Source organism: Phaethon aethereus, assembly GCF_964289735.1.
Source record: "Phaethon aethereus genome assembly, chromosome: Z".
NCBI classification, from domain to species: Eukaryota; Metazoa; Chordata; class Aves; order Phaethontiformes; family Phaethontidae; genus Phaethon; species Phaethon aethereus.
The window spans coordinates 66,102,977-66,349,344 of NC_138577.1; the positions used below are offsets into that span (position 1 = coordinate 66,102,977).

A 246,368-nucleotide genomic window follows, 5' to 3' on the forward strand; every position below is an offset into this window, starting at 1 on the left:
ATCACTTGTTTTTAGGAGTCCTGATAATCTCAGTGACCTGTTTTGTGGCATGTTGCCACCAATACTGGCACTGGCAAAACTCATGGAGCAGCTAATGGATGCTGGGAACAGGAACAAGAGGCCACAAGCCAGGAAGGGCAGGAACTGGCTTTCCTGCTGAAGAAAGCACAACAGGGAATTATACCCTTACAGGTTAGTGTTGGAATTCACTCAGGAAAACTAAGTACACGCCCAGAGAGAGTGGAACAAAACAAGACGTTTATTACAGATTCAGATTTTGACTGCTTATTAGTGTCCTATGAAATTGATGACTATTGAAAGGGCTGAGGAGCCAGAACTGTTTCTACTGCACTGTCCTTGCAGAGTGAGACAATACTGAATTGGGCCAGATTATTAACTTCACTTTCCCTTGCATGTAGTGGTAAATGTATAAGAAACTAACATCATTTGACATCACATTTCCAGGGGGGAAAAAAAAAAAGCGCCCTCAGTTGCCAGCTGTTGAATTACTCTTTGAAAATAGGAAATAAGAGTGAATGAAGAGATCACTGCTGCTGTGCAGTACTTTCTAGAACTAAAGTAAATGCCATCAAAAGCCTAAATAGGCTCTTTCAGTGCTAACTTGTCAGAAATATTCCCAGGTCTGATAAGATACTTCAGTAATAAGAAGAGGCCTTTTGGGCATGCTCAGGAAGTGCTCAACAATACAGAAAGAGAAAACCTCAGTTTAGATAGCTGGTAAGACTCACTTCAGTGCTGGGTTTAGAATCAGCAGCTTAGTGGAGCTGGGAAACACAACTCCTGTCCACGCCTACTTAGAGATGCAGGCACCTCGCCGCTGGAAGACTGCAGTGCCACTCACAAGCTGGCTTTATGTATTTGAAAAAAAACTGTGGAGAAGTATACATTACTTAGACATTAAAATAGGGGAGATTTAGATTGGACATATGGAAGAAATTCTTTACTACAAGGATGGTGAGACCCTAGAACAGGTTGCCCAGAGAAGTGGTAGACGCCTCAACCCTGGAAACGTTAAAGGTCAGGTTGGACAGGGCCTTGAGCAACCTCATCCAGCCAGAGATGTCCCTGCCCATGGCAGAGGGGCTGAACTAGATGGTCCCTTCCAACCCAAACCATTCTGTGATTTCATGATTCAGTAACTGGGGACATTTGAAATGATCATGTTTTTCATATAATCAGTTAGTGTTTTACAGATAGAATGTTTTCTAATGTAGCTATTCAGGCTCTCCTGTATCCCCAACCACAAATAACAAATGTCACAAACATTAAAGGTATTTCTTCACTATACTGCTCGCTTATGTAATCAAAACCTGGACTAGTTCCATTTGACTTAAACTTCTGTCCAAGACAGCTGTGGCTGAGCTGCAAATCAACACTTGACTGTATCAGCAAAAGTGTAACAGATCTCAACTGATTTACTAGCTTGACTGTCAGCAACAATCTGAGCAGTGTCCTCTGCAAGACCAACTACGTCTATATTTTAAGTATCACTTTAATCAAAATGCTGACCTTTATGCATGCATAAGTTAGGCTTGAGACAATGCTTGAGACAATCTTCTTTATGTGGAAAACAGAATTTTGAATGACAAGCCAAAACTACTGAAGGTGAATCTGCTGAAAATTAATGTTAACAATATTAGTTTTGCTGTAAACAGAGCACTAATACACCCTGTCTGTTTTAGAGGTATGTCTAAGCATGATGAGACAAAAACTAATTTCTGTAAAGCAAACTGAGCCTAAATTACCAAAGGAAGAATCCTGCACTTCTGCAAGTCTGTACAGTTCTCCAGAAGCTGTGAGTGGTGACATATGCTTGCCCCTTAGCTGCTTCTTACACTTATGTTTTGTTCCTCCTGACTATCAAGGCTGCAATGAGTCTTGCCTGTTCTGTAACACTTGGGCATCTGGCAGCCCTTTTACGACCTCCTGTAATTTAGCTGTCACACACCATGCTGTCCTGCAGAAGTGACTTTGCAACTGTGCCTTCCAGATACCAGGTGCAACCAGTCTCTCTGCTATTCCCAGTAGGTAAGGAGGAGCTAGAAGTAGCAACCAGGCCACAGCAGCTGTAAGAAGCAGAGAGAGAAAGGCAGGTAAGAGAGCTGTACAGGTTTCTCTATAGCTGGTACTAGCCTCACTCTGCTTTTGCTCCAGACATGGTCCCAGTTTATCCTCCTGGTGTACGTAACCGCTCCATTCACCCCTTCTCAGTCTTTCAAACATGGTATGTACAGCCTCCACTTGCAGCATCAGCAAATACAGAAATTGTGCATTCAGAACTGAGCCTCTGACAGCATTCAAGCATTCATTTTGCCTACCTGAATTGAGGCTAGTTACTTCGCATGTGCTCCTCCAGCTGGGGAGCAAACAGCAGGGTGCTACCAGTATGAGTAATATGCAAATTAGGATGTTCATGTGCAGTTGTCTCATGATGAACCTCATCACTTTTCAAATGGCAGTTACCGCGAAAACGCAGACCCAGCATGCTCAGAAGGAAAACCTAGTGCTGCCTGTGAGCGTGAGGATCATCAAATCACAGCATCTTTTTGTTGGTAGGGACCTTGGAAGGCCATCTAGTCCAAATGGACTGTCCCCTGCAATGAGCAGGGACATCTTCAACCAGATCAGGTTGTTCAGAGCCCCGTGCAACCTGACCCGGAAAGTTTCCGGGGATGGGGCATCCACCAGCAATCTGGGCAACCTGTGTCGGTGTTGCACCACCCGCATTGTGAAACATCTCCTTTGATCTAGTCTAAATCTACCCTCTTTTAGCTTAAAAACATTATCTCCCACTACGCGAGTCCTCCAGAGAGAGCTGCCCTGGAAGACCCCGTGCTTGCACCAAGGAAGCTTAACGGAGCGAGAGCTCCAGGCACGAGAGGCGTTTTCCGCGGCAGCTAACTGTGCCACTAGGGCCCCACCTTGGCCCAGCCGTGCTGGTGAGGGCCGCAGAGCGCGCCCAGCTCGCTGGCGTCAACGCGCCGGACACAGAGCAGCCCCCTTACCACAGGAGCAGTTACACCCGTAAATTTCCCACCGCGGCCGCTTCAGCACCAAAGCCCGCCGCAGCGCGGCAGCAGCCGCCGGCCGTCGTCGCCCCCGGGCAGCCAGCACCCGCCGTGGGCAGTCCCACCCTCCCGCTCCCGCCAGCGGCGCCGCTGGGAACACAGCACTAAGCCAAACGCCCCTCTCGCTCACCGGCCGGGCGGCGGCACTGCGCATGTGCAGGTGCTCGGGCAGGGGTGGGGGGACGCTCCGCCCTTTCTCCCCGGGGTGTTTCCATCGCCGGGTTCGCGCAGGTGGCGACGGGCGATGTTGCCCGAGACCTCGCCGCCTTGCTCCCGGCGGCTTCGCCTGCTCGCGGACTCCGCCTGCTGAAGCGACTCAGGCTGTAGTGTCGCGTCTGTGAGAGACGCGGTACGCGGCCTCCGCGCTGCGGGAGGAGCTGGCGAAGGGCGCCCTTCCACCCCCCTTGCGGGAGCATTGGTTCACCCCTCTTGAGGCACGCTGGGAGCCCCAGGGGCCGCCGGTCTCTTCCTCGGGGTGCGACGGGGATGGCGTGGATGGGACGGGGAGAGCCCGCCAGCCCACTGCCCGGTAGGGGCCTTGCCTGCTGCGGGGCAGGAACCGAGGGGCATTAGCGGTCCTGAGGCTGACCGGTCCGTGCTAGCGGCGGCTGAAGAGGTAGGTCAGGCTGCAGGGGGTGGGGCGGGGCGGGGGTCTGAGGTGGGCTGGGCCGGTAACGGGAGAGGGTGGCAGCGGGTCTTGAAACACCTTTTGGAAGAGTGAGCTTCCTACTGTCGTTATATAGATGGTGTATGTTGAACTCCTTTGGGCAGGCTTTTGCCACGTGACCAACACTGGCCAGTCTTTAATGCACCATGTGCATCGATAGAAGGGCCACCTATTTTGAAGAAATAATTTTTCAGTAATGTGGAAAAGCGCTCACCAGTGCCTGGCTTTCTGAGGTGTTGGTGGGTTTCCGCGGAATTCCTGGTTGCTGCAGCAGGCCGCTGGAACTCGTGTAGTAGAGTAACCCACAGCCTGAAAGCGTACTGACGGGGATGATGGGGGCTTTTGCGGGGGGGCATAGCGTCTGCTGTCTGTTCTTTGAAACTGGGAAATTATTTCAAGTATTTCGTGTTAGGCTTCTTGTACTGTTCGTGTATCTCGGTCACTCTTCCAAGTGAAAGTGTGTTCTCCCTCTTATTTCAGATGAAAGCAATGGAAGTCCATCCATGGCCTAAGCAAGCACCAATGTGACCACAAGACATCTTAAGAGCATGGTGTGCTTCTTTTTTCTTCTTAAATGCTTACTCTACATAAAATGTTATTTACTAGTGAATTTCTAAGTATTTGCCTATTGAATAATTGGTCTTTTTCATATGCTGTTAATTTAATTTTCAAGAGATGATCAGTTCTAATACTTAAATTTTTGCCTTTGTGTTGCCCATTCATTCCTGTCCAGAATGAATGTGGTGTCAAAAAAGGCAAACAGGAATTCTTGCTGAAACTGTTTAAGGAGCTGGTTATTTACCTTTCTCCTCCCTGTTTTTGCAAGGACAAAAAAAAAAAAAAATCTGTAGAAATTGTATGGTTGAACAGTTATGTAGTAGACTTTACACTTCAGTCTTTTTAAACGAAGAATCTGACAGTTATTAAAAGAGGAAAAACTAAAATTATAATGGCCAGTTCTAGTATTGTTTATCTGTCCTGTCTATTGTGGTAACTTCTTACATCTGTGCTGCAAGTAATTAGTACATGACATTTCGGACTCCTGCAATGGCTTCTAGTTTTTCTATTGCAAAAAGATAGCTACAGCTTCAGAATATTCAGCCACAGAAAAGTGTGGTTTAAAGTTTCTTTAGTGGGGAAAAATATGTTTTGCCTATGTGCATTTGCCTTTTTGTTATTTATGTCTGGCACCAGGACGGTATAAAGCAAATCCTTCTGTGGGACTATTTGGTATGGGATAATAATGTATTCTACTTTTTTCGCTGTACATAGAACAGTCTTTCCTTGATACACTTTCGAAAGTGTAAAGTATACTCTAATATTGCTTGCAGTGGCAGCTCTTAACTTGGGGATAGTGGGGTCTGTTCCTACCAGAATTCTTAATGCTATGAACACTTCTTACAGAGTTCTGGTGTGTTTTGCTGGAAGTTCAGAAGCTCACAGAGATGGCTATGTGGTGAAAGCCTCTAAGCATGAGAAGGGTGCGTAGGAAAAAGTAATGAAGTGCTGATTGCCCAGCTGTCCTGCAACTTCCTTCATGAGGTGAGTGACAGTAATTTCTTGTGCAGCTGTGTCCTTCAGCCTTGTCTTATAATGAAGCAGACATTCGCTTGAAAATAAAGTTCAGCAGAATGACTTCAGAGCAGAAAATGGAATTGAAACACTGAGATCAGCCTGATGACTATGTTCTCATCCACAAAAGCAAAGTGGAAACTCTAGAGTAAAAAGTTTGAGTGGCTTATTAAAATCATTGTGTGGCTGCTCCAAGAGGAGCCCGTGCTTTTCCATGTTTGGCTTTTGGGGGTAATACTGTGAAGAAGTTCAGAATACAAGGACAGAGAATGTTCAAAGACTGGCAAAATCTGAAAGTTCAGAACCTTACATGCAAAACACTGTTTCACTGTAAAGCCAACACTATTGAAGAGTTGAGTAGTGCAAGTCAGCGTGATATTCAGTGGTACAAACAAGGCATTAATAAAGATTGCATATATTCTGAAATATTGCTTCCATGCTGAAACTGTGGTTTGTGTAACCTAGGTACGCAAGGGCATGACAGGCAATCCAAGTCTATGAAGCCAGGAACTCTTAGTCAATATTGGAAACATGGTGTAAGAATGATCCAGTACTGAGAAATCATTATGATAACTTAACTGCATTTCAAGGGCTGTAAACTGTACTGGGTAAACTGTTAGGCAGCAGTCTAATGATTTAGTGAAAATCAAAGGTGAAATTCAGAGTGCAATCTTAAGTTTCAAGTCAAACTGAAGAAATGACTGATTGTCTTCTGAATTAGAAAAGGTCAAATTATCACAGGCTAGAGAGTGGTGTTCCTGTTGAATACTTTGTGTGGTACTCGGTGAAAGAAAAAAATGCTGGATGTGTTTTTAGCAACAGCACCTGACTTTTATGACGTGGACAAACTAGTTGCTCAAACACAGGAAAGGTACAGCAGAGATGAAGGGTAGACTGAATGGAGTAGAAAACCAATAAAAGATGTCTTGTGCAATTATGCCTTCTTTAAACCTCATGCAGGAAGCTATGTTCCAGGACACAAATACAACCAGAAGTGTCTTTTGCATATTTGTCTGCATTCTTGTTTTTATTGTTTCACTGATGCATCCAGCTCTCCTAGAGACATAGTAAGGAGGAGGGTGCTGAGACACAATGCTGTACAGTGATATTCCCAAGGAAACTACAAGTAGTGTTCAAGAAAGGTGAGAAGAGATAAAAGTTATGGGGAAGTTTCAGGAAGAACTGGGGTGGCACTTGGCACCCATTGAGTCTTTTGGATTATTCAGGCTTTTGAGCAATAAACAATTTTGTTGCCTTTTTTAATTCTTTTTTTTTTTCCACTCTGCTAGAAATTGAAAATACTGTACAAACTATTACAGAAGAGAAACACCTGTTGTATAATTGTGTGGTGTTTGCAATAGCAGCTTTCAAAATGTGATTGTAGCTCTGGGAAAGCAGATTGATTATTTGGCAGCTGCTCACAAAGACAACACAAGAAGCTCTTAAGCCAAGAAATAAGCTGTGCAAAGTGAGCTTAGTCCAATTCTGAAGGAAGTCTGTGGTCCAATAATTGCCCATGCTGAAGACAGATATTCAGATATCCCAGCACCTACCAGACTGGGTGATCTGGAGTTGTATACAGAGTATGTGCTATTTCCTGATGAGAAATTACTCAAGGAACTTTTTGAGAAAAATTAAACTGAAGATGGTTCAGTATTTTGCATGAACATGCACATGTTCATACAAAAGTGAACTTGAATGATACAAGATCCACTACATCAACTGTTTCTTTCCTTGCAGGAAAGAACATAACAGAAATCTTAAGGGAAGTGATGAAATTCCTTCAAGTTTGTCACAATGCCCTTGAAAATACTGGACTCAGAAAGTTTCATGCATTGAAAACATACTTGAGCAACATGAAAAACACAGAAGCACTTAACGCTTTAGCAGTTCTGTCGATAGAAAATGAATTGGTGAAATCCATCCCAGACCTTTAGCACAATAGACACTGGGTTTTTGCAAGGCTGAAGAGTAAGATGGGCACTTTTTTATATGAACCTGTCAGATACTGGGAAGAGAAATGTGTAAGTAATCCACTATGAGTAATATATCTAATAACAGGGCTGCTACTTCACAGAATCACAGAATCACAGAATCACTAGGTTGGAAAGGACCTTCAAGATCATCAAGTCCAACCATTAATCCAGAACCACCATGTCCCCTAAACCATGTCCTGAAGCGCCACATCCACACGTTTTTTGAACACTTCCAGGGATGGCGACTCCACCACCTCCCTGGGCAGCCTGTTCCAATGCCTGACCACCCTCTCAGTGAAGAAATTTTTCCTAATATCCAATCTAAACCTCCCCTGGCACAACTTGAGGCCATTTCCTCTTGTCCTATCACTAGTTACTTGGGAGAAGAGACCAACACCCTCATCGCCACAACCCCCTTTCAGGTAGTTGTAGAGAGCGATAAGGTCTCCCCTCAGCCTCCTCTTCCCCAGACTAAACAACCCCAGTTCCCTCAGCCGCTCCTCATAAGACTTGTGCTCCAGACCCCTCACCAGCTTCGTTGCCCTTCTCTGGACACGCTCCAGCACCTCAACATCCTTCTTGTAGTGAGGGGCCCAAAACTGAACACAGTATTCAAGGTGCGGCCTCACCAGTGCCGAGTACAGGGGCACAATCACTTCCCTACTCCTGCTGGCCACACTATTCCTGATACAGGCCAGGACGCTGTTGGCCTTCTTGGCCACCTGGGCACACTGCCAGCTCATGTTCAGCCGGCTGTCAACCAGCACCCCCAGGTCCCTTTCCGCCGGGCTGCTCTCCAGCCACTCCTCCCCAAGCCTGTAGCATTGCATGGGGTTGTTGTGGCCAAAGTGCAGGATCCTGCACTTGGCCTTATTAAACCTCATACAGTTGGCCTCTGCCCATCGATCCAGCCTGTCCAGATCCCTCTGCAGAGCCCTCCTACCCTCCAGCAGATCAACACTCCCACTCAGCTTGGTGTCATCTGCATACTTACTGAGGGAGCACTCAATTCCCTCATCCAGATCATCTATAAAGATATTGAACAAGACTGGTCCCAGAACCGAGCCCTGGGGAACACCACTCGTGACCGGCCGCCAGCCGGATTTAACGCCATTCACCACAACTCCCTGGGCTCGGCCATCCAGCCAGTTCCTCACCCAGCGAAGAGTAAACCCGTCTAAGCCACGAGCCGCCAGTTTCTCCAGGAGAATGCTGTGGGAGATGCTGTCAAAGGCTTTACTAAAGTCCAGGTAGACAACGTCCACTGCCTTTCCCTCCTCCACTAGGCGGGTCACCTGGTCATAGAAGGAGATCAGGTTGGTCAAGCAGGACCTGCCTTTCATGAACCCATGCTGGCTGGGCCTGATCCTTTGGCTGTTCTGCAGATGCCCTGTGAGCACTCTCAAAACCAACCGCTCCATAATCTTCCCTAGAACAGAGGTCAGGCTGACAGGCCTGTAGTTCCCAGGATCCTCCTTCCGGCCTTTCTTGTAGACGGGCATCACATTGGCAAGCCTCCAGTCTTCTGGGACCTCCCCTGTTAACCAGGACTGCTGATAAACGATGGAGAGTGGCTTGGCAAGCTCCTCCACCAGCTCTCAGTACTCTTGGGTGGATCCCATCAGGCCCCATAGACTTGTGGGTGTCCAGGTGGCTTAGCATGTCCTTGACTGCTTCCTCCTGGATTATGAGGAGTACATTGTGCTCTCCATCCCCATCTTCCAGCTCAGGGGGCTGAATACCCTGTGGATACCTGGACTGGCTATTAAAGACTGAGGCGAAGAAGGCATTAAGTACCTCAGCCTTGTCCTTGTCCTTGGAGACAATGTTCCCCGCCATATCCAGTAGGGGATGGAGATTCTCCTTGCCTCTCTTTTTGTTGTTAATATATTTGTAAAAACATTTTTTATTATCCTTTACGACTGTGGCCAGACTGAGCTCTAGCTGGGCTTTTGCCTTTCTAATTTTGTCCCTGCTTGACCTAACGAGATCCTTGTACTCTTCATGAGTTGCCTTCCCCTTCTTCCAGAGGTGATAAACTCTCCTCTTTTCCCTGAGTCCCAGCAAAATCTCCCTGTTCAGCCAGGCCGGTCGCCTTCCCCGCCAGCTCTTCTTACGGCACATGGGGACCACCTGCTCCTGCGCCTTTAAGATTTCCTTCTTGAAGACTGTCCAGCCTTCCTGGACCCCTTTGTCCTTCAGGACTGTCTCCCAAGGGACTCTCTCAACCAGTGACCTGAACAGGCCAAAGTCTGCCCTCCGGAAGTCCATGATAGCAGTTTTGCTGAGTCCTTTCCTTACTTCACTCACAACTGAGAATTCTATCATGTCATGGTCGCTAAGCCCAAGACAGCCTCCGACCACCACATCTCTCACCAGTCCTTCTCTGTTTGTAAACAGCAGGTCCAGCAAGGCACCTCCCCTGGTGGGCTCACTCACCAGCTGCATCAGGAAGTTATCCTCCACACACTCCAGGAACCTCCTAGACTGTTTCCTCTCTGCCGTGTTATACTTCCAGCAGATGTCCGGTAGGTTGAAGTCCCCCACAAGAACAAGGGCCAGCGAATGCGAGACCTCCACCAGTCGCTTATAGAATGTCTCATCCGTCTCTTCATCCTGGTTGGGTGGCCTGTAACAGACTCCCAGCAGGATATCTGCCTCATTGGCCTTCCCCCTCATCCTTACCCACAAGCACTCTACTTGGTCTTCACAATCATTGATTTCTATGCAATCAAAACACTCCCTAACATACAGAGCCACCCCACCGCCTCTCCTTCCCTGCCTATCCCTTCGGAAGAGCTTATAGCCATCCATTGCAGCACTCCAGTCATGAGAAGCATCCCACCATGTTTCTGTGATGGCAACTACGTCATAGCTGTCACGCTGCACAATGGCTTCCAGCTCCTCCTGTTTGGTGCCCATGCTGCGTGCATTGGTAGATGCACCTGAGCCGGGCTATCGATTTCAACTCTGGCACGTTGAACCTACCCCTAGGTTCAACTCTAGTGAGCCCGGTTTTAGCCCCTCCCCCCTCCAATTCTAGTTTAAAGCCCTCTCAATGAGGCCTGCCAGCTCATGAGCAAGAATCCTTTTTTCCCTCGGCGTCAGTTGCACTCCATCATTTGCGAGGAGACCTGGTGCCGTGTAAACCGCCCCGTGGTCAAAAAACCCAAAATTCTGACGACGGCACCAGCCCCTGAGCCACGTGTTGATCAGGTGTGCTTTCCTGTTCCTTTCAGCGTTCTTCCCCGTCACTGAAGGGATTGACGAAAACACTACCTGTGCTCCCGCTCCATTGACCAGTCGCCCCAGCGCTCTCAAGTCCTTTTTGACTGCCTTCGGGCTTCTTAGCACAACCTCATCGTTGCCAACCTGCATGACCAACAGCGGGTAGTCATCAGTGGGCCGAACCAGACCAGGGAGTTTTCTGGTGATGTCTTTCACCCAGGCCCCAGGGAGGCAGCAGACTTCCCTGTGAGTTGGGTCTGGTCGACATATTGGGCCCTCTGTACCCCTTAGGAGGGAATCACCTACAACAATCACCCTCCTCTTTTTCTTAACTAAGGACGTCTTGATGCATGGGGCTCATTGACTCACCCTAGGCACCCCCTCAGACGGACCTTCGTCAGGGTCCTCATGTTCCTGTCCCTCATGTTCCAGAGCCCCATACCTGTTGTGTAAGGGCAGCTGGGACGGTGAGGGAGGCCGGGAGGGAATTCGCCGACCTCTCCGAGGAGGGACCTGCTTCCATTTCCCCTCATCTCTTAGGTCCTCTCCTTCTGCCCGGCAGCAAGAGGACAGGGGATCTCCTGCTGCTTGTGGAGCCTCCACCAGCTGCCCCTGCCTCAGGGCCGCCAGGGAGTGGCTCCACCAATCTCTCTCCCTCTCACACTCCCTAATGCTCCTCAGCCTCTCCACTTCCTCTTTCAGCTCTGCCACCAGGCTGAGCAGGTCGCTGACCTGGTCGCACCGCACGCAGGTAGCGTCCCCATCGGTCTCTGGGACAACCGACAGGCTCAGGCACTCTCTGCAGCCGGATACTTGGACAGCCACGTGCCTGAGCAGGAGCTCAGTCTGTGTCGCCACAGTCTTTCTGGCCCCGGTTTTCAGCCGAGTGGCGACCATGGCTGAGCCTCCTCTAGGAGGACGATGGCCACTTGTACTGTACCCCGCCCGCACGCCTTCCCTGCACGCCCTGCCCACGCGAACTGCCGCGCAAACTGACGCGCTACGCCCTCCTGACGCGCCACGCCCTGTTTGCCCGCCCTGTTCGCCGCGCTGCGGGTCGCTCGCGCTCCGGGTCGCTGCTCTTGTAGGCGAGGGGTTTTGGCCGCCGCCGCCCTGGGCCCCGCCCGCGCTGAGTCAGAGCTGCCGCTCGTTAGGAGCCCGCTCCGCCGGCCGGGGGTCGGGGGGGGAAGCTGGGGCACCCTCTCGCTCCCTGTGCTGCCGCCTTCGCGGTTTGGCCGCCTCGGGAAGGCTCCCCCGGCGCGATCCTTCGCTCCGTAGCCCTTCGCCTCGGTGGCTTCGCCGAAATGGCGAATGACTTGTTTTTCAACAGAAAATTACTAAATCTCATCTTTCTATTATTGGCTCACCATTCTCTTCAACTTTCATTATGATGCACAGACATACATGTGCATGAGTTACTACTACAGAATTTTCTATTGATTCCCACAAGCTAGAAAGTGTTAGTACCGCCACCAACTTGTAGCTGGGATCTGAAATCTTGCTTAGATGGGCAAAGCTTCCCTTGCATGTAGGCTCTTTAAAAATTAGATTTGCAGATTTTTAGCTTTTGACTTTTTTTACAAAGCAGGGAGGGGAAAGCTGATCCTTGTAACTTTGTACTAGTCTCAGGGATCTAGAGGTTGTTACTGAAAACAGCTGTGTGCTATGTGTGTCCAATCTCACATTGTGTTTACTTTTTTCCATAGGAAGAATTGTCAGAATGAGCCTGAGATGAGTGGCAGTCTATGCAAGACTACTCATAAGAAACAAAAAATGTAAGAAGTTGGGATATGAAGCCTGCGTGTAGCAACACAAGGTGCTTTTAACTGTATTGGGGCAGTGTCTGGTGATGTTTATGTAGTCCAAAAATAAAGATTTATGTTTCTGTTCTTAGAATTTTTATCTTTCCCAAGCTATAATAGCAGTTGCTTCTGTTTGACAGTTCAGACTTGCTCTACATTTTTTTTTTTGGGCTTACTGATTCACCCCTTTGGACTAAATAAAAGCTAGAAGCTACTAAGCGGATGAAAGGTGATCGCTGAAACCATGGTCTTCTGTAGTACTCAGAGACTGGGTTAGCTGAGATTGTATTGTGAGAAAAAGTAGAAATTAAAATTCAGCAAACCTGGGTTTAAAAATAGCAGGAAAGATACTTCTGCAACATTGCAAACTGCAAGTTTGGTTTATTATTACCTTGATCAGCTGCATAATATGGTACTTAATTAAACTTGGAGTAAAATACTGTAGGGATAACAACTGGAATTCCTGCTTATTTTTTTCAGGAACTTTAATTTTATCAAAACGGCAAATGCTGAAATTACGTATCTTGCAATGTCTGATTTTCAGTACTGAATGTAAACAAATTACTAATGTGAAGTCTAAGTGTTTGGTTTGTCTAAGTTAGTTTTTGGTTTGTGAGCAGGGAAGGAGGTTTAGATGAGTAATTTTTAGTGATCCAACATGTAATTATTGGATGCACTTGAAAGCTTAGGGCTTCTGTTAGGGATTATACTCCCTGAAGATACCATCTGTTCAGGAGTTTTGCTCACAGGTCTTTGTTCTTACAGTGGAAGACTACCAGGACTAGCTTTTAAGACCTTTTTTAAAGTCTTGAGAGCAACTGCTAATGACCAGTTTTAATGATGGCTGTCTGAAATGTTAATTCCCCTTCAACAAGAAAAACTGTAGAATCTTAAGCTTCAGTGTGTAATAACCATTTCATAGTGTGGTGGAACAAAGAAAAGGTGAGTTAGAGGGAGGAATAGGTGGGTGCAAGGGCCACCGATTACAAAAATAGTACTGCTGGTAAACATTAGGTATGGTGTTACGCATTAGGACTGTCTTTTAGTTTTTATGAGTGGCTAACTGGACTGTACCCTTGGAAAAAAACTCAAAAGACTCCTTAATTCTCTTTTTTCCCCTTCCTCTGTTTTACATGAACACAATGTCTGACAGACTGTCAAACTCAATAGTATTAAAAAGTAGAAAGAAGGGCAGATTCCAAGGTGATCTAGGGGAGCAGGAGAACAGAGAGATGTGCACTAGGTTGATGTTGCACCAGCATTCCTTTCTGTTACTCACCTCCAGTGCTCTGCAGAAGAGGGCTCTCAGTATTAAAAGCTGCAAATCTGAACTCTTGAGACTTGTGCACAGAAAGAGAACTGGCTTGTTCCAAATTCTTTAGCCTTTTAGCACACTGCATGCAAGTTGATGGAGGCTAGCTCTGCTAAATGAAAACAGTCTGTGCCAATGGGTGACCTGTGGGGGCATTCTTGAATGCAGATCTGTTGACTCTGCCTGGCAAAGCGGCTCATTTGTAGTAAATGTAACGGTAGTATTTTATGAAGAATGTCAAGTACATTCTGATACCCTCACTGAGGAAATCACTGCATAGACTTAGCTATTTTTGAGATCTTAACATTACAGTGAGTAAGATAGAACATTTAAATTGTGACCGGCTGGGAGGGCAGTGGTTTTCTTCACTCTTAAGCGTGGTCTGGCTGAGATAGAGTTAATTTTCCCCATCACAGCCCTCATGGTGCTGTGCTTTGTGTTGATAAAACATCAGTGTTTTGGCTACTGCTGAGCAGTGCTCACACAGCATCAAGGCTGTCTCTGCAACACTTTCACAGTAGGCTGGTGGTGGGCAAGATCTTGGGAGGGGACACAGCCAGGACAACTGACCCACACTGACCAAAGGATATTTCATACCGAATGATTTCTGCTCAGCAATAAAAGCTAAGAGAAAGGAGGAGCAGGGGGGCATTCATTATTATGGTGTTTGTCTTCTGGAGCAACAACTACACATACTGAAGCCCTGCTTCCCAGGAAGTTGCTGGACATTGCCTGCTGATGGGAAATAGAGAACAAATCTTTTGTTTCCTTTGCTTCCGCACTTGGCCTTTGCATTTGCTTTATTAAACTGCCTTTACCTTGACCCACGAGGTTTTTTTCCATCTTATTTCCCCCCACCCCCATCCTGCTGAGGAGGGGAGCGATAGAGCAGCTTGGTGGGCACCTGGCATCCAGCCAAGGTCAACCTGCCACAACTCTTATCAAGGAGACAAATACAGCAGAGAAATTAAAACGGGGACATTAAGGAGAGAGCATCTGCCACACTGGCTGGCATCTGTATGTTTGGTTTGACAGCTTATGTAGTCTGGTGTTGCTTTAGATAAGACAGGAAGCCGTAGTATGGATATGTACTGGAAGTATAAAACTTAAGCTGACAACTTTCTGCTACCAGGAAAAATACTTAATCTGGAGAAGCTGTATCCTCAAGTGGATTTTAATTGGTACTACACCTGTTTTTACCAGATGGTGTTGTCAAATGAATCTCACATTTCTGAAGGCTTTACTCCTTTGTGTAATGTAAATAAGATACACAGGCAACCATGGAATGCCCTAAAAATTCAAGTTTTACTTGACTTTTAAATAACCTGGACACAAGTATTGACACAGCCATCTATCAAACTCAATTTAAAATAAAGCACACAGTTGCTTCATGAATACTTAATGTACATAGAACATAGGCATCACACTGATATGTTTGTTGTTTTCAAACATCTTTCTAGGGAGTGTTGAATTAAACAGGTTTTCCCAAAAGAAAATGTGCTATCTATTCAGTTCAATATTCCCCTGTATAAAGAAAATTGATTTGGCAATTTAAATGGTAGGGATTTTTTTTTTCTCCTCAACCAACATCTTCAATATAATGAGCTCAATTACAATACAAGTTGCAGGGCTATGGATATTGGTAAGAAATGCAGTGTAGCAAACAGCAAGTCAAGGCTAGCTCCCAATAAAAGAAACCAGCTAACAAGCAAAGGGGCCCATATGGGATATACAAAAATCTTTTTGTGGTGTGGTTAGCAAGCCCTCTTTATTGTATAAAATACGTTTTTTGCAAAGAGGTATTGTCAATGTTGTGTTGTTTATTGAGTGTGAGAGTTCCATAACTTACCTACTCTTAGCACTCACAGAAGTCTGAGAAGAGCTAAATGCGGAGGCACAAAGTTAAAGTTGTTGGCCTGAGATCAATTCAGCAGACCAGAAGCAGAATTAGGATAAGAACATCTCAAATATCAGTCCTTTGTCCATGTGAGGGCAGCTCTCTGTGGCATCCAACCCCATGGTAAACTTTGCCTGACATGGTTATACGTCTCCTGACTTATCAGGAGGTACAAGCATTTTGGACTGACTTCTGAACTGGTCTGAAAACCTAACTGCCTCTAGGCAGTGAACGCCCCAAGAAAGCTGGGGAAGGGTTGCAACAGTGGAAAAACCAAGTGTAGCTCCGAGTTTTAAGAGGCCAGCCAATTACTGGTGTTGTAGGGCTGGTTTAGGGCTACAGAGCATAGCTGTGGCACAGTGAGTGTTTTCAGTGATTGACCACTTGTAGGTATCTCTCTCACAAAAATAACAAGATCAGAAGAAACGGTGCCTTTCACAAAAACAACAAGATCAGAAGAAACGGTGCCTTTCCTCAACTGACAGAGGAAAAGAAGCTGGAAGGGAAAGGAGGCTCACATATATGTAAGAAGTTTCTTTTTCTGTACTGTTAGCTGACAGCGACATCCTTCTCCAAGTTTTGCCTTGTTGTGGCACTGACATTTAACCGTTAAGGTTACTCTTTCTTTTGCAGATACAAAACTGTATTGTAATGCCCCTAACTGAACATTAGACTTGCTAAAACCTGCTTTCTACATAGTCTCACTGGAGATAAGACCACTAACTCAAATCCAGGACTCTTTCTATAAATTTCTCATTTAAATGCAAAAAAGTTGACTTGATTATGGAACAACACTCTTGTGACTTAAGAACTGAAACCTATCACTGTTAGACTAGGTAAAAGCCTATTTTCTGATGTAGTGGGATAAGTAAAATATCACGCATTTGGCTGATGGTATGCAGCAACAACAGAAAAAAGCCCACGGGCAGATGACATACAGGAAAACATGAGGTTGGACATAAACCTTAGAAATAATTTTTTTCTTGATCGGTATTTTGAGGATCGGCAAGATACAGACACTATGTACAGGTAATTCTCAATAATAACACAAATCCTCCTAAAGTAGTAGATATGTTCTACTTGCCTGTGCCTGAGTAAGGAATGTAGAATGATGGTAATGATTTAGAAAGCAACAAACTACAAGCAAGTGCATAATGCTCCAGTGTGGGACACGTTCTTGAAAAAATGAGTGGCTTTCATTGCAGACACTGTAAGCAGTTCTTGTATGGTTTGTTGTATTTCAGTAGTCTTCCAAAAGACTCTGATGCTCTACATTAATCTGTATCACCACACGTCTTTGCCACAGTGATTTTTTTGTGTGTGTTTTGGAGGTTTTTTGCCTTTTTTTTGTTTGGTTTGTTTTTTTTAACTGGTGCTTGTGAGAATCCTACACAAAGTCATAAATAGATCCTGAAGAATCACTTTAAATTGGAGCAGTGACAATGAAACCATTTAACAGACTTATGAAACAATTTAGGCAAATACTTTGAGCCAAGCCCAACAATGTCCTAGGATGAAATCCATAGTAAATTTAGAATATGCTGAAGAACCTCCAGGAAAACAGTATTTTTACCACAGCGAGGTTCTAAGCTCTTTCCTTTTGTTCACTGAGACTGAAGAAGCAGAGCTGTCGAAAACAAGTGATCAAAGAAAAATATTTACGAAGTGAATCTGCCTGCCTTGGCACGATGCAGCATCTCCCAACCTGCAGACCAATCCAAACTGTGACAGGAATATACAAACTGTATGGCTGCCACCCTGGCTAGCAGCATCCACCTGACCACCTCAGATTGTGAAACCATGAAGAATCAAAAAAACTAAGTGGAAAATGAAACACATCGTACAAGGTTTCACTTCTCACCTTTGTTATCTAAAATGTGTATCCATAATCCCGTGCCTCTTGTAAAGCATAACTGAGATGCCTTACGCTCACTCCAGTTCTCAAACAATATTGCTTTTCTGACGGGCCTCCAGTCCCCTCGTATGTGTTGCGAGGGGTGGAAGACACAGCATCACTGCCAGTCACTGAAGGCAGCGGGGACTGAGTTTAAGTGAGGACGGATGTAAAAAAGCACATGAACTACTACAGCCATTTCCAATGTTCTTGAATAAATTCACTATTTAGTTTGGGGATTCCACTTAGCAAGAGTTACATTCACAACACAAAGATTTTACTAAGCTTCTGAGTAAATCAGTCAGCAACGCCAGAAGGCTCATCCATGTACTGACTGTAGACAAACAGGAGGCAGAGGAATGACTTCAGCTATTGGTATGAAGTGATAGGACAGGAGAAGAGCTAGGCATCACTTCATACATACTAGAAGATAACCCACTCAATGTGCAGCATCATTAAAACTTACTATTCCTACCGTGACAATAGAAAAAAATTGCAATTATCATACTTGAAATACTGCCTTTGACATTTTAACATAGTAGAAATGGCTCAGAGAAAAGTATCGGAAGGTACTAGCATCAATTATTTCATATGAAAAGAGATTAAGGCAGACTTTGCTAATCTAGTTAAAATTAAAAAAAAGGCTATTTGCTAGCTGTCTTAAATCCTACTCTACAAGTTTCATTTAACCAGTACTTAAGTGCCCTGCTAAGCAGTCTTAATACAGTGGGTCAGTACATATTCTCCAGTTTCTTTCCAGTGTGGTTTACTGTAAGGTGATAGATACACTTCTGTGGTATGGAATGTTCAGTTAGATAGTCCCTCTACATAAAAGGGCTTTCAAAATTGAGAACACTTAAAACTGCCAAAGGAAAGTAAGTGTATCACCTCTGGAACTCGCTGCTACAGGGTGTTGCAGAGTCCATTATTTTTGAGCTAAAACGGGTTGAGCCAACATTTGTATTATCAACACAAGCATCTGTGCTAGGCTAAAATAAACCTTGTAAGAGCTATCAGTCCTTATGTCTCAGGACACAAGTTGATCCCCATATAAAATTGTGAAGATAATTCTCCCCATATCACACTGTATTGCACAATTGGCCAAAAATATGACTATTTTGCTTCTCTTGAAGCATCTGGTCCTGATCATGTCAGTTAACAGTCATTTTTTGGAAACAGGCTATGTTGCAGCAATTTTTTTTGTTCATTTTTTGGAAATGTAACTGCTGGTCATTCAGTTTTACCACGACTTTTCTTTTTGGTTGTCTAATTAGGCAGCTTCTCCTCAATCAGTCATGCCACTGGCATGGTGTTGGTGATAAAAGCATTGCTTGGCCTTCCCAGCAAGCAGATTGCGCTTCTGAGTGTCCTGAAGAAATTGCTACCGTGTCGACTTCAGTTCCTTCCTTTGCACACACACACAAATTCTCAGTTTCCGAAGAATAAAATCCATTCACCATCTTCAGTTACGGCAGTCAAGTCTCCACCTTGAAGCGTGACGCCTGTACAGTTTTTATGATCTTAGTGGTGGATTTTCCATCAACGTTGTTAGTGGATAGCTGAGATGTTTCTTCTATTAGGCTGTCTTTAGATCCATTCTGTCTCTGAAGGGAACAAATTAAAACATGTTGTCGAAATGTTTTAATTTAGCAGATTTTAAATACTGTGTTTTGGTAACAGCTGCTATGACAGCCTTAGGCTACAGCAATTTTTGTATATATTTTTATATATATATATAATGTATATATACACACACACACAAACACACACACCAGGAATATTAAAGTCTCTACATGTATTTGATCAAACAGAACTTCTTCCCCCTCTTGTCTCCTCTCTCCCCTGCCAGCTGCTGCCCCTCTGTGCTATTTGGGTTCATATTCCCTATTCAGGAAATGCCACTAATTATTTGATATTTAGCAAAACACTGCAAGCAAGCGCTCACAAGGAATTAATGGCCACTGTTGTGAGGGGGTCTGGCGCAGAGGGACAACAGAGGTGTTTGTGGACAGTGAACATTGTAATATTAATTCCTTCCCGGGCATGAATTGAAGCCACATTTTATTAGGTAAAAATGGAAACAAGACAATGTGAATTTTGAACAGGACTCAATCACACAAGTTACCTATTTCTACAAAGCAGGTAAATACGTTTAGCCTTAAGTATACCAACTTGCCCTTCACTGCTGGAGCAAGTCCTTACAGAAACATCAAGGACAGCTCATCTTTTTCAATTTCCATCATATGCAAGAATACAAATATCCTTGAACTTAATTCCTATCAAAGAACAGGTGGTCTGTTAGCTAGCCTTAAAAGTGAAAAGTATCTGTTTACTGTTTTAAAATTGTTCAAGCTCAAGTTACTCTGACTGGTTATAAGACAAAATATAACATGTTTTGCTGGTTGTAATTCTGTGCCGTTTCTGGACTACATACAGTATCAGCATGCAGTTTTGGTATGCCAAAACATGCCAGATTAACAGACATGGGGACTGGTGTGGGAAGTTAGGGAGAAATGTGTCTGGAATTCTGTCTTCCATGTTTTGGTTTTCCTTTTGTGTGCTTGTACAACAGACCTGCAAGTGCTTTTTAAATATCACTTGCTTGTCACATTTTGAGCTTAATAAAACTATCAAAGCTGAGAGATATAGTACCATAATTTAAGATGAAAGCCAGTGATTACATTTAAAAAGACAAGTTCTATCATTTTTAGATTTGAATAATGTAAAAAACTATTCAGCATGTGGAGAAAAAAAAAAAGAAAAAAAGGCAATGTTTCAAGCCCCAAGCAACAAAACTCTTTAAAAAAGCTCTAAGATGAGGCAAATAAATGATAGTAGGTTGTGATTACAACTGCATCCTAAGCACACTTGCATATTCTAAGAAACTGTGAAAGTTGATTCTTCTCCTGTGGAGAACAGAGTATCATCTTAAGGAAGCATCAAACACAAACTGGGAAAGAGTTCTCCACTAGCAGCAGCAGGTGTTCGCAGGGGCATGTCCTACAAAACTACATATATTTGGAAATATAAACAAAGTAGTCAGGCTGCAAAATGTAAAATTTCAAGTCACACTGCTGCTGCAAAAATCTCAGCCAGCCTTAATCTTAACTGGAAAACAAAGATCTAGTTTAAATAAAGCAGTAGTTTCCCTATTCCCTCCAAAAATGAAAATTGCAAAGGAGGCACAATTGCTTACCTGTTGAATCAATTGGACGCTGGGACCTCTAGCATCTGAAGATCGTGTAACAGGCAGTGGAGGCACCAGATCAGTTTTCGCACTGGAATTACGATATTACAGAATGGAAATTGCTATAATGAAGTAATCTATAACTGTGCACAGGAAGAATAATGAAACTGACCCAGAGAGCTACATAGATCTGAAAGGCAAAATCCAAAAGGCTTATCACCTGTCCTCAGACATCCAAAAGCTATCGTGCTGATCCTCAGTAGTCAGTGGGCACCTTTGGGGCATAGGTCACCCCGTCCCTTCTCAAGGGACCCGTCTCCTCGTGGTCTATAGCAGCAACCCAACTTCATGCAACATGAGTCTCACCTGAAATTGTGGGTGTGCCACACCTTCTTCAGGGTGCCATCCAGCTAACACTAGCGTCCCAAGTGGATGATATCATCAGGGGACTGCTTTTATATTTAAGGGCTTAATAAAACTGAGAACAGGGCTGTCGTAAGCACATTCGTAAGTACATCCTTTACAAATCAGTCTTCTAGGAAAGACTGATACACCCATTGCTGAAGAGGGTTGGACTACAGTTCCCATGAAACAAACGACACAGAGTTAATACAGATGACATCTTAACTCTGTTAAGGATGAAGGGTATCTGGAAAGCAATTCATGACTTCTCATACCTTAGCCAACTTCATGACCTGCCACTGAAGAGCAATACAGGTTTATTTTGGCTTTTTCAGTATTTCACCCTTCTGAGTAGATCAAGCAAGCCTCTGTGGCCCAAAATAGACCAGAAATGTTTTTGTACTTGAGTCATTTAGTTCCGAAGACCTACTATTCAGAGCGTTGCCTAAATCCTACACCAGCAACCAACCACGTTTATGCCAATTCTAATGTAACCATGATCTTTGAACAACTTCTGGGCTGCACTAAACCAGTCCATTGCTCATCACCACATTCACGTACTTCACTTCAGACAGGACAGATCTTTCACCGTCAGAGCACTGGGACCGCCGATACTGACGGTAGCTTCGAGGGGAATGTGAATGCCTAATGCGGATCGGGTCGCCTTGAGTCCTAAGAGAGATGCAGAATTCACAATGGTAAGTTACCAAACCAGGTCTTCAGCACAAAAACATAAACTCAGCTGCAGACTGAGACACCCTCCCAATTTCTTAATAAAGTGGCTTCTTGCACTGGCTGAATTTAAAAGGCTGATGCTTTTCTTCAGAAGTCTGTACTTGAAATTCGATGCTTCAAAAGTGGAAAGGTGACAAACGGGCATGCCCACATTTGAGAATGAAACTATTTAATAAAGAATGCGTTAATATATACAGCTTTAATATCAGCCTTTTCTGTTCAGCAGTGTTGTGGAAGCACATTATAATGCAAACCGGGATCCCATTTCTGCCACATGCAGCTGCCTGCGCTGACACATGGCATCCCAAATTGGCAATCATCACAGTGAAATAATGTCCATTCTTCAGGAAATAGTTAATGCCCTAGCAGCTGCCCATGACAAGCAAGGAAAGGGGTTGAACAGGTCAAACAGCGCCTTAGATGATTGGAATAAAAATTTAAAAGGAAGCAGACATTTAGGAAATAAATGGATTTGCTTGTTTGCATTCTGTTGTCGCTGATTCTGTAGTGTGTAACATAAAACAGATGGATGGCATAGGGAGACGCACAGAACATACAGACATCCGGCAGATTCAAGAGTATGTGGGGGGGAGAGAGAGATGAAGATGATTTTTTTTGCATTTTGGAAAGAGAAAATACTAGATTTTAAAATTATTAAGTATCCTCACCCAACCAATCCTAGATGAGCATTTGGAATAGATAAAAGCCTGGAGATTATGTGTAAACCCACTCCCATTTCAGTATAACAGAGTCCACAGTAAAATAAGAAAAGTGGGCTTTTATATTCACAAAGAAAAATCCTGACATAAACTCACTCTATTTTAGTATATGGAATTTCTTTCAGTTGCTCCTCAGACAGGCCAGATGGATCCACAAGCTCCTTCCTGGAAAGGATTAGGCAGAGTAAAAGATGTAACAGTAGCTACCAACTGCAAAACCGTTCTTATTTTTATTGTATTAGGCTGAAAAGATTTACTGAAACAAGCTGTTGTCAGCCCTGAAGCTATCTTGACATCAAAATAAGGAACCTATTAAGAAATGTGTCTAGCTTTACCTCGATTGCTTCACCTGCGTGTCACATCCTGTTCCACCTTTCTCTCACCTCCCTGCAAATCTGATCTTGTTGCTTCACAATATATATGAACGTTGTGTATACTGAACATCAAATAATGCTTTGGAATAGCTATCTTCCTAACTGGTAGCTCTACAGCATGTGGGGCCTCACCCTAAAAGCATCAGTATTACAAACAAGGACATTTTGGAAGCCCCAGAGGAATAAATCTCTGTAATGCTGTATTCTTCTTTAATAATTCATCTACATACAATGGGCATTTGTATTCAGTACGTTCAGCGATCTGCAGTATCTTCTACACATAACAGGTCATTAATACCCGCATAATTTACTGTGGCACATAACTAAATCAGAACGTAATGCCTTACAGCAGGGGGTGTGAGTAAGTACATTAGAGGCAAACCAAGCAGTCACTCAGACCCTACAAGCACCGTACTCACTGAATATGTTTCCACAGTTCTTCTTTAGCTTGTACATCTGGGCTTCTCCTACAAATACCAACAAAGACAACAAAGGCAGAACTTTTAACGGCACAGACCCTGCACAGAAATCATGGTAAATGTAATCCACCAGTGACTGCAATTTTAAGGTTTGTTTTCTCAGAAAATGCATTAAACTTCATCACTTTATTTCAATTGAAAAGTCATTTCTTGAATGACAGGCTCTCAATCACAATTCCTTTTCCACTAGCCAAGAGTATGCATAAAATATAAACAGCAGCAGAATTTCCCAAGCCAAATTGGTGCCCGGCTACTGCCACCCCTTGTCAATGGGACAATGTGTTTTGGAATAACATCTTTGTACAAGGCCCTCAGAAGTGCCCTGTGGCCCACAGAGACCTCCGTCGGCAAGAGGAGGGACAGGCCATGCCAGGCTGACACACCAGTAGACTCTGCCTGTTCCCAGTAAGGACCAGTAAAGAGGACCCATTGCTCAACTGTGGTCACAGCACAGCCCCTCACCGCCTGGTCATTTCCAAGAACGGTTTCTGCTCACTTCATTTACCTCTGTGATGTCCAGGGCAAAAAAACCAACGACGAACAAACCAAACTAGCAACCATGTACACAAATATTTCAGCAAGCATTTAATTCACAAAGAAAGTACTTGGCCAAAATTGTAAATTCCCTGTTGCAGACATAAAGCAAGATGTAAAGCAAGCCTGAATGGCATGCCTCACCTTTTCAACTGAATTACAGAAGATACAATCTCCAAACTGGATCCCCTTTATTTTTTTCTTATCCTATTTTATTGAAGGGTTAGTGCAAAATCACCGCTGCTGCTGAAGTTGCACCTAGAATTCACCAAAACCTTTGCAGCATAATAGATTAAATAAGCATTTTACACAGTGGCAAGGACTACAGTTGCATGGAGAGGTGAGATAACTCTTTTCATGGGGATTATATAAACTCAGTGTCAATAACTAGACTATTCTATACCATCTGAGATGTGAGGGACGCAACTTTTAGACAGATTCGGCATGCATAAATGCTCCCACTGACGTCACAGTCTTTCAGAGATTGAGTCTTACATCATCAGATCATACGGCTTGCTTTTTTTCCTTAAACAAAAGGGCCTACCATATTCAAAGATGCTTCTGGAGCGATATAATCCAAATTTAAATGAAGATCAAGGAGGACAGCAGAGTTCTGCGTTTTAGCATCTGTTAAATCCGCTCTCCCTTGCCCACTGACAGAGCTGCATCAGAAGTAATTCCAAACTGCTCTCTAGCACTAACAGTTTCACTGTTTTCTTATTTCACTGTTACTGTGGCTCATGTCCAGCCTTCACCCTGAGAACTACATTCAGAGACTTCTATATTGCGGTAAATGTTTTATAGTTGGTGTAAAGGCAGATTATTTAAGGATGGTAATGTTTCGGGGTTTGGGTATTTTTTTTTCAGACTTTACAGGTGCAGAAGTACTGGGAGACACTAGTTCACTGCTTCATAAATACCAGAGAGAGACAGATGGGTGAGAAACAACCTTACATTTGTGACTCCCTGGTGGGACTAATATGAACCAACGCGTAACCTTCTCGGGCTCCAAGGTGGCAATGCTTTTCCAGGCAGCGTGACACAGATGCCCCAGACGATTCCCACCTTTGATGGACTGCTCTGCTGTCTGTTCCAACTGCTCAGGTCCTCGTGACGGCAACAGCTACAGCCACAAGCAGCTTCCAGTCCAATTTTTCTCAGTGTTCAGCGCTTTTTGTGGCTTTCTGTGTTTGTGTTTACTGTAATGCATTTATTTTTCTCCAATTTTCACTTTTCCTATCTCTCCTTCGCCCTTCTTTCATTTACTTCTTCTTCTCTCCTTCTTACATCTGTCCATGCTGTTTTTAACTCCCTGATGCAGTAGCTCGGTATGCAGCGGCATTTAATAGCCTTTTCCACCCCTCAGTTTTGAATTGATTTTTTCCTACCATGCAACCCCCTGCTCACAAAATTAACAGCTGCAAACCCTGCATTCAGCCTGGGGCTGGGAAGATAGGCATCCTCTTCTGAGGCTGCATAATCAGGCAGTGGGGAATGTGAAAGCTCCCTGAAAAATGCCAGCTTCTCCAGGGAGGCTTTGTAATGCTTACAAGCCCTAGTTTGCCTGAGGAAGCAAAGCCTGAAGGTTGCTCCCAAACCCAGGATCCCCACAAAGCAGGGTATTGTGCACCTCACTGACCCATCTGAGCAGCTCATGGCTTTTACTTATTCATAGAAATACAACAGTTCAGGATGTGGCCTTACGTCTCAGGTATCACCAAACATCATGTGAAGCCTCAGCTACAGTAAGAAACATTAATTTGTGGGGCAGTGTGGAAAGAGAGCGGTTAAATAAGAAATCATCTTAATTTCTCCATCTTCTAGGAACTGCGCCTGCTGCTTTCTGTGGCCAACTCCAGGCATTTAATTCTGTGATCTCTGCCATTCTCCCTCCTTCCACCCCTGCAACTACACCTAATAAGGAAGCCACTGCAGTACAATACCAGTTTAGCACTATGGCACCCCGTGGGGAAAAAAAAAAAAGAAAAAGGAAAAGGGCTAAACACAATGATTCCTCTGAGCCAACTGCTTTTATGAATTCCCATCTTGACATTAGTTATTTTCCATGCGTTTAAGAAGTTTACCATACTGGGATAACCTCACAGCTTTTACTTAAGTTAACTCCCCACAAAAGAATATCCAGAAATAAGATACAGATAAAGTATCTTAATAAAAGCATTTTTCTTCCAAAGGCCTGTTCCTGCTTCCTTTGATGGCAAAATGAAGAAAAGTTTCCAAAAAGGAATGTCTTGTTAGGGTGAAATGTGGGTATTGCATATACTGCATAAGAAATCCATGTTTGTATAGTTCTTAACAGCCCACAACAAAGCAATCCTTCTGTTAAATCTTTTAAAGCCAGATTACAATCCGTCTTTCACTTTGTTTTAATCTTTTTACCATGAACTATTTTAGAACTCACAGTTTTGACGTATAATGTGTACTCAGATTGTCCTATTGCAGTACCCGAATCAATAGCTTCTGGACAATTTGTACACTAGTCAGATCCTCTAATGCACACGAAACCTAATGGGAATTCCCAGTAAGTGATGAGTCTCCAGGGGTTTTTTTGTTTATTTTTATTTTGTTTTCACAAGCTTGAACAACTCTAAACATTAATAAGCCCTACATTATTTTTTGTGTCTGCATCTGCACTCTTATTAATATTTCAGTTTGAGTCACGAATGGTAAATTTAAATAGCTATGGAATTTTAATGGCCATTCTTCTTAATTAAAAAAAGCCCTGTGGCTACACAGATGTTTTACACGAACTCTTGAAAATAAACCCTGTAGAACTAGAATTGGGAGCTCTCTCTATTTGCTGATACCTTTAGGAGAAAGAAAGGTCAAATTCTTGTCAAATATTTTTATTCCTGAGACCAAGGAGACACCACCCCACCACTACCAATGATTAATATTACCCGTTATCAAACAAATGAAATACACTGTGCCAGGCACAGTAACAAATATTCCATTACTTCACGCTGCCAAAGTGAACCTCTAGTTAAGCTGACTGCAGTAAGGAACTTAAGGTGAGAGACTTACCTGTACTACCAAAATGCAGGTTTTGTATCAATCGTTAAATGTGCAAATTGAAATGACCATATGGCCAGATTTAAAAACAAAAAACAACGATATCCTACACCCTAGGGCAACACTTCCCTCTGACCCACATCCAGTCACATAAGCAAACAGCTGAGCTAACCTAAATTAAATAAATGCTCTTATAAGCTACTGCAGGTTAACAGTTAAGTGCCTTTTACTAAACATTTTTTAAAGCACTTTGAAAGGAATTCCCATTTTAGTTTTTTTAGTTGCTACCTGCATATATTAAGGATCTCTGCCATACTTGGGAGGTTTGGGCTTATATCGGTTTTTTTGTTTTTTTAAACTGAAGAGTGAGACAAAAAGGAGGGATATATTCATCACTAACACAACAGGGAAAAGAAATGAGAAGCCACACACAATCTCCAGGATTTCCTTATTTCTTTGCTTCCTCTGGGACCTTTCGTTATTAAGTAAGATGCTACACATTTACGGTTTTTTTCTAATAGTAGTTTAAATAAAATATAACTCAATGCCACTGTTCTGGAAAATAAAAGCCATTCGATGTTACGCTAGCCACAAGAGGGAGCCCGCGCTGTCCAAGGAATGAAATTTACTTGGCCTATAGGAAAAAAGAAAAGTTGGCTATAAATTTGATCTAACCTTTATTAACCGAGTACATTTCCTAGTTTACAGCACTTTCTGTATATAGTAAAAAAAAAAGGTAAATCAAACTTAATCACCTATATTTTGTGGATTCCACACAAGTTAGCTTTAATATTCCTGATTTTTAGTAATATATCATTGTATAATTACACCTAATAACATTTGACTTTTGTGCAGCTGAAAGTGAACAAGTCCGTACAAAGCTAGTTAAAGTAGAAATTCCAGCATTTGGAATTTTAATGGCAAATTCTGTTTCTCATAAAAGAATGAAAACTGCGCACTATGAAACTGGAGACAGAAATGAGTTCTAGCAACACAGGCGACTGAAAACAGAACTCAGGTGGATTTTAATACTGGAAACTTGCGTGCGGATTACGGTTTCAGTTGCTGCCAATGAAATAATCATCCAAGGCACTATGCAGCAAACCTGAATGTGAAAGGGAAATTTAAGATATGACATTAACGGGAAGTCTCTATGTAATCAGAGGTCACACGTTACACCACCAGCACCAGGACCGGACAACTCATCCATTTTAGCCTCGCAGTGAGGGTGGGGGTACAGTTTAAAAGACTGCTCTCTCCTGCCTCCTCTCCCAGTGCCTCAGAGCTGCTCTCCTGGCACTCTCCAACATCCCTGGCCCTGCCTTGCCCTGCCCTGCCCTCCAGACACGCCGATTCTGGCGCTGCTTTGGGTGGTTGCTTGGGTGGCAGATGAGGCTGGACAGAAACACAATACAAGACAGTGTGGCTACACCCCCAAAACGTGCCATTAAAAGAACAACATAAATTAAAAGAAATCAGCGTTTTCATTAGCTTGAGAAAATTAATTTCAGAAGCTGACAACTTCACCAGCTGTCAGCAGGAACAGCACTGCCTGGCAGCACCGCTCCGTCATGGAAATCCTGACATCAGGATGCAATAAATCACTGGCTGCTGCATGCCAATGGTAATTTGACATGGAGCCATCAGTAGCTGGTCTCATCTGGGACAATACCGCAGACATTATATGATGAAACAAGTGTGCACGCATTTCACAAAAATGCCTGCACCTATCACACAAAATCTGAATATTTTCACAGACATGCTGCTCAGAACAGAGGAATCACTGTCCTCATTACAGAACTAACGTCCAATAAGGCACAACACCATCCAGGACTCCTCCGAGATGACGGAGAGAGTTCCTGACAAACCCTCTTACAGAGCTGTTCCTGTGTTATTTATGCTCTGAAATTCAAATCACTATACGACGGGAGTTTGACCACAAAGACACATCTGCTAATGTGAGAACGCGCCACGTGAAAGTCTCTGTTCCTCAGCAGCCGAGAGCCACCACCACACTGGAGATACTCCTCCTGCTTTTTAACATGCTACAGCCGCCTTAATTTTCCCACCGAAGAGGTCAAGGGTTACATACGATCGAGATCTGTGCCGGGATCGCCGGTAGTTTGGGTCTGCCTGGTTTTTCTCCTTTTGTCGCCGTAGTACAGCTTCCCACTGAGGAGCCGAGTCAACCATGTCATTCTCTTGCCGTAATCTGCAAAAGAAGTACTGGGAGTTTAGTCTGAGGTCTCTGGCATAGGATGCTCTGAGAAGCATCGAGATATTTCTTCCCCCGCAGACATTCACCTCCTGCAATGCAATACCTTAACTTTTTATCTTGCTAAATTTTAAATAGTGTTCCCAAACTACATTAAAATGTAAGAATCTGTATCAAAGAAAACTCACTGATTTCCTATTTAGAAACAGCGACAGCCGAAAATAAGATGACCCTTTAAAAACAGGACTACAACTTGAATTCAGTTTGTCTCCTCAGACCAAGCCAAACATCCAGAATTCTCTTCCTGCTTAAGTAGTCAAGTCCACCTCATCTACAGGAAGCCTAAGCCCAACATCGTGATACAAGGCTGTACTACTACAGCTTCTCCGAATACTTTTTTGCAGCACGTGCCTTCCTATGATCCAGGGAAAATCCCCCAGGGATACCCTGGGTGGGTTCCTGCTCAGAGGAAGTGATCCCTTCACCCTGACCTGCAACAAAGGCCAGGACACATGCAGATCTCTCCAGCTGCCCCATATAATCCTGCCATTGTCAGCCCTTTCTGCACTGACCCCTGTGGCTTTGGGCCCTGTCTCTATTTGTGCGCTTCTAAATTACATGATATGCCTTTTATTCCTTTTTTTTTTTTTAATAAATTCATGAATCCATTATTGGACCGTAGTACAGATTAAACCAAATCCTATAAATTTGTCAGCAGGCTGAAGTAAGTCTATGATGATACAACCAGCCAGGGCAACCAGCATGTCAGTGTTTGGCCATTCAAAGCTCTACAGATGCTTCACAGTTGGGGTTGCAAATATGAGTGCGGTGAAGAAATGCTAAGGTGGAAGAAATAGATATGCTTGGTCACAGCAGTGAATTCAAAATTCAGCAGGGATTTGGAAAGAACCCTGGAAAGTTTCACTCCAAGAGTGGGTTCTCTGATAGGACGGTATGACTGGCATAATGAAGAAACCAGAGGAGATTAGCAAAAAAAGGAAAGACTGACAGGTAAAACAAACAAGCCAACAGAGATAAAGGGATTACACTGGAGACATGACTGATACGAAATGCAAAGCATGTTGTTGTTGCTCCTCACTACAGATTTACTTTTCTCCTTGAGTTTTGAACTGCATCATGCTAAACTGGCTATGCAGGCTGCTGCTTTTCCTTTGATCAGATCTCTCACATGTGTAATGAGTTTTGAGCTGGATCCCCAACTACTGTAAACAGCCACAACTCTACCAAATGGCACTGAGCATCTAGAGAAGACTGCAACATCAGGTTTTGATTTCTAAGCAAGTATTTTTAAACCTGTAATCTGGTGACAGAGATTAACATAAACTTCTGTCTAAGGATTTCGTAGAAGAGCTCACACAGCAACAACTAATGAATTGTGATTTTCATCCCAAATAATCCACTTTGTAGAGACAGCAGTCATCCCACATAGTATAAACACTATCAACGGCCATGCACATACAGCAGTCACTTGCACAAAAAGAAGACATACGTCTGCCAGACCAGTGCTGCTGCTGTGGGTGGTGGGCTGCTCGCTTGCCAGTACCTTGCCCCACCTGTCTCAAACAACAACTCCTAACAGGTCAAGTAGACAGCTGTGCTCTGAAGGAGGCATTCGGATGCTTGCCATAAAATAATTGAGAGCTACTTATTCTTCTCAGGCAACCCACGCAACACAGCAGAGCATAAGGTCCATACCCTGGCAAAGAGCATATGGGATCCTGCACCTCCTTATTTGAAGCCACATTTCCACACTGACCACGAATGACCTCTCATTAAAGGAGTAAACACATCATTTCTGCTCTGGTCCATTCTACTAATCTAGTAGATTAGCACATACTGCTGCGTGGCAAGGAAAGTCCTTAGCAATGCATTAATCTATCTCCAAGTGCTTAATATGAAACATTCTATCAGCAACTGGCAGAAGTCTCACAATCGCTGGCCCTTGTTCTTGTAGGGAACTTCAATCTACCAGACATCTGCTGCAAGTACAACACAGCAGCGAGGAAACAGTCTAGAAGGTTCCTGGAGTGTGTGGAGGATAACTTCCTGACACAGCTGGTGAGTGAGCCCACCAGGGGAGGTGCCTTGCTGGACCTGCTGTTTACAAACAGAGAAGGACTGGTGGGAGATGTGGTGGTCGGAGGCTGTCTTGGGCTTAGCGACCACGACATGATAGAATTCTCGACGCTGAGTGAAGTAAGGAGGGGCATCAGCAACACTGCTACCATGGACTTCCGGAGGGCAGACTTTGGCCTGTTCAGGTCACTGGTTGAGAGAGTCCCTTGGGAGACAGTCCTGAAGGGCAAAAGGGTCCAGGAAGGCTGGACAGTCTTCAAGAAGGAAATCTTAAAGGCGCAGGAGCAGGCGGTCCCCATGTGCTGTAAGAAGAGCTGGCGGGGAAGGCGACCGGCCTGGCTGAACAGGGAGATTTTTCTGGGACTCGGCAAAAAGGGAGTTTATCACCTCTGGAAGAAGGGGCAGGCAACTCACGAAGAGTACAAGGGTCTTGTTAGGTCAAGCAGGGACAAAATTAGAAAGGCAAAAGCCCAGCTGGAGCTCAATCTGGCCGCACTCATAAAGGATAACAAAAAATGCTTCTAAAAATATATTAACAATAAAAAGAAAGGCAAGGAGAATCTCCATCCCTTACTGGATATGGCGGGGAACATTGTCTCCAAGGATGAGGACAAGGCTGAGGTACTTAATGCCTTCCTTGCCTCAGTCTTTAATAGCCAGTCCAGGTATCCACAGGGTATTCAGCCCCCTGAGCCAGAAGATGGGGATGGAGAGCACAATAACCTGCCCATAATCCAGGAGGAAGCAGTTAAGGACATGTTAAGCCACCTGGACACCCACAAGTCTATGGGGCCTCATGGGATCCACCCAAGAGTACTGAGGGAGCTGACAGAGGAGCTTGCCAAGCCACTCTCCATCACTTATCAGCAGTCCTGGTTAACAGGGGAGGTCCCAGAAGACTGGAGGCTTGCCAAGGTGACGCCCATCTGCAAGAAAGGCCAGAAGGAGGATCCCAGGAACTACAGGCCTGTCAGCCTGACCTCAGTACTGGGGAAGATTATGGAGCAGTTCATCTTGAGGGTGCTCCCAGGGCATGTGCAGGACAACCAAGGGATCAGGACCAGCCAGCACAGGTTCATGAAAGGCAGATCCTGCTTGGCCAACCTGATCTCCTTCTATGACCAGGTGACCCGCCTAGTGGAGGAGGGAAAGGCTGTGGGTGTTTTCTGGACTTTTACTAAAGCCTTTGACAGCGTCTCCCACAGCATTCTCCTGCAGAAACTGGCGGCTCATGGCTTAGACAGGTTTACTCTTCTCTGGGTAAAGAACTGGCTGGATGGCTGAGCCCAGAGAGTTGTGGTGAATGGCGTTAAGTCTGGCTGGCAGCCGGTCACAAGCGGTGTTCCCCAGGGCTCGGTTCTGGGGCCGGTCTTGTTCAATATCTTTATCGATGATCTGGATGAGGGGATCGAGTGCTCCCTCAGTAAGTTTGCAGATGACACCAAGCTGGATGGGAGTGTTGATCTTCTGGAGGGTAGAAGGGCTCTGCAGAGGGATCTGGACAGGCTGGATTGATGGGGCAAGGTCAACTGTATAAGGTTTAATAAGGCCAAGTGCCGCGTCCTGCACTTGGGTCACAACAACCCCATGCAATGCTACAGGTTTGGGGTGGAGTGGCTGGAGAGCAGCCCGGTGGAAAAGGACCTGGGGGTGCTGGCTGACAGCTGGCTGAACATGAGCCAGCAGTGTTCCCAGGTGGCCAAGAAGGCCAACAGCATCCTGGCCTGTATCAGAAATAGTGTGGCCAGCAGGAGTAGGGAAGTGATCGTGGCCCTGGACTCAGCACTGGTGAGGCCGCACCTTGAATACTGTGTTCAGTTTTGGGCCCCTCACTACAAGAAGGACATTAAGGTGCTGGGGCATGTCCAGAGAAGGGCAACAAAGCTGGTGAGGGGTCTGGAGAGCAAGTCTTATGAGGAGCGGCTGAGGGAACTGGGGTTGCTCAGTCTGGAGAAGGAGGCTGAGGGGAGACCTTATCGCTCTCTACAACTACCTGCAAGGGGGTTGTGGCGACGTGGGTGTTGGTCTCTTCTCCCAAGTAACTAGTGATAGGATGAGAGGAAATGGCCTCAAGTTGCTCCAGGGGAGCTTTAGACTGGGTATTAGGAAAAATTTCTTTATGGAGTGGTCAGGCATTGGAACAGGCTGCCCAGGGAGGTGGTAGAGTCACCATCACTGGAAGTGTTCAAAAAATGTGTGGACGTGGCACTTCGGGATATGGTTTAGTGGGCATGGTGGTGTTGGGTTCATGGTGGGACTTGATGGTCCTTTTTTGGTCTTCTACAATCTTAATGATTCTGTGATTCTGTGATATTTCCACTCCGCCTCTTTTCTTCTACTTGTTATAACACACAACAGTGTTCATTATTGTTAGTTATCGGTTTAATTTGAGCAAAACACCAAAAATCTAAATATATAAAGTTGCATCGCAGCTATTAAAACAAGCAGTGTCAGCACACTCAAAGTACTGTTGTACCACAGCAGAACGAAGCAATAAAGCATTCATTTTGCAGATGAGAGGTATTACGCTCAAATTTAACGTAAATTAAATTAATTAAATAAGGATGACCAATGTAACACAATCTCTACACAAAATACATTATTTAGATGCAGTGATCAAATCATAACAATTTTGGGGCAAAATCTTTAGCTCTTTGCCAACAGCGATGACGATGAGAACAAAAAAAACCCAAAAAAGTGGAAAGAAATTTAAGTCAAAACCTAAATTTCTATTTAAACTTACTTTTGACAAAAAAGTGTTGCCCTTGTACTCCAAGTCCATTATAACTTTCCCTTCATTCTTTTCATTTTTTTGCTCCCACAAGGGAACAAGTTGATTTATGTCTTATAGAAAAAGAATCCTTGTTACTGGAATGTGAAGTAAACCCAGTTGAGATTAATAGCTATCACAGTGGCAAATTAGGCATTGTCTGCAAGAAATCTTGATGGTAAAATGGAAAGTCGTAAGACTATCATCACTTCTCTGTTGACTTAGAGATGTTTTTTCCCCATTTCAGGTGGTGAGATAGCAAGCTACTTTTATGCAATGATAAATTCTCTTAAGACAAGCAACTCCAAAGACTTAATTCTTGGACTCTCATTCAAAATATTTCACTGAAAAGTTATCATTTAGGTACAGTGTACAACAACGATGGGCTCATTGGGGACGTAAAGGTCAAAGGCAGCCTTGGCTGCAGTGACCATGAGATGGAATTCAGGACCCTGCAAGTAGAGAGGAGGGCAAAAAATAAGATCACAACCCTGTACTTCAGGAGAGCAGGCTCTGGCCTCTTCAAAGGTCTCCCTGGAAAAGTCCAGTGTGGTAAGGCCCTGGAAGGCAAGGTGACCCAAGAAAGCTGGTTAATATTCAAGGATCATCTCCAAGCTCAAGAGAAGTCCATCCCAGCAAGTAGAAGTACGGCAAAAATGCCAGGAGGCCTGCATGGATAAATAAAGAGCTCCTGGCCAAATTCAAACACAAAAAGGAAGCATGCAGAAGGTGGAAGCAGGGGCAGGTAATGTGGGAGAGATACAGAGACATTACTTGAGAATGCAGGGATGAGGTTGAGAAAGCCAAAGGTCAAATGGAATTGAATCTGGCCATGGATATCAAAGGCAACAAGAAGGGCTTCTATAGGTAGACAGGTGACAAAACGAAGGATAGGGTTCACCGCTGACTGAGGCAGGGAACCTGGTGACACAGGACATGGAAAAGGCTGAGGTACTAAATGCCTTCTTCACCTCGGTCTTTACTAGCAAGACCAGCCTTCAGGAATCCCAGGCCCCAGAGACCAGGGGAAAAGGCTGGAGCAAGGAAAACATAACCTTGCTGGAAGAGGGTCAGGTCAGGGAAGACTTAAGCAAACTGAACATATCTAAGTCCAGAGGTCCACGGGTGCAGAGGGAGCTCGTTGATGTCATTGCAAGGCCTCTCTCAGTAATCTTTGAATGATCATGGAAATTGGCAGAAGTGCCCAAAGACTAGAGGAATGCAAATGTCACTCATGTGCTCAAGAAGGGCAAGAAGGAGGACCTGGAGAACTACAGGCTGGTCGGTCTCACCTCGATCTCCAGAAAGGCCATAGAGCTATTAATCCTGGAAACCATATCCAGGCACATGAAGGACAAGAAAGCAACCAGGAGTAGTCAGCACAGATTGACCTAGAGGAAGTCATGATTTATCAACTTAAGAAAACTCTACAATGAAATGACTGGCTTGGTAGATGAGGAGAGAGCAGTGGACATTGTCTACCTGGATTTCACAAAGGCTTTCAATGCTGTCTCCCCACAAGATCCTCATAGAGAAGCTGTTGAAGGGGCTGGATGAACAGTGAGGTGCACTGAAAACTGGCTGAACAGCCACACCCAGAGGATAGTGATCAGTAGCACAAAGACTGCGTGGAGCCCAGTTAATTAGCAGTGTACCCCAGGAGTCAGAGGCAGTGGGCACACACTAAAACACAGGAGGCTCTCTCTGAACATCAGGAAACACTTGTTTGAGGGTGACCGAGCACTGGCACAGGTTGATTAGGAAGGTGGTGGAGTCTCTCTCCTTGAAGATACTCAAAAGTCATGTGGGAATGGTCCTGGGCAACGGTAACTGGCTCTAGGTAGCCCTGCTTAAGCAGGGGGGTTGGACCAGATGACCTCCAGAGGTCCCTCCCAACCTCAACCCTTCAGTCATTCTGTGATTCTAATCAGATGGATCTTCTAAGTATAGTCAAGTAGAAGACTATGCTCCAGTACACATTGTCTACTAGTTTAATTTATTTTTATCCACACAATAGTTTTTGACCACAGCATTAAAAAAAGCAAATAGGTTTCTTCTATGATTGGAATATGCTCATCATAGGTTTTTCCTTAATTTCGTATGGATATCCGCTTGGGGTAAAACATTCATATGACGGAGTGAAATCTCAAAGACTGAGATCAAGTAAAGAGCTTCTCCCTAACCTTTTTCCAGTGTTTTACCTTCAGAAGTTCTCATCTGCACTTCTGTTTTTCTCTGATATTTGCTTTCATCTGATGAATAGTTCACAGTGATCTATTCTCATGTGAACACTGAATTCTACTCTTCTATGATCAGAAGCAGATTCTTTTGGGTAATGTGAGTATTCAGTTATTTTGTTCCAATAAACAATACAATTTTGTGTCTGCTTGTGCCAGGGACTTGATTATTGTACCGGGAAATAAATTAGTAGTAATCTAAGCAACAGGTAAAACTGGAGTAACAGCAGTTACAAGCCTCATTATATTGTCCCATTTAACCCTGTTAGGGCTGGCTCACCTCTGCTAGCAGGAAAGCTACTCAGCGCCTGTGCCCTTTCAGCTTATTATATTCCTGCTGTGGCTGCTAACAAAATGCAGAAGTTCATCGTGGTTTTTCTGCACCTGATGACAAGGAACAAGTCTCAGACCTCCAGCTCATTTAGTACTTGTCTACTTTAACACTGGTAATGACTTCTGATCTGCTTTGCTTTCAAGTGACCGCCTAAGAGTAAGAGATGCTGCAACATTAACATTTCTAATGTATCTCACATTTCTGAAAATGTGAAAAACATAAAAACAATCCATACAAATTTATTTTTTTCTCTGTCATTTTAAGCACTTTTCCACAAGGTGAGGAAGGGTTGGTAAAGGCCCTTTTATTCTTCAGAAAATGATAACCATTACTCTAATCCTTACAATTCAATCTTTATACTGCAAGAAGCTCTTAAAAACATTCTTGTGGTCAGTCTCTAATTTCCTTCACTTGCTTGTGGAGCTCCCTGAACAAGAAGTTTCACAAGAGAAAAAGCCTGGCAAGAGTGTTCTGAGAGAAAGGGATACAAAATACCATTTACCTACTGATCACTGAAACTATACTCAGCATTTCATTCAAACTTCAGAGCTCAACTGGAAAACAAATCTTCCATGCACACTAGGTTATTGTTAGCCGAGTATCTCACAAGACTTGCTCTGATTTAAATGAACTCCAAAGAAGTCTCGTGGCTCAGCTATCCTCATACCCGCACATTTGAACATCACAATGATTTTTTAGCATCTCTTTAACTACTGCAAGGCATACTGCAAACTTCTGCAGCACTATCTAGCATACAATTATTTCCAAGAGCTTCCAAGTATCTGAAAATCATTTATCACTCACAGTACTGCATGCGGGACAACAGGAAACTATGGCAGCTTGTGCAGCCAGCTTCTTAGAAAATTTGCCTTAAACAACTCCTCTTTTGTCCAGTGACAGTTCTCTTATGCCCCATTTATGCAATATGATGAAATTCTATGTGCTTTTTAAAAATACGTTTTCAGAAATAGCTCTTGAATGCTGTTATCTCGAGTGCAGCGTGAAAGTTGCAGTTTTAAAGGAATTTTTTTGCTAAAATAAATCAGTGTTAACTTTTTCAAATCAGCAACAAGAAAAATAGAATATAAAAATCAAAAATTGCTAGCATCACTTGATATTAACTACTGTTGTCCTAGTAAAAGCTGATTCTGTACACATTTTGGGTTTAAGCCTACACTTTGCATTTTGGAAGATAAAAATATTTACACAATTAAAGGCATGCATTTAAAAACAACACCAAGTTTCAGATACATTAAAGTATTCTGACTACTCTCCGCAAAAGCTTTTTTTCTGCTAAAATTCTGCACTTGAAATTTTTGAGGTTTTGAAGTATATGCTGTGACTATCTTGTCATCACCATAATCAACTTTATTTGCATTAATACTGCAAGTCTTTTGTAAACGTGCCCCACACTTGATTTTGCAGTTCATTAATGCATTCTTCTCAAGCAACAGGAGGGTATGCATTCACTGCATACGCCTATGATGTATATGTATTTGGCCATTATCTCTCTTCTTATTCAAAAAAGGACCTTAAGCTGCCTCAGGAGGACTGCACCCATACAAATCATGTTAGACTCCTCCTTACTAGGTCTATCTCAGAAAAGCCCATCTCCATTTGTTTATGTTTCATGTCTCAGTCTAAAATATATAGGGTCACCTGTTTCTCTTCTTCCGATGCTCTCTGTTGGAATTTTCTGATTCACTGCCACTGCTGGTGTTACAGCGAGACCGTGATCTGTAGAGGAGAAAAGCAACATCTCAAGGTGAACATCTGAAGTACTTCTAAACAAGGAATAAACAAAACTGCGAAGACATTACTAGGAAAATCAAAATTAGAAGACTCTAGAGGGCTTGTCTACACCTGAAAGTCATATTATCTTTTTCTCATTAGTTGATTGGGAATAACTGCGCTGAAGGTAGGTGCACCCAGGGTGCAGTGTCAGGTGAGTGCTATTTTCCATCTGAATCACTGCACTGCATTTTTGTTTTGTTTGTTTTATTTTACCTCATCTCTCAGCATTCTTTGTGTATACGCCACAGTGAAATGTTTCTCTGAGGTGTGAAATGTTTTGTCTTTAAACTGTATGTATTCTGCCTCTTTTCTTCTTGCATATTGTGGGACACCCAACAACACACTAATTCTGCTTTTGCAGGCAAAACGAAATGCTCACCAGATTTGTCATCTTCTATTCACCTCAACTTTCATCTAGCTTCTAGTAAGTTCATATCATTTTTCAAGGGTCAAGCAGTACGGAAGAAACACCAATAACTGTCATCCTGCTGATCTTTACAAATACAGAAAGACTGAAGTGCACGCATTGGCAGGTGTATCAGCACAGTTTTGGGATGACCTGATACACAGCTACAAAGATGGTCCATCATGTGAGGAAAAAGAAATAAAGCAGTTACTTCTGTATCACCTCTGACTGCAAAGCTTCAAATGATAAGGTGACATTTATGACTCTGGTTATTTATTACTGAAGAAGACTGGTGGAACAGGCTGATGCAGAACTTCAAGAAGAAAATGGGCATATGCATACCTACAGGCAAACTCCCCTCAGTAGAGAGAAGTGCTTGGCCACTACTGTCTGAGACCCTGAAATCCCTGGCTGCTACTGATCAACACTTTGGAGCAGACAGACCGGCTGCCAGGGCTCTGGTCCTAGCAACCAGGACTCTGTTACTGTACCACTGGGCTAAGTCCTAAAAAATGGCACTGCCATCAAAAACTGGTCTGGACCATTCTTTAGTGTGGTGATGGTCTCTGCGTGCCTCCAAAGAAAGATATGTTTCTCTGCAGCACTGGCAGCCCAGCTGATTAATGGGGAAAGTTGACTAATATTAACAAGAGCTGGCCTAGAAGGATTTAGGATATAAGGTGTTAGAATAGGTGATGATTTTGCAATGGAAAACAGAATTTGTTTTCTGAGGTCTCTGGGCATAAGATAGGAGATATAAGGGGATGACTCTTGATGCTGCTGGCAGAGACACGTACTTTCTTGTGCCTTCTGGCTTTTCTTTTGCTCTTTGATGAGCCACTTCTGTAAGCGGATGGATTTGTTAAACAACACCTCAAACAAGCTGAGGAGTGAAGGCAGTTCATTAGGCTAAGGTAACAGGTAAGGGGAAGCATTTCACGACAAGGCTGGAGGCTATTTACAAGCACCTACTCACTGCATGTTCTAACAGTTTAGGGGGAAGAGCCCAAATGGGGTGAGAGCAGATGACAGAGACTTCCCAGGGAAGAGAAGTTCCTGTTTTTGTTCCATAGCTGCAGCAGGGAGCTCCCCTGAGTGTCCTATCTGGTCAAGGACACATCACTCCACCTTCTGTCTCTGAAACTAGGACACTGTTACAGATGTCCTTCTGACACAGCTGAGACTCTCATGAATTTGCCCATAATACCAGTGAATTATGGTTGGTTTTATGAAATTGCTGTGTCATTAAACGCCTCGGAGTCTATGGAGTCTGGTTTCCCCCCCCCCGTCAAACTACAAAATCATTAACTCAAATAGCTCCCATTCAAACACAAATGTTTTAGAATAATAGGACAACCAAAGCTTAGGAAAATCGGTTCAGCCCAGCTTGTCTGTAGGGAATAGGCTTGGAAAAGTGAAGTTTCCCCAGAAGAGAAGCAGAAACCTCTCCCCATCCCCAAATTTCATGGCTCATAATTTAAAGCCATTGAGAGGCCCAGGATAGCCAGTTTCCCAGGTAAAAATATACATTTCTGGGTGAAGCTGAAAGTGGGGATAAGAAAGATGTATGTTACTACAGAAAAATGTACCCCTGAAGGAAGAAGGAAGATTAAAAGATGGTGTCCAAAAGATAATGGTTCAAGCACATTCAGAGAGGTCAGAGCAATGAATGCCCCAGAACTGCAGCAGATCTTAAATGCCCAAGAGTATACCTTTTTTGTCCCAAATTTATCAGATGTTTAATAAGTATTCCACTGATCTTGAATCTCAACATTACCAGGTCATCCAAGCAACACTCTTCTTTCACACTTTCAGGTCATCAGAGCAACTCTGCTCTTTTATATTTCTCTGCACTTCCAAGTATCTTCTTACTCTGATTTAAGCAATTTATCCCATAAGGTACCAAGGCAGCAAAAATCACACTGTGTCAGGAGAAGCGCAAGATAAAACATCCTATTTGCTCAAGTTCAAGATAAGCCTTTCTCTAAGTTTTCAGGAATGGAAATCTGATCCAGCTTTTGGATCCTGCACATGAAATTACCTTGTATTCGCTGTCAGGAAAGCACTTGCAGGGAGACAGCAGGGCTGCTGAGCTATCAGCTGAGTGGCAGCTGCTCATGCTGCCTGTCAGAATATTATCTTTCACTGAATATTAAACATCAGCTTTCACCCAACTGAATAAAATATCAAAAAATGGGAACAAAGGTGGTTTCCTAAGTCAGGTGCAAGAACACAAGATCATCCTGATCGCTGACAATTGCAAAGCACCCTTCAACCTTTTCTCATGCTTTCTTCATCATGCAATATATTCGGCATTTTGTGGATGGTATATCTGTATGGTCTGACACAAGGAGCAAGACAGACAGAACAAATACAGCCCAGAAGGGGGCTTGGGGGTGGGGTGGGTTGCAGGATTTGGTATTTCAGATAAACGGTTGACAGAGAAGGCTCATATTCTTCTATTCCTTTTCTGATTAAAATGAAAGGAAATTAGCAAAAGTGTGAGGAAGTGGAGAAGGTCTGTTCCAGCGTGCCATGACAAACCTGTACATTTGTAATGTAATACAGTAGGCACAGCCTTTTGGAAGAGGTCCCTTCTGACCACTGGGGTTTTCCACCTGAGATGCCTAACTAAGTCCTCTCAGTTTTATGTGCTGGACATCCACCATGGGACTATCATGGGGAGCTTGTAATGGTTAACACCCTTCAAAAAAATAATCTGTTATCTTATAATAGGTGCAAAGTACGTGAGCACTTTCCCTGACTTCCTGTGATTGTCCCCGAGATGTCTGTATCTCTGCCAGGTCTCCTTTCCCATGCTGCAGCAGTGAATCAGATCCTGGGAGTGCCTCCTCTCCTTCGTAAGCTTCAAGAAATTCTGACATCGACATGCACTCCTTTTTCCAGCAGCCAGGGCAAGAGCACAGGCGAGAGAAGGAGCACAGCACAGAATCACGGCCAGCAGATGTGGCATCAGAGGACTCCAAACGCAAAAATCTGTCAAAAGCTGAAGTAGTGGAAGGGCACACCCAAATTCACACCATCATTTGATTTGGAAATGTCACAACTAGTCAAGACTGCACAGGGAAAAAAAAGAAGCTGAAGAAAAAATTCAGCAAAAAATGTGCAAGACAGTGAGAAGATTGTAAGAAGTTTCATATGCCTCTGCACCCACCTTTTGCAGAACAATTAATTTCAAATGATAGTACACTTGCTTTCAAAATAGATTAATTAAAAGTGGACTAGGAGGCTGGAGAACTTAAAATCTGCAGATGCAAAATCCAAAAGCTAAAACTTCTGGAATTGACTTTCAAGTTGCAGACAAGCCTTTCATAAAGTTCCACAAACTGCTTCTGGCATTGTGTAGTAACAATGTGCAAGGCAGCTTGTAGGAATCTGTGCTGTGATGAGGTTATGCTACAGAGCGCTTTAGCAAAAAGTAAAATAGGAAAGAAAAAGTTAAATAGGTGGAACACAACAAGCCTTTTAAACATTCAAGAACATGGGGGAGAAGGAAGGAAGGGAAGGGATGCAGGGAACTAAAATATGATCGGTACCTTCACTATCATTTCATGGCTGCTATATATTATATATTTACCTTCTCCTTTGCTTTAAATCTGAATCTTCACCACTGTTTTGATTTTTCCTGTGACATTAAGGAAGTTTTAATGAAATACCATTGGGTCACTTAACACAAATACACAAAAACTTTTTTTTTTTAAAAAACACTTTACAAAGGTTTTTTTCAATATGAATTAAGGAAGGGCATGTGCTTGTTTTAAACTTTTTACAACATCTCTACAATGATTTGTGAATTCATAAGCCCGTTCAAGCTCTCATTGCAAACCCTTGACTTGCAAGGTTAAGCACGTATGCTAGCTAGCCTTTAGAGTTTCCTACTGTCTCCAGCAAAGCAAAGCCTGATGTTTTCCTCTCAATTCCACTAAAGACTGCATAAGCAACACAACTATTGTTATTAAACAGTTGAAAAAGGAAAGTACATGAATAAAACCAAGATTCAGGAAGACATAATTAGGTTAGAATCTACCTATTACTTTCAGTCTTCACAACCTCACAATATGAGGTGAGACTTTTAAAAACATTTTGTTGTGGTGGCCCAAGAGAAAACTTGCTATTGGCATGAACACCTGTCCTGAATACATCAGCCAAATGCAAATCCCAGATGATAAATACTTTGCATCTCAAAAAATTTCCTACTGCACAGTGCACAAACACTCTTCTTCTCTTGGTACAAGGCAGTTTTGCACTGCACGTTTCTATTCCTTTATTTTTACAGAGCCCAACAGGTTCTTCTGACAACTAAGCTAGCAATGAATCGGAAAACCCGCTCAGGGAACACATTGCTATCAACATTTACAAGGACTCTGTCCAACAGGGCAAATGAATGTAACTCTATTGACTTAGAGCGCGCTACACTGATTTACTTTAACTCAGGCATCAGGTCACTAAGCATAGACCACGGATGAGTTTTCTTCACTCCTGTTCTAGACAGCTAATGGCAGATGAAAGGTCTGTAGCAGCTCAGACACCTGACAAACATAAAGGCTTCACGTCTAACTACATTTCCTCATAGATACAGTTGCGTCTTTAGAGATTCCTTTGCAAACCCTGGCTTTGAACGCCAAAGATTTCAGAGATGTCAGCAGGAGATGTAACTCCAAAGTGCTGGCTCGTGAGGCAGTCCTGGAATACTGCAATGAATATGACACAGTAGCTCTGGTTGTCTGTACTTCATAGCAGTTCACAGCACCAGGGTACCTTAGCGATGAAAGCAGCTCCTCAGCAGGACAAATCATCCCAGGTAACATGTAGTCTCTCAAAACTGTATCACTTCAGAACTGCCCCTGTAATTTGCACTTTGGACATACTCCAGGACACCCAGCACAGAATCTCCATCCATTTAATTTTACTTCTCTAAGTTACTTAATTCAGCACCTACCCATTAAAAACACGTTAAGTATCTCACAGTTGTATTTTTGCTGTCATCCTCTCTAATGTAAAGTAATTCACATACGGGACTGTTGAAGACAGCGTTATGGCTCATTCATTTAATCTTTGTTGCATTTAAAGCAAAGCAACGTACTTAAACCAAAATACTGTTCTGTATTAGAAGCTCACTGTCAAACAAGCAGCATCCACCAATCCTTTCCTTCACAAGGGAAATCTAGCTGCAGCAATTGAAACAATCTTGCAAGTGCCAACAATGCAATTCCTCATATTTTTAACATAATTTTCCTAGTAGCCAGAACAGCACATGAGCAAAAAGCCTGATCAAAGCTGCTTTTCCAAAAGCAGATCTGGTATTCTTGTTCAGGTTTTTTTTTTGGACTGACAATTGGCCCCTACAGTACCCCTTTTCCCAGGACCCAGCTGTGTCTCCGAGAGCCTTAACTGAACACAGAGTATTCAGGACTTCAGGCTTTCTACTGTGAGACGCTAATGGTAATTAACCCCGGGGCTCTTACCTCCTCCGGACTGGCTGCCCAGATTCATTCTCACTGCCACCTGACGGGTTCCGTCGCCGAGAGCAAGGAAACTTCGGTGATTTATTGCGGTCACTGGGAGAATTATACAGCCCACTAGGGTTAAAAAGGAATAGCAAACAGTCAGCTTTAAAACGTCCAGAAGAGATTCAGCGTACAAAAATGAGAAGGCTCACACACACACACTTATAGAAATATTCAGCTATACATATATGTACGTATACATGTGCTATGTAAATATAGATAGTACTGCTTTCCAGTAATAAGTATTTTTCATTGAACCTTGAACATGTAGGAGACAGACCTCTTAGCACTGCCAAGCCAACAGCTCTAAGCTTACAAAATGTATAACCAAATATACACATATTCTTTTAGCATAATAAAATTCTGTGCTTTAGTATGAAGTATCCAACTCAAAGCTAGGCATTCAAATGCACCTCTGTCCTTTATGTTTCCCATGGATATATGTATGAAAACAGTATACCTGTCACAACATAAATCTTCATCACAGAGCTAATGTTTGGGACAGTGAAACAATTTTAGCTCCAGCTCTCTGCTGTTCATCCATGAAACCCTCTGGAGGTGTTTCAAGTTTCAGGTTATGTACTTAAGCCTGGGTGGGACCCAATGGGTTGGGTTGTTACTGAATGAGATGTAGACTATCAAATGCCTGTATAGATTACCCTTCCTCCACAAGTGTAAGGACCTTTCACAAAAGTGTAACAGAGTCTGTGATGGAGTACGTATCACTCGAAGGTGGTCTACTAATGATTCCACAACTTTTTGGAGGAAGGATGCTAAACTCAACTGCACATCTTTATCTAGCAAAGCCTTTCTCACAATGGCTATGTGGTAAATGTGATATTCTCACCAATTCCAGTTAAGATGTCTCCTTCTGCTTTCCTAACACCCTCTGACCTTCAAATTGGATATATTCATCTTCACCTGCTTCTGCAGACTGCTGAGAGCAATATTAACACTGGAGCCATAATTTGAGAAGTTGACACCACTTCTTCTTCTTTAAAACACACAAATAAACATCTATTGTAGCAAGAGAATATTTGCCCATTGCCTTGTCCTTATTCAAAAAACTCTTTATGTTTACAGAAGGAGCACAAACGGTAAATCATCACGGTGCCCCAGATGACACACCAGGTATAGAACTGAATCATCCCCTAAGAGCAGGACCGTCCTGGATTACACTTCATGTCTAGTTCAGTGGCCGTAAGCAACCACGTGCAGGAAGACATAGGAGCCACCCACCCTAACCCTAACCCTAACCCTAACCCTAACCCTAACCCTAACCCTAACCCTAACCCTAACCCTAACCCTAACCCTAACCCTAACCCTAACCCTAACCCTAACCTCAGTAAATTGAATACATATGACAGCTCCCCAGTGCTTTCTCAGTCCTCCACAATTCCCAGTCCAGGGCACTTACCAAGCCAGTTGCTACACCTCTGTCTTCAGAAGCCCTTGGAGATTTTTCTTCCATGACTCACCTAGCTTCTCCTGGGAATCCACTAACTCCCAGCATCCCTTCTAAAGGAGGACCACAGGTCTCCTACGCATGGTGAGTCACTACTCACTGCCTTTCTCCACGCTTTTAAAGTGCCTCCAATAGCTTCATCTGAAGATCGCAAGTTCTTAGGCTAGAAAAATACAATCCTGATCTCTTTCTCCTTTCTCTGTACTACTCATGATCTTCTAGACAACATCCCCTGAACTTACCTCTTTCCCAGACTGAAGAAAGAGTCCTGCCTGGCCTATGCTCCTTGTACAGATTTCCTGCACAGCCATTCACACCTTCGATTATCCTTGCTGCCCCCTCTCACAGTCTTTTCCTGAGATAAGGACATCAGGACTGCACTCTCAATTCATGGAGTAAATACATGATCCACAAGTTTATGTAACAGCATAATGCTGTTCTCTCACTTTCCTAATAATTCCTAATTGTTTTTCTGACTGCTACGTAGTTGATGTTTTCATGAAGTTATTTATCGTAACTCCACAGCACCCCATTTTACTCAGAAATCTAGGGTTATTTTTTTGCCCCCATGTGCCTCTCTTTACACTTACTAACTCAGTATCATCTACCACCTAGTGACTCGTCACTCGTACTTTACTGGTCTTTCTGCCACTTTTCATAGACAACTTTCATTCTCACTATCCCAAACAATTCTGTCCTGCCACCAAACCTTTCCACCCCTTTTACAGGTCTTTGGCAAACATACTCAACAGCAGAGGTCCATGAACAGATCTCTGTGGAAAGCCACTGGTGGCTCTCATTCACTGACCATATCCTCCTACACCTACTTTCCTAATTTTTAGGAAATTAGGATTATTTATCCATGACAGGACCTATTTGCTTGTATGCAATACAGATTTATTGTGACCTTGTTAAGAAAATATATTGTATCAATATCCTTCAACCTATTGCCATGGCATGATATTTACCATTGCACAATACCTAGGACACCATGCCTTGCCTTACCTCTGTGTGCCATTTTCCTCCCATGGTGCGCTTGTTTTACTTCTTTGGGTTTCTGGACTGTTTTCATTTTTCATCTTTTTAAAGCTAAATAAAAGTACAGATATTTTTTTCTTTAAACCCATAGTGTACAGATCACATTCTCTCCCCTTGACCTCTTAAAAGTTAATCTTAAAGGCATACAGTCATTAAAGAGACCCACCCTGTCATATAGCAATTTGCCTGCTATGTGAAAGAAGGCAAACAGCTGCTATGTTCACGAATCTATCCTAGAAAGAGAGACCAGAAGGGTGGGGGGGGGTGGGGGGAAAGACCTGAAAATCACTTCTACAAGCTCATAATTATGGTGGCACTGAGTCAGACAAAAGGTCAATCTTCTCTGAGAATAAACGAGAACAGATGTTTAGGCAAAAAGTCCAACAATAGGGCAAATATACAATATGCTCTTACAGTCTTCCACAATACGCAGTTACCCAGAGGCTTTACCTGCTTTTTATTCTACATAGCTCTTGATGGAACTTTCTTCCATGGATTTACTTAAACATCTCTTGAACTTTAATTTTTGTCATATATAGTGCCTAGTAGAAGTATGCTCCAGTATTTAACCATGGCACAAACAATTATTTCATTTTATTTCAAAACTTCCACCTCGTTCAAGATTTCCATCCTGTGTTCCTCACTAGTTCTGTGCTTATAGAAAGAAAAAAAAGCCCTATGAATGATGGTTCCCTAATCACAAACTCCACCCCATAATTTTTTTTAAATACATTTCCAACAACTGTCTCATCTCTTTTCCAAGTGCGAGAATCACAGACTATTTAATCTCTCCCAGTATAGGAGTCACCACAAACCTCTGATTATCCTTATCATATTTCTCTACCATTTTTCCAGGTCTACAATACCTTCTTTAAGGTGGGAGCAACAAAGGCAGGGGTGATAGCTATTCAAAACATGACAGACCACAGGTTCATAGAGTAGCATATTCTTCTCATTCCTTCCCCAGTAACTCCTTATGCTTTCTTTCTGCTAGACACCGAGTACAGATCTGACAGTGTGAAAGAGCTGTCTTCACTGACTGCTGCAAGGTAAGGCACCAGGACAGTCAAGATAGTCACCTGGCTTCAGAGATACCTCAGTGTTTGTAACCACTCTCCCATCGAACCTACAGGAGACCAGGGGGAAAAACAGCAGGATGCTCCAATTCTTCCTTTATTCCTACCATTCTCACAGCATCAGGTTTTTTACAACTTCCAACCCATTAGTGCTCCTAGATAGCCTGCTCACTGCCACTCCAAGTGCTGGAAGGTGGCTTCCAGCTGAAGCATGCTTTTGCACCCATCTTCCCGCCAACAGCTAGTCTCGCTTTTCCTGCATCATCATCTCTAGAGCTCACCTTCTACACGAACAAGCAGTTCACCTGATACAGAACTGGATAGCCACATGGATTTCCACTAAGCTCGTCAAGAAGTACTATTGACAGCAACCCACTACAAGCATTAATGCAATATACCTTTCCAAAGTGCAACTTAAGCAGCAAAAAAAAACCACTTTACACATGCTTACAGGGAGGAGGACATAAGCCAGAGTTTTTTGCCCAGAGCAGGAGGTGACAGACTCGGCTTTATGAAGGAATCGTGGCTACTTAACTCACTAATCCCCTTTTAACTTCAGCCTTTGGTTTCTGCAGGTCACTGAGTTAATCATTTAATTCTCACATAGTGAACAAAATGCAAAGCTACAGTAAGTCAGCGGGAAAAGAAATTAAATTACACTTTATCAGGTAAATAATTTTCTTAATACTGCACCCATTAATTATTGACTCATATGTGCATACAAGCTATTCCCAGGCTTAAAAAAGTATGCTTACTACAGACTAAGCAAGTAACTCAGGTAAACATGTTTCAGTCCTGTATTGCAAAAAGCAATTGTTTTTTGCAGAGCATAAACTACTGAACAATACTTAGATTGAAGTTGGACTTAAAGAAATTTCAATAGTGTTCTGAAATCTTAAAAAAAACATGAGAGGTTAATTCACTGCATTAGATTCCTAAGTCATTAGTCATTCAGAGCAGACACACACTTTACAGCTACAGAGCTAGAGCATGGCAGCTCTTCAGTTACTAGTAGTATCTCCAGGAATGCAGCTGCAAAAGGGACTGAGTTCATTCAAAGTATTTGAAAAGGTTGGGATCAGAATTTCATGAGAGATTACTGTTGTTGTTTTTTTTTACGGCTTACCCTGAATTTATGCCACTTATGCAGAAGTAACCAACTATGTATCTCAACACTGGCTGAGATGTTAAACTTCAAAAACTCAGTTTGCAAGAGCTGCTGAAAGATGCTTTGCAAGCATGACTGACAATTAATGCGAGAATTACATAGGATGGAGTAAACTACAAAGTATGGGTGCTGCCTTTCACACATACGAAGCCTGGCAGACCTAAAAGATGTGTCACGTGCAGAGAGACACAGAGAAAAACAAATCAATTTCTAAATAGAAAGCATGCAAGAAAAACAAACTTCCAACACTTTTTTGCTGGAAGTAACTAACGCTATTTAAAAACGTGACTAAGTGAGAATCTGCCTGTGAATTGCTTTTAAACTGTCAAGGTAAGAAACTAAACTCAGAAACCTTGAAGCTGCCATGCTGAGAGCCTCTTATTTTGGTTCTTGCTCTGCAACCTGCCTATCCATTTCTTTTTAACAGTTCATTGCTAAAAATTTATACACAGCATTTGGAACACATCCTGTAGTGAAGGGCTCCTACCCCTTCCCAATAAGATCACCTCTGCACTATGCAATAAGGGTACATCTTCCTTTGCATCTTCCTCCCTGCTAACAAATCACAGAATGACAGCACGGTTGGAGTTGGCAGGGACCTCTGGAAGTCATCTGATCCAACCCCCTGCTAAAGCAGGGCCACCCAGGGCCAGTGGCCCAGGACCATTCCCAGACAGCTGTTGAATTATCTCCAAGGATGGAGACTCCACCACCTCCTTGGGCAATCTGTGCAGGGCTTGGTCACCCTCACAGGGACAAAGTGTTTCCTGATGTTCAGAGGAACCCTCCTGTGTTTCAGTGTGTGCCCACTGCCTCTGGTCCTGGCACTGGGCACCACTGAAAAGAGCCTGGCTCTGTCCTCCCTGCACCCTCCCTGCAGGTATTTATACACCTTTGTACTGTCTTCTGCTCAGTGGCCTAGCTTCAGCCTGACCAAGTGGCAAAATCATAAACTTTCTTGTAACCCATGATCAGTATTATTTTCTAAGGGCTAGAATATTGGATTCAATTTCCCTCAAATTGAGGAAACAACTAAACTCAGCTCTTCTTTTTTGGGGCAACTGTTCTAAATATTAGGCAATAGGTAACACTATCCACCAAGTATTTGGAGCAAGTCTTTTAGATCCTGCTTCAGAGGTCAGTCCAGACAACTAGTATGTGAAGCCCACAGCTTCAGTGGAGAGATAAGGCCAGAGTTACTCAGCCCAAAAAACCCTATCAGGCTCACTGGGCATGCAGAGACAGACATCCAGGCAACTAAGCAAAAAAAGTTAGGTGCCACGTTTTTGACTCATTGTTTTGTCAGATCACTCTTTTTTGATTCAGGCACACAAATTCCACCTAAAATTAAGGGTGGGGATATAAATCCCTTTCTGAATCTGAGCTTCACCTCTTTGTCTCAAATATGCCTAATAACCAGAGATGCACAATTTCAGCACTGATAATTAAACACAGCAGACCACACAAGTCCAGAGGAGCCTTGGCAATTGACCACTCCTAAGGGTCAGGCACACTCATGAGTTTTGTTCTGCATTTAACAATTTAACGGGTAATGGACTGCAAGATTAACAGCACCGCTGGAAGAGAGGCCATGCCCAGCTCTTCCCTGCCCACATCCCAAGCAGAGCTTGCCCAGTGCAGAGGCAGAAGAAATATGCCCCGAGGGCCTTGCCAGCCAGCCCACAGTGCCCAGGGGAGAGACACACAGGACTTCACAGGACTACCCTGAGCAGTGCCCCTTGGTCATTATCTGGGCGGGGTCATAATAAAAACTGAGACTGTTTGTCTTCCCATTAACTTTTCCCAGATCATGGGTTTCCAAATTCTGTGTCACTTGGAATTCCTGTTCTGATTTTCTGATAAACCTGGAACTCCTGCTCCAGGTTTATCAGAAAATCAGGGGGTTTTTTTAATTAATTACTGAGCAACACTCCCTGACCTTCGTCAGCAGAAGATCAGACAGTCCTGAACTTAAAGGCGGGATAAACTGTTACTAATGATTACTAAATGTGTTCCTCTATTCAATGCAATACACAATCTCTTAAAAGCTGGAAGGGAACTGTTGGTCTACATACCTTTTCACAGGGGAAGGTGCGATAATTTTGGTAGTTCCTTCATTTTCCCCATTTGTTGTAATCTGGCTCATGCTCTTAGAACCTGAAAAAAAAAACCAAACCACAAACAGAATGGTCCTGTAGCATATATGCTTGCATACCTATTCAGCATAATCACCTACTGAACACAGTGCAGCATGAGAGATAATGATACACAATACACCTGGTGCATGCTCTACTTGCTAAGGGTGTGTAAGGATCACACTTTCATGTCTTATCCTTATTTCTAGTTATCACAGAAACATCATGAGAAAGTTTAACATGGGGGGCATTCATTAGTCTTCCACATGAGACAGAGGAGTTTGAAGCTGTTGTTCTCAAAGGTATCCTATGCCATTGCCACCAGTAGGGAATTCCCTGCTCAGTCACCAATGAGAAGAAAGGTGTGAGGAGAACAAAGGCTACAAAGAAGCTTGGGAATCTCCAGTGCAATACCTATGACCTCTAAAACAATTGTTAGATTAGATGGTAAGGAAGAGAAATATGTTTGCCTTATGTATGTATTTATGTATTTGCCTTAAGATGTACCAATACAGTGCAACACAACACTAGTATACCCTAAGTTATGACCAGGAAAATAACAGCCGTAAATAAATGGATTAGAAAACCAATAATGTAAATAGAGACCATAAAGAGTACTACTCTAACAGAGACAGAGTCAGAAAGTTTTGGCCAATATTTGAAAGTTATGTGCCTAGTTTCCAATTTTGTGCCCAATACTCTTTCCATTTTGATCCTACACTTTTTCACACTGTTGGCACTTAAATTCCCACCTGAGTCATGAAAGGCAACTTGAAGAAGCAGAAGGAACACACACTTTCTCTTCTGTTTGAGACCCCATGTAACAGGCTTCAAAGCAACAGATTTGTGTATTCATGATTTAAGAGCACTGAGGGCCAACGGAATCTGGGTATTTCATACTGGGTTAACGTCAAAGTGGCATGATAAGATTATGCTCTACAGATGTATACAGCTCAGTATTGTGAACAAAACCAAAACTATTCTGTTCAGCTTGGTATGTAATAATATATTAATGATGAAGTCAGGTTTGCTCCTACTGGTGCTATGATTTTAGTTCCCACGCTGTGCTATTAATCTGTAATTTTTCTTCAGTTCACACATTCTCCTTCCATCTAACTGGCAATTTCAGTCATTTCAAGTTAGGTTAAGTAAGGTTCTACTTAACCTCCAGAAACAGATGTTAAGTAAAACAACAGAGCAACATCACTGATGATCACAATGGTACATTAGCTCTGGATAGGATTCTGAGCATGTTCATTGAAGATAATGAAACATATTAACTAAAGTCTGCAAGACTGCTAACAAGGAAATACCATGTCCTCTGGGCACAAGCAACAGCATCATAGGGTTGTTAATATAGTGGTACCGACTCAAAGCCTTTTTGTTTGGGTAAAACTAAAATGTAATGTCTTAAAATTAACTGCGGTGTGATTTTGCATTATAAGCTTTCTCCACAATCTCAGAGAAGAATTTCTCCACAATTTCCCCCAACTTTCCATACCACCCCTTTGACACACAAAGCCTCTGGACTCCCTCTACTTCAACACCACTACTTGAGATATCCTAAGGTACCTTTGGCCATCAATTACCTCTCCTACAGGTTAAATCTGCCAGTCTTCTGCAGACGCCTCATACACTGCAGAGGGTCTCAAGTGGCATTAGTCGCCTTTCCTTAAGCAACTCAGCCAAGCCCTTTACGTGTTTGACCCTAGCACTTCTAATGTTAATGTTAATGTTTTAAAAAACAAGCTCTTGCTGTACAATTCTTTTATACAAATAACTAGCTTAATTGGGAGCTTTCTGCCCACACTTACAGAAACTGTAATAATTGTCTTTAAGTATGTTCCACCTCATGTATCTTTTCCTAACTACAGTGGTGTTCTACCAACATACACCTCTGTACGACACAGTATCCCTAATATAAAAGAATAGACTCCAGAATAACTGTCCAACAACCCCATTGCAATAACTTACCTATACCACTGTTTCTTGCATGCCAAGGTAATAGACCTCTCAAAAATATCTTAGATAGCCAGAAATCTTGAACATCTCACTTGTAGCAGCTTTTCCTGGTTGTCTTCCTTTTGTCACATAAGTTACTGTCAGCATTCACTGCACTCAACTTTTCCAGTAAGGTGAATACACACACTTCAATTACCTTTTACAGCCATCTTGATGCTGATTTGTGCATTCAATTTAAAAAAACTATTATGTTTTCAAAAACTCAAATGTCCAAAACGTCAGGAGCCTGGCAAGCTAATTAGTTTGTCATGCCTGTTTCTTATCAACTAAAGATATTTCACTGACGTTATCTGGAAGTAGTGTTTGTGTTTAAATCTATTAATGAGAGCAGAAGATAGTGTGATCAAAAGAAAAACATGCACTAAGAGCTCACGCTTTGCACTGCATGTTACTAAGAGCCTATAAAAATGAATGGACTTCCGTATGTCTACAGTAGCATAGCCTACTCTGTGATAATGTTTATTTTCCAAACTAGTTTCCAAACCTGTAGCCTCAAGGGTTTGTGTATCTCACACCACATGCATGAAATACAGAAGCAGTCACATCCATCCTTTTACAAAACCTGGGAATTAATATAAACTTTAAATTGTAAAGCTCAAAGTAAATAAGTAAGTAAATAGATAAAATTACCCCAAGATTCATCTTCTAAAATTTAGCTTCCAAACCCAGTCTCACAACTTTCTGGGAGAAGATTCATGACTTTGAATGTGCCAGACCAACAGTTCTAGCTACCATGACTGAGGCTGGTGAAGCAGGGTAACGATAGGCATTTGTGGTAATATGTAAATTACTCAGGGCAGGGACTGTGACTGCCTGTAATTGCTTAGGGTCTACTATGATACAGAGAGTATTGTGATTTCAATACCCGCTCCCAATTTTCCACCTGGCTTTTAAATAAGAATGGCAGCACTTACTCTGTAGTAGTTTATACAACTACCCGGTGTGCAAGGCAGGGACAAATCAAGTCCTCGGCTACCAAACAACAACAAACCCTAAGCAGTGTGTTTTCCACCACTGAATAAACTCAGACCCACAGTAACAGGTCTGGTCACATCAATGTTTGTTCAGAGAGGATGTTCCCAAGGAGCTTCTTGAGTGCAGCATTCAGCCAAAAGAGTAATGAACGCTTTCACCCTACGCACTGTTGCGAAAGTTGAATGTTATCAGTCTTGCCCTAAGAGGGTAAGACAAATAATGACAGATCCTGTTCCGTGTCTGAGTTTGCAAACAGAACAAAATGCAACTGTAATTCTCTCTCAGTTGAAATTAATCGGGGAGAATAAACCAACGAAACAAGCTACGCCTATGTCACATACAAGACTTTGCAGAACAAAACAAAGAAACCCTTCTCCAACTGAACATCAACTTGAATGCCAACCTAAACATACAAAGCACGAATATAAAAACGTTGATTGCATAGCCATTGAAGTTTCCCAGTCTGATTTTTCCACAGACCCTAGAACAACTGGGATATGAAACATATTAAGCAACTGACCAAAGGAAGGTTACTGTGTACTAAACCACCGTAATCTGGATTCTAAGACGACAATCTGCCATGCTAAAGCCAACCTGTCTGCACTGTCTATCCTATCAGGGGAATCTTGTTTAAAAGCAGTGGCTTTTAAACAAGAAAGCTAGTTTCTCTCTGTTCACAGTATCATCTCCTTCAATCCCTCTCCTAAAGCACAAATATTTTTAAGGAAAACATAAAAGTAAATATTTTCTATCATTGTCTTGGCACCTACTGCAACCCTCACCCCAGAGTTCTCCAAGTGGCTGCGGTCCTAAAGACTTCGGCATGCTTTCACGGACCACTGAGACAAAGGAACATTACTAGTCGCTCAGCTCTGCCAAAGGTAGCTAACCTCTACCTTCAGACCACAGAAAAGAAATATAAAATACACATACTATGTAACTGCTTATAACACCAGAAGACGTATACAAAAGGAAGGAACAATGGAAAACATTTTCATGAGATGCCAGAGGTTAGAGGCTTTAGCACTTCACACTCACCTCTACCACGGAGGCAGTGCAGACTGCACATGGCTACAGCCACATTTGTAGCTGCTGGTTCCTCTAATTGCCCCCAACACCACTGCTTGTGGCTGGTCCCATGATTGGCACCAACAGTTAAAAAACAAAACAAAACAAAACCAGAACGACTGACTGAACCGGCTGCAGAAAGGAAGCCTTTCACGCACTTGACTTTGCAATCTTAAGAAAAGCAAAAAAAGTAAAGAAGTGGGTGAGGAAAGCTGCTGAACTCAGAGAAGGTGGAAGGCAGTTACTGCCTAAGAACTATCTGTCAGCTGTTAATGGGTTTGGGGAAAATAACTGGAACTCTGATTTTCATCCCCAAAAGCTAAATTATAAGCCATGTCCAGCTGGATCCTAACGTAAGCAGCATTTGGCAGAAAACATCTTAAGATATATGTAATATATGCAAACTAAAATCAGCCTGTTTAAAATGTTGAACAAGGCATATTTAATCTTATTACACCATACTAGAAACACAAAATCAAGAACAACGGACTAGCCATCAATGATAACAATCTGCATAATCTCATTATGCAACAGAAATACTTATTTTAAGAAGAAATTTCCTATTATTCTCTCAAACATTTCAGTCAGGTAAAGTTTTAAGTAACTCATAAAACTGTTTACACCACCAGTCTCACTTCCGAGATAAAAATTGTTCTGTAAAATTGAAATCTACACTGGGTTAGTATTTTTACACAAGTGATGATTAAAATATATCAGACAGACTTGATTTATTGTATGAAATGGACTTTTCTATTTCCAAGAATGAGTTTAGGTGAAAAGGGGTGGATTTATTCTAGTGACATGCAATAGAGTGTCACATGGTGTCTGACCCACGGAGAAGTAGCTTTAGTCTGCCTTCAGCATCTGAAAGCCCATTTAAACAGAGAAAGAGTACTAACTAGATGTTTAACACTGTGAATACCCAAATACAAAGTGAAAAAACAAAGAGGAAAAAATATGCTCATTTATAGGTAAAGATGGAATTTGAATGACATAGCTCCCTTCCTTTAGCCCATATTTTAAGCGGGAGACGAAACAAATTCATTTAACTTAACAATCATGTGAGGTAATACACCTGCCCCAGTGGAAAATGACTGCACACTTGGAACAGAGGGGTAACCAATTAAATTGAATTAAAAGCGAAAAAGCCCAAATGGGTGATACAGATTACACAGATACATGTGAGAAAGATGTAAAAAGCAGCCTTTTTATTTGAGAGTAGAACTAAGTATTTAAATCCACTAAAACAACAAAAACTCATTTCCCAAAGAATTCTGCATCATGTTACATCAGCACAACAGACCACAGGAAGGTTTCAGTTTTCCTCACAATTCCAGTCAAAGAGACCGAAAAAAACCAATAAGCAAAACACACACACCCCTCACAGCAATATAGACTGACTTTCACTGCCTGCGCTAAGGCAAATATTATTTTCAGCTAAGGACTGAGTTTCAGCTGACAAGTTTACTGCTGAACAGCCACACAATTTTCTGCACAAGTGAACTGGGAACTAATGAGGTGGGAAATGCTGTTCATCTTGAACTACCACCCTAAGAATGGGACAGCCCAGCTTAACAGAAGTCTAAGTCACTAGGTTCAAGGGTGAACAGCTTTTTGTCCTCTTGTCCAACAACCAGGCACCCATTGACAACTTCAGACATTAAAAAAAAGTATCATTGATCAGAAAGGAAAGCTATCCTTCTCTTCTTACACATAACTAAATAAAATAAATTAAAAATTTGTTGTAAACAGCTTGTATTTTCCAAGGGCAATATTTTTAATTACACTACAACCCACTGCAGCTAAAAGGCAGAACACACCAGCTTTGTTCCTGAGACAAAAGATGGCACCCAGAACAAACATGGGAGCTTTACAGATGTATATACCTGCTCTCTTTTTAAAACTGGTGACTCTCAGGAGTTTATAATGCTGTACTGACCCATGATAAAGAGAAATCTTACATTTTGAAGCCCAGACGAGTTTTTTCTCAAACTAACACACGTACATACATACTTAACTCCATGCACGAGTTCGACTGAAATCTGCATGACTGCTGGAGCTTAACATTATAAAAACGTTTTGCCTCTATTACTGAATTTCAGGAAACATCCATTATTCTGGGTATGACTCCTGTGATCCATGCTTGATCTTCTATGTTTCCTCTAACGCCTGTAAAAACTTCCAGCTTCCCCTGACATCTTCAGCACGCAGAACAGATTTTCAGCTCACACATCTGAATAATGCTAAAATTGCAGAGGGCATGGCACTAACTTCTGTTCCACTTAATATCAAAATAAAGGGATACCGCCCTTGAACTGGGAAGAGGATGTACAAGAGAGACACCTTGGGTCAAGCAGCTGGAACAATGCGATACCAACCAAGACACACAGATATGAAATTCTCTAGTAAGAGACAGGACTCCTGAAAAAAAATAAACATGTTCTCACCATCCGTTTTCAAAATTCCCTTTTATAGTTTACATTAGACCAACAAACATGGGCTTTATCATATTTGATCCACACCATCTCTTTTGCTTTTATCCACAAAGCTGGAGTTTTTACATCCACTTAAGGTTAGGTATAAATACTGAGCTAAGGCAAAAAGAGAGAATCCATTCTGAGAGATCCTTGAGGACAGATCCTTGCGGCTGTTCTGAAAATGAAATGAATCAAAGACCAAAGAAGACATGTCTCCACAGACTCATCAGAGAAGGACTTACCCGTCTGTTGTGTTCTTTTCGGGTAAGTCTTGCTGCGGCTTCTTTCAATGCACTGGTCAGGCCGCGGGAGCTGCACAGAAGGGTCTCTGGTCATTTGTGACGATGTCCTGCCACTTGAAAACGCAACAAAATCATGGGAAAACACTTGGAAAAATGATCAAAGAAATAGAGGATCTTTAGACTGAAAAGAATGGACAGTGTTTGGGCAACAAGTTTCGTTAGCTATTCACTTCTCAACCCAGCTCTGGTTCTCCTGCTGAGTAGCACTACCCTGACTTTTGTTTTGAATCAGTCGCTGGCAGAATCATCAACAGATTGTGCCAACCTCTTCTATATTTGGCATTTTCAAGAGGAGTTAAGCAACTGAAACAAAATGCTGGTTTATTAGGAATAGGCTAAGATAGTGTGACCTTTTGTAACCTCAAATATTCTAACATACGACTTGAAATAATTTGATTACTTCCTGAATTCTTCCTGCAAGTTTTCATCTCGGGAAAACACATATTTCATGTTGCCGAGTTGTAGTCAGTAAGGGGCATCCTTACATTCCACATCCTCTACCATGTGGAATGACAACCCGAAGAGCATGGAAAACCCCAGGCAAAGCAGACTGTTAACAAAGTACTCTCACTAGCACAGCCCAAATGATAATAAATTGAGTGTTAAGTCCTGATTCCCATTTACAGGAAGGCTGTTCTTCACTGCACAATTTTCATTAGTTATTAAGTTTAAATAAATTCTTTTATGCTCATTTTAATGCTCCTCTCCCTGTGACTAAGCAGAATATAGTGTTGATAACGAAAATGTAAAACAGGCCTCATACTCCTCCCCAAAACTCCACTGTTTCTAGAAACTTACCTCACAAGAGAAGTAATTGTTACCATTAACTTCCAGTTGCTTAAGCAACTGCAGTTCGATGACTTAGAAGTAAACAGGTATCATACTAGCAAGTGCCAAGCAACTATACAGGCATTAGATATGTAGATTTTCTGAGTTATGCGAATAGACTGATAGTATTTTCACCAAGAGACCCACAGGGCTAGTCAGCACTGCAGAATTTTTATTTTATCAAAATTTATAAAAGAATTAAAGGACAAAAAAAATCCCCAAATTCTAACATTACATCACAGCAGTGCTGGTTTTTGATATTCAGCTTAATGGGGCTTTTGCTCCCAAGTTAGGCAGGAAACCCTGCTGCTCAACTTTTAAGTTCAGCAACCATGTCAGTCTAGCAAATTCCAGAAGCAGTTTTAACAAAACTTCTAGGAATAAGACCTTCTACTCACACTAACACCTCCCCTATTAACCAAAGCATCTGATCTTAAGACCAGGAAATTGCTTTCCTGAAAACTGTCTGCCACCTAATGAGAAGTATCTAGAATAATAAAAAAAAAAAAAAAGGCAAAAGGTAACATTATAGTCCCCACACATACACAGTCAAACGGTGGAATTACGGTTTCTGCTTTGAGCTAATGATGTATACAAATACACGACAATTGTCACTGCTTTTGGTGCTACAAAGGCAGAGAGGGAAGATGATCAAAGCCAATGGATAAGCAAAGAAAATATTCTCAAAGTACATGAAAATGCTGCTACTGATGCTCTGAATTCCAAGAAAAGAGTTAACAAGTCAGTCACCAATTGATTATCACTATTTATCATTAACATGGTATAATCAATATGATGCAACTAGATGTCACAACCCACATTTACTAGAACATCCACTCAGGTCAGGGGGAGTCCTGAAGAATGACTGTAGCAGAACAGGAAACACTTCATACTAGAAGGGAAGTATATACTTTAATGTTTTCTAGACCAAACTAACATTATAGACATAGCTGTCGGTAATGATCATCATCCCAACATGGCAAGCCATACCACAGATCACCCTTGAAAATTATTGGAAAAGGAAGATGAACTTAAATGAACCATCAGCAGGAATAACTTAAACGTAGTTAACTGCTTCATGGTATTTTTTTTTAAATTGATTGGAAGGTCCTAGTAAGTACAAAGCTTTCTCCTCCCCAGCACCAGTGCCCTGCTCCAACCTGCTGAAATGGTCCAACAGAGGAAACTCTCATCTGCAGTACTCCTGCAGGAATCTGTTGAACTCCTATCCATTTTCATGGATGGGGTAACGTGGGTCAGGATGCAACTAGAAACTCGAAAGGGAGTACAATCATTCCCCTGTTATCTATGGTAAGGAGAAGCTGGATCATGACAGATAATGTGATAACCCAAATACATCTGAGAAGTTGGGGCAGAAACCCACCAGTGATCCTGGCTGGAGACAGTCCAGATTCAGTCACAAGAGCTCAGGCTCAGACCTGACATAGTCAACTCTCCATCAGTAACACCTTCCTTACAAGCAAGATCTTACATCCAAAGGTAACAGACAGTTGACTATGAATTCTGTAGAGCTATTACACATTGCTATGAGTACCTACCACAGATACTAACTCAAATCCAGAAGCTGCTAGAGAAATTGGGGATTATGGTTTTCCTGTTTTCAGAAAAGTCTTCCTAAGAGGCAGTGACAAAGAATTGCCTAGTTAATGATAGTCAACCTGACTCATTATGATCCATGTATTTCTTGAGTAATGGTGGAAATACAAACAGGAAGGAGAGACAGACAGGTAAGCCAACAATAAACCTAAACTAACCTGGTATGTTTGCAGGCCATGGAAAAAAAACTTTAGAATTTGCTATTATAGTAAATAGGGTCTTTTTACCCAGCAGCTTTCAAAATAACTACAAAAGTTGAAAAACTGTTTTTATCCCTGCCTGACCAACAGGGAAAATGAAAATGGAAAACGTAAGGGGGTCTGGCTTTCAGATGTGGTTTTGATTTGCTGCTTTCCACCCTCCTTTTCAGGTTGACTGAATATGCAACTCTAAAGCAATTTTAAGAATCAGACCATAAATTATTTGACTCAAAATTGCTCAGCCAATGTGACAGAACGGATTTAAAACAGTCAGTGCCAATTGCCAAATCAAGTGCCTTATTCACTAGACAAAGACCCTGTCATTTCAACAGACTTAAAAACATAAAGTCTCAATAAACTCAGTAAAAACTATTGGGTTTCTGACATCTTAGAATTTTAACCACATCCTAAATTCTTCTAGTCCTTTATGGAATAGCATCTAGCGGATCTTAAACCCACTCTCCCTATCGCATCTTCCTGTGTATCACAGTATCAACTGCCCTTTATATCACACTGTCTGCTTGCTTAACTCAGGCTAAAATTGAGACTAAGTGCTCCCTATACACGCTTAGTTTGAAGTCTCAGACTTTGGGTAAGTCTCTCAAGACTTGCAGCCTTGAATGCTTATCCAATTTTGCCAGCTATTCCAGTCAGAAAAGATACCCCCATCTGCCCTCAGATCTGCCCTCATTTTTATTCTTAAATCAACGGCACTGCACCAGCAGTACTGCCACAGGATTAGACATAACCATTCAGACCGAGACCCCTTGCCACAGCTCAACTGCAGCTGTAAAGAAGGCATCACAGTTGCAGACTTTGCACACTTCTTTGCACCAACCCTTTGCTAACTCTCAGATAAAAGGCAGCAGCCAACATGCCTCCTCTTTTTGGTACTTCCCAGTAGTCAGGAAAATCACTTTAGGACATGAACATAATTTCAGGACTTATAAGGAGATTTTGACTTAAAGAATTGCCCAGGCTGCTCTCACTTTCACTACGGGCTACAGCAGGCCCTAGCCAAGTCTGGGGATCTGGAGGATGAGAAGTAACTCACATTTGTCCCAAAACTGCCAGACTCCCAAGGGGAGTCTGTTAAAACGGTCCTGATTCATGCTGTCAGCAGAACTGCTCTGAGTCATAGCCTGGGTGGGGTTTCTCTTTGATTGGAAGACAAAAGGAGAAAAGAAGGAATGAAGAAGGAATTAATTGAAGTTTAAACAACAAAATAAATTCACCTGTACCGATGTTTATAACCTATGGATCCAAACTTGCTGAATTTTCTTGACAGAGAGTTTGATTCATTCTCTGGCACCCTATGTAATTTGAAAAATAAAACAACGGCGTAAGTTACATAGATAGGTCTTAATTACAGTCCCCTTCCTATGAAAAGAAGATAAATACAAACTTTAGATTAAAAAACAAAAACATTTTTTTCTGCTAGTTCCTCTTCATCCCTACCTCCAGGCAGACTCTTATGGGGTTGAAAGCTCCACAAAGCCACATGTTTATGCCCTCCTCTTTTGACTACACACCTTTTTATTTCAGGGTCTACTGTAAACTGCTGGCAGCAGCAGCCTTTCGTCTAATATTCACCAGAGCAGGCAAAAACATCATGCCATGGTAATGAGACTGCAGGAGCGATTCTGAGCTTACTCATTTACAGCACTGCTGAAGCCAGTCCAAAGCACCCCATCGACCACTTCCTAGCTAGACACCCTTGCACATTTCTGTCAGTGTTGCAGCAGTAAAAAAAAAGTGGTTTGAGATGCGTAATAGTGGAAACATTTTATACGCTTCAATAAGTAAGCAAAACATTATGGAAATTCAATGAGTCTTTCTGTCAAGAAACAAAATTTTTGTGCACTGTAGGAAACAGTAATGTCTGAAATCCAAAGGCCTCACTCAAGTCAATGCTGCTACAGAAAATTTGATGGTTAAATACATTAAAATGTATATAGCAGCTTAAATCCTGACATATACATTTGTGGATACTGCTGTTAAAGCCTACTGTGTGCAACCTGAGATACTATTTTGGAATGAATTCTAAGACAAAAGAAACCACCGAACCACCCAATTTTAAAATCATGGCTTAACATCATTGTAAGAAAAGGGAAGGCAACAGCTTTTAAGAACATTCTATAACCAAGAGCAAAAATGTGTCTCCAGGTAGCAAGCCTGTGTTACACCACTCTGCAGGTATAACAAGGTTCTTACTCAACATAGTCTCCCTCCTTTTGGTAACAAAACCGCAACTTCTGCATCACTCACCTGAAAAACGTATGATGTTCTACACAGCACTTCCAGAGATGTTTGCATGTGATCTTGTTACGTGCTTCAAAAAAGAAGGAAGTTTCATTGCACTGAAAACAAAACAAATCAATATAGTTATGAGGGATTCTGTGAGGGACGTGAATCTTCATTTACTGAACACAAGAATTGACCATCTCATATCAATGCACGGAAGACATCAGTATAAAGAAAAGCAGGTTCTATAGTTCTGTAGAATTCTTCATTTAAAAGCAGGTTTTCTTTTTGGTTTCTGATAGCCTGAAAATAATTATTTAAAGAATCAACTCCTTAGAAACAAAAAACAGAAGAGAAAGGAGATTATTGAAACGCTTCTGTTCCTTCATTCTTGTTCATAGATATCAGCATTTTTCCTAATTAAAAAGTACAAAGTATTTTTCAAATAGCATGTTTCTGATGTTTTCTGAAACTGCACCTGAGACGTCAAGCAAAAATATATTGCCAAGGCTCTTGTTTAACAGTATACAAAAAGATAAGAATAAGTGAAAGAAAGAAACTCTCAAGATCTGTGACAAACTGATATGAAGCAACAACACAGAGAGAAAATGCACAAAACACACATGTAGAGAAGAACCAACATAAAACTGGAAATAAAAAAGATGAGAGGAAAGAAAGTATTTAAAAAGAAATTAGCTAACTTCAGAATTATAAGAAATACTAGGAAAACAGTCAAAGGTAAAAGCCATAAAATCCACCTTAAAATCTCTTAAGGAAGACAACAAAAAAGAATATTCAAAGCTCAAAACCCAGCCACTGGAAATTGGCAGTCAGTACAGCTGACATGAGAAAAAGGCAGGGATTGATGAAAGGGAAGTCAGACACACACAAACTATAAAATACTTCCAACAGACAAGAAGAAACAACCCACACATCACAATGCTTCTTTCCAACAAGCTAAACATTCAAATATTCACATAAAATACACTTCTATGTATCTGTCACACGGTAAACTTAAATGCTCAGTTTTGTATCAGTGATTTGCACAAAGAACGAGTAGTCCCACTGACTTCAGCGTGGTCCCTCAGCGTGGCATGATACCATCTGTAACAAAACTGAGTCCTCAAACCATTTCCCTCGCACCTGAATTACAAAGCGGTTACGATTCACACCACTTTCGGCCGCTGATTTTAGGAAAGGGATGCCCTTTGCATTAGTTACGCTTCTGCAGTGCCATGCATGTGCAGGGAAAGAGCTCTGGCTCAAGTTTCTCCCACTCTTCATTCAATGAGGTATGGTGACCTGCAAGCACCTTGCAAACCATGAACAAATTCAGTACGTTCTCTAGAATTCAAAACTTCACCTCTAATAAAGAACATTTATGCCTCTATTACCAGCTGTCAGGCAGCCCCACAAAATCACAAATTACCTGCTCAAGCGGCCTTCCCTCCATCTTGAAACAAATAACAGTAAAAATAACAGAACTTTGCACCTGTGGTTAGAATAACTGAGATTTCACTCCCTGACAAAAAAAAGAAAAACAAAAAAACCACAAAAAAACCCCCACAAAAACATCACCAAACAAACAAATTGAAGACATACACACCAGTTTATTTTCTCCCATGGATTATTTTAGCTAGTTTAATGGCTGGCTTGAACAGTTCTATGGAATATCCAAAGAACGAAAATCACCCTCTAGTCTTCTCTCAAAAGCACATTTTCCGCTCTAGGGCATTACAGCAAGAAAGAGGAATACAGTAAGGCATACAGCCACTGTATGAATGCTGAAAACTAGCATTCATCTGAGATTGCTATGCACAGCATAAAATGATTATATAATAGATTAGTCCCATAAATATATTCCTGCAGTTCTTTACAATACCATATCAGGATTGATAGGGATCTTCATCTCTCTGCAGGATTCACAAGGGGTTTAACTTGGAGCAAAAATAAGTTTAATTTATAAACAGTAAAACCAGAAACTTAAAAACCGAAGCTCTTCTAAAACAGGAAGAAAAAAAAAATAATCTAAGTAACTGGGGAAAAAAAAGAAAAAAATCAGCTACCTGGAGAATCCTGGCGATTGTCAAGGAGAAAAACCTATTTATACTAAAATTTTCATATGTAACCATATTGCTTTTGCTCCTCTCGCAGCCAGAAACAAGAGTCTACCCACTGAACGATCACATTGCATTTTTAAATTTTTAAAGTTTTAAAGAAGACATGTCAAGGGGTACTTTTCATTTTCTTATTTTACACAATAGCAGAAACATAGCTCCAGATTTTTTTGACTTAATTTACTTTACAATTTCTGGATCAGGCTGTCATCTGATGTGATTTCATATAAATCCACACAACTATAGTCACCAGTGCTCTTTTAAAGAATAATATCAGATCAGGCCTGTGGTATGGCAAACTTTATGCAATATGATGAGTCAATTTAACTTCTGTTAGGAAAGAACTCAGTGACTCACTTTTAATATGCAGGATCTTGCTCCTTCTTTATCCATTCCTAAATTTTACTCTTAGGCAAAGAATCCTCTGCTGCACTTAACTTTATTTAATTACATAATCTTGGAGGCGAGAGTTTGTGGGTTGGGGGAAGGGAGGGGCGGAGAGGAGACGAGGTGCTTTGAGGATTTTTAAAGAGAGTTTTTAAAATAAGGTATTTCTGCTATATCTTACTATTAGCCCAGTTCAAATACCACTGGAATTCAGGGAAAGATTCCCATCAAGGAAAAGGTTCTAGTTGTCCAATTTTTTCTTCTTTCTTAAGTTAAAGTTTAGAATTTTCCCATATACAGAAGAAATGACACATTAACACATGAAAATCAGTGAGTGACTAAAAGAGGCACGGTATAGCTACATTGCCATACGACCGAAAGATCTGACCAGTAAACATTACTGATTCCATCACCTGAAGGCATTATTTTCTAAGATGGAAGAAAGCTCATCTCAGTTGGCAAGAAAAAAATTTTGACGATTAACTACGTGCTGAAACATCTATACTTAGTGTGCAGCAAGCAAAGGCACTCAGGAAAAAAACAGCATAGCCCTATAGATCCCATTTATCAACAAGTTATGGAATTCAGATCTGGAAAATGAAACAACTGCCTAAAAATCAGGGGACGGACCAACAAGCTTTCTGATAGCACACTGAGGTTTATTTATTTGAATTTGAAGGAAAAACACGTCTGAAAACTACTGCCTCAGCACATATGCCTGTAGTAAATCAAATAGCACAGTTAAATTTTACTAAAGAGAGAGAAAGAAAGACTAAAAAGTTAATCTCCAAGGTATTTCACCAACACAGAGGAGGCAACTCATAATTCTTTTACCATTTCTCAGCTTTTCTGCAAAGGATGCAGTAACTTACTGCAACTAAGTCCAACATGACACCGTATACAGCACATCTAGGCTTAGGACTTCCTCCATTTACTTTCTAAGACTATTTAAAGGCTTGCAAGGGTACCGTGATTACCCTCACAATTTATAAAAGTTATATATAAAAATTAAGCAGTACTGAAGGCAGTAATATCTTCCAGGTTTAATCTTTCTCCCCTAAGGGAATAAACTGATTTGTATAGGTAAAGCAAAGATGACCTTACCTGTTAACACCACAAACGTTCACCTCCAATAAAAAGCAACATTTTTAGCATCTTGGACAACTGTGATTTCTTACAGGTACTGAGAGTTAGCTGTGGTTTTTTTCTTATTATTCTCATGTATCTGAACCAAAAGAAACAAACACCTAGTGTACTTTTACTAATGATTTACAGGAAATGACAATTCCAAACTCATTCAGTGTTGTCTGGTGCCTCACAAGCCCTGCTACTCATCCTGTTGCTTTCAGAGCCCCCAGCATACTAAAGGTATCACTAAACCATGAAGGCTCTCTGCTTCCAGAGCAGCCCTGGCTGTCTGCACACTCTGAAGATCTCCCCTCTCCTCTGAACCAGCTTTGGTGTTCGTCTGCTCTCTCAGGATGCCAGTGGGGTTCACCAAGCAAGCAGAAAACCACTTATTTTTTGTACAGTGATTTTTGGTCACATCTGTGCCTTGCACCAGCCAGGGACAGGGGCAGGTTGCCATAGCCAGAGGCTGCAAAAGGACAGGCATAACTCTTGCAGCAGTTACGTAGTTGTTGAGCTGTTTGACTACCTTGTGCTAATGGAGAAAGTATGGGATTCTGGCCTGTATCAGAAATACTGTGGCCAGCAGGAGTAGAGAAGTGTTCATGCCCCTGGACTCAGCACTAGTGAGGCTGCACCTCAAATCCTGTGTTCAGTTTTGGGCCCCTCACTACAAGAAGGACATTGAGGTGCTGGAGCGTGTCCAGAGAAGGGCAACGAAGCTGGTGAGGGGTCTGGAGAACAAGTTGTATGAGGAGCGGCTGAGGGAACTGGGGTTGTTCAGTCTGGAGAAGAGGCCGCTCTCTACAACTACCTGAAAGGGGGTTGTGGCAATGTGGGTGTTGGTCTCTTCACCCAAGTAACTAGCGATAGGATGAGAGGAAATGGCCTCAAGTTGTGCCAGGAGAGGTTTAGACTAGATATTAGGAAAAATTTCTTTATGGAGAGAGTGGTCAGGCATTGGAACAGTCTGCCCAGGGAGGTGGTGGAGTCACCATCACTGAAGTGTTCAAAAAACGTGTAGACGTGGCACTTCGAGATATGGTTTAGTGGGCATGGTGGTGTTGGGATGATGGTTGGACCTGATGATCTTAAAGGTCTTTTCCAACCTTAACGATTCTGTGCGATTCTGTAATCCCGAAAAAGGCAAGACACTAAAAAGACACTGTGAGGACAAACATAAAATATTCCTCCCCTTTTAAATGGGAGGAATTAAAAGCTTGTCCTGCAGTCTCCAAAACATGCTAAAGCTCATACTGCAATAGCCTCACCACCATTTTCACCCATGGGAGGAGAGATAGATTAGCACAGGGAATGCAAGACTGCTTGACTATAGTATGACCTTATAAATAGGCGGGCACTCAAACACGTAGGCAATAGCCCTTAGGTGTTTTATGCTGCCGCTCAAATCAGCCATAAGACTCATCTGGCAGTGCCTTGGAGACCTCCACTAAACAGCTGGTAATCAGTACCACGCCCCACCATCAACCCACGCACACATTCCCCCACTCAACCGAAAGACTGAAAGCAGGCGCCTTACTAATGCCTTCAAAGGAGACCAGTCAGAGGGGTCATTGCTCTACCTAACCGCAAAATGCCTCCAAACTGCTGGAGCTGACATACGAGTTCAGGAGTGCCCACGCTGCCCTTCACCTTGTTTGAAGTTCATGAATTACCCCAAAGAGAAGAGGCCCATGGTCAGTAGACTTACACCCATTCTGCAGAGCACTGCATCTGTCCACGGATCAAAAATGTTTTGAAAACCCATGATTCAGAGCAGGCTTTAGCTGCTACGATTTATGACAAGACTTATATTGGTTCCCACCAATCCAGGCTCAGAAAATGAAGAAGAAAAACCCAACCCCAAAACCACAGTAGGAACCCTGCAAGTACACACACCACTCTTCCTGCTCGCACTGAATATTAATATAACTTAAGGAGGGAGCTTGCCCCAGCACAGAGCACACTGCATGTACATGTAACACACATGCATGTACATGTCACAGAAATATGAACACTAGCTCTGAAGTTACTCCTTCCCAACTTACCCTTTGCCAGGTTAGGCACATACCTGGGTACTATCAATTGTTAACTCTAATAGGAAATATTCTGTCTTTATATATTTACATAATGCATACCAATCATAGCTTATGTAACAATGTATTATTACTTGTTACACAAGGTCCATCTTTAAGAACATTATACAAGTCAGGAATTAATAGTGCTGTGCCAGTTTGCATTAAGCATGTCAAGATCGAAACAAACATATCTCAGCCTCGTATTACACCAATTAAAAAAAAAGACTAAAGCAGAACTTTTAAAAAAAGCTGACAGTAACACCTTAGCAGCAATGAATTTAAGTTTATGCAGGAATTTTAATCCTAGCTCTCCTTCAAAAATATTCATTACTGAAGATTTCGCTATCAAGCCCTGAATCTATCTTACAATTCTTCAAAGATGGCTCTAAGAAGGCGGTTAAGAAAAGCCAAGAAAATCCCCAACCAACCAAAACAAGCCAAAACCATTATATATGTTGTATTAACACCACTGTGCTTGTTCACCTCCACCCTCCACTCAGGCTTAAGTGGGTGCAAATGCAAATGATACCAAAGTAATTTGTAATTTTTAAACCATAATAAAGATCAAAATGCTATTTTTGTCTGGAACTGAAATCTAAGCTAAACTGGACTTCAGAATGGGAGGAGCATCTCTTCAAACCCTGTTCTATCTTCCCAAGAAACTGCGAGAGGAATAAATCAAATTAAAATTAGAATTTGTAACTCAAGATGGAATATAGCATGTGACAGGGCAAGAAGGGGTACAGTTGAACCACCTTTATGTTAAATACTTTTCAGACTTCTGATGCTTAGAAAAAGCAGATTAAAAAAATAAAGCATATTCCCAGGGTTTTTTGAGACTGTTTAAAAGAACACAAAAAGCTTGTCCTTAGACAAGTTTCAGCCACAAGAACAGGGAGCTTAGGTACTTTGGAATTTCCCTGAAGTTCCTCTAGCATGCATCAGTGGTTGGTATTGCTCCCAAAAACAGTCTTTACCAACTTCACCTTAGGAATTCAGCTGAGCTGGGCCTCTTCATCTGACTAAGCAAGACTGCAGAGGAAGGCATGTCTTGAAAATGTGTAAAGCATTTTTAACTGCACAGTCTGCGGGTTTGTTCTGACTTGAAAGAACCCAAATTTCAAAATCCCTCGAAACAAAAATTTCAGACGTTCAAAAGACCCTTCTCTTACAACAAAAAATAATGAAAGGAAGTGTTTTGCACATTCAAGACCCGGTTTTGCAAAAGAGAAACGTGAAAAGTAACGAGTACAGAAGCTTTGCATAAGCTCTGCGAAGGAGTGAAATCATGCACTTGCATGTTCAGACACAGTGCAACCCAAGTAAAAGGTGCCGTTACAGAAAACAGTATGGGGCTGCGGGAACAGCACAGAAGTACTCAGTACCTAAAGGCAAAAAAAGCTCCACATCTCTCACTCCTGCGTATTATTGCATTTACGTTCCCAGCCTACACAACCTGTGAAACCATGTTCTTCTCTCTGCTGCTTCACGCCCCCAGTGGAGCGACCCGTGTTCCTCAACACAGGGAACACAGAGGAGGTCTGCTCTGCGCCCCTTCGACTACCCGCTTCCACGTGGCACATCCGTTGTGATGAGGCTCCATTTTGCTGCCTCGGGAAGGGGTGGGATGGGGTCCTTTGGCAGCCACCTGTATGGCTGGATCGTTTCCAGCAAGGTTGCTCAACAGACATCATGCTACTGGGAACTGTGCACGGGCATCAGACGGAGCTCTCGGTTTTCTTAAAGGAAACTGCACGAAAACAGGCTTTTCTCATCTTCAAAATTTCTTTGCGACTCTTCGTTATGTTCAGGGAATCCTTCTGTGCGGTCCTCGCAGGGGAACGACTCCTAATTTCACGCTGGTACATAGAGGTTTAATGGAAAGCCTAACGTGTTTCTAGCTCAGAATTCACAGCACGGGTCCGCTCAGGGGACAATGAAATACTGATTCAATGATTAACACCACTGAAAAAGAGTTTCTGCCAGCTGGTCCAGGTCATTAGTCTCGCATGTCAGGGTAAGTCGCAGACAGACAAATATTAAGGGCAGTATTTTGTTTATGACGCGGCAGCAGCAATAGCTTTAGAGAAAAAACATCTAACACAAGCAAAGTAGTGAAAGATAAAACCAAAATACCCATGGTCATGCTTAATGTTAGTTAAATATATGGGAAATGTTTACATGGAAGAATATGAAGAAGCACAAGAGATTACACTACAAAACAGGAGAGGTGAAGCACCTTACTTTATTGTAAGACAGTAAGCATAAATATCACAGAATCACACAGAATCATTAAGGTTGGAAAAGACCTTTAAGATCATCAAGTCCAACCATCATCCCAACACCACCATGCCCACTAAACCATGTCCTGAAGTGCCATGTCCACAAGTTTTTTGAACACTTCCAGTGATGGTGACTCCACCACCTCCCTGGGAACCTGTTCCAATGCCTGACCACTCTCTCCATAAAGAAATTTTTCCTAATATCTAGTCTAAACCTCCCCACTTTGGAAGATATCCTCCTCCCTTTGGAAGATATCCAAATATCTTCCACTCAGTAAACCATCAAGATAATGAAAAGTGAAACAACTTAAACAACAAGCTCAGCAGCCATAAATACGGCTGACACAGGCACCCCACAGTGTATTTTTTAGGTAGCCTAAGGACATGGACCTGTACATTTAGTCTGCCATGTGTGCCATCTGTCAAGGAGATCAGGTTGTCCACTTCCACCCCATTTAGTGGGAAGTACACATTCAAGTTCTTTCGGTAGATGAAAAAAATCTCAGGCAAATTTATTGAAAGGGAGACTGAAGAAGTTACCACAAGTAACCCGTGCAGAGGAAGCACAACACTTCATCAGTACTAAAAGCACCAACAGCTTCCTCTTGATGAGCAGGTGCACTCGTGAAAGGTCCCTGTCAGTGTGAATAAAGGTAACTAGTGTGTGGAAAGACGAGCCAAAATCCAGCCTGCACAGAGTTTTCACTGCAGTATGGAAAACGTGATTCACACACTGAGCACTCAATATACTCAGAAATAATCTGCTCTTCTTATTACAGGCTGTCAGTTCCTTCACTATATGCCATAAAAGCTCTGTCTACGACACAGGAAAGTCTCCATTATTTCTTCTCTTCATAAATCTTTTCTGGCGTTCTCTCCAACTAAAACTGAAAACACGGAACACGTTCCAGACTTGGTATACCACATCTGAAACGAGGAAAGTATTAATTCCCTGGGCCATTAAGTGATATCCCAGGAGGCAGGATGAAGTAAAAATGTCACGTTTACTCTCCTATTGTATACTGCAAACTCATGTCCCACATGAAAGGACAACGTGATAGCATTTTTTCCGAAAAAAAAAAGAGGAGTAGAAGAAATTTGTGAAATAAGTTTTCAGGGAGTATTGGAACATACAGGTGTATAAATACAACCGTGAACTTTTCCTCCTCTCGGTGCAGAACAGCATAAATTGTTATGACAGCTTTTATCCAGAGAGTAAGGCTATTGTTTACTTATTCTAATACCTAATTTTGTTCAAGGTAACACCACCAGAAGGTTTAAAAAAAAGGGATAGGAAGTTTTTTGGGGCCATTTTGGCCTTTCCTGATCTTGTTAGGATATGAAGCACTGTAGAAACACTTCAAATGAGTATTAGTTGCAAAGGAGATTTTAATGACGGTACACACCCTTGTACTTGCTGTTCTCTTGAACGATTTCCTAGAAGTACCTGTCGAGACTTGAAATTACCAAGTGCTGTCAAAGTGTTTGCATTATGATCACAATAGTAAGTGTTCAACAGCCATCAACATTCAGAGTCTCAACTTCAGGCCATTTTCCAAAGCTGCCAGGCTTTCTCCTCAGCATAGTACACCTTTGCAATTCCACATGGTTCAGACAAAAAACTATACATACATGGCATCAAACAGAAACTAGAGCATCACTTCAGTGCAATTCACTTTAAGTCAAACTCAGACTTGTTTATACATGAACAGGCACTCCGCCTTCACGTGAAACATTGACCGAAGTTCTCCCAACCTTCCTCCAGCCTTCAAACAACTCTCCGATTTCAACAAAAACACCAGAAATAAACTTCCCATAGATCACCACATGGGAGTAACAAAAGAAAACTTGCCAATGCATTTGCAGAGACAGAAGAAATGGTGTCCACGACAGAAGCAAGACAACCAGTCAGGGGTACGCTTATATTTCCCAGAATGTACCAAACATACCAAATGGCCTCCTGGGAAAATCATGGACAAAACCAACAACCACTACACAGATGAAAGAAAATACGTAGATAATCAGTAAAGGGGAATACTGCCATCAGGTTAATATTTCTTCAAAACTATGAACTTTCAGTCCTGATATTCCAGAGAGACCTACAAAGTATTTTCAAAAAATAACTCAAATTAAACTTATAACTCAACCAGATACCAAAAATCACAGACTGACTGCAACTATTTGATTTATTACACTGCATAATTTTCCCTACATCGTCAACACTCCTCCTCCCCCTGCCCCACATGCTTCACAAGTGATAGATATCTTTCTCTTTTTTCCACTGACTCTACCTTAAAACCTCTTCTCTTGCTATCAACCTGCTATCCTTCCTCCACTGCAACCACCACTGTTTTCTCTCAAATGGCCTAACAGCACAATGAAGCTAAACTCTGACAAATGGTTTTCAAGCTATTTGAAAATAGCTGGGTCTGCTTCTGTTTCCAAGTTACAAAATTACTTGTGCCTAACAGTTTTGTGAGTTTTCCTCCATCCACATTTTGGTTAGCATTAGCTTTCCAGGTAGATTTAGCCTAGTTTAAAAGCACTATGTAAAACCACAAACAAGGCACTGCAGAAGTAGTCTACTGTAATTTACAAAGCACGATATAAAATGATAAAGATTTCTTATAAAATTCCTACTTTAGTACTGTTCTGCTGAAGTTCTCTCCCCATACCTGCAGAACAAGGATAGAAAGTGTTTCTTCCTCTTCTTTCTTTAATAAAACTGCAAGCACCATCAGGAACATACTACACTTGAGGATAAGGTAATTTTCTTGCAGTAACTATCAATAAAATGAATTTCATTTTGATGGTTTCTTGCAGTAAATCTCAACAAAATAAACTAGACTTTGATGGACACACAAAATCTCCCACTCCATAAGACCTGAGAATACTTTTTTTTCTTTGAGGCTTAAATAAAAACTTACATCTTTTCCCAGGACTCTAAGTTCAAACTGTGTTTCCTTGAAGTGAACTTTTGTAATTCTAGGCCTGTAATATTGAAAAAAAAGACAGACAGAACTTCATGAGCCTTTAATTTCATGCGTAATAAACTATAAAGTTGTATATATTTACATACAAAGACAAAAAGGAATTCACAGGTTGATTTTTTTTTTTTTTCAGGTATGCACCAGATATCAACAGAAAATGAGCGGTATTTAAACATTTCAGCATACGTATGGTAAAGGCAAACTTTTTTTTCAATACTCGTATTAGCAAAGAATTAAGAATCTGTATAATCCAGATAAAGATTAGGAATTCCAAGTATACTTTTTTTAATTGATACACTTAAACTTTCAAATAGATATCACAAATCATACATTTCCATACAACATTGTTATTGTTTTAGCACAGACTGCACATTTGAATTATACATACCAGAAATACTTTCCTACTTGTTTTTTGTTCTTGTAGACAACAACTCCTATGGGTGTTAATCCTAAAAAATATTCAGATTTGTTTTCACCCTGGAAAATAAAAATGTACATCATTCACACAGTTGCAAGTTGTACCACTGTATCAGTGAGCTCTAGTGGGGAAGTCAGCCTGATGCCTGACTTCAACATAGTGTTTCACTCTCTGTGCCATTGGGAGAATAGCACTCGATCTACTGAGAAAAACTCGTCAATGAAAACCTGGAGGCATAGAGGCAAAGAGGCAAGAAAGAATGGCAAGGAGGGAAAGAATGGCAGATTCCACATGCCATGGTAAAAAAACCAAAAATCACTTTTTTTTTTTTTTTAAAAGGAATTACTTTTGGGTATTTGGCAAACAGCCAAAACTCAGAAACTAGACTCTCTATTGAGACGTGAATGCAACAGACATCCTAACTTTCATCTGAAGGTAAATAGCGATTTTCTGACCTTTTCTACTACAGTATAGCCTCAGAGTTGGCTTCTCCCTCCTAAAACAGTTATCACCTGTGTACTGCTACCAAGTGAAGTACTTCCTTCGGGAGATTCAGAGCATTTTTTTGTTCAGAATGGGTAGCGACATGCAAGGAACAGCCACATGCATCATCTCCTCCAAAGGAAACCGCTCCTGAGGTGAGTATCCAAATCACAAACCACACGGGAGAGAACAGGGTGGAAACCCCAGTGCCAACTGGCAGAAGCCCCCCCGCCTCCCGGCTGCATGGCCAGTAACCAAAATCAGATGCACCCTACACTTGAAAGAGTGCAAACCTTAGTGCATGAGGTTAAAAGAAAGCCAGCTGCAAAGGTCGTTCATCTGATTACTTGAGGCAACGAGGAAGAGCCCTGCAAGCTCTAAACCAGCAGAGCATGAACCGCAAAAGGTATCAACTGTGAGAGGGACTGACTGTAGAAAGCGTCCTTCTGCGTGACTACTGACGTGCGAAAGCTCAAGCACGCCTGGCGAGCTCTGCCTGGGCTCCTCGGTGAGCTAGCTGCTAAAGGCAGCTTCAATTTTAATATGACCAAGAGAGGAGAAGAACTACATCTGCTTCACATGTGCAATGAGGGCTTCCGTCGCTGTTGTAATACAAACAGAAACAATGACATCCATGGGTTAGACTTGGGCATATTACAGCTCACCCTCATTACCCAGACAGAGATCTCATTGCACAATAAAAGCAAGCTAAAAGGAAAAAAAAAAAAAATTTCCAGGCTCTGCTAATTTGACATGATTTTGTTGGATCATGTTGAATCTTGTTCCAGTAGCTCCCCCAGCTTTCTGTGGCTGGCAGGGGCACAGAGCATGGGATACGAATACAATTAAGCCACAGGGTGCGTTAAAAAATCCTTCACATTGCAGGCTACACAATTTTCGGCAGGAAATACACACTTAATCTTCTGGTACTATCTTGATTTCTTTATTTTCTTTCAAGTAATATTACAAAGTACTGACATCTAGCTCAGTGAACTATCTACATTACAACTCCCCATTCGAACGTCTGATTTTCTTTTATTCAAAAAAACCTGCCACAAGCACAATTATTCAAACAAGATAGAATGATGTTTCCACCAGGAGCACATAGCCTCCAGGTGATGACTTGGACCCAATCCCAACATACATGCCGTTTTACAAAAGAAGTTCTGCTGAGGCAATGCAGACAACTTGCACTGCTGCATGATACAACAGAGGAAAAGCTGGAAGCATACGCTGGATCTTTAGCAAAACCTTCACAAAGAACATTAAAAAAAGCCAGATGTGCTGCTGCTACCCGACCCTAGTTTTTGCAATGGTATTGAAAAGGTTTTGGGACACACTGTTATTTACACAAGAATAACGTGCAAATTCTTGTGTCAAAGACAAGGTTATAACCCTCTCTCATCTCTCCTGACACTTGCACTAATAACTTATTTGTCTGAATTGTTTTTTCCAGAGTATAACTGATTGTCTTTATAGGTATAATAAAATCACAGCCTTTAATCTGAAAATCATTAGGCTTCTGTATGTATGAACAACTGAATCCCCAATCTGTAAATATGTGTTCCTTTGCATTTCTTAAGTACAGTGTTTCCTTTCAAGTTATTCTGTGGCAACTGAACTGTATAAATACTCTCTCCACATTAGTACATTAATTTTTTTTCATTGTTACCAACTTTAAAATATTTAAACAACACTTACATAGACAGGATGGAGATCCACTCCATACATTTCCAGGGATTTGGCCACCCCTAAGTAGTTCACTTCTGCCTCAGCAGGAACTTGACCCCTGTAAACAAAATTCTGTGTAAGAACTTTGCACTTCCAGTCAATGTATTAAAATAGATCATATTAATAAATACAGTTTGCTGGACAGGTATGCAACTCTTCCTACCATTTGTTTAGACTGTCATTATCCTTTCAGCACAGTATTTTTGCTTGCTCCGAGTGAGACTGAGATTGGAAAGTAGGCACAAACCTTTACTAAATTTTCTGCTGTAAGATTCTACCACAGATATATGCTATCTTATATACATTGTATGCCTACTACCATGGCTGATCTTTTCCCTGCTGTCACAAACACATTTCAGACACTCCATTTTTAGTCTTGAATATGCAAAATAACTTTTTTCCCAATAACTACACGATTATTAATAAAGCAGGAATGGCATAATTGACTGGGGTACTATTTCCCCATAGCAGTGCTGAAGCTACAAAGGATTTCTGAAAGCAGGGTTCATAACTTCAGACAAAATATTCCTTTCTTCATAGAATATTGCCTACAGGAAGTCACACCAACTGGTAATACTCAAGTCTGCTACTGTGAAAACAAAGTTTGGAGTCTGTCTCAAGAGATTACCACTTTCAAAGATCCAGCTTGCCTTCCTATCTGCAAATACCAGTTCATCAGTTAAAAACTACCATCAGCTCCATGCTGGTAGGAAACAATAGGGGAAAACTGGTGGGGGGAAAAAACCTGGCTACTAGGAACATATTTGACATCACTGATGAAGGATTTATTTTCAAAAATAACAAAATGACTAACTAAATTCAAAGCTTTCAACAGACTTATCCTCAAAATTTAATTTGTTCTTCCCTTAATAACTGCCACTGATACAAGACCAAGACACTCTGTTGCAAGCCTAAAATAATTGAAGCTGCATTTTCATCTTCACTCCTTTTTAATAGTTCTGTGAAAGCTACTGGACTGTTATTGAGAAAGTACAGCACATCTTGTGAAAATACCAACTCAAAAAGATGCATCTCCTCTTTCACCCTGTGATTGCTGTCTTGGGGAAATACATTACTGCATTTGCGACCTTTCAAATTCAAGGTGTGAAGCAGAGCTCAATGTTTTGACTCAAGACCTGGAAAAGTCCTGCAATACGCACATTCCCACTTCTCGTCTCCCCATTCTCTCCAGCCTAGCAGCTACTTTCTAGGTTTTTCCAGCTTTGTGTTATGCCTGAGAAGATAAAAAAAAAACACGTCTGATGTTGAAGATGTGAAACAGCAGTGCTAGCACGAATGCAATAGTATAGGTATTTACAATGTCGCCTTTGTATCTTGGAGATGGGCTGTTTCAGCCCATCTTATCCACACAGCAGCACTGACACTGTTTCAGGTGTTGGCCCTTCTTTCCAAGGACTCCTGGAAAAGCAGCAGACCTGAAGCTTGTAAAGGAAATCCCTTTCTTCAAGAGCGGCATTTCCCAATAGATCTGCGATTCACCTCTGTATTCGGGTTATGCAGAACACTGGATATTCAACACGTCAGCGCTGTCACATCTGACATGTCTTTTATCCAATTCTGCTATAAAAATTTACTCCATGGCTCGATTTTTTAAAAATCTTGTTGGTACTCTCAGGACTGTAAGCACAATGTTCACTGGAGTAGTACTGTCTTACTGAGTTCCCAGGCAGGCTAGATATCAGTCTTGAGCAAAGTGGATTTACTGTTATTTATTTTAATTAATTTACCGTTCATTATTTTAATTACCATTACTGAATTAGTGATAGAATCCCACACCAATTTAAATACTGCTGTTACTGTTCCCTTACTGACCATGCTTAGAAAAATGCTGATGTGCTTATCCCACTCTTGTCACCTGTCTCTGTACACAAAGGCTCAAATCTCATATAACTGTGTGCATGTGAATAAATATTTTCACAATAATACATGATTTATAATAAAGTACATTTGCAAAAATATTGAAAGAAGTAAAGGTGTGAGCTGGAGCTTCCAAAGGAAGCAGATGGGAGCCAGAGGAAGAAGTCCTCCCAAATGCAGATGGAGAAGGCAGAACATGAGGGGAATGTCAGGAACTGAAACAACTCCCGTCATCAGAAAGAGTGTTTCATTTTTACTGTGTATTAAAACACAAACTCTCCTCAGCATCATACAACCTGACAATACACACCAAAAGCAAAACAGCCTTTGCAGTTGCTAATGACATAGCAAAAAATGTAACAGCCATGCAGCTGTATCAGTGGCCCAGTACACAGAAATTCCTCTCAAGTTCCATTTCTGAAACACAACCTCTGCGATGTTGAACCAAACAAACTCTCTGTGACTCAATTTCCACCCTCTGGAACAGAAGAAAACAGTACTTTTTTACTTCACCAAAGGACCTGCAGTAAGGTCCTCCATAACGCATCAATTACTGTAAGGTAGTCAGGCAACCACAGAGAAATAATTATTGAACAACTGACTCTGTTCCCTGAAAGAGAAAGCTCAGGTCAATGTGGCAACTGGCAGAGACTCCAATTACAGGAGAATTTTTCAAAGAGAACAGCTGTGTCTCCAAGTTACTATCTCTTCTCATTAAACAAGGCTAACATAATACTAACATGCAAAACTACAGGCAAGAAATTACTTAACCTTTATGCAGGCTGTGGCTTCATTATACCAAGAAAATCAAGAAATCTAGATCTACATACAAGATGGCTAGCTCTGATTATCTCTACATTACTTTGACAAAAGGTATGATGAACACACTCATAAAATGATTCTTCCTGCTCTCGTCTTAACAAATGGTTATATCACAATTGCACCTAAGCTGGATTTGTTAGAACAAGCTTCTTTACACTTACCAGGAACATGAACTTGGAGATAAGCAAGTATATGTTTATTTTGGCATTATGTACCACTGAACTTCTGGCATATGTTTTATTTTCAAAACCAATTTCACGTTCTGCATTTTTGAAGGCACTGTGGTCTAACGCCTGGAACAGCAGATTGGGAAGCCCAATCCCTCTGACCTGCAGTGCTTTCAGACAGTGACTGGTGGTTCAGCTTCTGTTACTGTACATCAAGAGCACTTCACTCTAATCTCACTGAAAGTACTCCATACGTAGAAGGCCGTTTCTAAAGCTGAGTAAGTGGACAAGAAGTAGCTCTGAAGTGCTGGGGTTTTTTTTATATGTTTTGTACGCCTAGAGAGAGCATAGAGTTAAACCTTCTCTTTAAGAGACTACTTACACAGCTGCTGCAAATGAATCTAGTATTTAATCTATACTCATACAGGATCACCTTCTGGCTCTGCCTTCTTAACTGGAAATTATGTTCTTTCCTCCAGCTTCCCTATGAGATTGTTATGTGTTTCCTCTCTACGTTGCTGCTCTTGTTCCTCTCTCAAGCGCTGACAGCACTGATGGGGCCAGAGGTTACTAGCTCTTGTCTTGCTTTGCTTATCTGTTGGGCACTCCAGTCCATCTCCTAGTTGTCCTTATTGCAGTTTTGCTTCTCACTCCATTGACAAGTAATCAATGGAAGGCATTGTATGCACAAATTGCAGTCTGACAGAAAATCAACTGAACCCCAAAGCAGCATCTTGGGATCCACCATCAGGCAGAGATTATCCAGAATGTCAATGACGGTACAATTCACATGCTTTGAGTCCAAGGTGATTATTGTTCCAGTAACTGGAAGATGGAGAATTGAAGTTTTGCAGTCTCTATTATAAAAATGAATTTGTCTTTTCCAACTTTTCTGAAGGTTAAGCTGGGATTGCATGAGTCTCCCAGGTCCATCAACATACATGTTTCAGATCTCCTTTGTCCTGTCTGCAGTGTGCCTAATATTATCCTCCTGCAATCCCTTCAACGGCTGCCCCTGCCAAGTACCATAACTCTAGCTTATTCCCACCTTCTCAGCTCCTTCTCATACATAAGAAATATAATATCAGGTATAGTTTCAATGCCTGTGAACTTGTGTAGTTGCCTGTGCCTTGTTCAGTTTAAACCAAAATAATTTCGAGGCCCACCCTGTGTTCCCACTGCTTTAAGGTCACATGCAAAGTTTTGGAATTTGTTTGGTTGTTGTCCAGAAACCAGCACTTTGAATGCCCTGTGTTATTCAGTGCTGTGTGATGACTCAGTTTCTAGATGCTGCTTTTTTTTCTTACAAATCATATGTTCTTCCTTACAGTGGAATCCTTTATATTGACCACTGCAATATGTTTTATGTAAGTTATGTTGGTTAATAAAATGAAAGGACTTTATGCTTGTAAAACCAAACTGTCTCTTTAATTCATGCAGATGTTGCAACTGAGATTATCACTTAAACCATGGGTATACAAACTACTTTCCCGGTACCTCCTGCAACGTGAGCTGCTCCCACAAAGATTCATGCAGGTTGCTACAAGCATTCCCTCATTACCCCAGCTAAGGATCTGGCAAGAAAATAGAGGCTTCATTGTACCAAGTGCTGTACATTATTAGATTAAAAGTGGTTTTGTCCTAACAGTTCGTTTGAATACACAGTGCAGTACGAAGCAAAGAAATGTTATTATCCACATTTTACGGACATCAGGCTGAGGCATGGTCATAATAAGCAATTTGTCCAAAATTATGCAGGAAATCTGTCCTGGAACTGGGAACAGAACGCACAGATTTTTATTTCATTCTTTTAAACTACAAAACTAAGAGTAAACAGGAACGCTATTAAAACTGCTAGTTTGAAACACCCATTCCTAGGTCTGACAGACATCATATTTCCAGTTATTGGCCTACTCAGTTCCTAAAAGACCAACTCCAATTACGTAAAATGTTTTCTGTTTCTGAGGGACATAACTGGATGCTCTGTGATCTTTCCTTGGGTCTAGAGATCTCCACTCTGTACCACAAGCTGCTCCCTTCCCCACCTACCAAGCACCTCTGGATCTGATGTTAACTGCCAAGTTCCCAACAGTACTGAATTCTTACATCAGAGTTTTGTGTATCCGCTCTATGGCATCCTCCAGTTCTTCCTTCTGGTCCGGAACAAAGCGGTACTCCGAGACGTAACCTGCAGTGTGCTTATAGGGGTCATAGTCCCCCAGCTCAGCTAGAGGACACAAGTAGAAAAGAAAGGTCACCATTTTTCAACTCTTTATGTTAACCAAAAAGTATGTTATATAATCCAGGTATTGGTGCCAAGCCGCCTCTTTCCAGCTGACTGCCAGTTTACCATGCAGTCAGTTAAAAAGTTACAAAACCCAAAGACACTTCAGCACTGTTCATATTACAGCACAGAAAAACAAGAAAAAATGTATTCAGTCATTTTAAAAGAGAAATGGAAGATTCAAAGAGTTAGAGGTTTTGACAGGAAATCTACCACTTCTACAGGACTAGATATGATTTTGTCCAAGCCAACGAAGTTGAAATCTGATGACGTATATTATTTGGCAGCATACATAAATCAAGCATAGAAGAAAAGTCTATCTTTTAGAATATCTATGCCCTCACAATAAGCTGTAATATTACAGACAGAACTGACCCATATTCGTGCTGGGACTCCTAACATAAATGTCAGTGTGGGAATGCAAATGGAGACACATATCCTGAGACACCTAGAGGTATGCCCTTCTAAGGGTGTCATTTCTTGTGAGGAAACACAAAATTTCATTCTTCAATAAAATATCAATGTATTTCGTGAACATTAAAGTCACTTTCAAAATAAATTTAAAAAAATCTTAAAGAAAAAAAACATAATGAATAGCTAGTATAATTTTCTTTAAAACAACCTTGAATTTGCATACATTAGTTGTATCACTTTACATGTTGCAAAGCAATTATAAAATAAACATGCATCTTGGTCAGAACTCACCTTTACTGATCTTAACTATAACTGCATCTATCTGAGAAATTCTGTGAAAGTTAGTATTTCAATCTTTATAACCCTGAGTAAAGTCTGCACAGACTGCGCTTCTCTGAGAAAAGCTTCATGGAATGTTTCTATCCGATGCCCACCAAAACACCACAAAAACATAGCCAAAGGGAGCCTACAAGAGCCAAGAAGACTCAACTAATAACTCATGTTTCTTTCCAGAATTTAAAGATGTTTCTAGAACAAGACAGCAATCTGCTCAGTAGAGAAGTTTCCCTGGAAAACCTCCATAAAAACGACGTGGTTTCTTGCCCAATAGCAGGAATAAGAACAGGAATGACTCCAACAGCAACAACTCCAGCATTCCCAATAGGAAAACTGGTATATTCTGCAAACTGTGCCATGGGTACTGATTTTTCCACCATCACCACTAGAATAGTCTTCAGTCTTTGACCACAAAAGGAGGAAAACGATTCATGTGCTAAGGACAGGATCTGCCCAAAGATGACACCCAGGCACAACCTGAATGGTGAAAGCAGAGCCTGTGGCTGGAGCAGGACATGTGTAGGGGACTCTGGGAGAACACATGGTCTCGGTTTCTCCTCTGGATCTCGGCAGTTAGTAGCTTCATGAGGAAAGACACCACTGATACCGTTACAGAAGCAGAGCTTCTCAACTATTACTGAATTTCCACAAAGGCACTTCATCTCAGTTTGGCACATCACCCTTGGAAAGGCTGCTGACTTCGGTGCTGACACTTTGGGTTCACATTCTTAGTATCTGGCACAGACATTTCTCAAGTGTCTTTATATACTTTGAACAACTGCAGGCCCTAAATGAAAGGACAAAGGTTTTTATAGAGTCAATGGGAATGTATGTTTGCTGGTGCCAGAACTAACTTTAACCCACTGTATGTATTCTTTGCCATGCTTCAACTCTCCTCACTCACATGAGCTTCCTCATTGTTTTCCAATAGAATATCTGAGATTAGAATCAGAAGAACAGGATTTTATACAAAAACAACAGCTGCCCATTCTCTAATAACCTTACAAAATGACTAAAGGACAAGAATGTATTCTTTTTACTCATTTCTCATAATACGATGAGGATGTTACAATCATTACACATTTTCCTGCTTCAAACTTGCAGTATTTTTTCAGGGAAGGTACGTATGCCAGTAAAGTGAAATGTGCATTGCAGTTTTTCACAGTATGATGCATCACATTTCTTAGGCAGCAAAATGAGGTTAAAAATAATTGTAAAAGAATAAAAACTGCCTGAAATTTTAGCTTTTCAGAAACACGTATAACACGCTGAAATTCTGTATAATGCCCACTCGCATTTCATACACAAGTTATTCTGCCGTGTTATTCTAAAATGGAAATGAAAGGAGGACAATTTTTTTGGTTGTTTTAAGTGTTGTTGACTCACACTTGGAACACCAGTAATACAAATATCCTTGCTTAATATACATCACTCATGAGAAATCTAAATTTAACCTAGAACAAATTACAGTTACAGGTTCCAACACGGCTCATCATATGTTTTTTTGTTACCAGCTGTGTTTGAATATGGAGCTTGAGCTGTAATGTAAAAGGAATAACTAACTGGTGGACAGACAGCTCCTTTCTAATTGATTGCTAGTTCTATCAAGTATGCGGGATATAACATCCACTTCTGGAAAGCTAACTACAGATGGGTGAATGCAGAAAAATGACAGACAGAATTAAAATTCTTCATTTCAGGTCAAAACACATCCTCCCTTCAAGCACAGGCACACTCATATTGACATAATGTAATTTTTGAAAGAATCTTTTATTTGACACTTTGTTGGCTGGAGGCTGCCAATAGCTCATCAAATCTGTAAACCTCCTGATGGAAGGCTTCGTCATAGCCTATATGCAATCCGGCGTAAGCCATAAACTCTTAAGTACATAATAAGATATTCCTCAGCAAGGCAAAAAGAGTGCTTGTCAGAGTCTTCAGACTGACTTTGCAGTTTCTTCTTTACATTAACTTCTATACTGCTTCTATATTATCTGTTCAGAATGGTCATCTATTTACAGTTCCCTTAGCTGAAATCAGTCATATTAATTTTCTTCTGTTTTAAAATGAATGCATAAAGTGTTAGTGAAGTTTTCAGTCACCACTTAAAGCTAATCATAATGTAGGATTAAAAGACATAAGCTCTCAGCTGGCCAGAAGAACTTACACTGAATTATATATGCTCCCAGCTGTGCTGCAGTGTTGATTGGGCACGGCAAACGGCCCTGTAACACATCTTGCTTGACCTGCAAGAAAAACTGATACCTAAAACACAGAGAGAAAACAAAGTTGTTATTTCAATATTGAGCCTGATGCACCAATTAATGTTTTATCATCTTCCAGTTTACTGAAGACATACCACGTACCGTAACTATGTGACAGTCAAAGACTGTATTCCTCTCTGAATGACCTTTCACCTATTGACCTTGAAGTAATGACTAAGATTAATCTAGCGAAAGAACCTAGGCAAGGGAGCACTCTGCAGAATTTTCCTCCTAAAAATGTCATTTCTCTCTTTTGATTTTCATAGAGCAATCAGGAAGTGGGGAAGAGGGCTTGGAATCGGAAAAATTGAACAAGAAACCTACCAAAGGGTGGAAGTTTAACCTGATCACTGGATCAACCTAAGGGACAACTGGGTATTGGCTATTTCTTTACGCAAAGGTTTCCTCTCCACACACCAGAGTACCAACTCTAGAGCAGCAGGCAGATTTGATGGGAGTCCATACCCCCCTGAAAAAGATGAATGGGCATACCAACAGCAGCTAACTGTACCTGTCATAGCATAGGGTACTCTTCTTCTTGGAATAGAGACAGCAGGGGCAAAAATGCAATTTGCAAAGTCATAACCTGCTTCTACACTTGCTGATGCATGTAGTGAGACCACTTACAGTGAGACAATATGCACAGAATGGATGGAAAAGTAAAGGCAAGAAAATAAGCCATCATACACAGGATCTGCTTGGTTTGCAACTCCCCATACTCATCCATAGGAAATCTTTTAAATGTTATTCGCATTTTGTCTGGTTTTATTACAACAGATCTACTCAGTATTTCTCATCATTCTAAGCAAATTTCTTGCACCAAGTTCATACAAAAGGTAAAAACACTAAGAAGGTAACTTTAAAAAAAAAATGTTCAACCATACATATAGCTTTTTCGTTATTCACTAATTCAACTTTATCTATGTTGGGCCATTCAGCTGTACTGCAAATAATTTATTTTGTGTTGGTATAAGTTACTTATGAAAGCACCTTGGAATGATCTGTAAGTTCAAAGAGCATCTACGCTGATTTCAGGCAAGTTTGCAAACTGCATGTTACATGATAGCTGATCTACAAATTGTTTAAGATCCAACCAAACTTACTAGACTTTATCAGCTCAGATGAGCCTCTAAATAATGACACCGGTGTCTTCTGGTTAATGATCCCCCAGAAGGTGTGCTGTGACAGCTATTATAGCAGGAATGTCCATCTTTTAAAAAAATGGGTAATCTAAGAATTTTCTGGGAATGTCATTAGGCAACACAAAGCACATACGCTCAGTGTTTCTTCACTCTAAGCAATCCATCTATACTGCTTCTTGATTATGCTTGCCAGTCGTACCTAGACAAATCTTCTCTGTATGAATGATGATGACAAAGAGCATTTTACACCTACTGTGGAGTACACAGCACATTCTTTTTAACACAAAATGCATTTCTGATATGCACCCATCTTTCTGTTAGCACTCTTACATTTCTACAGTGCACAGCTTCATACCAGCTGTGATGATGCTACAAATGTCTTTTCCATGTAGCAGGTACCTATATTTCTCATAGCATAGATAGGAAACTGCAAAAAAACCCACCACCTCCCTGCAAAAGAACAGTCAGAGCCAACTTTTACGTGCCTAAGTGACTCCTATAAAGCGAACAATCTCAATGCCCACAAAACCAGGTCTTTTGTCCAAACTTGTAGCTAAAGCACTCTCATCTTGTAGGCTAAGTTTGTCATGCATACATAATAGTGCCTAAGTGCTCGTTTGCTCTAGCAAACACATCCAGGAAATGTTAATACGTACCACTGCAGTGTTAGCTTTTGCCTACAAGCCAGACAGATTTTGCTGTGAAGCAATTACAAATTTGACGGGTTTTCATTATTTGCAAATAGTAATCATGTAACGCCACAGATCATCAACATCTAAGAACAACGGACTCTGCTCTCACATCTATTAAAATAACAAACATGTGCTCCAAAGAAACACAGCGGTAAGCCGAAAACAGTTAACACATCACTGCAATTACACACTGACGCAGAAAATTATTATTATAAAGAAAAAACAAGGCCTTTAATCCCGCCTAAGCAGAAGGAGGTTTTATTTTTTTTTTCCCTGAAAAGATATACCTTCCTTCCAAGGTTTAAGAGGCTGCAGGAATAAATGCTCAGAAATGATGAGGACGTTTGACTATTCAATGTATTTTGTTGAAGACTATAGTATCTGTGATTCTGTGATCCAAGCATGTTGCTTTCTTATGCCCTCCCTCTGTACCTTCTAAGGCATAAATTCTGCAGGCTTACTAATTATACCAAAATGCTTCTCGACTAGATTTGCATACCTAATCAGCAGTGCAAATCACTGACTGCCCTTATCACAAGGCAAAGAGGAGCAGTTTTTGAAAACCTAGCCCCTGTCACTTCCCAGAGGGAAATCCACCCTGTCTCCCGGGCAGCAACCACAATAGGTTTGGTGGCCAAATCTCCTTTCCCAGGACCACCTGCCTTCCCCTGTGAGCGGGGCTGAACGTGCTTCTGGAAAAGCACAGGAGAACTGCATCGAACTTTCATGGTACCGGGGCATCACATTGTGGGCAGCTTATGCTCTTTTACCTGCAAAGCCACGGTGTTTATTATTTTTACCAGGCCAGCCTCAGCCTTGTTATATTGGAGACTTCCGTTCCTGCTGTGCCGGTATGGAAACAAAAGAATTTTCTCACTCTGGTACAAGAAAAATATTCTGCCTGTGCTGCAACAACTGCCACCTTTGATTAAGGAAAATTAAAAACCTTGTGTGCATTCTAATGAATTCTCATGTGTCATACACGTAGGACATCAAAAGAAATATTTTGGCATTTATTAATGCAAGCCAGCGCACTAATTTTGTCCGCCTACTTATCCAAATTCTCAAATTTCCTTTTGAACCTAAAACTAATTGTCTGAGACCTTTCACAAATAAAGCAAACAGAAAACCCTGCGTGTGAGAGCTCAAGCAAGCATGTGTATGTATGTGTCTGTGTGCGTACGCGTCCATGTGTTAGAGTGTGCAGTCGCATATTTTGTAGAGGCTCAAGCTTAGTTAAAAGAATCAAAAGCATGCAACTCTTCAATTTCCTTCGCATATTTTTAGAAAGACCAAAATAAATTCTTTTGCAAAACAGCTCTGGAATTTAAGCTATGGCCAATAACCAAGAAAATTCCCTGTATTTATTTTTGATATTGAATAAACTCTAAACTTGATCATTACACAATATAAATGCGAATGTTACAATGCATTCCTTAAAAAAAAAACCCACACAAATGCACATCAAGTCCCTTTGGTTTTTGATGCACCAGAGAGCATCTTATCATCTTGGGCTTCCAAATAGTTGTCCATACCAACCACTGTGAAGCTAGTCACAATCCTCTTCCTATACACGCATGTTTGAGCAAAAACAAAACCAACCCAGCCACACCACAACAATATGTACCTGGCTGGGGTAGATTACTACCATGAAATCAACAAACTACGCTCTTATTGAATACTGTACCTTGTTATTTCTTCTTTAAGTTTACACGGATCCTCTGCATAGAATTTAATGCCAAAATACAGGGTGTATGGTGGTCCAGCTGAAGGAATAAAAAAATATTTGGTGCAAACATTAGTTGTTATGAACTGGTAATTGTTACGAATTGTTACTAGTTGACTGCAAAACAACTACTAAGAAGCTTATCTTAATATTTTAAGAGACTTGAAAGTTTCCGAAAAAATCTTGCATCCACATAGCAAATCCATACATCTCACTCATTGCACAAGAGAAAAAAAAAAAGGATATTTATTATTATTTGTCTGGACTTGTGTTTATTTATTAACAGCTTGACTGTCTACTTGGAGTTTTGCTTATTTTGAAGAGTTAACTTTAGATTTCATTGCTAACTTGCTATTTCTCAAAGATTTTTTTTTTTTACTGCTCGATTTTGACATTTAGATACTTCTTCCACTGAAACCTTTTGAAAAATGTAATTGTGAATGAAATGTGATTCCCCATCATAACTAATAACACTGAATACTTATCCCTTCCACACTTTCAAATATCTTATGGTACAACTTTAATTATGTGCCAATTTAATTAAGAAATATTTGGAAAAGCTTTTCTAATTCACCTTTTAAAAATGTTACTATCCCAAAAGATTCAGTTAACTCAGTACTGAAATTCTCACAGCTACATTTATTATGTTTTTATAGAAGCTCTCCAAATTCTTAAGTAAAATAATCTTGTCACGTTCTTTAATTATAACAAAAATAACAGATCTTGCATCTGTGATATATGAAGAGTGACAGTAACAGAACCTCTATCAGTAAGAGGCACTACTTTTACTTTCAGAAGCAAAAAGGAATCTAAGTTGGTTATGGTATGGTACAGTATGACAGAGGTATCACACCGACTATAAAATTAATTATACAAGTTAAGAATAGTACCATTTATTATTCTAAAATAAAATCTATGCACAGCAAAATCTTTGCACAATAAACACAGAAATTATTGGAAAATGGTGGCATATGTTCAATCTATGTATGAAATTTTGTTACAGCTATGAACTGCAATAATAAATTTGTTCAAGAACTATCAATCTGTTGTGACTAGAATATAAATGTTGTACAGGTTGTATATATGGAACATTGCCTCTGTTACTTCATCTTCAGATATGTTCTTTAAGTTTGAATTAAATACATACTGTTTATCAATTCTTTATGTTCAGCAAGGGTCTTTGCAGGATCCAGCCAGTACTGTGGGACAGATAATTATGGAAATTAGTCACTTCACACAGAAAATTAATACAGAACAGTTGCAAGTCTACGTTTATTCATGTATTGATCTTTATTAGCAGCCTGACACGCTTCAGCCTGCTAATGACAAACTTGTGCCAGCTTCTGATCAGAGGAACGCTGTCTGTACAAGTCTAACGTTGCCTATCTTCTCTGGAGGTAGGGGTCTTCCTAAAAGGAAATCTGCTTGGTAAGGGCCACCACATCACAGGCTCGTGACAAGATGGCTCTACAGATGTATCATCATAAGTACCTGCTGGTGCCTACCTGATCTGCCATAGATAGTATATGCAACCTTGCTATTTTCTTCCTGGGAGATTAACCTAAGCAGGGTAACGCTAAACAACAGCATGTAAGACAGAACCTACAAGGAAAGAATGAAGGGGCTTCACTTGTTTTGTGAAAAACAAAAGACTGTAGGGGGGAACAGGCATAGCAGCGCTCTTCCAACACATGATAAATTGCTGTAAGAACATAGGCATCAGTTTTTCTTCATGTCCACGAAGTATGAAGAAATTGGCTTACCTAGAAGCAAAGAAAAATTATTTTTGATTTTCAGAAGCGGTTTCTAGTAGCAGGGGGAGAGAATGACTGGAAATTGGCACCAATATAGGGAGGGCACAGACTCTCCCACCGGACGGTTTACAGGACTAGTTGGACAAACGTGTCAGAGATGATCAAGGTATGCTTAGTACGCCGCAGAGGGATGAACTGTTACATGGGTTCCCACACCATTTGATCAACAATCTGCAGTAAAATTTCTCACTGATTACTCTGCCCCGCCTTTATCAAACTTCCAATAAAGTTATCCTGGTGTTACTGCTGACCACAGAACAGCTGTGTACTTCACATTATGGTTAGACAGGTCACCAGCATCCTGTTCTTATAATGACTCCAGCTACTTATTTCTTCCTTAGCTTGACACTTCTGCGATTCAGTTTTGGAAGAAAGTGCAGAGGTAGCTGCCAAGACCACTCTTGTCTTCCTTTTCTTCAGTCCTCTTCCCTCATACACAAACTTTTTGGACCATCTGAGATTGGCACCCCTTCTTAAAACACTGGAAACAAAAAGGCTGCAGAACACAGCTGCTCAAAAGAGCAAATTAGGGCAGATTGAATCTACTCCCTTAGCACCCACAGTTTTTTTAACTGAGGAAGTACACAGACCAATGCACAAGGAAACTCCTCACCTGCACCCCTGAACTAACCCTAGAGAGAACAAGAATGAAATGATGAATCAAAAAATCTCCCCCTTCCATCCAGAGAACTTCTCCGGACAAAAAAATTTCACTGTTGGAAGGAGTAGCACAAAGAAGGGAGGGAAAAACACTACAAAGCATTTGAGTGTAAAATCAAAACCAACTTATTTCATAAGTGGTTGTAAACAACTACCATTATTTTGACAAAACATGAAAATAAACTACTTCCATTAGTTGCTGATCCACCTGCAACAGAAACAGCTGTATGCCTTTTTCTTGGGCATTGCTATTCAAATCCTGGAATGTTTGTTAAGAATATTGCCTAATTTTAAATGAAAAAAAATATTCAGTACGTACCTGTATTGAATACATCCAACAGATATTCAAATATAAAACCTCTTAACGTCAACAGAAGGTGCAAAGGAAAGAAAAACTTCTCACACTTGTTCAAACATCCTATTAGATGCCTTCTGAAGGCAATTTCTAAGCTTCAGGAACGGGGAGCAAAATTCAGAGGGAAAACTGCAAGTTCAGATTGAGAGGGAATCTGAAGAGAGGAGAGGGAACAAATCTAGTTATTCATATTGCTAAACACCTCCTTTCCTTCCCCCAAACTGAGACGGCAGGAGGAACCGCACTCTCAGCCCTCATCCCCGCAAGACAGATTGCTGCTAGTCGTGCTAGTGAAAATAAGCATCAGCTGGCACAAGGAAATATGCTCTTCTGAGGGTACCGCGGGCCTCGAGATCCACGTGCGGCATCGGTGACGTTAAACACTTCGGCTCAGACCGCTTTACTGACAGCACAGAGAGGGGTAGGGAAGAGGCTTCTCATTTGCCCAGTGGGCAATGCCACGAGCCCACACTTAAAATCACTGTGTAGCTATTTATTATTTCAAAGGCTGCCAAAATTTTCCTGAAGAATGTGAGGGGTACGGGGAGGAGAGGCAGATGCGTAACATTTTATTTGTAAGCCAAAGATGAATGGCATTTGATGGACAATGAAAAGGCATTTTTCAAGACTGTTAGCCAATAAAGACGAGAACATTTACAAAACCAAGGACCCCGACAACAGAGCCATCTAAGCATGCATATGCACACATACATAATAATGTGTACTGGATACCTGTTAAATGTTTGCCTACACACAAAAACAGTGCTGGGTATAGTTACAGTTCTGAGCTCGCATGTTCAAGTGCCAAGAGAAATGGAACAGAAAAGCAGAGCATCTTATTAATCCAGTACCCTCATACAGCAGACGCGGCCAACAAACCCTGCGTTCGTGAACGCCACAGTAGCTCCAACACGCAACCTCACTCTTTTTATCTGTACGGCAGCCAGCGTGCCACTTCTCAGTGATTTCCCACCTGCCTCCCTCCTGCGCAAACAAGGGTTATCTGACTTAGAAACGGCTCACTGCAGAGAGGTGGAGGGCTCAGCACACAACCATCCAACTGCAGGGGATAAATTTTGTGAATCTGAAAGGGGAATTTAACATTTACAGAAGAAGTGGAAAAAAAATAGTGATTTCTGAATAGTCCTCATCAACGCAACTATCCAACTACTACAGCGATGGCTACTAGTTTACTAATTGTTATTTACAAAGACCATATAGTATTTAATAATTTTTATGGCTACTAGTTTACTAATTGTTATTTACAAAGACCATATAGTATTTAATAATTTTTATTTATTAAGACTGATTATAAATAACAATGTTATTAAAGAAAATTATTCCCTTTTAATTTTTAGGTAGAAATAATAAAAATAGATGTTTTAAAGTACAGCATATCTAAGAATAGATGGCCTCTGTTGTACTTCGTACTTTTACAAATCTGGCTCCCATACAAACCAGATGTGTAAGCAGTATGCATCCAAGCGCCATGCAGTATTTCATATTTAGCCATTTTAAATGACTGCAAACATTTTTCCACAAAACTGGAATGCCCATTCCTCGTATCTGCATAGGGTTAAACCTGGGTCAAATTCCATGAACCTGTTTGAAACAAAATATTAACTAGGTTGAAATGTTTGCTGTGGAATCAATCAATGAAGTGTCTGGTGGAGAAAAATCTATCAACTTCAAACTAAACCCTGGGCTGTCTTAATTAGTTGCCTATGAAGCTGTACTCATTATGCCACACATGCCAGTTTTTGTTCACATTTACAAACGGGAAAACCGCACCTTTCAAGAGAAAACCCAGTACTGCTCAATTATAACCTGAAATTATCAAGATTTTTCCACACTCTAAGACAACACTAACAATTAGAATTATTTTGTCATTTTTTTCTGCAAATGTTCAGTGCAAGGAATGTAAATCTGCTAAGTTCAAGACATACCTATTATGTAAGAAATGTATAAATCATCAAGTAATTCCCACAGACAAATATGTATTTAATACTTCTGTCTTTTATTAGAATCTGAAGTTATATTGATTACACTTAGTACTAGATCACCAGTGTTGATCTAGTTGATCCTGCTACACTCTAAAAGCTTACTCTTACCGCCCTTAATTCACCTCACCATCAGCTTTGTCTAGGATGTTTTAATCCATTAACAGTCTTCTAAAATTTCCAGCTCCTAATCAATATTATCAGTCTCCGTTTTCTTTCCAGTGGCTATGCTGCCTATTTTAACAAGCACAACAAGTCTTTTTCTTTCTAGATAATGTAGTATATCATGCTTTGGGCAAATGTCAAACCCACGCAAACCCCAAAATCCATACAAGCTAAGTACAGTTCATCCGTCTTTCTAAGATCTTGAGACGAAAAGATACACCGCATTATATGACAGTAATTCCCTAGAGAACAGGCATTTCTGACTGTAAATAAACCTTTTGTTAAAATCATGCCCTTCGTTCCATAATTAAGTTACATACGGCCTGTTCAATCCGTTACCCCATCTTATTTGGTATAGTAACCTGGCAATCCGAGCACGCTGCTTTATCGATCAGGCTGGGTGGATCAAGAAACAACTTTCCGATAGATGAATGTGCACGGCGGGGATACGCGACTCATGGCACAGGCTGCCGCGCTCAGCTTTGCCACAGCGGACCTGATCCGTCGCTGCAGCACAGCGGCTCACAGCGGGAAGTTCAGCTCCACGAGAAACCTCAGAGCTGCATCTCCCCGCCGTCTCCACGTGCCCTCTGGGCTACGCAGCCATGAAATACATTGCCACGGGCTACCCCGCTACTTGATGTGCTCTCCGGTCTGTATGCCCAAAAACAGCGCTCCCCCACAGCGGTACGCAGGCGTCCGCACGGCACCGCGCCCGGACTAACTGGGTCTGGGGAAGGGACTTTGGCTGCGACGCTGAATTGACGCGGTGATACGGCTTTCTGTAGTTGTCCTCCGTCCCTGAGAGCCCTGCGAGAGTATCGGTATGCTGTACGTCGCGAGCGTAATGGCCCAGGTGAGCATTATATGGGATAAGGGAAGCGGGGTATTTGCACCACAGCCCGCTGCGCGACGCAGACGTGCCTCGCGCGGCAGGTTTCACGTGAGAGCTGGGTTAGGGACGGTGAGGGGGTAACCTGACCAACGTGAGATCGTGAAGTGCAGCCGGGTTTCTGGAAACAAAAAACAAACAAACAAACAAACCCCAAAACAAACAAACAAACAAAAAAGACCCCCACAAAAAAAGTTTTTATTAACAACAGGCCTTTCAAATGCTTTTGGTTGTCTAGTTTTCTGCAGTAAGGGAGTTTCAAAATCTTTTTTGTAAGAGAATCTCTAACAGCATGACTCTTTTCAGCACGCTTTTGTGATTTGACAAGGGAATGCCTCTGGGCTTCAAAAGTACCCTTTCCCTCATCAAATTCCGCTCAGCTTTTCCCAAGATATTATGCGTTAAAATTGCCATTTCCATTCTCTCTTTTGTGTGCCTCGAGAAAATACTGGCCTCCTGCCAGAACAGTAATTAGCATGACTATCCTAAGGGCACCCTGGAGATGCCACAAAGGCAGTAGCAGAGGGTCTAGGTGGGGAGCACCTGGGAGCTGCAGCACGGTGGGAACCAGCAGTGAGAGGGGCAGGGGACCTGCATGGCCCTCCCAGCACCGGCTTACCCCGCATTTGGTCCTTCCTCCACCGAAGGAGAGGTACATCGCTGCGCTGCTCTTTTCCCCAAATATTGAAGTGATGAGAGACTAAAAGGCAGGACAGAGTTTTCTAAGCCACCTTCAGCTTCTGCAACACAGATTCTGGTGATCATGTCTGGCGTGAAAATAGCAGATGGGGCACAGTGTCCCACGTCCCTGGCAGATGAGGCAGAAGACAAATATGCCCTGTCAATCAGGACGCCGCTGACCACCCACATTAAGAAGCATAAGGACTGTCTCTGGTTTCAGCTTAGCCTGATTTGAGCGTCAGAAGTCTCTGCAGCAATGCAAACGGCTCAGATGAAGGGCTGGTGATGAAGCACACTGAGAGATTCAGTGGCACTCAAAGAAAACTGGTCCTCCTTTTAAAGTATTTGCAGCAAAGAAGGTACTCATGCACTGCGTTGAAAAAGCACCCTGTAGTTTGTCAGCCAAAAGCACGCAGAGGTTAGGAAACACCACTGTCAACCTCCAGCATTAGTTCAACCCATCTCTTCCGTTGGGTGTACTTTTAGATTACAAGATTTTTAATTGATTATTAAATGTTATATTTCAATTAATTATTACAAGACACTTTTTGTTTTTCCTTAGGAGTACTGTCTTGTTCAGAGCACAAGATAGATACAGCTTATGCTGTTCTGGCAACTCGTAATCTTCCCAAGCTTGATTTTGCAAATTAAATACTTTCCTCTTAGCATGGAGAGCTTGGGGGAACCTGGAATGTCAATAAAATGAAATCTGTGTCATATGACCAAATTACTACCCTAGAGACAGTGTCATCCAATTTATGCTTTATCCTACTGTTCATGGTCTTCCCAGGGCTATCCAGTTCTGTCAGTCTGTTTTATGCACCCAGCTATTCTCTCTCATGTGCTAATTAGTTTGTTAGCTGTTCAGGAAGAGACCATTTTAATGTTATGCATTCACACACTACATAGCACAGTGAAACCTTGTTGACTGATTAGAGCCCTACCGGTACTACTAAAATAATGATGCTACCACCCACATAAGAGGTAGCACACCAACATAGCACTTAAAAGACCACCTGGAAGTGCTGAGCCATGCAAAAGTAATGGGGAAAATAACTAAATAAGTTCTTTCAAACCCTTCATGAAAAAAAAATGTTGATTTTGTCACTGGGTTTCACTCTTTAAAATACATAGTTTTGTCCACCCTGCTTTATTCATCATTCAGTTAAATATATGGTGTGACAAAAAAACTGACAGAGCAAGTATCAAAATATTCCCCACCACAAGCAATGTATTAACAGGCAGCCAAACCTCGAAATACGTTTCTCTGTCTGAGGCTAACTCAGGAGCATGGTTTTAAAACTAATTAGGGAGGTAACCTTTTCCCCCTTCCTTTAGGAAATCTACTGTGGCCAATCCAAAACATATCCAATCCAAAATTCAAATCTAGGCTTCTTGCCAGCCATTACTAAAGAGGACTAATTCCCACAACAGCCCCAGAGAGTTTTAGCCGTATTCAACGCGCAGCTGAGTCTATGTCTACAGCTAAAGCACAAGGTGCTGTTTGTCGCACAGAACGCCCTTCGTACTGGCCATTCTTTAAGAGCTTCCAAGATTTCACTGAAAATAGCAAGCTAGCAACAAGTTGTCATAGAACATGTGAAACTGAACACAGCCGCACAGGTTCACTCGGTCGGTCGCTCTGGCAGCACACCTGCGTGGCCGGGCAGATGCGCTCCGCAGCGTGGACCACCGTCGCGGTCTCTGGTTGTACCTCCCGGCCGTCCCAGCTGCGTGCCCGGACGAGCCGAGGCATGCGCCGCTCTCCCACGCACCTGGGATTTCCCCGCGAAGAAAACCCGCGGGCAGGGGACACACGCAGCGCTCCCGTCAGGGGACCGGGGCACAACTAGGGTCTCTGGAAGCACAACGTGCCTCTGGAAATGTTCCCAGTAACAGCCGTTTCTATTCTATTTGCCTCTCCAGGAAAAAGGGGACACTGCTGAGAGCAAAAAACACCTACCTGCTCTTCATTCACACCTCAATTTCCTGAGGAAATCAAAAATACTGGTTTTAACAGTCTACCTTTGTAGGTAGTCAGCTGAACCTGACCTTCACGTCCATGGAATGAAACTTGGTTAGAAGATTATCACGGAACTGAATTCATAAACATCTAGACTGTGGCACAGAAATAAAGATATACGGAGTAGGGCAGTCTGCAGCTTTCACCAGCAATCAGTGATCTTCTGCTAATACTGTTCTGACTTCAGTCTCTACACGTTCAACTTCTGCTAAACAGAAGAAATTGGCAACTATTTAGCCACTTCAATAACTTATTGTTCTTTCTAGATGAAACACGACCTCTCTTGAGGTCAGGGTCTTCTGCAGTACTCTCAGCACAGAACAGTGACTTTAAAAGCACAACTGCTTGACTTAATTTAGTCACAGGCCAGGCATTATTCCCTTTGTAAAATTAAGGTACTATGAAGACCTCCCTATGAATACAGCACTGGTCCCACCTGCTGAGCATCCCCTGCTCCTCACCTCCGATCTGCAGTAACTCTGCACAGGCCATTTTGGGGTGGCACTCCCGACAGCACTGCCCCAAGCCACTGCCTGCTTTGGCTGAAACATCTCAGCCTGGCTTCTATCTTCTTCCCTACTTAGGACCATCATCTCCTGCTGGAAAAAGCTCTCAGACATCTGCTGAGTCCCTGTCAAGAAGGCTCAAGAGAGCGTGGGCTCCAGGACACAGAGATGGTTCAAGAGGAGTTGAAAATGTCATTGCCGACACCCTGACTCCTGGGGCTCTACCAGTGCACAGGCAGCCACCACAACAACTGTACGATACACTGAAACAGGCATTCAGCAAGTGGTCCAAGTGAAGCAGCCTGTGCCACGCTCAGTGACATTGCTTCCCGGACACCGCGGGGCCAAGCAAAGCCAGACAGCACAGTGCACCAACCACTGGCTTCGGTATTGAAAGGGGAAAAATACTAATTCTACTTTCCTATCATAATTTTGTACCATTTATACTTTCTTCATTTAGTTTTCAACAACATTTAGCATTTGATTCTGTTCCTAAGACATTAATAGCTACTCAAAGACTTTATTGTAAACAAACACAAAGATATTATTACTAGAAACCTGGGCCAGGAAATAGTGAAAATTAGTGAAATCTAATGTTCGACAGGCAAACGGCACAAACAGGGTAAATTTTACATAGGGAGAAAACAATCTGCCATGTCTTTTACTCACCGTTTGATGACTTCGGTCACAGTAGCGCAGTCCAAAGTAATCTATCTCCACTAGGTTTAAGTGACGAAATACGTAGCCCAGGACAACCGACCCTTTCGTTGACTTCTGTGGGAAAGAATTTACAGAGCCTTTTCACAAAGATGCTCTGCCTTTGTCAGCTATGTGCAGTGGCATTCATGCGTTCAGTTAGCTTTGTCAAAAACAAAAAAAAAAGAAAAAAGAGGCAGTTCCCCATGCCTTTAACAAAAATTTCAGCTGTGCAGAAGAAAATATTTTGTCTTCATACATGTTTAATCAATCATTCTGTAAACACTATTAGGTAGCTGGCAGGTCAATAGTTACAAAATACAAAACAAAACAAAACCGCACCAAGCGTACTTGCAAAAGCATGACGCTAGTGAACTTAGCATTTTTCTAGAAAATTTCTGTTCCCTGATCAAAATTCTAATCCCCAATGACGTATTTTAATTCTAAAATCATACTCTTCCTTCCACTACGGGCCTGTCACTCAGACTCTGACAACAAAGATCAGGAGGAAAAACTTTGCCCTTAACATCTAAATTATACATCATTAGCTGCTCTGTTACTACTCTTTGTAAAGAAGGTTAGGTGTTATTTGTTTTCTTTTAAAATATTTTTGATAGCAGAAGTGGGAGGAATCCAACACCCTAAATTGAAATAATCCCGTTATTTTCTTGAATTGCACTTCATTAAGGGTCTACGGCAGCATTTGCAAACAAAGCTGAGACAATACTGCAAACAACATTGAATTGTTGAGAATGGACTGTAAAAAGCTCACTTCCACCTGAATGCCTCTTATTTGTCGGTTCACCTGGCAGCCAACAACAAACAGACTAGGAAGACTGAGAATGATCAGAATCAGTTACAGCCTTTGCCTATTACAGTCCTAAATTCCACAAGAAAATATGGACATAACTCATAATTAGGTTTTGGTTAACTGCTTCATATTGTATAAACTGCTAGATTGTAGTAAAATCACCGGAGAGAAATGAAACAGGAAGAAGAAGCTGTGGGATATTGTTTGTGCTGTTTCACTTTTTAGCCTATGAACAAATAATTTCAAAATTCACATGGCAAATAATATTGATCAAAAACATAATTTCATTTAGCTTTTCTGGTGAAGTATCAATCACATAACAACAGTGAAGATGCAACTATTTTTCAGCAGACGCATTTGGTCAGGATTTGCACCTAGTCACGCGGGCAGGGCTAATACAACAATTTCAGATGGCCACTCACACTCTAAGCAAGCCACGAGAAGGTAAACATCTCTGGTAGGCTGGGAATTGTGTATCCATGCTATTCACCAGATTTACTATATATTTGCTTAAACCAGGAGATGTTCTTAAAAGGTTCTCACTGTGTAACAGTTTAAAGCTATCATACAGGTTGCTTACACTAAGTAACTGTAATTACATATTCCCTTAGCATTTACAGTGAGACTTAATGATCAGACACAAAACAGAAAACCATTTGGGGGCAAACTGATTAAGGTAAGCAGCACTTCACTAAATCTCATTTTATCATTTTGGATAAAGCAGAGCAATATAGTGATTTTATCATTATATTCCTCAATGAGAAACTGAACTTGGGTTGTAAGAACAATGCGAGACAAGAATCAGTCCCTCATACCTACAGAGTGACTATCAGGAGCACTACAGCAAAAAGACAGAAACAAAACAAAACACATCTTATTTTTTTTTTTAAATACAAGTTAAATTATTAGACAGCAGTAATTGTCCTGCCTCATTTTATCTTTAAATCAGTTGTTATTCAAAGAAGCAGGAGAGATGCCCCACTAAAAAGCACAGCTATCTCATCATTCATACAATATAAGCTCAGATCTGTTTGCTTTCAAGGAGCTTTCCAGTCTTCGTTCCACCAGTAACGTTATTCACAGTGTCAGTTAGTTTTATGAGCAGAACTAAGAAAGAGTAATCCAGTGTCCAAGATGAAGCTGTCAATTTTCCAGTCAGGCATCTGACAGTAATAATACATGCTCCTGGGAGCAATCAAAGATACTAACATAACAAAGAGGCTTAAGTCTTACAGGAGTTTAACTTCATAAATATCTGCACCAACTTAGGATTCAGCTAGCCTTCTTGACTGGAAGTCTTCTTCAGTCAGCAGAGGACTGCAACGGGCTCTACCTGAAGAGTCTTTGTGCCTGCTTTCCCCTCGCCGTGGAAGCTGAAGTTAGCGTGTCAACCCCGAGAAGCACGCACGTTTCACACCTGGTTTGGCTGAAATTAAAGACTCACTTCTTCTCTTTCAGAGATAAAGTTAACGATACGTAAAAGGCTTCTTAACTGCTTTTTGCTTATATTGCTGGGCTGAGAGAAAACATAAATGCCTGTGAATTTATTCTCTTGGCACAGCTCCGTTAACATTTCCATCATTGCAGGTCCTGCAGGAACAGGTGGTCCCGCTGTGGGGGAAATGCCGAGCAAAACCATCCAACTTACAATGGTTGGGGGTTCTCCACCTCTAGAGCAGCAAGATGCTCAACACTTTGGCTATCCTCAGCCAAAACAGACTGTGTGCAGTAGTCTCCGTAGCCCTCCTCGCCGATCCCTTTCACATCCTTCGTCAATGCCTGCATGCACACAAGGCAGTGCTTCGCAAGGGAACTGCCAAGATGAGAGCCAGCAGGTATCCCCACACCCCTCTCACCTCACCTTCCTTAACCTCATCTTTTCCCAACACTGAGGAGCACCCTTCAGGTAAAACATTGACCCTTGCTGAAACCACTGCAACCTCACTTCAATTAAAGTTCTCATTTTAAGCCACATGATTTTAGGGTTTCATGCAAATTGCCTCTTCGAGTTAAGAAAGAAGTTTTGCTGATGAATCCCTAAGCAGCTACTTCTCATTCCTGAAACACGTTTTCACTGCGTTTGAAGAAAGTTTGGAAAACTAAGAAAAGCCATCTTATTTCTCTTGATAAAAATACAGCAAAATTCAGCAAAACTGCAAGATAAAACTATCAAAGATGTTAACAGGATTATATTCACATTCACATTGCAAAAATTACATAATCCGCCTTGCATTAAGCTCAGACTTGCTAGAGGCTTGCATTTGTAGGGGTAAACCCAAGTATACTTGAAAATAACATCAGCAACGCTTTCAAGAGAGAACAAAGAATTGTTCGAATGAGTCATAACGTCTTGCTTTACATGTTAGCACCGTGGCTTCATAAACCAGAAAGTCAGGTTTCTACTGGCTAAAAAAAAATGACAGCCAGAACATGCAGGAGACACCTGATTCAATTGTATTTTTTGAATTGAAAAGAAATCACTCTTTTAAAAATGGTATATAAAGTACTATACTTTAACATAGTCACATTACTATATATTTAGTCACCAGGAATTCTTATCTTCCACACTGTTCACTGCTTTTTAGCTCCAGTGAGGTTTTTCTAGTCAGATATTTTTAATTTTCTTTTTTGTATTGCACACAGCAGTGCAGGCCAAATCAGATCCATGATCAATGTTAACTGAACTTAAAGCAAGACGTGCAGCTACATCTGCCTCTGTAAGATGCTAGTCCCTCTCTTGAAAGGAAAGTGATGTAAGTAGTGAAGCCCCTTTTTATTAAAAACAAAATAAAAACCACATCGCCTCTTTTAGTTCAAGCACCCATCGTGAGCCCTTTCTCCTGAAAGTAATTCAATCCACAGACTCCACCTGTTACAGCCTCACAGATCTAAGGAAGATGCAGACGAATTCATGAGCCTTCGCTCAAAAAAAAAAAAAAAAAAAGCCTTAAAACTTTGGTCGAACACAGCCGTTGCCTTTTGAGATGCCCCCTCCCCACCGGTGCGCAGGGAAGGGCAGAGAACGGGCACAGCTTTTGACATCTGTGTCAGCAACCGGCCCACGCACACCGACCAGCCAGATAGCATCAGCATACTGAGGCAGACGTACAGGCACTAAACTTCACGCAGAATTTTCAGAGACCAAACTGCAGTTTTTTGCCATAAGGAAACGTTACCGAGGAGAGACAAAAATTACGCGCAAAAGCAGCGTACGGTCACCCAACCGAGGGTGAGCAGAGCCACCAGTTCCTCCTGTTCCTGGTAGATACTTAAGAGAAACAGGTATCTACAAACAGCACTTTCTCACTGATCTTCCTTGTCTATTTTTCCCCCATACCTCAAGCTCAGAAAAGACCAGACACCACCACAGGTTTCCATCACCTTCCATCTATAAAAGCAGCAAGGCCCAAGGCTCTGCAATCAAAGCCTTGGTGGTCTTTACCAACATAGAGTAACCCACCCTTTTCCCCATGGCAGTCAGCCAGCCAGGCCTCAATTTGCACACCGCGTGTTCAAGCAGAGAAAAATCTTTAAATTAACGATGCTAAATATTTACAAGGGTTCACCTAGATAAAAAAAGCTTCCCCTTAATTTTCAGAATGCATGTCCAAACAGAGAAGAATTTACATTACTGTTATTTTATATGTGCAGACATTCCCCAACAGATTCACGTAACAGAAGTAAATACTTTCAGAAACTGGCCATTTAAAACATGCAGATGTAACACCGCAAAAGTCTGCCCTAAGTATACATCATTTGTCTGGTTTTGCAATTAGTGTATCTGTCCCAAATTTATAAATACCTTTAAAAATCCACTTAGGGGCCAGCTCTTTAAGAGAGGGGAAGATTCCTGGGAGCAGGGTCTCCAGCTAATTAAACCTCTCCCCTTCTAATTACTGCTGTGAGAGCACTTTGAGGCTTTGTCACCGATACATGTACACTGATCTACTTGACTCCGAGAAAAGACACATAAAAGAAAAAAAATTTAAAAGAAACATTTAACAAAATATTTGGCTTACGGGAAGATACTTCAGCTCAGTGGGCTCCATTTTTGGGCGTAGATATAAGCAACTATATTTACTTGGCACAGTAATGCAATTTGTACATTATTATAAGGATAATAATATTATATTATATTATTAGGAATATTATAAGGAATGCTCCAAGCCGGAATCACTGTCCAGTGAAGAAAACAAAGGTCAATTAGAGCAAGCAAATAAGTAATGGAAAGATAACTAAATTTTGGAAGTGTAATTAAATACTTACTAATGCTTTAAAATTGATGTCTTATGAGCCATGAACAATATTTTGTAAAATGGCAGCAAGTATTTCTGTGTATAGAGATTCCGGACATACCAATTTATTTAAAAACCTGTTCCCTAATCTCTCCCCTAATATTAACATTATGCAGCTCATTAACATCTACATTTACCATATGACAGATGAGTAAAGGTAAACAACAATGCATTTCAACTTTCCACACAAAAGAGCTCTTCTGAAGAACTGAATACCAATGATCATTTCCATCACCGCACGCACTTTGAATAATTTCTACATCAGAGAAAGAAACCAGAGGACAGCTGTCATTCAAATCCAGCTTCAGCTGCCTTCAGAAGTGCCTCAGCAGAGTCTTCTTCTGGCAGAGAAAAGATGATGTACTTACTTCTAGCACATTCACCCCAAATAAAGGAAGCATCCTATGTTTTCTAGTTAACTGTCTTGACAGAAACCTTTTTCCATTCATTGAAGCCTTCCTTGAAACCTTTCTCATATAAATTTGTTGCAATTTTAAAAATGTATTTTTGATGCTGCTTATTTTGTCTTGTATTGAAATAAATCTGTTCCGAAGCATTTTCAATTTCCATTTTGTCACCTTTTCAGTTGTTTTGCCTATTATTTCTTTTGCCCTATTTCCTTTATTTCTTACGTTTTGCTGCAGCAACGTTTCTTAGGTTGGTTCTATCTATGTACACACAAAATACAAATTGCAGGATAAATACAAGGGTACAATCTTTTCGTTTTAATCAGCTAGTTCTGGTACGTTTGGTTCTATTTCGCCTCTTAAGAGACTTTGTGATTTCTGCCTATGTGCAAAAGGGAGGCACTTCAAGTACCAAAAGCCTCACTTCTAACATTTCTAACTTTTCCTATGGTCACTGGTCTAAACGCTTCTTTTAAATTAGGTGTTGTATGCATTTTTATGGGGACATTAAGCTCATTATGCACAGCAGTTCTAGAGAACAAAATCTTACAATGTATAATGTCACATGCTTTGATTAACAGCTTTAAGTGCCAGACTGTCAAGGGAGAATGTCAGTTAAAGAGCTAAATACTAAAAGGCTTTCAGAAAGAGAAAATGTTAAAAATTAAAGAGGAGACACTTGTTCTGTCAAAGTGTTTCAGGATTTTATTACTACTTCAGCTGTTAAGCAGAACAGTTATACAGTAACATGGTTACAGTCTTGTTGTTAGAAGTTGGCTTTAACTATTAGTAGAATGGCGTGGGTGTTTTATATTGGATTGTCTGGGGATTTTTTAGGAGCAAGAAGAATGGGAAAGAGAAAAGATCAGTATACATCTTGTTAATCCCTTATTTCGCCATTTCTTTCATTCAGAATGAATAGCTGTACTGTCACAGCTGAGTATACCTGCAAAAGCTTGTTTGTCCAGAACACCACAAGACTCTCCAACCAAAGAGCAAATCACCTTCTCACACTCCCTCTCCCCAAGCAAAGCCCAAACTTGATGTCCTGCTTAGCACTTGCTTTCAGCCCTGGTGACAATGTTAACCTCTTGGCCATATTTTCCTTCAGTATGACTCGTAAGTGTAAATGGCCTCTTCTTCTGCTTCTTAGGATATTTATTTCTGCTGCTCCCTGAGTTTTACCTGCATCATTCCACTTTTTTTGTTTTCCATCTAGCCTCGGCTTTCTTTCTCTAAGTCTTTTCACAGCTCTGGTCATGGAGTCAGCAACATATAATGGCAAATATAACTCCCAAATAAATTCTCCATTTGTTCTTTAATCTTTTTTCTACTCCACTCCACGTTGTTCAAGAGTAAGGGCTACGATGAAATAACAGAGAGGTTTAAATCAGTGTCTTCAAGCCAATTCACACCTTGGAGCCCTCTATCAAGGTCAGTTCAAAAAACATTTTTGAAAAATTTTTCATATATTCCTTCTTCAAAAGCGAAAGTGTTAGTATCAGACTGGGTTTTGTTTATCATTTGATTCAGTTGACTGCACTGCCTCATTATGATTCAGCCAAGAGACGTTACAAGAAGCTCAAGAGAAAAAGTTATCAGAAAAACAGTGGAACCCTTCTCACATGCAAAATTAATGAGAAAAACAAAGAGAGAATTCATTTCTTGAAAGCACAGAGGATCCTTTTCTTTCTGGATCTGACATGGGTGACGCAGGGAAAGAAGAGAGGGGGGATTATTAAGGAAAAAAAAAAAGAGTAGCCCTTTCCGTTAAACAAGCCTTTCAGGGCACATATATCTTTGAACCCGATGATGTAAAGCCGACCCTCCTGTAGAGTGAGCTCTGCTGCGGCACTTCTGAAGGCAGCTGAAGAGCCTCTGCCTGCCAAGAAAACATGATGGCATTTTTTCATTTGCTGCTCTCCTACAGGCTAGTTCAGCTATTTCTTTCCGCCTGTCAATTGCAAACTGGGTATTTTGGTACTGAATTTAATGGATTCTACACTGCAACCAATCAATAAGAGCTTTTTCATCTAAAAACTTGCAGTTCATCTATGAAAGTGCATATTTTCAGCTTAAGATTCACCTGTGTTTGAACATATTTTCATTGAAACAGTACTGTTCTTTTACAGTCTATGTATTGATGGTTTGCCACATCCTCCAAAAGCTCTTCCAAAATGTTACATCATTTTAAATAATTAAAAGTTTTATTTCCAGTTTGATGGAGTTTAACTTCTTATTTTGACCGACATTAGGAAATTACCTACTCCTGCAATGTTGACAGAAGGCAAAAGGATGCATTGGTTATCCTAGAAAATACAAATGCTTTTTCTGTACAGATTTGATAACTTGATTGCCATGGTACTTCCCATAAAACTGATTTGATTCTACTGGAAACTTAATTCTCATTAAATTTTCTCATAATATAGCCATCTGGAATTTTGTCTGAAAAAATTAAAGATTGACATTTTTTTAAATGCTCTTTTTCTTTTTTTTGGTACTAGATATTCTTCATGAGAGCAAATGAAGACACACTGCGAGTATTTTTCTTCTAAAAGTAGTTTCCTAGATATGCACATTAGCAAACCACACACACGCACACACAAAAAAACCCCACACAAACAGTCAACATCTTTGCACGGGGACAGGAGTAAGTTACCCATTAGCAGGCTGTAATGGCTGCTAATGGGGAACTCTATACACCTGCATTCCCTCCTGACCCTTCTAGAGTTTCTGGCCGAGCTGAAGGTCCCGCACTGCGCGGGGTCTTGTTACCATTCTGCCGGTACTGGGCTGCATTCAACTTTAACAACCTTGACTGAGAAAACCCCCCAAAAAAGGCCCTCCATGGGAAAGGAAGGGCGCTCACAGACCCGCCGCAGCGGCGGGGGATGAGAAGGACGTATGGGGTCACTAGCTGCTCTCGGCCCCCGCGTAGTGCCGCCTGCCCCCTCGCCCCCGCGCTCACAGCGAGGGTGCCTCATTCAGCTGTCAGTCAATTCCTGAATCCGTCAGCTGTCAGTCAGTTACTGAACCACTGCAGATTTCAGCCCTGCGTATTCCGATAAACCAGGATCCGAGCCAGGTTTTTGGTGGAGAATGATACCCCTGCACACAAACAAAGACACAAGGCAAGCGTTAAGTTCAAGTGACGACGCGCACAAAATAAAAATCTGAAGTATTAAAGCAGCCTGCACACTGCTCATTCAGCCTCTCACGGGTACGTGCTGTGCCAGCATTACCATCGGTTGTTCCCCCCCACCCAACTCGCCCAGGACTGTCGCCGTCTTCTCTTTGGCATCATTCCTCATCCCAGCCTGCCAGTCCCGCGCTCCTTAATTAGATCTACCTACCACATCAGGTAGGGGTTTTTTTCCTCTTTTCCCTAACCATTTTCCTGTTCCTTGTCCTCTCCTACCACCTGTCCCTTTCCAGATAGCACCCTCCAGGCTCACACACGTCATGCTCCCTTGTCACACGCGTTGCCGCTTCCCTCAGCCTGTCATCCCCACCGCTTCCTGCATGTCCCCTGAACTCCCTGTGCACGGAACCACACGTCCTTCCTCCCTCCACTACTTTGACCCTTCTCCAATCTACTTCTTCCCTCTCCTGCTGCCGGTTGGGCCCTTGTCCCCACATGAATCAAGACAGCAAATTTCTCCACGGTGCTGTATTGTGGGACAGGTAACGCAGAAACACATCTGACAGCTCCCAGGTGCCAGAAAATTGTTTTCGGTTCTGACACCCAAACTCAAGCACCAGAAACACCAGTTACACAGATGATGCGGTGGCCACTGGGACCTGAAAGGGACGGTAAGAGATAGCATCCTTACAAGATTTAACTGATAAATTTGAGGAAATTTCTCCTGAGAGAGAGATTTCAGCACCACAAACAGGCTTATTGTGGGCATATCTTTAAAAGAACAAAGAACAACACATCTCTGGCATGATGACCCTACTGATAGCCTTTATCAAGTCTTTGCTTCAAGAGCCTCTCAGACAAAAGTTGTCTGGGTTTCTTCTTCTTTGACAGGCAATTTTTCTTCCTTGCTTCACTCTTGGAAATAACTAAACTGTTTTGAATGAAACTTTGGGAAATAATGTAACTCATCACAGACTTCAAAACTTCATGACTGGCATACCTACAAACAGACCCAGCAACTTCAGTAGTGGTAACGACTCTCTCCCTAGCACCTTCCGTTCAGGAAGATCCCACAAGCTTTTCAGACTGAATTTACAGCTATTTCCTCAGAGATTTTATTAAAAAGTCAGTATTATTCTGAACTAGTTATTGGGCATGAAGCTGTAGTGATAATCCAGTTTTCTTCCTCTGAAAAAGGAATGTAAAAAATATTCCGTGTGGTTTTAAGGGAAATTGTGGCATATTTTAGCCAGTTCTTTTTTTCCCTGTGACCTCCATTCCTTTCCCCTCTTAGTAATTAAATCTTTCAAGTGGTAACTTGATGTTAATCCCAGTGATTCACACAAGGACAGTACTTTCTCACTGCTTAGTCTTCGTTTGTTCCCTCAGATGGTTAGCATATTTTGAAGTGGCTTTACATGCTATGGGAAAACTGCATATACATAAGAATACATCTTGGCATGTTCACACACAAGGAACGGTAGGTCACTGTTCAACCAGTCAACATTCACTAGCTACTTGACCAATACTAAATCTGTGTTGACAGGTTATAGCATATAACATTATCGACAGCCTTCTAAAAAATCTTTTTATTGACCTGTAAAAATTTCAGATATACCACAGTTTTGATTATGCATAGAAAATAAGATTTCATATGCACTATATATCTTTCAAGATCATCCAGAATTATTTTTCTAAAACTGTATGCACAACCTGTCATGATTAACCTGTAAATTCACCAGTAAAAATAAAATGACCACAACGTCTTTATTTTTAATAAATGTTTAACATATCAACGTTGTTGGGGAAAGGTGTTTTTAACGTGAGGATACAAACCAAAGAACAGCTACACCTTGGCTTTGAAATCTATTCCTATAGAATGTTTTTGTTCTTTGATACGGAACCTACAAGAAAATGAAGACCTTACACATGGTATAATATGTGTGAGATATCTGAGCAACCTGACCTAGCTGAAGATGTCCCTGTTCATTGCAGGGTGGTTAGACTAGATGGCCTTCCAAGGTCCCTGACAACCCAAACTATTCTATGAATATATATATATGATATGTGTTGATATATGTGGTGGTTACCTACCTGTGCTAACAAAAATATTCCACATACTGAAGAAACAAAAATAAAGCAAAAACCTTACTTAATCAGCACTTCTGTAATACATCACCATGAAGGAGACTATAAAGAGATTATATACACGTGCAACACTGAATGAATTTCTTCATTCCCAACTGATAGGCAGGTTAGTGATAAGCATAACATAACGATATATACACAAATATGGCACACAGAATTTTACAGAACTAGACCCTTCTTTCTTTACATTTCATAGAAAACTAACAAATATGTCTGTTCATGAACAAATGTGTTCACAGAGACGAGAGCGGTTAACGCCTCAATGCTCATAGTCTAAATATTGTGACTCTAATAAAAAATATAGCATATTCAGAATCAGACTCAAGAGGTTAATTACTAGAACGCCTCAGGCATGCTATCCTTTGCTAATGGGGGTGGCTATCTGCTGTAGTCCATGAGTCTGCTCACACACCTCAATCAAGAAGGAAAACAGTTTTTAACAGCTTTCTGAATACAGACATGAAATCACAAACATATTTCACATTAGGAAAAAAATATCAATTAATACCATAAGACAAAACCAAGTCTGTTTAGAATTCACTGGTGATGTGAAAATAACACATTCAGCTTTTTCACTCAGAGGGAATTTTGATAGAGTGAAATCCTGATCCTGTTTAAATCAATATGGATTTTATTACTGACTTTTGAGGCAGAGGATTTCAGATTCATGTTAGAAATAAGATTTCAAGCCTTCAGTCTAAACTTTGCATAAGGCCAGCAATTGCTCATCGTGGAGCTACTGGCCTCATGAGCTTACTCACCTTTGTTTGGACCCAAGCAGCAAATAGCTCCCAGCTCCCTCCCAATAACCTAGCAGAGTAAAAACTGATGATTGTAATAAAAGCAAAATACACTATGAAACTGAAGACTGATTGCAAAAACTTTTCTGTTCAAATCACAAGCTTGCAGGTGCGCCTCTAGTGTATATCAGGCATCTACATCAGAGTACCTCCAGTTCTGCTGCAGTTGTACCTTGCCACAGAACACTAGATAAACCTCAAACAGTCATGCTTTAAAAGTGAATTAGTTTAAAGTATCGGATATGCCCAGTGCAATTCTTTCATTGCAGGCAAATCACAACATGTTCTGCAGACTAGACCATTACATTTCAAATAGAAAAATCACTACTTTCATTTTTAGCTTGCTTGAAATGTACCTGGTTATATCTATTTGTTGAAGCCAAAATGATTCATCTCTGATACGTATTGAATACAAGACTTTTGGCAGCATTTACTTTCATTTACATTAAATATAGCTTACTGTGTGATTTGGACATGATCCTATTCACACTGAAATCCAAAGGTAAAAAAAACCAACCTTTTTGTTTGAAGACAGGAGGCTCACATCCCTCAATGTTGATCCGATTGGTTGAAGACAAAATAATATGGTTTACTTAGAGTAAAACTAGCAGCACATTCAGCAGGCTTGAATAAAGTAATAGCCACTAGGTTCCTCCTTGCATTTTCGTCAAGAGGCATCATATCTGTAAGTTTTTAAGGCATGCCGTTTCATGTGGATTTCAACCATGCCTATACTCATTGCTTTGACAACAGGCTAGTAAATGGGATATGCCCAGGTAGTGCTTCTTGAAGTGCTACTATGCACTCTGTGACATTCATATTCCAGAGTGAAATGTTACTAAGCACCTTTCCTTGTAAAATAAAGATTTTTAGGTTTTGCATAATTTTCTTCTGGTGATATAAACCCTTACTCACAAAACTTCTCTGCTGACAATAACCACACCAGGACTATCGCCACAGGAGGCAAAATGCACAATCAGAACTTTATATATATATCTCTCTCTCTGAATGTACACAGTTACAATGTACACCTAAAATTATTTTTAAATAACTGTATTTGTTTAAAAGTTGAGGAAGCTGTTTTATTGTTTAAAGCTGCCCCCAAAATACTGATGCTTTCCAGACAGGATGTGGTCTGAAACTCCATCCCATGCAGCTAATGAAAGGACAGATAGGAAGACTGCAAGCAGACTGTCTTCCCACTGAAAGGTGCAGTTCGACATGAGTCAAAACCTCCCAGGTAGGTTTCAGTAAATTTTTTCCACCATAAAAGTCCAAACCAAACATTTTATTTCCTAACAGGTGTTAGCCCAGTATCCACCTACACCACAGTAAAGATTCACCCCAGCACTACTTCTCCCAGGCCCTGCTCCCAAGCCATCATGATGTACCACCATGCCTCAGCCACAAAAAAGGACCAAGGCACTCATTAATCTGCCCTGTAAACTCTGTCTTACAATTTCGCACAATATAAATACCCACAAAACAAATGTCCTCAAGGACAGTCTCACTCAACTTGCCAGTTGCGACAAATCTGTCCGCTGCTCACCCAGACACCAAAGGTGCCGCATATCCCCTTCCCTGTGCTGAATAGATGATGGACACCAGCCTCCCGGCTGCTCCTACTCTGCTGAGCTACTCTTGGGAGTGCAACTCGTCTGGATTCACTGAAAAAAAAACAGGCTAGCACAGATCTTGCAGCTAAACTCTACAAATCTAACAGACTTTGACTTTCCATAGCCTGCTGATGTCCTTGTCAGAAACCTGCTGGGAATTTTAGGCTATAAGGATCTCATCAGTACTAAAATAAACAAGTCCCCCAAACCATACAAGTTACACTGGGGTAGCGATCCGTTACCCCAGGCACAGCACCAGCCTCCAAGGCACTTGGTATATCCAGTGATGCAAAATGCGTAAGATTTTAACAGAAAGTTGGGCAGTTCCTAGACATAGCTATGTCTAGGAACATGAGACGGGCATCTAGCTTGGACCTGGGAGGAATACAATGCTACGCCAGGGATGTACATGTCATTCATCCAGTTATTAAGGAGGAGTTCATTACCCAGTGTCAGTGGCTTTGACACTTCTAAGGCCAAGCCTGGTCCTGCTGCCACGCAACACCTCACAAAAGGCAGTGATTGCTTTCTTGCATGGATGAGTGGACAACACTATCCCAGTATCTTCCCCAGATTCTAATCTGAATTTCAAAAAAAAAAAACCCAAAAATCCTCATTGATAGAAGGATGATCAAAGATCATCAAGGTTAACTAACAAAATATGGAAAATACACAAGTTGGACACTGAACGTTTGTCTTGTCCTAGGCACACTCAGACATTCTCCCAGAATGAAGAAGTTCTCACTTTTTTACATTCAAACTGTTCACGTCTATGCACTTTAGAGTTGTCTGAAGGCTTTTATAAACTCAGCTATTACCTGGCTGTCACTCCCTGCCATGAGACAAAAAAGTTCTCTTGGGAACACTGTGAAGAAAGGCGGTACTGACACCATACTTTCAAGACATCAAAGCCTGAAGTAAGCTGTTGATATTTCCTCAAGAAAGAGAACTGACAGATTTGGGGATGTCACATTTTGGCACAGAAGCAGCACGGTATGATAATCAAGTGCAGACAATGAAAAGCAAGTAAAATAAGAGGAACCATCACCTCCACTTGCACAGCTACACCGAGAACTGTCCATCCAGGCTGCTGTACTCAGAAACCAAGATACACATTTTGCTCAATTCAGAGTTGCTGGTTTTGACAACTTCACATTTTTGAAGCAGAAGTAACATTTTGACCGTCTTGCTAAATGAAGGGAACTCGTCTGTTGTCCTGTTCAGAGTTGCAATAACCCAAACAACTCTAGAGCCTTCAGCTCAGGTAGGATGACAGCTATCTCTTAGGCCAAATTATTTGATTAACAACATTGTTTGGAGGTGAGAGGAGCAGTTTCCCATCACTATACACCCAAGCTAATGCTTTAACATAGGCCCTATGTATCACTCTGCTTTAGTCTGTCATTACAGGATTAAATCTTGGTTTAAAAAAAAAAAACAAAACCAACAATTAGCAAGAACAAAAACATTGCATGTTCTTACTGAAACTAGAGTAGACCTCGCACTAAAGGTAAGAAGGCAAGAGTGTGTTAATAGTCAAAGACTGAGATGTTTGCATGTTTGTGTTGACTTCCTTTTGTCCACATGTATTTTTAGTATAATTATTAAAGTTCCTCCTGGTCTGATAGGAGAGTCTTCTCTGGAGTTTCTCTCTTGGTACCTCAGTAAAAATCAAAATATTTCAATTTTTTCAATTACAATTTCAATTTTTCACCTCCACATGTCCAAGCATGATCATTCATCCTTTCTGCAATAAGAAGCAAAATGCTGCTCACCAAAAGGCTTATAGTGTATTCACTGACCCATTCTTATTTTCTGGTGTAAATCCACTTAAGTCAATAGAGCTGAGCTGTGTCAGAGGAGAACTCAGCCTGTTCTTCCTAGACATACTATCATCACACAATACCAAGATCCAAGCAGCCAAAATAGGCTAATCACCCAAATTACATCAACTAAGTCTACACTTCAAATATACACCAGCAAACCTTACATTCATTATGCAACTCCTTCTTTGAGGTTAGAATTAAAAAAAAATTACATTCCTGGTCATGAAACCCAATTTCAAGTTCATTCCTTAAGGATCATAAATGCGTTACCACAGATTAACTGAACAATGGCAAAAGAAAAACTTCCATCTGTTCCATTTTATTAGTGCAACAAGTCCTTAGCAAGTCAAGACTTTCCAGTGTCTTCAGCTGATACAGATTAGAATAGCTTCAGTTAGGTCCACAGGGCAATTCACAACACCTGAAAACACCCGATGTTCAAACAACTGTTACAAAGCAGTTGACTGTACTGTTGCAGGTGACAAATCTAAAGGAAATGGTTGAATAGTTTAAATGCACAGCTGTTGTTTTTGACAACAGAAGAATTTTGTAAGCCTTACTGTGTTCTTCTACACAATGTTTGCTCTCAGATTTGTCATGAAGGAGAAAAGGTATATAACACCACTGTCGAAACCACGTGGTATAACTAGGCTTCAAAATATTTCACTGTTTGACAAGCCAACTGGTAACACAGCCGTTTTGACAGCAGACAATCAAATCAGTGTGTCCCAATGCTGCATTCATTGCACAAACAAGATACTACTTAAATGAGCTGTATTTCACAGAAGCTTTTAACCAGATAACATTTACCAAATTAAGCATTCATTTAAGACCTAACTAACTTAGACCAGAAAGCCTAAGATTTCTGTTCTATGCAAAAGGCTATTTTGCTGCCAAATTCTTCCAGTAACTTATGTGAGAAATAGATGCCTCGTTAAAAGTAACAAGCAGAGTAGATTGCCACTAGAAGCATGAAGAGGACAAATATTTCCCTCCAAGTCATTTTATAGATATTATAATGTGTATTTTTGCCCGCTTTCATAAGCCAGACTGGAAATAGCTAAGGTTGGTTGCAGTCAATCTGGCATATTCACACTTCTACCATTCTGGGAGAGCTCTAGGCTCATTAGGATCAGAAGTTACATATCAAAAATCTTGATAATTTATTATCATCATAATCTCGATCGAGATAAAAGATTGCTTTTTTGCATATTATGTATGGACAGGCGTGAGAGGCATGTCTATTCTTCACTCTGTACCGGCTGCCTGAGTTACATCACATTGATTAAGCCTCCTCTTCTGTAGAAATGTGTTGTGAGTCTGGCCTCTCTACCCTATAAAACTTAGAATAATTCTGAAGAAAACAACAACTAAAGCCACACGGGTAAACAGAATGCAACAAGATACATTTTTGCGTGTTGTAGACTGTTCTAATATACTAAGGAACCACCCTTCATTGCTGAGAAGTGATTTTCAAGAATTGAAAACACAGAATGCCTCACCAGTCTGAGCTTCACCAAAATAGCTGGTTTGGTATCACACAAGAGGTTATTAATTAAATTGGATAAAGTATATTTCAGTAGAGGAACTGTACAAGAGACAGTCTGGCTGAAGAAAACTGACAGCAGATTTTTCATTTTTTAAAGGAACTTTACCAAAACAAGTTCCTCTAAGGTTGAAGGTGGAATATACACCACTTAGCATTTTTTGCGTTCCTGCAGCTAATGCAAATGCAAGTCTAAAATTAAGAAGTACAACAGAAGAGGATAGACACACCTTACCAAAAGAAAACCACCTGGAGGGCAGGATCAATAGAAATGAGATTAAATTCAACCAGACAAAATTGCAAGGATATGCTCTCAACAGACCAAAACTGTACATTTCTGTTTACAGCTGGAACACCACTTAAGCGGAAATAAATGGGGTACAAAGGTGTATTGATTACACACAGCACCACTATCACTTGTCATGAACACCCCAAGTTAGGGGTTTACACGATGGCCCAGTGCAGCTCCAGTGAAGTGCCATTCACCACCTTTTTGATATTCAGCTGAAGAAGGGCAGAGTGCTGTAAAGTATTCCAGTACCCCCGACACGCAGGCTACCACATCAACGGGAACCCAGCACACCTTCTGAGATTTCCACTCAATTTGAAGTCTCCTTTATTCTACGCTAGCATTAATGTAAAAGCAAGGAATGTTTGCAGGCTTACAGTCGTAAATTAAACAAAGATCCCTGGTAGGTTAGAGACAAAAGGAACCAACAGTAAATTCATCCAAGTCCTGTAGAAAGATAATCTGTGATGAAGTTCTGCAGAGGGCCACAAAGGTGGCTAGAGGGCTGCTGCATGTGAACGTAAAGTGTCTAGGAGAACTTGTTTGTCTGCATTTCAGAGAAGAAGTCAAGGGAGAATGTAGTTGCAGTAAGAAACGACGGAGCCAGGCTCTCAAAGATGCAGAGTAAGAAGAAGAAATGATCACAAGATGCAGTAAGGGAAATTCCTTACTGGAGAGTAAGTGTAGGAACAGGTTGCCCACAGGTTATGCAGCCTCTGCCATTACAGATAGTCAAAGCTCATCTGGGAAAGGTCCTGAGCAATCTGCTCTAATTTGGAAGACAGCTCGACTACATGACCTCCAGAGGTTCCTTCCAACTTAACTGATCCTATCACAAAATTGAATAGCCATACATTACACAATCAACAGAAGAGAGTAATGCTGCATCGTTTTACTTGTATTTGTCTGAAATTAAAATTCAACATGAATTAATGGAAATAGTAGCTTGGGGTAAGGATGCCCCTACCCCTGGCTTTAAGGGATGTTTTAAGAAACCTCTTCCTCACACAGAAAACATTAAAAGAAATGTATACAACTGATACCACTATAAACATGGGGGAAAAAAAAGTTGGAAAGTGGTCTGCAGAACTCCCAACTCCTAATAGAACCTGTGTAGACATGTAGTCAACAGGCATTATCAGTACTTTTCACTGAAAAGTCTTAAAAACAGTACACATACTGTTCCAAGACAATAAAATATTGTTTAGCCAAATGCTATTCACTTTAACTTTCAAAACACATTTTGAAGCTATAAATACAGAAACTGATTATTAAAGTGTGATAGCATATGATTAATTCGCAGTGCACACACTGACAAAGACCACCTCCTCAAAAATATTTTATGCTCATTTTTATATCGCTTATGTTTATATAAAAGGAAAGCAGGAGTTTAAAAAAGTTATCCAAAGCTCTTAGATATTAACTGCAACTCTTAACTACGGTGAAATATTGTAGCGTTAACCAGCAAGTCTGCTTAACTTTAAAAGCAAACACACCAAAAGATAGGTTATACATAAAGTCAATCATACCATTAATCTCTGTTTACCTTTAGCACAATTTCCAGAAACGGTACCTCTGAGAGGTTTCTAAAAAGAATAGTTAGAAAACGCTGGGCCAGCAATACTTGTCATGAGTTCCTTTAAATAATTATTAACAGAAGTCTCTTAGTTCAAGCAGCCTACTTTCAATAAATTACCGTGCTGCTAACAGGACCACTTTGAAACAATGGCACAAGCATCTCAGTGACCCACATAGAAGCCATTTCAAGCACAGTATGATCTGATAGCTTAACATTAATTATAACATAGATGACTGACTTTGCAATTCTTACATTTACTTTGGTCTTTCATGTTTTTATTTAACTAATTTAGTTATACATACTGCTATGAACTATTACTGTTGAAAAGAGAAAACTGTTTGGACAGCTTAAACAGTGCTAGCTATAATCACCTCTATTGTAACAGAACAATGCTTCGACTTTCCTCTGGGAAAGGCAATGCAACACTGAATTCGTTTACACTCACCAACTTGATGAGAAAAGCAAACCAGTCCCAACAGAAACTGGAAATCAATCTTTCACTCCTCAGTAATTACTGCTCATGAACTGGCAAAAATTAAAAAAAGAGTCATGCCATTATATACAGCAGATATGTCAGAACTTAGCACTGAACTGTACCTGTCAATGGTGTTACTTCTGTCATCTATGTCACACAGCCAAATTTGCTGTGTTTTGGAAACATTCTGTTGATAAAGAAAAACGTCCCTCTTACATATAACTTTTAATAAAAGACATGGGCAGTTTTCTTACTATACCTTTATAGCTCAAGCTTTTCACAGACAAATCTGTGGATACATAAATTTTTCTTCTTAAAGCTAAGACTATTTTTCATCCCTTATTTATATACAGAAATGAGAAAGACAGTATCTGAAAAATACTAAATTGAATACCAAATTCCAAGTATCTTCATCTGAAATTTTTTTTTTTTACTTTTTTTTTTCCCTAAAGGAGAAAGAAGTGCTAGCTGTCTGCAAAACTCAGGCAGACCATATAGCATCCTCACGCTTCAAAAGTCATCTCCAGCACCACTTGTGAGTAATTATTTTTAAATTTTTAAGCTCAAATTTGTTAAAAGCTGATTGTTCTAAAGGCAGGACATGTTTCTTAGCTGTAACAATCAAGGTAATTTTAAAGTTCTGGCTCAGCTAATAATGTGCTAGGTACCATCACAACTATGTAAGTTTAACATTTAAAAGGAAAATTTCTTTCAAGTGAGTGTACTCCTTAAAACTTTGTATTTACATGATTTTCAGGGAACATTTCTAATATTTATTCATTTACTATTTTATACAGAAAAATGTAAGAAAACATTCCGAGTTTATGTCCTTTCATGACCCAAAACATCAAGCTTCCCAGGGTGAAATACTATTTCATAACCTCTGCTATATAGGCAGCTAGCTGATGCCTTCATCAGGTTACACCTGTACACTGGTTTAAATAGGTGCAATCAATTAGCATGTAAGACATTTATGTTAAGAATGCACAAGAAAAGATATTTATCTTACTGGTCCTTCATTTTCTTATCTGTATAGAACTGTTAGAAGGAAAATAAATTAAGTCAAAATTTCAACCCAAATCTCTAGTACTGCAGCCCTAGGCACTGTTTTGGAAAGGAATATTGAGATAATTGGAACCCACACTGATATGCCAGCAAATCTTGATTTAAAGCTGTTGCATTAGGCGTTGGTCCAATTCTTCTATAAAACAGGAGAACTGAATCAGGTCTGAATCCACAAATTACACTGTGGATGGGAAAGTCATCTGTTCATTGAAATCACACCATTTTCGAAGGGCAGGTCCCACAAAAGGAACACATTTTAAGCACGGGAACTTATTTCCAAACATTTCAAATGACCCAGTTTAAGAACGTAGAAAACTGGCATTAACAATGACTATTAACACCGTTGGCTCATTCACCCGTTGATAACACACCTAGCTATTCAGATGCTATTGTCTCCTTCAGACCTCCCAAATTCTTTGAAATCCAGCCCACAAGGTCTACGAGACAGACATATCCTAGCGGCATCTCAGGATGCAAAACCCCTCCATGTCCTCCATCCACATCATAGATACTGGCAGGCCACAGAGCTACCTTGAGGCTGAGGAACATGCAGCAAACCAGCTGCAAGCTTGAGAAGGCTGTGGCCAGGCACCAGTGCCTGCCAGTTGCCTCTGGCGTGGGAAGTTGTGGAGTTGTTAACATCTAGGGTGCCAGCATCCCAGCAGTGGAGCTTGGTAGAAGCAGGGAAAGAGCAATTCTCATGACTGGCACGTAAAATTTGGCAAGTTTTACTTCAGCCAGTGCTTGCATCATCCATCCAGAATGACAGGTGAATCAATCCCAGGCCATTTTATCTCCCCGAAATAAAAAGACACAACAGGAGGTTCCAGGACACAGTTAACATGCATTTCAATGAGAAACTTTCTACTTCTTTGAGAAAAAGATAACATTACATAAACTCCAATCCAATTTCATTTCTAATTTGCTGGCCTTTAACCAGCACAAACAATACTTTAAACAGAAACAAAATCTTGACTGTGTATGAAACCAAAGCCACAATACTAGGTCTCATTCTCCTAACTCAGTCTCTAGGAGTGCATTTGAAAATACAGTCTCCACTCTGAGATACGATACACATGTTATTCAGCAAAGAAGACAGAAAACCAAAACACGTTGCTCTGCGGAGCATGAAACAGGCGAGTTTCACAAGTGCATGTATTGCAGACCTCATGGAACGACCTGAAGATGTCTTCATGCCTGCTACTCTCTGTCCATACAGTACTAATAGTACCCTTTTTGGTTATAAATTATTCGTAACACTTTGTTAGCAGAATAGATCTCAACATATGCACTTTACTTTTAAACCCACTGAAAAATTTGACTGTACTAGGAAGAAGATTCAACAGAAGACAATAAAGTGTACACAGCTGAATGGGTGACTTCTGTGTTCCCACAACTACTATGACATGAAATAACTGGAAAAAAAAAAACACATGCTTCTATGGACAGACTAATGAAGCAGACAGAGGACGTACTTTTTACAGCCCACCATGATACATCTGTGCCTGCTGATTTAAATACAGTAAATAAAGTTATAGTGAAGAAGTAAGCCTATTTGGGGCACAGAATTAGAGAAGGGGAAAGCAAAGACTCAGAAAGCAAGTCCCCCTTAGTAAAGCAGATATGTCAACATTCAAGATGTTAGTAGATAAATACAGACACACCTTACAAGGTATTGAATTTTCTACATACATTAATTCACCACCCTCTGCTCTTCAGAGCGTTAAAACTCTTATGTTGGTCACATTCCAAAATAAACTATCAGTAATTCATTATCAGCATTAATTTCTTTTATGCTGTTCCAAGATCCACTGACTGGAGCTTGCAGTAAGAAACAATGTTACAAAGATATTATAGAATAATAAATGCTGGGATTTGTAACTCCTTTCTTCAATTTTTTTTTTTTATTTTCATTAAGGGAAGAATAGTATTACAATGCACCAATACTAAAATCATAAAAGAGTAGTTATTTTACACCAAGTCTATAATGCCGTATAAAACTCTAAAAAATTAAATTATCAGTAATGTCAAAAAGTTACTCTTTCTGCAGCCATACTGCGGTGATTTGTATTTGAAAATGCATGAAAAGCAACAAAACAAAACCAAAGATTATTAAACAAGCATAAACAGCTGTTATAATTAGTTCATTTTTAAAAGACGGATGAGTATTTTTGAACCACATACACTGGTAGAATTAAAAAAAGAGTCAACTCAGAGCTACAACTGGGGAGGGTTGACAACAGTAGCTGTTCACCATGACTACTGCCAAGCACATGTATGACAATTTTTTTTTTATATTACCGTTTGCCCAGTGCTGTCAGATGCCCACCCAGCTGCCCTCTCACACCCCCTCCTCAACTGGATAGGGGTCAAAAATAAGATGAAAAGCTCATGGGTCATGATAAGCACAGACAGATTGCTCATCAGTTACTGCCATGGGCAAAACAGACTCAGCTTGGGGAAAAGTGATTTAATTTATTGCGAATTAAAAGTAAGAGTAGGATGGTGAGAAACAAAGACAGAACCTAAAACACCTTCCCCCTCTTCTTCCCAGGTTCAGCTTCACTTCATTTCCAACTCCTCTACCTCCTCCCCTGCCCAAGCAGTGCAGAGGGATGGGGAACAGGAGTCGTGATCAGTCCACAACAGCTCCTCTCTGCCACTCCTTCCTTTCCACTTTTCCCCTCCTCCCGTCACAGAGGCCATCCTTGCAGACCTCTGCTACGAAAACCTTGCTGTGTAAACCCAATACAATTGCGTAAATAGATAACAGAATAAGCCTTTGGGGGTTTGGCCACATGGTTCAACAATGATGTGATTCTGGAGAATGGGAGGGGGGAAGGCTTTGTTTACAGGTTTCATAACCTCTGGTTTCATACCAGAAATTTTGTATGTAACATTTCCTTCCCCAACTAATTAACCACAGTCAGGGGAAAAAATAAAAATCAGCAACTTCCTTTGTATAAAATAAATGGCATTATGATAGGGATCTGTTTTTCTTCCACATGCACTCAAAATTAGGAGCCTGTTGTAACTGCAGCACTGTACTGGAGCACTCTAGCAGTCATAAGTAAATCTACCCTAGCCAATGTTAACACTATAAAAGAAAACCTACTAGTAATCAAATTAAATAAAAACAGGGCTAATTATAAATCCCAAAATACAGTTTTTAGCAGAGAACAGTCTTCCAGTTTCAGGCAGGGTTTTCCATCAGTTTATCTATAACCTGTAAGATAATATAGAACCACCACAGTAAAATTTGTAGACATCCCAAAAACCACTAAAGTGACAAATAATGAGGCAATGTAGTTATTTGTGAAAATAACCCGAGTCACTTGGTAAGACAGGCTCTTCTGAAAGCATGCATTCTGACAACTGCAAAGGGCAAGATCATCTATAACAAGAAAACTATGCCAATTTTATGAAGTAAGGTTTGTGTCCTGAAAAGCAGCTGCTCTCAATAGGACTTGGGCATCACCATGAATAAGCAAGTGAATGTGAGATCACAGGGATGCAGTTACTAAGCAGGAGCAGAGGAGAATACAAAAGCAATATGAACAGAAAAGTATCCAGGTAGGAAGGTGGCAACATTTTCATATAATTTGAGAAACATAGCTAATTCTTTATATCTATACTTCAAGAAATTAAAAATGGTTCAGACTGAGGTTGAAAGAAAACAGAAAAACTCTGGAAAGCTTGTCATTTGGGAACAGGCGAAAGAAACTTTAAATATTCAGTGTGTCAGGAAGAGATTAAAAGGGTGACTTGGTCAGCGCCTCCCCATATCAACACAAGGAAGATACCTGACAGAGGGCTGTTTAATAACAGAAGACAGAATACGGTCAAATGGGTGAAAGATACTTCCACAAATTTACATTGGACACTAAAAAAAATCAACAGTGACAATAATAAACACGTCAAACAACCTAACAAGTGACATGGTAATTCTTAATTTGAAACCTTACATTCTTATCACTGCCTTTTTAAAAATTGAGCACAAATTACTGGAGAGGCAGTACTGCATATATTTAAATTATCACCAACTAATGAAGACAGAATGTTTTCTGGATCAGGACTAACAGGATGTCACCCTAAAATGAAGGATGTACTTACTCTATTTACTGATCGCAGCTCCAGTGAAGGACGTGCGGCTGTCCACAAATACATCAGAAGTACCTACACCCCAAAGTGTGGAGACTTGATTCACGCGTTGATCTTTCCAGTTTCCTCGGAGAATTGCCAGCTGCATTCATCCGCCCAACCAGTTAGCACCAGTAACAATAACCCTCCTGACTTCTTATTCTGCTAATGCACATAAACTACACCAAGTTGCAAAACTTCTCTTTGTTTGAGAAGGTTTGTTTCCCAAGGTACATTTTCTATCAGCAGGTATCATGCTCCACACATACCAAGATAAATGGCTTTCACCATGCACCAGGTATTATTCCCTTTCACCTATTTCTTACCACTCTCCTTGCCCACGAGGTGTTCCCCCTTTACCCTTGCCCACACCCCTGCATCCTCTCCCCCCTCCTCACTGACAGCAGAATCCAGAAGACCCCCTGAACCCTCCACTCCTACCCTGTGTTATCCTGCAAACCCACATCCCCTTCTCCCCTGCTACGCTGAGCTTATAGATGTTTACGTGAAGCTTTATTTGCTCATGGTAGGGGAAGACATAGGTATTGAGTGAGTTTACATGGGTGCAGGTACAGTGAAGAACCGGAGCACAACTGGAAAATGATAGAGGGAAGGGGAGAAATAAGGGAAGGGGAGAAATAATGGATATACACATGCTCTGTCAAACACATTAGCCAAAGCAGACCTCAACAGTTCCGTTTCTTCTAGATTAAGCTCCATTTCAATCACACGACCATGGACATCCTACATCACTACTCATTTCTAATGCCCCCTCCCTGGGCAAAGCAGAAGGGTTCACTGCCAGTCAAACTCTCCATAATCCTCCTGAATAGCAACGCTAAGGATCCAGAGGCACGTTACCATGAAAGTGAATGAACAAAGTATGTACCATCGGTGGGGGAGGCGTGCAATCTGAAGCTAAAGATTTCTGTGGCTGAGGAGCTGATTTCTTTTTTTCTGTCCAGAAGGGGTGAAAAGACACTACTGGCTAGGAAAACTCCACTTCCCCTAGATGGGTGTACTCTTCACTGGGTAAAAAAACAGTTGGATGGCCAGGCCCTAGAAGCTGTGGTGAATGGAGTTAAATCCAGTTGGTGGCCAGTCACAAGTGGCGTTACCCACAGCTCAGTACTGAGGCCAGTCTTGTTTAGTATCTTTATCAATGATCTGGATAAGGGGATCGAGTGCTCCCTCAGGAAGTTTGCAGATGACACCAACTTGGCTGGGAGTGTTGATCTTCTGGAGGGTAGGAGGGCTCTGCAGAGGGATCTGGACAGGCTGGATCGATGAGCCAAGGCCAACTCTATGAGGTTCAACAAGGCTAAGTACCAAGGTTTAGATTGGATATTAGGAAAAATTTCTTCACTGAAAGGGTTGTGAAGCATTGGAACAGGCTGCCCAGGGAAGCGGTTGAGTCACCATCCCTGGAGGTATTTAAAAGACGTGTAGATACGGTGCTTAGGGACATGGTTTAGTGGTGGACTTGGCAGTGCTAGGTTAACAGTTGGACTAGATGATCTTAAAGGTCTTTTCCAACCTAAATGATCCTATGATTCTATAATATCATACAAAGAATATGGATGATTACTCAGTAAATATACTAGGTCACTTCAATACCAGGTGAATGCCTCAATACCTCTCCCACTTCAATACCAGGTATCATTCTCTATTTCCAACAGACTACATCCCTTCACTAATTTAGGATTAGGATAAATTAGGATAACTTTAGGATTTATCCACAGAAAACTCATTTTTTTTATAGCAAGAAAGCAGTACTTCATTCAAATGCTGATGGATAAAAGGTGATATCAAATGAGCAGAAAAAATGTGAAAGGGCTGGAAAAATGACATCTATATTCCATTGCAATTGCTTTGTCAGTAAATATCCTGAGGCTCTGGGTTTCATTATGTGAAAGGTAAAACAATCAAACAAACATGACAACAGCTCAAGAAAACAATAATTTCATTTCAGGTATAAAGGAATATGCTAATGCATTTTGTCTGAAAGAAGATGAATGCCAATTCTTAAGCACTTAGCTTTCTTGGTGTTCTTTTACCAGACAGGCTGTTCTGTCAGATCCGGCTCTGCAGGTTTATGGAACTATATAAGCCAGCAAAAATGAGCCAAAGGATGGGTAGTTTTATATAAAGATTCATCCAAATTTGAAGCTGCACTGAAATTAGCATTTAAAGCAGAAACAAAATCCTTTTCCTTCACAGTGATGGAGGGTTTTTGCCTTCGTTCGACACAATCTGCCATAAAAAACCACACTGTATTTTCTTCTTATGGGTGCTGCTTTTTTAAGAATGTAAAGAATTACTAAATTCTTTAGATGAAACAAACAGAAGGAATTTCTGAGCAGATATTTTCAGACTTCACCCTCTCTGTCAGGTTGCTGTATCTGTACTTCACTCACATTCATCTATGTAATACCAGGCCCCACAAACTCCATGTTCACAGTTATCTTCGTAAGGCGGACATAAAGTACTCTGAGCTTTTGAAGTGTGACACTTGACTTACACACACAAGACACACATGCAACTTAGCTTCTCATGGCTGATTTGACCTATACCAAAATAGATAATGAATACTTAAAAAGTGCCCTTCAGTTCCCCTCCTCACAGAGGAGAGAACAACCAGGAGGAGAAGAATGGATTTCATTTTTTAAAATGATGGAAACTAATTGTACAAACGCTAATTGGATTTATCAAAAGGGGTGGCTTTGTGAATTGCCATCAGCTCCAAGATCCTTCCAAACAACTCTGACCACTGCTATGCAACAACCCAACCCTCCCTCTTTCACCCTGCAGATACATGCAAGGCAACACAACTCACACGCACAGGCCTGGCAGGTAAGCCACCCTTAGCTGGGAGGCCCTAGGAATGGCAGCAACGCATCCAGCATTAGCCATTTTCAGCCAACCCTGTTGTTGAAACTCTTCTTATGTTAAGTTTTATGACAGACACAGATGCATTTTGAAAAGACTAAAATGAAGAGTTCCCTTTTGTGGGATCTCTCTGGCTGCATGAATGAGAAAATGACCTTACAAAATTTGCCTCTTGCGTGAAAGCCACACGCCCGAGACCAAAAGATGTCGAGATGTACTGAAAGCAGTCACGCATCAGGCTTCATGTAGGCTTCAGTCACGCATTAGGCTTCATTCAATATACAAATAACATAAACCATGATAAGCAACACAACACATAGCAGCTGAGGTCTACTTTCAGCACAGCTGGGACACAAAATAAAGATTTCAACCCTGCAGTCTGTTTTCTTAAGGTAAGCATTTTTCATTCCCGCTACAAACCTGAAAGAACATAGGTAGCAAATGAAAGGATGGGTTCTCCCTGGAGCTGCAACCAGGAAGGAGAAAGCCACAGATGCATGAAATGGAGGCAGAGCGAAGGAGCAGAAGAAAGCAGCAGAGGGAGATAGCATGGCTCCTTCTTCCTTCCCACTGCAAACACCAAGCCGTGTGCGAAACAGCGAGCACCTTGTTCGGCCCTGTCTTCTCCTGCCTAACAGAGGGGACAGCACCAATGTCTGCCTCCAGCAAGCAGCACAGGAGCTCTGCACATCCTCAGTGCCCCATCCTCCTCCTCTCACACTGGTGCAGGATTCCAGCTGTGAAACTGTCACCTTTGGAGGGCCATCATCTGATCATAGACAACACGGTGAGAAAGACCACAGGTGATGAGCACATGCAAGCAACCAAGGAGGCAGAAAGAAAAAACCCATACTCCCACAACACCTAAGAAAAACAGAATACAAGCAAAAAGGTAAGAGAGTGGAGATGAAATAGGAACCGAGCAGCAACCAAAGTGCACTACACTAGGAAAAGCACAGAAAAGAGCCTGTCAGGCATTAATTTATTATGCAGTTTATCTGTAACTGGTTTTAAAAGCATAATTTTTACTTCCCCTTGGGTACTGCAAGTCTAGTTACAGAACATTCCTATTCAAGTGAAGTATACAGGCAAAAATCCCATGCCTTCTCCAGTCCCTACCTTCTCCATGGCTTGCTGCTGTTACTCAGGTGAAAGGATAAGCTGGTTTAGTATTTCACAAACAGAATACAGGACAGAGTCATTTATGAGAAGTGATCTAGAAACAGAGGCTTTTGCCCAAGTAGGGATAAAGGAAAAATTTTAATTGCTTTGCCAGAAAGTTACCAACTCTTTCGTAACCACGTGCATAACCTACAAAATTACCTGACAGAGACCCAAATGTGCTGTTCAGATGTTCATTCACTTTTAAAACTGGCCAAGACCATGTTCGTTTGTGACGCCATCAGAAGCATACCTGACTTTATCAAGCCAAGACTGGCACCCTGCAGCCATGTCAAGACAGATTACTTCCACCGTGATGCTCCACAAAACCTGTCATGAACCCGGAACTGTAATACTGCTATTTTCTTCACAAGCCCTCCAACTACTTAAAATCCAGACAACAGCTATAAACCCACTTCCAAACACTATACCAACAGAAACTTTGGGAATATTCAGATCATATCCAAAGGCTTCCCAGTATGGCCCCGCTGGTACTCGGACCACACTGCCGCACACAAACAAAGCACAAAACTACACCTGGCCTACTCAGGCAATGCATTGTAAACACCGTTCAGAAAACCAAAAACAAATGAGCTCTTTGTTTCCAGGGTGATTTCATACTCACTGTTATTGTGAAGGTTTTGCCACCGGGGCAAGCAATTCTGTCTCCATTGACCTGCTTTCCCCGATACCTTGTTTTTCAATGTCATAGGCAGAAATACCTGGAAATGCATCTCAATGTTAACACCATACAGCTAGAATCATCTCTCGTACCCAACGCAGGCAATGAGAAGAGACTGGTTAATGACTATGGCCTCAAGTTGCGCCAGGGGAGGTTTAGATTGGATATTAGGAAAAATTTCTTCACTGAGAGAGTGGTCAGGCATTGGAACAGGCTGCCCAGGGAGGTGGTGGAGTCACCATCTCTGGAAGCGTTTAAAAAACGTGTGGATGTGGCACTTCAGGACATGGTTTAGGGGACATGGTAGTGCTGGATTAATGGTTGGACTTGATGATCTTGAAGGTCCTTTCCAACCTTAGTGATTCTGTGATTCTGTGATTTTGAAAAAGTCAGTAGCTGAACTGGAAAAGAAAGGCTGCAAAGAAAAAATACTGGAGAAGAAACTGATGAAAAAAACCTAGGTAAAAAATATACAAATAACATAAACTATACAAAAGATCTATTCTGGAATATTTACAGACTCCATAGCTTACAAGTTTAATGCACAGTCAATGGAAATCAACAAAGCTATGTAAGATACCAAATATGCCGCTACCTGAAAATCCTGGCCTCATGTTTCCTGAAAAAGATACTGGAAAATGTGAAACAATACACTACTTTTAGGATTTAAATGGCTAAAAATGTGAGTTCATGCAGTCACATACTATTATATTAAATCCTGTGTTTTTAGGTAAGTACTGTTTTTACATGTTAAATTAGTCTCCTGACAATGATAGATCATTTACATGTGAAGCAATCTTTATGGTATGCATGTGTGCACAATTGCATCTAAAATTAAAAGATCCCAGTGAATACTAATGTTTTGAAGCTGTTTCCACCAATTCCAGTTCTGCTGGAATAACTTTTATGTAATACAAACAAAATTTTTTAAATTTCTTTTGAGAAAATTACGCACACATTTTATCCAGGCCCCTGTCAAGGTTATCAAAGGTCTTCCACAACAAAGACGACAATGACAACAGTCTGACCCTCAGCCTTTCTAAAGCAGTGGAAAAATTTCCCTTGACAAAACAGTTGCACATGTAACCTAGATCACTAACTATACAAGATAAAAAAATGCAAAGAGCTATTCACAAACATGTTCTCATGCACCCAATAGAGAAGTGCAGAATAAAGCCAGAAGTTGTGGAGGGTGGGAGTTTTTCTGGTAAGTCACTTGGTTGTCACAATGCTGAGTGCCACATTTAGATAAGCCATGTATATTAAGATAGAGGTCCCATTACAACATTCTAGTCAACGAAGATGATTAATATCACACGGTACACAGTCAACGTGTCTGTAACGTTCATCCCATCATCAACTAACTCACACGAAAATACTGAGCACCCTCTGTTCCTTTACGAGGGGTTCAAAAAATTCTTCCAGACTTTTAGGAATGGCATGTGCGGTACAGGAGTTCAGCACTTCTTCAGCACACCGCACTCTTCAGCCACTAATCTCCTGGAGAAGAGCTCTGGCCCTTCAATTACTTTTTTACATAGATAGCTAGACAGACAGACAGAGATATGTAAGTATAGAACACATTTATACTTTTATATATATTATATACTTTTTATATACAACTTATGTAAGTTATATACACACACACACGGATAATCTACACACATACACACATACATATTAGCACTCCACTTGTTTATCTACCAAGAATTGCTACTGCTAAGACATCTGACTTGGGAGTAACACTACCAACAACTAGTGCTGGACTTGCAGGATACTAATTCCTCAAAATATAAAATGAGGAAAAAATGATCTAACATGACTGAACTGCCACCATTAAGCCTAAGCTTAATTACAAACTGCTAACACTATTGTAATTCCACTCCAAACTGCCCACAAAGCAAACTACTGAACTTGCCAGATCAAAGGAAGCAATATTAAAGAAAGAGGGACATACAATTCAACAATTTTAGGCATGACAGTAAATGTTTGAGTCCATTTTGTACGAAAGCTCAGTCCTTTCATACTCTCAGAAAATGTATATTTTATACCTTTTTCACCAAATACTGTACAGTATATGGAGCTTGTATGTACAAGTATGGAGCTTCAATATAATGCAATTAAAACAATTATTTCACTTTACCAAAAATGCATCAGCATAATTTCTCCTTTTTGACATTACTATTAATCCATAGCAAATTTACTGATGAAAAGCAAAGTTCTGGATAAAGAATGAAAAATAACTTTGTGAACAAGATGACACTACAGCATAAAATGAAGAAAGAGTCAAAACTGTTACGTAATGTATTTGTTTGATGATTATAATTAGTAAACTTTTTAAAATAATGGACTTTTCTCCCCCGTGTTTCCACTACATCCCCTATCACACAGAAGGTAAGAAAAGGTTTTGAAAAGCATTTATACATTGTGTAATTTTTCGTTTGATTTCAGGGTAATATTTTCAGTAACTACTCAGTAAAACCAAACGAATTACAAAATTCTGAAGGTAATTTGCATAGAACACATCCAGACGCTTGAAAATCCAAAAAATTCATTTTCGTGATCAATATTTACTCCCAAGTTTCAGATTTCCAGTCACACAGCTTACTATAATACACTTCACTATAATCTTAAACCAGCCCAGGTTCTGTAAACCAGACAGTGAATTTTTTTCACCACTAATTAATCTGCTGAACTGTAAAGTGAAACTTTTTCTTGTTGACAACAAGCCAGTGCAATATGAAGTTGAAGTAAAAGGAAAAAATTAAGATGGGCAAGAGAAGAAACTATACTTTGCTCTGCTTCTGTGATAACATCGTGGCAAAATAATGTTACACATTTTAAAATGTACCTTCTAGAATGATGCAGCTGTTGAGAAGGCTGCAGAGAACAATTCCTCATGTATTAAAAAACCTTTTTCTTAGAACTGGTACAATGCACTGGAGCAACACTATTTTTGTAAACTCTTGTAATGACATCTCAATTCCTAATATATTACAAGTGTCGTTGCATTAATCCTACCATCAACAAAAACAGAAGTCAATACTGGGCCACGATATAAATCACAAAGTTTAAAAAATACATAAAGCAGGAAGGTAACTTTGGAAACAGTATTGGTGATAGCGTATCACCAGTGGAAGTACCTCTTTTTTTTTTTTTTTCCCCTTTAAAGAAACAATAGCTCTAGAAAAACCATAGGTGGGACATCAATTCCTACGCTTCAGCACAAACATTTTTAATAATGACTCCCAAAGCATGGCCTTATATAAGGGGGTGAAGGAAGAAGGGTAGATCTAACAGCATTTATTAAATCCTTTCTGATCCAGAGGAGTGGGGAGGGGAAAATACAGTCCACAGATTGAATGAAGTATCACCTGACTTTATTGTGCAACACTGTATTCTGTAATTAGTTATTGCATTTACTATTCATATGCACTCAAGTGAAACAGCACGATAAAACTCTTTATAGCAAGACTAACAATAAACAATTTTGTAAATTAACGAAGGCAACTAACTTCTCTTTGGAATATTCCTATTTTGCTTGTGCAAGTAACATTTTTGCAAAGGCTTCAGAGACAAAATATTAGCATCTTTGACTTAGAAACCACAGTGTTGTTTAAAGAAGGGTTTTAAGCAGAGGAGGTCCCTGAGAAGACACATTGACTTCAGTGCAGAGGCCATAATGCCCACCTTCAAAATTACAGGGCTTTGGATAGCAGCATTCAGACCTTCCATCATGGGGATATGGGAGTACCTGAAGGAGGTCAGCAGACGTTCGGTCCTTCTCCGCGCCCCAAACAACCCGAAGTGGAAACTCTCAGCAAGTTCCCCACCGGGGGCTCCCTGCTTCGGGGTGACGTGGTGGGCTGCGATCTAGGAGATCCTGCTCCTACACACTCCTGCCCACAGTGCCTTCTCAGGGTGGGGAAAGGGAGCGGCTGGGATAAGCCCTCTTCTAGCCATAGCCAGGTGGCAGACAACTCCTCAAGAATCACAGCCAACTGAAGTAAATTAAAGTAGACCTCAGGCTACCTTAGATAGGGCCAGGCCAAGTCAGGAGAGGAGAAACATGCAGCTGTAATTAGGATAGAGTTCAAAGAACACATACTCTCTTAATCAGAAACATTTTTCGTCTTAATTTGGTCGAGCATTAATGGTTTTGCAAAGGTCTTTGTAGCGTACCTCCTTTCCTTCCCATCTCTGCAGCCACAGATACAAATGGTAGCAAGTCTAGATGGGAAGAAGCACCAATGGAAGGGAGTATTACCTCTGCCATGTCAATCTACTCAGTATTTTGGGATCCTAAAAGAAGGGGCCAGATGACAAAAATTCAACTGCAATGCCAGTGCTGAGAATGAAGGTACTCTTCCTCCCCAGGAGATGCATCAGGTAGGTAACTCAAAACAGGCTGTCCCTGAAGACAAGCATCTTAGCAAGCCAAGAGCCAAATCGGAGACAAACTGTTATTCTTAAGTTCTACAGAACTCCCAAACTGGAACAACACTGGAAAATATTGGTTCAACGCTCCTTTTCTGCTTTTGTAATTTTGCTGCCAGGACAGCAGTTGGAAAGAAAGGTGGGTCATACTATCTACAGATTCATCCTAATGTTACACTGTCAGAAGAACAATGTGACCACAAAGACACTGGAGAACTTCTCAAATGTGAAAGATGAGAACTGCCTAATAAGAAGCCATTACACATTCAGGTCCTTCAAAGCCTGAGACCAAGTTGCAAGTAGCTTTGCCTCTAGAAGACATGAGTTCACTTCGAGGAACGTCCTGAAAGCAGAGGGCTCGTCTGTAAATCATGAGTTTTCTACAGTCTTTCTATAATCGTGAGTTTTACCTTTGGGCAGTGAATTCATACAAACTTTTAAAAATGGGAAGGGACACTGGATGCAATAGTGTCGTGGAGATGTCAAAAATCAGATGCATAAAACCAAGCCAACAAACTTAAAAATGAAGTCTGCAGAGAGAAATAAATCTATCTATGGCTGCAGGCCTTTTTTTTTTTTTTTTTTTTAAGGGGAGAGGGTCAGGAAGTTGGCAGAGCTGGTGGTGAGGTTTGTTTGCATATTTTTTTGCTCTGCTCCTGTTTTGTGGGTTTGTTTTAAGTCAATCTGTGTTCTTTGAGGTTAAATAAAATCCCAGATTTTTGCCTGAACACATTTCCAGTCTTCAAGGTCCTCTCAGATCTTCTAACAAAGAACTGTATGAGAACTTCTATCTGGTAGAAGGACTTATCTCTGATAAGATCGATGTTAATTAAAATATAAAGTAGCTGTTTCACACCGCAGTGCTTATTTCCCCTCATATCACTTGCCCCTTCTGCTCTATCACCATCATCATCATTTAGAGAGATGAAACACAAAAAGACTGCCAAAATACTGCAGTTCCCTGTGGTACAGATTGTAAAAAATAGACCTACTAGTCCCTAACTCCCAAAACGTAAAAGTCAAAATAATGAGACAAAACAGAATTTAAAATAGGAAATGTAATTTCCCCTTTTCTTAAGTACAAAGACCTGAAGTCCAGACACTCCCAAGGAGGTCAGACTGGTAGAAGCAAGAACTGCACTCTGCTCATTTACATACCATCTCCAGGCTTTGGCCAGCAGACCACTCTTACCAGTTTTCCATCTCCTTGTCATCTTCTTCAGAAGGCTGTTTCATATCACGTCTTCTGGATTTCTGCTGGATCCCAGCCTGGATCAGTTTAAAGCTGTCTTGGAACCAGCAACGTTCTGCCAAGCAAATCGCTCCAGGGACAGCCAACATGAAGCACAGAGATAATGATACACGTTTGGAAAGTGTGTTGTGGTTTGGAGCAGGAGAGGGAGAAGCTGCCAAAGCTTTTGCAGAGTCACAAGGTTAAGTCCTCTCTGCAGGGAGACTCTCAGAAAAACACGGCAGAACAATAACCCTTAGAGGCAGCAGCCTAAGGGCCACTGCTGCTCAGCCTCTCAAGTGAGAGTACCCATACAGGAGCATAAGAGTATATGCTGTTTAAGATGTGCTAATAACATTAGTCGATTTGCTGCACGCAGTGAGAAAGGGAATCTGTGCACAACCTTCTACCCGCAGATGAAATTGCTGCTTAAAGTTTTTTTGCTTTTGTATCACTGACAGTGCAAGGTAAATGCTGTCATCTACTTGCTGGGAGGCAAACTGCCTCCCTCTCATTTACCAGACTGGAAAAAAAATCACATGGAAGAAGGTGAGGGGAGACTAAGAAGGTTGTTTAGATTAATTTAGTCCCCTCTCCTTATCATCCAGGAACGAACTAATAGAAGAACTATTCAAGACAAAAAGGAACTGCAAAGCAGGATTTCAGTGAGGACACACCACAGAAACAAAGATGAAGTTTCATAGGGGTACAGAAAAACATTGGGCAGAGCGAAACTGCTAAGGTAAAGTAAACTGGACCTGATGTTTTCCCTAGGTACATGAATATGAGATGGTAGTGGAAGACATCTGCATACAACCTAATGCTCCATATATGCATAACCTCCCTCGTCTTGGGTGCCAGACAATTGACTAGGTGCCTGTCCTTCCCCAAATCAAAACTCCCAGCATTTCCTAGCACCAAGTCTCCTAACGTACAATAAAAAAGCATGTTAGAAAAGGTTAAGGATCAAATGTACTCTATGCACAGACTCAGTGAAGTTAGGAAAAAGTGAAAGTAGCTTAACTGAAAACAAAAGTGACCCTGGCTAGATGTCAGGGAAAGCTTTCTAACTAGAAGAGTAACAAAGGACTGCAGCTGAGCTCCTGGGAGGCTCCTTTAGTCGAGGTTTTCAGAAACAGATCAGACCAAAAGAACCTATAAAGAATGAACCATGACCATTCCCTCATGTAACGTAACTCACTATAAATTGACTATATACCCTATTCATCTAATTCCCTTCTACCCCTATTGCTCTACAGAAGCAATCCTAGCCATTGAGAAATGATGACTTTACCTTCAAGGGAAAAAAAAAATCCTAACACTTGCCTTAATTCTGGGCTTCCTCACAGAAATATGCAGGCTTACTGGTTTTAGGAGTCAGCAGGGTTCATGCTTTTGCGTTCCTCTCTGCAACCATGACAACAGAAAGTTTAAATTATTTTAAATGAGAGCAAGAAAGAAATTCCACAACTTTGCATTGACAAAAACACCAAAGTGAAATCCACTATAAGAATCAGACTGTAGCATTGCAGATTTGAAGCCTTCCAGGGAAATCAGAGACCGTTGGAGATACCTACGTAAGCTGAACTACCACTACCTGTGCAGGCTTTTCGCCAACAGCAAGTGAAAGATAATGCAGCTAAATCCTCTTACTGTAATCTAAACGAAACTGAATTACTAAATATTTGCTATTCATGCTTGTGGATAGCTACCACAGCTAAACACTTACCAGCTTGATCACTTGCCCAAACCTTTCGACAGAACCTTGTAAGAATCATCAGAGCCCACATATTCTGCATGCAAGTAAAAGATTTAGATACTGCAGTCCCACTGGATAACTTAGTTTTAGATAGGGTAACACACCTAGCTGAATCACAGAACTTTCAGCTCCATTTCACTACATAAATGACTCTATGACAGTCATACCTTCCTTTTGAAATACAGTTTTAATATGTTCCTAAGTGAAGAATTACAGTATTGCTTAGAGGCAAACATTTCTTTGTGTCAGCAGCAGCTGTTCCTTAAAACTGTTAAATCCACATTTAATTATCTGGGATCATTTCTTTATTAAAAATACAGACTCAACAGTATAAAAATCCTCTATCTCCTGTTTCTAGCACCAAGTAAGAAAACGCCAACTCATAATGCTAAGATGCTGCTTCCCAGTTTCAGCTCATGGGTCTAGCTCTCATACATGAGGCATCATAAAGGCACCTCCATGTCAGGGATACTGCTGTACCGATACTTACTCTGTAACTGGTAATTCAGACCTTGAGACAGTTTTTCAGAATTACCTGAGTGCCAAGCACTATCTTTAGAAAAGGCTTCTGAAAGACTCTTATGCAAGCACCTGAATACTTCTGAACATAAGTGTCATGCCTGTGTCCTCTGTGTACAATTCCAATCCCACCTGCGATTATATGATACAAAATAATCCCCACTGACATCGACAGGATCTTCCTCACCAAGGTCAGATCCTTCCAATTTCTTCTTTTTCATATGCATAATTTTTTCTGGTTTGATCTGACTTTGGTTTGCTTTGATACATTATTGCTTGAATGACATTTGACATAATACAACAAATGATACTGTCATTTTTTTCTCACTGCAGCAGAACGTGTGTGAGCTGACTAAAGCCTAACCACTGACTTGACTTCTTTTGGCTTAATCAGGTGTCACTGGAGGATAAAATTCCCAGTTGAAGCAAGAGCCTAAAACCCAAACAAACCTTTGTTCAAAATAAAAAATCCTTTTAAGCAGATCCAGCCTTCTATCTAAATGAAACAGGTTAAGGAAAAAAAATCATCTGTTCCACCAGGGTTCAAACAAGCCTGTTATTTCACCAAAGTATTTTTCCTGCTCTAACCCTTAGCATAGATGGAGGTATATATATTTTTTTTTTTCCAAGGTGCTTTAACCTTCTCCAGCATATTCCGTTTCCCACGAGTGAGCAGCCTGTATAACATGAGCACTATCATAATGGGTAGCCAAACAGACTACAGGAGGATTGTATGCTTTTTCCCTGTGAAAGCACATCAAGTCAGGCAAGAAAGACAATTTTTGCATGCAGAGAAAACCTTGAGTTTTCGGGGTTCTGATGGGCTGGCAGGGCTCGTGGATGGAGGGATCACACAGGTTTGATAGATTGTGGGTTCTGTGTTTTGATAAGGTCAGTATTTACTGTGGAATTATCTGCTTGGCCTTTGGCAGATTTCGTCTTTGAGATGCTTAAAATCTTCAGGCTTGCCTAGAAGCCTTCTTGAATTCACAGTGCTCCTGGGACCACACGGTACCCCCCTGCCAGCCTGCCCCAGGCAAGGGCGCTCGAGCTGCTAAGGCTACCTATTACCCTTCTCACTTAAGGAGAGGTTAAGCTAGGTAAGTACAAAATTATTTGTATCTGTATAAACTGCTTCCATGCTGGTTTACCTTTACAACTTTCTTGCAACAAAAACAGAACACCCTTAACCAAAGTCATGCCAGCTGTGTTGGAACTGGATGGACATCAGTCCGGAGCTACCCATACCGTGCACCTGTAACCTGGGGCAGATGCCTGGTGCAATTTACTCACAGCAGAATTCTGCAAATCGATACTACCAGAGCAACAACCTCAAATAATCAGCTATTCTACTGTCTAGAGACAGTATTCCCTGAACTGACAACTTGGCCTCTTTCCTCCTCCATCCTAACCTGTTCCTCTCCCACACTTGTCCATTTGCTCACTGGTGTTACTGCTGCAGCCCCAAGATCTCTCTGGGGCAGGGCTTGCTTCTGCGTTGGCTGTTTGCAGAGTACTTTGATGTTTTATCGGTGTGCTCATGACTAAAACAATGCATTGCTCTACAAAAACTCCAGCCCCAACTTTCTGCAGGAGGAGACTGCTGTACACTTGAAAAATAACCTAAATATGCATGTATCACGAGTGCTGGAGCATAAACTAATAGAGTCAAAGGCATTGTTTAATTAAATGTTCAGTCCCTTCTTCCAGATTGAAAATGGCTAGTGCTCCCGGCAGAGCGCAAGGCTTCCTTTGTGTATACTTAAAACAATCACTACTGCAATTTCCTTTAAATTGTTCTTCTGGTTCCCCCCTACTGCCTCAGCTTAAAAGAGCTAAGAAGAATCAAGCTTTTCCCTGCATTATGATTTTTTTTTTTTCCCTTTTTTCAAGCCTGTACTGAATAGAAAAAGCCTGTATCAGGCCGGTCAGGTTTCCTGGTCCACGGTAACTCTTCCTAACTGACTTCAAAACACAAGCACATTTGTATGCACAGTGAATTTCATAGCAAACACCTGCTTCTTAAAGGCGCTGTACACTCTGCTAGCTCCTGTAATTCTCTGCTTGAGTATGTTCTTTTGCTTCATTTTTTTGTACACTCAGAAATCAATGTTCAAGATTCAATTATGCTACTTTTCTATAGTTGAAGTCATTTTCCTTATCCCGTATTCCTTCTGTATGCAAGAAAAGAAATATGAATCAGAGCAAGCTTGAGAAACTAGACAATAAGCAGCAGCCTGTCAGACGTCCTTCTTCTTATAGGTAATAAATACTAAGTCCATCTGCTGTACATAGTGAGATTTATGCAGGAAAAAATGCGTATTAAGATGAAGAACCTTAACCCACCCCAGGCAAAGGCAGAAGAAACTCCACCAATTTCAACAGAATTTCATCAGTCCACTGGTGGATTAGATACACACACACAGAGTATAATCACCTCAAGTTGAGCATGGAGATGGACGTAGCATACATTTATATAACTTCGAAAGGCAGGTGAATGAAGTAATGAACACTGGCTTGTACTTCTGTGGCTTTTCAAGTGCATGCTTAAACTTCAGTAGAGCAGGTGTATCAAAATCAAGCTGTTTTCAATCATCAAGAGAAGACACATGGTAAGATTAAATAATACTGAAGAAAAATTTGCTTACTCTTTTGATTTTGGAGTTGCTTTGGGTGCATTATTTGCCTATGAAAAGTTCTGGACTAATATTCTTGGAAGGTTCTATAAGCACACAGCAACAAAAGTATTTCTGTGTGCTGCCCTACTGCAAAGCTTCAACCCTGACCTATGTAATACTCATGGACAAAAAATAAGATTTTTTTTTTTTTTTTTTTTAAATCAAGAAAATAGAAAACGTCATGGGCTCAGATACAGACCACGCAACAGGAAAAATACAACAAAAAGCTGGGTTTGATTCATCTTCAATTAACTCAATGCAGGTGGTTTAATTCTCAATCAAACCTACCTCTCAACAAAGTATGCCAAGTCAGAAGCATGCTATCCTGCAGGACTTCTGTAAGTTGCTTCTGGAGTTTCTGCATGCTACAGTAAAAATTTTGAGCTCTTACAGTAACACAAAGAGGACAAATCACTGCAAAGAAAGATACACAACAAACGAAAGGAAGAAGTGAGGAACTTCTGTCCTTTTGACATTTTATAGATTCCTGTCCCCAAACATCCTAATTTCACCAAGACCGCTCCAATTGCTGCACAGACACGCACACAATATCAAAAATAAACATATTATTTTTCTGACCATCCATCTGACTTTTTGTTCACCTGTTCACAAAGTAGCAGACATCATAAACAAACATGGTTTGCATTGCAGTTTGCCTCTAAACAAAGACTTCAGGAGACTGTTCATGAAAGCTGTTTCTATAGCAGAAATTTTTCAGGAAAGTGGGAAAGGAGAAAAAACAGATCTAAGATCACAAAATAAAGATTCAGTCATGAAAGCAGCAAACACAGCTTTCATGCTCTAAACAGCCAGACTCAAGATCTGAACACTGATGAAAGGCCAAGGATGACTAAGAAAAAGTTTAACTTTTATTTAAAAGGTAGAAAGTTTATACGTTCCTTTCATGTGAACAACATCTAACATCTTCGTACAAGATCTAACACATTTTACTTTCAGCATCATCATTTACTAATTGAGCCTGCTCACAGAAAAATTGGGTCCAATTTGGCTCCTCTTGAAGTTGGTGCCAAAGCACACCAAAACAGCTATTGCGTTCATCGGAATTGACACCAGGTCCACAATTTCAAGTACTCCCAAATCAGGGAAAGGCTTTGGTAACTTTGGAAACTTTGGAAAAGAGCATTTTCTTAATAGTAAATCTTGTCCATACCTATCTGGAGCATTGTGAGAGCACAGAATACCCCCACTTTTGATGAAAGACAGTTTGTATTGGTGATTTTAAAGGGGCTATTGTTTGTCAATCCTTAATACAGAAGAACAAAAGACTAATTAAAATAACCCAGAATAAATGTGGTACCTTTGAAGGACACCAAAAGCTTTTGCTTCCAAGTATGGTCCCATGGCTTTCGAGCTTGCTGTGTTCCAGGTGAAGAACACACACGCTGAAAAGAGAACTGAAGTGTTCAGCCAACTTAAATGTTACACACAAAAACAAAAGGCATATGGGCACATGTTTTGGGACATCTAGGTCCTGCTGAAGGGACTTTTAGAGAGAAAAAAAGAATAGGGGGAAGAATATGGCTGAAGCATCTGACATCACTTCAAAACAGAGGAGGCAAAATATTTGATCTTTTGAACTTAAGGGCTTTATTCCATCCTGCAAATATTATTCAAAAACACCTTTAAGCCCACTCCCTCCTCCTCTACCCAAAGCAGCCAATGCAAATTAAACCTAAAAAGCTGAGGGCAAGTCAGGACATTCACACACCTCTTCAAAAGGTTCCACTACAAGGTCTTGTGGCTTTCTTCCTTTCTTTCACAGAGGAAAGAGCGATATGAGAAAAGTTTTTTGCAAGTGTAACCATGCCATCAATTTGCATTTCTCCTTCATTTGCCCAGCATCTTTTTCTCTTGATCACCACTACTGAACTCAGGCTACCTTTCTCCCATGACCCCTTCTAAAGTGTCCTAATTTCCTCTGAAGGGAGACCCGGGCACAGCTATGGGGATCATTTTCTGCACGCTCCCCAGTATAAACAGCTTGGTTTCAGTCGTTCGAGTCAGCCTTCAACATTACCCAGCAATACACGCACCTTCAAAGCACCCCGATACGTATCACTCACCCCTGACAGTCATGCTACGACAATCAGAATTACGATAGTCTTAAGACTCAGCTTTCTTTTATTCTGGCATACTGAATAAACAAACCAACCATACAGACAAAAGATTGTCTGTCAGCATCAAGCAGACTTCAAAGGACCCCCAAAGGAGGAGGTCTGGGCTGCATGCAACATCGCGTGGATGTGGCCAGCTGGGCCTGGTAGCCTGGGATGCAGCAGGCTCCTTCCACTCCCTCCTGTTGTCTTCCCAGGTCATACAGACACGGCCACAGAAAACCACAGGAAAGGAGAATAGGACGGTTCCTCAGCATGGACAAAAACTCAAAAAGCAGCAGCAGCCATGGCTTTCCAGTCCCATTTGGTTCTGACGCATGACTTCCTTTCCCTCCAGCAGCCTTGATGAAAAGATTACACTACTTCCTAAACACCAGCCATCTTCCATACCATAGGCAAACAGAACGGTTCTATACCATAACGCCACCGAAACAGAAATAGAGCAGAGGCAAGGCCTAATGCCGTATTCTCCTGCCTCTGGTGTTGGGCAACACCGACTAGTCTTGAGGACAGTTTAAGATGCTCCCAGAAGGAAGATGTGGAGAGTCTACTTTCATATTACATGGATACCAATATTCAGAGATTACCTCTTTTCAGAAGGGATATCTAATCGTTTGCTTCAAGATGTAAGTCAGTGCTGAACTCGCTCCTCATTACTCACCTAGGTGTTCTTCCTCACCGTTTTAATTCTGAGTATCTAGTTTCACCAGTTTCCTGTGGTACTCACACATGGCATAGAAAAAAGTGTATTTTCCCTTATGATTCTGAATGTAGACGCCTATGAAGACAACTCTTGCTCTGGTATTCTCAGAAGAAGGGGAAGAGAACTAAAACCCATTACATTCCTTGTAGTCACCATTCATCCACCAAATAGGAAAGAAGTTTGTACCAATTTTTTTACACTGTGACACCGAGACTCTGAATAAAACTGATGAACCAAAACCAAAACTGTAATTTTTCCATATCTAATTTATTTAAAAGATTAATAATAAATTAGATTTTCAATATTTAATAAATAAGTAGGCATTACTATAGATAGAAAATACTTTTGGTGACACTACAAATAAGCTATTCTCTGACATGAATGAGAACTTACAATGAAATACATAGTATGTGGAAAACAAGATCCAGGTCCGGTGTTTTTTATTTGGATGACCTTTCTTCTGGCTCAATCCTGCAAGATGCTCAACTGCCTTTAGTTCTGCAAAGTGTTAAAGCATGTGCTTACACACTTTAGTAGCCATGCCAAATTTTACCACTAATTACATAGGGAAACTGCCATCTTCTGCCTTCCAAATACTTTTCATGCAATTGAGATATAAAAGATCTTCCTTTTCCATTACTAAAAGGCATTCTGTCTCACACAGCCACAGAATTTATCCCTCAGTGCATTGAGTTCTCCTTTTGCTGAGAACATAGGAAAGATAGTGAAGTGCTGAGCCACTTATTATCAAACTGGCTCACTCAACCACACACAGATTTTACCCACATACCCAAAACTTCAAGAACTATAGGAAGACAAAGTGCCATCTTGTCTGGCTCAGAGGGAGCTATTTGTAACCCTGCAAAGTTTAAAAGGCAAATACTGACAAATAAATAAGTACATGAACCATACAAAACACAGTTTTTCCTCCACATTAGTAACTATCCATGACTATAATGACTTTATTATATATTTTAAATGTAATCTGAAGGAGTAGTTGGATTTCACAAACTGTAAAGGATTACCCTTATTAAACATAACTAATACAAATACCTGATGGGAGGGTTTGCCACTTGTATGCACCTCCCTCATGTCACACAAAAAAAAAAAAAAAAAAAAAATCACCAGAGGCAATGAGAAAGAAGGGTTTGTTTAAAAGGAATCCTTAGAAACCTCTGAGACTTCTAATCACCAAGCTTTAACATAACTATAGGTTAATAATGCATTCAGCTTGCTAAAGATTTCCATGAAGAATGATCAAAAAATCCCTACATGGGTATTTTAAATTTTAGTTGTCATTTTCAATAATGATGATTTCTACTATCAATTCAGAGACACTACTGAGGTGTCGTTTTTCCAGCTCTGGAAAGGTACTACTAGAATTACATTTCACAAAAGGTCTCTTTCCCTTGTCATCACAGCATTTATTTTCCTCTCTTACTCATATTCCCAACTCTCTCTCTCTCTCTCTCTCTATTTCTAACCTCCGCAATACTACTGGTTTTCTTTTCCTTTCCTCAAATATGGAATGCAAATCCACTGGCTGTCTGATTACTGCTGCCTGTATTCCCTTATACACCTCAGACCGGGACCATCCTGACCCATTTTCTTACAGGTAGGCACTTGCCTTCCAAAGAGTCACTAAGCACCATCTACCTCTGACCAGTGGGACAACAGGTAAAACAAGGTCTGGTATGTTTATGGCAATATTGAAATTCTAGCTTTAAAAAAATCAGTATTTATGGTTACAAACCTAGAAATACAGCCTTCTATCACAAAAGCACGTTTCCCACTTGGCAAAATAGGCAGGTTCTCCTCCTTTTGCTGCAGCAAAACCAAAGGCACAGAGCTCTCATTTTGTAATGTTTCTATTGGTTTTCCACGTCTAAATAATAGCATGGGTTGACCCCAAACATGTCCCTTTGACCTTAGTGCTTACAGTGTTCAACCATCCCCAGCACAGGATGCAAAGGAAGAATTCGGAACAAGAGCACAATCAATACTGAAATTACAATCTTCATTTTAAACTATGACATTAGATTAGTATGCAGCAAGCAAAAGATCTGATCAAAAAGGCAGTATCTAAAATGTGTACTAAAAACGTAGTCTGCAAAATTCTACAGAGATACTGAAACATGATTATTCACTTGCAAAGATCTCACTTTTTAATAAAATGCAGCTACTATAGCTGCTCTATCGCTACAAAAACTAAATCCTCTTGAGGATAATAAGAGTTGATTAAAAAAAACCACACTGACAAGAATGAAGAAAGGAGGGTGCATCAATAACGTCTCATCTTTCTACCAAAAATATGAACATCAGTAATGACCAATACATAACTTCTCATTTTCTCATGCCTGTTCAATACCATCTCGGCAACAGATATTTTACAGTGTGAAGCGACGTAAAACTATAGCTTCTTTATGAAATTATCTTTCTGAAGCACTTTTCAAATTATTCAGTTTCTGCAAGAGTCCCCCTCATATCATGTGGTAATTTTTAGCAGTTTTCTTTCTTGAGGCGAAGGGTTGCAATTCTACTTTTTTTGAATTTTACTTTAGAAATTTAATAAACTAAAATGGGTAAAATATCAACAGATGGTATTTAACTATACTAAGTACTCTAATTTAAGAAATGCTCAATCCAAGTTACAGAAATCTAAAAGCATTTAACAAAAAGGCCGCCTCACACAACTTACATTTGCCCTGGTTATATTAAGAAATTATTGCTCATTGAAACCAGCAAAACAGACCCCTCTGACAATATTATTTCTCAAACCTCAGGTTGACTAAGAGGTAGCTTCATTTAAAAGTTAATAGATTTCCCTCTTGCTGTCATGCTGGCTTCATTAATTTAGTTAAGTGCACCTAGGGAAAATAAAGTGTCTCAGTGTTCATTTATTTTATGGTTATTCCCGGGGGTATTCAAAATTGCTGGTCTCATCTGTAAGGATACTGGTGAAATTACTAATCTATTTCAAACACGTGACAGTAATTTTGAGAAGTAGTTAATATCAAGGTTCATGAGCCCTTTTGTTCCTTTCATTTTTTTTTTAACTAGAATTGTGCACTATTTCAGTTCATTTCTAGAGGACTGAAATAATGCACAATTCCACCTGCACCGTCTTGCACTCAGATGACTATTGCACTCAGCGTGCAATCAGATGACTATTTTATACCCATAACAGAAATTTAAGAAAGAACAGCATATTTCTAGTGTAGAAGTGCAATGGAGTATCATTAATTTACGTTTTTGTTAAAGTTTCTTTTTGTTGCTTTTGTTACAAACAATGCTTAGATGTATTGTATCTACAACATTGAAGAAGAAAGTATGTGCTTATTTATACTTGGAGTTTGACAATATTAGCTGTTTAGTTTCCCTGCTGCTGTACAAAGTATGCACACATAACAGAAAACTGTAGCCTTACAAAGAAAAGAAATTACATGGTTGCCACCAAGACTTAGAACGGCATCAGTTTTCTTAAACACTGTTTTTAGCATTTAAAAATGAAAAAGATAGATTCCAAGATTGTGTCCTTTTAACCAATTCACTTTTTATTAACTATTCTTTTCAAAACAATATTCTGAACATCTTGAAGAATCTGCCTTCGAAGTATCTATTAATCAGTACCAAACAGGGCAAAGGATACAATTTAATATGCTTGAGCCTTGGTATTACAGTTTAGTAATTGCTGTAGGTGGTAAGAAAATTACCATAGGTGGAAAGCAACTGCAATCTACCACTAAAAAGATTTTTAGGATTTCTGAAATAGTGTACCTGCATAACTAAGAAAATTTCTCGAAGAAAAATGCTTTTCTTTTCAAAAAATGTAGAAATATAAAACAGCAGAAATCACTATCATGAAGAATACGTTCCATATTCACACAGCAAATGACTACCAATTTGACTTTTAATGCCACCTCTCAATTAGAATAATTAACACAATGTAAGATCTTTCTATTCATAGGGCTCTATTTCCTGATGACGTGTGCATTCATTAAGCATTTTCACCAGGGAAATAACACAGGAGCCTACCATTCCCATATTGACTCCTTGGAGTCCCTATAGATAAATTAGCTTCACCCAAAAGTGCACACCACATTTTCTGTATGTACGAAATTTTGAAGGCATTAAGCCTGGAACATTTGGAACTGCTCAGATTCAAAAAACAAAACAAAACAAAAAAACCCACAACACTTCACCAGCAAGGGAAGAAAGAAGAAAAATACCAGAATAATCCCCAGAATACTTTCTGAGAAATAGTATGTTTACCTATTTCTATATATCATACTAAATCACGTTGTTAATTATTCTGTAAGTTTCTTAACAACATGTATCATATTCTGATGAATGAACTCATGTTTTTAACATACCAAATAAGTGGCATGGTGGCCAGAATATCACTATTAGATGGTACTACCTAATAAACTAATGTTACGGAACATGTGCTGTGAACGGAGCCTTCCAGGAAGAATTAGTGTATCTATCCCGATCATCACTTCACTTACAATGCAACTTTGCTGTTGGCTCATCACACATGTCAAATTAAATAGACAGCACAAAAACAGTGCTCAGAGAGGAATTTCAAGGAATACTTCAAAAGTGCAATGACCAGATGGCTTAAGACTACTTAGAGAGCTTGTTCACTGGAGAAGTACCTAATATTTTTTGAAGAACTTTATTCCAACCAAAGAGATACAAACATAAAACAGGTAAGTTTCATAATGTTTTCAACTTCATCAGGAAAAAGAAAACAAACATTTGCCTTAAATAATGTTTTCAAGAAAAAGAAGTGAAAGAGTTCTTGAATACCTGTTACATACACATTACAGGATGACTGATCCTTCTGAAACAGCTAATCGCAATTGGGCTTCATAGCGGTATTTCTAAGGGCCTACAGAGGTTTCCTTAACCTCCAATAACAAGTTTGTGCAACAAGGCACACCAATCTCCTTCTGCAAGGACAACTACATCAACACTTAACTGAGTCAAAATATGGAATACCCACAACCCATCAGTCAAGTCAAAACACTACTGACATGTCTTGTGACATCAACAAATAAGCTATACCTACTTAGAAGGTAGTATCATACCATAACAATGCCTAAGTTATTGTTTAACCTATGTGAAGATGAGTCAAAGTAATAGTCCTGGAAAAGCAATCATTTTTCAGTTAACAGCTGATTCTTACCATATTTGTACAAAAGTCTGTTAAAAACCTACTTCTTAACTGGCATCTTGAACATCCTTTTTAGCTGCCCCAATCCAAGACCATACACCTTGGTTAAACTGTAGCAGAACCTGGTGAATAGTCTCTTTTAATCCCAAATTGTTTAGACTAACAATGGCCACTGCTTTATTATGTCAAAATGTGTACTCCCCAAAATATCTCTCACTGTTAATGTACTATAGGGAAACATAAAAGTTGAGATTATGAGATATTTGACGCCCTTTCCTGATTATCTAGCTATTACCAGCCTGCTGTACAGCTGAAGGCTGGCGACCCAGCTTCCACATTTTCATAAACCACAAAGACACAGGGAGAGCAGCAAGACAGCACTGGTAACAGTGAGAAAACAGAGACAACCTATGAGAAGCAAAAGTCAGTTTGAGCAACTACAAGGAAGAGACTACCACAAAATGTTCCAGACAGCGTGGCCCATGGCAGACTGGGCAGCTGCTACCAGCCAAGAGGGCTGGGAACTTCATTCCTGGCTCTGATGTTGACCTGTTGCACAACCTTGGAAAAGTCACTCAACCTCTTTGCACCTCAGCTTCCCCACTTGGAACCAGAAAAAAACAATCCTTTCTCTTCCCTAACAAGCTCTTTGAAATCCACAGAGGAGAGACAAGTACCTCTAAATTGCACTCGAAATCTTAGTCTTGTGCCACCTCAGCTCATTGTTTTAACTGGAAGTACAACGTAAAGCCCACGGTAGTACCAAGAATATGTTAATAAAAACGGTAATTCAAAAATGTCCTACCTTGCTGTGTATGGTTGCTGTCAAGCATAGCAAGCCAGAAATAACTACCATGAAAACTAAGCAATGCATTTTCAAACTCTACATCAGTTCAGAAACGGGTATCTGCTTCATGCCTTCATTCCAGATTCACAGAAGAAATGAAGTTGCCAAGGATTCCTACAGTCACAGAGCTCAAGTCTTCTACCCTTCAAACCAAACAGGACTAAATCCACTAATACCAAGTAACTACATAGACAGTAAATCGCTACTAAGTTGTGGTTTTTATTTCTAGCAGACATGCATCTGTTTAGGGGAAAATAAGGGAATGAAGTTGCTTGTATAACCACTTAAAATCTCTGATTTGTGAAAGAGTACCAAAAATGTAAGTTTCCTGTGTAGCTGTGAACCCAATTAAAAGTGTGAAGACAAAAGATCACATCCAGAATCTTAAGTTCTAAGGAAATCTTTTTTTTTTAAAATAGAATACATGAGAACATTCATAATCTATACCTCGGTGCCAAAGCTGAAATCCTATAAAAACAAATACAAGATTCTGCATTTTTAGATGTGTACATGCTAACAAAAGAATTAAAACAAAACATTCCTATTTCAAGGTTAAAGTGTCAAATGACAGAAGATTACAAATTTTAAGTTCTGTTTTACTAAGAAATGATCCTATAACTTCAGTGGAAATCTGTAGAATAAAAACAAAACAAATGCTCCCTGAGCAGTTTAAAATGGCATAGGGCAGGTCTCAGCTGAAAGAGCCACTTCTGCCCTCCTCCAGCTGTGAAGCGGATCAGGGCATGGATCCAGCTGAAGCCTAACCCAGCAAAAGGAAAAGCAGTGGCTGCCCTTCAGCTGGACAGGCGCTGCTCCTCACACGCAGCTGCACAAACACTTGTGCAAGTACAAAGGCAAGGGAGAACACAATGGTGGAAACCATCGACTAGGGGAGAGCTATGCCGTTCCTCTCTGGAGGTTTTCAAAGGCTCGTGGAGCTACAGCGCTGGGGTGCGGTTTCACATTATACAAATATAGTCTTTAAAAAAAAAAAAAGGCTGCTACAAAAAGGGAGATTCTCCTCTCCCTAAAGTTCCCTGCTGTGCAGTGTCAGTGACCACCCCAAAATGTTAAAAAACTACTACTTTTCTGTCAGATCCGCACACTGTTCCAACTGACTCTATGACTGCTCCATGGTTAGATTCAAGACAGAGAAGGAGCAGGTGGAAGGGGTGAAATACTTAGCATCACACCACATTCAGATCACACTAAGAATGGCAGGAAACCGCACCCTCATCTCAAGCTAGACGGTTCCCAACAGTGCAAGTCACACATTCTTAAAAAGAAGTTACGTCTTCAGACCCTTTCTTTCCTACAGGACATTAATTTTTATTAGACACTGCACAAACCCATCACCTCTTAGGGTTTGTATTCATAAACCTAACCGTTGGACTATCTTTGCAGATTATTTTTTTAATATACTACTTCTGCGACTGCACATTTACAGGCAGCATTAGCATATATGCGTGTATAACACACATACCCACATCTCCACGTATAAAGGCAAGTTTTTCATAAGTGTCTAAACTTAGACTTCAAAGACCCTATATAGGTACTGAATTCCACCATCACCGCGATTTGCTTACTCTTCTGTGCTAAGCATGGATTTACGAGTCTATGTGCAAGCAGTTGATTCACCAAAGCTTGACAATTCTCAATGTAGAGCTGGTAGTGCCACAGATTATCATTAAAATTATATTGTTAAATTTAGACTCACTCTCCCCCCCCCGCCCCGCTTTGGGGCAACTCTCCTCAGTTTCTTCATTCAAGCTGAAACACACAGGCATACAGACTTTGGATGTCTTAGGTAAAGCAGATCAGCCCTTTCTAATAACAAATTTTAGAAGAACCGATTCCTTTCTTCTTTTTTTCTGATGCAACACTGAAACCTCGTTCTAATAAATTCAAGTCCCCGGCTTTTCGAACAAGGGCGTCAAGTGTCTGAGACACGCCGTTTGCTGTCATCAGGCTTAAGCACACAGAACCAAGTGAAGAGCCTTTAGAAAAATGCCACTTTTCGCATGCTCCGTCAGGCCTCATTACCCTTTGCCCGATGACGGCTTTGAGGAGCTCATCCGACCAAGAGCTGCTCCCAGCCCCGGGCTACCGGGGCTCTGCCCCGCTGCGGCCACCTCCCCCCGCGGGCAGTGACTCCACTCGGTGCGCGGCAGCCGGCGTACGCAGCCGCCCTTTGCTCTTTTTTTTTTTTTTTGGGGGGGGGGGGTGTTTGGGGTTTTCGGGGGGGAGGGGGAGTGTTTTTTGATAGGACGTACAGAAAAATACTTGTGCCAAGTGTCCCGAGCACTCCGGAGTGGTCGGCACCTGCCCGTTTAAGTACGTATCTCAAAGTCAAGCCTCCAAAGCCACGTCTACCCCCCCACCGGCACGCGCCTCCCCGATTCCTCCGTCCCCTCCGCGGCCCCAAAGAAAGTTAGTAAATTATTTGTTCGCTTCCCGCGGGATCCCGAAAACCCCTTTTTTCCCACCGCCGCCCTCTTCCCGGCTAGCGAAAGCGGTGGGGAGGCAGACGCCGCCCGGGGGCCGCCCCGAAGCCCCGCCGGCCGCCCTTACCTTGATGCCCTGCTGCTGGGTGGTCAGGGTCAGCTTGGACTCGTCCAGGAGCAAAACTTCGCAGTAAAATTCTTCCGGGACCGCGCAGAAACAGCCCATGCCTGCCTGCTGCGATGGCTGGGGACGGGGCGGGGAGGCGGGAAGAGCCCCGAACCGCGGCGGAGAGGGGCTGAAGCACAGCCGGGGCTGGGCCGCGCCCGGCTCCGCGCCCGGCTCCGCGCCCCGCCGCGGCGGCTGGAGACCGGCGGCTGCTAGGGCGCAGCGCCCAGCCCCGCGGGGCGGCCCGCCGCCGCCATCCCGCGGAAGAGCCTGGACGGGGGTGCCGAGCGCTCCCTGTGGGAAAGGGGGAGGAAAAAGACCGGCGGCTTTTTAGGAAGGAGCCCAGGGCGCAGCCCTCGCCCACGGCTGGCTGTCACGGCGGCTCCCCCGCCGCGGCCGCCCCGGGGAGGTACCGAGCCGCCCACCCGCCCCGTCACCCGCCCCGTCCCCCGCCCCGTCCGCGCACGTTTCCGCGCCTCCTCTTTGTGTGGGTTGTCCCCGCCCGGCGAGCGCGTTACCTGCGGCCGCGGACCCTGCGAGCGCAGCGGAGCGGCGGCAGTGCCCGGCGGCCGCGGGGCTGGCGGCCCCCGGCTGCCCACGGCCACGCCGGGAGGGCGGTGGCAGCCGCTCGCCTCCTCCCTCGGCGGGGGCGGAGGGGCGTCGGGGAGCGCAGCCGGGGGCCGGGAGCGGCGGGACCGCCGGGCAGCCGCCTCCTGCCGTCGGCCGCGCAGGGCTCCCCCCGTGCGGGCGGCGGCGCCCCGGGGCGGCGCTGAGACGGAGGCCGGCAGGCGGCACCTGCCAGGCCGAGGAGCCGCCGCCGCCCCTGGACTGGCTGCTCCGCGCCCGCCCGCCCCGCCCGGCACCGGCGGTACCCCACCGGCATCCCGGTCCCGGAGCCGGGCCCCCGCTGCCCTCTCCCGGGGCTCAGCTGTGCCGGTTGCCGGCTGTGGGGCGGGGGCGCCGGTGCCGGCTCGCTCCCTTAGGGCTCCCGCATGCCACCGCCCCGCACGCCGCGGCAGCACTGACCCCTGCTGGGCTGCTGGCCGGGGGGCGTCCCGCCGCGGTCGGCGATGCTCCCCGGAGGGCGCCGGGCCGGGAAGCGGGGTTCGCCTCGGTACTTGGCGGTGCAGGGCTTCAGGAGACAGCGGTGAGGGGTCCGGGAGGGGCTGACCTTAAAAGTAGCCTTGGCGGGAAGTGTTTTTCTCCAAGATGCTGATAAATACTGAGCTTGCAACAGGTACATTTCATTTAAAAACAACAGCCCTGTAGTATTAAACAAAAACAACCAAAACCAAAGAAAAGGTAGAATAAAAAAGGACTTGCAACTGCCTTCTCAGCTGCTGTCCATAGTTTCTGGAGCACACACCAGTCCACCTTTGTATTGTAATTGCTGCACGCATCTATATTCTATGATTTTTCCCCCTCAGGCAGAAAGTTAAGCCTTGATCCCACAAGTGCCTGTGCATTTGCTTAAGTTTGCATGCATGAGTCGTCCTATTGAAGATGATACAAAGTTTGCATGTGCAAATTTAAGAATATGCATAAATGTTTTTCTTAACGATAGTTAACTTGCTCATACTGCATAAGAGAAGGGCACAAGGAGATTTCTCACTTGACAAACCCTACTAGGTAGGCAGGTCAGTGGCGCAAAGAGCGATACCTTTGCTTTTAAACCCCTGCTCTAAGTAAAATCCTTCCACTCCCAAGAAATACCACTTCTGTTTTCTTGCTTGGCACAGGTAGTGTTTGAACTTGGGCAGTGGGCGGTTTGGATCGCTGTATACGTCCTGTAGCTGCAAAAACAGTGTGCCATGAGCATTGTGAAGCTCGGGATAAGAAACGTTACATGTGTTCATAAAAATACAGCCTTTTGAACACCTTACGGAATATGAAGTCTTGCAAAAGCTTAACAATGCAAATTACTAACCTTGTTTGTTGGGCAATATATACCTGATGATAATGTCATCCAGACAGCACAAGAAATTTAGATACATTTATTCCTGGTTTTCTAAACACATTTTTCAAACACGGTTCTTGAATCCTCCTGACAGCGGATGGTTTTCTAAGAAAACAGATGGTTCCTTTTTCCATCTCTGTAGTCTATTTAGATCCATATATCATGCACATCATGACATAAATTACCCCCTAAGTCAGTTAAAGTCATTATATATGTATAAATCACTGATTAATCAAGTGAGGGGGAGGTCTCAGTGAACTCAAAACCTGTTTTAAAACCTTTAATTATAATTTCTAAATGGCTTGTATAGCTACGTCACAATCCCACAGCTGAGCAGTTTAAATCAAGACTAGTCTTGGTTATAAGTCTAAGTGAACTGTTTTGTGTCTTCTGGTTTTGAAGATCCATTTCATGCTGCTGCGTGTTAGCTGATTGGTCCACGTATAAAATATATATTGCTTATGTTCAGCTGATGCCAGCATTTGGAGCACAGACAACTTCAACACAGGAACGTGTCTCCTAAACAGCTACTGCCGGTAGCTAGCCACTGATTCAGCAGCAGTACCAGAACCAGCTATTTGAGGTAAAAACCTGAGACTGAAGTGAGAAAATTAGCCAGGGGAGCAGAGGAGGAGGGGATGTGATCTATACTAGGAACCAGTATGAGGACTCAGGAAAGCAAAATAACTATTATTTACAGCGGCAAAAATGCAGGGCCCAAGCTTGCTCGGAGCTCCATGCTACATGAGACCAGCCCTGCCTCAGTATTTCAAGCGTCGGGCCAGCTCACAACTTGTGAGAAACGTAAGATAGTCATCCGTTTTCCAAATCCATTAGGAAACTGAGCTCCTTTTTACTTCTCTCTAAAAAAAAAATACACAGGTCAAGAATCGCAAAGGAAAACTTGCTGACATAAGCTCTCATCACACAAACACTTATGGACATGTTTAACTCAGGCATGTAAGTACAGGACCAGGGCATAAAGGTATTTTTGTCCATTGCCTGTTTGATGAGGTACCAGCGCAATTCACTGCAGCCGTATGATCCAGTACACCTTTCTCAAAGTGATCAGTTTTAGCTGTAATCAAGTGTTTTCAATGAAGTCGTATAAACCAGGCACTGAGCACCACAAGGACTTGTATATATGAACTGACATACATCCACGTGGCAACGTATCAGCAGTGAGACTAACTGCCCAGAGGAAACAGGTTAGCACATCTAGTTTCTCACTGATTTTCACACAGTTTTGTTCACAAACGCTTGCTGACAGTGGTAAGAGACATGTAAGAGGCATCTTATGTTTAGTAAGAGGCATGATGGCCTGTTTTAGCCATTATCACTATTACTTACCTATCACTGTTATTTACCGATCTGCAGAGATGCAGTTCCTATATCTTACCCATGTGGGCTTCCAGGGGAGAAGTAGAAAGTTAAAGCAAGCCACAGAGCAACCTCTTCATCTTCTTCCTCATGTAAAGACAAGTCTCCTTGACTCAGCTCCCTGCTCACACAGTGAGCAGAGAAAAGCGCTGAGGTCTAATGCAATAAATTTGAAATGAAAACAGAAAGGAACAGCACATGGTCACTGGGCTAAATGTACAACCCTGAATGCGTCTTCCATGAAAGAAAAACTTCCTACCAAGAGCACTGTTCAACAGTTATTGCTCAGTAGGGTCTCTGAGGTGTTTACAGGAAAAATAAGGTACAACTGCTGCAGCAGCCCTGCGCTGGTCTGGCTCAACACGTGCCCACCTGCCCGTTCCTCGCTGCCCCCAAATGTCTGCAGTCCTTCCAGAGAAGTTCTCCAGATGTTCAGCATGCTATTGAGAGCTATACTTATTTGTGTCTCTTCCACCCAAAAAGAGGAGCAAAGGAGTCAATGGAACAAGAATCATTTCCACATAGCATTTTACAGAGTTCAGCTGGTGTGTGTTACAAATGTGCCTGAATTCATGTTTCTCACTTCACTAGTGAAGGTTTTACTTAAAACACACTAGTGGATGCTATCACATAAAGGTTTCTCCAGACTCTGTGTTACTACTACACATCACACACGTATGCATCCATGGCACAGTAACAATCCACAGTCAAAAATATTGTAAAAATAAATTTATTCATCTATTGATCAGTTTTATATTTCCTGCAAAAATATAGTGATTTGACATTGTACTGACAATACATTTAGAGAGCCCTTAAAGTAAGACATGCCAGACAAGACCACTTAAATGTGAAAAATGTTAAATTAAGGCAAATACTCAGAGCTATAACGCAGTGGTAACAGGAAAAAACAAACAAAAAAACCTTAAAAGGCCCCAAAGGCCCCACTTGAACAGCTGATTAAATTTATTAGTACTTCTATGGCAATAAACACCTTGGGGACCTCTGAATTGACATGGCACTGAGTAAAAATCCATTGTTCTTTTTGTTTGCTTGTTTAACAAGACCCTAGAAGATTGCAGCACTGCCAACAGACACTTAATAATTAAGGAAATCATAAGCATCTCTCACTTTTTGATTTTTTAATAAAGGAAATATTACATTAAATATATTTCCTCCACCAAAAAAATACATAATAAAGCTTTCAGGATATTTATTGTAAACTATAGAGCTAAAACTAGAAACTGCAAAATCTGTATATTTCTATCAAAGCAAGAAAAAATTCTGTCTTTAGCTACTGTTTATTGAACCTAATTTTGTGTGTGATGTGGTTTTACAAAGTCTCTGTCAAGATTTTGAGAAGTTACCCCTATGCAAAGAAGAACCAGACGATCCTGTTTTATTTTGCTTATGCTCAGCTTCCTCGGCAGGACTTAAATATGTTTTAATAGTAAAGATAATTGGGTGGCAAGATGTAACAACCTAATTTACCAGGAGAAAAAAAAATACATTCTCTCCAGGACTTTAAGTCATGCTCTGACAATTTGGACTGGTACCTTGTGAACCCAGTTGGCAAAAGAAAATAGAGACTGTGAAGATTTGTGGACATTTAGGAGGTGAGCTTCCTGTGGAGAAAAGCATAACTTTTTCAAAGAATACTGCCTAATGGATAAACTGTCACATTTCTTAGTAAAACAGGAGTGAGTAGACCCATGCTCAAGCACAGAAAAGAGTAGATTATTGTCTCCAGATGACTGCACTCTTTCCTGCCACATTAGAGGAGCTCCAGAATTATATCTTTGGGGTAAGGCAATGAGCACTGACGTGCCGAAACCTTCATGCTCAGGGAGCTGGTGCTATGCCTGTTCCAAGGCACTAGATATACTCTGATATTCTTGTAAAAGGCGGTTGTTCTGAATACACTTAGTGAAGCATCTTTTATCCCAAAGACAGGCTGCCCATGCCGACTGGCAAATTACAAGGGACGCGGGTAATCAGTCAGTCTGCTGGTTTTTGAGCCCCATGCTGTTCAAACACAACAGAAACCACATTTGTCTGTAACTATCCTCTCTTCTTTTCCTCTCCTCTGCTTTCTGAATGCAAGTTTTGGGGAGCATCATTGTCAGGAGATCCTCAGTTTTGGTTCCCGCGGGGTCATTAGACCTCTACACGCCATGGAAATAAACCCAGGGACAAACTAAACCTAAGCAATGACTTAGGCAAGCCAAACATAGGCTTCCAGCCAGAAGTCCAAGCCAGTTCATGGGGGCAACGCGTCAAGACCTAGTTAAAGTGACACAGATGCCAATTAAGATGAACATTTTAACAGGGAGTGTCTCCCACCCATAAAAGAAAGATAGTGTTTATGCAGAGAAGCCATCAGTAGGAAGCTCTGACAGAGAAAACTGTTGACTACTGTTACGAAGTTATTAAACTCATGGCTGTGAACCTTAAATTCAAAAAAGTCAGGTCCAAATTTTTTTTTTACAGGTATTAGATCTTTGTTCTGTTTTTCTTCTGGTGTCCGGATATTACAGCCACATTCACAACTGAGTTCTTCAATGCTCACCTTAAGTACAGTTTCTAAATTATAGCTGTCATTGTCATATAGCTAACTTGATTTCTAATATTGTGAGATCTACACTGAAATAATATCAGCTGTAGTGTGCAGCAAGATCCGAGGTTTTGGATACTCTGAAAATCTAGAGATTTTCTAATACAGTTTGTATGAAGGATTGCCTTTCCTGGAAAAGCAGTCCTCTTCAGCTGTAGCTTGAATGCAGAAAATGCAGGCATTGCTGGGAGAACATCACCTGTCATGAGCTATAATGAGATGGGATGGTGATGGCATGCTGCAGGTAATCGGAAGAAGTAAGTCTTTTCTTCAGTGACTACGCTATGTTAACTTCATAAGCAAGAGGATTTCAGCAGCTCCCTGCAACTTATCAAGGACATAACCAGCTTCTCAACTATCTTCTAGACTCAGGTACGTGGTAAGTGAAAATATAGGCTGAAGCATGTCACATGTAGCCTGCTGTGACTTCCTTTCCAGTTTCCTTTTTGTAGTCAGAGGATGGGAAAGATTCCCCCAAGCCACTATGCCAGTCACTGCATCTGAGGGATGCTGAGCCTGCAGGGGTTTGCTCCAGTCCAAAGCCAGACCGCACCACTAAACCGGTCTAAACTAATCACTAAACCACTAAGCTGGATTGATTTCCTGTTTATTACACCCCCTTGAACATGGGGAACATTTCTTGCTGTAGAGCCCCAGAACTCACTCTGATAAAGCATATTTATCAAGTTGGGCTGAACAACAGGAAGATCTGGAAAGTTTGGCCCTTTTCTGGGAGTTTGTCTGTAAGTGTGGTTACACCTGACTGACATGTTTATGTGTGCATTATTTGATAGCCTTTGATTTGTTCCTTAAAACATAAAAAAAAATGTAAATGAGAACTGCATGAGACAGGAAGTCCCTTAATAAACCAAAGAAATGAGAGAACTCAGCTTGCCTTCAGGAAAAAAACAGTCAGCCTCTGAAGTTATTTAAGAAACTGGATGAGGTAAATAAGAGATCCACAGCTTTTTTAAAGCCCTGGTACTGCTGCATTTCACACTGTCATAGCGTAGGTCCGACAAGGCCTTTAAGATTATAGCAGTACTTTACTGTTCCTCAACATTCTGTATATAGCTAACAGTCTAACTTTTTGCTACCCCACTTTTGAGTTCAAGTTACAGGGTCATGCTAACATTCAGCTGGCTGAAAAGAAGCTCCATTTTCAGTATAGGGGAGGAGAGAGGAAAATACAAGGAAAAGGCGAGAGGAAGGGGAAGGGGAGAAACAAACTCATCTGTTTGTTGTTGGGATGGCAAGAACTGCAAAGTTAGTATACAATATGGAGGTGAAAGCTAGGAAAAGATAAGAAACAGTAAGAGGCACATGAGAGAGGAGAGAAACAAAAGGAAGAGAAGTGGAGGAAAAAAGCATATAAACTGAAAAACAGGAGGAGGGTGAAAATACAGGAAAAATTCTCTAAGCAGGAGATGCTTCTGTAGGAGCAGGGCCTGCTAGACAGGGACAGAAAGAAGGGATCAGGCTGGGTCATGAAAATGTAAACAGCTTTGGTGGAATTGAAGTGCAAATGCTGCTTGCACAGGTCTTATCCTCCTGTGTAACACTTTGCCTTGAAGGCAACTGGAGTGTGGTCTGAGCGCTATGGGTGTTCCTCCCCATTACCTGCTTCCACAGCCCTCCCGTGCTCCTCACAGTCCCAAGCTGCCTTGCCTGCCTTCTTACGTTGCTACGCGGTGTAGCAGAACTTTTAAACATGTGCTTCTGGTGTTTTGGGCAGGGAGCTAATGATGAGTCTCACTGTAACGCCTCCTAACCATGGGGCTTAAAGAGCAAGGCATGTGCTAGGTGCTCACATAAAGTCTTCTTGGCATTTGGAAGTCTTTTTTTTTTTTTTTTTTTTGCAACTGGGTGTACAAAATGAAGCAATTGCTGATGAAGCAAAGTATGTTTCTATATCTCATAAATAAAAACAGATTTTGTCACAGTCTTGGAGAACAATGCATCCTACATTAGATGTTGGTAGGTGATCCTGAATATCTCAATGTTAAAGTGTACACCTCTATGCATAGCACACTACATACATTATATACAAGTTGACTACAGTATGGACATTCATATATTTTCCAGGACACAAAAGTAGGAATGTTTCTTCACTAACACAACATGTAAAATGTATTAGTATTCTAATATATGCATGTTTTCAAACCCACCACATTGCAGAATAGCACAGATTGCCAGGGTTTGATATAGCAGTGCTCCAAGGATGCAAGTGCTCTGTATGCAGCATCTGTGAAGAAAAGATTAATGAGATTAAACCATTCCTTCCCTACTAACACTTCTACAGAAAAGCTTGTTCTTTACTACCTGATAGTCTTCCGTATTCGTAACACCAATTTCACTGGTAGTGGTTCCACTGCTGCTAGCACTGAATGTTCACAATTAATTCTTAATTTGCTTGTGCATGCATTTTATATCATGTTCATGCTGTATTGATAGGGTCTGGATTCCTAGCACCGTACCTCACTGCCAGAACAGAATACCTGAAATACCATTTTAAATGGTTGCTTATTTATACCTTGAAGTCTGCTAACCCAACTGATGCTTAGAGCCAAGTTCACATCATTCCTTGCATATTTGTAGACATGTGTTTGCACAGACTGTAATGTTACTAAGTTTATCAATCAAAATTTAAGCCTAATTATGTTGTACTTCTGTCTGCTTCTGTCTGTACCATCAAAAATTAATTAATAAATCATTAAAAACTAAGTAAAGGTATTTTATTTATACTGCTGTATTTATAGAGGTGTAAAGAAAACTGAGAAGGCAATACTGACTGCATACCAATCATCATCAGTGCTTCAGTTGTTTTGTAAAAGGTGTAAGGAGTCACAGAGAGCTGGATGAAACAATTTTGACCTTTTCAGAATAATAATTGGGTCATCTAAAGTGATTGTTTCACATACTACTTTGAAGTTTGGGAAGAAAGTATGACACTACTCAGCTTGGTGTCAGCATGAGGTTTCAGGGTCCCATTTCAGAAGATTTAAGAAGCTTACACGCTTCTTGTTACTTCCTGTGTAATCCATCCGGCCTTGGAGCAACCAAGTTTAGAATACTGTTGAGCAGAACTTGTATGGGGTGCAGATGCCCAGGTGCTGGCAGAGGGTCTGCAGGGGTGACCTCTGTGGGGAGTGCATCTGCCCCACACAGAGACAGTTCCAGCCGGCTCCAACAGACCCACCACAGGGCATCACTGAGCCCCTTGGCCAAGATGGTGGTGATGCCATAGTAATGTATTTAAGAAAAGGAAAAAAGGCTGCACAGCAGCTGAGAGGGAGGAGTGAGAAAAATCTGAGAAACAACCCTGCAGACGCCAAGGTCAGTGAAGAAGCAGGTGCTGGAGAAGAGATTCTCCTACAGACCGTCGAGAAGACCATGATGGAGGAGGTTGTCCCTCTGCAGCCCATGGAGGACCATGGCAGAGCAGATACCAACACTGTAGCCCACGGAGCGCCCCATGCTGCAGCAGGTGGAGCTGCCCTGAAGGAAGCTGCAGCCCATGGAGAGCCTACTCCATAGGACTTGTGGCCCATGAACAGGAGCCCATGCAGGAGCAGGTTTTCTGCCAGGCCCTGTGACCCTGTGGGGGACCCATGCTGGAGCAGTCTGTTCCTGAAGGACTGCACCTCATGGAGAGGACCCTGGCTGGAGCAGTTCATGAAGAACTGCAGCCCATGGGAAGGACCCACATTGAAGCACTTTGCAAAGGACTGTATCCCATGGAAGGGACCCCATGGTGAGGAGGAAGTGTGAGAAGGAAGGAGCAGCAGAGAGGAACTGTTATGGAGTGACCCCAGACCCCATTTTTCATCCCCCTGTGCTGCTGGGGTTTCAGGGAAGAAGGAGGTAGAAGAGTTGCTAGGGAAAGAGAAGAGTTGAGCCTGGGAAGAAGTGGGAGACATCTTATAGGTTTTGTCTTTGTTTCTCACCATCCTTGTCTATTTTTAATTGACAATGAATTAAATCAGTTTTCCCCAAGTCAAGCCTGTTTTGCCCATAACAGTAATTGGTAAGAGATCTCCCTGTCCTTATCACGACCTACAAGCTTTTCATCTTATTTTCTGCCCCTGCCCAGTTGAGGAGAGAGAGTGAAAGAATAGCTGGGTGGGCATCTGGCACTTGGTCAAGGCTGACCCACCACAGAACTGATGATCATTCAGCTGATGTCAAAGTGAAACCTTAGGATCATGGTATCAAAAGATAAGCTTGGAAGGGGTCTCAGGAGGTTTCTAGGTCAAACTCCTGCTCAAAGCACTATCAGCTATTAGGCCAGACTAGGTTGCCTCAGGACATCATTCAGCCCAGTTTTTGAAACCTCAGAAGATGGAGACTACACAGCTTTATACTCCCACACAAGTAAATGACAGCCATCAAGGCACAATATTGTTTGCATCTGTATAAACATGCACAAGACAGCCACCAAATCAGGCACCATGTTCGTTTGCATGAATGTTTGAAGATACCAGGGTTCTCTGGCCAAAGAGCGCTCACTTCATGAGCTTCTTCAACACAGGTATGCCTGATGCCCTTTAGATAGGCTTTATACAAGATTAACAATTTGGCCATAATCACAAAGAAAGCTCATTAACAGTGTGAGCTTTCATTTTACCTTCTACGAGAGCATGAGCTTTAAGTTCATGGAGGAAATCTGAGCAACTGAACAAGTTGTTGCGTTTTGAGGTTATTCGAACACATACAGAGTTAGCCACAATCTGCACAGCATTTGTGGGATTCTTCTGTATATTTCTTCATAGGCAGAGACATACCCAACAAAAGAACACTGAGAAGTTATTCAGTTATAATTAAATTATTAACCTTGTCAAGAGTTTCATTGCTGGTTAGCCAGGATCTCCGGCTTATTGGGAACAACACTTAGAAAAGTTCCTCCATGCAACTTTTTTCTAGGATGTCACTCCATATTATCAGCTTGCTCAGAACAGCTTGCTTTAATGAAGAATCATTTTGATTTTCATCTTCATCAAGGTCTGGATGCATTAGCAGGACCACTACCTTCTAGAGGAGACCTAGCCAGAAGACATGAAGCCAGCCTAACAGCAAAATCCACCCTGTGAAGGTTGGTTTTAAATAAGCCAATAGCCACTCATCAGGTCCTAGCATAATGAATTCAGCGTTTAAACTCATGGCCAGAGAAGCCAATGGTTCTTTATCTGTGGAATTGGTTCATAATGTCTAAAGCCATTTCTAATGCCTGCAGCTGATTTTGCATGAACTCCTGTTATACCTCCCAATATTTCATTACTCAGTCTTTTGAACGGCAGCATGTGCTCAGTACCTTACTACAGTTAGAACAGTAGTTACTCACTTTGCAGAGGATATGTTACGACACAGTGTCAGTAGCAGAACAGTGAATTAGGAGCAACGGTCCTTTCTGTTCCTACGTTTCTCCCTCCTAGTAAGGCAGATTCAGTGAAAGTGTGTTTTACTAACTATGCTAACCAAATGAAGGATGTTCTTTCTCAGCAGTCTCCTGGAGTTATTCCTTCAGCAGCAGCCTAGAAAGAGAATCACGTGGTTTGGTTTTTCATATGCCATTTGGAAAAGAGACACCCCTTTTCCCGCTGTACTGTTAATCAGCTGACAGAAAATATCCTATGAGCAGCAAGGTGCCTATTGCTCTTCTCCCCTCTCCAGCAACTTGTGTGAATGGTTAGAAGACAGATGAACTGAGTGATTCACATGGCAAAGTCCTTGAGCCATGGCCCATAAAAACAGTTGTCTTCTTCACAGGATGAGTTTCCCACCAGAGCATTTTCTTCTGACATCCAGCATTGGTTACCACTGCCTCCAGAACCAGCATCTGCTGCACACTAAGTTGCCTTCAAGTATTTTTTTTTTTCCTTAAATATCTGCTATTTCCCATTCTAATACTAAATGAAAGGAAGTAAATTTCTGACCCTCTGTGATACAAAACACTAACATCTTATAACAGTAACAAACATTGTTAAAAAAATTAAGAGAATATAAAACATGAAATGTAGTATTTCAAAGCACTGTGAAGACATACAAGTAACTGATTGATCCTCACAAAGAGGAGCAAGTGAAATGATAGACAAAGGTCACTATGCTTTTTCTATAGCCAAGGAAACTGAGATATAGACCATAATTTCACTGGGGAGTTATGCTGAGTCAATGGAAGAGTAAGAATTGCATCTCAAATGCCAATCTCTTATGTGTAAACTAGTTGGTCATTGCCTTTTGACATGCCATTTCTCCTCACCTCCTCCATAAAAAATGCCTATGATTAAAATATTAGTGAACATGGTAACTCATGACTTCTGAAGAGAGTATAGCTGTCACGTTAAGAGGCCTAGAACATTAGAAGGATGTATATAAAACCATGTTTAAAAAAAGGCAGATATCAAATCTCAGATTATCAAAACCAGAAATAGTTAAAATTCAGTATGCTGAAATTCATTCTTAATGATTGCTGTTCCATTGTTTTTAGTTTTACTTTTGTTTTCATGTAGTAAAAAAATCCTCTGTGTGTCCTATGATAATATTTAGATTCTTAAGCCCACAGGGATAACAGTGGGATTTTTCCTTGAGGAAAGCATGTTTATAGATCTGGAATTCAGCCTTGAATTTTTTTTGTTTCCTTTAATATGGAAGAAGTGGTAGGGAGATTGTGTGTGAACCAATCTGTGTCTGTACAGTAAAAATGAGAAATCAAATATTTTAATTTGTCATCTTACTCAAAGACAGAATAATGTGTTCCTGCTTTGTGGTGTATAATCTAGGGTCTTGGGATCAACCCAGTTTTTCTCCTCCAGAGAAGCCAACAGGAATGAAGACAATCAGCAGAGGACAAGATGTGTATAATTTATATACATTATATAACTTGTGCCCTAAGTGCCTGGAAATTATCTTCTATGACATTAATTAGACTGCAGAGTGAGGGTAGGACATGTGAATTGAGTCAGCCTAGCCAACAACAAAGCAGCATATTTAAGACCTTTGCTGATGCTGTCGTGAGAAACCACTTGGAAGCAAGGACATGCCTGTTCTCACGGATCTCAGCCTTCTGCAAATACAATTCATACGCATCTATTTTGCTGTGCCATAGGACCCACATTCTCAATTATATATTTTGCTAAAGAACTGGGAATTTTTTTTCATTTGCTCCTGGCAATGACATTTGTTTCACAGGACCATGAGAAGAGTAAAGCCCACAGCAAAGCCCTGAATGCTCCCTTATGACAGAAAAAGAGCCAGACAACTGTGGCTCCTGTCTGATCACTTCCAAATGGATCATTTAAAGACAGCCTTCAGATAACGACTTTGTACTAAAGTATCAGGAGTGTCACCTTCATACAATGAATCATATGGTCCTAATTTATTATACTGCTACTCCTCTTTGCAGAAGAACAGGACATTTTTCACTCCATAGTGGTTAAGCTGTATGTCCACAATGAAAACCAAAGTCTCATTTTTGGGTATGATAATGCTGATGTGTTTTCCTATGCTTTTGTTTCTAGATACACCAAAATATGGGTGCATAAAATAAATTTAAAAACCCACACCGAAACAAAAAACCAAACCAGCAGAAAGAATGCAAACACTACTGTGTTATCAGGTACATTGTGCCACCAAAAACATATCATACCAATATTAATGAAGATTCATGGTAATAAAATTTCTTGTGAAAAGCTTTTAAACCCCTTGAAAGAAGTCCAAAGACAACACCAAAGTCAGAGGCGCAGAAGAAGTAAATACTAGTAAACTATATTAGTAGTTCTTGAAGCAGATTTCATTAAAATAGCTTTCTAACAGCAATTATAGCATGTCTAATGAAGCCTTCTGACATTCCACATCTTGTTCCCAGTTCTAATATAGTACTCAACTATACCACTATAATAAAGAGTATGCCACCACACTTTATGACATTAGAAAATAAACCTAGAAGGAATTATTTATTTTCTTCCTTTTCCATGAAAGAAGGAATATGTCTCCAAATTAATAGACAAGCTGGTATTTAATGCCTAGACTTATCAGACAGCTGTGGAGAGGGGGTGTCACCTATTAAATTATGAGAACAAGTCTATTAAGTTTTCCATGCATACCCAGTTCAATGAATTTTATTCAGTGCTTGCTGACAATCCTTACAAGCAAAACTAGTCAGACGAGTGATAGCTCCAACTACTGGTGCTATTTGTTTTGTGGTAGACAAAGAAGCATTATTTTAAAGTTGATTAATATTGCTCACTGCAGCCAAACATCAGCTTGAAGTCAAAATGATCTGTCACAGCTGAATTACTTACCACAAGCAACTGACAAGGAGCCAATGTTTCCCCCCACCCTTCCAACTAAAGGGACATTACCAAGATAGAAATCATATTTAGAAAGAGATTTTTCCTTTGCTTGTCATGCTAACACCACATTGTGTCACTGAAAATATGATTTCTTCTAGATTAAGTTTCTCTGTAATTTGTTATGGTTTTGTATGTGCTCCTGACTAAGCTCAATCACTAAAGCAAGCAGGCAAGTTACGTATCATTTCAGTCATCTGTTCAGCTACCACAAACAAGTCTGTTGCCTCCAGCTTTCTATAAGGAAGAAAAATAACTGTTTGGGAAAAAGAACAGTTTTTCAAAATTGAGTCAAATACACAATCACAGAAAGACAGCAGAGTTGAGGTTGACAGAGTCCTCTGGAGGTCATCTGGTCCAACAGCCTGCTCCAGCAGGGCGACCTAGACACAGCTGCCCAGGGCCACAGCCACATGACTTCTGAATATCTACAGGGAGGGAGACCCCACAACCTCCCTGGGCAACCTGTGCAGGGCTTGGTCACCCTCACAGTGGAAAAGTGTTTCCTGATGTTCAGAGGGACCCTTCCGTGTTTCACTCTGTGCCCACTGCCTCTGGTCCTGGCACTGGGCACCACTGAAAGGAGCCTGGCTCTGTCCTCCCTGCACCCTCCCTTATATATATTGATAAGATCCCGTTGCAACCTAAAGGATTACACAGCCTGCGGGTATGTAGAGATCACAAACATGGGTTTGTAGGATTCCGTAATATACAAGGACATAGAGGCTTTTATCGTCTAAATTTCTCTACTTTATTACAGACTACCACAAATTCTAAAAAAATCACCACTAGCAAGTATACCTATGATTGACAAGGGAAAAAAAATGCATATATGAAGCTATTACAAATAGCAGCAAACCAGTTATATAGCAACAATCAATAATAGCAACACTCAAGTAGATATATACTATTACGGGTTTCTATGAACTTACCATTAGCAAAGCAACTTATCAACAAGATAGCAGCAGATATAATTATGATAGATGATTCTTATGTACATATAATAATGGTATCAAATGAATTAGATTTTGGAAGGGGCCAAACCATCCCAAAGGGCAGGAAAAACCTATCCCAGAGGTGGGAGGACAAACCAAACCAAGCCCAAAATTGGGCCCAAAGGAAGATGAACAAGATAAACAGGCAGAGTCCCACTTTGATCTGCATCACAGAGCCTGCAGTCAGCCAGGTGGCCCCAGTGAGAATCTAAGACCTCGTAGAAAGTTTATGAGGAATTCAACCTCATTGGCAAAGGAAAAGTACATGCAGCACAGGAAGTTCTCAGAGGGAGAGGCTCCATTCTGGATAAAATGAAATCACAGAATCACAGAATCACAGAATCACTAGGTTGGAAAGGACCTTTAAGATCATCAAGTCCAACCATTAATCCAGAACCACCATGTCCCCTAAACCATGTCCTGAAGCGCCACATCCAAACGTTTTTTGAACACTTCCAGGGATGGCGACTCCACCACCTCCCTGGGCAGCCTGTTCCAATGCCTGACCACCCTCTCAGTGAAGAAATTTTTCCTAATATCCAATCTAAACCTCCCCTGGCACAACTTGAGGCCATTTCCTCTCATCCTGTGCTCCAGTCCCTTCAATATCTTGGTGACCTTTCACTGGACTCTCACCAGTAGCTCCATAAATAGAGGTGAGAAATCTTGAAATACTTAGAATAGATGTAGTTTCTCCAGTTGATTTATGTGCTACACATGAGTGGTATTATTACCATATAATGGTACATATGGATTTGTATGTCATAGAAACATAAGAGGGCATAGGACATCACCACTCCAAGTAGCCAACAGATGCTGTTAATTTCAATTTTTCACCTTAAACAGCCAATAGATGATGCTATTTTCTGTTCTTTTAGCCAAATTTTATTTTCCTGGGCTGTTTCCACTTTTTCAGAAAATATGTCGCTGTTACAGTTTCTTCGGGGTTTTGTGCTTATTGATGGTATCACAGGATGTCTCTGGTTTCTAGGTACCCCAGCTGTACTTCAAAGAGTCCAGCTGCACTTTTCAAGGATGTTTCTGGTTCCAAGGCCTAGTTCCCAGGCTCACAACTCCCAGGCTCGCAGGCATTTTCTTTTGTTGAGTTATTTTCCCCTTCTCACCAGGCTGCCCTTATGGCTGCTCACATCAGATCCCCACGAGCCTTCTCTTCTCTAGGGTGAACACTCCCAGTTCTCTCAGTGTTTCCTCCTAGAAGAGATGCTCACACATAGAATTACACACAGAGAATCATTAAGGTTGGAAAAGACCTTTAAGATCATCAAGTCCAACCATCAACCCAACGCCACCATGCCCACTAAACCATGTCCTGAAATGCCATGTCTACATGTTTTTTGAACACTTCCAGTGATGGTGACTCCACCACCTCCCTGGGCAGCCTGTTGCAATGCTTGACCACTCTCTCTGTAAAGAAATTTTTCCTAATATCTAGTCTAAACCTCCCCTGGCACAACTTGAGGCCATTTCCTCTCATCCTGTGCTCCAGTCCCTTCAATATCTTGGTGACCTTTCACTGGACTCTCACCAGTAGCTCCATAAATAGAGGTGAGAAATCTTGAAATACTTAGAATAGATGTAGTTTCTCCAGTTGATTTATGTGCTACACATGAGTGGTATTATTACCATATAATGGTACATATGGATTTGTATGGCATACTTGAAATAAGGTAACATTTTTTTAAGAGGATATAAGGTTTGGATCAATTAGAATCCATAAGATTTTCCATCCTTACTGTAATCTCAGATTTTGGTTTTATAAGATTTGGGTAGATAGATCACAGGCAGGAAAGGATGTTTAATCTCAGGAAAAAAGAAGTACTACCAAAGAAATTCACATTTTTCATTGTGAATTTTCATCAAAGAATCATTTTTTTGGGATGTGCTGTTAACTTTCTTGAGGGACAAGATGACTTGCAGAGGGATCTAGATAGGCTGGAGCACTGGGCAATCATTAATGACATGAAATTTAATGAGAAGAAATGCTGGACTCTGCACCTGAGCTGGAGTAACACGGGGCACAGGTATAAACTGGGAGAGGAGTGGCTGGAGAGCAGCCCTGCAGAAAGGGATCTGGGGTGCTGGTTGGCATCATGCTCAGCAGGAGTCAGTTGTGTGCCCTCGCAGCCAAGAGGACAACCCGCACCCTGGGGTGCATCAAACACAGCATGACCAGCCGGTCAAAAGAGGTGATTGTCCCACTGTATTCAGCGTTGGTGCAGCCTCACCTTGAATATTGTGTGCAGTTCTGGGCCCCGCAATTTTTGAAGGATGTGAAGGTCCTTGAATGCGTCCAGAGGAGGGCAACAAAGCTGGTGGAAGGGCTGGAAGGCATGTCCTGTGAGGAGTGGCTAAGAACTCTGGGTTTGTCTAGTTTGGAGAAAAGGAGTCTGAGAGGTGACCTTGTTGCTCTCTACAGCTTCCTGAGGAGGGGAAGTGGAGAGGGAGGTGCTGAGCTCTTCTCCCTGGGATCCAGTGATAGGATGTGTGGGAATGGCTCAAAGCTGTGGCAGACATTAGGAAACATTTCTTTACCAGGAGGGTAGTCAAACACCAGACCTGGCTTCCTAGAGAGGTGGTCAATGCCTCAGGCCTGTCAGTGTTTAAGAGACATTTGGTCAATGCCCTTCATAATTTGATTTTACTTTTGTTCAGCCCTGAAGTGGTCAGGCAGTTGGACTAGATGATCATTGTAGGTCCCTTCCAACTGAAATCTTCTATTTGAACCTGTCATTGAAAGACTTCTCTCATGAAGATGAAGCCTTGCTCAAAAACTAAATATCCATGGACTGTAAAATCATCCATTATATTTGATCTAGTCAAAGTAAAGCAGGTTAAAACGTTCAAAGTAAAATCATACCTTTCACATTTAAGTTTAGGCGCATACTAGCTTTTGTAATTCTTCTTCAGAAGCCTTAGAACATGACACAGAATTCCCAATCTGTTTTAAGGTTTTGTAAATTACTTCATAGAACTACATGGTAAATGGCTAGCATAGAAGGCAACCCCCATCCTTGGATATATATAGAAGGTAGAAGGAGAGGATGATCCAAGGATTATTAAAGGACAAAGGTTCAGAGAAACACTAAGGGAAGACTGATGACCTTGACACAGTAGCTGTGAAATGATGCCATCACTTGTCACCCTCTGCACTTCCTCTGTAGCTGAAAAATCCGCTCACATCACTACATCAGTGAACAACCCTATACCCAACAGATATAGAAAAGAAACATCATGTTCAGTGCAGACTGAGGCCAGAAACAGTCAAATGCACACCAGCCCAGGATCCAACACAGCACATTTTGGTACCTGGGCCAAGATCTGAGCAAGGTTGAGCAGGCTAGTCAGTAACAATAAATGGGACAACAGGGGCAAGAAACAAGAGAAGGAACAAGAGCTTTAGACCTAAGTTAAGGATCAGGGTAGGGAGACAGATTGGAGCAGAGCTCCAAGAGTGGTCAAAAATCTCTGCCTTTCTTGCTAGTTAGAAATTTCTGCTCTGCTTGCTAGTTAGAAAGCTGTGCATGGCATGGACTCTGTGCCCCATGAGTTTTGTAGCCTTTGCCAAAGTCAGGCAATTGCACAGATTGGAGCAGCTGAAGAGGGGTTAAGGCTGCACTCACTTTCTGCAGATTGAGTTTCACTCATTTACAGGATAGAAAGATCAAGGCAGCAAAGAATAGCAGTCACAAAGATGCCACACTCTGGTTTGTCCTGATACCTAGTCTTGATAGCCAGTGCAAAAGGCCAAGGGGGAAACAATCAGCCTTTTGCAGCTGTGCAAATCAAATGTACAGGTTTGCCCACTGTAAATAAAACCACGAAGATGTTGCCGATTCATTCCAATTTCTGTGAACTATTGCATTTTGCAAGGTTAGTAAGAAAGATGGATACTGCATGTGCACTGTAAAGTACAGGGAGAAGAGAAAATTGGCTGTGTAATGGTTTCCGCAAACCATTGTGGCAAATTTAGTAACAATATTCCTGCAAAGACTCTTGAATACTTGTAAGAACTGAATAAAGAACAGGCAGGCCAACCTTTATTCCTAGTTGTCCCAGGGCCCTTCAGTCTTCTTCCACTAACACTAACAATCCATCACACCGTACGTGTTCCAGTTCATCACAGGTATTCCTGCCTCCTGGTTATGGATTGCAGGGATGGTGGCCCGAGCACTTGCTCACGTCCCCTTTAGTACCGCTGGAGCGGCATAAATCATCGCACCACTAGATGGCATTCAAAGCATGAGCCGTAAATGTCACTGCCGCCTTACCAGGATTTCCTTGACCTCGTTAGAAATAAATTAAGGGAGGCCATTATGTGCCCAGAAGAGACCATGATGTTTTATTCAATGAGTTCTTAAATAATGATACTGGTGCCTCAAGGAAATCCTGAAACAGAGAAGCACCAAAGTTACCTGGCTAAAGGGCCTTCCTCTCTCTATAGTACTGTAGAAAGCAGAAATTTTGAAGGAGAGAACAGTATGAACCCTGAAGTGAAATATTGTATAAAATAGCACTGAATTGTTCCAATGAGACAAAATAAATCATAAAAATGGTAAGAAAAGTAGAAGTCTATGAAGATGGAAGCAAACCATTATCTGTGTACACGTGCAAAGCATGTATACACGATCCCTACACCTCTTATCCCTACACCTAAGCCTCTTGATATGGCCAAGAACTGATAGCCCAGCCTCCAAATAAAAACAAAGCCAGACAGACGTCCTGAGTGCAATCTTTTTTCATCTATCTGAAACTACTTTTTCAATGCATACAGAAAGGAAAGTTTATTTTAAAATACAGATGCCACAGTTAAAAAGTAGGAAGAATAAGGTCTTAATTACAGTGCAATGCAGAAGAAAGCCTGAAAGTTTCCGTCTTCTCTCTCTTGTCACATCATCCTTCTCTTTCTCTTCTTCAGGCTCCCACAAATATAAATACACATACATACTATTAGTTCCAAAGTTTAAGAGAATATGCATGCAAGAGGTAGTCAGAGGTAATTGTTCAGAGTTAGTTTTATGCTACCTTTGTGCATTTCTTAGAAAGACCTAGCAGTGTCCTAGTAAAAACAGCAGGGACACTTCTCCTCATTCACATTTCCCAATGGTATTCTCAATTCTGCCTGTGCCAAGAGAACACGGAAAAGAGACAGGGTCTTTATGCTAACCTTTATAGTGCCTGGGGAAGATCAGTTAGCAGATTTGGTATGCAATAAATTCTAGAAACTCTGCAGTCCTTATGTTGTAGTAGTGTTAATGTAACAGCACCACAGACCAATAAGCAAGCAAAATAGAAACTAGTCTGTTATCCAAGACCATTGTGGATCTTCATTAGATAATGTTCTTTTGCAATTAACAAACACGAGGATTTCCTTTTACAGGAAAAAAATATTGATACAATGGAAGACTAAGAGTGTGAAATACGTTTTTTTTTTTTGTTTTTCAGGGAGCAAATAATTAATTGCTTGTACTACAAACTCTTGAGGAGAGACACTTTCTCTTTGGTTTGTGCAAATCGCCACCTTTGTCTTATTCCAAAACAAATCAGTAATCATCACGATAATAAAAGTTGGCAGTCACAAAGAATGCTCAAAGACATTTGGAGAGTCAGTAGATAAACGATGGCAGGCTGACAAAGACAATGTCATCCAGAAAGGAATGTCATATACTTAGAGCCATGACCTAAGATGGAGTAATCAGAGAACACAAGTAAAATAATGACAATATCCCAGAAGCCCAAGCAAGACAGGGCACAAATAAGGCCATAAGCACACGTTTCTGGAGGAGAGTGAAGGCACAGCCGTGGTCATTAAGGCCAGGTTTTAGTTTATTCAGAGCAGTCTTGACTGATCACGGAGCAAAAGGCAGATTATTAGGAGCTGAAGAGAAAACGGTGGAGTTCTAGGTTGGTAGGAACATATCACCCTCTGGAGTTTGTAGAAAAATCAAGCAGGGACCAGAGTAAGTAAGGAACTGGTCAGTAAGGAAGCCAGAATCTCACTTTTGATTTTTCAAAAGTTTAAGGTCCTCTGCCACATGAAGGACTTCAAAGGTAGCCAGCAAATGCTTGCAATGACAGTGAGTTCTTTGTGTTTCCCACATAAGCCTAACTTCACTGCGGTACATGTAACCTCTGCCACAAAAATCAACATTCACAATCTATATTTTATGACCTATTTGAAAGACTGCAAAAAAGTTTGTTACATTATGACACATAGTGGCCAAAATATGTAAATCATTCCAGTATTTCATGTGCAGCTAATTCTCTGAGCGAAGCATAGAAATTCATTATGCTAATAGTTTCACAAGTGCTAGAAGCATATTTTTGTTATGTGGATTCCCCTTTGAACTATCTTGACTATTCCTCAGCGTGGAAACCTTCAGACACCTTTTGAAATGTTGTGTTGAAAAGTAAAGGTGAAACATTCAGTACAGTAGAGTGTACCACAGTGGTCTTTGTAAAATGTCATTTATATTACTTTTCCTAATTAGCTATGGGGGCCTATGAAATTATATTGGACTGATGCATTTACTTCAATAAAATGAGCACAAGCAGTAGGTTGTGATGTATTTTCATTTCAAATGGATTAGCAGGAGTAGAACTCACATAGCAAACCATAGCATCTGTAAAGCAAAAAACATTTGGCTATTTTATGTAAGAAATGCCATAGAATACACGGAAACCAATCCTACTTCTTTTATTTAATCCAAATTAAAAACACTTATTGTTTTCTTACAAGTAGATTTCAAGTGCAAGAGTAGATTAGCTACCTGGAATAAAACTGGTAGGATCTGCCTAACTTATTTCTACCTGTTCATGAGGAATCTTATTACAGGTTGAAAAAATGAACTGGATAAAAGACGTTTATAGCCACTTAATCCAGATACCTTTTTTTTAAGTATTAGGTCATGCTATAAAAGCACCCTAAGGCTGAGGGAAGAGGAATAGCTTTCATGCCTTTTGCATGATGTGAAATAACACCTTGAAACCCCACAGTCCTCACTACATCTTGCTCTGTTTACGACCAGGTGTGTCAGGCGTAATCCACAGAGCAGGTTCTGAGCCCCACTGTGCACTGCGTCCAAGCTGCAGAGATGTTATCATTCAAGCTGCACGGCATAAAGGAGCCCAGAGTTGTTCTTCTGGCTGACTTTGTGAGTTAACTGATTTAGAGGAGGCTGCTGAGTATGTCTATTTATGAGGTTAATTTTTGCTTCGTAACCCAGCAGCTGTGGTTTTCAGTCTCTCTTCCCTTGCCCCCTTTCCAAGCTTTACCTCTCTTCTTTCAGCCTCGTCTCTTTGCTCTACAAGAGCTTCCCTTGCTCTACAATTTCTCCTTTCTCTCTTAAGTACTCTCTCTCCACATTCCCACGTACCCTGGCTCTTCTAAAAGACTTTCACCAGGGGTCAAACAAGCCTGAACATGTAAATCCTCTGATTAATTCGTGGGGGGGAAGGCTGCACGAGTAGCTGCACAGATAACCTCTGAGCCCATGGTAGCAGCTGCAGGCAGTTGTACTGGTGCTTGTGCAGCTTGGGTGCAGTGAAGGTGAAGGAGTTTGTTCTCCTCAGCCTCAACATATTTCAAGCATGACCACGCGCTGGTACTCCCACATGCCTGGGCTTTGGCTATTTGTCAGTACTGGAAAAGATTAGGAGGAGCTGGACATCAAAGCTGAAACGCAGTGTTCCTCCATTTGCCCACAGCGTAGGCAAAAGAGAAGATCTGGGACAAGAGACGGGTGGGATCTTCAATGTGCCTGCCACGGGAAGCAGCAGGTAGCTGCCGGGCAGGACAGCAGGCAGCCACGCTTTCCGTTCCTCTGCTGCCAGGGAAATGGGCTGGTGGGTGCTGGCACCGCGGGAGCAGCCGGCCGTGACCCGGGGTATGTGCTGCTACGCGCTGCTGCCTCCGTGGCAGCGGCAACACGTGGGACTCTTTGCCTTTCCTGGTCTCCAGCCCAGGCTGAAAAAGTAAGGCAATTTTTCTTCTCCCAGCAGTCCGTTGTCCTTGATGGCTGCCTTGAGTTAGCCCTGTCTCTGTATTATTCAGGCAACAAATTTTTGCATGTCAAAAGATGGCAGAATTAAGGTTCGCTTGTATACGTGGCCTGAGACAGCCTTTAGTTACATCTGCCTTGTCTCCATAGAGCCCATGCCTCAGTCAACATATAGAAAGGGCAACATTCAATTTTTTCTACTCACTGTCAAAAGTTTAGGTTGTAGACCTTAGGGTGGTTGTCCGCAAATTGTAAAGCCCTTCCTTTAAGGGAATTATTACGGGCTTTTCTATGAGGCTCCTTGCAACAGTATCCAGCCACTTCACAAATACTAATAAACTCATGAAGCACTTGAGGGGTGAGTGGTATCTTGCTGATAATCCACAGAGCTCAGTAGCACTTCTAGAAGCTCTTAGTCCACTGCACAAACCTCTGCCACTGGAGCCAAGTAACTGGTTCACTGTTAGGATGCTTAGCTTTCTGCAGAAGGTGACGAGATATACGACCTGGGCATGAATGAGATGCTTTTCATGCTTGGAGTTCCACGTGCATTTTTTGTCTGTAAAGGAACAGTGAAGCTCAGGGCACATGCAGTCCAACCTGGTACAGACATCCCCACACAAGGGCTGTGTGAACTAGTTCCAGGTCTAGCTGCACCAAAGCAGGACTCAGCAGCCCAGAAGCATCACCACACCAAGGTGGCTGCTGTTCTGGGATCCAAGCTAGTATTCTGCCGAAACGTGCGTGACAACTTATCGGCGTCGGTCAAAGCTCATGTGTGTCTGAGGTGCAACTGTACAGCACCAGGCAGAGCCGCGGGCTTGGACACGCAGATTTGTCTGCTCCTTGTCCCTCAGGCTTAACATCCTTTTCTCTCTTTCTTCCCCAATGTTCATTCCAGATGACTTCCTAAACCACCGTCTGCTCTTTGTCCTGCGCCTGTTCTCTTCTCCGACTTAGTACACCTTCCCTACTCAGGCTGCTGGTCCCCTTCCCAGCCATGAAGTTCTGTAAGAAATTTTGGACACCAGGTGTCGTTCCTGCCTCTCTTTCAGCCAGATGGCTGCAGGCCAACATCCCCTTCTCTGCTTAAAATGAAGCTTTAACTGCAGGCCACAAACATATTTTTATGTTTTTTTCCTGGTTATGTATTACAGCATCACCTGTCCTACTTCCCAGCAAGAAAGGCTCACTGAGAGCAGGTCTCTCCCTTATTTAGAGATGTCACTCCACAGTGGCCATAGGAAAAAACCTTTCCTGTGGATCTTCACAAATACATATGTGTTGGTTAAAAAAAAAAAAATCTCCCAAAGCTTTAAGATATTAGAATACAGGTTACTATTCCAAAAGAGGGTAAAATAAGGAGATAACAAAATAATAACAACGTATATATAATAAAATAGTAAAATGATAACAAAAACAGCAGAGTTACAGAATCAAAGAAAGCACAGTTGGGAGTGACCTTGAGAAATCGTCGCGTCCTTTGTAATTCCTGCGACAAATGCCCGTCCAAGACTACTCCTGTCTCTTTTGGCAATACTTAGTCTCCCAATACTTTGCTTCCCACTAGAACATCTTCCCCAATATCTAGCTAAAATTTCTCTTGCTCTGATTTAAGCTTGTTACTTTTTATCCTCCCCACTTCGCACAGGTAGCAAAGTGTCTATGGCAGCCTTTTACTCAGCTGCAGATTATTATGGTGTGCCCCATCGGTCCTTCTTAGGTCAAAGAACACAAGATCCTCTGATCTTTCCTTACTGGTCGTATTTGATCATTTTCAATGTCTTCTCCAGACTGTCTCCAATTACCTGCATCTTCCCTAAGGGCCCAGGCCTGGGACAGCTGAGCTTTACCAAAGCTGTGTTGAGCAGACAGATTAATGCTCTATTATACCCCAAATATCCTGTTGTTGCCATGAGCAACAACGAGTGGGAGCAGCCAGTGGCCAAATCCCCTCCCATTAGTGAGAACAGTATTTGCCACGCAAGCAGAACTGAAAGAGATAAGGAAGGTTGTGGAAAGTGGTCAGGGGTGGATATGGAGAGGAAAACACCAGCTGAGTCCAGAGAAAGGAGCAGCCGAGGCGGGTGAAGGCCACACCACATGTGAATGAAAACCTGGAAAACCTCAAAGCGACTGAGCAAGGCAACAGTGAACACTTTGTAGACTCGTTAACTTAAAGGAGATGCTTCCCGTTGTGCCCAGAGCTCTGGTGTGTGCCCGCTCCAGGTCCCCAGGGCTCCAGGCTGCGTGGCCAACTACCCTGTGCCGCGCGCTTGCGTCCATATCCATAACGTCTGGCGCGGCAGCAGACTGCCTCAGTGGCAAGCTGCTCCGTTGGCCGCATTCATCACCCATCACTGGTCCTACACATACGCATCTTGGAATGCTGTTACCCTTTCTTGCAACAGCATTACTTTTTTCTTTTTTTTTTTTTCCCCACTGAGGTTTATCTTGTAGTCCAGTGTTCTCCAGTTTCCTTTTTGAAGGACTGCTGCCTCATCAACTTTCCTCATTTTTTATTAGTGATAACATCTATCTACCTTGCCCTTGTTCCTTCTGAATGCCATCCTAATTGTTTTATCTGCCAAAATAATTTCAATTTCTCAACCCATCCTCCAGTGTACTCACTGTCCTTCCCACCTTCATTTCATTGCAAATTAAACGAGCTCATACTTTGTTTATGCAGCTCACTCATATTTTTTCTTTAACGTCAGAGCTTGGAACAGGTACACATCAAGACAGCTTTTACGAACAATTTCAGTAGTTGTTTCTTTAGGCCTTGTTTTGCTTCCTCTCGCAGCTAAGATTGAGAAGGGCAACTGTTCAGCAACAACATGTAACGTTTTGCCCCACCTGAATTTTATTATAAATTAAATTTTTAAATTTAATAATAATTTTTAATAATTCTAATCCAAATTACTAGATCTTGTTAGTCGTATCAAATGGCATAGCTACTAAATATGTGCCTGTTTCTCAACCTTTTCAGAACTCATTCGTCACCTGAAATACTATTTCAAATGTTTTTCATTAAGTAAAACAATAAAATCCATATATAAACTGCTTTTCATGCCTCCCTCTGATAACAGATCTATATCTAAGTAAGAATTTCATTAAATATATTAAAATCAAACGGTACAAATATACATACTAGGGTTAAATCAAAGCTATTTACTTTGAAATAATTTTTTTTCCCCATTCCCATTTCCAATACAAAACAACAATATTGTTTCTTCTTAACAGTTCTAGAAAACTCACTTTTCAGCACATCCTCTCTGAATAAAATATACCATCTGCAGCCTCAATGCCGTGGGCACGGCGCATACACATCATTTCAAGCCCCAAGTTGGGTCGCTTGCTTCAGCGTAAGCACGGGCATCGGCGTTTGCCACGGTGGGATGTAAGAAATCAGTCTTGTAAGTTTTTCCTTTTCTCCATCGATCTGAAGGTGTCTAACCTTTGGCGAACACCGCCTTTTTCTTCTATCGAAGCGACCATCCCAATTGCTGTTAAAACACCCTTATCCTCCCAAATTTTCTCCCAAACTACGGATTTCCACAGCTTATGTGCACGGTTTCAAAGACTCCTCTTAGCGTTTACTATAAAAAACGTAGTTTAAAGGTGAAATGAAGGTCTGCTTTCTGAAGGTGGTGACCCCGGGAGGGCTAAGAAACCCCACTCTGCAGCTGTTGTGTTTCCACCGCCTCGCTGCCGTGTTCAGTGCTGTCGGGACCACATCAGAGCAGCATTGGCCACAGTCAGCAAACATTTCCCTAAAACATGTGCAACCGGTAGTTACCATAGTAACACAGAGCTATCAAGCGAAATCGACGAAGAACTGCAGCTCGAATTACTTCACCAACGCCGGCGTTAATTAATATTCTAATGTTTTAAGCAAGCGCTTTATGACATGAAGAGCTTGCAGGGCATTCTCAAATAGATTGACAAAGACGTGTCTGGTTTTAAAGTCAAACCAAATTATTGGATAACCACCCACAATTGGTTACAAACGCTTTCCTAATCACTAACTCCTGTTTGATACCGAGCATATTCAGCTACAGCCTCTGTTTAGCTTATCAAGCAAGGCAAATATACCTTCAATTTTTTGTGACACAGCTTCTCGAGTTTTATTCTACATGGAGATTACTGTGAGATGAAGAGAGAGAAAAGGGCGTTCTCTAAAGATCATTAAGTGGAATTTTCAGAAGTGCCCATATTGTGTAATACTGATGTCTCTATTTCAACAGGACAGTAGGTCTAGAAGTTCGACTCTTGCTGGAGTCAGCCTCCTTCATACCTCTGTTTATACACCTATTTATAAAAGGAGTTCAGGTCCCAAATAATGCAGACACTTCTTGAAGCTTTGCTGTTAAAGAACAACTCCTCAGCTGTAAGGAATGTGAACAGAAGGCCAGCATTAAGTTTGTTTACCTTCATTTTTGGGGGCCTATCTCGACCATTCCTAATTAACTATGATGTTGGGATACATCCTACACTGTAAAAGAAATAATGGTACTTCAAGTGGGTGCCAAAAAAAAGCATCCTACAAACTTAATACTCTTTTGGAACTCGGCAGTTCCCCTGTACAGCAATTTGTGGTGTTCAACACATGTTACAGTGAAGAATAGCTGATCTTATTACCTGACTTTACTTAGCTGCACTTCTAGAGCAAGAAAAACTCTCTAACCTTCTCTAGACCAGTGGGACAACTCATCTCCATACCTCTTCAGAAAATGCTATATATACACACACAGGTAAAAGATTCTAATAGGCACAGCATGTGAGCAGTTGTGTTGCACTGAGTTGGTATACAGACTTAATGCAGCAAACGGCATCTGTAACCCTCTGCTGATTCACAGAGGGTTACAAGATCTCAACACCTTTGGTGACATTCCTAGTGGACAGCTTCTCAAGTCTTACTCTGCATGGAGATTACTGTGAGCTGAAGAGAACACACTAAAGGGCACCTCCTTTAATAGCTCTCTCTTAGCAGAATAGTGATAAACTTATAAAAAGAAGTAGAAAAATACTTCCTATTCGTCAGATCCATGCAATGCAAGTTTCAAGTCCACATGCAAAAGCAATTTGCATCACATCTATTCAACCTCTTCAGAGAAGTTTCTTTCTAAAAATCTAACACTTGATTTTCTCAAACTGACATTATTTTTTGTTTCTACATTCTGTCATAAAAATGCTGTTAGGTTGCATTACCTTTCACCGGATTTTGAAAATTCAAAACGCTTTTCATTATAGAAGTCTCTCTCTTTACTGTTTCTATTAGTAGAATCACTACAATTAGAAAGTAATTTTTAAAAAAATCTAATTCAGTCCTGTTTGCTTACCTTTACTTGTATAGAATAAAGCTCAATTATTGCCAGCCAGTCTATTCTAGACTACCTTCTTCAATTTGGTTAAGAAACTAATTTGAAAGATTATTGTTTCTGTCTTTGAAGTGTTGTGAAGGATCTTACCAAGTCAACCTTTCTTTATTTTGCCTGAGGTTTCTCACTTAAAATTTTTTAAAATCCATTAAAAAGACAGATAGTACCTTAAACATCAGTATTGTTGTAAGTACATTGTGGTCATAATAATATACTTTCTCATTCATAACAAGAGAACATCAAAAGGACTTTTTAAAAAATGCTCTTTGGAGTGAGCTGCATGCATTTCATCTGCATCTGGTTCAGGAAGTGAAGAACAAATTCCCTATACTTAGCTCATTCTCTTCTATATAACATGAAAAGATAGCTGCAAATCCATAAATAAGTGTGATATGCTGCAGCGGTATTACTGCAATGTCATTTGTTAGAAAAATGCTGCAGGCATCTCCGTTTTGCCTACTCCTTTCTTCAGTATTTTTATCCCAGATAATAAGCATAAAGAAAATATTCAAAGCTATTTTTGTCTCTATATGTATGAATTTAGTATCCTCTAAAAACACTAAGCTAACAACTGTGGAGAGCTACATTTCTTCTTTTAAGTAGAAAGGGAGTAGCTCAAGCAGAAATCATTCAAACAGCATCAAAAGGATCTGATTCATTGTTTTCCTGCATTTTCTGTGATTGTTACCGTAGTTATAAGTGGAAAAGTTTCATAATGAAAGCAAATTATGAGTGGGGTCCCCAGCATTGAGCATGAGTGACTATACTATAAATAACAAAAAGGATTTGAAAAAGAGGTTAAGTTACAAAGGCAAGGAAATGTGCTGATGATTCTAAATTGTTCAGGATAGTGTCATCTAAAGATGGGTGACCCTGATTCTGTGATTCTGTGATTCTGTGACTGGGTAATAAAATGTTAAGTGAAAGTCAGTGCCAATCTCCTGGAAAAACCAAATATAATGATAAATACCCAGTGATGAGATCCAAATCACAACATCTAGGTGAAAGAGAATTTGGAGTCATTGTTCTCTGAAAATGTTAACATCATGTTCAGTTGTGCTTATAAAGGCACATAGGGTGTTAAAGGGTAAGTAATTAGGGAACGTAAAGAAAGTAGTAGAGGATAAATTGGGAAATATCATTATATGACTGTATAAACTCTGCCATTCCCACATTTTGATCTTTACATGTGGGTCTAAAGCATGTAGTGGAAGTACAAAAGACAGAGGATTTGCTAACATGGATGATCACAAGTGTACAACAGCTTTCTGTTTCTGTATGAGGTTAATCCAAGTAGACCTGGACCCTTCAGTCTGGAAAAGTGGAAGAGAAGGCAAGAGGACACTGTACAGGAGACAGTTGCTTACTGTTTCCCATAGCTTAAGTAGAGGGGGCACGTAATGAAGTTACCAGGCAGCAAGATGAAAACAAGTAAAAGGAACATAACACACAGCTAAGCTGGGGAATTAATCATCCTCAAACATCAAGTGGTCAGAACAGGGGTGAGATTAGAAAAATTGACAGCAGACAAATTCAAGGGCTGCTATTAAACACAGCAGATATGATTGAACCTCCAGTTCAGAAAGTTTCTCCACCAGTAATTGCCAGATACTCCTTACTTCAATACTACGTACTTTCACTATTATTATAAAATTTCCTAAGTTGTCCGCTAATGGACACTGTCTGAGATGGGTTACTGGAGAGTCTTTGTTTCACCCAGTTCTGACTATGCCCCTGTATTTTGTGTAGTATAATCTAAAATATGCTGGGTCTAGAGCTGGAACTGGCACAGTATCAACGAGATGTAAAAGATCTCAGGGTTGAGGAGATCCTTGGGAGCAGTAAGGAGTCTATCCCTGCATTTTTGTGACTTTGTGGACTCACACTGTCAACTCCGCAACAGTGCCCCTTCTAAGAATTCTCATTTATTAATGTAAAAAGCCAGAAGCTGAAGTCCAGTGTGAATGTGACTGAGATTTGCAACTAATTTCCCACAGGCAATGTGCAGTCACCAGATGACAAAGACGCGTGGGTATTACCCAGCCAGGATCAAACTCTAAGCAAAGTTCCTGTGGTCAACATCTTCGTATCCATTAGCAAATTCCCCGACTCAGCCAATGCCTTTGTTTTCTTATTTTTGCCATGGTAACAAGCCTTACTCTAATTTTGGATGCAAACAGTGTCTTTCTTACCACTAGGAAACATTCCACACTGATTAGGTAAGAAGATAAAGTGTCAAAGGCAAAGGTTCAAATTAAAATACCATTGGGAAAACGGGAAGAGAACTCTCAGGTGATAAAAGTAAGATAAGCCTGGAGGAGACTTATTTTTAGAGAGAAATATACCTGTATCTTGAGGTTGATCTGACAGGCTACGTCAGGTTACAGAACTCTGCAGAAAAAGGTCACCACACTTCTTATTAATGTATTACTTCTCATGCTGCTCACAGCAGTAATCTCTGGCACGCAGAGATCAGCAATATTAGAAGGCTACAAGATCATGAATCATCTCATACTCTGGTCTCCTGTCAACTTCAGCTCATGTCTCTCAAAACATGTATTAAGTTTTAAATTTTTTTTCCATGTTAAAAAATTATAACCTATTGTAAGAAATATAGGAAAGTAGAGGAACAGGAAGATAAAGAGGTCATGATTAGGGAAAGGTGAACATGTAATAGAGAAAGATTATGTAAATAAATGTCTTTAATAACAGTTCTTGATGTTAATGGCAGAGTTTTTTGGGTAGAATAACTGAGTGCCTTACATAATCTGTTGTGATGAGGAATGATGATGAGGAATTTCATTTATGAAATTTTCTTTAGGAAAGGTGATATGCTAAACACCTGATGGTTCCTTGCCTTTTACATTGTGACCCAGACTTTTGTACTTAGGATGAAACAGCCAGAACAACAGCTGATAGAAACATGAAAGGAATTTGTCCAAGTGTATTTCACAGGTTATGCAAACACAGTGTTTATTAGACAACCAATTACTTCTAGAAGTCAGTGTGTTTACAATGATTCATATTTCTCCTCAGAAAATACTAGTCTACCAACACCCCCAAATATGCTCATTGTTGTAAAATGAAAAAGTCAAATGCAGAAGGAAATATTGGGCTTATACCAAAACAGAATATTCTGGGTTTTTTTGTATAAAAATGAGGTCTTAATAGAAAATTAAAAGCTTGGAGTTCATTTAGTTGAGATGAAACTAAATTTTCAAACCATGGAATTCCCACAGAATAAAAACTACAGTTTACAATCAGTTTTTAAATAAGGTTGCTTTATTTCCATTTAAAAATTTTCTAGCTGATTTATGTAAGGGTTGAGGAATTAAGTGCCGAGCCCCTAACAATAAACAGGTATTTTCCATTAGTTAAAAATATACTTAGAAGTCATTCTGATCACCTCTGGTCTTCAGATTTTCTCACGTACTATCCCTTGATATTTATTCTCCACATTCTAGAAAATTAAGTTGACCATTAACATTTTGGATGGTCAGCATTCCCCCTCAGAGTACCATACTGACCTACTGAGCTTTTAACCTCAAATCAGGAAAAACCTTTTGCTTGTAGAATAATTATTTCAGCGTGACCTAGTTGCTAGTTATGGCAAGATTCGTCTAATACAACTTTTCATTTAAAAGCTTTTTACAGCTATTACTGTTCAATAGCTTGGGGTTTTTTCCCCTTCCTTCCTGTATGGACTTGTGTGATAAAATTAATTCAGGTGTCTTGTCTTTGAGTGAAATGTTTGTCTCTATCCAAGCTGACAAAAGACGTTTGAATATACTCTCTTCCTAGTTAGAGTAACTTTTCTCCTTTGTTGGGTGTAAATTCCTAAAGATTAATTACTCCATTGCAATCATGCCCCAGATCATATGATAACCTTCTTGCAGACTATCCTTTTATTGAACCTCAAATCTCAGCACAATCTTATTCGCAGCCTCAACGCACAGCGTGTATGTCGCCTTGATTCATCCCATAACTGGGTAGCGGCCACTGTGTTTGAGCGGACAGCAGTTTTTCTTAGAGAATGGGTTTGCTATTGCAAGAGAGGCAATAAGTCAACCACAAACAAAACTGCCAGGCTTTTTTTTCCCATAAAGCACTAGTTGGTGCCAATAATACACAAAATGTTAAGGAATCCACACAGTGCCAATTTGCAATGAAACTGTTTTTAGTATTTCATGCTAGGTTTGTTGGGTTTTTTTCCGGGAAGAATATAACCAGTGACACATGTAGGAACTCACTAATTGGCATTACACTGCACAACACAACATGAGCTCGCAAGGCAGAAAGACTGTCTCAATATAAGCAGGACCATAGTTTTATTTTTTCAGAGATGTGAAAATTTATGGCTGAGCCCAAAACTTGGACATTTTTTCCTCTCACTCAAATAATGGCCAGTTATAAGTATGTTGTGGTTTAACCCCAGCCAGCAGCTAAGCCCCACGCAGCCACTCAGTCACTCCCCCACAGTGGGTCAGGGGAGAGAATCAGAAGGGTAAGAGTGAGAAAACTGGTGGGTTGAGATAAAGACAGTTTAATAAGTAAAGCAAAAGCCGCACACACAAGCAAAGCAAAACCAGGAATCCATTCACCACTCCCCGTGGGCAGGCGGGTGTTCAGCCATCTCCAGGCAAGCTGGGCTCCATCACGCGTAAAGGTTTCTTGGGAAGATAAATGCCATCCCTTCGCATGTCCCCCCCTTCCTTCTTCTTCCCCCAGATTTATATTGCTAAGCACGATGTCATACGGTATGGAACATCCCTTTGGTCAGTTGGGGTCAGCTGTCCCAGCTGTGTCCCCTCCCAGCTTCTGTGCACCTCCAGCCTACTCACTGGTGGGGTGGTGTGAGAAGCAGAGAAGGCCTTGACTCTGTGTAGACATCTCTGTATTATCAACACTGTTTTCAGCACAAATCCAAAACTAGCTACTATGAAGAAACTTAACTCTATCCCAGGCAAAACCAGCACAAAGTATTATGAGAATGAGAAGATACAAAGGACATTGTAAATACAGACAGGATGAAATATTCCCAACTCAATACAGTTGGAAAGTGTGGTACGATACAGAATTTTGTTTTCTGCTTTTACAGACTCTATTTCTAGGCTTGCATCCCTCATGAGGCCCATGAGGGTGGGCCTGTGGACCTTCCTTAGCAGTCCTTTGACCTCACTGGGAATCCATTCTGCACAGTTTGTTAAGAAAAAGGACCCCGGAATGAAGCCTTCAATTTTGTGCTCTGGTGCAATGTCTACTGCAAAGAAAATTAAATCCTTAGACTACAGCTATACTTTCTCACTTTGCCACTCAATTTTCCTTGTAACCTTCTTCCTTATTTTCTTTACTTCTGGAGGCTAGAAAGCTAATTGGAGAACACATTGACCCAATTTTACATTTAAATTTAACATGTAGAAGGGGCAAGAAATTTAAAGCTTCAGCTTTCACAGCAACTGTAGTTTAAAACTGAAGGTGTTTATTCTAAGATGTAATAGTGGGAAAGTATATTTGCATGCACGGTAAGTTATGAAAATGAGCTTTTTATTAACACAGCAAATTATGTTAGGGTCAAATAAAATTATATGAGAAAACTAGGCAAATAAAACTAATTCCATTATGAGGAGTTTCCAAAAAGGTCCTCCTTTATGCAGGCTCCAGCAGCAAGATAAACAGTTACCAGCAGTATATAATCAGAAAAATTCATTTGCTGATCGCAAGCCTGAGGGAACTGCACTGTTACCTAGCAACTAGTGAGAGTATAGTCTTTTTTTAACAAATTAACCCCTTGATGAATGTCAACTGATGTGTGGGATTTGCAGCTTCTTGCTGGTCTGAGTAAGAATGTTTCTGACCGCATCATGAAAATGAAAGCCATTTTTTTGCCTTTTCAAATGGCCTACACTTGGCCTCTGAAGACATAAAATTACTACACATCTCCCATCATAACCAACATCTCCCATAACGATGAATCTGTCACATTACATTGCGTCATGTTGCTAAGAGCCTCAGCCCAGAAGAGAGCCCTGCGTGACTGAGGTTTCTACACAGCCCAGCTTTGGTTGAGAAGTCCTGGATTCCCATACAAGGAAACTACTGTATATCTTCTACACTTCTTTCTGCATTAACCAGTGCAAAATGTAAATGTGTTGCCAAAGTAATGCTGCCACAGGGGATCCTTGAGGATCCTGTGTGCGTGATACACCTTTCAATTTGTTCTAAAAAATACAAAGTTTGAAGTTGTTGCTTGGCAGGTATGAGTTGAGGAACACGTATACGTTTCTGATAATGGATGTGAATAAAAGGCAAATACTTGGGCAGCCAGCACATCCAGTAAGTCCAGTTAGACCCTAGAAACTAAAGGGGTTTTTTATGCAAGTGACAATATGTTTGAAATAAACTTTCAAATGGCACCTGTTACCTAAATGCCAGGAGGCAGTAACAACCTATCAGCAAGCCTGACATTAAATTTGTTTCCTAGAAGTGTATTTACAATGGATGGAATACCCAAGATCAGTCCTGATGACAGACATCAAAACCGATCTGCTACAGCAACATAAATCTAGAGCAAGTCCACTGAAATTAGTTGAGCTGTGGTGCACATGAAATCAGAGTGGGATCCTAGAGATCACAAGCTTTCAACAAAGGACAGGAAAGCCACTGTTTTCAAGGACCGTACTTAGAGGTTTTTTAGTGGGTAAATATAGAAGCACCATTGTCTAGGGTCAAATGACCTTTTTCTGTCCTGACCTCTGCACCTCATCCAGTGAGAGCTGAACGTGACACATCAACTCATACAAAGCTTAATGGAGGCAGCAGCAAAACTCAAAAGAAGCAGAACCAGAACTTCAGGGCATGAAGGGCACTCATGATGTGGTACAACAGCAAAAGCAGCTTCTCACATGGCCAAGTCTGGCAGATGCTGAAAGCTGTGTAAAGGTAAGCGAAACTGTGATTTTTCAGAAATTTCACATCTGTTCCAGTGTTGACACAGGCAGGTTGGACTGCAGATGATATTTTCTTTATACAACCATTTGCTACACAAAAAAACCCTCTTATGTACAACATGGCCTCTTCTCACACCACAGTCCTGATATATAATGGAGCTCTTAAAATATCTGAGGAAAGGTCTTGCATATACCACATAACTCTGGTGGTTGGACAGGACTTTGTATTTTCTGGTCTTGTGATCCTTCAACAAAGTCCTTCAGAGAGGTGACTTTTACTCTGCAATATGAAAACCCAACTAGCCACAATATTAGAGAGAACACCTTCAGCAGGAAAGGTGGGAAGTGTCCCAAAAAATGGGGAACATCTTATGTAAAGAGAAAACATGCAGGCAAAAGAAATTATATTAAATTTACTGAAAACTAGAAAAAACATTAGAGAATGTTCTAGAAATCTGTTGAAAGAAAAACTATATGATAAAAATTCGAAGGTTAGGCATTTTACAGAAAAAGATCCTGCACTGCTTGATGACAAGCAAAAAATATAGGTCAGTGAAATTATGCTTGTGTTAATTGGAGTGGAAAACAATTGCTCATGAAGCGATTGTATCTCTCTCTTAACTGCAGTTTAGCGTTTCTCATTCTTTACCTATTCTGATCTATTGTTTTCTCTTACAATGCCCTTTTTTGACAATAATCGGGTCTATTGTTTCAACATTTTCACAAATAGCCATTTTTGTTTGACATCTTGACTTTTAATGATCCCTTTTCTGACCTTATTTTGCTATTCCCTGTGTGCAGTTATTAACCTTACTTTGATTTGTTGCAAACGTGCTGACACAGCACTAATTCTGGTTTCAGCTTATTAGCTGTAAGCAGGAGTTACACCTGAGTCCTCTTAATGTCATGAAGAAAATCTAATTCTCCTGTCTCTGCAGCCTGAGCCCTTAAACCTCAGGATAACACAACAACCTGTGAAGCACATGCATTCCTACAGGCAGCACTAAAGAAAAATGTGGTAAGTAATTAGGTTTCATGATTTATATGTCTGTTTCTTCTAGATGCTACTTGCTTCAAAAGTACTAATGTTTGATTAATGTGGTCTTCCTTTTGATATCTCAGCTGAAAATACTAAGTCCTGGGTGAACAGATGGTGAATTAAATTGAATGGTAAGAGGGAAGAAGTTAAAGCACTTTGAACAAGAAAAAGGCAGGCAAAAATGGAAACTGCATTTTCATTCCCTAAAGGCGAAATACACAATATATATTGCTGACCAAGGGAAGGGACCCTCTTACATACTCCATTTCTTCATTTGTAGTTGTATTTAATTTTTAATATTTTTAACACAGTGTGCAACTAAACACTGAAAACTCCAGTTCTTTCTCAGAGAGTCGTGTTCATCGCAATGCTAAGAAGAGAGCATGCTTCCTCTGCAGCAGTGCCTGTTCAGTCCTGGTAAATACCGTTCCCTCCTGGGAAATACTGTTTTGGTGGGGGGTACGCAGCAGTGCCGAGACACCTAGCCCATGGACTCCAGGTGCATATCACCAGAGATGAAGGGACCAACTGGAGAGGTGGAGGACAGGGTATCTCTGTCCCTTTAGTGGAAGAGGAAGGGTGATTCCTTCTCATCACGACGATTTCTGTAGTAGCCTGGTAGAGTTCCTGTAGAGACTCCGCATCTGACACCACCACTGCAAGATACAACTGAAAAGAGAGGGCAACTCCTGAAAATGTTCTTCTTCTGCTGAGTTTCTGTTGTTTCTGTCGCTAACATCTGCAGTTTCTAAGCTCATTGTAAGGCTATCATATTTCTGTTTTATAACATCCCGTATCTCCCATGCAACATGCTACGTTTTACTGACACATCAATAAATCCAGCAGCAGATGTTTGTGTGCGTCTCATCTGTGAAGTTATGCCTGGCTGTGATAGCATTTCAATATATTGTGTTTTCTACTGCCAGTCCACTTGAAGAGACTTTGTTCTTTCCTTTCAGCTGCTAACCTTTCTTCTCCAACTCCCATTGCTTAAAATAAAACCTTTGAACGGGAAGTTTAGACAGTTTTACACACATAAAAACAAGCAGATGTATAGAACATTTTTTAATTCCTCCCTGTATCTTTCTGGGCTAGTTCTTAGAAGATTAAAGAAAACTATTAAGCACATACAGATGTGTTCATTTTATGTTTTGCGCATCTGCTTTTTCAAAGCGAAACTTCTGTGGGAGAGCTGCCAAGAATACAGTTTACATCAAATAAAACAAGAGTATCACAACACAAGTGGATTTGTAAACAACCACACAGAAAACTACTAAACTCCAGAGGTTAACCTGGGGGGGAAAAAAAAGGGGGGGGGGGGCCTTTATTACAGAGATTGATGTATGTACACCAAAAAGCTTTTAAGATGTTCTGGTTTGATCCAGGTATCCACCCCCATAATACTTGAAGCAAGATATTATACAACCATGATCTTTCCATTACTAACATCATATTGTAGGTCAAAATTTTACTTAGGCTCCTCTACCTATTTTTTTCCATTGATTCTTATAGACCAGGTTGCAGGGTAGCTGGCCACTAAGAAACACTAAGTCCTGGCACTTTGGTGGGATCAAGGTTATATGAATATAGTCCTCTTCACAAAACAAATGCAGTGCAGATCCTCATCAAAAATAGCTGCACCTATGCTAGGCATCTGTGTACTCCACCCTTGTTATGGCTCTAATCATAGCCTTAGGAGAAATAGGTTGGGTGATGCAGCTGGGAGTGCCTATACCAAAACACGTTAAGATACCTCAGAATGTGGTGACTTAGACCTGATTTTCAGAGGTACTGAGTTTTAGAACTAAAGCAATTTGCTATATATTTTTCAATCCTTTCTAGGTGTCTACTTCCCCACTGTTACCCATAAAGAGCTAAAAAAGCCCATGCCAGTTGCAGAAAGAAGTAGAAATTCATTATTACTGACAGCTAAAGCTAGATCCCACTCCAATTCCTCTGCTGTGACAACTGGAGGCTGCATGTTCTGCAGATATGGGAAATACATGTGCCTTTAGAAAGCGTGCAAAGTATGTGTGTGTGTGTGCTCCGGTTCGTTGGATATTGGGAGAACTGAAGATCAGCTGAGAATATAGGTGAAGATTAAAGGCGAATAAAAATGATTGCAAAGATACGGATTAAAAGATGGGTGGGCCTTCTATACCAAATGGAAAAAGATGTAAAGAGATACAGGGGCAACAAAAGGAACCATTACAAATATTTCCTGTTCAGTTCCACTGGTGCTAGCAACGTGGGTGTGCAACACAAGCAGCTGCTTAATCTGTTTTAAAGTTGCTTAATACCTGCTGGAGATGAAGTTCCATATTTTAAGCTCATGTTACTGGCCACACTGCAACATGGTGTCACTCCAAGTACTGACAAGACATGGTAACAGGGATTTAAATGTGTTAAATATTCTCTAATCCTATCTAAATTTACTTGCTATTTTAGCATGTAGCATGTATTTATTTTACTATTCTTTTTCCTCAACAAAAAAGTTATCCCATGCTGGTTGGCACGCCTAGATCACAGCACCAGCTCCGTGCAGAGCCGGGGAAGAGGCAGCGCATGTCATTTTTGTGTGCAACAGGCTAATTGCTAAAGGAGCTATGCAGAAAGCAGGAGGTTTGGCTTTCTGGCCCCCCACAGAGGGCAAGGGAAATTAAAACCCACCTCTCTGGTTTTTTGCCTGTGGCTTTATAAAAGTTCTGATGCCACCTGCAGGTGAAATGTCCTCCGACACCCATCTCCCTGCCTTTTCCCTCCGCCTGCCCCATGGTCTCGTCCGCGCCTTGTTACCTGCTCCGGTGCTTGCCAGACCCTTCACAGAGATGCCTTGACCGAGTGACACAGCAACACCAAAAAACCCGAAACAAACACCCACCCTCCTTTTCCTATGGTAATTCCTGCCATGACAGGGAATTAAATCAGCTTACGGAGGTCGTCTTGGTGTCAGGGGCAACGGTTAAAGGACGAGCACTGAGGAGCAGGGTCTGTTCTTCTTTTGGTGCCAACAAGCTGTAACGTCAGCTAAACCCATCCCACGCAGCTGCATTTTAAACTGGTGGCTGGTCACCAGGCTAAAGGCTAGACTGTCCTGCGTAGCTGCCTGAGAAATTTACCTTCTGCTCTCCTTGCTGGACGTGTGCCGCTACGTAGCCAGGAATAGAAGTCTAGGAAGTCACAAGAGAATGAATGAGCAAGTGACAAGGAGAATCGGCTTCGCCATCGAATGCTGTTCAAAACAGGTCATTACGGGTTTTTTGCCACCTCATTCCTGCTTATATGAGGGAAAAGAGAAGTTTAAGTGCTCTTCCTTACAATTCACAAAACTTTGCAATTTATTTTTTTCCTTCCTGACTTATTAAATATCCATTTCACTTCTTCACACAGGGTCTTAACCAGTAGCAAAAGCATAATAGATTCCCAGTGACAAAAGTAGGTCATTTATGGCAATGCAGTGATATTTCTGATCTTTTTCCCCATTTCTGCTTCCAAACCAGCAATGTTAATAGAATGGAATATCCATGCATTTGACCATTGTGGCATTCTCAGAGGAACACTTTTCCCATATATCTCACCTTTAATATGAAGAATTGGCTAAATGATCTCTTTTTCGTAATAGTCATTATCAGTTTCAGCTTCAAAAACAAATTCTAAATGCAAAATGAAAGACTACTAATAAACATGCTGTTTCAGATCTGATCAATTTAATATGGATTTTAATAAATGCTTCCTGTGCTCATCACAATTTTGCAATTAAACTGAAGGAAAACATTCATTTTATACCGACATTGCACTGATGATAGGACCATCTCCACTATATACATGTTTAACTCATCCATTATTACATTACTTAATTAGAAAAAAGGAAATGAAGTAAAGTCTCCTTCTCCCCAGGTGATCAGTTAGACTTCCCTATTCTTTTTTCCCTCCACCCCTCATTATTAAGATTAAAATGAAATTACATGGATTAGTTCCTATTTCCATCTGGAAGCAGGGAGCTTTGTTACAACAAATTACTGAGCTAAAATGCAAAATTTACATTAAGAAATAAAGCCACAGCACTGTAATAAGTATATGGTTTAAAACATGCATTTCAAGGGAAATATTTGTAAGCTTATTTAAGCACTGACAAGTTGATAGTCAAACAGCAGGAGAACTGAAGATTGCAGTGAAGAATCTCAGTTATAATGCTGTTCTCTTTTTCTATTTATTCAGCAAGATGATTACCTGATCTCATGTTAGTGCAAAGTTTATTTCATCTGTTACACTTTAAACTCACATTCTATGAAGACTAATGAAAAAGTTGATTGGAAAAGCAGTCAATAATTAATAAGCCTGATCCCTATCTAGTGCATATAAAATTAGGAAAGGTGTGATTATTCTTTTTTCGTTAACAGTTCAAGAAGTATCTTCTGCCTAATGCATCCATCCAGACATCAGCATCAAGCATCCATATGAAAAATTGACTTCAAGATACGGCAGGAAGTTGCCTGGCAACAGCTCTTTTCTTATATTTTGAATGGCATTTTTGGGGCAGAGGGTGAAGAAGGGAAGAGGTGGAAAGGAAATTTGACTGGAGAGGCCTGCTCTGATCTAGATGCCCGTGTTACTACAGGACTGTGGTTCTGCCCAGTGCGGATGTGTATCCCACATGGCAATGCTTTTCGTGGCTCTGTCAGTATATACGATTGTGCACGGCCCCCCTTTCCCTTCATGTCTAATTCAAGCTGTGTAGTTTCTTCTCTGACTCAATGAAACAAGCCTCGTTAAGAGACACAAATAAATTTAGTTTATTTTGGTGTCAGTCACATGTGGAGAGCTGTGATGTCTGGCTCCAGAGAGGAGTGCTTTCTCTTTGGAGTACATGCTAGGATAGTCATACTGAAAAAAAGGATCCTCATGAAGACCTGGGACTAGTTTGATCCCTGTAGATGGCACAGCAGTCCTCCTACTCAGCCCTCCCCAAGGCTGCTAAAATCTTCAGTTCTGCTCACATGGAGGGAGTGGTTCATTGAGTCTTGGTACTATAGGTAGCAAAGACGCATTCAGAATGTCCTTTCTCAGAATACTTGGAACCTGTGTCCCCATAGCCCTCAGTTTAGGGTAGACACGATAGTTCAGTCACCTTTTGAGTTTTTTGGAGTGCTTTGTTCTGACTCAGTTATCAAGCAGTTTATCTTTAAATAAAAAAGTAGCCCAAAGGAAAGGGGAATGTGGAGAAGGTTTGAAAAACAAAATACACCAACAAGCACTACACTGAGAAGGCAAGATGTGAGCTTAAAGGCATGTTAATATGCCAACAGTACCACCAAGAAAGCTGAACAGAAGCTAACAGGAAAAAAAACAAACAAAAAAACAAAAAAACAAACCTGAGAACTTAATGCCAGCTATTTTATTCTTCTGTCATATGCCTGCACTATCTACAACTCCAGTGTGTTGCTCTACAAAAGCAGCAGTAGCTTAGGAAAAAAAAAAAAATTGTGTGACTGACTGTAAAACTTTCATTGGGTAAAGCAAAGCAACTCTGGCAAAATCCTTAGATATTTTAACAGCAGCAAGTCAAGACAAAGAGGTCCTGACTGCTGCGTATGATGCCACCCTGTGAGGACTGTAATTTTGCTCCCCGCTATGCTGCCATTCTCTTACATCTATTCCTTCCAGTTAGAAAAAAATGAAATCACTTATTTCTTAAGTCACTTGAATCATTATCCAACAGTTTCCTCTATATCCCATTGGGTTCATATGTTAAAGCAGAGTGATTCTGAAAGGGTATTGTTAATCTTTGAGTTTTTGACCAAGCCTGTCCTTGTCAAGAAATCCAATCTATCTTACTACTTCTGTTTTGGTTTTGTTTTTTAAACTAAATGCAGCACGCATGAAAATTGCTGAGAAGACAAATGCCTGATGTGTCAGCTTCCATATTAAGAGTTGTCCTGCTTTACTTTGTGGGCTTTTTTGATATCCCAGAAAACAAATTACTGGGGGAAAATATCAAGCAATTTTTTCATACTTTTCTGTTCATGAATGCTGGATGCAACATGGGAAGATTTAGATCCATTTTGCTAGTTTTGCTTTGAGGCAAAATTAAAAAAAAAAAAAAGTGAGATAAAAGCAAAGGAGTCAACATCAAGACTGAGGGAACAACCTTACTACAAACTATGTCCTCTAGATCTGCATTTTCTTTTCACTTACAGTATTATAGGTGATAACAACAATGGGAAAGACTAAAAAATACCAGCTGCATGCAACTGACAGCCTTTTAATGCCATTATAATTTGGGCCTTCTCTGAAACACAGTAAAATCTCATCTACACCCTTGTTCCGACCATTTTATATTTTAAAAGGAGAGGATCAGCACAGGTGTGTCCTGGGGCCAGAAAGCAATTTACTGTCTATGCTTATAAAATAAGGATTCATGCAAACGATAATAACAGTTGTTAATTTATTTAAACCACAACCTTCTGAACAACTGTCCTACTACTGGCAGAGAGGTCTGGCGTTTTCAGCCTAATGTTTGAATTAAATAAGAAAAAACGTCATTCACTTTTTTTATGCCAAAAAAAAATGTTTCAAGTCTGAATTCTGATACTGCGTCTCAGGGTGACTGAAACCTTTCCTATCATGGTGTTACCTGGAAACTGCCTAAGTATAATATGTATTCAACTATGAATGGGAATACTGTTAAGCAAAGGCTTTGGGGCAGTAACCTGTCGACCCAGCCTGAAATTCTCTCTCCCTCTCTCTCTAACAGCAGATCATTGATAGCTAATTTCTGAGACCAGTCGTTCAACCAGTGGTATATGAATGTACTAGTAATTTAATCTGGAACCTGATTTACTAGTTTGCTTTACAAAATGTCAAAGGCAACAGCAGTATAGCCTCTCATAAACGGCAATAGGTATAACAGCTGTTTCCCACTTTGTTTACTATGTCACTCTATCAAGAATGAAATTCAATAGATTTGACATGATTTGTTTGTGATAAATCCATGCAGGCTCTGTCTAATTGCTTTAATATCCACATGCTTTGAAACGGTCACATATAATTTGTTCCCATATCTTCATAAGAATCAGGATCAAGTGGGACTGCTCTGTAACTCATCATGTTGTCCCTTCCGCCTGCCTTTTTTAAAGATAAGTATCACAGTTGCCTTTCTCCTACTCTTCCTTTTTCTTTGAAGAGACCTTGAAAATAATAGCTGAGGTTTACAGAGTGCTGACTGGAATACACATAACTTGTGTCTGTATTTTTTCAAGGTTCTTTCTTCCATTTTCTTGCCAGTTCTTCAACCCTTAGTTAAAACTATGTTTCGTTCAGGCAGCAGTCATAAATAAGCTCTAATTGTCTTTCTGTGAAGAGAGAAGCAAAAGAGATAGCTGAACGCTTCAGCCTTCTCTGCTTCCTCCCTTATTTCCTTTCCCCCTTCCTACATTGCCAAACTGTATCTTCCTTTGTAGCCCCCACCAACATGAGTTCACTTTACTTTCCACATTTTTTCAGCCCCTGCAGCAGACTGAAACTCAATTTGTGCCTTAGTCTTCTTAATTTACTGTTACGTGCTCCTGTTAATCCTTTAAATTCCTGTGCCACTTAGTTGTACTGCTTTAACAACAGTATGATTCAGGCACATCATCCTTCCAGAAAGAGTTCAGTTTAAGCCGAATTCGGCCCACGCCATTCCTGCGTTGAAGCACGGGCTTTAGCAGCGGAAGCTTATCCGTGCTGGCGTCACGGTGTCCCCATCAGCCATTGTAACACTAAGGCTGCAGTTGGACTGTTTTTTCCCAGAACTCATATACTGCCTTGCTCCCAGCAACGTGCCACCTCTCTGCCTCCGCTCTGCCTGCAGGTTTGCCTACGTGGTCTTTGCCAGGGACAGGTTAGGAAACACACAAGTGGTTCATCCAGCAATTCTGACAGATGGAACTAGCGAATTGGGAGAGGCTAGTTGGCAGCAGCCTTCTTCACCAACATGGCTCTTCGTAGAAAAAACATGTGTCTGCTCCCTATTACCAATAGGGAAATACACTCTTAGCAAAATTTTACACCAGTATAAAATTAAGGCGTAAGCCAGATCTGTGAAGTCCAGTGACAAAAGGTATCCCACAAACTACATCACTCAAGCACAATGTTTGTTCTCATCTTTCTGTCTGCAGGAACTGCCATTAAATGTCTAACAGTCGTCATGAGTACCACTTGGCTGTAACAACAGATAAAGTAGTGCTGTTTTCCAACCTGCTTATAGCTTGGCAGAATTGAACATACATTTAAGTATTGACATGGATATATCCGTTCATTTTTCAGCTGACAAAACAGCTGAAACAAATAGTGACTTGGCCAGAAAGAACAGATATTTACATGTGATCACTGGTGATTTGAGCTTTGGAAACAAATTTATTTCAATCGTCATTTGCTACTTGTGCAGTTGAAAAAGAAATACCCCAATGCCCATTCTGTTATTTTCAAGACAGAAATGAGACTGCTATAGCAAAACTGAGAAAAAAAAGGGGACTGCAACCAAGCGGTTTGATTGTTGATAATAACTATCATTTGCAGATGCCAGTATTTATGTTAACTTTGTCAACCATGCTGCTACAAAGTAAGGTAAAATGAAAATGAACTTTTGCTTCCATTTAATTACCCAGCTCACATACTGAAAAATACATTGAAGTATAGTATAGGTAAGTATAACCTATATGAGGTTGTGTAACAGTTTTTCCTCACGTATCAAATGAATGTGAGAATCTTGAGTGTATTTAAATTTGTAAGCATTGGCACATACATCTGGTTAGCTATATCCTACAAATTAGTTACTTCTGTATATTTCAGTTAGAAAGATCTTACTATGTTCTGTAAAATATTAGATTATTAGATTGCCCATTCGCAATTTTTTAATTTTTGTAAGACAAAGGATAGAAAGACAAGTTATATTTCTTTTACAAATTGCTAAACCAATTTTGTGATAGATTTTATAGGTGCTAAATTTTATGACACGGTGTGCTAACTGAAGAATAAGCTATTGGCAAATTTCTTGGTCATGAATTTCCAAAACACATTTTAGCAAAGCCTTCAAAATAGCAAGTGACATACATAATCTCTCAAGTAACCAACCTCACATTTTTCTTTCTCATTATATGTCAATGAACAAAATTGCTTCAATGAGCTTTAACTCCTCTTTGTCAGAATAGGAAGTTGACCTTTTACGAAACAGTAACCCTTAGTGAGAAGCATCTAGCAGACACGTAGAGTTAGCATCCACGCCTGGTGAGACTGTCCTGAGAAAGATCACTACGTGGTAAAACATTGCTTAGCTGGCCTACTGGATTTCATTTCTCATGTTAAATTGGTTGCAGTTAGAACACAACCTTGATTGCAGGCACTCTAAATAATTTTGTTTAAATGTATTTTTACCTGTAACAATTTCTAGCTTAACGATTGAGAACTCAACCCTTTGCTTCACTAACAGAAGCTTGTACCTTTTGCTTTTATAGACAAAATGAATACAAACAAAACGGTTTTGTAGACAAAATCACTGAGCATCTGCCACCCAAGGCAAGTTTGGGAATACAGGTGATACAGCATGTTTCTTGCTGTGTTGCCTGGGCCTGTTTGGAGACTGGCATGGCTTCACACTTTTGTCTGTAGTCATATGCCTAACCAACCCTACCACATCATCTTTGAAAAGGGTATCGGTTTTCATTATGATTGTTGCCATTCTACTCAATGGCAAATTAAAAGTCCTTAAACGTTCAAAGCATCTAACTGGCATTGAAGAGATGCAGATTACAATGTTATGATTTTGTTCTTTTCACAGCAACCGTTTTTCTGAACTATCATATTTCCTACCAAGAAAACAGTATCTAGTCCAAAACAGGACTTAATCATTTACATCATCTAGCTCGACCCACAAAACTTGACTGTTTCATTTTCCTCTTTATTCAAGTGATAAATGAAGGAAATAAGTGATACTCTGTAGAATAGGCGAGTGGTTGCTACTATCCTTGTGGTTCTTGTTTGTTCTTTTTTTCTGTGACCCTTGCCACAATTCACTGACATCTCCAAGTCTGACAAAAACTTTGTAAGTGTGAGAAGTACTTACTATACATACATTTGATTAACTCCTAGCTTGCCTTTTTGTTTTCCCAAGAGACCATACATGGCATACCTGTAATAAAGGTGGCATGCATTTAGGATGTCCTCTTTCTAAATTTGTCTTCCCTCCCTACAGGTTTCCACGGGTTTAAGGCTCCTACTAGCACACCAGGTGTGACAGTTTCCATTTACAAGAAAAGATGTTATACTATTCAGTTCATTTATTTACGCTGCTGAGCAACCATTGCATAACCCTGTTGCTTTGGACGCTGACTTGTAATGAGGAGCCTCTTGGGTTAAGACCACTTACAAGGGTAGTACTGTCATCTGCCCACCCTCTACCAGTTGCACAAATATCTGACAGCTGCTTCTCCTAAACTATGGGAGTGATTACGGTTACTTTAAAATCTTGTGTTATGAACAATGGTGTTTCAAGATCTGGCTGTTGAGAAACTGAGCTGCCTGCATAGCGATCCCAAGCTAGTCTACCATTGCTCATCAGTCTGACCCTGCAGTCTCTGATTCAAATTGACCATTAGAAATGAAAAGATTTCAAGAGTACTTGCAACAATTTAGTCCCCCTGTATCTTTGACTTTTTATTTAATTAAACCCAAGCAATTTTCCTTTTATAAATTCTTCTCAGAATAGCCTTTCTTTTGCCAATAAACAAAACAAAACTCAATATATGTAAATTAAAATTACAGGTGCTAGCTGTGGCAATATATCTCATTTTTTAATCTCAAAACACCTAACAAACTTTATTTATTGATGGTATTGATCCACCATTGTTATGTAGATAATTAATTGCACACATTTACTTACCTTATTTTAAAGTTAGAACTGTGCTTATTGTGCAGGAAATAAAAACAGGTTACATTTTTGCCACAATCCAACCAAAACAACAATATCCATGCTTCCTTTACCTTGAAATTTTTAGGCAAAAAGTAATGTGTCAACTCTGAGACTGACGAAAGAGCTAATCATGCTGAAAGGACCTAATTCTGTAGTACTCTAGCCCTGCAAAATCTGGGAATGCGGCAACATCGCAGCGAGAAGAGTCTTGCTGAGCAGCTAAACACTGCGGTCTAAGCGATCGGGAGCTCTGCAGGACCAGAGCTCATGTGCAGCTCTGCTGATTTGCTGCACCCTGTGGAAGCGGAGAAGCAGAATCAACAGCCTGTGATGAAACTTTTCATCTCCCTATAATTCAGAAAGTTATCCCAGCAGGCTTTGAACTCATCAAAACTCAGACTATGCACTTGGAGCAGACCTTTTAAGATGGAGCCTATTTTATCTGAACACTATATGTTTTCTGATCATAAGTACAGAGAGCTGTTTCAGAGACGCCAAATCTTTCTATACTTAAACAGTTCCCTTTTAAGCTTGACTTTTCATGCATGGAATATTTTTGGATCAGATAGGTTCTACAAAATCTAAGGAATCCTTTACATTCACAGTAAAGCAAAAGATATTTTCCCTTGAGGGAGCTGGAAAGCTCTTAAAAACATGCATTCTGTCACATGAAGTTTAATGGAAGGGGAATGATACCTTGTAACTGGCTTTTCATAATATCAGTATGTGCTAAGGTAAAAAATAGTACCAAGCTCCTCTGCATACAAATTAAAACCTTCCTTGGACACGTCTTCTCTCTTAGTGACTGATGGACTGCTGTTTAGGTACTTACCGTCCCTACCTGTCATGGCACACACTTTACTGAGTGTTATTTTTTCAAGGATGAATATCCCAGCTTTAAATGTGGCTCCTTAGCCCAGAGGGTTCACTATTTTAATCTCATTTGTGTCTTGATCTCAACAGTATTTGTATAGATAACACCTAGGAATACAAACGCAGTTACTTGTCACAGTTTGGGATTTATGCTGAATGCTTACACTTCAGTAGAACTGTAATCCCCTTTGCCCCTGCATGTTAAGTAACTTCATTTTGGAAATAAATGTCATGGTTATCATAAGGTACATGAGATTGAAAACATCAAGCAACTTACTTCCTTCATATCTTCAGAACTGCCTGGAAGTCAAAGGCTGACGACAGTGTTGCATGAAGATCAAGAAAGATTTTTGTCCTCTGAAGAATATTAACACATAGAATTACGCTTAAAAAGTGGGTAACCTTCCTGAAATCATATTACAGTACATTACGTTAACTATAGAACAGCCATTCATTTCATGACTGTTACTTGTTTATATTGAATACAGTCTCATTTCAGCCTCATTTGGAATAATCACGTGCATGTCATCTTAGAACAGTTTCACCACATGGTTGTCATTCTACACATAACTCAATAAATCTGAAGTACACTATTAGTATGGGATTTCAAGACAGGATCACATTGCAAAATTGTGACTGTACTTCCCTCATCCGTTTCTAGACTGAAAATTTATCTCTAAATCATTCAGTGCGGTGCGGAAACAGTATTTACTGTTTCCAACCTGTCTGGTTTTACAGTTGACCTTAAATAGTTTGCTCATGGCACTGGTACATTTCACGCCCTGCCTGTATTATACCATAACTGACCCAGAGTTTTCTGCCCAAGGGCTGCCATGCGCCGCCGCTGCGCCTGCAGCTCGTGTGAGTCCGCTCACTTCCGCTCCACACGTAAGACAATCTTATGTCTCTGTAGATGGTGGGAACCCTGAGCCGTGCGGCACGTGAACAAGCCTCCGATCCATCCAGACCGCGTGCAGACCGCGTCCGTAGGCAGGGTTACCCCGTTTTGGCTATTTGAGATATTACAGGGTTTTTCTTGCGAGACAACAACTCTGCTTGTTGTTACCAATGCCAAACAGGGAGGGTGTTCACACGAGAACGTCTTGCTGCGCTGTTAGGTGCTGCCTGCGGGCTCCTCCGTTCCAGTGAGCTGGCTGGGTTCTTCCCACAGCCCTGGAATTTGGGCAGCAGCGCACAGCCCTGAAAGCCACCTTCCACGCGCAGCACAGCACACAGATGGGTCTGTAGGAATATTAAGAGAGCCTCAGGAAGTGGGCGGTGAAATACATGTGGATTTGTACGATGAAGGCATCCCCCAGTTTTTTCCGTAAAGCTATTAATATAGTCTTGACAGTTTTATCGTTTCCTTAGTTAAAGGAGTGTCCATGGGCTGCAATTTTCAGAGACACAGGGCCACAGCTGGCACATAATGTCCAGTGCCTCATGCACAGCTGTTCCACATACTGAGCCCACCAGCAAATCTTGTTGCTGATGGTGTGACCTCCTTGGGTCATACTAATTATGGAGAAGTTGAAAAACATTGGTTTCTGCCCATTGTCCTTTAGATTTTTACAACAGTGTTTTCAGATTAGATGATACACTTTCCTGCTTTGCAGATCTAGACTCAGATGTAAGTGGGGACATAGAAACAAGCAGTTGTTGTGACGTGTGACCTATATTCTCTCTGCAATTTTTGGCAGGTCATTTAACATCTTCCTTGATTTCTCCCTAGGCAAAATAAGTGCTACAATTTTAGTAAATTACGTGATATAATAATAAAAGTGTAAAACAAGCTATTTTCATTACTGTATCGATCACTTCACATAGATCTCTGAAAGATCTATGACAGACAATTTGCTTAGTAAACTGCTTGTTTCAAACTGCAACAAACTGATAGCTGTATGAACGTATACAAGTAGAACAAAACCTCTAAAGAACGCAAAATAACTATAACAGTATCTCACATTAAAGAGTTTTGCATTGTTAGATAGTAGTATACCATGGCACTGACAGTTCTGAGAATTCAAAACCCAAAAGCCAGTCCCCAAGAAACATAACACTGACTTTAACACACATTATTAAAAAAAAAAATTCCTTTTTTACCTTTCAGACCACAATCAAAAATGTCTTCAACAAATTCAAGGAACTTGTTCCTATGAGAATGAAATCTCAAGGGGGAAAAAGGGTCCGAAAGGCAAAAAGGAATAACAGTAAAGAGAGTAGTGAATTATTTCAACAAGCAAGAAAAACAAGAAGTATACTATAAGACTAAAATGGTTACATCAGAATCCTGTTAATGCTCTGAAAACCAAAAAAGTCACACACAACTGAAAGCAATGACACATTGCTAGGGTACAGTACAAGATAACAGCTGAAGTATGTAGGGACAAATTAGAAATTAGAAGTATTCAATGACTCTTTTCACCCTTTCATTTAAAATAAAAAGTATTCTGACCCAATTTTTCATACATATAAATTTTAATAATGAGGTAGTAGGAACACATCTTTCAGAAGAGGAAATAAACAGGCTAAAGGACTTCGGATCTATACTTAAAAATGTTTTAAAAGTGTAAGTAGTTGAAATCAACAGGGCTTCACAAAGATCACCCTAAAGCAATGGTTCTCTGGTGAATTTTCAGCTCCCACATCTGACCACATTGTCTCTCACCAGGCAAAGATAAGTAATTTTAAATGAAAGTTTCTATTTAATTTTCTCAAGAGAAGAAAATGCAGAGATTCAGGAATTATTATGAAGCATGTCATATATACAGGAAAAACCCTTCCTATAATACGCTCAAAGCAGTCTTAAATCTATTATTCAAGCAGCTCACAATATTAAAAAGTTTGGACAGTGCTTTGACAAAAGCTCTCTCTTTGACAATTCTCCCCCAATAGAAGCTAAGTAAAATACAAGCCCCTTAACTTGTGCTTTAACACTTCTCTGACAGTTTTTTCCTACAAAATCTTATTTAAATATTGTAATTTGAGAGGCTTCCAAACTGTGTTACCCCTCAAAGCACTTAAGAAAAACAGTAGGAAGTAATTTCTCATAATACAAATGTTAATCTGTAGAATTTGTTCACACAGAATGTTATGGACATCAAAAACATAAATGTTTAAAGATCAATTGGACAAATTCATGGAAGAAAAACTCTGACATGTAGTTACAAGGCTCAGGAAGTCCTGTAGGTCACAACTGTTTGACACTGTAGATCACAGCAGTACACTGGGAGAAATATCCCTATATACTTCCTTCAGTCTTAGAAATTAGTGGTTGCATTTTTGAAACAAAATTGTGTCAAATTTTGCATTCCTTTAGTTCTCCAGTTATAAACACTCAAACAAAATGAAAAACATTCTTTTCTAATCTGGCACTGGCAAGCAGCAGGCAGATATGATACATAATTCACATCTGTTGAGCCAGTCTTCAAACACTAAGTGTTTTAATAGAGATAGAATTTTCATTTTTTTAGGACAGGTTTCTCTACAGATGCAGTAAACTCCAAAATGCGCTGTCAAAAATGTAATAGAAATTTAATACTTAATATCATGAATTTTGCTTAAGTCACTTAGGCAGAGCAAAGACTTATCTGGTAAAGAAATTACATATATTAATATTATGTAGATGACATATTTACAGCACAGCATGTGACTGTACAAAGCAGAAGTGGCTATAGTACTTGAAATATTAAAAGATGAGAGAGCTGTCAATCTTAGCCTGAGAGGAAAAATCATTTTTATCCAAAGAAAAAAACACAACATGGATTAGAATGAGTGATTAATAAATGGGACCCCAAAAATAAGAGCCCTTAAGACAGAGATGTAAAAAAAAAACCAAAAAAGGCAAGATGAGCAGGTAAGATTTAAAATACTTGTTTCTAAAGAATAGTTTCTGGTGGTTTTTAAAGTTAATCACACATCTGTGTGTTGTCAAAAAGAATGCAACTTTGCAGCACTCATAGTGTCTGGATGTTGTCTGGAAACCTGGATTCCCTCAAGGGAGCTGAGATACTGTTTAATTCTACATTCATCACACAATTTCCAATCAACTCACTTCAGTCACCTAGAAGTACCTTCTGTGTCTTCTAGCATTACCACTACTACCAGCTTAGCCTCAAAACTGCACTAATCACAGCTGTGTGACTGCTTGGTCGAACAGGTAGAAAGAGCTTTGTATTCGTGTGAAACATCATGCAGATGTATTCTCCGTAGCCTAGTGACTGGTACTCTTACCTTATCCTCCCATGACTTTATCTGTTTTATGATGAACACCCACTCAGCGTAAAACAGAACTAATCCCCACAAGAGGTTCAGAATAGGTGATCACAATGATCCCCTCTGGCCACTTGAGCTATTATCTTCTGCATCTGCAGCAGAAGATTGAATATTTTTCTAACAGGGATGCTCTTACGATGAATTGAATCTGTGACCAATGCTCTGCCAATGCTGCAAGTAAACAACCTCAGGATTCCCCTGTTGAGGCTCTTCCTTTGCTGTGATCACTCCAGATGTCTATGAAATATGACTAGATATTGGCCAAAATCCTTTTGGCTATTAATAAATGCCATTTCTGGTTAGAATCATGCTTTAGCAAAAACATTTCAAATGCCCTCATGCTACAAATAAGACAGCTTCATTCCTGACCTTATTATTTTTCAATTTGACAGTCACCTCCATGACAGACCAACCCAGCTAAAAACTGTGGGTAAAATACTGCTGTAAGCAAGTTATATATTAATATTTTTTAACCTTGAAAATAAATGCAGATCTTTTTTTTACCCCAGTAACTCAAAAATTAAACAAAATTTGAATGTTTGTTTTTTTTTTTCTCAGGCTTTCCTTAACTAGTCAGGTCTGATTAGAAACTATAGGGATACCCGAGGTTGAATTAGACAAGTGAAGAGCAAGTATTATGACACTCGTCTCTACACAAAATTTAACTTCTGTAATTCTGAAGTATATATAAAAGGTAATATTTCTACAATAATTTCTAAAAATTAGTCTCAACACCCCATCAAAGGAAATAGAACTATGATTTCTAGGCTATGGAGGGCAGTAACAGTCTCCTCACCACCACCTTGAAGCTGCCTCTGTTGAAGGCAAAGCTCCCAGATGGATATAGCTCAAAAGGCATAAATTAAAGCAATGAAGCTCTTGTCACTCTTTCCCTTCATTCACTCACTGAATAAAATAATTTCCCTTATAATGCATCTCTGTTTGTCTCCTATTTTACTTTCCTTTTCTCATGTAAAATAGCTAAGTTCACTTTTCTATTTTTGGAAGCTGTAGAATACCAATGACACAGAAGTGAAATACAGTGACTGTGCCAACACAGAGACCGATAGAAAAATAAAAGATAATTAAATGCTCTCATGGTGCCTTTGTTTTCCTTACTTTTATTTCTTTCCCCTTTTCCTTGTGTTGTGTTTTCCCATTCCTCAGTCCATCCTTCCTCCTTTTCATTTACCTAACCTCCCTCTTATTGTTTTTCCATTGAAAATAACATTCAAACTTCTGGTTTCCCTCATCAACTCCAGTAAAAGGATATACCAAAAAAATCCCTACACTTCCTTTGGGAAATGACTAATCACAAGGGATGGATTTTCACTAATATTCTAACATGAACAAACAGTGGGGAAAAGTGCCTCTCCCTCCTAGTGAGTGCGTTCAGGCTGCTCGTACCAGAAATGGGGCTTTGGGAGTGGCTCAGCCCCTGTCCTGCTGCTCTACTTGTGAACATTTAGGTGAAGGAGGAAGCGTTCATTTGGCAGAGCTGTGGCCTTTTGCCTTTGACAGTCCTCCACACCAGTCTACAGAGATGGCTGGTTGCAGAGAAAGAAGCAGACTGAAAGACCCTTGGACGAGAAGGAAGCACCAGGACTGAGACCCTAATGCTACCTATCTTGGCTGCGTATCTCTTCAGAGTCTTTTAGTCAAAGTCAGGAGGTTGACTGTTGCGAATGAATAATTTAGGCTCCTTAAAGAATCGCTGCCAAAGATATCAGAAAGTGAATGATTTTAATACAAATTTGTAAAAAGCGTGACTTAACAGAATTTGATGGCAAGGTCCACTCTGTTACTTATTCAACATGGAAAATGTAAGCAGAGAGAAACCAAATTACAATTAAATCGGAATGATTTACTTCTGTATCCAATTGAGTTAATGTGTATTTTGAGGACAGAAAGTAGGGGATACCCTCCTGTTAGGTCACGAGGTTCACAGTGGACTGAAATCCACCCCTACTCCCAGACTTGGTCAACGGTTTGTGACTAAAGGGGTAGGGTATCCATGATTCTGGTGTAGTGCTTGGCGTAACTTTAGGATGGCAACAATCTAATACAAAATAACAGCAATTAATTTCATTAACAATATTGAGACAAATCACAGCATCAAATAATATAAAACTTAGCAGCATAATCAACATAAAACTTACTAAGTGATTCCTTAATCACACAACACATATAGGTGTAGAGATAGAGACACATGAAGACATATAGAGAAAAGAGACAGATATGTACAAAGGAACCTATTAAATACCTCCCTCGAATTCAGTCAAATACTCACATTTGAATGCTTTGCGTCGCTCAACAGGTGATCAGCCGAGCCTCTGAGCTGATGGCAAACTTGAGGGTTCATGGTCTCCGAGAGGCATCCCACTCAGAGGGAGGTGCTGGTCGCAGCCCGCTGTGGTCCAGGAGAGCTCAAAGGATCTCAGTTGGGACCACTGTTTATAGGACTGGGAGATGATTGACTTTAGGCATCAGTGAATTTCCAGAATCCAGGCAGGTGATTTCTCAAGTTTTAGCCAGGATTGTCTGGAGATAATTGATTAGTTCTTCTTCTGTACCTTGTTTAGGCGATCGGTTCCTGATACACTCAGTGCCATTCTCCTCCTTGGCTGCACAAGAGTGCTTGACAGGGTCGAGGGGCTCTCAACCACCAAATCCTTTGCTCAGAGGCCAAGGCTTGTCAGGCAACTTAGAGCGGCCCAGGTACAAGGCGACGAAGGGGGTGGTGGGGGTGGGATGCACGGCCACAGGGACTCTGAGCACCGAATGTAAAGCAAGTGGGTCTGAATACATTCCTTACATTTCTTCTCCAGTGCTCCTTCTTTGGAAGAGGGAAGCTGTAGAGAAACCCAGAACAAACTGGACTGACTAAACCAGAAGGCTTCAGTCCACTTTCATGTCTTTTTCATTTCTATTTCCTTTATAAGCAAAGATTGCTACGCTGTACTTGCTTGACACCACAAAGGGCTAAATAAAGCCCTTAGGTTGCAGTAGCGCTGCAAATTGTTATTTACAAAGTGTCCAAGATAAAGCTTTTATGGCAGGTAATTCCATAATTCCTCTGCTTACCGATGCAAGGTGTGACCAGCAAACGTTTCTATACAATCACTCTCACCGCCATTGTATAGTGATATTACTTTGAATGCATTCTCTTAATGTTAATATTTGAAAGTGATGCTGAGTTGCATGTTCACACTAAGTAGTGTAAGTCAGCACGTTAGGAGGTGTTCAGAAACTGGAAAATGTTAAGGGGCAATGCATAAGGGGATATTATCTTTGCAAAATATATATAGATGAGGAGCCATTACAAAAGGACTGAGTGGCAACACAGAATGAGCAGGAAGTGCCTACTCGAGGAAAAGCTGCCAGGCAATACGCATGTGCCCGTGCTGTGTGGGCACAGCAATCAGCAACATCCCAGAAAGCATCGCTATGCTGCCGGTGATTCCCTCAAAACCGAGTCCCCTAAGGCAATGCAATATACTGGAAAACAAGACTGGTACAACCTACATGATGATCATGGGAAATTAAAACATCAGTTCCCTTGGTTAGAAAAAACCCAGCCTGCTCTTCAGAGGAAATGTCTGGTACCCAGCCCCACCTTCGTTATTTGCACATTGCGTTCCCTGGTATTCGGGAACCAAACAGTAGTTTACACTGCAACTGGAATAGAGCAGAAACACAATTCTCCATGTTGTGCAGCCTTCATGGCCCTCTTGGTTTAGCCTCGCACTGTCAGCACCCCCATCTGCGTGTAAAATCCACCCTTTCTTATGACCTCCAGCTTGAGCTCCCTGAGACTAGTGCTCCTCTTGATGTGGTAAATTCAATGTAGTATTTACCAGTTAGAGCGCGGATGAAATGGCTTGTGAGTAGCTCCATGATGATCTAATTGCAGCCTAAAATCTTAAAAAAGAACGGTGGCAATGTGACCACTGTAATTTTTAGTCTGTTTCACATTCTTTAGCAGCATTGGTTACTGCACAGAAGCACCTGGAGATGGCTATTTATAGAAGAGAAATGGAGAATACATAGAAACAGAGTTGTTGTAGCCTGTCCTTTCCTTCTAGCACAAACTAAAACCCCACAGGAAAGAAGAAAAAATATGATACTTGTTATCCTGTACGTTTTACCAAATATTTCAAGACAGCAACAAAACAATTAATTCCAAACAATTCCTACATTATTCCTAGCCAAAATTGAAACTACTCATATGTGGAAAGCAGCCTTATGTTTTTATATTTAAGCTTGATCTTTTTTATTAGCTTAACTGACATTACCATTTCCTTCCTGTACAGAAACATTTTTAGAATTTGGGGTTTATACTTTAAAAACGCAACCAAGTATATTCTAATATGTTTACCGCTAAAACATTTACTAAATTAAATATAATCTCCAGAAAATAAGGTACAATGCCAGTGTGTAAGCAGTGGAGAAATGCAACGGACGGAGTGATTTCCAAAGTGTAGGTTTTTCCATTTGGAAACAGAGATACCTATTTTACTGTTGTCATTAATGGTTAGCTCCACCAGAAATCACGCTGACATGACAGTAAGACTGTACCTGAGGCAGAAGTCTGTGTGTTAACCTAGCCTCTGATGTAAACATAGCATCAATATACAGATGTGCATTGCTAATCTGTAAAAAGCGGAGTAAACTGATATCTCATGGAGAGAGAAAAAGTTAAACCTGAATAGAAAAATTAACACAAAGCAAACTAAAAAGAAATGTCATCATATATGCAAGCTTGGAGGTAGAAATCTTCAAAAACACCTGAGTCAAAGCCAACTGATGTCTCACTGCTATGATATCCCATTCATTTTTACAAAGAGAGAATGTGAAGATACGTTCTATTGTTCCTCCTTTTTTTCTGTAATCTGCAAGAAAATACAATACTAGGTTAGACAACAGCATAATAGTATAACAGCACAAGGTCCTGTGGTAGGATGCAGTGAAATATACTATGTTATTCCATAAATATGTATAATATGCTATTATTAAACCACGAGGAGCTAAATGAGGGTGTTGTCTATTGTACCTCTTAGCAGATAGGAAAGGTGTCTTCTAAACAGTGCTTCATTTCTGAAACAAAAAACATCCTTGTTAGAACATACACACAGAAGTACCTGTATTATACCCTTTGAAAATGATTTTTTTTATTTACTAGATGGTTCGTTTATTGATCTAAAATGACTTTACAAAGTGTTAGACAGTAACATTTCATTTGAAAATGTGTATTTATTTCACACAACCTACCTGTTCCGCCTTCTTTTCCTTATGCAATGCTGTGTGATACAACAGCCCCTCATTAGAAGGAGGCATACTTTCACAGCCTTGAAAAAGTTTACCTCTCAAAGTAAACACGAACTGCCTAGTATGAAGGGGGACTTGCTGACACTGAACTCTCCGAGAAAAGGTGATTGTTCCTCTTAGGTAGTGTACTGATCCTGACCAGGAGAGCATTCCACGTTTAGGAGCTGGAGATCCATGTCACAGTTAATCCCAGTAGGAGCAGGACTGCGGTGCGCTGCATGGCACTAAGCTGCACATACAGGGTGGCCTTCAGGGCTGTGCTGCACAAACTCCTTGGCTGCAAGGTCAGTTCAGCCAGCTCACTGGAGCAGAGGAACCCCCAGGGTACCAGCGGTGACCCCACCTGCCTGGCCTTGCCTTAATCTGAAAGTGCAGCAAGAAGCTCTCATTACAGCATCCCTTAGGAACAGAGTTGTTTTCTTGCAAGTAAAGTATCTAATAGCTCACAGGACCAAAAAGGAGAGCTTCTCTCCATGGACAGGCTTGACTTTGGGAAGCCAAACGTTTTCCATGGCTTTCGTGCTTCCAGCAACCGTGGGAAAACCCATCCGGGCTCCACCCCGTGCTGCACAAACGCAGGGTGCCCAGCAACTTAAGGGACGGAAGATTTAATCTCTACATATACTGCTCTTCTCATTCTAATTAAAGCAGCTATCTTATTAAGCCATTTGTTGTCAAGCCTTTCTTACTGATCCAGAAAAAGCCCTGCATCGTCTCCCTCTCACCTCATCCCAGTGGAGAACAGGCAGGTACGTGGCATGAGGAGACAGGTATCCTTGCACAACTTATCCTCTGCGTTTGATCTTTGTAAAATTCTTGTTTGTATAGGAAAATTTGTACATATTTGCCGTCTCCAGCAGTAGTTTCTAGTTCGGATCTCAGAAGAATTAAATAAATGAGCTCTATCAATTCTTCCATGCTAGTTTCTAATATATAAGCCATAGGCTGTAATCACAGAAACACCTACATAAACACATAATCTTGCACATTATTCCTTCAATGAAATAAACGCTTAAATATTTCCAGTACCAAGGCCTGAATTTCTTGCAGTACCATATATTTGACAGTTGAATTAAGGCAAACCTCTCTCTCTTGTGTCTCTGTTTCCTTACCTACAATGCCAGCTGAGCAGGGCAGATTTCTGCAAACACGGTAAGTAATCAGAGAAAATCAGAAAGACATTAGGCAATAAATGAGAGGAGAGAAGGAGGTGGTGGGGACAGTAGTCATATAAATGTCTTTATATGCAGGAACTACTTTAAGCCCACATTTCTTTTAGTCAAAGGAAATGTAAATATTTCTTCTTTAATATGATGAAAGCATATAGGTGTGGATATCAGAATCATCCTGATTTGCAAAAAGTAAGCTTGCCGCCAAATATTTTGGTCTCCAAATAAGGTCTTCTCCCAGGCCTACTTCTAATTATTTGTCATTATTTGTTAATGTTACTAATTATTGTTCATTGCTTTACTGTAATGTTCTGTCTCAAGAACACATGGGAATTTAGGCTGCTTTTTAATGAAGCTGTACATTTGTAATAATATGTGATAATGGCTTCATTTCAGGAACTGGCAGAATTCCTAACATAATCATATTAAGCTTGATTGAATAGTGTTTCCAGAAATTATATAAATTTTGAGAATTCTGAAAGTATAAAATATTAAATGTGAATTTCCAGATTGCTAGATGCAGCTTTTTCATAACTATTAAATGAAGTTACCAGATAAGGTTTCAATCATGTCAGAGTTGAGGGCATAGTTACTTGCCCATTCTTCAAATAGGTAATATATAATCCATATATTCTGGTTATTCATTTACGTATCCTGTAATAGCTACACATCTGCAGGTAAGATGGGTAAAATGGACCTGCTGTACTTTTCTGTCCTTCCTTATTTTCTCCATCTGATGAACTGCATGAGAAGTGAACAACAGAATGTTTTTTTATAGGGTATTTATAATTCAGCCGGTTAGATTATTTAATGAAATTGCATCCAGGACAGAATTTGTGCAGGAGTCAACCTCTCTATTAAGATGCAAACTGTTCAGTGGAAGTATTTAAGAATCATGTAGCAGCTGTGACAGTGCCAGACGTAATTAACTGAGGTTCTAAAAATAAAAAAAGTGCACGGTGATGCATCCCATATTTAATTTTTCTTCCAGCTGCTAAATATGCAAATTTATCCTGATAATTGTTACTTAGACTGGAATCTTCCTATTACATATTCATATCAATAACAAAGATTCAGTTTGAACCAACCCATCTTTTGCTTCTGCCAAAGTTTTCATATACATTTAAGTTTCTGACAAATGGGGCTTCAGCTTTTGTACTGGTTTTATAATGGTGTTACAAACTAGGTAATGCCAAGAATGTCAACAGGCAATCGCTCAGGGATGAGGAGAAGTCAATTCTCTTGCTCATGTTACTTCTGTGTGCTAACAATCTCTTGGTTTCTATTTGTTTTTACATATCCAAAATCTTCATTTAAGATAAGGGCCGCTGTGCTTGCCCTCTAGTTTGCAGACAACCTGAACATACAGAGGTGTGTCAATATTTTGGGGCCAATTCTCACAGGACTTTTAACTATAATCACAGAGAGCTGTAAAACTTGTTTTTACCAAAACACTTTCACAGTGAAAACACTTTTTGCTTCACTTGTAAGTAACAATCCTAATATTACAGTTAGTTCACAATGCATTCAATTTTGCCTTTTTTTGTACTTGCTTAACGATTTGTATATTATCTTCTTCATCTAAAAATACACATGCTTCATAATAGTCAGGAGCTTTTTTAATTTAACTTTAGACAAAACTTCAGAAAAATATTAAAAATGTGATGATTCAGATTTTGTGCCTAAAATTGATCAGGAATAGAAGTCTCAGATTAGTATTGCCTAGAAAATTAGACTGTGATGTAAATATTAAGCCATGTTTAAGCAAAGTTGTTTTAGCACTCTAAAAGTTACAAATACTTAAATTCAGCAGTTTCATACAAGCACATTCAAGTTGTTCAAATAGACTTGAAGTGTATATTTATTAACTGTGTCCTATTGCGCTACCAAATAAGTATGGAGAAGTGTAACTTTTACAATATTTCTTAACAAGGACTTATTACTTGGTCAATCAAGTCCTGCAAGATTTGCCTCCTTAGATTTCACAAACTTGTAGCATTTTTTGCTCTTCTGATGATGATAACATTCTTGGAAATGAAAGAAATAATATTTTTTTAAATTTTTATATTTACAGATGGAACATTCCCTATAATGTTAGTTATTTTTAAAATAATACAGTCAATATATGAAAAGCAATTAATACTTTCAGGGAGGTAGCCAATCCTTTTTTAAATTATCAGTGTTTTCATCAGCTTAACCATATCTTTACTTCATCACAAGGATATTTCTCAAGACATTACATGATTCATTTGTACCTAACTTGCTAGAAACGCCAACATACATTGAACTTGTGTGTGAGAAACAAGCTTTTTGAATCACAAAAGAGGACGAGCACAGGAATGCAAACCTTTCCGTACAGGTAATGCGTCCAAGAACCTGCCTTATATCAAAGTGTTAGCAAACCACGTTAAGGGGAAAAACAACAGGAACAGTATCAGATCACCAGGACACAATGACATTCACCCAAGGGCTCTAAAGAAACTGAAGGACATTGCTGAATATCTGATTGCACCACCTCTTTTCAACGGGCCCAAGCATCAGAGGAGTGCAAAATGGACGCTAAGACACTGACTTTTAAAAAGCTTCCAAAGGAGATGCAGAAGAGGAACTACAGAGCAGTAAACCTGACTTCTGCATTAGGCAAGTTGGTGGAAGCCATGAAAAAGAATAAAATTAATGGGAGTGTGGATTAATGCTTTCAACTGGGGAAGAATCAATACGGGTGTTGTATTACTTCTCTTTACACATGAATCCAATGGCATTCTTTGAAGGAATCAGTAATCACATGCATTAGAAAGGTCCTGCTGATCTAGTCTACTTCAATTTCCAAACAATGGAACCCCTGTATTTGGAAGGCTAGGCACAGTTGTACTGTCTCAGGATGTGCAGAGCAAAACTCAAAGAGGTACACAGATGGGTGTAAAAGAATTTGCACACCTTCTATGTCCGAGTGACTAGCTCAACCAGGACAGTTCATCCTGGCAAAAAAGGATGACTGAGAGGGCATTTCACATAAGAGAGGATTAATAGAAAAGAACTCCTTACAAACACTCTGAGCACATGAGCTAAGGGGCTTGCAATAAAACTAGCAGCATCCCTGTTCAGAACAAACAGAACGACGTTCTTCAGACAAAGCATAACCAAGCCACACAACATTCTTACATTTTTAGTGGTTCACTGGCTGATTCTTGATTCCTGTGGAAAAGATACCATGATTTTATCAGCAAGCATTGCTTCATAGTATACATATGCAAACAAAATTCATGAAGATTGCACAGGCAACCTTCGGATATCTTAATATTTAAGTGCTTGTCTTTACAAATAATATTTTTTAAGGTCGTCTGTACACTGTAACTAATAGTTCTACCACTCTGTGAAGTGGTACATGCTGACCCAGAAATGATTGCAAATGACAGCATTCTGATGTATAAGAAACGTACACCTCTCTCCAACACTCCGGCAGCTTCCCACTGCAGTTTTCATCCGTTTCAGAACTGATTTGCATTTGTGACTTACATTCTGCATGAAAGCTTCCGTCAGCTGCGCTGCTGCTGGAATTTATGAGTTGATCAGCACTATTTGTGACCAAGTAGTGCCTCAAAAAAAATCTATATTATAGTAACACCTGTGAATGTCGAAATACTATCCCCACTTCATGGTCTAGTCTTAACTTAACATGGTCTAGCTTTGTTTTTCAATTAACCAACTAAGTAGCTACTTAGAAGTATTATTTCTGAATCATGACTGAAACTCGTGCAGTTTATCTTTCATAAAAACATGAAACACATGAGAGCAGGACACTAGAAATCTTAGTTGAGATGAAATATCCTGTCTCTGGAGTACAAAACTATCTGTCTTCTAAAATAAGATTATGATGTATAGTTCCAGTAACATACCAGGTATTTTGAAAATGGTCACGGATGTGATCTTTTGTGAAGTGTTTCCCATAATTCAGTAATACTGATATCTATAGTCTAGCTCTAGCAAAAGATAGCTTTTATTTTTCTTAGGAAATTGCTAAACTCAGCTATGGCACAAGAATGGCAATTAAGGTGTGACTTGTCACATAGGTGGCTGGCACAATTTTTTGGACATGGCCTAATCCAAAACTACATTTTTTTCCCTAATTTCTCCTGAATTCCTACTATTTCTCAATTCTTAACACACGCCTGTAAGGGCTCTGAGAGCATGCTCCCCTCAGCCAGACCAACATAGGAGAATGCAGCTGAGGGCTGCTGCCCCTTCCAGCCAGTGACCTTGGGGTGAGGTTTCCAGGCAGGGCTGAACCCCATCCCATGGGAGCTGTTTTTGGCTGAGGCTCTACTGCTCAGCCCCGCTTGAGCCCCAGCTCCTGCTGCCTTGCAGCCTTGCCTGCGCCTGGCCACGCACCCTGTTCTTCTGGTCCTGGACCTTGACCCCTGGCTGGCTTCTGGAGTGACCCCGGCACTGCCTGGTCACTGTGAACCTGCCCACTGGTCATGGGGCTGAGTCTGATGCTGGTTCCCTTCACTGTACCGGATCCTGACCCTCACCTAGGGGTCAATGTCCCAGCACAGCCTTGACCCATCCCTGTCCTCAAGGAGGTGCTTGATGCTCCAGGATGGGGGCTGCTGCTGGCTGCTCCCTGGCCCACCCTGCTCCCTGCCTGTGGGTGGTGAGATGGGTCCTAGCTGGCAATGCCCCTGCCCACTGGTCTGGGGGTCTCTCACCGGCCCCCACAGAGCTGCTGACCGCCCCCCCCTCCCAGTGCCTTGACTATGCCAGGTGTTTCAGCTGCTATGTGAACCGTAGTAGGTCAGGATTTCTCTTCCTGAAGAGAAGAATTTCAAAGAATGCTGCCATACAATGACCAAATCAATGACAATCAGAGAGACTCTGCTTCCTAACACACTCCTCCATGATTAACGTCCCTTGTAAATTTCTGATTATTATATTAATTTCAGTAAATTAATCATGTAAATGAAGGAAGCTTGGATACGACACAAAATCAAGTTTTCACCAAGCCTTCGAGGACGCATATTGACTCTTTAGCCACTTTTGTTTCTCAAAATCTGCCACTTGTATCAGTGATGTAGTTATAGTCATGAGCTTTTAATTTAGGCAGTGTTCAAAGATTTTTTCAGAATACTCTGTGGACAGAGAGACTATGGTTATATTGAACTTTACATAAGCATTGCAAATACTGTTGCGATCAGTGAACTATGACTATAGACTTTCACTAAGAAAGAATACCTAGTGTAGAGATGGTCTTGACTGTAGTTTAAATTGAGTTATATCCGACCTAGATCTGATAATTCAGGCTCCAGAGATTTTTTTTTTTTCAGGGAAACACCAGCAGTGTCTCAGATAAAGGATCTCATGACTTAAGGATAGACCAATGATAGTAACAATCAGAACTGTCAAAACTTCAAATTTCAATATTTACATCTTTTACACAAAATTGTGTGTCGATTCTTACATAGCTTGATAAAAGTGCATTATTTGCATTAATTTCTTGGATTATTGTATTATATCTTATTATGTACTGATATATGAGACAAGAGTCATATGTCTTAATTTAAGCATATAAATGCTGGACACTTAAGTTTAAATTGGTCACTCTAGATTCCATTTATAATCAGTGGGCAGAAACAGGTAACTTTAGCACATAATTGATCTTAAACATCTGAAATAAGTTAGATTAATTGCCCTGTGTGCTGTCTTCAATGCAACTTCAGACGCCTGAGATGAGTTTTACATAGGGTGTCCAAAACCATGTCCTATCCAAACAGCACACTGTATTACCTGTCATATTTACTCAAATTTCAAGAAATGAAGGCTTAATATGGAAATAATTATTGCAGTATGTACTGGAGTATAAGCATGCTGAAATGAAGTATGACGACTTTCATATAAAATGTCATGTTCTAGAGAACACTGAAATGTACTGCCTCATTCCCCTCCTACAATTTGTAACTTTTTTCTTCCAAGAAAACTGCAAGTGCAGGTACCAGCAGTGTTAATTCATTTATTCTACATAACAACCAATTGAGAAGAAAAGTATGTTGAGCCCACACTTCTACATAGTTGCTTCCCTGATAAAGAACTCTGTCAGAAGTCATATCTGATCATGAGAAAAATGTGAGGAAGAGAACAGAGTTTTGTTTAATTTGGAAGAATCCATAAATACTTGTTCAGTAACAATGCTAATTCTATTAAGCTTAGGGCTCATTTGAAATCCATATCACTCCTGCTGTTTGCAGCAATAAGATACTCCTATACACAGAAGAATACAGACAAATTTTGACATGGCTGTATTTTTTCCAGTTTTGGAAGTGATCACATCAGCAAATTTATACATCTTTATTTTATAAGTTCAGTTTTAGCATCTTTACTGTGTAAACTGTTTACCATTACTATTTGTTCGAAGTGTTAGCATGCAGATAGCTGACTGTTTTTACTCAGAATACAATTTTTATTAATATGCTTATAGTAGGTTGGGGTACCATGTGTAATTCTTCTATTGATCATGGGCAATTGTTTAGATGTAATGATGGCATTCTAGTTTCCTCAAAGATTCTGTCACTTGTGTCCTGATCTTTGGTAGCTATGGCAGACTTCTAACTAAAACTCTCCTCAAGACCTTACTTTGCCCATCTGTTAGGTACCAGCTTCTCTACTCTTTTCAGGTCTTTTGAGTAATCCAAGAGGAAATTTCTAACTCTGTCTCCTTGCCTATTGACTCCTCATATTGTAAAGCAAGAACTATGCCAAAATCTTCTAGGCTTAATAGACTTCAGTAGGTAAAGCACATGAACTGAATTTGGTCTTTAGGATGTCTCTGCCCTTTCTATTTCTCAAGGGAAACAACAGTGTTATTCAAAGATGCAGACATCTGACTTTCACCACATAAAAACCACCAAACCACCCTTCTTTTAGAAAGCTCAAGATTTAGGGTGCAAGTCCAGACCTCTTCTGGTGTCTGGACTTGAGCATAACTCAACATGACTCATTCTCTGGACTAAACTCAAAGCCATTTTTCATGAATATTCAAGACCCTCATATCTCATTTTCTTTCCCACTTCAATTCCAGCACAGGAAACTTGGACATATTCCACGCAACTATCACTTTCCTTTAGAGTGACAGGATAAAATTAACTAAAAATTATGTGGCTTTAAGACCCATCTCTATTTTTAATCCTGTAACCCTGAGATGGGATTTCTTTTCTGACAGTAGTGTCTAGTGGTTTTTTCCTCTGCTTTCATTTAAAAGTGTGACCCTTAACATGAACCAGACAACCCACCAATGATTCATAACATGCTTCATTGCTCCAAGTTCTCTGATCTAATTAATTGATGGATTGATACTTAACTACACAAAACCTGCAAAAAACCCCACAAGCTTTACAGTTCTAACTATACCTTTAGGATTCGGTGGTTACATAATACCCAAGTTCAGGACTATTTCTCCTGACAAACATCTTTTTTTCCCTTTGTTATAGTTTGGAACCCTAGACATAAATTGTTGTGGGTTCTTGCTTTCCTGTTTCTTTCTGTTGATTGCAGCCACCTCTATCTACTGTTGTCTAGCACAAGACTAAGTATATTAATGAGTGACATTTTAATACTAAACTATTAGTTGCTCAAACCAAACATAAAAAAGGGAAGTCATTCTTGTTAAGGGTCATTTTTCTTTGTGATTGGCAATCCTTAAATAGAGAAGGTTAGTCACTCAGTAGCAGACATCTGTAAAACTATTATCTAAATGGTTCTCTCTATAGGTTTACTTACTGAAGGTCGTCTGGACTAGCCTTTGTACAGTCTTTGTTACCAAAATGGCTCCTACAAAATGTTGTATAAATTCACAACACTGCAAACGGCTGATTGTGAGAAATGCTTTCCTCTTTAGAGTGTGGAGAATATGATTCTACTTAGTAATACAGAATCATAGAATAGTTTGGGTTAAAAGGGACCTTGTAAGGTCATCTAGTCCAACCCCTCTGCAATGTGCAGGGACATCTTCAGCTAGATCAGGGTGCTCAGAGGCCTGTCCAATCTCACCCTGAATGGTTCCAGGGATGGTGCGTCTACCATCTCTCTCTGGGCAACCTGTGCCAGTGTTTTACCATCCTCATTGTCAAAAATTTCCTCCTTAGATGTAGTCTAAATCTACCCTCTTTCAGTTTAAAAATATTACCCCCTGTTCTATCACTACAGGCCCTGCTAAAAAGTCTGTCCCCAACCTTCTTATAAGCCCCCTTTAAGTACCGGAAGGCTGCAATAAGTTATCCCAGGAGCCTTCTCTTCTCCAGGCTGAACAACCCCAGCTCTCTCAGCCTGTCCTCACAGGAGAGGTGTTCCATCCCTTGGATCATTTTTGTGGCCCTCCTCTGGACCTGCTCCAACAGGTCCGTCTTTCCTGTGCTGAGGGCTCCAGAGCTGGATGCCGCACTCCAGGTGGGGCCTCACCAGAGCGGAGAAGAGGGGCAGAATCACCTCCCTTGACGTGCTGGCCATGCTGCTTTGGATGCAGCCCAGGATAGGGTTGGCCACCTGTGCTGGGAGTGCACATTGGCACCTCATGTCCAGCTTTACCTCCACCAGTCGCCCCAAGTCCTTCTCGGCAGGGCTGCTGTCAATGCCGCCTTCTTCCCCCAGCCTGTATTGATAGCAGGGGTTTCCCCAGCCCAGGTGCAGGATGCTGCCCTTGGCCTTGTTGAACCTGCTGAGTTTCACATGGGCCCACTCCTTGAGCTTGTCCAGGTCCCTCTGGATGGCATCTCATCCCCCAGAGGTGTCAATCGCACCGCTCAGCTTGGTGTCACCTGCAAACTTGCTGAGGGTGCATTTGATCCCACTTGTCTATGTCATTGATGAAGATATCAAACGGTACTGCTCCCAGTACAGACCCCTGGCGGACACCACTCATCACTGATCTTCATCTGGACATTGAGCTGTTGTCCACTACCCTCTGGATGCAACCATCCAACCAAATATCATTAACATCATTGACAAGTAATTTATTTGTTATGCATTTACTTAAAACTTAGGCCAACAGAAAAGCTTTTCAGAGTGAGCTGTAGAAGTGTCCCTGTGAAAGCACTTCTGAAAACGGCCCATCTTACAACAAACATCTGAAGATAGGGACCAATAGCTAGAGAAATTTTCTTGGTGGGCGAATGTCCCTTAGAACGGGCTATAAATTTTCAGAATGTATCTTCAGTATGATCATAAGCTTGTTCATTTACCAAACTACTGAATTAGAGCTGCTGTCATTTTATGTCTCCAGTAGGTTTTTGGGTCTTTCTGGAATATGGTCTTATGTTTACTGATTGAGGGCAGAAATTAACTTGTGTACATGTGTCAAACATCTACTGCAATGGAATACTAGACTAATCATCATCTGAATGTGCTCTGAAAAACTAAACTATAAATAGTAATAACCTTTAGATGAGTGACTGTCCAGCAGGCTGAAAAGACAAGAAAGTAGATTATTTCAAAGGCTGTATTAAGAAATATATTCTAGTCCGCTACTTTCATGCTACTGCGGTACACCATTCCCCCTCATTCAGCGAATGCCCCAGCAGGCTCACAGGGAAATCCTGTGTTTACTTTTGGAACGGGTAGTTGCAGCAGCACAAGGCGCAATGGGAGGGAAAAGAGAGGTCATCGCTAGGGCGAATTCCTACTGGTTTCTGATAGCGTATGCTTCCTTTTGCCGCAACTTAGACCACCTATAGCCAGCTCCCTTGAGAATCATAACTAGTTATTGTTTTTCCACCTCTCTTGTATCTCCTCATCCTTTTCGAGGCAGATTAGCCCTGGAGTCTGGTACAGCGGCCTGCTCGCCCTTTCACGGAGGCAGATGGTCTATAAGCCAGAGTTTCTTTCTTCGCTAGCGGTGCAAGCAGGTGTTCAGCCACAGGGGCCAGGGAGATATAGCTGCAAAAGCGCCGCAGCTGCTGCTTGAAATGCTCTCAGCATACCTCTGAGCTGGTCAGGCTGACACTGCTAGGGCAGATATTCTCCCTCCTTTTTTCCCCGTGGAGATAGTCCTGACTGAAGCACTTCGCACAAAGGTGCAGCTCATAGTCAAATGCGTATGTTCACTCTACTACCTCGAGGAACCAAGGGATTGAGAATGGTATGTGACTACTACTGTTGTTTAATTTTCTTAAAGTTGTTTTGATTTGGCTTGTTTATGATTTCTTCAACAGAGATGCTTTAGGAAATACTGAATAAAAAAAAATAAACAAAGACTTGCTACCTCATATCTTTCTTCTGTTTTCAGTCTTCTTGAATGAAATGCATGGTAAGATTAATTTGCTTTCAACATTAGTTGCTTTTATTTTTACAGCTCTCCTCCTGACACACAAAAGAATCACAGAATGGTTTGGGTTGAGAGAGACCTTTAAAGATCATCTTAACCAAGCCCCCTGCCATGGGCAGGGACATTTTTCACTAGATCAGGTTGCTGAAAGCCCCATCCAACTTGGCCCTGAACATGTCCAGGGATGGGGCATCCACAACTTCTCTGGGCAACCTGTTCCAGGGTCTCACCACAATCATCATAAAAAAATTCTTCCTTATGTCCAGTCTAAATCTACCCTCTTTCAGTTTAAAACCATTGCTCCTTGTCCTGTCACTATAAGCCCTGGTAAAAAGTCTCGCTACATCCTTCTTATAAGCAAGCCCCCTTTTTATATTGAAAGGCCACAATAAGGTCTCCCCAGAGCCTTCTCTCCTCCAGGCTGAACAAACCCAAGTCTCTCAGCCTTTCGTCACAGGAGATGAAATAGCATCTGGGCTGCAAGCACACATTGCCGTCTCATGTCTAATTTTTCACCCACCAGTCTGTCTTCTCAGCTCTCAATACACTAATCTGCCAGTCTATATTGATAGTGGGGATTGCCCCGACCCAGGTGCAGGACCTTGTACTTGGCCTTGTTCAACTTCATGAGGTTCACACAGGCCCACTCCTCAAGCCTGTCAAGGTCTCTCTGGATGGGATCCCTTCTCTCCAGAGTATCAACCGCACCACCCAGCTTGGTGTCATCTGCAAACTTACTGAGAGTAAGTTTGAGCAGTAAGTTGAGCACTAAATCCCGCTGTCTATTTCATCGATGAAGATACTAAATAGTATTCGTCCCAGCACAGACTCTTGAGGGACACCACTCATTACTGGTTTCCACTTGGACACTGAGCCATTGATTATAACTCTTTGGACCTGGCCATCCAGCCAATTCCTTCTCCATTGAACTGTCCATCCATCAAACCCAAACCTCCCCAATTTAGAGGTAAGAATGTTGTGGAGGACTGTATCAAAGGCCTTACAGAGGTCCAGGTAGATGACATCCATAGCTCTTCCCTTGTTCATTGATGCAGTTACTCCATTGCAGAAGGCCACTAGGTTAGTCAGGAAAAAATTTATTTGAAGACAGATTCTCATAAACTGGATTCAAGAAATTTTGAAGGTTTATCTCCTTTTATGAAGAGGAAGGTTACTGTGTGTACTGCAGAGACATTTAAAATTATTTTTATTTAGACTGTCACACAGCTACAGCTAGACATTCTTTGATTTAATCCAAACACCTTAGAATACTAAATCATTATGATTCTCATTCTTTAGCTTTTAGGAAATATGCCAGGGAAATTAAAGGTGACTGAATTTACAAAAATATTACTAAGAACTATTGTCTTTCAAAAAGCTATAATCAGTGTGATACATCAAATGATTATGTAAAATATACCATTTGGAACAGCTAATATTAATTTACCACACCCATTTTCATTATATTGGTCAAACTTGTACCAGCTTGTATTTAGCTGTTCATGATCACAGTTTGTAGAATACAATTTTATGGCCCTTGAAATGGAACAGGAGATAATAGGGACACAGCAATGACAGAAATCACAACTAAAAATTATATTCAAATGCTAGGAAAATTTCATTAGTAAAATAAGCAGTACAAAAAATATCAAACATAAAATGCACAGACTCAGCTATTTATCATTATGTACCAGCTTTCCTAAATATCTGTTTGAAGTTCACAAACACTTGCAGTTTGATGGCAGCTTGTAACAGACTCTAGTATTAACTCTGTCCAAGTGGAGTGAGACGAGGCTTGGCAGGGCAATTCCTTTGGTACTAACAAGGGTGTAGAACTTGTCTAGGCCCAAATGAGGGGAACAGAAAGCTCTAAAACACTGCAGGTCAAATCTAAGCAGGAAATGCAGAGGACTAAGAAAGAATTTGAAGGAGCACCTTGCAAAGGATACTCAAACAGGTAGTAGAAAGGATGGCAGTTACGAAACCGGTGAGATCACTTCATGACAAAAGTCTAAGGTAGGGGAGCAGGTCAAGGATGGCAAAGCTAGCATAGAGAAGCTCAAAGAGTTGTCTGCCCTAGACTGCAGTTGTGGGTGCTGGGGATTCATAATGCCATACCTGCTTCACGCTGTGGAGCCAGAGGAACTCTATCAACTTGAAGTAATGTTATAGGAAATACGAGCCCAAAAAGGGAAGTGAAATACAGGGCATATAAGCCTGTCACCTGGACATGGAGAAAGTCACCTCAACCAGGTAACATTCAGCCAAAAGTGATGAAGGACCCTGGCTATCAAACTGCAGAACTACTGGTCATGAACTACTCCTCATGATGTACAACCCATCCTTATGGTTGGAAGCTGACCGCCAAAGCTCCTCCACCGAACCAGGTCATGCCAGAGCCCACCTTGAGAAGGAAAGATCAGAAAGATTGGCCTCTCTCACTGTGAAGAACCATTTACAGTTAAGATCACTGAGTGCATGGACAAACACAGGCTGACAGGGAAGAATGTATCTTCTGTGATGGGAAACTGCATGCCTGACTGCTGGGCGAGGCTCCCAATAAACACACAGAGGAGATACATCCCACCTTTTCCTTCTGCTTGCCTACTTGGCTGCACATAGTGGGGACACAGAGCTTTCTGCCAGGGCGAGTGGCGCTTCTAGCCTGCCGCACCTACACCTGACAGTACATCACTCCCCACAGCCGAGCCAGGCCACCCCTCAGCACGGGCCTCTGTTGTGCTGCAACCACTCAAGCGCTGCTTCGGGCTCTCACCGCCCGGCAACTTTGCCCTGTCAGCGCAACGCAGCCCATCCCACGCCGTCCAACCTCCACGCCTCCGTGCGAGGAAGGGATCCCGGGCGCCGCAGCCGAGGCTTCGGAGGCAGCAAGTGGCCCCGGAGGCGACAGTGACCGGCAACTGCCGCCCCGGCCCCGGCCCCTCCCGCCCCAGACCCAGCCCGGCCCCCGCAGCAGGTGTGCGCCACTGGCAGGGGGGCGGAGGAGCACCCGCCCTCGCGCATGCGCGCCGGCGCCTCTGCAGCCGGGATTTCCTCGGCTGCGCCTGCGTGCTCTCCTCTCCCCTCGGGCAAGATGGCGGCGGGGAGATCAGTGGGGGGAAGCGAGTGAGGGGGGCGGCTGGGGAGCCGGACTGGCGGGGAGAGGGCCCCGGCGCCGCGGCTGAGGTGCGCCTGAGGGAGGCGGCTGCCGGGCAGGGGCTGGGCCGGCGCAGGAGCTGGGGAGGAGGCCGGGGCTGCCCCAGAGCCCGCCGTGGGGATGAGGAGCTGGGGAGACGGGGCAGGGACCGGCCCTCGCCGGTGAGGAGGGGGAGCGGCTGCCCCCGTATGCGCGCCCGCCGGCTGCCCCTTCGCGCCGCCGCGGGAAGGAGGCGCAGCTCGCGGGTCAGCGCCGGTGGTGGCAGCGGCGGGAGGCGTTGGAGGAGTCGCGGCTGCGCTGCCGGGCGGGGAGAGGAAGGCAGACAGGTGAGTGCCCATCGGCCGGAGCGCCGGCCCCGGTAGACCCTGCCCTCTTCACCGAGCCCTTCGGCCCCACTTTCTCGGGCAGGACCCGCTAGCGGCAGACGCGGGCGGGTCTGAGCCGGACACCCGTCTGGCTCAGGCATGTCTGCACTTCTCCCCGCACGCCCCTACCCCTCGTCCCCGGCGGCCCTGCCGCCTGGAGAGAGGGTCGCCGCGCCGGGACAGGGCCGAGTCCCGTAGGCGCTGCCCTCCACGCGGGAAGAGCGTGATCTAGTGGGTGTTACTCAAAGGCAGTAGTGGCGCTTTTCTCTTTTTTTTTCATAGTAGTATAATGCGGTTTGACTTCATTTAGTGGTTTTGTTCTTCAGAATCCTATTGCCTTCATATTCACTGGAATATGAAGGCAATAGGATCAAGGCCCAGCAGCTAGGTCTTAGGAATAGCTCGGCTGCTGTCTTCTACGAAAAGATATTTCAAGTCCTTGACCTGCAGAAACCTTCCTCTAACTGTTAGATTTTTTAACTTCAGCCTGTAATTTCAAAACTCTGTATTAGTAGGGCTTATTTCTTCTGTTATGTGTCCTCTCTGATCTCTTGTAATGAGGGGTGGATCTGTACAGGTGTCTGACTACATCCTCAGTTTCTGAAGTCATTCTAGCCTCAGTGGCCATTCAGAACTTCAGAACTGATTGCATATAAAGTTGCATAGTTCAGATTTCTGTAAATGTCAGCTTCATTGTGTAACTGCAGAGTAATGGTGAAGTGAAGATGCAGGTGTACTAAATTATATAACTGACTTTGTTATTGTCTTACCCCCTCCCTCCCCCCAATAACTATAAACAATGTGATGGTAGTGATCTGTAAAACTGGGAAGACAAGCCTTTTGGTAAAGCTGTCATAGAAACTTTTAACTTTCTGCAAAATAAAGCAAAATTCTGCAGAAGCTGTTTTCATGTACTTGCTTCTACCAACTACTGATTGAATAAGAGGATATTTTTCTATGTACCACTGGAGAAGGACAGATTTGAAAGCTTTGCTTCAGGAGTACTGCTAACATTTTGGTAAGTTAAGGCTATGGCAAGAGTTAAGTAAGATTAGGTCACTAATGGCAATGCAGAGAAACGGAGCCTTTTTCCTGTTCAGGTGCTGTAATCTTACATTTTTAAACGGGATTTGAAAAAAATTGTATGCCAGATGGGTTCATCCAAACCTAAGCCCTCAAGAAATATTAGTCTTAGAGTGAATGTCATGAGATTATTGTTATGCTTCTGCTTCAACTTCCTTGCTATGGTTTTTTTTTTTTCCTTTGGTTATGGTGAAGTCTATTTATAGAATAGTTCTGCCCAATTAGAAGGACTTTGCAAGTACTTGCTCTCCTTGGGTGCTTTAGGTTTCAAAAAACTATTATTTGGTAAAAGGTATTTATACTTAGTGGTATGAAGGAAAAAACCCACAAAACTGTGGAAATCCAAAAGGTGTTATAGTTGAAGTGTTTTTTTATTTCTAAATAATGCAATAGGAGATACTGTTGAGCATAAGAACATGTCTTACCACGTGTCTTATTTCTGTGCAATGAAATCCATGCTCAGGTATGTCAAGTTTTGACACCTAGGCATCTGTTGCATAAAATGTTCGTTGAATAACTAGCATCACAACTACAGTTTCTTTAGGATATGCAACAAGCACCATCAACAGTGTGCTGTGCCACTGAATGCAGAAAGTTTCTGATACTCTGTTTGGTCTGTATTAGTGCTAAACTAGTAGCTGTTGACTCCCAACAAACATCTGCATTTTCTATTTACATTTACCTTGTATTTCTAGAATCTTCTTATATCTAGATAATATCTAGAGTAAGGGAGTTATATCCCTCTATGATTGTATTTAAAACTAAATAGCATAGTTAACAATAAAACTTCCTTAATCCTGTAGTGATCAAGAAAGAAAATTCCCATTTGGCTAACTTTATTTTGGCTAGACTCTGAAAATTCTTTCTTTGAGTAAAAGCAAAATAGTCTGGATTGTTTTATAGTAGTTACCTTTTCTTGTTTGTTTCAAGCAGCTTGGTAACAGTAAACAGAATTATTCACGTAGGTATTATATATATGCTTTTGGAAATGTTTTATGGTAGCAAGTTGTTCTGAAGTATCATGAGTGGCAACTGAAACCATAGCACTGATTTAGGATAGTGTGCATCTTGTTTTCACTTTCAAACTATGCCGTAGAAGTTGTTTCATAGCATTATGCAGTGGAAGTCCATTAATTCTGTGGTCTTCTCTCACACTATCTGAAACTCAGTGTAAGAATCCCTTTTTTTTTTTTTTTGGTGCCTCATATATTCTCCTTTGAATTGTCTTGATTTAATTTGGACAGTAGAAAGCAATGCATCTTTTTCGTTGTATCAAGTTAGTGTGTTTTCACAGTCTGTTTTTTAGTAACTGGTAGGATACTGATGGAATAAGCAGTGGTTTAATGAACTGAAATTATGTAGGTAACCAGTTGGTGAATAAAACATACACTGCTAACTTTTAATATTTTAATGACAGTATCAATATTATGAATGTTAAAAGAAAAAAAAGTGTATCAAGATTATTTTATGCGCTTGGCTTTCAATGAAATCTCCATTGTAAGTTTAAAAATGCAGTATGACTGTACTAAATGAATGTATATGGACTCAGGTGGGAAGCGGAATCCCGTAGTTGTAACTGTACCGGTATTAGCAAAGCAAAACCACTTAGCTTTAATCTTACCTTTAACTCCTCCAGATTCACATACCCAACTTCTAAAGTTTTGATATTTAATACCCCACACTGTTGGGATTTTGATCCTAATTAACTTGGACAATGGCTACAAGTATGACTGTTAAAATAGTGTTAAAATATCCTGTGATAGTGATTTCAATGGCAAGTCATGCTGTGCTGTTGTGGATCTTGGTTGTTGGGTGATTGCTGTTCAGTTTTAGTTGAAAGTTTGCATCTTGTTGCACCAGTTATAGCTGGACAATAGAGCTACTAGGCAGTAAGCATTTATGATTAAGGCGGTAATCATTACCCTCAAAATATCAGAGGTCTATATTCAGTGGGGGTGATATGTTTCAGTGAAGGTTATGGGAGAGGTAGGTAGTTGGCATAAAGGTTAAAAAGAATAATACTTGTTTGGTTTTGTTATCTCCACAGTCTACTGTAACAGTACCTCTGATACTGCTTGCTGGTCATGGTCACAAGGCTAGTATATGCTAATTTGAATTGACTGCTGAAGATTAATTTGGTTCCACGAGTATGTTCATTTGTGTCTTGATTGGAGGATGACTGCTTTAATGTTAGTCATCATTAGTGGAAATGAGAAACTTTAAACACATGAATATTTTTTGAGATCAGAAAGAATTCATTTTGCCATTGCGTCCACGTGGATTTTCAGAAGGTGAGAAATAAAATTCAGTAGACGAGAATATCTTTCGAATTACTAAATATAGTTGTCTTAGAGCACAAATCGTTTGATTTCTCTATGGAAAAAGTAAACTAAAACATTGAAGTTAGAGGATCAATAGCATTTTGAGGTGTCTCAAAGTAGTGAGTAAGTGTAGTGTTGTTCTTCAGGGGTGCATTTTAACCATAAATTGATAGAATATTATTGGCTAATGGAGGAAGAGACCTTACTCATCTAGACTTTATAGTACAAAAAAAAAAAAAGCATTTAGAGTTGTGTGAAATAGTATAATGATGCCTCTTTCAATGCTGTGATTTTTTTTGAAGATACGAACTTTTTATTCTTCTGTAATAGGACTCTGGTGACACAGTAAGGTATCACTTAAGGCTTAGGCTTAGCTTTTCATGCATAGATTAACTTCTCTGAGTGAAAATTGTGTATTTTTCCTGGAAATCATATACAAATAAAAAGCTTTCTTGTTTGTGCAGTTAGTGGTATGAGTCTTGGCTGCTTTAAATTGATTCTGAAAGGTGCTGAGTTTCACAAAACTGAATTTGGCTGTTAGCAGATTGGCCTTTTTGTAGTAACTGGCATGTGGAGGGAACTGGAAGGAAACTGGAACTTCTCATTGTTGTGTGACAAGAGTGCAAAGAAAGCATGAAAGCATAAATTGTGTGAGTTGGCTCTGCCTTTATTAATGGAAAAAGGTTCTCAGGATCACATGAGCTTTTTCTCCTCTCTGAAAGCCCTGCTATGGAGATCCCACATTGCTTCTGTTCTTCCATTTAAAGGGCCTCAGCTACGAATCTCTTTAGAACTAAGCAATAATTTTTCTTATGTAATAGTGTTAAAAATTCCAATTTAACACACAAATTTTGTATGGAAATTTAGTTATATTATTCAAACATGCCTGCTTTGTCTTATTGTTCTTTCACTTTAAGCTAATTGAGTCATATATTGAGTTTTATGACTTGGTTGTGCTTTGCTGCTCTTTCTTAGAGCAAGATTTCCACTTTTTTTTACGTACTTCAAATTGAAATTCAGTTGATGGATGAGAAGCGTTTCCCTCACACCCCTCTGGCTTGCCTTTTTTATAGGCTCTACTGCAGTTTGCATTTGGATTGCAAATTCCCTGTTTAGGTAGTGGGGTGACCTCTGTCTAATAAAATTGTTTGAATGCCTGAGGAAGCACGTCAGGATAGAACTTACAGCTGTTGCTGTGTATGCTGACGTGGATTCCTGTTCCTTATTTCAGTTTGTCTCCTGGTGTGTGATTTCTTTGGTTGGCTGGTTTTTGTGTTTGGTTTTGTGTTCGTGGTTTTTTTTTGTTTTTTTTTTTGTTATACAGGAGTATTTTTCTTAAGAGATTTTTGGAAATATGGAAAGGCAAGTACGAGTGTGAATAAAAGCGTGATGTAGACTGAGGCTCTGCTTATATAAACAAGAACTGAGGTTCAAACATAGTGGTGAAAATCAAAAGTACTCTAATATTAAATGTATCCCTATAGCTTTAGTGGAAATTACCCATCAGGTTGTCTGTGCAAGTTTGGTTTTTTTTTTTTTTTTGGACAAAAGTCCTGTGAAAACCTTTGTTCACAGACTTTATAGCCAGGCATATACAGCAGAACAAATCTGAATCCATGTTGCTAGTTGGAGAAATAGGGTAATCTTTGGAGTGATAGGAGCAAAGTGAGATACATCAGAATTATTACAAGGACTTTGTCCAAGCTAGTAATTTTATGTAACGTACCTTGGTGTTATAATTATTTACTAGAAATTGAGGGGTGTTAATAAAACCAAAGAAATACTGCATGTAGTGTGCAGAGATTTGTGGTGGTGTGAGGAGTGTTTCTTGTTTGGGGTTTTTATAATTAGCAGTTTTTCCTGACTAGTCTTTGTAATAGATTTCTGGCCTTCTCTGCTGGGGTAGAGCTGATAGAGTTCTTTCTTCTCTGCAATTCAATCATTGTAATGGTGGTTCTCGTGTTTGTTATAGGTAGCTGTTACTGCACTGTGGGTGTGAAGTTCTTGCTTACAAAGTCTTATCTTGCAGCTAATCTCTGTTCTTCAGAAATGATTGATTTGCCAAACTTGTGGAGTTTGATGTGAGTAACATTGCTTGTCATGCCAGTTGTGCTTGGATTTGGAGGAGAATATAAGAAGAGGTCTTGATGGTAGAAGAGTAGTTATATGTTGTAATTAAGAGAAACAGGAGTGTGTTGCAAAGCAAGTTAAAATTGAGGAGGTGAGTATATACCTGTACCTATATTTCAGTGGTTAGTGCTTTTATTTGGAGGGAGAAGCAGGGAAAGTTTAGTTATTCCTTGCAGCATAGACTTCAAGATCAAACTTACACAGTTCGTTAAGAAGCAGTAGTATATGCTGTTGTAAGAGGACTACATATTGAAATGTCTCTTTTCAAATTTATGTGGATTTTTTGGTAAGAAACAGGATAATCTTTTTTCATAGATAGTATGTACTATTTTTTTTATGTACAAACTACTTATGTGCTAAACATAGATTCTAGGAAGTCCTGCTGTGTAGTTAACATTATTGTACCTTTCTTTGGGTATGTTTGAGAGCATATGAAGGATGTCATGGGAAATAGATTTACCATGTTGATACCTACTTAGTGGCATTGGAATTTAGTATTTTGGAGATTAGACTTTCAGTTCCTAATTTTTTTAGAAGTGTTATTTCAGACATGGTACCAGTACTGTCCTGCAGTGTACTAACTCTGGGAATTAAGCTTTTCATGAGACTGTAGTATATAGATTTGACCAGATTTGTTCGTGTTTTACAGGAAGCAGTCATGCTACTTGTTATCCTAATAGGTGCTTTAATGGTTAAGGCTTCTAATAGTGTAACATAACAGCTTTTATTTTTATTTGAATGATAATGGGAATATTGAAACATTCAACTATCACTGATGATTTAAACATTTAAAATACTTCTGTATTTTAAAAACTGGCGTAAAAAAGGCCTATTTTATCTTTGATTTATCTTAGTAATGCAATCCATTCTTTGCTGGCTTGAACCATCTGAAAAGAGGATGTTAGTGCAACAGGGTTTTTTAACTGCAGCAGAGTTAATTGTCACTTCAGTGAGCTACAGTTCCCTCCGTTGCTTTTTGTATGTATAACATCCTTTGGAATAGGCTAAGATTCATCAAACTGTGAAACAAGACATTCATTTTGAAAATTTTTAGACATTCCATTCAGTTTGATCAAACAAGTTCATAATCTTACTGAGTTGTATTTTGTCTGTACAATATCTGAATAAAAATACTGAATTCCTCAGCTGTTCCTCTTGGATGCAGGTCATAGTAGTGCTGTCTCTATAGATCTAAATTCATGTGTCAGTCTTGCAAAGAACTTCCACTTTGCCTCAAGTTGCTGACAAGTTAATGTAAGACTGCTACTGCTTATTTGGCTTGGTTTATGCTACTCAGGTTAAATATCTTTTTTCTGTTGTTTCTTGTTTTCAAAAAGCCATCCCAATATCGGATGTGATTTGAAATTATAATTGAAAATACTTTTTCTTGTTGCAAAGTCTTTTGGTACTCATATTGATCTTGATGGTTTGTCACATTGGTCTTCACTGTTCAGTAAAAATTAAATGGACTTTAGTTAAACTCTGGAATTCTAGAAGCTTATTCTTAAGATCAGTTTAGCATGCCTTCATTTGTGAACTTTTTCATGCAATTAAATGCTGACTTCTAGTTCCCAAAGCTTTGAAACGTTGTCAGAAGCCTGCCTGGTTTGAAATTTTAGTATCATGTTGCAACCTGCTTATTTCGGTGAACGTGATGTCCGTTTTATCATTTTGCTATTCAGCAAAAGCTTCAAATAGATAAGTAGGCATGTCATTTTCATGACAAAGAGAAGTCAGCTTCCATTCTGAAAGAGAAGTTTGTATTTTCAGTCCTGCTCTAGAGCCTTTCCAGTGGCCATAATGCTTGCCCCAAGGAAGGAGGTGTCTCTTCCTCATATTTAGGAGTCCTTCGAGTAGAAAACTGCCATTTATGATGTGCAAAGCATAGGTCATAAAGAGCTAAGTAGCTGTGTTCTTTTACTATAGTAAAAGGTATACAAGACCAAAGTTGTTTTGAACTGAGAGCTTCTTTTTTAGTTGGGTTTTATTGTTTTGGTGGGGGATTTGTTGTGGTGGTTTTTTTGGGAGGTGGAGGGTGTTGTGTGGTTTTTTTATGTTTTGTTTTGTTTTTTAGAATTCAGCTGTGTTTTTATTAGTGGAGCAGGAGAGAAAGGTATAGGTATTTGAGTTAGACATTCCAGAAGGGAAATGCTGTACATGCCTTGAATAATGGGGTTTCTGGAGTTAAATGCCTGCCTTGACTCACTGAGATTCTTTTCAGCAACTGCTGTATTTTCTGCTCAGAAAGATCTCCATTTGAGATGTCTACTCTAAGCTGTTTCCCACAGAACTTGTGATCCAAAGGCTCAGGTAAAGTCTCCTTGATTACTCTGTATTAGTCATTAAAGGTTTGGATGTGGAATGAAGTTTGGGTAAAATTGTTGGCTGTCAGCAGGTGCTATACACCAGGATCTAGACCAGCCGAAAAAAAAAAAATGCTGATTATGTTAGAATTTACTTGCTTACTTTTGTTACCAAAAGCCTCGTTATCAGAAGTTTTGGAGTAAAAGCTTTGGTGCCAGTAACCTTGACGCTGTAATGGGCACCTATCACTGCTGAGAAGATGGTGTCAGCACAATGCTGAGATACATGAGATTCTGAGGTTATCAGAATCAGTGACCATGTTCCTTCCACATTGTTGCTGTTTAACACAAAGCTAAACTCATTTTTTTTATAACACAGGAAAAAATTTTGTTTACAGGCTTTATCAATAGCAGGATTAAGCACAAATCTGAATACTTCCTAATTCCCTTAGATATCTATTTCTTTAATCATTCTTAGTACCAGTCTTTCTCCTTCTGTCTATTTCCATAGAAAGACTCTATTGGGATTTTGTTCCCTGGTATTCAACTTGTTCAACTACAAGCCTTTCATTGTATGGGACTCTAATTTTAGCTCAGTCTAGTGGAGTGGTGATTCAAACTTCTGTAAAAATTCTGATTTCCACAAGAGCAGGAAAGAAACCCACAGAGTTCCTGCCATTTGCTCTAGCATTTTTCTACAGTTTGTATTTTGGTATTTCAGTGGAAACTCCAGATGCAAATTAGGAATGCAAGCTGGAAAAGGGCATTAGCTAATGCAATTTTTCTTCTTTGGCTCCAAATTTAGCTTATTTGTTTTTAGGTATTGTTATGTATGTTCATGACTCTTTAAAAATTCTATATAGTGAATATGACTCAGGACAGAAATGCCAACATAGAATAATGGTACTTAATTCACATGTGTAAGTCTCTAAGCATGGCTCAGAATGAGCTCCAGAAAAGTTCAAGACCAGGACTCAGCTTGGAATCAATGAAGCAATTTTAATTTGATCAATTTTTTTTTTTTTTAACTTGGATGTCATTATAATTGCATCCAGGCTACCAGGAAGCACAGAGTATGCCTAAGTATCAGTTCGTACACAAATGTTGTTGTTATATTTTTGTCTTAGAATACCCTTGGTATTTTAACATGTGTACACTGTAAATCTATGTCCTTGCATTCAGTTAGACTCGCTCCACTGTTGTGTTAATGCATGCCAGCGCAATCAAGTAGCCAGAATATTACGAGACTTCTTGTTAGTTAATATAAGACTAATGGGATGTTTGAATTGGCATGGAATTAGATCTCTGACAAAAGGTTTAGATGCCAGTCCAAGTGATGGCTTGCTAATTAAATGTCTGCATGTCATTGTTAAGACCTTGAGAACTAGACTTGGTTCATAAAGCTTTTTCCAAAAAATGTTTGGAAGCTGAAAAGAATGAACTGAATGGAGAAAGAGAGCTTGTCTTCCTCTAAAACCAGTGGATTTGTGCATTATTTTATTTGCATGAAAAAGTAGTTGTCTGTACATGACTGTCTTTTACTGTTCCAAATCTCTCTCAATTTTACTTGTGAGCAAGATGTCCAGGTCGTTTTTTTACAAGTGAAATACTGCTTTGAATGATGTAAAGGTACTGAAGGGTCCATGTGACAGTCCAGTATGCATGCAGCAAGGAAGACGTGAAGCTAGTTGTAACAACAAAGCCTGGTTATAATTCACTGTTTTATATTTAGAAGTCTCAGGTGTTTTAGAATGTTTTAACTTGTTCAGAGAATAATGGGAAAACATCTACATTCAACATACTGATATTACCATGGCTAAGTTTTACATTTGCTCTCTGCCAATGTATTAATTCTTGCCTTTAGAGTCAGCTGCTCTGAATACAGGTAGCAATGTACAAATTTGTTATTTGCTCAGAGTTTATTGCTTGAAATTTTTCTGACTTGTGACTTAAGAGTGATGGAGTTCTTTACAAAGCCAAGTGATTGATTATGTGGACAGGTTGCAACCTAGTTTGCTGTTTGAAGGAGAATCATCTATTTTATTCAATTCATGTTCTTTTAAGTTTATTGCAGCATTTGTAAACGTGGATGGATAGTGCTTTTCATCATTTTTGCCTCTGTTCTGTGTTTACCAAGTTGTTATGTAATTATATTGCAGGAGTCTCTAGAAGCCCTGTTAAGCATTAGAATTGCTTTGTGTTGGGCAAACCTCAAATCCATAAAAAGACACGATTCCCCTACTGAAGCAATTACATTGCTCATAGCCTGTGGTGTAGAACAGTACCAGGCATTTGAACTGGTTTTCATGAGGCTCACTGCTAGCATTTGCCAGCATTTACTCTTTGGGAAAGGAAAGGTAATAAACAGTAAATAAAAGAATGTCAGGGAAGTAGCAGCCAGGTGTAGACTTAGAAAGCCCCTGCTCTTGTAGCTCACTTCTTCTCAGTGGAGTCATGCTATAAGCCTTTCATGGAGGTGCTTGGACTTGATGGAGTGGCCGTGCTCTACCACATGACTGAAGCACAAGTGTACCCTTCTGTGTGGTGAGTGTACATCTGGGCACACAAGAACAGTTCCAGTGAAGTCACTCATCTAGATGACTTTAGTCACATAGATGTTTGATCACGTGATGAATGAGTGCCATGATATGAATGTTGCATGAAATTTCCAAGTGATAAGACATGTCTGATCACAAGATAGGGCAAAAAATTCAGGGAAAGCACAAAAAGAAAGAAGTGAGAGTGGGGAACAATTCATCCATAATTTTAACTAAGAAAATTTCAATTACTGACAATTGTGTTTCTGGAGGAGGACTTTGGTCTTCTCTTCATGTGACGAAAGGGATTTTGACAGTGACCCAGGATCTTCCTTGTCAGAACAAGTAATACCTACTGTAAAGATTTCTGTGTTACCACCTGGGGTAATTAGCTTGCAAAATTAACCCCTTCAGTGTTGTGGGAAATGCTTAAAATTCTTGGGATCTCAGCTTATGTTGATTTGCAGGCACTAAGTTTGCCTACAAGACTAATTTATTTGTAGTTTTTGTTTGTATAGAAATAATGTCTTAGGTTTGTCAGAGTTTACTCAGGATTGCTCAGTGCCAGGCAAACTTTAAACTTGAATGGTTTGAGCTTTAACACTAAAACAATACAGATTATTTCCAATAAGAGATTCAGTGCTTGATTAAAAATTTAAACAGTTATAAAAGTGTAATGGATCAGTAAAATGCAGATCCATGCTGAGGAGGAAGATCTGTGTCAAATACGGTTTTCCTGAAATCTCAACTAGTTAGGGCTGGTGTTATAGCTGTCTTGCCTTGGGGATCTTTGAAAACACATCTTTTCATTTAAGATTGAAGTATTTGGGTTATGTGTTAGGAGAAAAAAAGAAAGAAAAAGGAAAATGTTTTTCCAGTACACTTAGCAAAGGAGAGCTTTTCTAAACATGGTTGTGATTATTCGGAATTTTCCTTTCCCATGTCTGTAGGGATTGGAATCGGAGATGCAAAATATATCTGTAATCAGTAAGATGTTTTTCCTCTGTGATAGTTTTTAATTGTACCTCTAGCCTGAGTGTTTCAAGAAAGTTGCAATGTTACACACTTTAATCATGCAATTGTGTCATATGGTTCTAAGACTTAGTGCATGCAATTTAGGCTGAATAGCTGATGACCCTGGATCCAAGCAGGGGAAGGGAAGCTGGCACTCAAATGTGTACACGATCAAGAAATTTAAAAACACTCCTGGCTTCTCATTTTTTGACAAACTTAAGTGCGTTTTTCTGCTCTTAGTCCACTGATGCTTTATTTGTTCTGGGCATGGCTATCAGTCCTTTTCTTCCTCAATTGCTTTTTCCCAGTACTTTCCTGAAGTAACTTGGGTAGTCATAAATTTTTAGTTGTAGCCATCTTAGATGCTGGTTTTGTTACTTTGAAGTTGCATGTTGATTTCTGAGATGAAGAATGGCCCAAAGAAAGGCCAGCTTTGCACGACACTTAAAAGTGTGGATAATGGAGCACTGTTCCTGCATGTATTGAGCTTGGTACTGGAAGCAGCTTGCCTAGAGATGCAATGAGTATTTTCAATTTTGCATTCCTTTTCTACTGAGTGGGTAAATCAATTTCAAAAAGTATTCATGCTGTGAATACTGGACAGGGCAGCTTATACTTGAATTTTTGTTCCTTACTGCCTATTCAGTAAACTGAACCTTTATTATTGGGAGAAAATATCCTAAGATATTATAGACTTCTCAGATTTTTATAAAAACAATCCCCATTCCAACAGAAGCAAAAGTCTTTTTGCAACCTCACTAGTATTACAGAAATCAAGATTTGAAGATGCCATTCATGCAAAACCCCAAAAGAAAAACATAACTCCTAGCATCCACCCTACCAATACAATAAAACCCCATATTTTGAAATGATGCTGTGGATTTTTAACTTTCAGTAAACCCACTAAGCTGTGTGCCAAAAGACAAAAATTTAGTATGCCACCAATGCCTAGAGGCTTGTGTAACAGCACATTCCCTAAGGTACTGCGACCCAAATCATCCAAGGAAGCATTTTTATGAAGAATAAATAAGCTGAAGAGAGCAAGAACGTTGCCAAAACAAAAGCTAACCCAAAAATCTGAGATGAATCATTATGCTTGATGATTAATATGGCTGTGAGCAGGAAAACTGTGTGTGCTGGCCAGGTGTCTGGGGGGTTGTGCTACCTGGGAGCGTATGCCTGTTCTGCAGGAGTGCTACCTCGTACAGCAGCTCATCTCTGCATACAGAGAAATCAGTTAATAGTGACGTTCTGCATTGGTCCTGAGAAAAGAGTTGGAGGACTTTCTTTCCTAACCTTAACAAGCAATTGGCTGAATCTCAGTAGTGTGTGACTTGATTGTAACTGTTGCAACACATTATGAGTGTATGCACATTGCAAGGAACTAAATTCTTGCAGGATTAAATGAATTGTGAACTTCACGCATTTCAAGCACAGAATGGCTCCCAGCACTGTTCAGTATGACCCTTATATTAGAAGCTGCAGAACAGTAAAAGTCAGTATTTCATAACGAAATATCTTGTCTCACCTTGTGGGCTCTGTTCCTGCTGAGCTTTTGTGATTTGATTAGCCATAGTAGTGTTAGGAAATTCAGTTCCAGTTTGTGTAATTTCCAGCTGATGGATCTCTTTAAATTTGTGACAAACTAGGAAATATTTTCAATATACAGTAATAAAAAACAGCCTACTTTTTACTAAACTAGCTAAGTTGTACCCCTTAAACCATACAGCATAAGTCTTCCTTAGCAAACTGAGCTGTATTTTGTGGTTCTTCTTTGAACTCCTAGTAATTACTGTTATGTGGAATTTTTTGAGATTTTTAAGGAAGATACATGTATCCTTAGATTCCTTGTCAACACTTAATCTTCTAAAGGACAGCTTTTCTAGACCAATTTGATACTGTTGTCATGTTCTAGCTAAAAGCTTCTGAGGCTCAGGCCTTAATTTAAGTGTTTAAAAGAATGTACTTATGCTGAGGGGACTCACAGCCACAACTTAGCAAGATATTTGTGTTTCTAGACCTTGTCACAGCCTTTCTTAATGCGGTGGGCTTTAAGAAACTTGCCTATAGCTGGAACTTTTTTTTAGCAGACTTAGAGAATGGTGATGGTTAACACACCTTTTTGTAAAAGGTCTTTGCTTACACAATTCCACAAAAATTGACTTTCCCTCCTTTTCAATATCCTGGGCAAAAACCATGTTGATGGCCTTTAGCTAAGTAGATTTTTAACTGATTTATTATTACTAAAATGTCAGAATGCTTACAAGAAATCAACTCTCGCATTAAGAACATCTGGTTCAAACCAAACAAAGGGAAGACTTGAAAACAAGATTGCGAAGGTAAATATTCCACTGAGCTTCCATTTGTTAGGGTGGTGTGGAGCTCTGGGATGCTCCTGGGTTCACTGTAAAACTTACATAACCATGTAGCATCCATTATTTTAGCAGTGACCTCTGCCAACCACAGTGTAACAAGAAGCTGAACCTGATCATCCATTCGCATGTGCAGTCATCCATTTGTCAGGTACGGATGTGGATACGGCAACTTCTTATGGCTGATGCTAACTATTGAGGAGAAGCAAAATAGGTCTTTGTCTTGTAACTCGGGCCACTGTAAGTATTCTAGGTGTGTGCTCAGTTTCTTCTATGGGTCTGACCCTTCATCAGTCTCTGAGCAGGCTGATGGATGTGCAGCCCTGGGTAAAAAGGTATATCAGAGCCAAGAGCTGCGTGACAACTAAGGACTAAGTATTCTAAGACAAAGCTTTCTGATTACAAAAGGTAGCTCTAGTGTAGAGCAGGCAGATCCAGAGCCTGGCACTCTCCAACAAACATTGGAAAACATAAAATTCTTGATCTTTCTCTAAAGATTTAATATTTTTCTTCTCTATGGCTCAGATGGGGTAAAATAGGAGAAATCTGTATTAATGAACAAAGTCCTCTAGGAAGAGCTTTTCCTCTGAAAAAATCTCCCCAAACAATCCCTGAGGTATGTTAGACAAGGGCTTTTGTATGGAAGATGCTCAGCACTACAGATGTTCAGCCTTCAATACTGTTAACAAATTACTGAAGTGGAATAAAAGATTGGTTAGGAGGTGCAATTACAGGTTTCCAAAAGTGCTGAATAAGGCTTTAGTTTGCTGGAGGTTTGGAATGGGTGGGTAGGCACATGCATGAATTACAGGAGTAAATTACACTTAAAAGTGAACACTTTAGTTTATCTGGTCAATGTGAACTCAATTTCTGCACATTACAGACAATTGATAAGTTTTCTAGCTTGCATCTTTAAAATCAGCTTTCCAAATTTCTGTAGAAGCCTACCCCTTTAGTTGATTGAATGAGCAGCATCCATTTCTATTTTCTGCCTTTTTAGCTTTTTTATCTTCTTAGCTGCAACAGTTTTTTGGATAAGATTTTTTTTTATTTAAAACCCAGAAATCTGTGTGAAAATTAATGTACAATGTTAATATTGGGTAAGATGAAAATACCTGCAGTTAGTTGGGGAAAGCAAGAGCTGATGTAGGTATGTACTGAACTTCTCTGCCTTTCATCTGAGGTACTGCACAACATTGCTCTGACTTGCTACCTTCTGATGTCCTACAGGTGAGGCCCAGATTAGGTAACAACTCTTGTTGATATTTGAACAGAAATGTTTCTGATAAAGACTTGTACTCTAGATTAAATCCATTAGCAATGAGGCTTAACAACTGTCATACTTTGCCATAGTGTTAAGAGGATGTGGAAAAGAAAGGTAAATAAAAGTAAGGCTGAAAATATGATATGCAGCTGGTTAGAAGGGAAAGAAAACTGAAGGCATGGCTGAAGTAGGAAGTGGTAATTACAGTACACAGATAGAGTAAACTACCTAACAAGCCTGAAAGAGCTGCAGCAGAGGAAACGACACAGTACAATACCGGGATACTGTGATGCTTTTAATTTGAGGATGAGGAAACCATATGTAATGTGACACAAAGTTGTGTCAGGTGGTTTTATTACACAGCTGAGAGAGAATAATGGGTAAATGGATGGTGAAGTTGACTGGATTAATGGTTTGCTATGCAAACTCATTTCATTATTGTTGTACTATTTTTAGAACATACATTACAGATTGGGCCGTGGCTCCATACTAGATCTAATAGGTGTTAGGAATGAAGCAATCCTTTTCCTTGAATCTTAATTTCTTTAAGTTGCAACAAGAAACCTGCATACAGGTGGAAAAACTTAATGAGAGGGAAGAAAGCATGAGTGGGAAATGTCACAGAGAGCACAGTACTTCTGGTCAAAACTAAGGAATTGGCAAACAATAGAGAGCATTAGATAGCAAAAGGACTTCAGAAAGGTATCACCTAGTCCTTTACCTCTGACCTATTTATGAAATAATGAAACAGCATGCGTTTTTCTGCTTTTCTCATTTAGCTTATGTTACATGACCTTCGAGTAGTTCATGGACCCCTATGAAAGACAGGTCTTTTCATTGCTTGTGGAAAAGCAAGAACTTGTAGCACAGCCTTCTGGGGAAAAAAAAAGTGGAATTTTAGTACATTAGTATAATATAACATCTTAAAAGACTACCTTGATTTCTGATTCACTATTCTCAATGCAGATGTTTTCTGTTTATTTTTATAGGACTAGTGTCAGAAGACTTGAGTGCATGTGTTCTGGGCGATGCAATAGAAATAATGACAGTTCTCCATCCTTTCTGCATATGTATGAGAAAGGTGGTCCTGTAAGTTTCTTGATCCTCAGGAAACCTCTTTTTCTGGTGAACTTTCTAATGCTTGTAGTTGGGAGGCCATCTGTATGGGAAAATAATATGTAACACTTCTGAGAGATTCCTGAGAATACAGCTTTTCATGGTCAAAACACTGATACTAATGCTGATGGGAGCAGGTTAGGAGTTTTCCCAATGTGTGTGTATACAAACTGATCCTAGTCACTGATCCTAGTTGCATGGTAATGACAAGGCTCAGAGGGAACAATACACAGTCAATACGCAGTCTGTGTGTGGCAGTGAGAGGTGTGAAAGCAACTTCACAATTTCCAAGGAAATGAGAAGCAGAGAGCATGTTCAGCTTCACTGATTTTTAAAATGAAGTTGAAAGGCAAGAGGCAATCTTTGGTTATAGCAGCTGCTAAAATATTTTATCAAGTCCTGTGTTAAGATCAAATTTGCACCTATGTAAAGCAGATGTGAAATGTTTTCAGTTCATTTTTTTAATGAAATCTGTTCATACCACCTTTCTGAAAGATGCAGCCTGATGTAAGTCAATGTGTAAAACTTACATTAGTAAGTGAGGTTCTGAAGGGAAGATCTTTTAAGTCATCAACACTACGTTTCATATTTGCGAGTAATACCAACCATAGCGCCTGGCAACAGAGAGAGAATTTAACTCATTATCCAACACAGTCACTGCCCAGAGTCTGAGGTAGGTAGTACTGTGCATGTACAGTGACTAATAATGAAATATCAATCACTTCAAATATATTAAATAGTGAAAGGCTTCTCAGGAAGAAGGGTACTGCTGCAGAGGGTGAGGTTCTGAAGGCACAGAGAACTGCCCTAGTATATGAGCCAGTTATCTACAAACAGAAAACCTCTTGCATTTTCTGTTGTAAGAGTCTTGATTTTTATGAAGCAAATATTTTGGGGACTATTCTTTATGTTTTTTAAAATGTGTATCTTAATCTGCTCAGAGCTTCTATTTAGCACTACTTAGTAGTGGGGGGGAAACAGTTACGACAATTTTATTTGGTCTCAAACTGGGTTTTTTTCCCACTAAGAACTTGGGAAATACTTAGTGCATGGATTACATCAAATATTCTATGAAAAGATTGTCAATTCCTTTTCTGGAGACAAATTCCCATTTGGCTGTTTGAGAATGTTGTGCTGGGTAGACTGCAGGGATCTTGTCCAAAATAATAGAAGCACTTGTATTTTTAATACTGAAATGGAGCTGATATTTTTAAATACTAAAATTTTGTATCCCTGGGATTTGATAGCTGACATGTAGAGATTTCATTCTTTGAATAGATTTTAAAGGGGATTTTCTTGTGTAATATGGAGCAGGTATTGCTAGATCTGTCTTGGTAATGTTATCTTTCAAAGGATGAAAAAGCTGTCTTGTTCCTTCTGCCAGATAGAAAATAACTAACCAAAAATAAACTTAGTCTAAAAAGGCTCTTCTCTGTACAATTCCTTTCTGTGTTTCTGTGTTTTTTATTTTTTCCTGAGAGCCCGACCTCTTTTATTCACATACTGTGTCATTGGTATCATTTCTATTAGCAGAATCCAGTACTGCACATAGAAAGCAGCTTTGAAAGAAAGTAAGAGCATGTGTCACAATACCTTTCACCTGTTTGGCTGTGTATCAGTGTTTTAATACCACTGGAAGATCCAGTATGAGAAAGGTCATCTTATTAGTAATAACACGCTGTTTGTTAAACTGAATTTCACTTAATACTGGATTTTGCTTCAGAGACAAGTGCATGTGATGCAGGCACAAAACATAAGTTAACATTTTTATGAAATCGTAACAGAGTGGGCATTACTATTAGTAAGGAAATGAAAGCTTTCTGCCTCCCACTCAGCTGTCGTCTTGGCAGAATGTATTAGAGAATTTATAATTCTTCTGCTGCTTATGCTTTGCTTGTTCTGCAAATAAATATGGGACTTCAGGCTATTCAGCTCTAGATGCAGAGAAGTGACTCTTAACACCACTCATCAGCACTAAATTTACTGAAACTTATGCAGCTTGTGACAACCAGGCTCAGAAAGGACTAACTGGTTCCAGGACTAACGAGAATTTTTTCACAGAGCAATAATTATAGTTGTTTTTTCAGAGTTGCAGAAAATGTAGTATGATGTGTGCAAATAAGTGGAATACATTGTGTAGCCTTCGGTCTTTCATATACCCATTTTGCACTCTAAAAGGTTAACTGTACTTCTCAAGCTTAGTTTTTCACTTAGAAGTATGCAATTTAGCTTTAAAGTATGCAGGATTTCAGTTTCTCTGGCATTTTCTTTGGCATCTGATCTCTGTTGTTGCCTTTGTGCACTTAGAGTAGTCTCTCCAGAGTCTGTTGCACTCGCAATTTCTGAACGAGAAATTACTGGACCAGCCTGATTGGTATATAAGTCATAACTCATATTGCAACCACTTGCCAACTGATAACATAGGTGTTGGACTATGTCTATGCTTATTTGAGTATGCACATATGCTAATGTAAATAATTTTAGGATGGAGAGAGCTGCACAATAACAATTGGGAGCATTTTGGTTCACATTCCTGAGGGGAAGGAACAGTGGTGTAATGTGTCAGTAAGATAAAGGAAGATGGCTATAGATCTCATGCCTAGCTAGGTTCTAAACTTTAAACCTGTTGGACAGTAATGTGGTAATTTGTTACAGCTGAAGGAGTGTGAACTCAGGCTCTGTGAAATGAAATGAAGTGGATCAAAAAACAGAGGGATGTCCACTATTGCTGTAATGAATAGAAGCTTTGTAGCAAATCATATTGCCTAAAACACTTACCCTTGAATAATGGCCCACAACTTCTGTTTAAAATGGTTTACAGTAACAGCTTAAGTGACAGGACCTCTACAGTTAGCCATACTGATGAAGTCAGAGTATTTTGTGCGATTCTGTGCTGATGGTAGCACATGGCATAAGGTTACACATCTCCTTAATCACAAAAATGTTTGAAAGGTTATCTGGTAAAGAGCACCTTTCCTGAGAGTAGAGTATTGCCTTCTATGACTGGAAAAAGCCATGATAAAACAGCTGAAATGAAAGTGGTAGTGTTTAAGTATCTGTGGTGCGATTGCTCACATGCATACGCAGGCCTCTAGTGCCTTTAATTTCGTCTGGTCCCAGCCACGAGGTATCACGAGCCTGCTTGTTTCATACAAATCAAAGAAGTGATTATAGGGAGAATGAAATTTCCTCAGGCATGTTAAGGATGTATGTTTTTAATGAGCTATCTATCCTTATGTCCACTTGTATAAGCCTACAACTCCACAATTTATGTGAAGTGCCACAGGGAAGGGCATTCCTTTGCTCTAGCTGAAAAACAGTTGCACTGTTTCAAATGTCTTCTATCATGCACTATTCTGTTGAGATGGACTGCACTGCCCATAGATTTATTCTTGAATACTTCTTCTAGAGGATTGAAAAGACATAATATTGTGCTGTTTCTACAAAGCTGCCTTTTATATTTGAGCTGGATTTTTTTTTTTAAACAGCAGCCCCATAGTACCTGTTATCTATATAGCCTTTTTTTTAAAGTGAAAATACAGGCTACAAACTACAATGGCTGAAATTCGGTTTAATTTCTGCTGTCTCTTGTATCCAGTAGCGTGCTTATGTGGGGTTTTAAGTCTTCTTCATGAATGCTTTTGTTACATCCTCGTCCTTGGAGGGAGATCAGTTCTGGTAGGCGATCCAAAAATAGTTTCATGAATTGATTTGTTTATTCATCTGTCTTTTGGATTTTTTTTCCAACCCATCACGGAACTCATACTTACTATTCTAATTTGGTGTAGCTTAAATGTATACACATTTGACTTGTTGTTAAACTGCTTAGTAGTAGTGACAACTTTATACCTGAAAAGTACATGAAAGCAAGTATTTTACCAGTCCGCAAGTAAGTCTGAGGTACCCTTGAAGGATATGCTTACGGTTGCCTTTTTAATAAGCAGTGCCTCTACATATTACTTGAAAAATTAGATGAATTCTCTTAGCTTTATTTCTAGTACCTGCAAGAACCTTGTTTCTTTTTTACATAGAAGCAAAGTGATTTCCTTTATATAAATGCAAAAGATGGTAGTCCTACATGGTATGTAGTCCTCGTGTGCTTTTTTTGAAGGGAGGAGGAATGATAGTGATCACAGCTGGAGCAGTGCAGGTGCTGCAAGGGAATTTCTGTTAAGTCTCTTGCCCACGGCTGTACCGAGCGGGGTGCTCGAGTACGGAACCGGGGGTGCTTTTGCCCGTGACGGAAGGTCCCGCCTGCCTTCTAAGTGGCTGGAAACCTACCCCACCGCTGGACGTAAGCCTGCATGCATTAACAGAAATCATATTCTATGTTTTACGTCATGTGTGCGCAGTATGTGGTAGCAGGGTTTGGACGGCGCAGGCCTTCAGCGGTGTGCGCCGCCGGGGACGGCGCAGCGCTGTCCGGCGGGGAGATCGGCGTCCGCGCAGGGAGCTGCGCCCGAGGTTGCCTTGCCTCCTTCCAGTGAGCTTCCCGGCGGAGGCGCGCCCGGCTTCCCGGGCCCCGCCTGCGGCCGCTGGCTGCGACGGGACGCCCGGCCCCTCCGGGCGGTGGTGGGGCGCGAGGCGGCCCGCCGCAGTGACAGCGCGCCGGTGCCGGGAGCCGCCGGTGCCGGCCTGGCCGCAGCTCCGCCTGCGGCGGTGGCGCGGGGCGGGGCCGGGCCGCCGCTGCGCCCCGCGGAGGGGGGCGGGCGCATCCTTCGGGGCGCGCCGCCCCATTGGCTGCGCCGCCGCGCCGGGCGGCACGTGACCGGCGGGGCAGTATTGGCCGCGGCGGTGGCGCAGCCGGTGGGCGCGGGCGGGGCCGGCCGGCGGGATGGAGGCACAGCGTCCGCTGCCATGGGGTGAGTGCGGCGGCGGCTCCGCGGGGCCGCCGCACCCGGGCGGCAGCGGCGGGCGAGGCGGGGGGGGCTCCCTGCGCCTGTGACAGGGAGGCGGCGGCGCCGGGAAGGGCGAAGAAAGCGGATTTTGTGGCAAAAAAAACCCCAACAACCAACCAATACCCCACCCGGGCTGCGAGAAAGGGCTGTTGGGCGCGGAGCGGGGGAGAACCGTGCGCCCGGGGAGGCGGGCGGCCCGGCGCGGCGGAGAGCCGCTGCGGGCGGGACTGAGCCCCAGCCCGCCCCGCCGGCGAGAGGCACAAAGCCGCGGCGGAGCCCCGGCGCGGCCACGCAGCGCGGGCTGCGGGGCTGGGGGAGGTGGGAAGTGGCGGCCGGGCGGTCTCGAGCAGCCCCTGCCAGGCGTGCGGAGGCGGCCCGCGGGGGGCACCGGCCCGGCTTTGTTAGCGGCGGGGGCGGCGGCGGTGCCTGCGCTGCCGCAGCGCGTCCTCCGCGCTGGGAAGGGCGAGCCGCGGGAGGACGGGAGGCCGGGCGGGCGGCGAGGCGGGCCGGGCGAGGAGCGCTCTGCGGGGAGCGCCGCGCCCTCGGTGCGCCCTGGGCTCCGCTGACTTCTCACAGATTTATTTAACATCACAAAGAGATGCTCGCGTCCGCGACTTAACCTGAATGCTGTGGGAAATCTTAATAAATTATGTATGAAGCAGTGGGTCCTTTCTTCCCCTTTGTCAGATATGCAGCTTTTATTCTAGTAATTAGGTCATTGCCGGCAGAACGCTCCTCGCTTTTGCAAAAATCTGTAGCGATGTTTGGAAGATGCATCTGCTGCCAAATCATTTCTTCTATTCGTTGTTTGGGTCAAGATTGTAAATTCTTCCTGCTGACTTACATGGAGGACCCTGTCTATGAGCTGTAAGGAGCATTTTTCATTTGATAGGATTTTCTTCAAGGGATCGGTGGAGCCTGGTTTTGACGTGATTTGGATAGTCATACACTGAAAGATGCCTTTTAAAGGCGTAGCAAGAAACATACAGCTTCTTAGCTTGCATAGAAGTCTTTTCAGTAAATTACTGTGCATACATGAATAATGCAATATAGATCAATTTCAGTTTTTAAATACTTCCTCCCTCTGCTGTTTGTTCTGTTGAAACTGCTCCTTAATGTTATTTCTGCTCTCTTTTTACTATTTAGTTAATTTTTCTGTTACTTCTAATGCAGTTAATACCTTTATGAATATTTTGTCAAAATTACAGTTCTTTGAAAATACATGTGAATATATGTAGTTAAAATAGTTTCCTGGAACCAGACTCCTCTGTATTTTTAAGGAGACTCGAAGTAACTGGTAATTTTTTTTTTCTCCTTCATAGTAGTGTTAATACAATGATGCACAAGAAAGGTTTGATGAAGACAAATCTATCTTACTGAGTTGAAAATTCTGCTTTGTAACAAACAAACATCCCCACAAAACATTTTCTGTATATTATGTTTAGAACTACAGATTTCCAAAGCCTCTTTTACTGAAAGACAGGATGATAAATTTTAAAACAACAGTTAAGGACTTACAATTTGGAGCAATGAGTTTCAAAAGGTAAATTGATGGTACTAGATGTTTCTCCTGTAACATTTTTAAAGTTCATTACAGTTGCTTAAGTATCAGAAGATACAGTAGATGCAGAGATGCTTTCACCACTTATTTTTTCTGAAAGGAAAGAGGGTGACAAAAGCACCGTAGTGATTATGATTATTATTATGGTGATGCTCCTTCCTGTACCTTTTTAAGTCTTACACAAAACAATACCAAGACTGTTTCTTTTTAACAAGCAGAGTAGTTCCTGTAAGAAACTGTAGTCACACTCTTAAAAATGGCAGCTTGAATAAAAGGTCACTTTTAAATATAATACTTTAATTTATTTATGAGTGCAGATTTTCCTAAACATCATCCCTCAAACATTGTCATGATACCTTTCAAAACATTTGTAGAAAATTCTCAGTTACGATAAATGTTCTGATACATGTTGTCATAGTGCACTATTAGTATATCATCAGCATGGAATAATACAGCATAAGTTTGAAATGCATATGGCTAAAATTGGCTCCTTTGGTCTCTAAATTCTTATGTTGGATTTCAGCATGTCTCAAATCGGTAAAATGTTTATGTTGATGAAACATGATTAATTGTTTTTTCATCAATGTAATGAAATCCTATCTAAAATAGGCTATATGACTAATGATTTGCTGTGACAGTAAGTCATTGTCAGTGAAGACTTAGCTCTTCACTAGTGGCTTTCCAAAGTTCATGCAGGACCTGTATGAACAGATGCTGATACATTTCCTGCAAGACAAATGATCTTCTGTTCCCTACAAGTGCTGAAGGGAACCCTGAAGATGACCCTGATAGGTCACCCAATATGGGAAAATATTTCTTTATTATAAAATCTTTCTTTTTTTAATTAAAGCTGATTTATTTCATGTTCATGGTTTTGGGTTTAATTTGTGTTTTCAGTTGAAATAGAAGAATAAAGACCTGTCTCATACTTTTTAATAGCTTAAACTTTCTAGAATTGAATCCTTAAAAAATATAAAAGTAAACAGGAACAAGTCATATGCAGTGAGGGCATACACAATTAGCTGTGAATAGCAAAGATGATCATCATGAAGAATGAGTGTTCAGGCTTGTGAATCATCCCTCGTCCAATATAAGTTATGGTTCAAATGATGTCTGGACTGCTTTGTGTTCAATATAGTATTTAAATGCAAATCATGTTTCGTATTTTCACAGTTGTATTCTGAATGCAGCATGACTAACCAGCTAAGGAACTTTCCAACCCAGAAATATAAAGGAAGAAGTGGGGCTTTTTTCTTGGCAGTGCAACAAAAGCTGAACTTGACTGTTCATAGCCTGAAATGTATGACTTCTTGATTTTACCCTTTTTTTTGTATTAATAAGAATATTATTTTTTTTACTGTTAGCATTCCTTAGTAAAATTCTAAACATGAGGTCATTTCTGTTTCTCTCACACACACACTTGATCCCCATCATACTTGTCCTGTAATGAGCATCACAGGCCAAGAGTTCAGACCATCATCTTTTCTTTCCTTCTCCTCTTCGTCTTTTCAGAAATGTGGAGGACATGGATCACTTCTTATTTTGAACCTTCATCAGCCAAGTTATGTTTTGGTTAGGAACAACAGATGATGGTTCTGCTTGTGATTGACCAAGTATTACAGGCCAAGTATTGAACTTCAGGAAGTATCCCAAAAGAAAACAATGGATTGAAAGCTCTC

General features: G+C 40.9%; 1 protein-coding gene across 1 annotated transcript; it reads right to left on the minus strand.

Annotated features, from left to right (window-relative positions):
• Nucleotides 1-18,912: 18,912 nt before the first annotated feature.
• EPB41L4A (erythrocyte membrane protein band 4.1 like 4A) lies at nucleotides 18,913-149,053 on the minus strand (the record flags this gene model as incomplete). The annotated part of the gene is made up of 23 exons (XM_082012896.1): nucleotides 18,913-19,041; nucleotides 20,634-20,715; nucleotides 21,588-21,698; nucleotides 22,577-22,645; nucleotides 23,274-23,321; nucleotides 28,990-29,109; nucleotides 38,210-38,287; nucleotides 42,349-42,396; nucleotides 44,237-44,350; nucleotides 46,749-46,832; nucleotides 51,101-51,182; nucleotides 57,945-58,057; nucleotides 61,885-61,962; nucleotides 62,918-63,009; nucleotides 73,813-73,876; nucleotides 74,264-74,352; nucleotides 76,478-76,565; nucleotides 81,481-81,601; nucleotides 84,576-84,673; nucleotides 88,194-88,272; nucleotides 89,380-89,431; nucleotides 97,998-98,102; nucleotides 148,955-149,053. The coding sequence occupies 23 exons, from the start codon at nucleotides 149,051-149,053 to the stop codon at nucleotides 18,913-18,915; spliced, it is 2,043 nt and encodes a 680-aa protein (XP_081869022.1).
• Between the last annotated feature and the right edge of the window lie 97,315 nt (nucleotides 149,054-246,368).